The 241071-nt window shown below is 36.6% G+C and overlaps 4 protein-coding genes and 1 long non-coding RNA gene across 8 annotated transcripts in view; 3 read left to right on the forward strand and 2 right to left on the reverse strand.

The window, feature by feature from the left end:
* Positions 1 to 5499, reverse strand: part of LOC120527731 (membrane-spanning 4-domains subfamily A member 4A-like) — a 52336-nt gene extending 46837 nt beyond the window's left edge. Inside the window, exon 1 of the mRNA XM_039751490.1 lies at positions 5377 to 5499. The gene's annotated coding sequence lies outside the window, so the exon portion shown is untranslated. The remainder of the gene's footprint in view (positions 1 to 5376) is intronic.
* A 12252-nt stretch (positions 5500 to 17751) lies between these two features.
* LOC120527738 lies at positions 17752 to 22050 on the forward strand. Its single transcript, XR_005633398.1, has 3 exons — positions 17752 to 18262; positions 18679 to 18786; positions 21088 to 22050. It is a non-coding gene; the product is annotated as an uncharacterized LOC120527738 (long non-coding RNA).
* Positions 22051 to 22207: 157 nt separating this feature from the next.
* On the reverse strand, positions 22208 to 151358 carry LOC120527719 (semaphorin-4A-like). Of its 2 annotated transcripts, none has more exons than XM_039751477.1 (15): positions 150948 to 151358; positions 91384 to 91656; positions 62592 to 62752; positions 60927 to 60989; positions 60213 to 60311; positions 59181 to 59280; positions 55304 to 55426; positions 54807 to 54943; positions 48020 to 48198; positions 47155 to 47296; positions 46124 to 46298; positions 43211 to 43326; positions 39106 to 39269; positions 34631 to 34734; positions 22208 to 25156 (listed from the first exon to the last, which is right to left on the reverse strand). In XM_039751477.1, the coding sequence occupies exons 2-15, from the start codon at positions 91478 to 91480 to the stop codon at positions 24387 to 24389; spliced, it is 2430 nt and encodes an 809-aa protein (XP_039607411.1). In that variant the 5' UTR covers positions 91481 to 91656; positions 150948 to 151358; the 3' UTR covers positions 22208 to 24386. The 2 variants fall into 2 exon arrangements, with proteins under 2 accessions (XP_039607411.1, XP_039607404.1); XM_039751470.1 differs by having other exon boundaries at positions 150878 to 151358.
* Positions 151359 to 170038: 18680 nt separating this feature from the next.
* LOC120527743 lies at positions 170039 to 185041 on the forward strand. 3 transcript variants are annotated; one of them, XM_039751521.1, is made up of 8 exons: positions 170039 to 170141; positions 172305 to 172622; positions 175367 to 175678; positions 178027 to 178134; positions 178223 to 178253; positions 182280 to 182323; positions 183182 to 183228; positions 183386 to 185041. In XM_039751521.1, the coding sequence occupies exons 1-8, from the start codon at positions 170138 to 170140 to the stop codon at positions 183458 to 183460; spliced, it is 939 nt and encodes a 312-aa protein (XP_039607455.1). In that variant the 5' UTR covers positions 170039 to 170137; the 3' UTR covers positions 183461 to 185041. The 3 variants fall into 3 exon arrangements, with proteins under 3 accessions (XP_039607455.1, XP_039607464.1, XP_039607445.1); XM_039751511.1 differs by lacking the exon at positions 170039 to 170141 and adding an exon at positions 171511 to 171589; XM_039751530.1 differs by lacking the exon at positions 172305 to 172622.
* A 20710-nt stretch (positions 185042 to 205751) lies between these two features.
* Positions 205752 to 226779, forward strand: LOC120527755 (membrane-spanning 4-domains subfamily A member 4A-like). Its single transcript, XM_039751543.1, has 7 exons — positions 205752 to 205810; positions 206733 to 206928; positions 208254 to 208361; positions 215398 to 215454; positions 217305 to 217475; positions 219580 to 219693; positions 226349 to 226779. The coding sequence occupies exons 2-7, from the start codon at positions 206755 to 206757 to the stop codon at positions 226520 to 226522; spliced, it is 798 nt and encodes a 265-aa protein (XP_039607477.1). The 5' UTR covers positions 205752 to 205810; positions 206733 to 206754; the 3' UTR covers positions 226523 to 226779.
* Positions 226780 to 241071: the final 14292 nt, after the last annotated feature.

A 241071-nucleotide genomic window follows, 5' to 3' on the forward strand; every position in this document is an offset into this window, starting at 1 on the left:
TTTTTAGGTTCTGTTTAATACTTTGCTTCTTGTGACCTTTGGGTTTGGTTGTTCAAGTTTCTAGTGACACTGATATGGCCTGCACTATGTATTTTTTTCCATTTTTCAAATAAATCAATAAACAGTCTTCTCTGCACAATCACTCTTGAGGTGATTGCGTACGCACAACATAAGATATGCATGAACAACTGTAAAACACTTGTATTTGGACTATATACAAAATGCATATAGACTAGAAACCTAAATGAGCCTTTAGCAGATAGACAAAAAATGAATTCCATTTTCACTTGCAAAATGCAAATTAACAATATGACAACACCCTCTGTTATGATATTCAATATGTTGAGTGCGGCAGAGTTTTGCATGCTTTATACATTTTTACTGATAAAATAAGGCCCACAGAAGGAGCTGTCTGTAGCACAGTATTAAGAGAAGACAAGAGGAGTACAGGACGACCTTTTAGCCTTGCAAATCTGAAATCTCTAGCCAAAGCCACAAGCATCAGTCTGGATGGATGAACAAAGTCAAAACTGATGTGATACAATCCTGCTTGGATTGCTCAGTGACTGCTACTGGCTATTCAGTGTCTGTATGCACTTTCCATTTGTGATGGCTGATGTTTGTAATTTATCACATTTTCAACCACCAGAATAGTCCTGAACCTCTGTCAAGATGTGAAATTTGATTCAATCATATTCAATTAAAGGAGATTATCACTGGTTCACACAATAACGCAGTTCCAATGGAAATCATATTGTCTTGTTTAACTAACTAACAACTTCACAAATTTAGCTTCAGCACTCACACATATATATATATTTTTCTAACAAGGATATCCCAGTGCTATTTCTCATTCTTTTTCTTTATGTGAATGCAAATTCAGAAGATTTCTTATCCTCATTAGCATTACTTTACCCACATGCATTCCTGTTTCTGATCTTCTGTATATGGAAGTTAAGGCATCTCAAGGACAGCATTTATAGATGCTTTAATAACCCAGTTATTCACAGAAACCCAGATTTAAAAATGCCATGTATACCCTCATTCATTTGGTCTCTGAGAAACCAGGCTAACACATGTAAATTTCTCTGCAAGGAACCCAGTTATTTGGCCACTAGTTGTACCCTCCATCTAAGATGGGCTGAAAGCTAAGTAATCAATGAAGACCACAGAGTTAACATTTGCAGTGCACCACTCAAAGAATATGTCTCTGTTATATGCCATCTGGTATGGGAATTGTAAAATCAGTGTTAATGTTTGTGATGTGTCATATATTGGAATGAAAAATTTAATACATTTTATAAAAAAAATTTGTGATGTGGAATCTTTAGGAATGGCAGAGACATAGCAACTGGACAGACACACATATACTTATCCTTTTATTTATTTTGTAAACCCTTAACCAGGTCACACGTAAAGGTTTTGTGTTCTGCATATGACCACATGCCTAGTGGCCATAGACTTTGTTTCACACAATCGTGCACCAGCCACAGGTAGAAAATGATGAATGCATCCACAAAAATGAATTTCCTGAGGCAAAGGCTCTGGCAATGACATTATTCCTTCTGGTTTAATTTATGTCTCAGTATTTCAGAAATCAATAAATTTATGTTGATGAGCTGAATGTACAGTGCTAAGGTAAGAAGCACAATCTTGGGAACAGTGTTGGGGTTAAGGGGTCAAAAGTAACATGAGATACGTAGTCCGATTACTTAAAGTAACAGTTAGCCTAACACAATACTTTTTAACTGAAGTAAAAATACCTGCATTATTGTTATCCCAGCAGCACTGGTATGTGTTTACATGCACACCCAAAACCTGCAGAAGGCTATTGAAGAAACCTATTACTTTAAAAGTCCGAGTTTACATGTTGTCACACATGCGCAATTAGGGGACAACTAAAGGGCTTGAATAAATGTAATTCCACACCTGACCAGGGGGCGGCGAAGTGCACCGACTCTGTTGACTGATTCTCTCTCTCTCTCTCTCAATAACAATACAATACAATACAATTTATTTTTTGTATAGCCCAAAATCACAAAAAAAGTGTCGCAATGGGCTTTAAAAGGCCCTGCCTCTTGACAGACCCCCAGCCTTGACTCTCTAAAAGACAAGGAAAAACTCCCAAAAAAAAAACCTTGCAGGTAAAAAATGGAAGAAACCTTGAGAAAGGCAGTTCAAAGGTAGGCTGGGCATGCAGTGGGTGTCAAAAAGAATACAATACAATACAATACACAGAACAGAACAAATCCTCAATACAGTATAAAAAAAAAATTTAGAAGTACAATTCCTTGCAGACCATTCTCGGGAAGTCCCGCCCGGTTCCTGCGCAACCAAAGACGTCACAGCCGATTCCGGCCCTGAAGACATCACTTCCTCTACTTGAATTTAAAGGCAGTTCATTTTGGACTCGTATGAACATGTCTGTTCTTTTTGATTGATTTTGCAGCCGGGAAATATTATATGGGTGGCTGCCCCAAACCTTTCCAATAACTCTTTGTCTTTCTTGTGACAATGTGCAAGTCCAATTATTGAATTCTTCTTTAGTAAATCATTCCAAAATCATAAAATTCAATAAAAACAGATTAAACATCATCAACAGCTGCTGTGAATCTGAAAGCAAGCATGCAGCCTGTGTCTCCCAAGCTGTGTGGGGAACGTTACTATCATGAGTAGCTTAATTACATTACTCATTACTTACAATAAAAGTAACTTAATATGTTATATAGTTATTATAAAATGCAGTATGCCACGAACAGTGCGCTACTTTATTACTTTGTCTTTTTTTGTATGAAAAACTGCACATTTGACTGGCCAGAATTTGTTATTAAATTCTAAGGCCATATATTTAACGTTTATGAAACTGACCAGAAACAAAGGCAAATGAGATCATATTTTTGTGTTTTATACAAATGTTTAATCCTTTATGCTGTGAAGTAATTAACACCCATCTCTTTTACACAGTCCCTGATCTGAGCCACCGCAGAGTCCCGCTACGCCACCCAATCACATCTCCTTAGCCAATAGCTGGATTAAAAGTAAACTGACAGTTTATAATTATGTTTCTGTTGCTGAATTGCGGGCAGCACTCTCTTCTCTGCTTGGTTGTGCTACTGAGCCACGCAAAGGGAATGGTAATAATAAAGCAGGCATTTTTGTTCTTCTTCTTCTTTCGGCTGCTCCCGTTAGGGGTTGCCACAGTGGATCATCTGTCCGCATATGGATTTGTCAAAATTTTACACCGGATGCCCTTCCTGACGTAACCCTCCCCATTTATCCGGGCTTGGGACCGGCACGAAGAAACACACTGGTTTGTGCATCCTCTGTGGCTGCGTTTGCATCCTCTGTGGCTGGGTTAAAGCAGGCATTTTTACTTCAGTAAAATCAGTACCTGGCTAGGTTATCCCTTACTTTTCAAAAAGTAATCGGACTACAGTGTAGTATTATTAGTAGTACGTAGCACATATAATTACTTTTAATGCGTTGACCCAAACACTGTCGCTGAGATTTTGCTCCTCGGTTAGCACTGTACGTTAGGCTAATCAACATATACTTAACGATGTCTGAAATATTCTCACAGATTATTTCAACCAGGTGATTCCCTGAGCATTTGGAAATTTTACCTTTTTGGATGCGTCCACCGTTTTCGACACGTGGCTGTTGGATGCTTCATGTACGAAGCTAACAAACAAATGTACAAGCTAAGAGTGCAACACACATGCGCAGACTGCGAAATCGTTCACTGTGGTCCAGTTAAGGGTTTACACTGCCACATGAGCCGGTTACCTGCGGAGTAATCTCCGTATGTTAACTCGGTTTCTCAATAACCAATATCTCCGTTTCTACATCTTTGAAACCGGATTTCTGTGAATAACCCGGTTATTAACGCCCATTACAGTCAGGAACTTGAACTCAGTCCTACCTGTCTTATGCCATATGACATGATATTGAGAGCCCTTCAACATGTTAAAAACAGGGAGTCAAAAGGACTATTTAAACAAATAACTAACGTTATAGTGGAGTTAGAGGCGAAACAAAATCTTGCAGACACTGCCCTGAAAGAGGTACCGCATAGTCCAATCTAAACTTCTTTAAATTTACGTCACTTTGGAAACCATGAAGCAATATAACATAATAATATTTAACTTCGCAGGAAAGTCAGAATAAAATCTTTTCTTGTTCTTAAAGTAAACGGCAGTCAGGATCTACGGGCAACACGGACAGGCATGTCTAGTTAATCGCCATCGGTAATAAGGTTTTATTTATAGCGATACTGTTCAAACTATCCATCGCTGACCATCCGATAATAAAACCGACTTTTATTCTCAGCCTTCACTTTGCGAAGCAATGCTGACTCTTTCACAGCTCAGACAGAAGACCAAACTATTTACGCATTGTTACAATTTAACAGGTGAGAACAGAAGCTTGCCAAACGATGTAGTAAATAAATAGAACTTGTTGAATCAAATGTCACGATGAAGTTCATTCACTTCTGATTCTGATTGACTGTGATAGTTTTTGGAGGGTGTAATCGGTGCTCAAGTAGATTCGTAACGTGAATTTTTCAGCTCTGAAGACCTATTTAAATTAACTTTTAACGTAATGTGTGTATTTCACTTTCAGTATTTCAATGATCGCGTTACAAAGAATATTACTCTATGGCAGCACTAAATGCGGTAAATTTCAACTTACAGATGCGGATCGTGCTTATTCACCTTAGCTGACGGCAAAAGTCACGATAACAAAATGTCCAAACATTGCGAAACAGAGACGCCAAGGTTTTCCTTTTAAGAGTAACTGATTTTAAGCGAAAGTGACGGTATATGGAGTCCCTTACTTTAGTTTAGAAATGAGACGCGACGTCAAGGAGCACCAGAGCCTTTTGTAAAGCTAAAGATAAATCACTCAAGTTACAATACACACATTTACCAGGGGCGTAACTGGATACCCCTACCCCCCAGTCCCCCCAAGAAAGAACGAAAACGAACCGTTATACTTTCGGCTGCTCTATATATTAAGAATAAGGCGGCTTCCAACTTTACATTAGTAAATAAGGCACAATGCAAGGCTGAAAGTTTGTTGTCATTTCAGAATTCATTTTAGTCTCTCTTTTGCATAGTCATTAAACAGTACGTTTACACCTTAATCTTGAATGTCTTACATCACCCACAACCTCCGTAACCTATTTTTTCTGCTCGTTTTACTCTTAATGCACAAAAAACAGAAACAAAATTTCAAACAGGCCTGCCAAAAAAAACTTGCAAAGAACTAGCAAGCGCAGTGCCAGAAACATTACAGCAGACGTAACGCTTTCCCATGCCCATGACTGCCTTCGGTAGCCAAATTATAAATAAAATAGTTTATTGTTATACTTACCCTGTTAGAGCAGATGCGAGCTTAAATTGTTCGCTTTCCAAAGTGCAAATCCTCCTCACTTTACGGTCTCGAGCTGCGCATAACAAAAATAATTCCAGCGCTTCGAGGAGCTGTCAGTCATTCTGAGCGCCGCTCGCAAGGCCCCGCCCGGCGAAGCCCTGGAGCCGCGCATCTGTTTGAAGAGGCCACGGACAGAGGACGGCTGTGAGACTTAATATAAGCGAATTCCCCGTAAAACATGAAAAGAATATATGTAAGACCTCGCATTTATTATCTTTATTACCTCGGAAGATGCTGACATGTGCTGATTAAGAACAGAATATTTTTGAGTAGAGGACGTGTCTATCTTACGCTTAAAGATTTTTTGTGCTTCTTTGTAATTTGTATTATAGAATGTGTTGCATGCTGCAGCAAGAACTGGAAAAATCAATCAGCCTTCCAGTGGCAAAGGTTTAATTAAAAACAAGTGGATTAATTTACTTTAATTCAGTAGTCCGTGAAACAGGGTGGCACAGAGGTTAGCCCGTTTCGGAGACCAAAGTCTGAATTTCGGCCATCTTACTTAAAAAAAACTTTCCAAGTCTGTGCATGAGTAGGCCTAACTTTATTGATATGTTAGTTGATTCAACTTTTTTATAAACCGTTATCAAATCTAACTGTACGTTTTTTTAACAAAAATACTGCTGATCCTGCAGTCAGTCTAATGCTTTCTAGCGGTTGTACACCTTAAGAAAGTAGGATGAAATACTAGAACACTGGCTAATTTCTGTATGGCTTTCGTCCTTTAATTAGCAATGCTGGTATGTCTCTGAAGAGAGTGAATGTGGCTCTGTATTATAGGGTGCCTGTGACGAACTGACACATCATCCAGGGATAGTGCCTGTCTTGTGCATGATGCTGCCAGATTGTTTTTAACAAGTCCAAACTAGCAACCCTTAAATAATAATAATAATAATAATACATTTTATTTGAAGCACCTTTCAAAAAACTCAAGGTCACTGTACAATCAGATAAAAATTAAACATTCAATAACTTAAAAATTTAAAATCCAAATAAATAACCAAGTAGAGGAAGGTTTTGTTAACCTCGGGGACAAAGGGTGAGCGTAACTTAGGACTACAATGGACAAACACAATGCTCTGGTGTTCGTGGACTTCAGAAATGGCAAAGCCTCTTTAGAATTTGTCAATTAAAGGATACCATGCTGACCAAGGAGACGAGGTAACAGGTAGAAAGAACTTGGTTAATTGACAGTGCACTTTGGAGGCACTTCTCTATAAAAATGTAACAGTCTTGGCACAGGGTTCTCAGGGAGTCTTGATCTTGGCATGGACTGCTTTAAGGTGTTTGGGAGTAAGAGGCAGTTTCTACTTCAAATCCCATGGAAACAGAGGAAGACTCCAGGTGGGTGCAGGTGGTGTACATAGAAGAGAAGAGCAAGCCTTGCACGCTAAAAAAATACTGGTTCTTTAATGCAGCATTTCTCAACCTTTATGTATTTGTGACCCGAGTTTTCATAGCAGTTTTAATCGCGCCCCCTAATAAAATGTATTCCTATATTTTTTGCTGCCGATACACTGCTACAAGTTTTATTATACTTGCTTAACTTTTGTCAACATTTATCTAACTCTATATTTATTTTTCTAGTATCACAATGTAGTTTAAGTTAATTTGTTTTGGTTTCAATAGATGTATTTTTCATATTTTCGATTCTTGTTTTCTTTTTTTCATATCTTCGCGCCCTCCTTTTTTGTTACTTCGCGCCCACAGGTTGAGAACTGCCGCGTTAATGGCATTTTATTGTTCTTTACTGGGTTGTGTGGTTCCCTATATAACTATTGCTTGATAAAGCATTATTTCATTTTGAGAAGGGTTCTTTGCATGTAAAGTTGGCATGTTGTGCTTTGATAAACATCCTAATATGTGGGGAAAAATGAAATCTTTAATGTGTGGCAAGCTACCTTGCAGGACACTGTCAGATTAAGAAAACCCGGACTAAGTCTGTGTTACATACACACGCAGCAAGAGTCCTTTTCAAATTATGACCCATTGGTATTTCACAAAGTTGTTACCTTTTGTTTATGGTTATTTACTGTAAGTCTAAATAAAACAAAAGTTCTTTCTGGAACCTTCATGTCGATGGGTCTTTTGGGAACCAAAAACGGTTCCCCTATGGCATCTGGAAGAACCACTCTAATACCTTTATTTTTAAGAGTGGTTTGATTTATGAATAATCAACAGACAAATTATCGCCAATGTTGCTTAAGTGCTAGTCCATCCTTTATGTCTCATGGGTTGTTACAATACATTAGATTGTAATTGTATCATCACAAAAAAAAAAAAAAAAATTGGAACTGCTTATCAAAAAAATGTTAGGAAAAACAAAATACAAAAAGCATTACCACTCTACTGTTCACTGACCACAGTGTGGCTGGCTGGCCTACAAAGAAATAAGAACTATAGAGGAAAGAATTCCTGACAGTTTGCTTGTACTGTTAAGATGGCTGCATGCATTAAACAGATTCCAAACTTTAAGAAATTAAAGGAATGACTTAGCAAAAGACTTGTACTCGAGTAAACAAGTTGTTCAGGAATAATATTCTGATTTTGATTTGGTTTTGTTGCACTTTTGAATTTAGCAATGCCGTTTACTCATTAGTGAACAATCTAATATGATGTGTGTGGATATTTCTGAACAACCTCGACCATTCTGCTGAAAAGCTCTAAAACAGAGGCCTCAGTTGATCTATGTGAAGTATGTATTTCAACTGTCTGAGAGGACTTGCCATTAGATTGTGATAAAAGATTGACAGTTACATACAGTATGAGTAGTCTGTAGATCTGTTCCTTAAAGCAGCCACACTACAAAATAATGTTATCAAGTTTATGAGCTACCACTATTGTGTAGCTGTTTGTTCCAGAGTTTGCTGCATTGCAGGAAAATTTAGGAGCGCCCACTGTGCCCCACCAGTTACTGCATCTCAACCCTCTGTAGTGAGCAACTGGGGTAAGTGACAGTAACCCACCCATTTTGTAATGATTTAGAAAGTTTACTTTGTATTTTATATCCCAGAAAGAAAAGTTAATAAAACCAAAAGAACTGAACGCTAACACGGGAATCTTCCGCAAACTCGCATGAGATATTGATGCCAGCTCTAACCTTTTCACCTGTCGCATTGATGATGTCATATACCAAGGAACTTTTGAAATCTTGGCACTCAGCTACAAAGCTAGATGATGTCATAGCATAGTGTTATTAAATTTAAACTTTCTCAAAATATCTTGTACCCAAGATCTCTTGGGTTTCTGGCTTTTGTTTTGTCCTTCTGACCTATGGCCCTGTTTCGGCACATTACAATCTCCCAGTTTTGCCCTTTAGAAATCTTCCCAACATTACAATGCCATACATACTCTTTCCTAACTAGCATTCATATATTTTGAACTTATAATAATATATAAATATTATATAAATAATATAATAAATAATAGAATTCTGTTCGGCCAAAGATTGAGCATCTATCTATCTATCTATCTATCTATCTATCTATCTATCTATCTATCTATCTATCTATCTATCTATCTATCTATCTATCGTGAAACACCACACAGTAAATAATTTAATAAAGTGTAATTTACAAAATTCTATTACTTTTTCTAAAACTAAATTTGTATAGGTATTCAAATAGCTATGCAATTGTGATTCATAGGGATTTAACTGTTGAGAGACAGACAAATACTACTGGACAAATGTAAGCTGATGTGCAATGTTATTAAATCAGCAACAATATGGTCCTTTTCAAAATATCTTGAATACTACAATTTTATGGAGCTCTCTGTTCTTATGTGCTTATTCCTTTTTTAGTTTAATATTTGTTATTTGGCTACATTCTTGCCTCTTTGAGATACTTCATTTGGTATCTGGTTAGTTTTGGTTTTTGAATTTTTACTCAGACTTTGTTGCTCTGTTACATATGGCTTTGGTTTGCATCCTCCCATTAGTTTTCGTTTTTTATTATGTGAATTATTAATTTATTTATAAATTTATTTCTTCTATGTTTCAGTTTTGAATACAGTTTATTTTCTTCTGTCTATTTAGTTTTTAAAGAATTTTTAAGAATTTGATTGAATGCTTTTTAAATGTATCCTTTGCTGAATTAAATTATTTGATAAATCATAAATCATAAGTCTTACCTTATGGCCTTTTTTGAGTTTCGAAGAGTTTATTGTTTTGTCTTCCCATTTGTATTATTTGTATTACATATATGTATATATGTATACTGTATATAATAATACTGTATATAATATAATATACAAGGGACATTCAAAAAGTCTCCATACTTTTTTTAATATACAAGGGACATTCAAAAAGTTTCCATACTTTTTTAACTGTATTTATTAAGAATTAAAAAAAGAAATTACATCACTTTTCTACATAGTCACCTTTGTGTGTGATGAAATTTTCCCAGCGTCGTACCAACTTTTAAATGGCCAATTACTACTCCTCCTGCCTTCACCATTTCCAACGAAAACATAAAAGTGCAGAAACTTTTATTTTTTATTCTTATTGATTTTATTATAATCATTCCAAACAGATAGCTAAATTTTTACAAAAAATTCCATTGAAAACAAAACAACCCAACCCCCACCCCTGAGAGAGAAAGCATGGCCAACGGAGTAAAACTTAAAGCTGGTCAAAATATACAAATTGATGAGTTTAATAGGCAGATAAAAAAAAAAAATAAATGTGAAGATAATTATTTCTTCAGTGCTTTAAGAGTTTATTCTAACTAACTACTCATGGTGGCTCTAAAATCAGTACTGACCCCTACTCTTTTTTCTGTTTCTTTTTCTGGTTTCTTTGTGGTGGTGGCCTGCGCCACCTCCACCTACTCAAAGCTTCATGATGCTCCAACAATGATGGATGGATTAAAAGGCAGAAGTCTACATGACCATCATCATCATCAAGCCCTTCCGTGAGAACCCTAGCAAAAGAGGACTGTTTCATTTATGTTAGGTAGAATGCCCAGAGGAGACTGGACGGTCTCATGGTCTGGAATCCCTACAGATTTTATTTTTTTCTCCAGCCGTCTGGAGTTTTTTTTTTGTTTTTTCTGTCCCCCCTGTTAATTAATGTTGACTTATTTTGTTTTCTTATTGTGTCTTTTATTTTTCTATTCTTTATTATGTAAAGCACTTTGAGCTACTGTTTGTATGAAAATGTGCTATATAAATAAATGTTGTTGTTGTTGTTCTAAAATATTATTGATTAGATCCTGCCAGGTTTTGAAAAAGTTCTGCACAGATCCTCTAACTGAGAATTTTTTTTTCCAATTTCAAATAGTATAAAACATCAGTTACCCACTGACTTAAAAGGGGAAAGTTAGGATTCTTCCAGTTTAGCAAAATAAGTCTGCGTGCCAATAGTGTAGTGAAGGCAATCACAGTTTGTTTGTTCTTCTCCACTTTAAGCCCATCTGGAAGAACACCGAACACAGCTGTTAATGGATTAGGAGGGATTGTGATACCAAGGCTGTCTGAAAGGCACTTAAAAAATTTTGTCCAGAATGATGTCAATTTGGTGCAGGCCCAAAACATGTGACCCAGTGAGGCTGGGACTTGATTCCAATATTTGCAGGTTGGATCTTGCCCTGGAAACATTTTGTACAGTTTTAAGCGAGACAGATGTGCTTGATATATAATTTTTAAGTTGAATAATTGTATGCTTTGCGCATATGGAGCTCAAGTGAATTCTCTTCATTGCTACCTTCCACTCCTTTTCTGATATGCTGAGTGAGAGATCTTTTTCCCATTGTCCTCTTGGATCTTTGAAAGGGAGAGACTGTAAAATAATTTTATATATTGCAGAAATGCTGTCTGAGTTCTTGAAACTGAGCAATATTTTTTCCAGCATGGAGGAAGGTGCGAGATGAGGAAAATTGGGCAGGTTCTGTTTGACAAAGTTTCTAATTTGAAGATAGTGAAAGAAATGTATTGCTGGAAAGTAAAATTTGGAATGTAATTGTTCATAAGACATAAAAATGTTGTCTATATAAAGACCTCTAAGCAGTTTAATCCCAAATGTTTTCCAGATATTAAAAACTGCATATGCTTGTGAGGCTTGAAAAGGTGGTTCTCATGCAGAGGTGCCACAGATAAAAGATTCTTCATCTTAAAATGCTTTCTACATTGCTTCCATATTCTGAGTGAGTGAAGCACAATTGGGTTATTAGTATATTGACGATAACTTGCATTTATTTGGGCACAAAGTAGTGAATATAAAGAAGTACTGCAGGATTTTATTTCAATTGCTGATCAAGCCTGTGTGCAGAAACCTTTTGAACGTCCCTCTTATATGGAAGTGATGAGTAGATCAGTAATGGTAAAAAAAACGTTGTGTCATCTACATAATGGGATGCAATACTTTATGTCTTTTAAGTCCTTCACTTACAATTTCTCTACTCTCTTGTTGTTTACTATGCAGGTGATGAGGAAGTTGATGGCACTAGCAGTCTAAATTAGTCACAAGGGAGACACCTTTCTGCACTGACTGCACTAAATGGCAGAAAACCGGAGTAAGGATGAAATTAAGAGATGGAAGTTGGCAATGCAAACTAGGCAAGGTAATGTTCAGAAAGAGAAACCAAAATTGTTGTTAGGGAACTGCAAAAAAGTCAAAACCCAGTAATTTACTTGGTCAAGATGTAAACCTAAGGATGTAGTTAACATACAGAAAAAGTTTGTAACTAGAAATCAATATTTAAATTCTAAGAAAATCAAGCAACAATTTTAAGTTGTATCCACAAACTTGGGAAACCAGGAACTTCATGGTATTGACCATTATACCTTTCACCTAGTGATGTAACATGCCACACAATCCAGGCTGACAATTGGATAGCAACTTTAAATAGAAAGGTCTCAAAATAGTGGCAACCATAAGAAAAACAAGATTGTACCATGGGGAAAAAATTGTTAAAAATATGTTTAAACAAGAAATAAACATAATCACAAGATTCTATGATGCACAAAACTACCAAAACTGTGTTTCATATATTCTTAGAAACCAAGAAATCATTTCTTCTTCTGCATATGTGCCTTGATCTGAAGGTTGGTAACCATGGGTTTCTACTTCACCCATCCTGTATTTCTTTTTTCTTCCCCACATTTTTTCAATGCTGAACATTGTTTTATATCATCATCATGTTCTTCTTTACTTTCATTTTCTCTGGTTCAATCTATCATTCCTTCTTCCACCATTTGTGGTCCTTAGCATGTCTTTCTTTCATCATCCCCTCCACCATACTCTTTTTCTATACTCATCCTGTTCATCAGTTTTTCATTTGTACCATTCTCTCTCCAGCTAATTTTCATTATCCTTCAGTATCACCAAATCTCAAAGCATCTTAATAGTTGCTTTCCAAACATCGCTTCCAAGTGTTGTTAATCATAATCTCACACAAGGAAGGTATACATTCTCAGGAACCTGCTGTAATTATTGACCTTCCACTTTATTTATTTATCGGTGATGTTTCCTTCTTGGTAATCACTATTACTTTAGACCCCCCTTGCATTATATTCAATTCTATACTCCTTTTACAATTTGTAGATTCCTTCTACCATGTTTACCAAATTGCTTATAAACTGTTTAGAATAATTAAAAACAAAAGGCTGAGCATAACACTGTCTAGATCCATGTTTTAAAAGTAAATACAATACATTCAAAAAGTTTCCACACTTTTATATTTTTTTGGAAACAGTGACGGCGGGAGAAGTTGTAATTGGTCGTGTCTGAGAGGGTCATGTGACTCATTCTGTCTGGCAAGCCGGCTGCCCTTGCAGTTTGGTATAAGACGTGCTTTCCAACCTCGGTCCTGGGGACACACTGGCTGCAGGTTTTTATTCCAACCAGCTTCTATTTTTAATTGGATCTCCTGGGCTAATTAAGTGATGTATTGTTTCCCATATGTGCAAATTATGATGGGGCTGCTGTCATGGCTTCCTCTCTGAATGGACTTCAAGCTAAAGTTAAAGCAATAGCCCCCAGTGCAATGTTTGTACACTCCTATGCACACAGGCTGAACTTGGTTTTGTCTCAGGGAGCAAAATGCTTGTCTGAATCCAGAAAGTCTTTTACATCTCTCTCTGGGTTAGTCACATTTTCTTCTAAATCTACCAAGAAGATGCCTCTTGGGCCTGTAGGGTGTTCAAGTTAGCCTAGGAATGTCTACTCGATGGAACTTCACATTATGAATAGTGAACACTGTGGTGAACAACTATGATGGGCTCCTGCAGACTTTTCAAAACGTTATTGAAGATGAGACCATAGTAGATGAGGAAGCATTCAATTCTGCCGAAGACTTCTTAAGGACAATGGAGGATTTTGAGTTTGTTTTCATGTTGAACAAATATGAACATATCTCAGAAACTAATGTGGTCTTTGACATTGTGCAGCAGAGGACAATGGATGTTCTTTACTGCAAACACAGAATTGAGAGTCTGCTTGCTTTTGCAAAGGAGAAGAGGTCAGGAGAAGGCTTTCAAAGATGTTCATGCAAAAGTGTTAAGTCTCATGTCAGACCCTCAAAATGACTTTAAGTGAAAGCATTGGTGTCTGTCATAATTGCATGATCCCCATGAGTGCTACAGAAATATGTGCATGACCATCCTAGAAACTCTTATGGAGTATACATTGAGCATAATTCAAATTTGGAAAGTATCTAGAACTAATCAATCCAGGGAAATTTGATTAAATGAGACATGTGTTTCCTGAAGAGACATTCCAAAGAGTCCTAAAAAGTTATGGTCATTTCTTTTATTGAGGAAGATGGAGATCTGAACTCCAAGTCCTATATTCAAATCGTGACTTGCTGTGCAACAGGAGAAGGCTGTATGGTTTCTTGGAGTTTTTTTAAACACATGGAGTTGGATAGTGCAATGCCTCAACTGTACAAGCTTTTGCTTAAAATGAGTCAAGTCATATAGTATCAACATAATGGGTGAAAAATATTTAAGCAATCTTGCTCTGCTGGCCATTGAGGGAAAACTGGTCATGTCTCTGGAAAAGACTACCAGTTGGTATGACAGGGTCATAGGCCATTTTCTATAAAAGAAAGGAGGGCAGAATTTACATATAAATAACATGATGCAATAATTGACTAATTATTATGATGTACTGTAGGCCTAAAACATTCTGCCCCTTTTTGAAAGACCGCCAGCCACCACTGCATAATACAGTGATTACACATTTCCATTTGACACTTTTAAATGCTTTTTCTGCTTCTAAAGATAGCAAAAACTGTGGAAGCACTGTCACTGCAGCATTATATATTATGCTGAATTTATATTGAAGTTTTCCAAATAATTGTCTTTAACAAATATATTTGATCATGTGAAACAGTAGACACAAGGAATTTGTCTCTTTTGTTTGCAGGAACTTTGGTCAGCATCTTTATGTCAGTGTTTAGTGGGTAAATTCACCTGTACAGTGGTTCATTTGGAACAGGTAGGCCAAATATTACGAGGGATATCCAGAAAAAAAGGTTACAAGTGCCCTGGAGGGTGCAGGGAATTTTTTTTTTCGAAGGTTGGCATACCTGCGTGTAGGGGGGTCCTAACTGTCAAAAGTGTGAAGTGTCATCACAGCAAGCGAGTTCGTCAACCTCTGCTGAGGCCATTTGCTCCACCTACCGCCGATGCGAGATTCGTTCGGTCATCAAGTTCCTCACTTTGCATCGCGAATCCGCGGCCGAGATCCATCGTCAGCTTGTGGAAACTTATGGACCTGAGGTAATGTCACGTCAGCATGTTTACAAGTGGGTTAGGTCGTTCAAAGAAGGTCGCACTGACACTCATGACGAAGAAAGGAGTGGGAGGCCGTCTCTTGTTTCAGAAGAGCTTCTGCAGCAAGTTGATGAAAAAATTTGCAGTGATCGTCGTGTGACGATTGACACCCTTCAATCAGTCAATAAAGAGGCCACCACCCACCAAGGAGGATAATCGGTGTAATTATAATAAGTAATAATAGGCAAATAGCATAAACTAAGATGCACATTTGTAGTCATTGAACTGTCTTCTAGAGTCTTAGGGGCCTGTGTGATGGGTTTGACCTGATCCAGAAGAAAATCAATATTTTCTTTATTTAAGCCATCCAGTTATCAATGTTACAAAAGATTATGCCCAAATCGAGGTCAGAGATTTCCTAAACGATGTAAATAGTTGCTGAAAGTTTCTTAGCCATACCCTTTAACCTTTCAAAATTAGCCAAAGCAATATATGTAAGTAGTTTTCAATTCAGGGATGATTAATATTTATGAAAAATGAAATCCCCCATATCCAGAGATTCATCCAGAGTGTCAATAAGGATATGATATTTTAAGTACTGATATGTGAAAAAAAAATTGCCTGCTGTGGTCTGTGCAACATCATGCAAGCATTTCTTCTGGTCGTCTAGTAAGAGTGAGTGAGGAAGGGGTTATCGTGAACAGCAGTAATCAGCTGAAAAGAATTTAAAATTCATTGTATTCATACAGGGCGGCACGGTGACGCAGTGGTACCGCTGCTGCCTCGCAGTTAGGAGACCCGGGTTCGCTTCCCGGGTCCTCCCTGCGTGGAACTTGCATGTTCTCCCCGTGTCTGCTTGGGTTTCCTCTGGGCGCTCCGGTTTCCTCCCACAATCCAACGACATGCAGGTTAGGTGGATTGGTGATTCTAAATTGGCCCTAGTGTTTGTGTGTGTCCTGCGGTGGGTTGGCACCCTGCCCAGGATTGGTTCCTGCCTTGTGCCCTGTGTTGGCTGGGATTGGCTCCAGCAGACCCCCGTGACCCTATTCGGATTCAGCGGGTTAGACAATGGATGGATGGATGTATTCATACACTGTACATTCAATTGATCGTTGTTAACTTTCAAAGCAGCATTTTAATTGATATTATGCATCATTGTTTTATCTATATATATAATCAACCACGTCGCTTGACCATGGGGTACGCACGACGGAGCCCCGCCCGCCAACTCTAACCTTCCTCCCGCGCCCACCCTCGCTCTCAAGGCATGCACACTGCCTGCTCATGTGCCTGCCCCCAACACCTCACCAAACACATCCTCAGTCACTTTGGTCGCTGCTACAGTCGACATTCACCTTTGAGCCACATTGATTTTTCATTGTTCTTTTTGGTTCCGCCTGCTTTGCTTTGCTAACAGGTCTCTCTCTCATTGCGTTGAGCGTTGACCAGCAAATTGATCTGTTCTTCAACTGTTAAGGCTGATTTATACTTGTGCTTTGAATCTACGGTGTAGCCTGCTGTACATCTCTTTGAAAATGTAACTAAATATCGTAATGTCGCAGGCCATAACAAACATCAATGGTCTGCTTTGTGTTGTTGCCAGTAGACTCAGAAGAAAACATACAGAAAATTGATGAGAAAGTTTCTAACAAATGTTTTGAGCATCTGCACTAATTTATATGACACCAGCTCACCACATTACAACAAATTAGTGTTAAACGTTTGGTGAATTTGGCTCATAGGTTGCCGAATACATTAAGTCAAAAAATGTGAGGGGCAAATATATACCTAAAAAAACTATCAGCATTTTGTGTATTTTTTTTCCTCTAAATATACAAATGTCTGCACTAAAACTTAACTCCACCAATGGCATAAGCCAATGCACAAGTATAAATTAGCCTTTAACGTTACACCAAAGCCCTCTCCATGTCAGCGTGACTTTGATGTTTAAAGAGTGTTTTGAAGACGGGCATGGCCTTTCTGCAAGTTGTTGGCTGCTTTCTTAACAAGTTTTCGTGCAGACAGTTTGGACTCTGAAAATAGAAAAAATGTCCTTCTAGACCAGTCACTGTTTGCCTGAAAAGCAGAATGGCATAGATTTGTGTGAGCCTCTGATCATTGGCGGCTCGTGTTAGTAAAGTTCGTTTGCCACTACACTGAAAAAGTATAACATTGATGTTGTTCATTCAACGTAAATTTTCTCTTTCAAGCAACTTAAGATTAGTCATTTAGTGTCGTAGCTTGAAATATTTGGTTTCAGATCTCAATCAAAGTAAAAAAATTTTTTGTACCAAAGTAAGTTATGGTGGAGGGAATAAATGTAAAAATGCTATTTCAGTTAACATAATATTTTAGGTTGTTCGTGTGCTGTGTTTGAGGGGCCATTTGTATATTATTCCAGTCGAATTTTCCAGCGTGATGGCATTCCAAAAGCCAAAAAAGAAGAACAACTTAATAGATTAACTTCAGTATAAAACAAGTGAATTGTACCCAGTCACTCTAAATGTTTGCCTCAACTTAAAAATTGTGGGATCAATAAGCTACAAAGAATTATATTGGTTCAGATTGAAAATATTAAGTGTGAATCATTACCAAACTTTTTTCAGTGTATACAGTATAACACTATTTCTCATTCAGACATACTGTAAGACATTGCTGGTGAAAGGTAAATTCAGGATCTGCAAAAATAAACTCCTTAAGCATCAGGATGATGATTTCATAATTCAAGGTAATTTTTATTTTTTTTTCTTCTGATTTGAGTTCTCCGCCTTAGTGATCTTCGCATTATTCTAATTGTTATTTTTGTTTTTAGTTCACAATAAGTTTGAGCTGCCTTCAGGGACATTTCTGCACATCTAATAACGACACTGAAGCCGAGATTGAGGATGACATTTTATAAGAATTACTTCAAGCAAAACCTATGATGGAAACAGTTAGATACCACAATAATGGTTTGTTTTTCTTCCATTTAATTCTTTCATTATTGTTTTACAGAGTCAGGCATTGGAAACTTGCACCAACATTTGTCCATATCTAGCTGGACCAAACACCAGAGCATCCAACCAAGAAACCTGGAAAGGCAGCCGAATCAGCAGCTGAAGCCAAGGAGGTGGTGTTTTTTTTTTTTCTATTTCTTTATTCATTTTAGTGTATGTCTATATTGCTCTAAACTATAGGGGATTGTCATTTTCAGTTTCTGTCCGTAATGTAATAATTGTGAATTTCCCTTTGGGATTAATAAAGTATCTATCTATCTATCTATCTATCTATCTATCTATCTATCTATCTATCTATCTATCTATCTATCTATCTATGTAAATATTAAATCAGGTAACATATAAATTTAAGTCAATCGTCATTATCTTCTATTTTTAGTATTATATTTTGGCATAGTGCTCTTTAGATTGCAAAATTGTCTCCGTTTACATATCTTACAAGTTGGCTTGCAAATAGACTAATAATGTGCGCTCAACTTGATTTTTATAATTGTTTTATTTTGACGGTGGTCCTTGCTGCTTTCAGCAGCAGGTGGTGATGCCATACTTGCAGAGTACAGGTCCAAATTATTTTGCCAAGTGAAACAAGGCGTGTTCTTGTCAACATACTGGTTGGAGACATAGTAGAGATACATGGGTAAGGATATTTTTTTTTCCCTATGAAGATTTTCTTTTTTCACTCCTTTGTGTGTGTTAGCTCTGTTGGATAAGTACACAGTTTTTTATGTCCTATTTCATATATTTGGGAAAAGGGAAACATTACATTTTTAACCTTCTTACTATAACTGCAGTTAGTTTAACCATGATATTGATATTTAGCTTGATACAGTAGTTCCAAAGTTGTTAGGAAAGGTGGAAAAAATTATTAGACAGTTATAATGGATATTATTAAATTTAACTAGGCATTTTGACACAGTAATTGTGCTGCTGCCTCGCAGTAAGGAGACCAGAGTTCATGTCCCATAGGTCCTCCCTGTGTGGAGTTTGCATGTGTTCCTTGTGTCTGTGTAGGTTCCTTTCAGGTGCTCCAATTTGCTCCCAGAGTACAAAGACATGTAGAGTTAGGTGGATTGGTGTTGCTAAACTGGCCCTGCTGGGTGTGTGTGTTCTTGCCTTGTGCTTGGTGGAATAGGTTCCAGTTCCCCTGCAACCCTGCTCAGAATAAGTGGGATGGATGGATTAATAAAACTATATTATATAAACACACTCTTGTTTAACTCTATTTATTAAGAGTTTCAAAAACAAATTGCATCACTTTTCCACATAGTCACCTTCGTTTGCGATGCAATTTTCCCAGTGTCATAACTTTCCCAACTTTTCAATGCTCAATTACTACTAACTCCCGCCTTTCCAACAAAAATATAAAAGTGCAGAAACTTTTTGAACTTCGTTCGTATAATGTTTGAGGAAAAGTAAGTAATTTAGGTGCCAGTTAGTGTACCTGGTGATGTGTCGTTTGTGACATCTTTGTTCAGCTACATGCCAAATTAATTTTTTATGAGCAGAAATGTAGTCATTGTCAACAGTCGTGCAGTATTCAGGACAGTGGAGTTACTAATCGTTATTAATTACTTGTGAGTAAACCTAACCTGTATTCCACAAACAGTGGTTACCGCCGTGCAACATCTTTAAGGCAATGATGCTACTTATTCAGAATTCACTGTCTGAAAATGTGACCCTCCTTAAACTCCTTAGTCTTCTTTTATGAAAATGAACATGAATTACATGCTTTCATGGAAAAATTGAGACTCATCCAGTGACTATCTTTGAAGTCCGTAAAATTTATAAGTGCCTCCTATTCAAGCAATGATAATTTAACTGTTAATATAACCAAGGCAGGATTAAGACTCCAAACTCACTACCTCTACTGAATACACACATATATTCACACATTCTGAAGATCATTTATACAAATAATAAATCCGGTACAGGAGTTAAAGTAGAAAAAGATCCAGAACTTTATATTGGGTCCACTTCACTTTCCTTTGTTGTTTGTTTGTGTATTGCTATGAGTTTCATAAACTAATTAGTTCAACATCACATCTGCTGGAATTCTACTTTTGTTGTGATATCGCAGTTAATAAACATTAATTAAACATTTTTAAAAGGCTTATGCCATGGTATAAAAGGTGACGCCTAACTGAGTATTTTTGGGCCTAATAAAGCAGGGGTCTCCAAATTTGGTCTTGGAGGACCACTGTGGCTGCAGGTTTTCATTCTAACCCTTTTTAATTCAGTGCCCTGTTTGTGCTGTTAATTAACTTCTTGTGAATTCATTATAATTGAATTGCTTTTTTAAGATTTATTCTCCTGAATTTCTTCATCATTCCTCTGAATTGCTTCATTTATTTCCTTAAATGAAATGTGAAGTGAGGGAGCCAACAGAATACCAGCTAAGTCAAGGCCTCAAACTCCAACCAATTTCACTCCAACCAGCTACTTAATGAGGTGCCAATTCCTGGCGTTAATTAAACCCGTTCTTTAATTCCGTGGCTTGTTGCTGCTCTAGTGGTGCATTGGCAGACATTTCCGAAATTGTTCATTTTCTCTTTTCTAACAGCTCTTTTGAAATGTTTTGGGGACCTGAGCAGATCAACATTCCTGAGACCTTCATCTTTCTTTATTTTCAGATATTATATGATGGACACCAGTTGTTTTAGCTCATTGTGTATCTCCTTATTGTTTGGCTGCTAATTAAGGAAAAAGAAACAATTAGGGAGCCTGAATCTTCAAAAGCAAGTCAGTTAAAATTAGTTCAAAAGATGTTAATTAGCAGCAAAAACAGGTCACTCATTAAGAAAAGTGTTAGAATGAAAACCTGCAGCCACAGTGGTCCTCCAGGACTGGATTTGGCGACCCATATAATAAAGTACAAGACTGGAAAGGGTGGCTTCGCTTGGGCTTACCTTTTTGTTTTTGTGTGTCTTGTCTCCTGCAGTTGCCACATTGTTGGTTGTTCACGTCTGTGTCAGTGACTGGGCTGCACATTGATGTTAAACCTGCTACAAGCGATGATACCAGGCCTCCTTTGACCATCTGTATGTTTGCTCCCATTACTCTCAACTGTAGTATTTGAAACTTGTTGCCGGGGAACAGTTACATAAAGTTGTTGTATCTGCTGTATAGTTTTTAAGCTATACATTTCTTAGCCCTTCTTTTATCTACAAAACGTAAACAGTGTACAACTGTGACCACAAAATGCTTCTCTACCTAAAATATCAATGAACAATTATGCTGCTGTAGAGTCTTTAACTATGGGGCCTCAAATATATTCTACCAATTCATTATATGGAGGTGTCTTTAATCTCAGCAATTAAATGAAAAGTGAAGATACATGACTTTTGCAAAGCATATTAAGCTACCACAGAGGCCATTCATATCACTCTTTATTAACTGTGGCAATCTCCTCTAGTAGTCGTTACCAAGTCTTTCATACCCTCTTTATTTGGATTAGTGTCCACATTGTTTCACTGCTGTTTGGCTAAAGGTTATCTGGCCAGAGATTACAAAGAAAGTGCAGAGTTGATATGTTGCCACAATGATGAACCCAGTTGACTTGGTGTTACTCTGTGGGGATTTCAAAAGTCTTCCTAAAGCATGGCGCAATTCCTAAGATGGAGCCGGGTTTCCAGTTGATCTTGTAAATCTGAAATTTAAAATTACTTTTCTGTTTTTCAGTCTACTTACAGTATATAATTAAGAACTGAAATCTTACTTTTTTTATCCCCAGGTGTATATTCACTGCATAATAGTTTTGTGGTTCTTAGTATATTAGTTAATTATATATTAATTCTTAGTATATTTTACTGCTGTTGCATATGGCAGGACACAGAAACCCAATAACTCAACAAAATAAATAAAAATAAAGTACCATGTATAATGTGAAATAGAATTTATCAGGTTAGACATAAACCTGCTTGTCATGGAAACAAAAAGTGCAAGACCAGGAATAATAATGAATAATAAAGTTAATTCTAGCATAATGTCAAACCCTGGAACAAACAACATGACAGAACTCCACCAGACAGTATGAAGAAACAAAAGGAGAAACCCAAGGGGATGGAGAACTGATAATCAATATGGGATACACATTTATTTTAATTGTAAATGACAATTTTCTTTTGTTTTCATTTCTACTAAATTCCTAATGAGAAGTTATTTCTGGCCTGAACTTACTTCTACACTCCGGCTTTACAGCATGAGATTAATTTCTAAAACAAATATGCACACCTACATATTTTTAACAGGAGACTGAGTTTTTATTTACATCTTATCAAGTAGGTGAAAAAATATGAATAATACGTCAAATAAATAAACAGCAAAAAGCTATTCCTCTAATATTAAGAAGTGTTTGTATATACTTATGTAATATGCCATGTTACTTAAAGTTTTAATAAAAATCTAAAAATGCCATAAAGGCTATTCTTTCATATCTAGTTACTTGCATCAATCCTCAAAGATGAATGTGTTTAACAACAACACCGAAATATTGACTGCTTAGGAGGGAAAGATCACAGAAATACTCAGTGTTGGGGGAAAAGGGTTTGATTTCAGGTTAGTTTCTTTAGGAGTTTTGGTTTGTTTTATAACATTGAAATTTTCATTTAAAACTTTACCTGCTTTAAAAGAATGAACATCAATTATAGGTTTATCTAGTGTATTAGAAACTAGTTGTCACACAAGACAGTAGAAGTAATATTTAAATAATACTTATTTGTATAATTTTTTCTATTTGGCTAATTTGTTACACTACAGGTATATTTAAAATAAAAACCTGACAGTGTTTAGAAGCCATTAAGAATGTTAGGTTATATAGCACGATGTGCAGAGTACAAGTCCAAGGAGGTTCTGCTGAAACCTTTATAATGCACGGGTGATGCCTCATCTGGAGTACTGTGTGCAGTTTTGGTCGTCAGACTAAAAAAGGACATAGTCGCGCTAGAAAAGGTCCAAAGAAGAGCGACTAGGCTAATTCAGGGCTACAGGGGATGAATTATAAAGAAAGATTTAAAGAGCTGGGGCGTTTCAGTTTAAGCAAAACGAGATGTGGCATGATTGACGTGTTTAAAATTACGAAGGGAATTAGTACAATGGATGGAAGCTGTTATTTTAAATTGAGTTCATCAAGAACATGGGCACAACTGGAGACTTGTTAAGGTTAGATTTCGCACAAACATCATGAAGTTTTTCTTTACATAAAGAACCACAGGCACATGGAATAAACTAACAAGTAGTATAATAGATATTATGACTTTTGAGGCTTTCAGAACTCAGGTTGATGTTATTTTGGAATAATTAGGTGGACAGGTCTGGTGAGCTTTGTTGGGCTGAATGGCCTGTTCTTGTCTAGATTGTGCTAATGCGACATAAAGGAACGTTGTCTCATTTGTCAATTTTGTTTACTGGCAGCACTACTCTAATTTGAACCCCTAAGGAACAAACAAACAAATGTTCTGCCCAAATGACAAATAAATGCAGGCTATAAATACTCTATTTGCTATATTGAAATGATAAGCAAACCAAAGGGAAGAAGCGGTCAGATAGGTCTGAAGAGTGCAGTGGTTAGAAACCAAGTTTACCCAAGTTTCACATCACACAATACCTTCACATTTCTAAAGAAAAACTAACGTCTGCAGTTAAATTATACTACACTTTCAACAACCAGAACAACTCAGATTTTAACATTTAATTAAAATATTTGAAAAGATGCCTTATCACATATTACTAGCAATACCATATTTATACAGTCTGAAATAAATAAGAATTTCTTTGTTTTTTTTACAGTGACAAAGATAATCAGTTAAAAAAAATAAACAGCTGTACTAAATTTAAAAGTCACTGGCATGCAAGTCAAGTAGAAAATGTGCCAGGTGCATTTGTACACATATACAATATTATAAATATTACATGTATTACAGTTCTTTTAATGTAGCACAGAAAGTGTTAAATGTCATTGGCCAAGCACAGCAAAATTCAAAGATTATTAAACTTCATGTTAAAATGACTTCCCTTGGAGATGAAACATAATTTCTTGATTCCAAATCTGCAAAGCTGCAGGCTTATAAGAATATCATTGGGATAACAAGACAGTGTGATCTTATACCTATGACATTTTTGTAGGCCTGTACTTCATTCCTATTTTCAGTGGTTATAACACAGAAACATGGCAGTATGAGCTGAAGAGTACTTCCTGAGGTTAAATGAAACACATTTGTTGAAAAAAAGCTCTTAACATTTTTACTCCTCTGTATTTTGCTTGCCATTTGAAGTGCTGAGACATTTGTGCTTCATATCTTCTACCTCTGCTCCTTTCTGATCCACTTGGACGCTAATCTGACCCTTCTCTTCAGTAAAAGGCACCTGCTCCTGGGGACAGCACTCTCCAGGGACCACTTTCCCAGTGGCATCACAGCCTTGTACCCTTGCTTTCTCCCGATTCCTTTGGTACCAAAGGGAAACAACTCCAAGAACTATGAAAATGACTGCTATCGTCAATAAAACCATCACTGTCACAAATTCACTATAATAGCTCTTTTGGATGATGGTCTGCTTCATTGTCTGCTTGGTCTCTGCATCTCCTTTTTCACTTTTAAAAAAAGCCTCATCCTTTTTCGACAAGTTCACAGTGATGTCTTGTTCAGGCATATTATACATCTGAGATGTGCCTGACTCTCCGGTCACAGTGGTTTCTGGCTGGCTGGTTTCTCCATATTGTGTAACTGTTTGAGCCCTGTTGGAAGTATGGCCAGCTGGAAATGGTATTGTGTCTTTCTCTTTAACTATGTAGCGTGCTTGAAACTGCTCAAAGCCATTTTCTACAGAGATGCACTTGAATTCACCCAGAATATCTTTTGTGGTTATAAATACAATGGTTCGATTGTTATCTTTGAGGAACACATAAGAGTGGGTTTTCTTTGAAGGTAACTCCCATTTTAGATAGGCTTTTTGAGAAGCAACTGAACAGCTGAGTGTCACAGGTTGGTACATGGTCACAGTAATGGTTTCATCTGTGTTAAAAATAAAAACATTGAAGAAAATAATTAGAATTTCTTTTTGCATCTGGACATTTTTGAGAGATAATCTAAAAATGAATACAAAACTGGCTGCCTCTCAAATGTCTCTCAATAACTGTTTGAATCTGGTGCATAACCCCTGATGAGGAATTCCCAGGAAAAACAATGTCCCCATGCCCCCTTTGGGGCTCTGTAATCCGAGACTCAACATACAGTGAAAGATGCAGAGGACAGAGCAAATAAGTGTGTGCAAGTTTCCTGCCTCTATGAAATGTCATGCTGCCAAATACCAGAAAATAAAGTCAAAGAATAATCTAAATAACATGACATTAGTTCTGTGTCACTTACGAAAACATAGACACTGTCAACATTATTATCCAAATCACTGCTGTCCAATTTATCCTTTAGAGAACAGGAGATCTGCAGAGTCTGCAGTTTTTGATGCCAGTCACATTCCTAATTAGTAACCTATTACTGTTGCTAATGAAGAATTTTTCTTTTTGATTTTCAAGATTCAGACCCTTATTTATTTATCCTTCATCAAAAGAAAAACAAACATGAATACAATGCAAAGTGGAGTAACAGGCTAACTCAGTTTGCCCAAACTCAATTTCTACTGGACTACCATTTTGAGATCAAACAAATATTTCATTAGAAACTACCTGTTGTTGATAATGAAACATGTTTTTTTTTTTTATTTTATTTACATATTAGTGCTCTCATTCTGAAACATCAGACATTTTCAAAACTGTTCATTTACTTTTTTTGAGATTTCCATCAAAATGTTGCATGGATCGATGCAGATTGCTATTTCTCAAATCCTTACTTTTATGTCTTTAAATACTTTACTGTAAGATGAACATGTAAGTACAAATGGGGAATCGCATATTCATCAGACCACTAGGACAGCATTTTTTCACTTAAGAAACATAGCAAAAGTTAGACCTCTTATATCATTGAAAGATGCTGAGAAATTAATTCACGCTTTTGTTTTCAGTAGACTAGATTACTGACTCAGGACTACCCAAAAAAGACATAAATCATTTGCAATGAGTGCAGAATGCAGCTGCTAGAATCCTAACTGGGAAAAGAAAATCCGAACACATTTCTCCAGTTTTGATGTCACTACACTGGTTGCCTGTGTCATTCAGGATTGACTTTAAAATTCTGCTTATGGTTTATAAAGCCTTAAATAATCTCGCCCCATCGTATATATCAGAATGTCTGACACCTTATATTCCAAATCGTAACCTCAGATCCTCAAATGAGTGTCTCCTTAGAATTCCAAAAGCTAAACTTAAAAGAAGTGGTGAGGCGGCCTTCTGCTGCTATGTACCTAAAATCTGGAATAGCCTGCCAATAGTAATTCGCCATGGCAAATACAGTAGAGCACTTTAAAACACTGCTGAAAACATATTACTTTAACATGGCCTTCTCATAACTTCACTTTAACTTAATACTGATACTCTGTATGTTCAATTCATCACAATAACTATTCATAGTGGCTCCAAAATCCGTACTGACCCCTACTCTCTCTTCTGTTTCTTTTTCCGGTTTCTTTGTGGTGGCCTGCGCCACCTCCACCTACTCAAAGAATCATGATGCACCAACATTGATGGACTGAAAGCCAGAAGTCTACGTGACCATCATCATCAAGTCCTTCCATGAGAACCCTAAATACAAAGAGGACTGTTTGATTTATGTTAGGTAGATTGCCCAGAGGGGACTGGGCGGTCTCTTGGTCTGGAATCCCAACAGATTTTATTTCTTTTTCTCCAGCCTCTGGAGTTTTGTTTTTGTTTTTTCTGTCCACCCTGGCCATCGGACCTTACTTATTCTATATTAATTAATTTTGACTTATTTTTAGTTTTTATTGTGTCTTCTATTTTTCTATTCTTCATTTTGTAAAGCACTTTGAGCTACATTTTTTTTTGTATGAAAATGTGCTATATAAATAAATGTTGTTGTTGTTGTTGAATGTGTTATCTGGTTATCGGCTGACTTGATTTGCATCTCACTATGATCTCAATGCTAGTTAAGGAGGAAAAAACAAAGTCTGTTCCTGTATCAGCTACTGATTAAGAAAGTGTCTGGAATGAAACCCAGCAGCCAATGAATCTGAGTTTGACACTCCTGCTTTAGTGCATCCATTTAAAAAAAATGCTACAAAATCTTACTCATTAAAGTTAAAATCAGCTTTGAGTGTATTAATATCTGATATAAAGTTTGCAAATAATTTATTATTGTGTTTTACATTTATATGCATTTGTTTTGATGCACAGTTATACTGCAGTATCGTAAAAAGTATACCAAACCACCCACCAAACATTAGTTATTATTTTTTATTAGTAGTATTAAAATAGCCAGAATGCCACCCCATGAAGCTTTATTGATGCCCATTTAAAGGTATGCCAGATGAGTTTTTTTTTGTTTGCTTATTTTTGTAAGACAAACTTATTATAAACCACTGTGAATAAATAACATCCAAGAGGACACTAAGGGGAACATGAAGCAAAAGGTTTAACATGCATGGCAAAACTCCACTGCATAGCAACAAAAGTTTTCAGTTTTAAAAAATACGCCTTACATGTCAGAGGTATATTTATGATAACAAAAAGCAGTTGAAAGAATTAAGATTCTTGTCACTGTCTTTCGTGAGAGAAGGAGGCACAGACTCTCTTCCATTCACAGTGGCAGTGACTGGTGTGAAAACAATTGCCTGTGTAAGGGATAATAGGAGGCCAAGCACTGTAGGGTAGAATATCACAAATTTGCTGAATGTAAAATAAGTGTCTTTAGCGGTTAATCATGACACTGCATGAAATGCACATACCTGGGATGTGAAAACTAATTGAAAAAATGTATTTATTTTTTCCACTTTTATCTTAGGACAAATCCAGTTTTAGCTAGCTACTAACAGCCATGCCACAGTGTCAATGGACTTAAGGTAAAAAGGAAAACATAATTTACTTAGAACTAGTTTAAAAAAACTATAAGAATATCCACTTTATAAATATGTGTTCAATATCAAGATATGACTCAATATGTAAAAATCATTTTTAGCCTCCAAAGTGGACATATTGGGTAATTTATGAAACATCTGTTTCACATTATGTCCAGTGCCCAATTCTTTGCAATTCAATTCTGCATTAGTAGTTCATAAATTCAGCTTTACTTAACAACACAAGTAGTGAATGCAAGCAATGAATGTAAAAAATTATGTACTTCAAAAATATTGAAGATATCCTTTATTAAGAAACTAAAAGGCAACTGTGCAGTCAGTAGTAGGAAGGAAGCTCACTACATTCAGAAACAGAAAATCCCCCCTAAGAGGCATTATAAGAATGCTTTTCTGGTGATGCAATAGGTAACTACGGGGCACAGGCAGCTGAAGCTCCTGCTGCTTTATTAGCTGGATGTTTACCTGATTTGTGCTGAAATGGAATCTCCAGCTAATTTTAGATAAAAAAATGTCCAACTACTTGATTAAGTTTATTGACTGTACTGTAAACAATTTAGCAGTTTTTCTCAAACTGATACAATAACACTAATAATTTGTTAAAATACTCTGTGTATCCATTTTCATATCTCTTTATTCAGAGCAGAGTCATGGAGAGCTACAGCCTATCACAGCAACCATAGGGTGTAAGGCAGGAACGCTCCTGGAAGGAATGGCATTCCATCTCAGAGAGCACACACAAACACACACCTACCACACACACAGAGACTAGGGGCAATTCAGCACCACCAATCCACCTAACCTGCATGTCTTTGGACTGCTGGCGGAGACTGAAGCACCAGGAAGAAACCCATATGCACATGGGGAGAACATGAAGACTCCACACATAGAGAACCTGGGTCTTGAACCTAAAACAACTATTATCATTCAAATCAGGAACAGATTTTTGAGGTGTGTTGCTGCCCATGGTAATGTTTAATTTTAACTTAGTAAAGCTAAGAGAAATAATTTCGTAGGGTGTGGCAAGATGATATTATGATTTTTGAATGCATAATATAAAAGGTCACTTAGCTTTGTCATTTGACTCATTGCGGCAGTCAAGGTATGAAGTAGTTAAAAAAATTAATCAATGTAGCTTATTTACCTTGTCTTAAACAACATTTAAAAAAATTAACTTTCAAATGAGCTTTACATTAACACTACATTTTTCTAAATGAGTTCACAAATAGTTTAACATATTCTGGAATTAATTTAACAGTTCAATTAACCCAAAAAAATTCTAAATTAAGAAAGAAGTGTGTGTATGTATGTATATATATATATATATATATATATATATATATATATATATATATATATATATATATATATATATTTTATATATATATATACAGTATATATATTTTGATGGACGGCTGGGTCCCATGGGGAGCAACTATGGACAGCTCAATATCTCTCCCAGGATGCTTGGTGGCAGCCTCCCGGACCGACGGTGATTTCCCAGCCTCCTGCCTGGCTCCATGGGAGATGGAGTCTTCCACAGCCTGATTGGGAGCTGGGATGGCCGTTAGGGGGTGCTGCATGGAGTCAACAGCCCCGCTGGACGAGTCTTCAGCCCCACCCGGAAGTGCAATTAGGACCAGGTGGTCAAGCACCTGGAACGCTTCCGGGTGTGCTATAAAAGGGGCCAGTCACCACCACTCAAGAGCCAGAATCGGGAGGAGGAGGACTAAGCTTGAGGAGGACTGGTGGTAAAGGAGAAAGAGAGTGTTTTGGTGTTACTTGTGCTTTGGGACTGTGTTGGGTTGTGTGACACGAGAGGCTGTCGCAATGACCGACAGCTGGGCAGGCGAGTGTGCCGGGAGGCAGCTGGCGGAAGCCGGCTGCCAAACAACCCCGCTCCGACTGCTGCCGCTGGTCTTGCGGCTGTTTAAAGGGATGCAGACGGTGAGGGGGTCCTTCTTTTTCCCACAGAGGGACTCAAACCGGCAGTGTCCCAGAGAAACAGGAGGGTCCGGAAGAAGAAACCGGAACCTCCTGACAGAATGCAGTGAGCCTGTTGGCCAGACGGCATGGGAGGGCCATGCTGCAGAGGGGCGGATACATCAGAAACCCTCACCTGTGCGGGCCTGCTTCCGCTCCTGCAAGGGTTGGGCAAAAGTGAGTCAGGGGTGCTATAACTGCAGCCGCTGGGGCCACGTTTGGCGGTGTTGTCCTGAGAGGACGTCCGAGTGGCAAGCAATGTAGCGGAGTAAAAGTAGCATTTCTTCTTCACTAATGTACTCAGAGTAAAAGTAAAAAGTATGGTGCAGTAAAACTACTCTTAGAAGTACAATTTTTTTTTAAAAAGTTACTCAAGTAAATGTAAAGGAGTAAATGTAACTCGTTACTACCAACCACTGCTTCTACCACACGTGGGAGTGATTCCAGGTAATACTGATGAGTGACCTGGAGCACTCCCAGGACTAGAATAAAAGGAGCCACCTCACTCCATTTGAGGAGCTAGAGTCGTGAGGAAGTGGATGAAGCTTGCTGAAAGAGGAGTGGATGAAGAGAGAAAGAAAAGACTGTGCTTTGTCTTTTGGACATTGTGCTGTTGTGGGGAGCAAAGAAAGTGCTTCCCCACCTATAAATAAAGCTGTGCTGTGTGAAAATTTGTGTCCTGTCCTGCCTGTCTGTGACGGGGTTAGGGCAGCTGTACACGCCCTGGTGGTCCACAATACACACACACACACACACACACACATATATATATATATGTGTGTGTGTGTACTTTATATGGGTCATGGGATAAATCTTAATGAATAATTAAGTGAACAGTCCAGTTTGAAATGTTTAATTCAACTGACTATTAACTGCTATTGTGGGCTGCATCAGGAGTGGGCAGGAGGAGGAGTACAGGAACCTAATCAAAGACTTTGTTAAATGGTGCGACTCAAACCACTTATATCTTAACACCAGCAAAAACAAGGAACTGGTGGTGGATTTTAGGAGGCCCAGGCCCCTCATGGACCCTGTGATCATCAGAGGTGACTGTGTGCAGAGGGTGCAGGCCTATAAATATCTGGGAGTGCAGCTGGATGACAAATTGGACTGGACTGCCAATACTGATGCTCTATGTAAGAAAGGTCAGAGCAGACTATACTTTCTGAGAAGGTCGGCATCCTTCAACATCTGCAGTAAGATGCTGCAGATGTTCTACCAGACGGTTGTGGCGAGTGCCCTCTTCTACGCGGTGGTGTGCTGGGGTGGCAGCATAAAGATGAAAAACACCTCACGCCTGGACAAACTTGTTAAGAAGGCAGGCTCTACTGTAGGAGTAAAGTTGGACAGTTTAACATCTGTGGCAGAGTGACGGGCATTAAGCAAACTCCTGTCAATCATGAATAATCCACTGCATCCACTGAACAGTGTCATTTCCAGGCAGAGGAGTAGCTTTAGTGACAGACTTTTGTCACTGTCTTGCTCCACTGACAGACTGAGGAGATCGTTCCTCCCCCACACTATGTGACTCTTCAATTTCACCTGGGGTAGTAAATGCTAACATCTTTTTTTTTTTTTTTTACTATTTAATTTAATATTGTTTCTTTGATTCAGTATACTGCTGCTGGATTATGTGATTTCCCCTTGGGATTAATAAAGTATCTATCTATCTATCTATCTATCTATCTATCTATCTATCTATCTATCTATCTATCTATCTATCTATCTATCTATCTATCTATCTATCTATCTATCTAACACTGTGTTGAATGTCTACTCCTTGTCTCACCCTTTTAATATTTTCTGATGTTCTTGCAGTTCTCAGTGGTCTAACAAACATATCTTTCACTCTACCAGTAGAATGATTTTTTTCAAACTACTTTAAAATAATATGACAAGAATTAATTCTTCCATTACCAACACATATTAAACTTAATACAAAGTCCTCTTTGCACCACAGTTGCATATTTAGATTTAATGATTGACAGGAAGCCAAACACATAATGAGGAACCAACCAGTTGTCCATGACTACTGAAACTTCATTCAGTGTAAAACACGGCTATGGCACTACATATACCCTCACTCTATTGACTCAACCCTTACAAAGCTCTGTAAATGATCAAATCCTTGTGCCTCAACTGCTATTTTCATTTCGACATTTCAAACTAGTTCCACAGTGCCCTCACCTCGCAAGCTTGTCTATCATTTCCTCCTCTCTCCCCCTTTCTTATATGTGTCATTGCTATCATTCTTCTCAGTCTGATTGTTTCACTGGATACTCATTATATTTTAGAGCCACAGGTGGTACATCAACAGCATTGTTTCAAGTGCTGCACTGCCAGAAATAGTACAATAAATAGACAGCAGACTTGGTTAATTTCATCACAGAATTATGTGGCAAAGCATCACAGACATGTCCACAATCCAGAATTTAGGAAACACTTCTCTATGGGAAAGTGATGTTCTATACTGTGTCAAATTGGGTAAAATCAATTTTCTCTGAGTGACAGTTCAGCTCACTAGGAAAAGAAGTGACAGAAGATGAGATGAGACTGGACAGTTCAGCAAGTTTTCAGAATTTGCCAAAAATTCAGTTAATGTAGTTGTAAAGTAAGCACGTAGGGCCTGTGATAAACCTTTTCATTTTATTTGTTGTTTCTATCAGATAAACCACTTTATATGGGGCTGTCTTGTCACATAGGTTTTTGAATCAGATGGGGTTGAGTGCTGAGTTTCATGTATTGTGTTTAGAGCAAATTGTTGAGTTTTCTTTTTCAATGGATTGTGCTCTGTTAAAGACTTTTCTTCTTTAAATAAATAATAATGACAGAAAGCATATATTCAAAATCATTGTGTGCAATACCTTTAAAACAAAAGCCTTGCAATAATTAATGGTTTGTTTTATCACTACATTGAAAAAGCAAAGAGCCATGTAAGGTAACAATTTGCACAGCATTAACAAATTAAACACATGTTTTTAATTCAATCACAAAAATAGATGAACGTTAAACACATGTGCAATGAATTTTACTGTATATGTAGTGAATTCTAAAATACGAAAGTTTGAGACTCATAATGGATAATGGAGCAAGCATAAATACAATCAACAAAAATTCTGTTTTGAGAAAGAAGAGAAACCTTGGTAGTAAAAATATTGCAATTAAGCAATTTACCCTATTTGGACAGCCTCCAATCGGGTGTTAGTTTAAGGATTCCATACGATCAGTCATTCACACTAAAATATATTTGTTTTTTGGTAAAGTAGATTAGATCATACATAAAATCTAGTAGGTAGCAAATTAATTTTCATAAATAAAAAAACAATCAGTGTTCCTGATTGGCATATGATTGACCACACATAATCTTACACGTATGATTGCTCTTTAGTGTTGTAAAACAAGCAAAGTAATTAGAAATGGTATTTAATTCTGTTTAATTCCACTCTTTCATGTATATACTTCACCTGCTTAATTCAGACTTTTGCCTTGCACCTGATGTTGCTGGGCTCTAGTTCACTACAGTTTGTTTCAACTTTCCAAAATGTTGTACCTCACAGCTGAACAGGTAAAGTATCTATCTATCTATCTATCTATCTATCTATCTATCTATCTATCTATCTATCTATCTATTATATTTGTTTACAGCCTATAAAAATTGATTTTTAGCAGTGATCAGACAAATAATAGGTTTTGGTTTTATTTTTTATATGCTCTTATTAATGTAATATGATGCTCTGTGATTATAGTAATTACATTTCTAAAAAAGATTACCTATATTCCAGATTTAGTTACAAAATTTTTTCCCCTGAAAACATAAAGAAAAACTTGGAACTTGTGAAAAATGAAAAACTACCATAGGAATAACTTAAAAAAACTAAAATAAACAAAAATGAAACTGTAATTGAAATGAAATATTTAAAATGTAATTATAAATTCATGTAAAAATTGAAACTAAAATAATTCTTACTGCAAGTTAAAGAGGCAGATCCTTGGATTTAAGAGCTAATATAATGCTTCTGAGAATTGACTAATTAGAATGCAAATGCTATAACCAAATTAAGAGTTACATTTTAAAGAAAACAGAAGAAAATAAATCCATAGAGTACAGTACACAAAAATGCAAAGGGTAAATAATGTATTTATAGAGTTTCATTAAATTGTAATAAAAATGGATGAGCTATTTAAAAGTCAGTTCAGCACGAAAAAAACTAATTTTGTTCAGTTTGAGATCTCAACAGCACAACTAATGCAAAGGAGTACCTCTAAAGTTTGTAGTATATATAGTAAAAAATATTCGTGCCATGCGCTAAAGACAAAAGATGACTTAAAAAGTACATTAAAAATGCTATTTCATTCAATATCAGTGCTATGTTTACACAAAAATCATGGGATGACAATCTTACATTGATATTCCCAAATACTGTATATAAAATTAGTCTTATAATACCTTTTATTCTCTAATCAATGTCTAAAATAATTATTTTAACAACATTTATACTAACTTCATGATGTGAGCTTAAACATACCTATCATATTTTTGTTCTTTGGAGAAGAAATATGTTTCATTCTGGGTTTAATGATCGGTGTGATACAGTGTTTGGAAGCATTCCCATTTTCAATATCTTGAACACTGTATGAAAAGGAAAAAGAAGGGCATATTTATCAAGTACCAATTTAGACAAAAATCAACCTCATTTAATTTCAGAAATCTTGAACTTAAAGCTACCACAAAATATAGTCATAGGCAAAAGTTAGGATAATGACACAAATGTTAATTTTTACAAAGTTTGCTACCTTAGTTTTTATGATGGCAATTTGCATATACTCCAGAATGCTATGAAAAATGATTAGATGAATTGTAATTAATTGCAAAGTGCTTTTTTGCCATGAAAATGAACTTAATCCCAACAAGCCCATTTCCACTGTATTTCAGCCCTGCCACAAAAGGACCTGCTGACATCATTTCAGTGATTCTCTTGTTAACGCAGGTGACGAGGACACGGCTAGAGATCACTCTGTCATGCTGATTGAGTTAGATTAGAGAAAAGGTAAAGTCATTTTCACTAATGAATCCCTTTTCCGATTGATTGGGGCATCTGAAAACAAAATTGTCCGGAGAAGAAAAGTTGAGCGCTACCATCAGTCCTGTGTCACGCCAACAGTAAAGCATCCTGAGACCTTTCATGTGTGGGGTTGCTTCTCAGCCAAGGGAGTGGGTTCACTCACAATTTTGCCTAAGAACACAGCCAAGAATAAAGAATGGTACCAAAGCATCTTCCAAGAGTAACTCCTCCTAACCATCCAAGAACAATGCCTTTTCCATAAGGCAAAAGTGATAACTAAGTGGCTCTGGGAATAAAACATCAAAATTTTGTGTCCATAGCCAGGAAACTCCCCAGACCTTAATCCCACTGAGAACTTGTGGTCAATCATCAAGAGACGGGTGGACAAACAAAAACCTGCAACATCATTGATTATGCAACAATGGGCTGCCATCAGACACGATTTGGTGCAGTAGTTGATTGACAGCATGCCAGAGTGAATTGCAGAGGTCTTGAAAAAGAAGGGCCAAAACTGCAAATATTGACTCTTTGCATAAACTTAATTTAATTGTCAATAACAGCCTTTGAAACTTTTGAAATGCTTGCAATTATAGTTCAGTATACCATAGAAACATGTGACAAAAATATCTAAAAACACTGAAGCAGCAAATTTTATGAAAACCAATACTTGTGTCATTCTCAAATCTTTTGGCCATGACTGTACATCTTACTCAACAACTCTGAACCTGATTAAATCACATTTTAATGATTGTTGTGGACTTGTATAACTGACTGCATGTATATTAAAATTTGAACATAATAATTAAAGATCATATTGACTCAATAGACATGGCAAGGAAATGTACAGTATAGTAATACTATATGTACTACAGCTCAATCTATTTCATTATAATGCATGAGGATTATCTATCTATCTATCTATCTATCTATCTATCTATCTATCTATCTATCTATCTATCTATCTATCTATCTACTGTATACATAAAATTGTAATATTAAACTTGTGTATATTATTTTATACAAATATAATTATATAATGAAATCCCAGCAAGGGAGACAACAAAAACAGTTAAAAACAGAGGAGAAAGATCTACATAGGAAATAGAGGCATTCAGTAAATGTGTGAACCCATGTTAAGATGTCCTAGGGCCAAGAACCAGTTATGTATGGCAAGCTAGAGATATCTCAAAATGAATTTTGGATATCTTAAAATGTAATTTACTTTTAAGATATCTGAAACTCGCTTTGAGATATCTTAAAATAATCTCCTTTACATTTTAAGATATCTGCATACATTTTGAGATATCTCAAATACAGTTTCAGATATCTCAAAATAATTGTGTCTGCATTTCAGGATATCTCAAATGAATTTTCAGATATCTTAAATTGACCTTTCATGCATTTTAAGATATCTTAAATGCATTTCAAGATATCTCAAAATCATTTCCTGTAAAATTGCCTATTATTTCAATGGGACTACTGCTTTATTATAAGATATCTTAAAATGTATTTGAGATATCTTGAAATGTGCAGGAAGTCATTTTAAGATATCTTGAAATGTATTTGAGATATCTGAAAATGGACAGGAAGCTGTTTTAAGATATCTGGAAATGTATTTGAGATATCTTAAATTGTATTGTAGATATCTGAAAATGCTATTGAGCTTGAGATTCCTGGGATAAGTATCTTGAAATGCATTGTTAGATATCTGAAATGGAGCAAGACATTTTAAGATATCATGAAATTAATTTTAGATATCTAAAAATGTATTTCAGATATCTGAAAAAAAATTAATTTCAAGATATCTTGAATGCTTTTTAAGATATCTAAATTATATTTCGAGATATCTCAAAATAACTTCCTTCTCATTTTAAGATATCCCAAATTCATTTTGAGATATGAAATGCATTTTCAGATATCTTAAAATGACTTCCTGCACATTTCAAGATATCTCAAATACATTTCAAGATATCTGTGTATTTCAAGATATCTCAAATTCATTTTGAGATATCTCAAATAGACAAAGTCCCATTGAAAGAATAGGAAATGTTACAGGAAGTGATTTTGAGATATCTCAAAATGTATTTGAGATATCTTGAAATGCACAGGAAGTTATTTTAAGATATCTCGAAATGTATTTGCATATCTCAAAATGCACAGGAACGTGATATCTCAATTGCATTAAAGATATCTTAAAATGCATTTCAGATATTTCAAAATACAGCATATCATTTCAAGATATCTTGAAAATTTAAGATATCATAAAATGCTTTTAGATATCTTAAAATAGATGCATTTTTAGATATCTGTAAGTCAATTTGAGATATCTAAAATGCATTTCCAGATATCTTAAAATCCATTTTGAGATATCTCTAAATGTTAATTCGATAGTTATGCACAGTGTCTGACCCAAGCTAACATGTACTGATCTCATTTTGTGCAATTAATGCACCGAATTTATAAACTTGATGTGCACTAAAAAATAAAGAACATTGTGCAGCTCAAGCAGATTTGGGAAAGTGGCTCTTAAACACAATATCATTAGGACAAATATCACCCAGTTTTGTGTATGAAATCAATAAAAACATCCTCATTTCATCTGTTTATGATGAAACTTTGTGACTTTTCCTGCATTTCGTCAATTTAATGAACAGCAAAATATAAACATAATTTATACTACTTCTAAAAAAATGACTTTGCCATGTCTTTCTGGTCAATTTGACCCACCCCTGGCTTTAATGAATTTTCAACTGCATTTACTCGTAGGTTAGATAGTTTATGCACCACCTAAACTAACATCCTGAAAGTACCTCAAAAATGTGAAGAATTTCAGTAAAGTATCCTAATTTTACAAAAAACAAAAAAGCTTCTAAATGTCACATTTTTTTACAACTGTTTATTTTGAACACGGTCACGTCCAATGTGTCAACTCTGACCTACCATATACTCAAATAGGATTTTAAAGTTCATTTAAAGGGCTGTTCACATACAAACATCCTAAATGGCATCTTTTCAGCTCAAGAATTTGAAAGGGTTTAGCATATTTTTATACAGCTATTGTACATTTTGAAAACTGGTGTGTCCTTTCGGACAGATTGGCCCATCATTGACTTTAATTAATTTTTAATTGAACTTTATTTAAACTGCTTTGTTTTCTCACAACCCATTAAAACCTTCCAGCTGTTCTTAAATGTAGGATCATCAGCACTACAGATTAAGATGCTTAATTAATATAAAATTATTTTGGGGCGAAAAATTTGTTGTTCAGGGCACCTAATAGCTGGAGTCACAAATGTGTTAAAAAGACCTGCATTGAACAGCATTGAGTCATAATTTGAGGACATTTTGAGGATTAAGTTTGAATCTGGGCCTATAGGAGCAAAGAATGTCTACTGCAGACTGCTGTGTCATAATGACCAAAGATATTTAAGTTCCTCGGTGTAATTGAAATAACAGGATAAGAAATCCCTGCCTATGTATATATATTTGCAGTGGCCTTGCTTTTACAAGCAGAGGACAATACTAAATAATGGTTAGTGTAAAAAAGAAAACAAAAATATGTAGAGTTACTGGGGAAAGTGACAAGCTGTCTAAACAATTAAAGAAAGATCTTCGTTAATGCCTATAAGTATTAGTCTGACCTGTATAGAACTGTAAACTGTTTGGTGTTTAATTGTGTGCTTTGTTTAAAATCCAATGTTATTTATTGTTATTGTATGTTATTAATAATTTTTTGTATAAGTTAAATATAGCATGTTAGATATTACATTTTCTGTATATAGTATGTTACTTTAGTGATAATGTCTTTTGTTATTTAATCACAAAAACAGATTAATTTTAAACGCATTTTGTTAAGTAATATTCTAAAGGAAGGCTGCAATAGCTACAGAACAGAACTAAAAAATGTTCATACTTTGTGCAATAATAAAGACACTTACAGTCTCTTTTCATGCAAATCTGTCTCTGTGCATATATTACGACTGCTGTCCCAACCACAGAATGGATCCCTAGCTAGAATACAATCACCGCAGCTTTGGTAGACACCACAGTTTGAGAATGGAACCTGGAAAATTCCTTCAGAGGACCCCACAAAGACAGCTCTCTGCAAATAAGAAAATAAACTGTTACCATAATAACAATCATAGGTATTCACCAATAGGCCCCAGGGTATCATCTTTTACATTGGGTCTCCATCATAGGCTCATTGATTTTGTGTATCTTATTTAGTTTACTCAGTAAAACAGCACAATTTTTAAAGCCTCAAGTAAAACAGAAATGGTCTTTGCATCTTTCAACAAACATTTACCACAAATAAAACAGCAATAGTACAGAATTAAGCCAGCATTTAAATGTGTGTATCCACATATACCACTAAAACAATATTTGATGTCCATGGAAGAGAAGGTATTGGTGAGTCTCCTCCACAGTAGATGAGATATGTTGTCACCAGTGATGTCAACACCAAGAAATAATGCTACTGAGCTACTGATCAAGATAAGTGTATGCTCTGCTTCCAGCTTTCTCAAGTCTATGACAAGCATCTTGGTTTTTCCGATACTTAGGGAGAGACTGCTGTCCTGAAATCTGTATTGGTGATCAGGTCTATTATTAAGTGTCATTAACAAATCAGCTGGTAAAACTGGAGCTATGCTGAGATTTTGTAAGCTATAGGTAAAAAATGCAACTGCAGAGAGTAGCACTAAATGCCATATTTAAGTGTGTTGATGGAATACCAATATTAAATGCTAAACTATTGCCCATAAACTCTATCATAGCAGTTTTCATTAGATAACAGTCCAGCCCTCCTGAATATTGCATTTAATGTAACCCAACACTATTGTACCAAAAGTTTAATTTGCATAGGGAGCTAGTATTACTGGTGGGCAACTATTGAGGCAGTCTACTTTTGTTTTCTTTGGTACCAGGATAATTATGATCTTTATGAAACAACTGGAAACTGTAGATTTTATGAGGAAGGTACTTACTAAACACAAGGTACTGGTGGCTACATGTTTTTAAAATGCAATCTGACACTTCTTTGGAGTATTTGCTTGCCAGATATTGTTAAAAAAATTGAATTGGCACTGCACAAACTCACAAATTTGGCATTGGTGTCAAGATCAAAGTGGATGTTGAGAGCATTTAGTTTACCCGGGCAAGACAAAGTAGATATTAATAAAACAGACTTTGGTTGTAAGTATTAAGTACGACTACACTAGCAATAACATATGTTGAGAAATCCATAACTCTTCTCCAATCTACAGATGTAGAACTATTCTATAATTTTTCTTCTGACTTTTTCCAGAATTTTAGCATTGTTTTTATATTTTCTTCACATTTCAATCTCAATTAATAAAAAGTAAGAAGGATCAATGTGTAAAAATTATTTTTTGTGTTAGATCTTTCTTATATTTTATTTGTTAAAATCCATAGAATCAGTCAATAATCCTCCAGGAAGCAAATTTTAGCTTGCTCAGCACAAAGAACAGGCCACTCAGTCCAAGAAAGCTTGCCACTTCTATTCATCTAATTTCTCCAAGTTAATGTCAAGCAAAGCATTGAAGGTCCCAGAAGTCCTACCATCTACCATGCTACTTGGTATTAAATCCCATGTGTCTATAGTTCTCAGTGTGAATAAAAACTTCTGCTAAATTGTCACTGAATGAGTGTAAAAAGCATTCTTAGTATTAATTTTAGACTTGTACAACTTTTTATTTAGCTAAAATAAAATATTCAGTTTGAATTTTTATGCACAGAATACATAAATTGGTAATGAAAGGTTCTGCCTTATCCCATCCAAGTTTACAGGTATATGGCACAACTCTGCCATCTTTTTACAAGTCTGACAGAATAGTCAAATATGTTCAAAAATATTATTGTCTGCATAAAGGCATAGAGTCATACAGTTTTCTAACTAATTATGTTACTATACATGGTATTTGGCCACAGTAATTTAGTAGTCATGTAGTAATGTAGTAACTTAAAGAAACAAAACAGAAATATAGATGACTGAAGCTTTAACAGCATAAGAACCCTTTTATGTGTATGAGATATGCAATTATTCCCTTTGTTATGTGTGAACTTTTTTTACCTTGAATTTTAATACATTTTTAAAAGCAAAGATACCTGGACTACGGAACGTTTTGTGTTACATATGATGAAGGCACATGCTTCATTCTTAGTTTAAGTGAGAGAATGCAGAGCATTTTTATTATAAATTCCAGAAAGAACTATGGAGCAATTTTCACACTATGAACGCGCAAATCCTTTTTTGTGAATGTCACAGGATGCCTTTTGCTACACAGTCCATGTTGGTCCACAACCTATCCTGCGCATGATCCCTATCAATGAAAGGTGGGTATGAACACAACCTTTCAGGGTGTGTCTCTGAGAAAGACATTTAATAACTTTTAGTTATTATTTTTTAGTTATTTCAACTTTTAATTTGTTTGCTTAAACAGAAAAGGTTAAAACTTTTCTTAAAGCACATACCTGGTAGTGAAATCAGCTTAGTCACTCTACTAGTTTTCCCTAGTTCTATGTTTTTGTAACATGGAGAACAGAACTGCACACAGTATTCCATATGAGGTTTCATCAGTACATTTGACTAGTACTTTGTGCATAGTGCTATATGCAGTAATCTAATGCCCTATTAATCTTCTCAATGGCATCTGTCCACTATCTGAGTGTAGTCAGTGTTAAATCCACTATGAGTCCTAGGTTCTTCTCATAAGGTATACTTTCAAGTTTCAAACCTCTCCCAGTGTATTCATATCTAACATTTTAACTTTCTACATGTAATGCTTACCTTTACTTACATTATATTTCATTTCCACAAATCTGCTAAAGCCTGTCCAGGTCTTTTTGTAAGGATTTAGTTGATTCTAGATTTCCTACCATTCCACCTAGTTTGGTATTATTGGAAAACTTCACCAGCTTATTACTTATATTCTTATCAAAATCATTTTTGTATATTAATATCTCAGTCCCTGAGGGATACTAATTTAATATCATAAAATTCTGATTATAGTTCCTCGCACTATAACTCTGTTTCCTGTGTTTAAAATCGATGTTGTGCCCAACTACAAATTACTACTTGAACTTCCACTTTTTGCACTTTTCTCAGCAGTCTCTCATGTGGAATTTTATCAAAAGATTTCTGAAAATTAAGATAATCCATGATGAAGAACTCTCTCAGAAGGTAAAACAGATTTTTATTGTTAAACACTCCAGAGCAGGTTTATCAGTTCTGTGAGATGATTTTAACACTAGGCCTTAATGTATTGTTTAACTTAAAACACATGCCACCTCTTTTGCTCTTCTTTGGCAATTCAGTCCTGTCCCCGGGTCAGATAAAAAAAAAGCATTTTCTGTACTTGGAGTGCAAAGTTTGGTGTATTTGTTGTCAGCCATGTTTCTGACAAACAGAAAATACAGCAGCTTGTGAAGGTATTTTTATTTTGATATGCTATTCAGCGATAAGATATTAGTCAGAAAAGTGCTGGGTAGAGGAGACTAGTGCCCACAATGGTTTATCCTCATCTGAATGTCCCACCTTCATCCCAGTTGAATAGTGCTGACCGTGTTGGCTGTAGATAACAAATTATACTGTTATGGCAAATTAGCTGAAAAACTGCAGTGCTGTTGCTATATTTGAAGATGTAACTACTGTTGTGTGTCCCTGTAAAGGCATAGGTGAAAAGTAAGTAGAATTTGAGTGTCTGGCTCAAGGATACGGACTTAAGGGAGTCCAGAGATTTTTAGCTTAGCTATAACACTTATTATAAGGCTATTATAAAATACAGCTGAAGATTAACTTACTCTGGCATAGATATTTTAGTTTATAGACAAACTTAGAAAGAGGAATGGGATTAAAGAATTACCTGAAACCAGTGAAATACATCTTAATGAAAGCTTTTGATGTGTTAAAGGACTCTTGCATAGCTACTTTATTGTTAATTTATATCTACTGAAAATAATGAAATTGCAAACATGGAGGATGATTTTACAAATTTAGAAAGGAAATGAAAATGACTTTCTTACCTTTTTAGGAGACAAAATAAGGTTTTCCACAGCTTGTGGCTTGCTAAATAATTGGATCTCTTCAATGATGTGAACATCATTCTTCAAAAGTACAACTTTGTGCAATGCTCCATTTTCTGCAGCAAGAGAAAATATCTGAATTACAATAGTGCTAAGTGAAATCAGAAGGCGACAATCAGTATTGTGAATTTTGAGATTGTGTTGTCATTCAGTTCCCCTTTGAGCAAATACCAAACATGACATGGCTTCCTGCCAATATGAAAGAAGAATAATTGTTATGAATAAGAAAGGAAAAGAAGACTAAGAAATGGTGAGAGAGAGGAAGCTGATTTTTAGGATATAAACAAAATGTTCTAAAAATTCAAGGTACTGTGCAGTGTTTTTTTCTTGTCTTTTTATTTTTTTTATTTATTTTTTTAAGAACGAAATCATCATCACCGCCACCTGTTTTACTTTCACTTTCCAACCTTTGTTGAGGAGCACAAGAGAATTTATTCCAATACTTAAAACAGAAATACAAGTTTTCCAGAAAACCTTTTCACCAAACATGTCAGACCAATTCCAGACAAAAGAAACAATTGACTTGAATGTACTGGAGAGAAAAATAGCTCTGTATGGTGTCCCATGCAAGCTGTTACCAACTTCAGGTTTGGATGTTTGGAGGAGAGTACTGTCAGGCCTAACAAATGTGTTCCAAGAATAATACTGGCCCACTGCTTGAAGTCAATGCAAGACTGGCTTCTCTGCATACAACTTTCCTTCTGTACTACATTTGCTCTCACTGAGCTTTAAAACAATCTTTAAAACACCCTCCAGGAATCCTTCACTATAATATTCATCACTAAGATGGAGATGTATTAATAAACTATTTTTTTGGTGGACCCATATATTAGTTTTTACTGTGGCCACAAAAAGACATTTTCACTGTTTCACTGTTTATTTAGACTACTTAAAATAGTAAATTATCTGATACATAACTTTTAAAATCTACAAGGCCATAAACATACTTATAATTAACTTAAAATTGCTTCTGTGTATAAAAAGGAACTACTACTAGAGACATGAAACAGAAAAGAGTGAAAACAAGGAGAGCAAAAAGTGCTGAAACAGCAAAACCAAAAAGCAAGAGAAAGTTGAGGTCAGAAAGACAAAATGAAAGTGAGGAAGCAAAGAGATTAATTCAGAAAAAAATAAATATTCGTGACAGGTTTAGCAAAACTGTTTTTTATTTGTAGATATGCCAGGCTGCGTAGCTATTTAAATCCACTTCTGCAGTTACCAGTGGGTGATGAACTTGGATGCCACGCTTCCTTAAGCAATGGGAAGGATTACCCTGGCAACTTGAGCAAACTGCATTTAAGACACACGGGACAGCCACCAAAAGAAATAAAATTCTAAAAATATAGCACCAGTCAGGCCAAAAGGTTTGATGTCTGGTCCTGTAGGATTCACCCTTGTGATATACACCTTGTCACTCCCATTTACACCTCAAAATCTACTGCCTTACAAGGAAAAGAAACAAACATGTATAAGAAAAAAATAAAATAAATAAGCGAAAATAAAAAAAGACATGCTAACTAATGCTAATATCTTACTAAATGTTGATGTGTGAAGAAAAATGTAAATAATTGTTCAAGGATGTAACCAAAAAAGTAGATAAGGGATGTAAGATTTGGTCACGTACTTTTTTGCGATCTATCATTACATAATTGCCAAATAAGTGAAATGCTGATGCAACGACCAGATTCAATAATATGTAATTACTCCAAAAACTATAATCACTAAATTATTATTGTTTAAGTATTTACTTTTTTTAGAGATTGAAAAAACAAAGCTATTAGCACGTATTACTGTTTACTCAAAATGTCGTTGTGGATAGATGATTCTTCAATAAAATACTTCTAAATGTAACACTTCAATAAAATAATGTCAAAGACAATTTTTATTGCTTTTTAATGTGTCCTGTGTTTTTCTCTTATTTTTAGGAATGCAGGCTTGAAAAAAGGTTTGATTTCTATTACATTACTTGAAAATATCAATTGAACACCCAAAGATGCACTGGATTTTTTGGGGGAGACCACTGAATGTTAATGGAAAGAAAAGCATTTAGAAGCAATATCATTAGGTGCATAAACAATATGACAAAGGAGAATGGCAGGGGTTAATCCTAATCGTCCTTCTAATGTTGTGGAAAAAAAATAACCAGTTGAAAGGCACTAAAATCATGTTGGATACATGCATATACTGGCTTATTCAATGTTGGGTGTTAGTCCTATACCACTTAAATGTTTAATATTTTGATTTCTAGGAAACAGAGTAAAAGAAATTATAAAGCAGTTGATAATAGCTCATATGATTATCTGAATTAAGAGAAAAAAGAAAGAAGGTGTGCAGGTAGAAGCTTTGGCAATGCATGGGTAAGAGGAAATAAGACAATTAGCTTCCCCATAAAGGTAAGCTACCAAGACTCTTTATGAAATAGGCCTGTAGAAAATAATTCTGCTACTGTTTATTGTACAGTATTTATATATTCTTCTTACATCCCTAATGAACATGTTAATATAATGCACTATTAAAAAGTGTTGAAAGCAGTATACGTATTTTGTGAAAAATAAACATTTACTGTCTCTTTGTGCTCAAGGCATTGGGCTGTCCAATAGAAATATACTTTAGATTTTACAAAAATAAATCAGAATACCTGGAAGAGCTGTCAACATTTATAGAACGAAATGTATTTATGATTAAGATGCTCCATTTATGGGGATCAAAATTAGCTAACATGGAAATATGCCTGAAAGCCAAGTGTAAATTTTATACTATGCTTCATAAAAAAAAAACCAAAAAAAAAAATCAAAATATAGGCAGTTCTATTCAGTAGTTCATTATTTCTAAATATAATAAGTGGCATCATACCAGTAAGAAGGAAGAGAACAGTGTAAGTTTGCACTTTGTGCACTGTAATCTTTTTATATCGGTCTTTCCGAGAAACCAGTAATGGACGACTTCCTTCTGGTTTAATCCTCTCGTCTGCTAAAAATGTCTCCTTCACCAAAGTGAGTACGGAATCCAATGTATTATTTACACCACACTGTAAAAAAAGATGCAGCAGACACACACTTTACAAATTTATATTGTAAATCAATTGTGATTATTTTATTGTAATCTTGGCAAGTTAATTAAAAGTTGATTCATTCAAGATTGACTCTACTGTAAATTATATATGCTTTCCACAGAGAAAAAAACTTTTTGTTAAAGATCCAGCCATTATTTGAATTTGCTTCTACAATTCAGGAATTCAGAGAACCAGATCCTATGTTGTCATTTTCATCAGGTGTGTGAGAAAGAACAAACCCTATAGAGAACTTATTCCAATTTAGTAGGTGGAAAGAAAAAAGATGTACAAGTAGAAAAACACATGCAAAAATAGAAGTAACATGCACATATAATTTTAGTCCGGGTTCTAAGTCCAGTCATCAGCAGCAGTGAGGCATCAAAATAGCAGCATCATAATACAGCTTGTGAATGATGCAAATGAAATTAAAGAGCACTTACTGTATGTACCCTTTAAAATAATTATTATGAGCCTTGTGTAATTTTATCTGTGTAGATATTTTATACAAATTCTTTCTTGTTCAAGTGTCTGGACATTCTAAGAGAAAAGGCACGGCTGCAGCCTTAATACAACAATAATGTACTTTAAGCTTTCATAGGTATGGTGGCCCATTTAGAAAGTGGAAAATTAACTAAATGCTATGAGGTGACAATGCCATCTTCTGCACCACTATGTCTCCCAAATGTTTTATTATAAAGATTAATTAAATTTATATGTAATATTATTATATTGTAATGATTTTGTAAAAGGGAGTTATGCAATGGTTACCAAAATAAGATTATACATTATGCTCATTTATAAAGACCATTTCTTCTCATGAAGAGTAACTCACCGTCCCAGGTTTGACATGTATTTCAGGCTTTGATACCCAGCGTTGAGTGTCTCTGTCTAGTTTCTTATAATTCCCATTAAATACTTCTTTGACTTGTTTTAGGTTGAATGCACAGACTGCTGACTGCCCTGTAACTCCATACCTTTTGTAATAATACAGACAGACATACATAGTTCAGGTGAATGATTTTTAATGTAATTTGAATAAAAACAACTGTTTATCAATTCAAAAAGAACTAGATCAGAAAATTAATAAACAAAGAGACAGTGAAATAAATACGAACAAACAGCAAAAGGTGAATTTTGGTTAAATACAAGCTGTCATGAGCCCCCACTCCTTTAATAAAGCAAAGACATATCAGTCCTTAATCTGATGATCATCTAGCATTTCTCTTTCTCTCATGGTACACAAACACAACTGTCCTGTAAAGTATGCAAGATTGAAAATTGAGCAAGTCTAACTCTGGTATCAAACTGTAATGATGCCACTTTTCTGACTGTTTGCCACCGTGTGAGCATGCTAAGTAGCTTGGTAAATATGAACATTCAACATTCAAATCAATACAAAAACAGAATTAATTATATTACATTAGATCAAATCCAGGATTGTGGGGGTCACAGTCTATGCCAACACCATCTGCTGCAAGTCACCAATTAAATAATACAAAACTGAAAACTGCATAATCACAAACAGACTTTTGGAGCAGCACATGGCGAGTTTATCACTTAATAAAATGTTTTTATTGACATTCTGAGGCACCAAAGGTTTTATTAGCAAGAATTTCTAAACTGAACTTTGTCTTGCATGTATCTTTGCTCAGAGTAGTAGACACTGCCCCACATTACATAATACTTTTATCACTCACCATTGAGAGCTAAAGACTCCATAGAAAAGAGTCTCATCAGCAGTCCCTTGTGGCCCATGAAGTGTGAAGACATCATGAATGACATTAAATGGCATCTCACCAGGGGAAACGCATGAGATCTCTGCTTTAACAAAAGTAGTCCAGCGCTTCTGAAGAACTCTCACTCCTCCAACATCACTCTACAAGGTTATAAAAAATAGGGCATAAGATACTAGGCATAGAAGAATGACAATAATATTCTTTGGCTTTTAAAAAATATTTCCAATAAAGAAATTTTGGCAAAAAAGACAACTTCTGTCTTGTTAAGTACATTCCACAAAACAGAACTGTCTCAAAACAAAACATTTACTGTGTATTATGTCAATAATACACTGTGTTGAATAAAGAAGCAATAAAGGCCAAGCACTACATAGGTCACAAGATATAAAATACATAATGCAATGAAATATTTGATGATAAATGTCAAATATTACATGATAAAACCAGGTCAAATTAAGTTATGCTGTAACCTGATATCCAAAAGTAAAGAAGCTGTGCTGGTATTTTATTCCACCTGATGCTTACAGTGATGTACTGTAAGTGTGGGGTAAAAGGGGCAAGCTGGCACACAGTCCCTGGTCTTAAGTGCAACAGGGAGAGCAAACAGTGTTATGATCTGAGGGACAAACAGCCGGAATGTGGGGAAAATTAGTGTTAAAAATATCAACAAATGAAAAGACATGTATCACTGCAAGACAGTAAACAAAACCACAAGAAAGGACAAAAATGTGGCACCAAAGAAAGATGTGAATTAGTTTATGAACCCTATATCAAACATAAATTGTAACCAAAAAATAAACACGATCAGAATATAAATTTCTCTTTGTTTCTGTCTTCAGAATTTATCCCAAGGCTAGGATACACAAGCTTCCACATTGCCCTCTTAGATATGTTCTACATGATTATCTCGCATTGAATGGCAATTAACTTGGTTATCAGTAAACACTGGGACTGTACTAAAGCAATGCCACAGAAGGTCAGTGTGATGACATCACTCTCTTAATGACAAGAACAAACAAGTCATCAAAACACCCATATTTTCAAAAAACAATGTGTACTTCTGAATAGAACATAAAAATAATGAGATTCACCAAAGAGAGAGAGGGAGGAAGAGTGTCAGAAGAATGCAAGAAAATAGAATGATAAAGGGCAAACCAGACAGATGGTTTGTTGTTTTAGGAACATCTCCTATGGCCAAGCAAGAGATGCAGAAGAAGGAAAAGTGCCTAGGTTCTTACCAGGAAAAAAAAAAATTGTGCTTTTTTATTGATTCACAATGATTTCAGAAAATAACATTCATAACATTAATAATATTCTTCTAAATTAGTTGTTAATTATGACAATATAATCTTGTTGTACAATAATTTTATTTGTGTACTATTAGTATACACTGTGAAGTACTTGATGTGTATAGGTGAACAGTGCGTAGTAATGATTAAAGCATTTTACTTTAAATATTTGGCTGTCTTTTCAATTCTAACTTATGATTTACTGTGTCTGCTCTTCAACTATAAAATTATCTGTAAAAATGTGTAATGTATCCTGATCCTGGTCCAGAAAGGAGGAAACAGATCCTGCTATGAACAGACTGGCACAACTGAATCTTTAGGAATATTTTATTATGTGTAGATATCAATGACTGCAAAATTACCAGGTGGGATTAAGTGGTCACTTTGTCTTAGAGCCCTCAGAGTTGTATTTCCTTTAGTGCTTACTGGGCTTGGGATGTGGAAGAAAAAGTAGAGTGCCCATTGAAAACCCAAACAGATATGAGAATGAGCAAATTCCACATAAACCTGGTCCTGAATCTGAAGCAAGAACATAAAATCTTGAGGCTACAACACTAACCACTGTGATTGTCCAGCTAAACTATGTTACCAAATGAAGTACTAAACAAACTTTGAAATGTTTATAAAAAAAATAACCGTTTAAATAAACTAAATTAAGACTTTGTGGTCTGGTCCTCAACTTTTTCTATAAATATTAAATCTGGATGATGATGGAAAAAAAAATCTAAACAACCAGCAGGCAAATAGGCAATGGCCAAGGCACAAGAACTATAGTGACTGTTGATTTAAATCCAAGGTGCTTTTGTCAAATAAACCTTAATCATCTCTTTACTTCAAGAGGTGTTCAAGAAGTAGTTTTGCATGAAGTATTTTTTTCTTGTATTTCAAAATGTGGATGGATTACTGAGTGCTGCTGTAGTGGTATCCATTAAAAACACTGCACAAAATAGTGGCGTCCACAGAAAAGCGGTAAACAAAATTGTGATGTAGTATCATTATAAAAATATTGATTTAAATTATTAACACTGCAAAATAACAAATAATAAGTAAAAAGATACAGCATAAATAGTAACAAGTGTTATGATCTGAAATTTACATTCATTTTTTACGGTTTCTCCTTGACCTCTAAAAATAATTGAAACTTCATTACAGGGGTTTTAGAAGTCAGAAGTAGAAGTGTGGTTGTTGTATTATTTGTTGTATATGACACATTTTATGATTTTGATTGTTCTCCCTCAGCACCATCTTGTTTTAATTATCTTAAGTACCCATAGTTGGTTCGCATTAACAGGCTACCAGGTGTCATCTCCCAGAAGTCGTGTCAAATGATATTATCAACTTGTAAGCTGGCAACACGAAGCGTTCATCATCCAAGTTTGTGAATACAACCTCATACCAAAAAGAATCTCTGGTTTTGAACTCTTTTCTTCCACATGGCTAAGATTTGTGTCTAATGTTTTGGATTTGACTCATTATTGTTGGTTTTTTGACATTCTTGTTACAACTCTCTACTTAGGATTTTTGTATTGTGTCCTAGATTGTGCTACTAAATCTTGTCTTAATGATTTTGACCTTGGCTCTTCTTCCTTCTTTTTTTTTTTTTTAATTTATTAATTTTATTGCAATCCATACAAAGCAATCAAGTTTTTACAAAAAGAAAAATTGAGTTAAAGAACTGATCGATCCCCATCCCTCAGAGAGAGAGCAAGCCAAACGGCGTAAAATTTAAGACTTGTAAACATACCTAAATTAATAAGTTCTCTGTTCTTCATGAACTTATTTTAAAATATTACTGATTAGATCCTGCCATGTTTTGAAAAAAGTCTGTACGGATCCTCTAACTGAGTATTTGATTTTTTCCAATTTCAAATAATATAACACATCGGTTTCCCACTGACTTAAAAGAGGAGAGTTTGGGTTCTTCCAGTTTATCAGAATAAGTCTGCGTGCCAAAAGTGTAGTGAATGCAATCACAATTTGTTTGTCTTTCCCCACCTTAAACCCATCTGGAAGAACCCCAAACACAGCTGTTAATGGGTTGGGAGGGATTGAGACCAAGGCTGTCTGAGAGGTAATTAAAAATTTTTGTCCAGAATAATGTTAATTTGGTGCTGGCCCAGAACATGTGACCCAGTGAGGCTGGGACTTGGTTGCAACGTTCGCAGGTTGGATCACGCCCTCGAAACATTTTGGAGAGTTTTAGTCGAGACAGATGTGCTCGATATATAATTTTGAGTTGTATAATTGTATGCTTTGCGCATATGGAGCTCGAGTGAATTCTCTGCATTGCTACTTTCCACTCCTTTTCTGATATATTAATTGAGAGGTCTTTTTCCCAGTGTCCTCTTGGATCTTTGAAAGGGAGGGATTGTAAAATGATTTTAAATATTGTAGAGATGGAGTCTAAGTCCTTAGATTGAGCGATATTTTTTCCAGCATGGATGAGGGTGCAAGATGAGGAAAATCTGGAAGGTTCTGTTTAACAAAGTTCCTGATTTGAAGATAGTGAAAGAAACATGCAGCTGAAATGTTAAATTGGGAATGTAATTGTTCATAGGAAGCAAAGACGTTGTTTATATAAAGATCTCTAAGCAAGTTAATTCCAAATTTTTTCCAGATATTAAAAACTGCATATGTTTGTGAAGGTTGAAAGAGATGGTTCTCTTGCAGAGGTGCCACAGATAGAAGCTTCTCCGTCTTAAAATGCTTTCTACATTGGTTCCAGATTCTAAGTGAGTGGAGCACAATTGGGTTATTTGTATATTGCCGATAACGTGTATTTATTGGAGCACAGAGCAAGGAATATAAAGAAGTACTGCAAGATTTTACTTCTATTATGGTCCAGGTTCTTATCGCCTATATATTTGCTGCCCAGTAATAAAACTGGAAGTTAGGTAGAGCCATGCCGCCTTCTGCCTTTTGTCTTTGTAGGGTTGCTCTTTTGATGCGTGGAAGTTTTGAATTCCAAATAAATGAAGTTATTGTTGAATCTAATTGCCTAAAGAATGATTTATTAATGTATATTGGAATGTTTTGAAATAAAAAAGGAGCTTAGGAAGAATATTCATCTTAACAGTGTTAATTCTTCCAGCTAGTGTGAGATGAATGGTTGACCATCTATGCAAGTCTTGATTAAATTTTTCCATGCAGACGGTGAAATTTTGTTGATATAGAGCTTTATGTTTACTTGTGATGTTTACCCCTAGGTATTTAAAGTGTTCTGCAATGATAAAGTTGGGTATCTAATCTAATATATGCTTGAGAATTCACTGGAAAGAGTACACTTTTATTCAGATTAATACAGAGACCAGAGATCTTTTAAAATTCTGTGAGTGCTGTTAAGACTGCAAGCACAGAATTTTCTGGGTCCGATATATACAATACCATATCATCTGCATATAATGAGATTTTCTGTTCCAGTCCTTCTCTGCTAATCCCCTTTATCTGATCAGTATTTCGACAATGTATTGCCAGTGGTTCAATGGCAATCACAAACAGCAGCGGTGACAAGGGGCATCCTTGTCTAGTGTCACATTCTAGTTTAAAGTAGTCTGAGCAAATGTTGTTGATGCAAACTGAAACTTCTGGGTTAGTGTACAGTAATTTAATCCATGCACAAATGTTCGGGCCAAACCCAAACTTCTCCAATGTAGTACAAAGGTATTTCCATTCAATCATGTCGAATGCTTTTTCTGCATCCAATGATAATAATATTTCTGGGGTGTTTGATTTAGTTGGTGAGTATATTACATTAAATAGGCGTCGAAGATTTTAAGATAAGTGTCGGCCCCTAATAAATCCAGTTTGGTCTTGTGATATTACCAAGGGCAACACTTTCTCCATCCTTCTAGCTATGATTTTAGAGAGTATTTTAACGTCGTTATTCAGAAGTGAAATTGGTCTGTATGATGCACATTGTAATAAGTCCTTATTTTGTTTTGGAAAAACAGTGATTAGTGCTTGGCGAAAGGTTTGAGGAAGAGATTGGTTATCTCTAGCTTCTGTAAATGTTGCTAATAGGAAGGGAGCTAGCTGAGCGGAGAATTTCTTGGCTCTTCTTATTCTATCTGTATTCAAAAATTCTGCCTCTCTGTGCATTTGGTATAATGAGTTCCTAAAACTGTGAGGGCTTAAGAAGGCAAAGTCGTTCAACCAGGTAGTCAGATTCCATATAGATTCAGACTAAAGACAAATAGTTCAGATTATTGAAATTTTCAATAATTTTAAAACATCCTTTCTTTAGTAATTATTTTCATGTACAAAACAGTTCAATATAGTAATTGTAGAAACATCTTTTTCTTCCACATCTAGATCAAAAGCCATAACTAATCTGTTTTGAAGAATTCCTTGGTGGCACTGTTCTAACAAACCAAAGATTGCCTCCTTTGAAAAAGTGCCTAAGGTGTGTATAAAGGTGTGTGTGTGTGTGTAAAAAATTATGTATTTCTGGCAACTAGAGGTTACAAGATAAGTATTTAATAATGGGCTTTTTGGCACTACAGTATTGTGAATTTAATAATCCTGCAAGTCCAAGGATCCCCTCTGTGTCCTGCTTTTAATATTCCTTGATTTTTAACTTGTAGGTTTATACTTCTGGCTGCTTTCTAACACTGCATGTACAGACATCAATTTCTTGGTGACACTGCTATTTTCAGTGTGTTGGAGCAAATCAGCGTGTTTAATAAGTGCAGTGTATTGCAAAAAGCAATTGGGTGGACACAGTAACTAAGCGAGCAACACTATAAAAAAAATGTTTTATCTGTAAATATGCATAATACTGTCTGATGATAGATATTTCCTTAACTTACTCCTTTTGTACGATAAAGTTATCAACATGGTACATGCAAGTTTTATATATAAAATTTCACAGTTTTAAAATTATTGACCATGCCACTATATAATATTGAAACTTAGATTATTAGTTTTGAAATATAATTGACCTTCATAAACTCACCGGTTTACTGCTCCATCCCAATAATTATCATAGAGAGAACCATATTTCAGTGTCTAATATTACTGAAGACATTTTAAATAACACAGTTGAAGTATTTATATGGAGAAAGAAGTAATTTCAAAAAACGTACTAATACCAACAGTACAGCAGACTTTATTTTTAATTTGTGTTCAGTAACAGATCTTCTTCTTGTTTAATCTAAACCTTCCTAAAAACCTTATCAAAATGAGATTCATAAACTGTTCTACTTTAGCTTTTCTTTCATTGACGGAAAAATTAAATACCGCCTCCTTTGAAAAAAATGCTCATTATATTGCACTCAGCAAACTTATTCCATTAAATATAGTGACAGGGAATAATGAATCATGCCCATTATGACTCAAGTCTAAATATCATAATCAAGTTATTCACAACCACAAGGTCAAGCTGCATGTGTCAAGTTGGCAAGTTATCAGTGTTAACATTGTTAAAAATTTGCACTTTGTGGGCATAAAAAAGTCATTACCGTGCAAACTTGTGCAATACGTGAAACTGTGTATTTCTCAACAAAGTCATATTCTTTTCCTTGTTCACTGAAGAAGAAATACACTCTGTCTTCCCCATGGCTTCCTCTGATTAAAACTGAGTTGATAAATGTAGGATCTACAAATTAAATAAAGAACAAAATGATTAATTTCCCTTCAGATGGAATATTTATTAACAATAAATGGTTGTTATGATATGCCAATATCATAACATTATAAATAACTAACAAATGCACACTCATTAATTTATAAGCCCTGAAGAGTGAATCCAAGTCCAGTTAAGCTCAGAACATGGTGTTGTCTTGTTGTGTTTGTTTAAATACTACATCAAATTGAGGTAACAGGAAAGAAAAAAATCCACTAACTTCCTGAGGTGTGGGGTGGAACTGTTCAATTAATCATTAGATATATGTGTATGGCCTGTAATTGTGCTTGACATATATTATAACAATCATAATAAAACTTGTCATGTCATTACCTTGCAACCAGCCAAGAGCATTATCCACCTTCATTCCCATACGGTTTGGTTCACCTAGATAGCGGGAGATTGCGGGCTCACTACCCTGGAAGTTGGACACAGTGCCAGCATACAGCTCACCATCTTTAGTAAAGCAAACCAAAACAACCTATTTAATCATATTGCTTACAGCATTTGTAAATTATTGTTTTCTTTAGTTTCTTGTTTATATACAGTATCTAAAACATCTTTCATTCTTCGGTCTTAAATAATATGGCCATTTATATTTTAGTCTTTAATTCTTATTTTTTAAATATGATAAAATTATGCATTATATCACTTAAACAATATACATCATTAAGCTTGTTTCCAACTGTTAAGATTTTCAGTTTTAGTATTTTCTTCATTGAATAGCATAATAGAAGCAAAGTGGAGAACATGATTGTTATAAATAATAAAAAAGAAACACTATATCCAACACAGGCTGCAATATTTTCTTGAATATCTGATTTAATGTCAATTGAGAGAATTATACTTTTTTGTTTCAGATACTTTTCATAACCTTAAGCAATGGTGTTATCCAATTTAGCAAATTTTGAGCTATCCATTTAGTTGAATTTCCATTAATAAAAATGAATCATTACAACACCTTATAAAGGGGTGAATGGCAGAACAATGAAAAAACTTTAGGTTGTAGAAATGTAAAAAGGGCTAAGGCAACAAACATCACTGCCATGTCAGTGTTAGCCCTTAAAATCCCAAAGTCATATCTTACATGCAAATGTTGAAGGGATGGCTAGAGTGCATAAAGCTGAGGGATTTATTTCCTGGTTTAAGAGAAGCACTGTTAAGTAGGCCAACTAAACAGACTTTAGGTTTTAATGATGAAGACATACTGTATATATTCTACACAAAGCATTGTCTAGTGAGACATTGCAGTCTTAGAATGTGACACATAAAATAAAGACTGATATGCTATTTAAAGTGCGCTCAAAACTGTGTGTTTAAAGGGCAGCTCAGAGTCTAAGCTTCAAGCTACATTTCTCCTTAATGTGACATGGAAAACAACCAATGTTACTTTTAATTTATCATTAAAGTGCCCATTCAGCTGTGCCTCTGCACTTATGTACATATATTTTTTAATGATAGGAATTTTCAAAAGATCTTAGCATCTTTAATTCTGCTACCTCCAGCTCTGTCTCCTGCTTTCTGGTCAGTGCCACCATCTCCAACCCATATAACATAGCTGGTCTCACTACTGTCCTGTAGACCTTCCCTTTCACTCCTGCTGATACCCGTTTGTCACAAATTACTCCTGACACTCTTCTCCACCCATTTCACCCTGCCTGCACTCTCTTTTTCACCTCTCTTCCACAATCCCCATTACTCTGTACTGTTGATCCCAAGTATTTAAAGTCATCCACCTTCGCCAACTCTATTCCTTGCATCCTCACCATTCCACTGACCTCCCTCTCATTTATACACATGTATTCTGTCTTGTTTCTACTGACCTTCATTCCTCTCCTCTCTAGTGCATATCTCCACCTCTCCAGGGTTTTCTCAACCTGCTCCCTACTATCGCTACAGATCACAATGTCATCAGCAAACATCATAGTCCACGGGGACTCCTGTCTAATCTCGTCTGCCAACCTGTCCATCACCATTGCAAATAAGAAAGGGCTTAGAGCCGATCCCTGATGTTGGCAGTGTACCACTGAGTCACAATATTATAGTCACATGCCACATACCAGAAAAAAAGCTGCCATCATCCCTTCAGTATATATTAAATTAGAACTACTCATTTTGTTTTTGATCATCACAGAATGATACTCAAATACAGAATTGCTCAATAATATTTATTGCTAAAATTACAATAATTCTTAGCATTTATAAACAGCTTTTCCCACTACTCAAAGCACTCAGCAATTGCAGATTAAGGGCCTTGCTCAAGGGCCCAACAGAGCAGAGTGCCTTTTGGCATTTGCAGGATTCAAACCGGTAACCTTCTGATTGCCAATGCTGATCCCTAGCTTTAGAGCCTCCACTCCGCCATGATCATTAATTATGGATGTTTCATACAGGGTGAAGGCTAATTCCAAAGAAGTCAATAAGATGATAGTTAATAAGATGATTGACCAGAATAATGTGAGGTGCAAAAATAAACTGTGTGGCTAAGAGAGGCTGGTTGGATCTAAACCTAAGTAGTTTTTTCTGCACTTTGACTGTAGTTGTGAAAATAATATCTACTTTCCAGCTCTATCTTAATGAGTTAAGCACGAGCTGTTCTATAGACATTGATATGATTGGGAAATTAGTCTTTTATCTCCAATATTGTTTAATCGCCTCAATATTACCTAAAAGAATTAGCTTTGTAAAGAGAGATATCGTTTTGATTTATTTATTTTCCACAGATTATATGTTTTACCAGCAAGCTATGCAATTTTAAAAGCAAAAGGTAAATTGTATGCTGATACAGTATGTATGAATATTTACAGACATCACAATGTATGGACTACAGCAAGCATTGAATCAAAATGTTGAAAGATGTAAAATAGTTTTACACTGCTGTAGTAAATCAAGCAGGGCGCTGAACTCCATGGGAAACTAATATCATAGTAACATAATATCCTTTCAGTATACACTCCAAAATAAGAGTATCGAGTACATAACACATGCTTTTCAACCTAATGGAAAATTAATATTTTCATTGCTTTCTATATGAGTTCATATAAAGATAACATTAAGCAACAAGTGCAGTGATACATTTGTGCTTATTTGATTCAATTGTTTAATTCACAGTACCCTGCATGGGTTTCCTCCGGATGCTCCGGTTTCCTCCCCCAGTCTAAAACATGCAGGTTAGGTGCATTGACGATCCTAAATTGTCCCTAGTGTGTGCTTGGGGTGTGTGTGTGTGTGCCCTGCAGTGGGTTGGTGCCCTGCCCGGGATTTGTTCCTGCCTTGCGCCCTGTGCTGGCTGGGACTGGCTCCAGCAGACTCCTGAGACCCTGTGCTAGGATATAGCGGGTTGTAAAATGACATGACATGACCCTATTATACATTAAAGGAAGTGACTGGCAGCATCCTTTATACAAAGCATACAGTACTTATTCTCTTGAAAAGTAATTTGTTTGTATGCACTTTAAAGCCAACGTTCATGTATGAATTCATGTGTGAATTATTACTTACTCATAACTGCAATTTGGCAACTACAAGAACAATACTATGTGAATCTGATTTTTGTTTTCTTAAACAGTATATAGAAAATGAAGTGTTTGCCATTGGCTAATTATCCATTTATTGATAATCTGATCCAAACCCTACTAAACAGTCTTCTTTAAAGTGGGTATTCTCAATACTCTACTAATACTTACCAGATAGCTTCTCTTAGAATTCCTTAATAAGCAGTGGTAACATAGTCTTATAAGTACATTTTTAAACAGGAAATGAGGATACATTATATTGTAATTAGTGTAAAACCTGGGCAAATACAGAGCTGTACTGATTATCAGACCAGTTGGAGACTGTGGTCAATGCTCTACTCTGCTGTTGAATGCTGTTTATATTTCAATAGAATATCTATATTTCCAATTATGCTATGTGGCATCTGATATTGCTGTTTTCTATTGGTTTATAGACTCTCTACACTGTTTAAAAATACAGTAAATAAAATCAACTCATTAGAATCAGCCCAGACATTTTACACTGTATTAGCTTGACTTTTTACTTTTCACTGCCGGCACTGGTTTAACTGTTTTAAATTCTGATTCTTATTTTGTTTTCTCCTTTTTGTGTAAGGTGTTGAACAGTCACTGAGAGACAATAATGCATAATCAGTGTCAAATGCATAGTATGACACTGCCCATTAAATCCACTCAATAAAAAGATGAAAACTTACCCACAATAACAGCAGTGTGTCTCTGGTATGGATCAAAGGGGCAGCGACCTTTACCATCATCTGTTGCCATGTCGATGCTGTTTGAATGAAATCTGGAATCCTATAGGAATACAGTAAGACAATGATTAAGTTCAAATAGAATACATTAATAGCACACAAAAATCTGCAAATGCTCATGAAATTGTCCTTAAAGGTTGGGGAGCTTTGTCCAGATGCCACTCAGTACTTCTGCACTTAGCATGCATTTGTTATACAAAAAAAAATAGTTCATTGTGAAATATGCCAGCCAGATCCATCATGATTTCACTTTTAACTTTACCATACTAGTTGTCAAAATATTATTATGCCTGAATCTCCAGATTGTTTAAAAAATGTTATTCAAGATTGCTGGTATACTTCCCACAGAAGAAGGGAAGAATAATCAATAATTTGACTTTTTCAATTTAAGATCAGAGACTGATAAAACTGCCCATTTTTAAATAACACATTTTACTTCCACTTTGTAACTCTGCTAAAAAAGTACACCACCAAGTGGTACAGAAAATGTTCATGTTTCAAGTGTGCAGTAAGGGTTAGGGTAAGGTTAGTTTGCACTACACAGTTGTTTAAAACCTTATGAAAGAAACACATACTTAAAAGACACAGTTTCAAGTAAAGCTTGATATGTGAAAATGCCAGAGCTGATCCATTCTCAATTACTGAATAGCTTCTACAAATTAATATTGTCTTTATCCATTTACATTCATTAGAAATCTAATTTTTCACTTCAGTTAAAACCTAGGTACTCCTTAGTGCCTACTTGTTACTGATACAAAAAAGAAAATTGCCAAATCAGATGACATCATAAACAGATTTCTTACATTGTTTACTGAAATTGTTTAACATAACTAATAATTTAATAGAATTTACAATTGAACTGTCATATTGTTGAGTTCCTTCATTAAATTATTTGTCATTCAAGAAAACGTATAGCACTGTTCTGTACTGAATATAATGCAGATATACAGTGAGTAATAAAGAAAATTCTCTTACAACATAGGCACACATGGGACTAAAGGCATAGGTGCCGCAGACATATAGAGTTGTCTCATTTAAGGGCAGGAGAACCCGAATGTAATTAAAGCAGTCTGTCTGTAAAAAAACAAAAAACAAATATACATTATGTGAGTGAAGAAACATTACAAGAATTGTAAAAAAAAGTTTTATTACTCAGATTTATAACAGTTAGCCATTTCAGTCACTATTGTTTAAATCAGTAACACCAGAATGAAAAATATGTTGAACAGGAACAGCAATCTGAATCTAAGGAAAACGTTGGTAATTGCAGATGGCCTCTTTTAAAAGTTTACACAGCCAATTTTTTTAAACTGATACTTGAGAACAGATTGTCTTCAAGATAACTTCATTAAAGCAAATCATATGATGAAAAACATGTGGTTTTGCAAGGCCAGCTTTATTCAATAGCAAAATAAAAGATCAAACAAGTCAAAAGCGATGCAAATAGCATATCTGATTGATAAGATCCTAATTAAAAAGTCATAGGTTATTTTGTAAAAGTTATTCTTTATAGCATTTTAAACTGAAAACAAAGCTAACATTGTGTGATGATTAGAGATGCACTATAGTACATTAAAAATTACTTAATTGTGGTACACAATACACTGTATTAATCCCCAAGTTAAACATGTTTTTGAACTAATATCTTTCAATAATTATTATTCATTTATGGATATTTTTAGAACTTACCATGTTGTTTTTTCCTTTCATAACACATTCTTGCTTTTTTGTTGGTGAAGCTTCCCAGGAGATCTGAAAATTAGTTGAGCAGATGTTAATTTTAGCATTAGCCAACGCAGGTGAAACTTGACTAGTACTGAGCTCCAGGTTCAAGTGTTACTATTTAATGATCCACATTTAGAATTCATCCACTAACTTTCATTTTTGTTACCCAGAAAATGGCCAACCTCTAGAACCCAAAGAGCCAAAAATGAGCTCTGAGTTGTTGAAAGCAGCAACTAAGCTACAAGTTCTCATACTGCGGATTTTAGCTAATAACAGAAAAATGAGGTTTAAAGAGCAGCATTAACTGCTGTGATCCATGCTGCTCGCCAACCACCTTTTTAAAAATAGAATAGAATAGTAATTTAAGGATTTTTGCTGTAAGTCATAATTAAGGTTTTGACATTTATCTGTTTCAAAATGTAGATTAACATGCATAACAACTGGTATTGTTGCCACTCCACAACATTTGCTACTTAATTTGGGGTTTCTGCTGTGTGAAGTGTTATTTTTTCAGCATATTTAAGTGAATTTCCTCAGGAATTGGGTTGCCACAAGCAATCAGAAATATATATTTTTATTTAGACTAAGGACTAACATGCCCAACATGTCTAAGTGTGGGTGTTTATGACAGTGCAATTTGATTGATGGGTATCCTTTCCAGGGTTACATTCTGCCTTCTTCTGCCCATAATTAAATTTACTACAGATCTTATAATTATATTTTAAAGTGTATATCTTCTGGCTGAACTTAGATCAATATGTAACCTAAGTATCTATGACATTATGGGTTGACTTTAAATATTTGCCTTGTTAATTTTTATTTCTGTGCCCAAAATTTTTCTGGAAACTCAACACATGCTAACATGACATTTAATGTTAGTTCACATTGAAAGACTGGTACAGTAAAATGGATAATGGTAGTTCAAATCAGATGATTTTCTTTCTTTCCTGAAACTATTGTCTTCTGTCACATTCATCTAATGGCATTCAAAAGACTTAAATGGTCCTATGATTTTATCTCGATTGCTAAAGTTTTCTTCCAAGGGTTTAAATGTTGAAATTTGCACCAAAAAGTATTTTGGCACAGCATTCATGGTAGCCATATGCTGGAAAAATGTTTTTATTTTTATTTTATTTTTAAATAAACATTTTTCTACTAACTTCAAATTGATTGTTTCTTTAATTAATAAGTTAACTAATTAGGTAATAAAAGGGGATACAAAATATTTTCAAGCTGTCATGTAAAACAAACCTATGAGGTTATCTTTTCTAACCCAACAGGAAAAACACTGTAGTTAAACTGGTACTAGTAGTAGTAGTACTAGTTAAACTAGAAACTGAAGCACAAATGTAATGAAGTAAATGAGTTATTTTATTAATACTAATTTACTTTTCTTTACAATAATCCATAGAATGTTCACTATTGAACATTGAAAAGCATATTTTGAATTTATGCAAACCTTTATTTAAGCCCTATCTGTTAATATTTGGCCATTTTATTGAATTTATATAAGAATAGTATTTACAGTATCTGTCATTTAAAAGGTTCTCAAAAATCTAACAACAATACTTACATACAATAAGTCATATAACAATACATTAACTATAATGGTTTTTTCAATATACTAACCACATTTCTTAATTTCATGATCCCTGGCTGACTGATATTCACAACAAGTATTGCATCTCGTGCCCCAACAAACAGAATTTCTTGATCATTGTTAAGTAGTAATGTAGTTGTATTATAATATTCTGAGTCTCTGAAGTGAACCACAAGACGACTTTGATCATCTGTAATGGAAGAAGAAAACACTATTATTAAAAAATTAAAATAAGTGAGAAACATTCTAATGTATATTTTCAATCATATTCTCGTAACATAACATTGCCACTTAAGAAAAGTCAGTCAGTCAGTCACTTTTTAACCCGTTTTGTCCTGATCAAATCTGCAGAAGCCAATCCCAGCTAGCACAGGGTGCAAGTCAGGGATCAATCCCTGGGCAGGGTATCAGACCATTAAAGGGTATGCACACACACACACACACACCAGGGAGAACATGCAACCTTGGACTTTGAACTGGGAGGCACAAGCACTACAGCTGAGTCACAACTCCACTCAAAAAAGTATCTATATATATAATTCACTAAGGCAAGACACCCATGGAAAGCACGCCGGAAGGGGCGTGGATTCACTAAGCCGTCGAGAAGTAAGACGCCCATGGCGCACGCAGGAAGGAGCCATGCCCACCAACTCTGAGACCATTGGATTCAATGACAACTCACAGAGCCACACCCACCAACTCGGACGCGATGACACAGGAAAAATGTAATTTATGTTCGTCTATCGTATTATCCACATGCACCTCTGAGCCACGTTGACTGATCATAGAGGCATGTTTCTCACGGAAGTGAATCGGTATATGCAGCGTGTAAAACAGTTTGCGAGGGGTATCCCATGGGATCCTTAAAACAGTTGAGACGCTCTCTCAGCAGCTGACCTTCTTTGTGCCTGACCGGTTCATACAGAGGCAGTGCGAGAGAAAGCCACGCACGCACACAGGCAGCACCAGAGACAGACAGAGGCACACACACAGGCAGCTGGTGGGCGGGTCTCCATGAGTTTCTCTTGCGAGTGGGCACATGACCAGGCAGTGTGTATGCTTCGAGTGCGAGGGTGGACGCGACAGGACCAGCTAGGAAAAATCATGTCGCGGATGTGAATGACTGTATGCAGTGTGTAAATCAGTTTGTTTGTCGCAGATGTGAATCGCTGTATGCGGCGTGTAGAGCAATTTGCGAGGGGTGTCCCATGGTCTTACAGTTGGTGGGCGGGTCTCTGTCGGTTGCTCTTGCGAGTGGGCACATGAACAGGCAGTGTGTATGCTTTGACAGCGTGGGTGGACCCGACAGCACCATCTAAGAAGAATCATATTTGTCGCGGATGTGAATCGCTGTATGCGGCGTGTAAAACAGTTTGTCGCGAATGTGAATCGCTGTATGCAGTGTGTAAAACGCTGTATTGTATGTTGCCCTCTCCAGAGTTACATCTTTCCATTCACCTACAGTCATATCCTCAAAATCATCCCCATCTGGACAACTGTGTCTTTCAGGAAGTGATTACCCATCAATACATAATTATGCGGCGTATGCTACGCCGCGGGTTGGCTAGTTGATTATAAAACAACTTTAAAATAATGAGAATTTTTCATAAACCCTATAATAAGGAGAGGGTATCAAGATATTTTCTAGCCTACGTATTTCTGTCTTTTTTGTTTTAAAGCAAAATTCTGAAACCATCCTTTTCATTCTACTCTTTTTATCAAGCAAAATCTTCTGGGGCATGAATAATACTGCTTGCTGGCAAGAGAAAGTACCAATAACTGTTACGTATTTTAAAAGTAAATGACTCGTTGTAAATCAGCTCAACACATTATGATGTTTCCTGTCCTAGCTTACTAAATTCACCCAACAGGGTGGGGGGATTTTGATGTCAAATCCTTCACAGATCTGAGAGCTTCAGTGGTTCTAGCAAATAGTGCATATTTTCTTGTGCCATTGATGAAAACATCGATGTTGCTGTAGGAATGCTTCTAAATTCATGAATTTAAATATTATAAAAAATAAATTAAAACTGCAAACTTAATATCAGGCTATAAAGCTCCTCCACTCACCTTAATTTATTTCCAGACTTTTGATGACATCTTTTACATGCCTAATGCAGTTGACCATATCTTTCCTATGAAAGCTGTTTCTGACCCTCCTCAGTTTGTATTAGCATTTCTGTTCAGAACTTTGTGCTTTTTCAAACTTTAATCTGTATCTGACTACATTCTTATCTAACTGATTTAAGCCTTTAAGCTTTCATGTCTTGATTTTTTTTTTCAGTAGAATTTTATCCTGTGTTTTATCTGAATTTGATTATGCTTATTTATCAGAATCACACCACACTGCTTACAAATGAGCTCACATCCTTCACTTGAGTTAAAGCACTGTCACACTGTGTAGGCAGTGCTGCCAGTGATGTGACTCTCAGGGTTACATTACAGGCAAACTTAAATGTACTTCTCTTAGGTCTTTACCATATAAATAATTACAAAGACATTATTTTTGTTATCAATATTAATAAATTATTGCAATTAGATACACTCTAAATTTCAGTGAAAGAAAAAGAGAACTTAAATATATGTATATGTTTCTGAGAATTAAAGATTAATACCCTTGACTGCCACGATAAACTGATTTTTCACACTTCATATTCTGTAAACAGGATGACAATGTATAAAAATGCAGCAACGGAAATGAATACTCAGACTGATGCAAATGCTGTACCAAATATAAATATGATTATATAATAATTAAATGAAATACAAAAATAATCTATGTAGATGCTTTGCTGCAAATATAAAAGCCAGTATAAACTGTTTAATAAAAATTATAAAATATATTTATATTTATAAAAATTCCAAAATATATGTATTGTCATGACATGAATGATAGGAGCTTCTAAGCTTTGAAAGGAGTCCAAGATAATAAACCTCTGTTCAGGTGAAAGAAAAAATGATCTTGCCCAAAATTCGCCTCCCTCCTCCAAGGATACATGGGTTGCAACAAGTTTAGATATTGTAGGAATCTAAAGTTTATTCATTGGCTTTGACACTAACAATGTATGATTCTGCTATCACTAAATTTGAGAAGTTTCTTACAACTTCTTTAAAAAAATTCAGATCCCCTCACCTGTTAGATACAGCATACTACAAATGTATGCAAAAACTGCAGAGTTAAGTGTTGCCCTTTTAATTTTATCATTTGCTTCAAGGTGTAGAAATAGAAAACAATCAGTCTGCATTGCATGTAGGCCATGTTGTTGTGTGGTAACTAATGAATTCTAACTTCGACAAAAACAACATACAGGAACATATCAGATCTGACAAAAACTCTTCAGATTCACACCTTATATATGCTCTTTGAAAATATGCCAAATTCCGAGAAATAACGGAAACATTGTTCACACACTAGACATGCTTCACTGATAGACATTACCTTAAATCAAAAGGTGAATATTAAAATTTCTCCCAAATGTTAATTGTAGATTAAAACTTTCATGATGCATTTTCACTGATGGGATTCAGGAAATTAATCCATCCATCCATTTTCCAACCCGCTGAATCCGAACACAGGATCACGGGGGTTTGCTGGAACCAATCCCAGCCAACACAGGGCACAAGGCAGGAACCAATCCCGGGCAGGGTGCCAACCCACCGCAGGACACACACAAACACACCAAACACACACTAGGGCAAATCTAGAATCGCCAATCCACCTAACCTGCATGTCTTTGGGAGGAAACCCCCACACACACAGGGAGAACATGCAAACTCCATGCAGGGAGGACCCGGGAAGCAAACCCAGGTCTTCTAACTGCAAGGCAGCAGCGCTACCACTGCGCCACCCAGGAAATCAATCACAAAACAATAAATGAATGAAAAAGCTATACTGTATTTTTATTTGAATTACTTGTTCCTACAAAATTAAATAAATCTCTTTATTGGAAAGAGATTTTGTTTTCATCAGAAGATGAATTGTAAAGAATGTTAATATATTGTCCAGTTTCTCACATGGGGGTTGAATTCTGTTTTGTTTGGCTTTTTTTGTACTTTTTTAAGTTTGAATTTTTAAGGAAATTTTATCTATTGTAGTATTTTTATGGTCATTGAACAATAATCCCTACAGAATTTAATTTTGTTAATAAAAAAGAACAGTTGAAACCAGTTGTTCACTAAAGAGTGTTTTGGTTATTTTAAAAGTTTTTGGGAGAATTGAAAGAAAGCAATGTTGTTCCTTAAGGGTTTGGCAACACTGTATGCCCCTTTAGACCTATATATTTCTCAGAAAAGGGTCTAGAGAAAAACAAACAGACAAAACTGTCTTTTGAAAATTCAACATGGCTAAACATAACCCATGAGGAGACAAAATGAAATACTCCTAGACAAAAGCTGTTATCCAGCAAAGTTGTCACCCAGATTAATTAATAAGAAAATGCTCTGTCTGAAGTCTTAGAGTAGTAGTTTTAGATCTACCTGTGTATGAGATCCCACTCTGCCTGGTAAAACACTTTGTGCACACTGATAATGGTGATCTCCCATCAGTCTCAGTGTACTCTTGGTATCTAATTAGAATTGTCCTCTCATAGGCACTGGTTTTTGTGTTGCCACCCTGCACCCCCCTCCCAAAATGTCAGATAGTCTTTATTTTAAAATGGACCAATAGCGACTGCACATGTAAAATTTTATGAACTTTGGTTCAATGATTTTTGTGTGATTGGTGAACAGGCAAACAAACAAATTAACAATTTATGACTTTATTTATATAGATTTTGCTTTCTCAAAATTGTTTCATGTTTGTTTAGGATTAAAAGCTCAGTGCATTGCAGGATTGTGCTCACCTACTGATGTACTGGTGTTGCATTGCATCTTCTAACAAGTTATTTATATCATATTGCTTAACCAGATTTACATGTCTAAAATGAAAGTCTGGTCTTTATGAAATTCTGACCTTTTTAGTCTGACGTTTGTCTTTCCCACAGTTGACTAAGAGCATATGAAATGTTTTATAATGCTGTCATAGCAAAAGACATTGATTTGCCACTGTGGAAGGTCTTTCAGTTCTGATTCCAAAAAATATTAACCACAAAAAAGGTGAAAGGATTTGTGCCAATGTTCAAAAATTTTCAAGTTAACTAATATCTTTGATATCTAGAGCAACATGCTGTATCTTCAATCATCAAAATTCTGCTCAACCAATGATTTTCTTCACTTGTTTTTTTCCATTAACGATTCACGTAGAGAGTACTAAGCACAAGACACAAATCAGTCTTGGGTCAAAACCAAGTTCAGAATTAGGGTCAGAAATCACTCATAGTCGGCTAATTTAGAATCATCACTTAACTTAGCATGAATATCATGGGAACATGGAATAAAAAATAGATTTTGTTAAACAAGACAGTGAAGCAAAAAAAAAATAATGTGTACATATTGTAAAATTACCATATTGTCAAATGCAAATTTTTATAACCTATGGATTTATAAACACAATTTAGTTGCAAGGTATTCAAATAATGCTACATTAGCTATATACAAATTTTAGGCACTTTAAGAGATAACCTTTTTTAAATTAAAGGCTTGCAGTTATGAAGATCTTGCATAGGAAGGTTAGGGCACAAGACTGGAATCAACTCTGGATTGAACACTAATTGATTATGGCACACATCACTTATACTAGCAAATTTAGGGCCTCCAATTAGCCTGTTACAAGTATGTTTGGGATATGGAAGGAAACTGGACTACTTGGAGAAAACCAATTGTGGAGAATGTTTAAACTACAACATACTCACTGAACTGGCTGAAAATCATCCCAGGTCTCTGATATTTTGTAAAGCTTGTGAAATTTACAGCCATATATGCTTTCAGCAAAACAACATACACTGATCTTCTTTCAGAACTTACCTTGTTCAGAATTGGGTTACAGGTACAGCTGTTTTGCTAGAAATGCAGTGAATTCAGAAAGTATTCAAACCCCTTCACATTTTTCACATTTTCCTATTTTTCAGGCATTTGCTAAAATCCTTTAAATGAATTTTTCCCCAAACACACATACATACACATTATATGAAAATGATATTAAAATGTATTATATTAAAAAAGTTTTCCGACGTGTCTGCGTTATTCAGCACACCGCTCGCCCAATTATTGCTCCTACTGCGCACATCCTCTCTCCTTACCACCCCGTGACACTCTTAATGCTAACAAAGTTGGTTGTAATGGCAAGTCAGAAAAGCAAATTATCTATTCAAGGGTATCGAATTTTAGATTGATATAGAAAAGAGCAACAAGAGCTGATAAGGAACATCAAAAAAAGAAAATGACCAAAAAATAGCTGCATATACCGGTAATAAAAATCAAGAACAAAGAAAATCGTCCATTAAACAAACAAGTGAAAAATATCCGGAACAATATGCTAACAGAAATGCAAAAAAGCAACCTTTATAGAATGTAAGTTAGGAGGTAAAGTAATTCACGATATTGTTTTTGACGAGGCATTAATGTAATTTAATTTTTTATTTACTTTTTATTTCATTTTATTACATTTACTTTTTTACTTCTATTTTTACTTTTAATTTTTACTACATTTTATTATTATATTGTGTTTAAAATGGACAGCTATAGTGAAATACTCAATTAAATGATTTTCTATCTATACTAGCTTAGGACTAAAAGCCTTCCTCCCACACCCTGCATACTCTTCTATATGCAAATCAAGTCAAGTTGGGAAGCATACACTGGTACAGTGCATTGCCGCACCAACCACACAACGAAACAGCTCGGGATCACAGTTGGCAACCCCCCAGGCAGACACATGGTCCAGTCCCACCCTCTGGAATCGACCTTCTATCTGCCACAGCCAGGTGTTACATGGATGACCCCCTGGCCTGATCCAGCCACTCGGATCCCCAACAATGAGGATCCTGCGAGCTGGATCACCCTCTGGAAATCGTGCCACATGGCCGTAGTGCCGTAACTGACGCTCCCTCAAAATGCAGGTAATGTGCCTCATTCAGGACTCCATGAGCCTCTGCTCATTTGACAGAAAGTCAAACCAGCAGCACCCAAGGATTCTCCAAAGAGACGCAGTATCAAAGGGGTCCAGTCTTTGTCTCAGGTCACTGGGTAGTGTCCATGTCTCACAATCATATAGCAAGACAGGAAGCACCAGGGCTCTAAAGACTTGGACCATTGTCTTTTTACATAGATATTAGGAGTGCCACACACCCCTTTCCAGCAACCTCCATCTACTGACTTCATAGGAAGAGTCACCAGAGACATGAATGTCACTGTCAAGGTAAGTAAACTTCTCGACAAGGTCGACACTCTCTCCGGAGACAGACACACTGCTGATGGCTGTGCCTAAGAAGTCATTAAAATTATATACCATCTCCTCTCATCACAGAATCACATTTTGTTAGGGAGAGCGCCCCAACACCCTTTGGGTGGCTCAGCCAGGAGATGCCCTTGGGGTTTGGCGAGTGAAGTGAGCAAGGGGTTGAGCCCCCAAGAATATGCTAAAAATATTTTTTAAAAATGTAAAACATTGCGTTTTTATTCTGTGGTATTGAGTGGGGAAAATTAATTTAACTGATTTTTGAACAAAGCTATGCTGTGACATAACAAAATGTGGAAAAGGTAAATGGGTGTAAATGCTTTTTGCATCCATTGTACATCCAGCTGCACCCTTAAGTCATGTGGTTCTAATTTAATGTATTTACATTGTGAACGCTGGCCCAGACACACACAGACGGACAATATAGTTCCACCCAACACACGTTTATTTGTACAATATTTACAAATTAGTGCAGTCACAAACCCCAGTGCTTCGAGCACCGATTCCCCCAATGTCCAGGCCACACAGTCCTGTGCCTCTCTTTCCCCTGGCTGCCTCCAATCCTCACTCCAGCTCCGTCCTCTTCCACCCGACTTCCGCTAATGACTGGAGGGAGGCGGCCCCTTTTATAGGAACCCGGATGGGCTCCAGCTGCTTCCCGGCAATCTCCTGCGGACACACCCCCGTGTGGCGAAAGTGCCGGCTGCGCACCCGGAAGCCATCCGGGTGTCCCCTGTCGTCTTCCCCCTGGCACTTCCTGGTGTGGCGGAAGTGCCGGGCTCCCGGGATAATCAGGCACTGGCGGTGGCCACGGGTCCCTACAGGGCTGGGCTTTCAAGCCCTCTACCCGAGGCCTCCAGCATAACCAGGACGGACGCCCCCTCTCGGCGGGAGGAGGCTCAAGCCCTCCTCTGGTCCTCCTGGGCGTGCCCGGCCGGGGACCACACGGGATATACCGGCATCGGGGCGCCGCCTGGCGGTGGGCACAGGTCCCTACAGGGCTGGGCTTCCAAGCCCTGTACCTGAGGCCCCCAACATAACAAGGACGGACGCCCCCTCGCGGTCTGGCGGAGGCACAAGCCCTCCTCTGGTCCTGCTGGGACCACAACATATATACAGATCTCTCATTAGTAGGCACACATGAGCATATAATTTAAATGTATACAACAACAAAAATAAAACATTACACACAGTAAAAGGACAAATAATAACTAAAAATAATAGTTCAAACATTATCAAGATATGTAAAAAGAATATATTGTTAAGGTATTTCTATAACTTGATGTTCATGATTAATAATACAAGTGCACAAAAAAAAACACATTTTCACACAGACAGCTAATCAGAGGTGAGGATAAACTCTGCAACCTTTTGGTGTAACCACAAGAACGTAGTGCACTGTCTCCTAGATTCTCATGTATTTAAATCTTGATCTGGTCTAATCACACGTCTATGCATGTTTCAAATACTGTGAAGTATTTAAAGCAGAGCTAAAAGAATGTGGTACAAATAGATTTTTGAATCTCTACATTAATTTCAAAACACATCATCAGGTTTCCACCTTATTTTTCATTATGCTTTAAAACTTTACTTATAGTGAATTTGTAACAATCATCTAGACTATATCACTTCACAGGAAAGCACTAAACTATGCTATGCAAATGCTGCAATTAATGCAGGATTAAATTCAACTACAAGTTTGTTTAATATTGCTACAGTGGTGGCATATTGGCTAAAGGATCAGGGCTGGTATCTTGAAGGTTGCCAGTTTGAATCCTGGAACTGACAGAATGAATGCAATTCCATTGGGCCCTGAAGCAAAGCCTCTAACCTACAATTGCTCTGGGGTGCTGTACAAATAGTTGACCATGCACTCTGCCCCTAAAACTCTGAGTAAGTTGGGGTATGTAAAAAAGAAGTTTAATACTTGGAGATGAATACATTATACCAATAAAAATAATGTAATACTTGGTATAGCTCAAATTACTAAAAAATGTGTACAGAGTATTTAACTTTAACAATGCAAGCTTCTATTCATTTAGTTGTTTTCTAGCTGCCCAAAAATAGCATTTCTTTTCTAGTCTCTACATATATTTAATACAGATCTTAAATATTTTTAAGCTGAAAAATATATTCTGTTAACAAATGTCATTTCTTAGCAAAGACAATTAAACATAATTTACATAATATTTTCCAACCTGATTCATCCAATTCACAGCTGAAGGGGGACTGGATCTAATGCTATGTTCCATTTGAACTGGGAGGTCAGAATTTCCGAGTTTCAACTGAAATGAGCCCACGAGTCAGATTTCCTACTCAGAAACTGACACCACTGGCCAGTCCAAGTTTGTCCGACCAGATTATGATGTCAACACAAAATGGTGATGTACACCTCACACTTTAGTAAAAACTGTAGTATTATACTGTTTATTAGCACTTCTGTTTATTTGTGTCTCATTAAATGAGTTGTACACACAGTACTGTCCAACAACTATATATGGTCATGCTGCTATGCTGTTTGGATGTGCAAAACACCCAAAATGGGTTGTTATCAACTAGCATTTATTCTGAAAAAGCAAGCACAATAAAGGATTTTCTGGAGGCAACCACATTGGCTTTCCAAATGTTTAAAACAGTGTAATGTTATTCCAGGCTCCAACATCTGACTTCTGAGATAAATGGCACACAGCTTTATTCTGTCAGTATTGGGATCAAAGCAGCAATAAACACTGGATGGGACACCACTCATCACAGGACTCACACTTGCCAATTAACTTTACCCAAATATTTCTGGGCATGTGGAGTTAAAACTAGAGTACACGAAGATAAATCTACACAGGTATGGGGTGAATGTGCAGACTCCACAGAGACAATAACAAGGCTTGAGATTCAAACTCAGAATGCTGTATCTATAAGCGCTAAATCTTGTTATTCAAGATTTAAGATTCTTTACAGAATAGATTATAGATACTTTTTTGATAAATTAATAATAAATTCAATTAAATTTAGATTAAAAAAGAAAGAAGAAAGAAGGAATTTAAATTAATAAAAAAGAAATGCAAAAGCTAAGGTGGTACGATATATAGGGGAAAAAGTATATATCCAAAGCATTACAGTTGTAAACAAGATCTAAACTGTGTGCAAATGCAACAGAATAGAATACTTATGTGTGTAAGGTGCAGTTTGCTAGTTTGATTGTTAAATAAACTTAATGACATGGCAGCAGCTGAGAAACAATGAGGTAAAGAATTCAGTCTGTGTTAATGAATGTTTGAAAAAAACTGTGGTGGCATGTCCAGGTTAAGAAGTCTTATAGCCTGTGGATAGAAGCTCCTCCTGAGCCTCTCTGTTCTGGCCATAATACTCCTAAGCCGTTTCACTGATTTCAGCAGGTTGAAGAGATAGTTACTGGGGTGAGAAGAGTCTCTGATGATCTTAATTGCTCTGGTCCTGCATCTCCTGATATACATATCCTGCAGAGATGGTAGATCATATCTGGTGCAGTGTTCAGCTGACCGGATCACTCTCTGTAATTATATGCATTTGTGTGTGTGTGTGCATGTATATACAAGTGGGAAAGTTAGCAAATCCTTCACATAAATAATGCAGTACACCTAATGCAATCTCACATGGGATAGAAGCTGCTGGAATTTTCTTGAAACTACACAACAGAAAGCAGAAATTGGCTGGACTGAAAACATTGACAGGACTCACAAAAACCTTTCCAACAGCCAGGCTTTTATTAGGCTATGATAGAGGAGATAGAAAAGAATGAATTGGAATACACTACACACATTTATGAACTTTCAGTCACTTCCATTTGTGTGGCTTTATTACTCTGCATCAGCTCAACTTAAAGATTTGTCTGCTTTTAGTGTGTGTTGTTTCCTGGCTGCTATAGTTGTAGAAAAACGGCATTCCCCTTCTAGTCATCGGGGTAAGAGTGCATTAAAATGTGCAAGAAAAAACTTCCATCCTCACTGCATTAACCAACTTATGGTTACGATGTGTTAAACCTGATTACTGGGCACAGTTTTAGTTACAGTGATAACAGAAAATTGACTTTAAGCTAAGCATTTTTATTTTAACCTATTTTGCAACTTTGCTTACATGTAAGACAGCCATAGCTTTAGTGCATTTACTCAAATCCTTTTTACTTCAAAAGTAGGAATAACTTATACTTCTGTGGTATGAGGCATCACATATACTGAAAATGAAAAAAGTCTGACTTCCTCTTTGAAACCACAAGGATTGGTGCTGTGTTGCATTTTCTAAGCTGCTACCTCATGTTGTCTCTATTAAATTGTTGATTTCAAACAGGAATTCATGTGGTCAAGTAAAGTAGATCTCAGCCTGCAAGCCTAAACATAAAATCCTTCCAAATCAAAAAGATGGGTTTAAGCAGGACCTTATTGTGCTTGAAGTGTGGCAGCTCAGCGTGAGCAGATGTTTACAACCAGTGTAAAAAAAAAAAACTGTGTATTTTGGAAAATAAGCTTTAAAAAATGTACTGTATGTACTTTAATCTGTTATAATCTAAAATAACTAAATTACTCTATTGGCAACAGAAAGATTACCACCATATACAAGTATATATAAGCAAAAACTAGGTTTTGCTGATTTAAAGTCTGCTCAGTGATTAGCATGCATATTTCATTTCCAGCCTAACTACAGCCTGTGTAAAATGTAAGTGTCTGCTTGGGAAGTCAGGTTTTCTCCCACATCCCAGATAAACTACCATCCAGTTTAGGATCAGCTTCCTGGCTTGTTACTGATGAGGCTGTTATAGGCTTTGGATGCCCATGATGCTATAGCAGACTAGACAGGCTTAGAAAATGGTTAGATGGAGGAATCATACACATCTCTATGCTCTAGCGTATAACTGAAATGTTGACGAGGAAGGGAGAGCCTTACAATAAATATGCTCTGTTGAACACTATCTTCAATAACTTTAATGCCATTCCTCCATTTTCAGCACCACCTATGTATCAGGTGGTATAGGGAGCATCACCCAACACTGGATAATTACCCAAGATGGAAGCCAGAACTCCTACCAGAGGCTTGAAGAAGACATAGCAGAAGTGGGCAGTCAAGTAAAGACACAGTACTTTAGTCCATAGTTATATGTAATAAAAGTGACCCAAATTATGTTTAAACTTTAGTTTTAACTAAGCTTTTAAGCTTAGTGTTTTAACAAATGTGTGCTAATACAACAACCAATTAGAGTATAGACAGTAGAAAGTAATTGAGCCACATGGGAAGCAGCACTGACATTACTATAAAATTGCATTTAAGTTGAACATCAATAACCTTAAAAAGGCTCTTTGATAGCTGATTGTGATTCTAAAGCCATTAGGATGACAAAGGAAAATTCCTCTTGTTTTCCCAAATCCCACTCATTTTCCCTTACTGTTTATGAGTAAAGAAACTGGCTACAATTTGCTTGCTGTGATATTTGTTTAAAAGCTCCAACATAGAACAGCTAGAAGTCAAGCACCTCAGTTTCAATAACAGACAGGAATGAGAAAAGGCTGAGATAAAGCTTTTAGTGCGCATGTGGTTGCGGGCTAGGCAGAGAATGATCCTGTGCAGCAGCAGGATGAAAACTCTATAAGGCCTTGTTCACACGGGCGTTAAGTTTTTGGATAAACGAACTTGCTCTGAACGTCCTAGACGTTTATGTTGCATTTTGTGGTGACGATCGATTGACTTCTACACCGGCGTTCGTTTGTCTCTGTCTAACGCCAGCCTGCAGCCCAAATTGTAGTTTGTGTGTTAACCTGTGGAGGCAGTGTCGGGAACTGGATATGAAAGCCCTTGTCGTTTTATTTGAGGTGCCTCCTTTAAATATGGACCATTTTGCTATGTTAGATATTAATCTTCTTGTTTTAAAAATACTCGTAATACGGCGACGTAGGGAGAGAAAAAATCGCCGCTACTGGGTTCATCCTCTGACTGCACAACGTCGGGTTAAAGGAAGTTTTTTTTTGTGCTTTATGAAGAAATGCGAAAATTTCCGCGCAAGTTTTTTAATTACTCGGTTTCCACTTTTGATTGTCTGCTGCAGCTGGTGCAATGTCACATTGCACGCCGATCAACCAATATGCGACTTGGTGTTAGCCCCGAAGAGAGACTACTTGTCACTTTGAGGTAAGGAAACAGTAGTCGAGTGTGCGCTTACACCGGTGTTATTAACTGAAAACGCGGAGAAAACGAACTAGAAGCGGTTTCCTTGCGTTCGTTGGGTTTTGAACGCCAAGAAAAAGCTGCATGCAACGTTTTTTTGATGCCGTATAAACGCGCAGCCGGACAAACGCACGTCACCAAAGCCCGTGTGAACACTCTCATTGACTCCTACGTAGAAAACACTCGGCGCTTGATCCGCTCACCGGACGCCTGAACGCAAAAAACGCTCGATTTTAACGCCCGTGTGAACAAGGCCTAAAAATGGATGACAGCTAATAATTTACGGCTGAGCAATTAAACAATCTGCTTTCTTAACAGCCAGATCAGACCAAAAGATGATCTCATTTCATGTTGTTCAAAGTATAATTCTGAAATACACAGCAACAATATACTAGTTAGCCTGCAGTAAATTATTTTATTTTTAAATTATTTGTTCTTTAGACAGTGAAACTGTATTATTACAGTGTTTTGTAAAAATATTCACATCAGTTCATATCAGTTTAATAAATAACAAATCCTACACATTTTCTTTTCTGTTATACAGTATTGTATTTCAAAATACTGAAGCTCAAAAATGTATATTTTTGTTTTATATTAGGAAAAATCACAAGATTAAAAAAGGAAATGCTTTTTACAAAGTATTAAATTATCATGCTTTAATATGTTATATATTTTTGAAGCAATAGCAGGTTTATGTCTTTTATACCAGCATTGTAAACTTTTCAGGAGTGATTTTGACCCATCCTCCAGGCAGATTTACTGCCTGTTGCTTAGGTTAGTAAGATGGCACTTGCACACCACAACTTTCAAGTAGTTTCACTGGGTCTCAATTGTATTGAAATAAGAGCTTTGATTGCGCCACTGTCTACCTGAGCCATTCCAAAGATACTTTGACCTTGTGTTTAGGATCATTGCCCAGCTAAAAAGGGAACAGTCATCCAAGCCTCAGTATTTTAGCTGACTGAAACAGACTCTCCTGCAGTTTTTGTGTGCATTTCGTGTGTCATTATATGTATTTTAACTGGATGTTAAGCTCCTGCTAATGTAAAGCATCTCCTTGGCATAATACTACCGCCACAACAGTTCCTTGAAGATGGGTATCTTTGAGGTGCCAGCAGCAGCGGTGAAGCCAGACATTGCATTAGGGTGGGCAAGCCGTATGTTATTTTTAAAGTCAGAAACTTTTTGTGTACTGTGGAAGAATTCTTTCCTGGGAGTTTAGAGTGGCTCAATTCATTGATGATTAATTGAATGTCCGGCTGGGGGCTCCTCTTTGAAAGTGAGTGGCTTAACTGATTGACGAATAATTAAAGGTCCGATGTGGGGTAAGGGGTCACCCTTGGACTAACATATATCACATAGAAGCATTTGGGGAGGCCTGGGTTTTGATTTTGGTGGCCTTGGACACCCCAGGAACCTCTGCAGCTTTGTCCAGGGTCAGAAGTGTTACATTTACGCCACATATATCTCTATGACGTTTGTCCAAAAGTCTGTATCTTGGTGTCATCTGAACATAATACTTTTTGTGTTCATTAGAATTACTTATTAATGCTTTGAAGTCATTTTAGATTATTTTTGCCAGCACCTCCTGATTCATCTGTATGAGAAAACTCCCTAAAATAATATACAGTAGGTTATGATACATCTAGTTGTGCAAGACATCAAGCTCTTTTGGGTTCTTCTCTATTTCTGGCCCTCTACCCCTCAAAAAACAATAGTTTTTTGGCCACTTAGGGACCATATTTTGTGTAGAAAATTACACTCATATGACAAAGAGTAAGCCGATAGGTAACTTGACAAAAACTAGTGATGTGCATGCCACTTCAATCGGCCCCAGGTGTTCAACCCATAATGGTATACAAGGAGTTAAAGTTACTCCTTTTCACAAAACTTTGGAAAAATATAGGCATATGGAGTTTCATTTTATGCTATTTCAAAGTTGCTGATCATGAATATGATATTTTTTGATATTTGATTCATTACTGATGGATCTAGCACTCCAACAGCTACTCCCAGACAATTAAAAATGACAAATTTCAAACATAAGCATGTGGGGTATTACTGTAGACTATTTCAGTGTCAGTGATTACAAATTTTATGTTATTTTTGATTTTTGATCCTTTACTAAGGATCTAGCTCACTATGGACCTGTACCAGATGGTGAAAATTACAAATTTCTAATACAATCAAGACTGTTTTCTTTTCGAACATTTATATTGAAGCACACATTTTAATATTTAGGGAATATGATGTAACTAAATTTCTTGTGAACACTCTGAAATCGGCTGGGTTATGATAATTCAGACCTTTTTCCACATTACAACTCATGCTTTTGACAAACTCCATGATTCTTTCTGATTAAAGCCTTCATTTATGCCTAAATCCGTTATAGGTTAATGTTATGCAGAGCTCTCAAAAGGGTTGATAACTGCACTTTACTACACTCTCAGCTAATTAATTTTGCTCTGTTTATTAGCTTTGTTTGTGGTTTCTTTCACAAGTCTAATTGTCTGCATGGAAAGCTCTGTGGGACAATCCTTTCTAGGTAGCATCTGGGTGGTTTACCTTCTTGGACATTTAAACATGAGAATATTAGTTGCACCCTCTTCCTGATTTATGCTATTGTATTACCTAATCTCTGACTTTTTGTGGTGTTTTTTAGTTTTCATTTTCACAACTGTCTTTCAGATTCTCTATAATGATCCCATAACTGTGTCATGTTAGGTAAATAGTATATCCTCTTAATTTCCTTCTTAGTTTTTTCTAACATGAAACAATGTCACACTGAAAAATAATTTTGAGGGTCAGCATTTTGAAATAAAAAAGATTACAGAGACCAACATTTCAGTGTTAGAGTTGCTATTTTGTAAAATTAAAGAACTGGTCTGAATACTTTTAAAATGTGTTTTTTTTTTATTATTCAATGCTAACAAAACACAAAAAGTGGCTGATTTTAAAAACACAAAAATCACATAACTGTGGGACTGGCATAATACCTAATATGCCAATTTAAGAACTGAATTGAATTCAGTGTAATTTTCTTTATAGTACTCTTCAGTTAATGTAGTCTTTTCAAATGACAAGTGATGTAGATGCAACACATATAGGCCAGAGAAACTTGAGTATTACTATGCACCTGTTTTGTATTATACAGTATAAACTAAAACACTGAGTTACAAAGAACATTTTCGTGATTTTTTTTCACTCTTGATTTAAAACACATGTCACAATTTCAGCTTTGGAAGCAAACCATCAACTGCTCTGTTCTCCCTCTTTTTCACATTCCAAAACGAAAGAAGACGTAAGGCAAGAAGGGCACAGATGACGTCTGTAGAAAACTTGTTCTTCCTTTGGGAACACAGGACTACAGGCAGCCAGAGGTACATAGTGATACATAATGATAAAATCTGAAAAGTTTGATATATTAATTAAAACTTAATTCTAATTAACTTTAAAGTGAATTTGGGTTTTTAAAGCCAGAAACTAAAAGCATTTCTCAGATTAGATTTTTGTTTGACAAGTTCCTTTTGTGCAATCTTATCATGAAATTGCTTAAGCAGCACTGGTTACTTACTTTACTTTGTAACATTTGGGAAAAACAACAAAAAATTCCCATCAGTTCCTTAAGGCTGACCACATTTCGTCTAAGTGTTTACATTTAACCAGTTCTCATTAACTTGGGCTTTTAGGAGGAAAAAAATTGAGTTAGGGGCCAGATATTTTACTGTCAGCATATTTTCACCTACAGATATAATGTAAAACCATCAGACAACGTTTTCTTGGATAAGACAGGAACTTCTCTCCTACATTTTGTTAAGGGGCTTTTTTTACTGATAACCTCCTTCTTGGTTTGGAAACAAATGTTTAATCTACAATAAACCTTGCTAAAAAAGACCTTTGAGTCATATGGAGGCAAAATGCATCATCCAGCTCACTTCTCTATGAAGAATCTATGAAAAATACATTTTTTGACTCTCGTGCTTGTCTGATTTCAACAAAGCAGGTGGCAGACTGTAGTGTGCTTCCCATTTTAATTATTGCTCATTAAAAAAGAATTCTAAAGTAAGACAGAAAATGTAACTGTAGCAGATACAGTAAGTGAGTTCCTTTTCCAGAAACATACACAATTGAAGCTAGAGTTTAGAAAGTTCTGAAATTTTGAAAAATAAGTCATTCTTGTGCAAGAAGGCAGGAAAAAAAACCCCTTAAAATTATGTAAAGAGCAATGTGAAACATTAACACGGAATAGATTCTGTTAAATCAGACTATGACTTTGCTGTTATACATATTAGATACTTAAAATGTCTGCCATCAGGAATAATTTCATTAATGGTTAATTTTGGTAGGGAGTCTACCATATTTATATATGTATACTGTACTTATTTTCATTTTTGTATTTGCAATTTCTGTTTTAAATTGAGCTCCACGTTCTGTATGAAAATGTGCCTACTACACAGAAGACTGATATGCTGGTGGTTCCTGTGTAGTGTCTGATGCTGCCAGAATAAACACCAGTCTCCACTTTATTGAAGGTGAAGCAGTTTATAAAAACAGATAGATCTTTTTCAATCTAAATGAGAGTCAAACATTAAAGGGGAGTTAAACACTAAATAATAAAGAGTTTTTCCTCAATTGTGGTCTATCATCGCTGAAAAGTATTTAAACTACCCAAAGGTTGGCTTCATATTTGCCCTTGCTTCCCCAAAGCACAAGAGACTTCCTGTTATATTTTCTACACTGTTTTCTCATACAATTACCACATGTTCTTATTTGAAGTGTGTATTTCTCTAAACTGTCTCCAGATGCCTTGTACTGATTGTGTGAAAACCGTTCAAATCAATCTCAACCCCAGTAGTTCCAGCTCACTGTGGGCCCTCAGCACACTCCATGTGCATACTGCTCAGTCCATTTCTTGTAGGTTAGTGTACCCCATGGAATTTCTTCCAGGACACATAGTATATCTTCCCCTAACATCACCCTGTTCCCCAAACATTACACCTGGAATAGTTGGTCCTAAAGGATGCGCTGTTTTCTGGACTACACCTTGATCAAAATCAATCAATTTTTTTTTTTTTTTTTTTTTTTATTAATTTTATTACAATCAATACATAGCAATCAAGTTTTTACAAAAAAAAAAAAATTATGCTAAGAACAGATCGATCCCCACCCTTGAGAGAGAGAGCAAGCCAAACGGTGTAAAATTTAAGGCTTTTAAGAATACCTAAATCAACAAATTCTCTGTGCTTTATAAAATCATTTCAAAATATTACTGATTAGATCCTGCCATGTTTTGAAAAAAGTCTGCACAGATCCTCTAACTGAGTATTTGATTTTTTCCAATTTTAAATAATATAACACATCAGTTTCCCACTGACTTAAAAGAGGAGAGTTTGGGTTCTTCCAGTTTATCAGAATAAGTCTGCGTGCCAACAGTGTAGTGAATGCAATCACAGTTTGTTTGTCTTTCTCCACTTTAAGACCCTCTGGAAGAACCCCAAACACAGCTGTTAATGGGTTAGGAGGGATTGTGAGTCCAAGACTGTCTGAGAGGTAATTAAAAATTTTTGTCCAGAATAATGTTAATTTGGAGCAGGCCCAGAACATGTGACCTAGTGAGGCTGGGGCTTGGTTGCAACGTTCGCAGGTTGGATCATGCCCTGGAAACATTTTGGAGAGTTTTAGTCGAGACAGATGTGCTCGATATATAATTTTGAGTTGTATAATTGTATGCTTTGCGCATATGGAGCTCGAGTGAATTCTCTGCATTGCTACTTTCCACTCCTTTTCTGATATATTAATTGAGAGGTCATTTTCCCAGTGTCCTCTTGGATCTTTGAAAGGAAGGGATTGTAAAAGGATTTTATATATTGTAGAGATGGAGTCTAACTCCTTGAAATTGAGCAATAATTTTTCCAGCGTGGATGAGGGTGCAAGATGAGGAAAATCTGGAAGGTTCTGTTTAACAAAATCAATCAATATTTTAATTAACGTTTACATGGAAATCATGCCATTTGTCTAGACTTCACAGTATTATAAGAAGCTATCTGAACAGCTATAGCACATAATCACCTTCTGTTACATATACGGTCAGTTAAACATAAAATGGTAAAAGCTGTACCTATTTCAATGCAGAGTTCTTACTTTAACAAAATGACTGTCATGTTTATTTCAGTCATGCTTTGTGAAATGTTTAACATTTCCTGTCTCAGATTAACTTCCTCTTAACTGCTTTCAACATTCTTAAGTGTGTTTTTCACTTTAGACAGTCACAAGCCTCGTGGTTAAGAATGTGGACTAGAAGGGCTATGTGGTTAGTTCCTGCCATTACCACTTCTTTATGCTGGACAGAAAGACTTGTTGGTTATCTACATATATAAAATATGGTACCGGTTTACACAATGGCATTCTTAGTAGATTACTTTTCCCTAACTCTGAATTCTAGCCCTTCATTATTTACTGTGATCAGAAGTGCATATAAAAAGAGAAGCTGGCATAATTAGTGAAAGGAATACTATCCATTCCCTCTAGGTACAAATTTCTACTGATTTTAAAATATTCAGACAAGACTTGAAGAACCACTTATTCACAAAGCACCATGGCTTAAGGTTTGTTCTCTACTCTGAAAATATAGATTTTGATCTGAACCAATCAACTTACAAATTGCTGTGATTTTGTTACTTTGTTAACCTTATGCCTTCTAGTCAGGTTATTTTTTTAAGTCACATTAGGTAAAGGTAATTTAAAAAATAATATTAATAATAATAATCGGATGCACGGTGGCCTAGCGGGTAGCGCTGCTGCCTCGCAGTTAGGACACCTTAGAGTTTGTTCTCCCTGTGTCTGTGTGGGTTTCTTCCAGGTACTCCGGTTTCCTCCCACAGTCTAAAGACATGCAGGTTAGGTGCATTGCCGATTCTAAATTGTCCCTAGTGTGTGCTTGGTGTGTGTGTGTGCTCTGTGATGGGCTGGCTCCCTGCCCAGGGTTTGTTTCCTGCCTTGCTCTCTGTGTTGGCTGGGATTGGCTCCAGCTGACCCCCGTGACCCAGTAGTTAGGATATAGCAGGTTGGATAATGGATGGATGGATAATAATAATACTAACTAAAAGAACCGGTGGCCTCAACACTAATATGTGTGTGATCTTGTTGGTAATGTACACGTTAATTTTCTGTGTTTAAAGCATATTCTTCTGACAGAATTCTGATAAAGCTTTCTTCCAAAAAAAACTATTAAACTTATATACAATACAATGCAATTTACTTTTGTATAGCCCAGAATCACACAAGGAGTGCCGTAATGGGCTTTAACAGGTCCTGCCTCTTGATAGCCCCCCAGCCTTGACTCTCTAAGAAGGCAAGGAACAACTCCCAAAAAACCCCAGTATGGAAAAAATGGAAGAAACCTCGGGAAAGGCAGTTCAAAGAGAGACCCCTTTCCAGGTAGGTTGGATATGCAGTGGGTGTCAAAAAGAAGGGGGTCAATACAATACAATACTGTACACAGAACAGAACAAATCCTCAATACAGTATAAAAATAAAAATTTTAGAAGTACGTAGCAGAATTTAACAATGGATGACATCACATAATATGATTTGGATTTGGTTAGAGTCCTGGAGGCCTCATCCATCAAGCTGCCCCCCACTTTGGCCATTGCACAGCTGAAGCAGTGCTGGGCCAGCCAATCCGATGAAAGGACCTCTCTATATGATAGACCTTATTAGATGCTTTTTAGAATTCATGGTAAATCATATCTGAAACTGTACTGTCATGACGTGCCTTTCTGAATTAGCATCCTCTAAAAGCTCCTGCATTTGAAGTAACACAGAGTTTTCCCACTTTCCCCAGGAGAAGATAGAGGCCACTGATAGAGTTAGGATGGCTTGGCTTATTCAGGTTGACATTATCAAGGTTCTCAAGCCTGTTGCACTATATTAAATGAAGAAATGTAAACTAATAATAATAAATATAAAATAAAATATTTGGAAACCCTTAAGTTTTGGCACTGCAAAAATGCATCTGTTACTCAATTCCTCTTATGTAACAAGACCTTAACAAAGATTTATTTTGGTCTTCATAACACTTATAAAAACATCAGTAGATCCGTCTTATGCTAAAAATATCAAGAGAAATGTCTCTTAGTTAAGCCACCTCTGACCATTCCAAAGTTAAGATTTGTTACTAGGTCACACTGCAGAGATAAATAAATACTTTACTGATGCTTTGTAACTGTTTTAAAGACCCAAAGAAATACTTGCTACATAGTAATAAATGAGTAAGGGATGCATTTTTGCAGTACCTTAACTAAAGTGTTACCAAATATTTTTATTTATCAACACTAAAACATGACTTCATTTTAAGTGCACTTAAAAGTAATTTGCTTCTGTTGTGTCAGTGCATCATTTAAGCAAGTATACAGAAATCTAAATTACATAATATCTCCAGAGAGCCAGATTATTTAAGTTCTGATGAATAATATGTTATTGATAACAAATCATCATCTACTTTCAATCTACTGCATTATTGTTACATCAATTATTTAAGAGATTTAAAGAAAAAAAGATTTAAGAAGCATTAAATTAAAACACTTCAACTTAACTGCCTCAAGAATCCAGCACCCTGTGTTTGAATCCTGGCTTGATTGCTCTTTATGCAGAGTTTTCATATTGTGTACAGACCTGTAGTTGTTGTGTGCCAGATTCTCTGGTTTTTCTCCACCATTGACACAGATGTGCATATTATGTGTATGAGGATGTGGATGTGTTCTTGAGTGGGCCCTGTAGTTGGCCAACACCCCATTCTGCGAAGTTAGTCTTATAATGTTATGTCATATTGTTACTTTGTGTTTTTAGACATTTAATTTCACTATTATTTTTTCACACTGATTATGATTATGATCATGTTAATTCCTCAACTACATCTTATTAATGTGCATTACTAATTGAAATAATGCAGAACTCTTCCCTCTGGAAAAAGATATACAACACAGTGTAGCCTGAATAATAAGTATAGCAAGATAATTTGAAAACTAAATGGCAACTGCTGCTGATGTACTGTTTTCATAAGGAACTAGCCGTCCCCTGTGGCTTTGCCCGCATAGAAGTGAAACAGGATAGTTAGGAGTTCCCTGCCCTGCTCCCTACTCCTGATGTCACGCTCCCCCTCTCCTTGGCCCACAGCCTCTGTCTTGGATTAGCGTGAATATATAATATATATAATATATAATATTCAAGCAAATTCTAGAAAAAAGCCCAATCTAAATCCGTTAAGTATTTCTCTTATTCGCAAACTAAGCGGATGCAAGATATGCCCTGAGGCTGACACGTGAATGAGGAGACCCCTGCCTCCCTCCCTTTAGCCCGCTGCATCTCTCTCGGATTTGCGCAAATAAATCGGTAATGCAAGTGAACTATGATACATAGAGCGATGAGAGAAGCTGCAAAATCAACCAGAATGTTCAAGCAAATTACAGAAAAAAAAAACCTCGATCTAAATCCGTTAAGTAGGTCTCTTATGAAAAGCGGACAGACATTGGATTTTATATATATATAGAAATGTGCCGTCTCTCTTTTAAGAATAAAAAACAGATAATGAAGAGTAAATTTTCTAATTTCATGCCTGCATAAATGAACTTGTCATACACCCAAGTATTTATGCATACAAAAATACATTATGCACACACAAATTCTCAGAACACACTATTTATATGTAGCAGTTGAGCAGGACAATCCACCACTTTGCAATTAACAGAGTTGTTTTGCGATAAGCCAGTGTAAATAGAAAGGATATTATTTCGAAAGTGCAATGAGTTTAGGCTATTTGAAAAACAACAGCCTAGTCAGTCTGGTTCATTGCACAACTTGGGTAACTACAATGATACAGATTTTCCTGTTTGTCTGCAACATGCATATACATATATGTTTATAAACACTGTATTTACTGGGCTTGGGCTACTATACAGTTATTTAGCAATGACCCTTAGGGATAAGGTTTTCACTTTCCTCCAGTCAAATGGAAATGACTTTATGTAACTGATCATGGCTGATTAAATGATTAAATGGAATCATACGTTGATGATTTGCCAAAAATATTGAATTTTCACATTGCAATTTACACACACATCAGTAAAAAGGTTACGTGAATTTATCTAAATGTATTTAAGCAAACAAGTACAATTGAGTGAGCTGCTCTTGAGTATACTAATCTTGTTTCTGCTCATTATTAAATAGAACAAATAAAAAGGAAACCATGACCAAGGTAACAAAATTTAAAAATAGACAATGGGTAGACGAACAAGACATTAATGTGAGTGCAAGAAACTATGACAAAAATATAGATCTTTGTTAAATGTCTTACAATAATATATCACATAATTGGGATATTTTTGTCAGAAGAGAAGAAAGTCTAAATAAAAGCCTTGCTCCATAAATGAAATGAAAAATATTTAACGCATAAACCTGTATGAGTCTACATTTTTTAACAAACATGAGTATTGACTAAGGAGTCTGCATGTTCTCCGTGTCTATGTGGGATTCCTCTGGGTGCGCCAATTTCCTCTTAAAGTCCAAACACAAGCAGGTTAGGTGGATTGGCAATATGCTAAATAGGCCGTTTGTGTGTGTGTGTTTGTGCCTATATGTTCAATCTGGGTGGACTGGTGGTTTGTCCATGTGTTATTCCTGACTTGCACTCCATCCTTGCTAGGATAGGCTCCAGCTTTCAGAGCCCGGTACAGGATAAAGCACATTTGGAAGATGGATGGAAGGATGGGTATTGACTAATGTATATGCAAACTATAAGTGTCAAAATGAATGTAGTGATTACTACACAAAAGTATTTCCAGGTTAAATTTCTGCACAGATCTTTTGTTTTACTTAAAGTATAACATGGGCTACTTTTTCATGTGACATAGCAGTGTTAAATGGATGGGTGGATCATGGCAAATGATGTAGCAGTAGATGGCTCTAAAAGACAGCTGTTAAGACTGTACTTCATCCTGCAATAATTACATACAAAGATATAACAATGATAAAAATATTGAGAGTTTCTATAATATCCGGGTGATCATGTCATCCAATAAATTCATTCAATCAGAAAAAGGTCTGAAGTACTGTGGCAGTAGCAACAGTAACTAACAAAACATATTAGCTCCAGTTGAATGGGGGCTTCAGAGGTAAATCTTTCTCAGGCTTCTTTAGTACTTTGTAGGAGCTGTCTTATTTTAGTTCAAACAAACTCAGTAAATTTGAAATATAGAGAGATACTAATGATATGGTGTAGAATGATAAATAACGATAAACTGAAGGAATAACTTTATTTTTCTTCTGTTCTATTTCCTAGAATTGACCTATTTCAAAGGTAGATTTTGTCTTGTTGTTGCATTAAGTTTCTACAACAATGTGGAGCCATTGAGAACATACCCTATGAGATGCAATTGTTTATATTTGCTTACACAGCTTCTAGAATTGCTGTCTTTTTAAATTGCTAACCAAAACTGTAATGTAATATTATTATGCATTAATGATTTTGAGCATAATGTTCCATGGTCTATATTGAAATGCTCTGTGTTCATGCTATTTTATTTGACTTTCAAACTGCTTCAATACATTACCTAGTGAGGTAAGAATGCTCAGTCAATGCAACATTTTTAAAATCTCTTCCAAAGTGCGTTTCATGTATGCCAGCATTACCTTGTAATTATAATTAATGATTAATTTGCATGTAGCACTTTCAACTCATCTTCAATACACAGCATTTTCCAAATAATAGGTCGATGTCTTTTTTAATTGTTTTTGCTGCCTACACATTAAAGACTTTGTTGTCTTTGGTGGGTGTGGCAAAGAGTTCAACACATTATGAATTACAAGGGCAGTAACCCCAAGTCTCTCAGCTCCAATGCCTCTCTGGCTGAGGAAATGAACTATTTCTTTACCAGGTTTGAGGTAAGGAGGACCAGCATGACCACACTGACCACACCAGCCTTCAGGACCCACACTCTCACTCTGCAAGAACAGGAGGTGAGATGTGTGCTCAGAACAGTGAACCCAAGCAACGCCACTGGCACAGATGTAATATTTGGGAAGATGCTCAAAGCATGCTTTGACCAGCTTTAAGGGGTCTTCACAAAGATTTTTAATCTTTCTCTGGCATCAGCCACTATTCCACCATGCCTAAAATCATCAATCATTATTCCTGTCCCTAAAAAAATTGCTACCAAGAGCTTAAAATTTTATAGACCGGTTGCACTCATGCCAGTAGTAATGAAGTGCTTCTTACAGCATATTCAGATCTGCATCCCGTCTACTTTCGACCAGCATCAGTTTGCTTACAGATCAAACAGGTCCACAGAAGATGCCATTGCTACCGCTCTACTTACTGCACAGAGCCATGTAGACCAAAAAGAAAGCTATGTAAGGCTGCTCTTCGTAGACTGCTGTTCAGCATTTAATACAATAATCCCTGACATATTGGAAAAAAAGGTGACAAACTTAGGCCTTTCCTTCTCTACCTGCACCTGGATAAAGGAGTTTCTGAAAAACCACCCACAAAATGTTAAACTCGACCCTCATCTCTCTTCGTCCCTTTTGCTCAGCACAGGATCTCCTGTGGCTGTGTGTTGAGCTCACTACTTTACTCTTTGTACACATATAACTGCACCCCAATCCATCCCACAAATACTACCATTAAATCTGCACATAACACCACTCTAATAGGGCTCATATTAGAAGGCGAGAGACTGACAAAATGTTGTTCAGTGTATAACTTAACACTGAACACCACAAAAACCAAGGAACTTATTCTAGACTTCAGAAAGCATATCACAGAACCAGTTCCTCTTTACATCAATGGAGACCATGTGGAAAGGGTGCAGACATTCAAATTCTTGGAAACCCACATTTTGGAGAACCTTTCCTGGTTGGAGAACACCACAGCAATGGTTAACTGCCCTTTCTGAGAATGCAGAGAAAAAACAACTTGGAGCAAAAAATATTGGTGACTTTTTATTGTTCAACCACAGAGAATATCCTAGCATACTGTATCACAGTATGATACGTCAGATGCACAACATCAGACAAGAAGACCCTCCAGAGAGTCATAAATGCAGCGCAAAAAAATCACACGTTGTTGTCTGCCCTCCCTGGAAAATATTACCTGCTCCCGCTACCAGAGCCACAAACATCACTAAGGATCCTTTAAAACCTGGTCACCACCTTTTCAAACTGTTACTCCCAGTCGGTGTTAAAGATCTTTAAAAGTATAAACTGATAGATTCAGAAACAGTTTCTTTCCAATGGTCATAAATACATTGAACAAAATAAGCAAATTAAGTGTCGCAAAATAGACATATACATACTGCTGCTACTCTCTCGTGCAGCTGCTCCCCAATGGAATGGTAATATTTTACCATATTACTAGGGGGGTTAGGGGCGGCACAGTGGTGCAGTGGGTAGCGCTGCTGCCTCACAGTTACGAGACCTGGGTTCGCTTCCCAGGTCATCCCTGCGTGGAGTTTGCATGTTCTGTGCGTGGGTTTCCTCCCACAGTCCAAAGACATGCAGGTTAGGTGCATCGGCAATTCTAAATTGTGCTTAGTATGTCGGTGTGTGTGCGCGCCCTGCGGTGGACTGGTGCCCTGCCCAGGGTTTGTTTTCTGCCTTGCGCGCTGGGATTGGCTCCGGCAGACCCCAGTGACCCTGAAGTTAGGATATAGTGGGTTGGATAATGGATGGATGGACTACTGGGGTTCCATTGTCCTTTTACCTTATTTTTTTAACTGTATTTTTAGGTTCTTGTAATTTCATTGTAATTATTTTACAATGACAATAAAGGCTTTCGATAAAAATCATTTTCATTTGGATATATTAAATTACATTCCTAGTTCTAAAGCACAATCTGATTATTTAGGTAGTTACCTACCAGGCATGTGATTGGTCGGCCAGTTGGCAAAACATCCACCGTGTTTTTCTCAGTTGCGAGAAGCAGCTGATAGATATGTGATACAGTATCTGCCAAATGATTTAAAGAGTACATGACACATGTTTCGCCCTTATTGGGGCTCCTCAAGTGTACGCACTTTTGTTTCCCCTTATGAGGATTGAACTTTGGACATCAGTACCTGAGGCGAAGCCTCTGACGTTGCGGCATGGTGGCTGGCTCGTTTATTTAACAGGGTGAAGATTGGAGTACAATATTACATTAGATCTGAATCGCCATTTGATTATTTAGGTGGTTACATCTGGTACACACACATATACACTAGGGCCAATTTAGCCATGTCAATTAATGTAACTTGCATGTCTATGGACTGTGAGAGGAAACTGGAGAACCCCAAGAAAACACATACAGACATGGGGAAAATGCAAATGCTCCACACAGAGAATACAGATCTGTACATATTTAATAAAATTCTGCCAACTATTGAATTTTAAAATTAGATTTTTGGACAACTCTCCAGCAAAGAGACATATTTTGATAACTTCATACAATTATTATACCTGCTACAGTTTATATAAAAAAATAACCACTATAACACTAAATTCTATTTTTTTTTGTGCTTTCACCATGTACTAGAAAATATAATTAGGAAAATAAAAAAAAAAAGTTGCAAAAGAAAAATGTACTAAAAGAAGGTAGGCCTTACCTGAGGTTACATAAAAATGAGATCAAATAATGGGTGAACAGAATACAACTGACTCAATCAATATTCTAAACAAACTAAGCTTATGATCTCTCATTTGTGCTATCTATCAACAATGTTGACATCTGACGGCTCAGGTAGCATGGAGGTTGGCCATGTGTCAATCTGACTTGCATTTTCATAATTGGTAACCTACAGTAGCGTTCTGTGTCTCCATTGCATGATTATTATTCCATAACTCTTCATTGCTAAGGTTAAATAAATTCTATGTTGATTTTTGAAAAAGTGCAAATTCAGAGCTGTTGTGAAAGTTAAACAATGCTAGTAAGCAATAAGAATTGCCACACTACTTACTCACATGCCTTGTGGATAAGACACTTAACAGTTCTGTTAGCAAATTCTGACATTTATTAATGCATTATTTAATTCTAACATCTGGAAAAAGCAGAATCAGTAGTAAATTTTTTTGGTTTATCCTGAATTCAGTTATATATTCATGTAATTACTTGTATAATTAATCCTTACGTGAGCATCACATCACTTTCATTGTTTAAAGTTTTTTTTCTTTCTAATTTCACACACTTTCATAAACCCCAGCCAGCATTAAATGCTACAGAACATGTTTTAACACTTTACAAACTTCTCCCAAACACATTAAAATGTACTTACGAATGGAGAAAGTCAGTCGAGGAGTAAGGTCAGACACAAGGCCTCGTAAAAGTGCCAGCTGAAGGCAGATACACCAGTTGGCAGTCCTAAGAATCATTTTTTGATAGTAGTTGTTCACACGGCAAAGCCTTGTGGTCAGAGCTGTGCTTCAAAGCAATTGACAGATTGCTGTCTGAGCATGTGAATCTCAAGCAGTAAAAGGCAGGCAGTTCCACTATCACAGTGAGCGTTGCAACTTCCTTTGGTTTATACAGCCAGTCATATCTGAGGCACCTGGAAATGGGGGATGGGGAGGGGTATGGTAGGAAAAAGAAGTATTTTAAATTAATTTCTCCATAGTATTAACCACTTTCTAAAACATACAACAATGCTATCTCTATCTCTCTCTCTCTTCAAAAAAATGAATGTTAGAGACATTTTTGAATTTTTGGTAAAGAAAATAACAAATAACAGACCAAAACACAAAACAGGATTACATTGTGGTCATATATAATGCTGAAGAGAATTTTTTTAAAGTTTACATTGATTAAACAAAGATAAGAAATAAGTGCTAATGATCAATGGCATATCATCTGATCACGCCACACTTCATACTGAAGCAGGATAAGGAAGGAAAATGAAACACAGCCAAGGTCAAAAAGAATAATCTTCAGCAAAAAAGACAATAAGGAGGTCTGCAAGTATGGCCTCAATGAAACCCTTATCTCAGTATCATCAAGGCTGTCTGGGATTACCAGAGGGACTAAAGTAACCAAGACAGCTAAAGTCAACAGCAAAACCTGTGGCAAGTTCTTCAAGATGCACTGAACAAATAATAATCCAATTTTCTTATAAAAGCTGCACGATAGTGTAACTAAAGCCAATCTCACTTTACATTACTACTTACATCAGACATGCAGTATTTTATATGTCAGACTGCAGTTGGATCTCGTCACTTGACCATATTAATTTACACAATTGAAAATTGGTGTACATGTCAAATTTAGCTATTGCATGCCATCCATCCAACACAGTCTTTAGAATCCCTTTTTCAGATAGCCAATATTATGCTGCCTGATGAAGACTTTGCTGTACCAAGCATTAATAGGTATGACATGTTAAGCCGATTGCCTCCGATTTGCTAAAATTATGTTAATGAAGGCGATTTTGCTGCAAAAGTTGTCTAATGTGACATGACCTTAAGAGAACTGATGTAATTTTGAATACAAAGAGTGGTCATATCAAATATTGATTCGCCTTGGTGTTTTTTACTGCTTATTTTAGTTTATATTATGTTTGTAAGCATCTTCACTCTATAGATTTTTTACATGTGCCCAAGAGCTTGCACAGTACAATATTTTAATAAACTGGTTAGATTTAAACTGTATTGTTATAACAAGTACCTGATGACCTGCTACAGAATGGGATGCAAAACATTTGATTGATTTTTATTTTCATAAGAGAAATTCTAAATATGGGACGGCATGGTGGCGCAGTGGTAGCACTGCTGCTTCACAGTAAGGAGACCTGGATTTGCTTTCCGGGTCCTCCCTGTGTGGAGTTTGCATCTTCTCCCTTTGTCTGCGTGGGTTTCCTCCAAGTGCTCCGGTTTCCTCCCATAGTCCAAAGGCATGCAGGTTAGGTGCATTGGTGATCCTAAATTGTCCCGTGGGTGGGTGTATGTGCGTGTGCCCTAAAGTGGTCTGGTGCCCTGCCTGGGGTTTGTTCCTGCCTTGCTGGCTGGGATTGGCTCCAGCAGACCCCCATGACCCTGTGTTAGGATATAGCGGGTTGGATGATGACTGACTGACTGAATTCTAAATATTAACATAAAGGTTGATAGGGTTAGACAGAAAATATCTAAAGGAAAGAGGCGGCGAAATCATCTACAGGATTTAAAGCCATAATAACTAGGCAGCAAAAAGGTCTTAGATGGAGAAATTATTGGCGATCTGGTTTGACAACCAGATGCAAAATAATATGCCGATAAGCCTTTTAATAATTCAAGCTAAGGCACGCAGTATCTTTGAGACTTTGAAGGCACGTGAAGGCGAAAAATCGACAGAATCATTTACAGCAAGCCATGGATGGTTTCAACGGTTTAGGCAGAGATTCAACCTGCATAATTGGAGAATCAGCGGTGAGGTGGCAAGCGCGGATGTAGAAGCAGAAGAAAAATTTGTTGACGAATTGGATGGAATAGTTAAAAAAGGCAGCTACTGCCCAGAACAGATATTTAATGTAGATAAAACCGGGCTTTGGTGGAAAAAAATGCCTGAAAGGTCCTATATGCACAAAGAAGCTAAGGCAATGCCCAGTTTCAAGGCTTTTAAAGACAGGATCACGTTGTTGTTGGGAGGGAATGCCGCTGGGTTCAAGTTAAAGCTTCTCCTGGTCTATTGCTCCGAAAGCCCACGTGCATTAAAGAACATTAGTAAAAACAGTCTGCCCGTTTACTATGATGCAAATAAAAAGGCATGGATGACGCAACCTTTATTTGAAGATTGGTTTTTGAACTGCTTCATACCCTCAGTCCAGCATTATTGTTTGGAAATGGGAGTTCCTTTTAAAATTATTCTCCTGCTTGATAATGCTCCAGGCCACCCCCAGCATCTTGATGATCTACACCCAGGTGTAAAGGTAGTGTATCTTCCTAAAAACACAACTGCTGTCCTGCAGCCAATGGATCAGGGCGCTATAGCTGCATTCAAAGTGTTTTATTTGCGCACAACTTTTTCCCAAGCTGTAGCAGTTACAGAAAATGATGTAGTAACCCTTCTTGTTTTTGGAAATCGTACAGTATTTTAGATTGCATTAAAAACATTAAATCAGTTTGGGATGAAGTGACAGATAAGTGTATGCAAGGCATATGGAAAAAATGCATTAAAAGTTTTGCAAACAATATCGAATCAAATCTTGAACAAACTGATGCAATTCAAGCAATTGCAGGCCTTGCCAATGCGCTTAATTTAGATGTTGAAGTGGAAGACATTGCTGAATTAGTGGATTATGCCGATAGAGAGCTAACAAATGAGGATTTAATAAAGTTAGAAGCGATGCAGCATTTGGAAGAGGAAGAAGAGGAAAGAACTGAAGAAGTGAAAAAGAAATTCACGGTACATGGATTAGCTGGTGTGTTCTCCAAAATTAATGCGGCTATGTTGGAACTTGAGGCTATGGATCCAAATACTGAACATTTTAATAAAGTTGAACGTGGGATGAGTGAACTTTTAAAGTGCTATAGAGAAATTTATCAAGAAAAAAGAAGATTACAAAGTAAACCACACTTACAAGTTTTTTTTTGACTGTTACATCCAGGACCTCCGCCCTTGAAGGTACAACTTCTGTTTCATTGTCGTCATCTCCCTTACCTGGACCCTCTACAGCTCCAGATAACCAAATAAACAAATGATAATATGTACATATGCGTGCCTTTTTTATGAATAAATTTGAATTTTGTTGCATAATGTTATAATTTTACAACGATCCTATATTCCCGGCGCAAGCTCCTCGCTTATCAACCAATTCGCTTAACGACGTAGTCGTCAGAACAGAACTTGGTCGTAAAGTGAGGAGTACCTGTACTGTATACTGTAGTAGTTTCAGTCTAAAAGTTACCTCTGGAACAATTACATCATCATGGAATCAGTTTGAGAAGGGAATTATTACAATATGCACAATCTCAGATATCCCTGGCCATGAATATGCTAGTGAAAATAGGCACACGTTGAGTCCCAAGAACCCATTATTATTCTGGCATTCTTCATCCACCCATCATGGCTCTTATGAACAATCTGACAGTCATAACATATGTGCCTGGGTGTCAGTGGATCCTTGTTGGCCTGGAAAATCTTACTACTTCAGCCCAGATGAAGTTCAACTAAGGAAATCAAGACACTAGGTTGTGAGGAGTGGGAAAGAAACTGATAAGTTCTATTTTCATCTTGATAGCATCTAGATTTCCCCTATCATAGAATGGATGGTGAGGAGTTTGGGCAAGGTCTTTGATTGCTACTTAAAAGATTCTACTACATGACAAGCAACCACCTATAATCTTGAGAGATGGTAGACCAGAGTAGACAAATCTGGGTTGGCAGGCAAATTCAAGACTTGGACATAGAAACATGGAATCAACAACTCTGGCCACTGTTAGTCTATGAGATTCTATTGACTAAACTCAAGGGCCTTGAGAAGAAGATCAGCCCTTTCCTTCACAGGGTGATAGGGCTATTTCAGAGCCTGAGCAGCATTACTGTATATTGGCAGAGAAACAAATTGCAGTTTCCGATCAACAGCCAGACAGAGGAGTTCATTGTGACCAGGGCAATGACACCAATGACAACAAAATCTTGAAGGATGGAATCGCAGTAAGGACTGGGAGATGAACCAAGCTGAAGAACAGTTGTGAAATAGTTTGCTTGTGGAAAGAGTAGCTCTAGGGTGGGAAGGGCTTGGTATCAGACCATGACAACACTATGATAAAGCTCATGGTAAATATTGTCACTACATGGTCAAGGAAAAGTTATGTGCCAGCAGAAATGTAGGGATATGGTAATAGGTCACATGTACTAGATGGGAACCGGTATTGGATTTGAAGATTTCGTGGGCAGACCAGTGGATATCCAAACCCCAGCAAATAAGATTCCTGATCCAGTCGGTACTTGACTCTCTACCCAACCCAACCTATCTCGCCTGCTGAGACATGGCTGAAACATCGTCCTATCCTTTATGCAGGAAAGAGGAAACTCTGGAGCACATCCTAAACAGCTGGAGAAGAGAAGAACTGATGGCACGATGGCAAAGAGCTCATGGCAATTGCACATGTGTTTTGCACTGGAGTTTCCAACAGTAAACTGATCCATCTATAAAAGAAGGTCATCATGTTTGAGAAGAGAAGAGAGAAGCTTCAATTGCAGCAATAAAGCTAAGTGTAATCCTCACCAGAGCTCAAGGATGGTTGGTGCTGGTCAACCCAGAGGAGGCACTTAGGTTACCAGGTGCTATTACAGTAACCATCCTCAGGCCAGACATTGGCATGAGGTCTGGCCTGGTTATGCTGGAACTGACTGCCCCTAATTTGCACCAATTGGAAGAGGCAAACTAAAGGAAGAGGACAAAGTAAAGGATATGATCAATGAATGTAGAAGAAACAGTTTGTGTGCTCATTGTAGGCCAATCAAGGTGAGCAGCATAGACTTTGCCTGTCAGTCCTTATACTGGACCCTCAAGTACCTTGGTATCACAGGCATGCACAAAGAAGAAAGCCTTTAAGTACATCAAGAGAGAGTCTTCAAGAGTATCATGGTGGCTGCAAAAAAGCCTTCCAGATGGTTTTGGATCAGGAGAGGTGATCATTGGCACACAAAGCATTACGGACACAGGCCAGGTATTCATCAGCCTTGATCGGGTCACCTAGATGAGGGTGTATAATGGTTAAAGACCCAAAACACCCAATGACCCTAGGTTCCATCACTAAGGATATGTCCAAGGTGCATCAAGAGATGGCTGTTAGAACAAAATGATATACATAAAAATTAGGCCTGGGAACTTTAACGTGTTAATTTTTGAGAATAATGTAGCCAGTTTAACATGTTAAAAAATACTTTCATATCCAGGGCAGACAATGAGGTGATCGCCTTGTACTGGTGTTCATTTTCTTGATTTATGCATACTGGACATAGATATAAAGGAGTGGGAGAAAAGGCGGGATTGGTTTATAGCAGTCGTGGTGCAATGCTAGAGAAAAGTCGAAGATAAAAATTTGCACTCTTTTTTTTCATTTCAAGTTTCTGTAAGAAGATTGAATCAATGTTATACCATCGAAGTGCAAAGTAAGTTATCTTTGAGTGGCACTAAAACCAAAATATGTCTCTAGTACCTCTGTATTTAATCTGCCAGCCTGCTAGGTAGCTTGCAATGCTGACTGCCCTAATATAATGACAGAATTCTATGAAATAGAAGTGTAATGATTATCCCTACTCAGTATTCAGTATCAGTTTGCAGTATTGTCACTAATTTATGCAAAGAACGCAACATAACCACACAAGGAATGCACAGTGTTAGTTTTTAAGTGAGATGGCAGCAGGTAGAGCAGTGATTTCAAGCTGTTTTTCTGTGGTGGCACACTTTTCGTAACCCAAAAAAATCCCAACACACACCATGATTCTACCAACTACAAAATCATTAATTGTCATACATGGATGCTGGAGATGCCATCAAAAAATCAGTTTGGAGATTAGTGCTCGCAAACACAGTACTTTGTGCACATTTGTATTCCCATTGTCTCTCAGCTCTGCAAGAGTTGCTGGCGCATATGCACTCTGGCAGCTGGACCCCCAACATATCCCATGGCTCTACAGTGCACGCTAAGTGCTGTGTCTGCAAAATATTAATTGCAAAGCTGCTTTTAAGTCAGTTTCTCTAGGTAGACCCATCCTTCTCAGACAGTTCTCGACCACCTGAGGAGCGTGTCCATCTCAGGTCAGGACCCAAGCCCACTACACTGTTATTTCCATAGTACAGCCGTTGAAAAACACTTGTGTTAAGCATAATCAAGTTGTTGAAGATGATAAACAATTGAGGATTTTATTTGTGCAGTTCTAACAAAATTTGAATGCTTGAAAAAATTTAAAAACACCTACTTAGATATTCTTCTTACAGAGCAAAGCTCCTCCATCAGTAATGCAACCAGTAATTTATCAGAATAACAGTATGAGTACAGAATAAGATGCATACGAACATGGTCACTCTCACTTTATTTCATGCCTCACCCCCATCATTTATTGATCTGTTTTCTAAATCTTCGTATTTAATAGAGAAAAGAAATAAATTCTGGCAGGAACTAGGCTTAACTGGAATGCAAATATATTAAACTTGTTTTGAAGAGGTAGAGCTTAACTAAAAAGAATTGGTTGCAAGGCAGTAGCCAACTTTTGCAAGGCCCATTCCTGTGCACATCAACACAGGAGCCAGCTGAAGTTTTCTATTAACCTCACCCAAATGTCACAGGGACAGGGAAGGAAAACTAATGCAGACATAATATAACATAACATAACATATACTTTGAATTAAATCAGTCTTTAGCAGTGCACTCACAATCTACAGTCATTTCAACCATTTAGTTTTACTTTGACACGTCTGTGTTTAACATATTATGCCAAATTCAGAATTAACACAAACTTTTATTTTGTTGTTATTTTTGTAGGTGCATATAATTCAGTTTGTACTTGCTTAAGTAATATTTTGTTAAAAGTTCAGGTTTAAGGTCATTGTTTAAGTTTAAGCTATGCCATCATTTTTTTGAAATTCCTTTGTGTTGATTCTACCTTGTATTTGTAATTCAGTGTGTATTTGCTTCACAATTTAAGTACTTATTTTATGATGTAATGATTTAATGTTAGATGCGATTAATGGCATTTGATTACTTACAATGATGCCATTAATTAGTACATTTTTTTTAATCGATTCCCAGCGCTAAAAAAAAATACATATTAAATTTTATCTCCAGAGTACCTGCTCTGGCCAGGCAACATCAGCAAGGAATGTGTAGGCAAATTAATTTCCAGTGGAGTTATGTTATTCACTTAATGTTTAGAACACGACCTTGTAATCGCAAATACCATACACAACCTGAAGTACTGTGAAAAACATCCTGGCAGCTACCTAGGTCGCAACACTGGCACCTAATCTACTATATCATCTTCTGGATGTGTGTGATATGATGAGTACTGATGAATGCTAGACGGATCATTGCCTCATAAGATTGACAATTGTCTTTAAATTCAAATCAATTCAATTAATTTAGTTTATTTCTGGCAAGCTCAGTGTGTTGTGACAAGCCCTCAAGGAAAATGTGAATACAGTTACATAATAAGTACACATACAGATACAGATTTGTTTAAATAGATAGGAAAACAAAGTAATTTGAAATTTAATAACATAAATTAAGCCCAGCAATATGTGTCCATTAATTAATTTGCTGAACTATGGGCAGTTGACAGTGGAGCATAGAAAAACAAAATATCCAGCTGGCAGCATCCTTAGAGTAAATAAATCCTAGTTATACCCAAGAGAAGACTACAAGCATTAATTTGTAGAACTAACTTCAATATGGAGGGACGTGAGGTGATGAAACCTTAAACACCCGTTTACTGTAAACTTTCTGGACAATAACCCAAAATATATAGTATAGCAATGGGAGAAGCTGAAGTTATCTATACAAATATCATGTTAATAATTGTTGATTTTAAATGTTAGGAAGCACCAAGATTAGCTCAACCAGAATGAAGAAGGAATTCACCCTGTCATAATGACATCAATTCTTTGCCAAAGAAAAAGGCATTTCAAAATGCCAAAACCTGAGGTCTAGCATAAGGCACCAATACTTTAAAACAAATAGCTAACATCTGTCTTAGTAGAGATATAGGTGTTTGGATTCTTAAAAGCTGCCAATGAAAGATACAGGACCAGTAAAAATTAATCTCTTTAAACAGCACCCGCCACCTATGTTCAAAATTAACTACAGAATGAATAGCAGATTCTTCAGTCTACAGCACACTAAAGCAAGAGCATAACTATCTGTTGTGAAACCGCAGCTTCCTAATGACAGCGTTTATGTAGCTCATTCCAAACAGGAGCTACAGTAGATTTTTAATGTATTTGTTGCTGTTTTGTGAAATGCTTATGTTAAAATCAACATCTGAAAAACAGTGGGCTTTGATCAACCACTTCTTGGCATGAATTACAGAGATATTACTATATTAACAAATGAAGTGCCACTGCAGATGTTAATAGCTTTTGTTAACTCAGCAGACATCTTTCTTCACAGGTAGATAATGACATAAAAATACAACATCCTTTGTATACTCAAGAGTCTTCAAAAATTGTGACATATGCTGTGCCTTCAAGTGTATAAATCTCCACACTCCTATATGGTTTTGAAATGTGGCCCAAATACAGTCAACACATTAAGGTGATGGTAGAAAACTACCATCAGAGACATTTAAGAAGAATAAAAGAGCAAGACAAATGCACCAACAATAGGTATCAGACCAAGAATAGAAACAATTAAAATTAAACATTAGCTAAGATGGCTGGGTCACATAGTCCACATGCCTGAATATTAGCTACCCAAATAGATGCTTTATTCAGAACTGGCTGAAGCCTTTTGTAGCAAAGGTGGCTAGAGAAAGTGTGACAAAGATGTCCTAAAGACTAATATGAAGTATTATGGCACTAACGTCAACAACTGGGAGGACTGTGCTCTTAGCATTGTTTCAAAAACGACTGACATTGAATGGAGGATGAAGGAATGTCACAAAGAAAGGGGAGAGAAACACAACATTAAAAAGACATATATATACTTGAGTAAATTGCTGCAAGTTCTTAACATTACATCTGTGCAATGAATACTCAGGTAGATCAGTGTTTTTTTGGAACTTTTCATATTCGTGGTTTTCATCAGTAAACATCATCTTCCTGGGAATTCATGAGGATAGTGATCTTATGAGTATTTACTAGAGAATTTACAATATAACGCATTCCTATATTAGACTTGTCACAATGATTGGGATAAGACTTTATTATGCAATGATTTCACAATGTTCTAGGCAACTTATAATCCAAGTGATATGCAATGAGTATGACTAATCAAGTATTCTAAAAAAAGTATTTATTTAAATGGGATAAACTTTAATGTCAGTGGGTGTGCAGTACAAAGGTTAGGTTTAGCAAAGACAAACTGTCAAAAAGATAACATGGTCACAGTGACAAGAAATGATAGATAGATAGATAGATAGATCTTTATTAGTGCACAGGGGGAAATTTGACTTTTACAAATGATCAATAAATAAATAAATAATAGTATATTATGAGAAGCAAGAAACCCCTTCTCAACAATATACACCAGAATGACTAAAAAGAAAAACAAAACATCTGCTATGGCTAATGATAAAAACAGCAGTTTACAGTGACGCATTATGTTGGCATATTACCATTGCTATAAAGCAGTCCCAGTAACATTTCTTTACATACTTCTGCGTTAATTTACTGGCTGAAAGTGTTCTGTGTTAGTGTTTCAGAGAGAGGATTTTCAGCATTGTACATGCCACTCAGCTTTGCCTCCAAAGGTCTTCTATTCATCTCCAGGGGGTCAAGAGTGAGTCTCATAACTGAGCCTGCCTATTTAATCAGCTTGTTGATTCGGTAGCTCTCTCTTGTAGTGATTTTATAGGCCCAGCACACCACAGCATAGAAAATCACACTGGCCTTTACAGAGTTACAGAACATGAAAAGGTTGTCACTATCCACATTAACCTCCTTAGGGTTATGTCTACCCATAGGAAAACAGTCCAAAAGCATGTAATATTTTTAACAACAAAAATGTTATCACCAACATTTGAAAACATTTACTTTAGTAGAGGTATTTCTAGTGTTCTCTTCTGTACTGATGCAGATTTAGTATACATGCCTCATAAATGGTTTGAAACAGCCACCAATGTATATAAACACTGTTCAAGCAGGTTACAAAATAATTTTTTGTAATATTCTAGTTCGCTACACACAGTACTGAAGAACTTGATATAAAATTGTACCTGTTTGAATGTGATGTAGTGTATCCATGACAGCCTTCTCTTGTAACCGACGAGGTTTTCTACAATGCTTACGTCATGATCAGGATTATACACCTTCTGCATATTTTTGATGACCGATTAATACTCATACCACTGTTTGTACATATTCTTTGCTTGGTAATTGGTTTCATGATAGTCACTGTTATTACTGAAATGTTGGTTTTGCATAATGAGTTAAAAATAACACTCACTCATAACTTCATTGAAAATGGGTGACTGCAACAATTGGTTTGTGGACCAGTACCATCTCTGGACTGGTTTACACACTGCAACAAGCAAGTGGTTTATTGTGACTTTTCTGAAAATGGTCAGTCAATGTCTAACAACCAATTCATGTCGTGTACTCTATCGCTTGTTTCTAGCAATGGTTCATCTTCAGTTTTTTATAAAACTGGTTTTACAGCTTTTCCAAACTCATGAATATTAATAAGTTACCAGAGATACCATAAAGTCACAGAACACATAGAAATATTCATGATTTTCTGCAGTATGCTGTTATTTAATCCACTAGATGGAAGCAGAATACTGATCTGAGAGTTATTATTTGGGCTTAACACTGTAACATGGATCATTACACATCATCCCCAATCTGACTCAGGGTTAGCCATATTTATGTGGCATTCTGAGCACAAGTCGCACTTGGGGCTAATGACAAGGAGGTTAAAACAGCACAGATTTCTAAGAAAAAGAGTCTGCTCTACAGTTTCTTACATAGTTCCTATGGATTATGAGGCCAGTCCAGCCTGGCATTGATGTGATAAAGTCAAAAAGTGAGTGAGCCACCAAACCAGACTGAAAGATTTTGGAATAGCAGTGTATAGTAGTCATGTCACTTTGAGCTACATTTTTTTGTATGAAAATGTGCTATATAAATAAAAATAAATGTCAACAGAGACAACAAAATGACATGACTCTTGTCTTTACAAATGACATTACAGTAACTCTTTCAGGACTGATGTCGACTTTTGTCAAAAAGAAGAATGGTAATCAACTGTAAACTGTGACAAAACCAACTGTTATGTTTTAGTTGGACTCTCGTTGTCTGAAGAAACGTTAGATTCGTTGGTCTGACAAGAGGTCCTGTGCTTTTGTGAGTAGCAAGGCGCAAACAACGGCAAAAATGGTACTGAGATCTGGCCAGAGATCAAAGCGAATGCGTAAAGCGAAATGCTCCGCAGACGACATTTTGCCTATTATATCTGAACTGGACTATGACTTGTCGGGCTCTGATTTTGATACAAGTGATCGAAAACAAATGTGAGGTTCCAGCTTCAGCTGATTGGTCCTCGGCTAATCATGGCATTGACCATGTTCACCAGGTAGAACTGCCACTTAACAATGATACGAGTTAGAAACCACATTGCAATGCACTGCCACCGTGACCACTGCTGCCCCAGCCACGTAAAGACAGCCTGGCAGCAAACGTGCTGCACATTCTTTGCAAACTGGCAGCCACAGCACGCAGCAACAGACGTCTTATCTCTATTTCTGTGAGAAACCGTTGATTTTTTGGAAACTGATTTTTGGCAAAAATATTCAATAAAGAGTTAATTTCTAATATCAAGTATGACATAACCAATCATAATTCCAATTCAGTTTACATAAGAAAGTATGAAATTTGACAAACGAGAGAGACCATTCGTTCCACCAGGCTTGTTTGATCAGCTAATAACTAAAGCTGTCCCAATATCTCATCCAGACACTTCTTAATGGTTTTCAAGGTTTCTGCTTCAACTAAATATCTTGATAGTTTGTTTTTTTTCAGATTCCCACAACTCTTGGTGTAGAGAAGTGCTTCCTGGCTTCAATCTTAAATGCACTTTCCCATTATTTCCATTGGTTTCCTCAAGAATGTTGTTACCCTTGATAGAATTCTGCTAGATCTGTGTTACCCAATCAGAATTTTTCGGAATTTTCAAAACCAAGATTAAGTCCCCATGCAGTTTTCTCTGCTCAGGACTAAACAGGTTTAATTCTGAGAGAGTCTGTCATAATAGGGCATGTCCTTAAAACCTGGAATGCTCTTGGTTGCTATCTTCTGCACAGCTTCAAGTTCTATTATGTCTTTTTTGTAGTGCGATGACTACAACTACACACAATACTCTAGAAGCGGTTTCACTAGTACACTGTATTATATAGTCAGAGCTCAATTTTCCCTTGGTTTAAATTTTACACTTCTTACAAAATAACCATTTTATTTGCCTTTTTAATTGCTTCTGCACATTGTTTAGGGGATGAAAATGTTGTGTAAACATAAACCACTAAATCCTTTTTAGAGGTTGCCTCCTGTAGGACAGGGTCTCCCATTTTGTATTTATTATTGACATTTGTTTTGCTCATGTGTAGCAATTAGAAGTTCTAATAAGAAATTATAAACACTTAAAAACAAATTACATTACTTAAACATACTGAAGTTTATTCTTGATTCATCAGAAATTTCAAGGGATAAACTAAATGTCACTGTTTTTATTTTACACATCTTTCACTTCCTCATATATGATACTTATTATTCCCATGACTTTAAAATTTCAGATTTCTGGCACTTAAAGTAATGTTTTTGAAACATGATATTATTGATTATTGCAGAGAATGCAAACTGTTGTTTTAAGCTCAAATTTTAACTATTTCTGCTATGCCTGTTTCAGACTTCCATGTTATATGTTTGCATGTTGTCCTTTTTGGAAAGGGGAGATAAATAATATCATTTCTCCTTCAAGATTCTGTGTTCCCACATTTACTACCAAATATTATCATCACACATTAATAAAGATAGCACAGTCCAGTTTGTCTCTCTCACCTAAAACAAAAATAAAAAACAAGCCTGGGGTGCTAGTATCATTTAGCTTAAACTCTTAATTTATAGGTTTAACTGTCATTGAATTGACATCTTTCTAAACTAATTAGTAATTAATAAATACAATGTCACATTCTAAACTATACCACAACATACTATCATACAATATCTGCATATATTCTACTTAAAATAGTAGTATGTGAACGAATAACATTTATATGTTCATCCTTTTTACTTTAAGTGCATAATTTCACCTTAAGAACTTTAAGTCACTTGTCATAAATTTTTACCACAAGTGAACAAACTGTAAAACCAACAGCTTCTTAAAGTCATCAATGTTGTTATGCGCGTCAAATGTTTCTATTCATAGATCCAGAGCTGTCTACACAGTGGAGTCTGCTGATGACATTCTGTGGTATTTCCTATAATATAGGTTTCTACTACCTCTGTCTTTAATCTTCTTAAAACGTGAAGGTAATTTTTTCATTTCAATGTATTTGACCCTTTTCTTCAAGTATTTTAGAGATTTGTAAGAGCAGATGGAAACATTCATACACTTGACAAGGCTTTCCCATTTTGCTTTTCCTTAGACAATCACAAAAACACAATTTTTTAGATTAGTGAAGCTAAAATAACTTACTTAGAAAAGAAAACCCATTTGTCTTTCTTCATTCCAATCATGAAAGTATTTATAGAAAAGTGTTTAAATGAAGACATTAATACACATTAATAAATGCAATGAGGATGACAAAAAACAAAGTTCATGTGGCAGCTTGTAATACTAACTTTACATAATATGTCAACTTTTTATAGTGGTATAGTTTAAAAGTGAATAAGATCTATAGGTGTATTACATTTATGTACTGAATGAACCATTTATCCAAATCAAGACTGAGTCGGGATTACACTGGCAACTTTGTACTTAAAGTCTAGTGGCTTAACCATTTTAAGCATACAGTACTTAATATTCTAGTTTTGAAAAAAATATGGAAATTACCAACATGTATCCTAAAGATTAATTTTAGACATTTAAAACATGAGTAAAGAAAATATATTAGAAATTACTTTTAAGATATTTTCTTTACACATTGATGTATCTCGAAAGAACAAGAAGGCCATTTTGAGAAATCTCAAATGCATCTCCAGTAATTATGAAATACATTGTGAGATATCTTAAAATAAAACTTTCTATGCATTCCAAAATATCTGAAATGCCTTAAGATATCTTAAAATTATGGGAGGTAATTCTGAGATCGCTTATCTCCTTATACATTTACATGTCTCAAGTACCTCAAAGTGACCAGGGTATCATTTTTAAGATATCCTGAAGAGATTCTGATATATTGCAGTGGCAGTGTTGTGCAAAAGGTGGTGGATTAGTGAGCAAGAGAGAGCAATCCCTGGGCTCACAAGCATGGGAGTTCTCCTATTACTCACAGCATAAAGGGAACTATTTCTGAGGGTCTTGTTAATCCAGACATCATGGTTACAGCTAGTTAGTGATAGTTACCACAGTGCAAATGATCAGACTGAGATAGGTCTTGATGCTTGGTGGAGTTGGCAGAATTTACATTGTTTAAACATGAAATATAGTGCTGGTGCTGCACAAAAGATGGGGGCTGAGAGAATGCTGAGCTGATGTCACGCTCTGCTTGCAGTGCTTACTGGCAGCCTCTGTGCACACAAGCGTATGATGTTTTCTGTTGCTCACAGCATAAAAAAAACTGCTTCTGAGAGCCTTTGAAATGCAGACATCATAGGTTCACAACTGATTACTGCTAGTTACCACACTGCAAAGGTCCTGTCTGGGACAGATCGTGGTTTGATTCCACAACAAAACAGATAGTCTGAAAAAGATGTTCAACAGACATCTACAATTAATTTTTGTTTATCTTCCCAAACTCTTGCAGAAAGCCTTCCCTGAAGAGCAGAGGTTGTTATAGCCATAACTGGAAAGGCAACTCCATATTAATGCCCATTTTTTTGGAATGGGAAGTCAAAGAACTCATATAGATGTGATGGTCAGGTGTTCACAAACATTTGGCTATATAAAGTATAAGTGAGGATACAGTTAACAGGAATCATGAGTACATATTTTGAGATAAGGATTATACATTAAATACATTGACTTTTGTGATTATATTAGGCTAGCCTAAACAGTACTTGTATAAAGTGACACTTAAAGGTAACATATCTTTTTTTTACAGAAATGTGAAACACAAAAAAATGAAAGCCTGCCAATGCAGCCCAATTACTGTGTGTTTTAAGCAATGTCATGCCTTGAACATATAGCTTTTCAAGAGAGTCTTGCAAACAGATTCAGCAGTAATTATTTTATTCAAAATATCAAGCACTTGAAACCATGAGTTAACCAATTCACATACATTCTACACTATAAAAAATTTGAAGTCCGCTTATAGCTGGTTTTCATGTTTGTTTATTAGGTGACATCTGTCTGATGGATTAATTTTTATTAACTTTGCAGATTCAGGATAGATGTCAGTACACAGTCACATTGAATATTAATCACTTGCAAAATGACATTGAACAGTTAAACGAACATCAAATATGAGCCAAAAAATGAAACAGACTTTTAACAGCCATCTGTAGCAACATATAGACTCAAATGCAGCCAATACTCATGTTTGCCATTGTGACTTTTCTCTAGCTTTCCCGCAATAAAGAGCACCTACAGTGATACATATAAAACATGAAAATGGCTGCTAATACTAGGTAGTGACACATGGCCCCATAATGTGCTTATGCCATTTTGATTCTTAGATGCCCATAGTGTGAAACAGTGTATCCGAGGTGTTGTAAACTGTGAAACTTTTAAAATAAAAACAGTTCTCTTAATTTTTAAAGGTAGTATATAAATATGGTACTCGGTATACATATAATTCTGATCATATTACTTTGTTCCTGACCCAGCATACAAGCCCATCATTGCCAGCACAAATCCATTATGTAAACTCTCAGGGCCTAGACAGAGGACGCCAAGAATAAACTATAGAACTACAATACACTAGCCCTTCACTCCGCACTGGTACATTTACCGAGACGCTGTTCATTAATTATTGGTCTGCATTTAATACCACCACCCCAATAAGCTGGACATTAAATTAAGCAATTCTGGTCATAATACACAAAGTAAGCACTCTTCATCCACTAAAACACTGAACAAACGAGCACCACAGGGCTGTGTGCTGAGTCCCCTCCTATACCCCGTCTTCACATATGGCTGCAAACCCATCAAAGATTCCAACATCATAATTAAGTGTGCGGACCACCTTGATAGGCTTGATTTCTGATAACAAGGAGTCACCATAATGGTTGAGAATCTGATGAACTGGAGGTGAGACAATAACCTTTTTCTCAACCTAAAGCAAACAAAAGAACTGATTTTGGACTACAGGATACTGAAGCACAATGGTCACCATCCCATCAGCATTAATAGTAAAAAGGTGGTGGCAGTTTTATATTCCTAAGAGTCCATATTAGTCAAGATCTTTCATAGTCTATTAACATAACAGGCATGGCCGAAAAAGGTCTTCAGAGGCTTCACTTCCTCAGGATTCTGAAGAAGTCACAACTATCACAAAAGCTGCTTGTCAACTTCTATATATGCACCACAGAATCCATTATCACATACTGCATTACAGCCTGTTACTCTGGCTGTACCTCTAAGAACAGGAACGCTCTCCAGCACATTATCAAAACAGTTCATCACTGGAAGAAATCTACAGAACTCGGTACTGCCGCAAAACCATGAACATCTGCAGAAACCCACCCCATCCCAGCCACAGCATCTTCAATCCTCTGCTTTCTTGCAAGTGCTATTGAGCCCTGTATGCCTGCACAACTAGGATGAAGGAACACCCTATACACCAAAGCAGTGACATTTTTTAGTACACAGCACTCACCCCATTAATAGAACCACTAATGTTCTACTGGAGCTCAGTTACACCACACATATTCAAACACGTATACATACTGAACTGTGTGCAATCCATTTATAATGGCACCTTAAGTGCATTTTAACCACTGTGACTGCTCCTTTATTATCAACCCCCCACTCCTCCAGTGCAACAATTTATTCATTCAATGCCTGATGACCCTGCTCTGGGCGTTCTGATCCTGTGTCTTACTTATATTTCCAAATAGATGAGCAGCATTTTTCTCTAATCAAATGAGAAAACAGAAAGCTTAGTGATTGACAGAAATGGATACAGTGAGGGTATTAGAATTAAACTTGATGCCTTACGTTTAAAAGTCAAGTCAGAGGTAAAGAATTTAGGGGTAACTATTGACTCTGACATAAATTTTAAATAACATATTAATCAGATTACTAGGACTGCATTTTTTCACTTAAGGAATATAGCTAGAGTTACACCTCTTATAACTTTACCAGATGCTGAAAAATTAGTTCATACTTTGTTTCCAGTCGACTAGATTACTGTAATGCACTTCTTACAGGACTACCTAAGAAAGACATCAATTGATTACAGTTAGTGCAGGCTGCAGCAGCCAGAATCTTAACTAGAAAAATAAAATCTAAGCATATATTATTTCAGCAGTCTTAGTGTCATTACATTGGTTACCCACTTAGAATTTACTTTAATATACTACTAATGGTTTACAAAGCCTTAAATAATCTCACTCCATCCTATATTTTGGAATGTTTGTCCCCTTACACTCCAACCTCAGATCTTCATATGAAAGTCTGCTTATAGTTCCAAGAGCCAGCCTGAAAAGAAGTGGTGAGGCGGCTTTTTGCAGTTATGCACTTACAATTTGGAATATCAACAGAAATTCGTCAGGCTAATATTGTAGAAATGTTTAAAAAAATTGCGAAAAAAAAACATTATTTTAAAATGTCTTTTTCGTACCTACAGTATATTTTAATTGTATTCCCGTTAGTCTATATGTTCATGAAATTATAATTTTCCTCTGAGTTCTGCAATTCCTTACTAATCTGTACTATTCTCTGCTGTCTTTTCCACTTCTTCTGTAGTGGCGATCTGTACCACCACTATCTAGTGAAGATACCACACTGCCCCCTGTGTTTATGGACTAAATGATAGGTGTCCCAGATGTCCACAAGACAACCATCACCTTTCAATTTCTTTTGTGTGAAGCCTGAAAACCATAACGACTGATTTAGAACATCTGTGTTAGGCAGAATGCTCAGTCGGGGCCTGGCAGTCTTTTGGCCATGGAACCCCTGTAGATTTTATTTTTTTTTTTTAAACCAGCCTAACTGGAGGTTTTTTTTTTTGTTTATTTCTTTTATCCTCCTGGCCTTTTGATCTTACGTTTTTCTTTGTTACATACAGTAGTGTATAACATTATTGCCTAATCTTGTTTATATTTTATATTAACTTTCTTTTATTTCATTTTTTTAAACAGTTGGTCACTAGCCAATTTGGGGATAATGCCCTTGGAAAATGTGCATGTCTCACCTTATGTTTTACCATGATCATGATCTGTCTGTACCACTCTGGTCTGGAGTCTCTTCTCAGACCACTTTGGGGATGTAAACTATATCCTTAAAGGACAACTGAGCAAGATCTACAATTTTAGCAAATTTGGGCACAAACCTTTGGAATGACAGACATCTCCTACAGAAATAGTCCTCTTGGAAGAAGTCCTAATTAAGGCAAGACTCAGAAAATTCCAACATTATACAGAAATGTACAGCATTGTAACTAACTTATTGTTATAATTTGTTTGGTGGCTGTTAATGTTTTTCAAAAATATAAACTTTAATATACATTAGGTTCAAAGGCACTTTGAAGCTGTTAAATAGCTACTAGACTTCCTAAAGCAGCTGTATTTATTATTAAAATTATACTTTACCACAACTTCTTTGGACTGCTACTCATGCCCTTGAAGCTGCCTGACCTTTTCCTTACCTTTGTCTATTTTTCTAGGTGGCTATCTTTTTGCTTCTTTTCTTTCTTTCTAGTCCAATGCAACTACTTCTAAAATAACTGTTTAAATGCACCACCAAGTGCTCTTAACCCTTGTTTTCTTCTAGTGCATTCGCTCATCATCTTTTGCAGAATAGGTTTGCCGTAACTACTAATTTTCTTCCTTATTGAGAAACGTGCTTACTTAATTACAAATAGTGGATATTAATTACTGTATGACTGCTTCTCCTGCTTGCGTTGTGCCTGTACTGTGCAATGCCTGCCACAACCTCACTTGCAATCACTGCAGAGGTGAACACACACCCTCACACAGTACTTTTCACCTGAGCAGTTGATAAAAAGACAGAAAAAAATAATTTGTAAAGAGGAAAAAACTACAGCAAGTACTGCTATGGCCAATCAAAAAATGTGTTTTAGAAGCATACACAAATCACTCAGCATTCAATCCACTCCACCCAGTTGGAGTTGGAATGATGTCAGCATGCAGCACATACTTAGTATCTCTGAAAACAGTAAAAAATATAATTTTTATTCAAGATTTGAACTAGAATATGTCAACAATCTTGCCTGAAGAATGTAGAAAGTTCCAGACTGAAAAAGTCTTGGCCTTGGTCTTATTTGAGAGCTTATGGCATGATCCCATAGCACAATCCACAAATTGGAGGTGTGGCCTACCTCAGCAACATAACTGAGCTGCAGGTGATACTTGCAGCAAGTGATAGGGCTGCCGCATGCCCCAGGAAAATAACAGCAGCATGTGCGAGTGCAACTGCTTTCAGTAAAAGAACCGCATTGTGCTCTGCTGACAGTGAAGCACATCATTTTTTTTTGTAAACACAATTCATACATTACAAGTGCAATATGAAGTTATACACAAACAAAGAGTTGAAGATGTGGACTTTCTCTGATATATTAAGTATCTATCTATTTATCTATCTATTGGGCTTCAGGTCCTTCATGTAGTGAGCAACGGTGCAGCAGTGCAGCATGGCTGACTCGGCATGGCTGTCAGGAAAAAAAAAACTGTGACACCTGATTGCAGTGAAGCACATTGCACAGGGCGAGGACCGGAGGTCCAAGTGTTTCCTAGTACAAGAATAACTCAATATCTCTTTATGGTATGTGAAGAAATTACCTTAACAAATATCCTTTCAAGTCAAGGTAACTAAAAGAAACATTACCCTTATATTTTGGTTGTGGATTGCTGTATCAGAAGAATAGTATTTAACACAAACAATACATCTGGTAATTTTTAAAAGGCCTTTATTTTCACAAAAATAACATGCATACAGAATGATGACAATAATTAACATAAACCAAAACAGAGATCACTTACAAAAACAAAGAATTATTTATCTGTAACCAAAATTCATTTCAAATGCGCTCTTGACCAGAGGGTATTTTACCAGGATACACCCTTATGTCTACTGATCAAGTACCACAAAAGCAGGATTTGAAAAACATAATCATCACTTGATTAAGAACATACCAGCAAAAAACAGCTGCAGGCAATAAAACTGATTCTGGTTGTGCTCATTATTTGTAATTTTCAAGTTGGCCAACACCAGCAAATAGAGAACACAGAACAAGTGGGAGTCTTTCTCCACTTTCTGTGGTCTGGAAGCTGTATTAAGCAGCATCAGTTAAGAATTTCACCTTTCTCACTGGTCTCCACCATTGATGTCACAGTTTTGTCATGTTAGGTAAATTTAGCATGAAATCTTTGAATTTGTGCCCACTGAATATGAAGGCAGATAGATCCATGCACTCTAACCCAGCAAATAAGTTAAACATGTAATAAAGCCAAACAGCATAACTTAAGCTTCTACTGTTAATTAAAACCTGTTTTATTTGTGTATGATATCCAAATTATATATCACAATGTCTTCACAATCTCACTACACTGGGCTTCTCAAATTAACAATCAATTTTAAATCCACCCCACACTTTGCACTGGGGCACACCAATAACAAAATAGGTACCAAACCTTCACTATACTTGCTTCTTGTGTGTGACCCAGTGCAATAAATATTTAAGTTAACTCTCATGTGTGACCCTTATAATCACAACTAATTACTTAGAGTGATAAATTAAGAATACACAGCATGACAAAACAAAGGTAGTGTAGCTGCCTTATGGATACAATGTTCTGATTCAAGCTCAAGAGCATCCGCTTACTCATGTAGGATTTGTATATTCCCCTTTAGAAATTGTGAATATACCTTCTAGAACTCTGATTTTCCTAACAGACGGTATAAACTGCCACTGTGGAAAGACAAAAAAAAACAACATCAAACTGAAATACATTAAAATAAACAACACATACTCAGAAAAGCCTAATTTCACTGCACCTGCTGACACAAAAATTACCTTTAGAGAATACAGGGAAATCATCGAGAACACACATCAGCAGGAGATCATTCATTATTTTCTAATCCCAGGTGAGAATCAAGTGGAGAACCAATGCTTAAACCAGCAGCACTGTGTACAAGTTGGGAACTAAATCAGGCCACCTTATTCATACATCAACACTGGGCCTGTCTCGTCTTACTAATTAACCAAAGTCCCTGAGAGATGGAAAGAAAACCAGAACACTGATATGAAAACCCATTCAGACATCCAGAAAATGTGCAAAATTTACATTAGCTATGTGTGGACTGGGCGGCAATTTGGCGCAGTGGGTAGCACTGCTGCCTCGCATGTTAGGAGACCCGGGTTCGCTTCCTGGGTCCTCCCTGCGTGGACTTTGCATGTTCTCCCTGTGTCTCCGGGGGTTTCCTCCAGGTACTCCGGTTTCCTCCCACAGTCCAAAGACATGCAGGTTAGGTGCATTGGTGATTCTAAATTGCCCTTGGTGTGTGTGTGCGCCCTGCCTGGGGTTTGTTTCCTGCTTTGCACCCTGTGTTGGCTGGGATTGGCTCCAGCAGACTCCTGTAGTTAGGATATAGCGGGTTGGATAATGGATAGATGGATGGATGTGCGTGAACCAAGATAAAAACCCAAAATTCAGTAGTTCCAAGGTAGCACCATTATGCTTCAGTGAAAACAATTTCTAGTTGGGACTTTTTGATATGCTTACTACTATCATTATTTCTTCCTCTTTTTGCCTCGGAGGTTTTAGAAATGTCTAGTCTTTGACTGTAGTTTTTTTTTTTAATTAAACTTTCACATTCAGTATAATTGTGTATGGGAATGACCTGCGTTAGTTTCCATCCCCAGGGATCTGTGCTTTTGTTCTGTTATGGTAATATATTATTTAAATAATATTAAAACATATGCACCCCTAGTACCTGAATTGAAGCTTAAGCAGCTGGTTTGTGGCAGTGGATGAAAAATTCCTAGTATTCCTAACTTAGATGCTTGGATGATTGGGGGTCAGAGCGTGATTTTCCACTACACACCAGTACAAAACCATTTACTGCCCATACTCAGTCTCTGAAATGGAATAAACCGGTTTTGGCATTCCAGGGCATACTAGCCCAATTCACACACTGCTTATCACAGGCTTTTAAGACAAAAGTGAGAAGTAATGCTACAATTTTAAGAATAAAAATATACATGTATTTATATACACATACATGTACTTTTTAATTTAGTGATTGACTGTTTCTCTAATGCTGAACCTGGGAATGGGAAATAAAAAACATCATCTGCTAAAAATATTAATTATAGCTGAAAAATAAATGTAGTTAAATTATGCAGTAAATATTTTGGCAAGTTACAGAAACTAATACTCATACTGCCCTAAACAGAGATGTCTGTGTTTGGAACTAAGTGTTTTAAAGATTAGCTATTTTCTACTTTGTATTTTACTTTCTTGACCATTCCTTTGAAGAAATGTATATAAATAAAAATCATCTTATGAATTTTACAGTTCATAGAACACTGCACTTATGAGCTGTCGCTGCGATTCAGGATTCTTTCATTACTAACAGCATAAAAAGCACACTTATTAGTTTTGTTAAGAGTCAAAGCATTCATTACTTACAAACTGAGACATAATGCTTCCATCTGTCAGCCTGTTTTATCCAGACCACACCCAACATAACACAGAATGAATAATTATTACATGTAATATATATTTATATACACCCACAAACACATGGTAGATAGATGAGCTTAAATCTTCATTAAAGTGGATGACACAAACAGAGTTAATTAACAGCAGACTGCAAAACTGCATAATGCAAACTTTACTAATAATTTAATTTTCCCCTTACTCAAATGTTAAGCATCATTTTATTTTTATTTTTTAGAAAAAATACCTTTAACAATGGATACTTGATAAATATTTTGGCCTTATGGATTACATCATAGCTTTCTGATGACAAATTACAGTATGTAAATGAAATACATAAACAATAAATGCTGCCATCTTGTGGTCGGAACTCAACTACTGTAGATAAACAGTTTTTTATCATTAATGAAAAAGTACTTAAGAGTGAGAATATTTTTTAACACACTTTTGATTAATTTAAAGTATACGCACACAAACAAATCAGTCTGTTAATAAAGCACAAAAAAGTAAATTATTATGAGAATAGATATTTTGGACCAAGAAAGACATTCAACTCCTAATGTGTTGTGAAATGCTAGGAAAAAGTTGAGATTTGACAGTCACCAAGATACTGCTTTTAATATTACTACAATGTCTACACTGTAACATTTGTTGACTATATTTTCTAAATTTTACTTGAAATTTACAGTTAACCTCTTAATATCCATGTCCTGCATCTCTGCTAAAAACTTATTTTTAACTAAGAGGTAGTATTCACATTACCAGTTTTCCTCTTACTTAAATGTATTTCTGTTCTTGCTCCTCAGAACGCACATTTTGCTTACTTAATAGACTGAAACTAGTAGGTCATGTCATGTAATTCTGGATTATAAATTTAGCAGAACATTGCAGATGTAGCTTTAACAATGGTATTAACAGAATTTAAGAATAACCTATTTTTACTTGCTCTATTCACAGAGCATTTACAGTATATCAGCCTATTTAATTGCATCCCAATAGAAACTGACACCAAACCGTCTAGAACTCTAAAGTCTCTGTTAAATGGGCATAAATCCTCTTTATTTACTTAGTGTGAAAACTTACACATATTATGCTTAATTTTTCAACTTATTTATGTAAGAGTGGCAGGTTGGAGCAGTGGTAGTGCTGCTGTTTTGCAGTAAGAAGACCAGGATTCATGTTGGTGAATAGACTGGTGCCCTGTCCAAAGTTACTTCTTCCCTTGCACCTTTTGCTATCTGGTCTAGATTAAGAGGGTTGAAATTTTGCTTAATGCATAGGATGAAATTCATTAATTTGCTGTAATCTGCTTATAATTTTTGTTTAAATATTGGGTCAAGAAGGTTTGAGAATCAACCTTAATTAAAGGATAAGTGTCTGTGTATCTGTGTGTCCATTCTTTTGTTATGTTTCTGTCATTCCCTGAGATGAAATATCACAAACATTAACACTGCTTTTATGAATCCCACACCATGTGTCATATACAAAGATGGCACATTACGGACATTTGTAGCAATACAAATGTATTATTGCTGCCGTGATATCTTTATCAAATGTGCCAAACCTCAGTTCCTATGCTTTTGTTTTCTTTCCCCACATAACCAATCATTACACAATAAACATCTTGGTGAAAGTAAAACCAACTGTAAGCTTAGAATGCAGATTCTTCAAAACTTAAGGAATATTGAAAGATCTTCTTTATACATGTTGAATTATTCCATCCATCCATCCATTTATCCATCCATCCATCCGTCCAGGGTCGCAACCATCCCAGCAAGCACCGTGTGCAAGGCAGGAACACTCCCTGGATGGGGCACCAGCTCATCGCACACAGAATAACAGCACACACATATACTAGTGTTGTTAATTTAGCATCACCAAGTCCCCAATCCTGCATGCCTTTGGAAGGAAACAGAACCATGCCGAGTAAACCCACTAGGAAAACAAGCAAACTCCAGGCAGGGAGCACCTGGGACATGACCATCTTACTGTGAGACAACAGCGCTACGGCCATACCACTGTGCCCCCACATGTTGTATACATTCTATAATGCATTTCATCACGAAAATTGTATCAAGAATAAATTTTAGTTTTCTAAATGTTCAGAGAACTGTAATATCATGAAGTTAATGTATTATGTGCAGTGTTCATTGCCTGTGGTTCCTCTCAGTGCAAGACTAAGTCCTTTTAAGAAGTGGGTTGGGGAACACTTAGAATACTAAGCATTTAACATGCTACTTTAGGTACGATAGGGTTTGAGAAACTCTTGCAAATTAAGCTTCCATTTTAAGATGAAGTTTACAGCATTCTACTGTAATGACGAAATAAACTGTGTGATTACAGTGGAAATTTCAGGATTAAAGTTGACAATTCATGTTTAATTATGACATAAACTATGAAATTAAAGTCAACATTTTTAGATTAAAGTCAACATGTTATCTGTGATACTACATAAGTTAACTGGTAATTAATGGGGCTGGCACAATCTTTTTCTTAACACAAACCTGCTATGTTTGCCATTTTCTAGCCTAAAAGAAATATATTACTTTTGGGCAACTTCTGTAGTTAAGATTTACAGCAATTGTTTTCGACAATCACATACCTTTTAGGACACAGATATTAATGCTGTCATATTAAATGATTTATTTGTGTTTAGCATTTCTTAAAATCTTGATTTCCAACTTGTTTATTAAGCCTTTAAAAATTTTCTTTACTAGTAAAAAGCTTAGAAAATGTAGCAATTAAACATTTTTGATATTACCTTAGCAGCATACAGTATTTCACCCACTTCTTTACATATTTCACTTCCTTCTTTTTACTTCTCCTAATACTAAAAGAGTAACTTTATTTTTGATAATGTAACTTTATTTTTGATAATGCAAATGACAATTCTGTCTCCCTTTAACTGTTGCTCTCACTTGACCAATCATGTTAGTGTTAAAACTTCAGACTTTTTTCAACATGTTATTCATTATTGTGGTCCAGTTTTCCTTCTTTTCTTTTGATATCACTGGTGAGGACACTCCAGCTTTGTCCTTCGGCAAATGCATAACATGGGAAGTAGCAGTTACCAGTTATAAGCTACTCTGCTTGACTGCCATAGTGCAAGGCTCAAAGGGGCTGCTTCCGTCAGTTGGTGGGATTCTAGGATCCCACTGGACAACTACTGTTTGCCTTAAGTTGGGTAGCCCCCTGCCAAAAAGGTGCTGTTCTGCCACCTCCTGCTTTTCCAATTTGATGAAAGGAGAATAGGATTCATCCGAATGGCAGACTGTAAACATTGCACCAGGAGAAAAGCAAAGACAATGAAAGATACTACCACTTAAACTGGGTACTCAGAATGTTTCTAGGATGACGACCAGGCTTACTGACCACTTCCATAATGTTAGTGATGCTAGGAAGACAGCTGTGATCAAGGATGAGCTCAAGATGCTTGATGTAGCCAGCCTTCAGGAAACTTGCCTGGAAGATTCTGGTAAGCTAAGAGAGAGCTACTACACCTTCTTTTGCAGGGGAAGAGCTCTGATGAACACAGAGAGCATGGAGTTGGCTTCGCAGTGAGGAACATCTTGCTGAAGATGATTAAACCAGGCAGCAATGACACAGAGCAACTCCTCACTCTCCACCTCAACACCAGTGAACACCCCATTATCTTGGTCAGAATCTACACCCCCAATGCTGAGCATCATTCCTGAGGCAAAGGATGAGTTCTATAAGAACCTGTCACATATCATCAGGCGTATCCCAGCTAAGGAACACATTGTCCTCCTGGGAGATTTCAAAGCTAGTGTGGGTGTTGACCATGATTCCTGGCCCTCCTGACTCGAACTCCATGGAATGGGCAACATGAATAACAACAGACAGCAACTGATGGAGTTATACACATACTTTGACTTGTGCATAGCCAACTCCTTCCGAACAAAGCCTCAACACATGTTCTCCTGGAGATACCCTCGTTCAAAGCATTGGCACCTGCTGGACCTTATACTAGTCAGGTATTCCTTGCTTAGGAATGTACTGTTGACATGCTCCTACAATAGCGCCGACTACAATACAGACCATTACCTGGTCTGCTGAAAGTTCAGAATGCAGACAAATTTGGGTGGAATATTATTCTGAACTGTACTAGAGAGAGCTCTGTCACCACCTCAGGCCTCAAAGCCATCTAGTGTCTGCTGACCATAGAAGAGCTGGATGCTGAACCCACTCTGGGAGAACTCAGTAAGGCTATTGACAACCTCACCCTCAGCATGATACCTGGCAGCAACAGGATCCCCCAAACCTGATCAAGCAGTGCAAGACCAGCTTACTGCAGCCACTGCATAAGGTATTGTGCCAGTGCTAGAAAGAGTGATCCATACTACAGGACACAAGAGATGCCAGAATCATCACCCTGTACAAGAACAAACAGGACAGGAGTGACTGCATCGACTATAGAGGCATCTCCCTGCTAACCATCATCAGCAAAGTCTTCACCTGCGTCTTACTAACACGTCTGAAGCTGGCATAGTGTATCTAGCTAGAGTCACAGTGCAGCTTCCATGCTGGCCAATTAACTGTAAACATGATATTCTCCCTCTGACAACTCCAGAAGAACTGCAGAGAACAGAATAATACCCTCTGTGTTGCCTTCATAGATCTGAAAAAAAGCGTTTAAACTTGTCAGCAGACAAAAATTGTACCAGGTCATCATCAAGATAGGTTGCCCACCCAGACTGCAGAGTATGATAGAATCCTTCCACATCAACATGAGGGCAGCAGTGCAGTATGACGGAAGTACCTCTGAGCAGTTTGAGGTCAGCAGAGGAGTGAAGCAAGTCTGTGTCCTTGCTCTGTCACTATTTTTCATCTTCTTCACTGTGCTCCTAAAACATGCCTTTGGCTCCTCAAGGGAAGGGATCTATCTACATACCAGATCAGACAGCAGGCTGTTCAACCTAGCTTGCCTTATAGCCAAGACCAAAGTGCGTGAATCCATCATCAGAGACATAGATGCTGTTTGCTGATAATGCAGCATTCAGAACCCATTCACAGTGGGACCACCAGAGCCTGATGGATCGTTTTGCCCAAGCTTGCAATGACTTAAGTCTGAAAAAGACCAATGCAATGGGACAGGATGTTGAAGCACCGCCAGTTATCACAAGAGAAAACTAGAAACTGGAGGTCATTCACCAGTTCATCTACCTGTTCTCCACCATCAGTGACAACCTCTCCCACACGTCTGGAGAACACTAAGCTGACAGTCAAGACCAAGATGGCTGTCTACAATGCTTGTGTGATCACCACACTCATGTATGGCAGTGAGACCTGGACAACATGCGGCAGGCAGGAGAAACAATTTAACATTTTCTATCTGTGATGCCTCCACAACATCCCGGGCATCGCCTGGGAAAAGAAAGTGACCAACACAGAGATTCTGTTCTGAGCTGGCTTACCCAGCATGTACACCCTGCTCAGGCAATGCAGATTGCACTAGCTTGGTCACACCCACTGCATACATGACAGCCACATCCCCAAAAAATTCTTTACAGCCAGCTGGTGTTAGGCAAGAGAACAGCAGGCCGCCCCAGCTGCGCTACAGGGACGTCTGAAGGTTGGACATGAAGGCCCTGGGCATCAGCACTAAGTCATGGGAAGACCTTGTAGCTGATCATTCAAAGTGGAGAGGCATGTTGAATTAGCAGCTCAAGTGCAGAGAAGAAACATTCCAGAAAGCAGTGGTGGACAATCAAGCTTGCAGAAAGCAACACGGCCCCACAGGCAGAGTTGAGATTACCCACAAGAGCAATCTCTGCACCAGAGATTGCCAACTCCTGCATTAGTTTGATCAGTCATAAATTATGTTGCAACATCAGCAAAAACAACAGCAGCAAGGGAAACTAGACCACACCTTTTCAAAGTCACCTTCAACTGATGGAGGCCATCACATAAACACATATTCTCCATTTTTAAATATTAATATACCGTATTTACGTGTGTACAACGCGCACATTTTTTCCTGAAAATTAGCATTAGAAAATCAGGTGCGCGTCATACACAAGGAAATGTAATGTTTACTTCTTCTGCTCGGGCTCGCGTTCTCTCTCTTGCTCACTTGCTCGCGCTCTCTCTCTCTCTCGCTAGCTTGCACTCGCGCTCTCTCTCTCTCTCACTTGCTTGTACTCTCGCGCTCTCTCTCGCTCTCTCTCTAAATGCTTCCTATACAATCATAAAGAGTGTCGTACCCAGGGCAAAAAATTTTTTCACGATTTTCTTTGTAAAAATTTACACGAGTAAATACTGTAAGAAAATCTATCAGTAAACAAAATTTTTTTTTAAAGTTTTCTACCACATTGTTTTTGAGATATGATAAAAAAAAATATTTTCAAAAATTGGATGATAGCATTAAAAAAAGGAGAGCCATAATCAGACCTTATAAAAGATTAATATAAAAGAGGTATAAAACAGGAATAACACAGATTTTCAGGACAAAAAGTTTAATAGTAAAATTGGTGGATTAATAAAAAGCTCATGGGACTCCAGCATATGTTGTGTGATATCTATAGAAAAAAATATCAAATGCACGTATAACAATCAAGTCTAAGTTACACCCAATCTACAGAACACATTTAAAAATGGAATTTTTATTCATATCTATTTAGCATCTGCTTAATTGTTTACATTATTTGATTTCAAATATTTTGTTTTGACTGCAAGGTATCAAGTTTCCCTTAGGTGAAGCCCTAAGTTGGTACACCTTTAGCTGAAGAAGCTGCACGCCTGGCCCTGAAAATGAGAAAAGAAAAGGTGCAAAGAATCCTAAAGTTAAAATTAAGAGGTGATGCTGTAATTCACTTTTTATTTCAGTTTTCATGGACTTTCTGTGTTTAATTTTAAGTACTGTATATGTCTTTCTTGTGTTTTTTACACCAAAAGAATTCATTTTTGACGTGTTTTTGCCTTTCTCTGAAGGTCTTTTTTTTGCCTTTGTCTGATGACAGTTACAACAGTCGAAGTCTAAAGGCTTCCTGGTGAGATGAAGAGAATTAAATGAATTAAGTGAGAGACTGAGAGAGAGATACAGAGAGAAATACTGTCATACAGATAATGTGTGCTTCCGTAGAGTTTTATGTGTAGGCTAATCTGCAAGTTACTCCACTTGGTAGACAGTGGTTAAGTCAAATTAGGATTGTACTTTAAAAAAGAATCATGATATTTCTCAGTTAGCCTTTTTTGCAAAGTAAATTTTAACTGAATCAATAAAAAGAGGTAATTGGAATCAAAAATAATTGTTTCTCTAACAGGATCAAAGTTATCAATCTTGGTGTTGAGAATGCCTTCTTTAGATCTCTGGTCATCTGAACAATGTTTGTAAATACATAATCATATGTGTTTCCCATCTCTCCATTTTCTGAATACGCTTCATCTATAGGTCCACATGGTACCAGAACAACAACAGCAACATTTATTTATATAGCATGTTTCATACTAATGATGTAGCTCAAAGTGTTTTACAAGATGAAGAAAGAAAAATATAAAAATAAGAATAGGCCATACCAAGTAACAAAGAATAAAGTAAGGTCAGGCACAAGGCACTGAACAATCTGGGACAGACTTACACACACATTCACACTAAATTTACATTTGGTCAGTTTAGAGTAGCCCATCAGCCCAACACAATCTAACACATACACACATGGAAAGAAACAGCAATACAGTAAAAATTTGGAAAACAGACTGTGAATTTTTTGGAAAAATGAAAATGGAGGAATGAATTGTGAGGCAAAAACAACAACTGTTGTACCACTATGTCAGTCATTGAACAAATTGCATTTACCCAGTAAAAAAGGATAGGAAGTTACATTTTAGTATTTAGCTTTTTGGTTGACACAGTATTATTCATGAATTAATTTTCTTTCTAAGCCGGCATTTTGCAATTCAGGCTCTCAGGGAGCCGAAACATATCTTAGGAGTATCAGACACAAAGAAACAACCTTTTCATTTACAAAATAGCCTCTAGTTTTCTTTTTTTTCATAGGCAGCAGTTCTGAGTGGATTATATAGATCATGTTACCTATCACCCTTAACTTAAAGTAGTTCTTCAGTAGATCTCTTAAATATAATCATGAGTTTATATGTGCAGTATATTCAGCTGAGAAATAAGTGCTGCTTCTTTACATAGGCTTCCCATTGTCCCTTATTTGGGTAGAGATGTCAGTGATTATCAGGTACATGACCCACTGCAGTTATAGTATTCCTCCAAAATTCATTAGAATTCATTTTTATTCTTTCCTTCAGTCTTCCCGGTTTAACTACAATTTCCACAGAAATCATCTTTTTTTACTGCCCAACTATTAATGTTATAGTCTCATTAAAGCTGTAGGAGACTCCTTATAAATATCACCTACTAATAGAACATCCATATACAGGTGCTTAGGCCTGTGAGGTCAATACTAAATCTTGAAAGTAATATAGATAAGTCAAGTTTCTATTTTTCTTCAAAAAATTAGCCTGTTGGCAGCTCTCAAGTGACCATACAACCTGCTATACAGTACAGCCTTTGAATTGTGTGGGAAAAACTTCAGAATGACTCCTCTTAGACACTAGTACTAAGAAGAAGCCAGGAAATTATGTGACCCTCAAGCTTCCCAGGAATCACAAACCACCAAGTGTACAGAGTTAAAAAAAAACAATGCATCTTTCTTTGTACAATTGCAGACACAATTATAACTGGATATGTGATGGCATTACAGATGAGAATGATTCAGTATTCGCCACCCTAAAAAGTGATTGTACAGGATAAATAATACGAAGGGAAGACATTTAAAACTAAGGAGATGTGTTATAAGAATGAAAATTAGAGATATCTATATAGAAAAGGGTGACAGTGGCCTAAAACATGACAGAGATTTTTAGTCAACTGCCAACCTTGTACAGGACCTTTGCTGACTTGTACTTCACCTTGTCATTATGTTTACCTTTTCTTTCTCTGTAGGTGATGGTTTCAGTCGGCTGTCCTCATAATAAGGATTACATCCATTTCTTTCTTGGATATGAAATTAGGAATGTCTTTTTCTAAACACTGTCAGTCACCTTCCTTTCTTACTCATAATCACTTTGCACATATCTGTTATCTATTCAAATTCATGAATATTCAACAGCTGCAACACCACTAAAGTTGGGCCTGCTGTTTACTTCAGCTTTCTGCTTCTGTCACTTTGTAGCCTTCATATTCAAGGGCCAACAAGCAGATGTCTACAAGTGTGTAAAACGGATGAAAATAATTTATAATGAGATTGCCCACGTGTAGCAAATTCAGGCAACTATGGTTAAACCAATTATTCTTGAATACTACACTTTAAACATTTAACCCATTAAATACTGTGTATAGCTTTCAACTTGAGAAAATGAAAATTAACAATGTTCATTACTATCCTAATTAAAATCTGGTATAACTAATACAAAGGCTTTATAAAACCAAGATCTTGGAGCTATCTCCTGTATTTTCAACTCACATTCATTCCGCTTTGTAGCACCCACTCTCTGAAGCTATTTGGTCAAATCTACATACAAATCTCCAACGGTCCCATCACTCATATTGAGTTGGAAGATTTATCATTTATCACTTGCATTTTTAAAACCTTACTAATGTACTTAATGAACGGCGGTCATGTCATTTTCTAACAGGCTTAATCTAGACGATGGTCATGGGGTGCCTATTTGACAGTTAATTTTGATTTTATTTTTAAGTTTTCTGAATCTTATCCATTCATTATCTGAACCTGTTTCATAAATTATAAGTTTAAAAACAACCTTCGCAGCATTGGGTACTAGCTGGATGGGTTGCCAGTCCATCATGGGACACATACTTTATATATCTGTCTGTTAAAGATGGAAGGAAACCACAAAAAAAATCACACAGACAAGAAGATATCAAAAAGATTGCTGTTTACAATTTATGAATATACGTATGTGTAAGTTAATTTTTAAGTCTGTGTGACGCTCCTTACACTGTCAGAAGAGACATAAAATAAAGTTTGTTGAAAGAGTAAGCAGCTTTATATTTCTTGGAGTAACCATAACTGAACTAAAGTGGCTACAATGCATTTTGTCTTTTGTCAAAAAGGCTCACCAGCACCTCTACATACTTAGACATTTGAGAATAACTTGCATCTCTTCCTTTCATGTCATGAACTTCTATAGGTGCATGGTAGATCATCTTGGGAACTGCAGGTCTGACATTGTGTTCAGCAATACAGGGGCGCCGCAGGGGACTGTACTTTCTCCGGTCCTGTTCAATCTATATACATCAGACTTCCAATATGACTCGGAGTCCTGCCACGTGCAAAAGTTCGCTGATGACACTGCTATTGTGGGCTGCATCAGGTGTGGGCAGGAGGAGGAGTACAGAAAGTTAATCAAAGACTTTGTTAAATGGTGCGACTCAAACCACTTGCACCTTAACACCAACAAGACCAAGGAGCTGGTGGTGGATTTTAGGAGGCCCAGGCCCCTCATAGACCCTGTGATCATCAGAGGTGACTGTGTGCAGAGGGTGCAGACCTATAAATATCTGGGAGTGCAGCTGGATGACAAATTGGACTGGACTGCCAATACTGATGCTCTATGTAAGAAAGGTCAGAGCAGACTATACTTTCTGAGAAGGTTGGCATCCTTCAACATCTGCAGTAAGATGCTGCAGATGATCTACCAGACGGTTATGGCGAGTGCCCTCTTCTACACGGTGGTGTGCTGGGGTGGCAGCATAAAGATGAAAGACGCCTCACGCCTGGACAAACTTGTTAAGAAGGCAGGCTCTATTGTAGGAGTAAAGTTGGACAGTTTAACATCTGTGGCAGAGAGACGGGCATTAAGCAAACTCCTGTCAATCATGAAGAATCCACTGCATCCACTGAACAGTGTCATCTCCAGACAGAGGAGTAGCTTCAGTGACAGACTTTTGTCACTGTCCTGCTCCACTGACAGACTAAAGAGATCGTTCCTCCCCCACACTATGTGACTCTTCAATTCCACCCGGGGGAGTAAATGCTATCATTAATTTTATTTTAATTTGTTTCTTTTTTTTCATTTTTATTACTATTTAATTTAATATTGTTTCTTTGTATCAGTATACTGCTGCTGGATTATGTGAATTTCCCCTTGGGATTAATAAAGTATCTATCTATCTATCTATCTATCTATCTATCTATCTATCTATCTATCTATCTATCTATCTATCTATCTATCTATCTATCTATCTATCTATCTATCTATCTATCTATCTAGATTCCATACTTTCTGAGAGGATCATGTTCTAGTATGACACTTGGTTGGCTGAAGAATATAAAGCTCTACAGAGGGTGATGAATGCATCCCAGAACATTGTCGACACTGAGCTGCATTGTTTTAAGGACAAATTGTCAAGCTTGGGTCACAAAGTTGCACAGGAGAGTTCAAGGAGTAGAAACTTTATTGCTGTTCTGCCAGTTACAAACACAAGTCTCTTACAGAGGCAAACCGGCCTCACAAGGAACAGCTGTCAAAAGTCATGTACCGGTCCTGACTCCTGCTCATACCAACATAAAGTCTTCTTCATCAAGGGGATCCAGTGGGCCAGCAGCAACGGCTGGAGCGGAGGGGTCTGGGAGAAAAAAAAAACAGTTGAGTGAAAAACTGAATGGCCACGGCTTGATCTTTTAAATGTTTGTGGCTCCATGCGACTTGCCAGCAAGCTGGCAGCTGATCCCGCAAAGAGGTACTAAAAGAGTGTGTTTCTTTTCCATTGAAAAACTGTTTAAGAGGGGGTTTCTGAAGGGCTTCTGTGTCCCTAAGCAACAGCGGTCACAATATATAACAATTGCTGCCTTAGAAAGGCAAACAGTATATTTAAAGATTCCAGGTATTCTGCACAGCTGCTTTCTCAGTACTCTCTGCTGGCAAACAGTACAAGACCATTTGCACACTTTGACTTCACATCACTGATTAAATGTCAACAGGCACAAATGTAATAGATCTATGCTTGTAGAAAAATTCAGGTTGTGATAGCTATAGTACAGGAACTGAAACAATGCAGATTAGAGAACATTCTGACTTGAAAATAAGAATGAAAACACTGACATGAGTAATCCATTACTGTAAAAGGGAAAAGCTTTCACTCTAAAAAATCATTATAGTAAATTAGTTACTCATAAAATGAATGCTAGCTTGAAGTTACATCATATTTCATCTCCATCTGACTAAGGTTACCATTAGAAAGATTCCATTGAATCAGTTTCTTGAATGACTTTTTCCCACCCATGTCTAAGTGTTTTTTCCCCCAGATACCCCATCTCCTTTGCCACCACATCCTGAAGAATGTGTGAATGTGTGTGCGCATTAGGTGTATTGAGGACTTTGCATTTTGTGAGTGTGGGGTATGTACTTGAATGGACCCTACTGTATATTGGCTCCTTGGCCATGGTTGTGTCCTGTTTTGTCCCTGGAATAAGTTGTGGCCTCTCGTGATCCTAAATTGGACAATGCAGGGCTTTTTTGGTTGCAGAATTCCTTTTTAATAGCCAAAAATTAACAAATGTTCACAGCAACGTTTATTATATTGAAAGTTGATGTCAGTTAGATAATATACTGCTCAAAAAATCTTAAAGGAGCACTTTTTTATCAGAGTATAGCATCAAGTCAATGAAATTCCTGGCATATTGATCTGCTCAGTTAAGTAGCAGTGGGGGTTATTAATCAGTTTCAGCTGTTTTGGTGTTAATGAAATTAACAACAGGTGCACTAGAGGGGCAACAATGAGATGACCCCTAAAACAGGAATGGTTTAACAGGTGGAGGCCACTAACATTTTTCCCTCCTCATCTTTTCTGACTGTTTTTTCACTAGTTTTGTGTTTGACTATAGTCAGTGTCACTACTGGTAACATGAGGCGATACATGGACCCTACAGAGGTTGCACAGGTAGTCCAACTTCTCCAGGACAGCACATCAATACATGTGTGGTATAGCGGGTCCACAGCTCATTGAGCAAAGGCCATTCTATTTAAATAAATGATCGCGCTCGCGGCTTAGCGAGGGGACGTTGGGCCATAGCGGGCCGTGGGGCGAGCCGTAGGGTGTGGGCGTTTCTCACCGAGTGCACAGGTGAGGAACTGCCCACATTCGTGCTTGTCCCATGGCTAATGCTGCAGCTGCTGTGGCCCACGTCATTTTAAAAAGCGCAAGGCGGCTGAGAGGGGGGATCAGAGAGAGAAAAGAAAGAAAGGAAAGGAAAGAGGACGGAGGTTACCGGGAGCAGATGAGGAGGCAGGTCGGTGAGAGAGAGAGACCCGCGAAGAGTGAGCGGGCGAGCGAACAAGCGCTCACGGGCAGCCGCGAGGGCCTGAGGTTGTTGGGCCTACACCCAGGCGTTGGAGTTAGATGTCGCTCCCGCTAAGCGATCAGGTAGCGGGAGTGACCAAGGGAAGGCGACTGGCCGCAGAGAAGCCACGGAAAGGCAGCGGAAGTCGAGAGACTTGGTGATGGAATCCTCAAAGTGGGCGACCTGGCCGTTGTGGAAATCAAAGTCTCTGAGGCTTGGATGAGTGCCGCCTGTAGACAGGGTTCGGGAAGTCTCCAGTCTCGTGAGTGAGATGCAGAGGGCAGCTGCAGAGAGCGTCTCGCCTGCTGTAAAGCCCAATCGGGAGAAGCAGATGAGACGCTAGCACAAAAGAAGGCACCAAGCTTCTTGTTGTTGTTTTTTAAAAAACTGCTTCCTGAAGAACATTTTAAACCTCTCGTTTTAAAGGATTGTTTTTTCTATTGTTTTAACTTCCACGTTGGTTTTTATGGATTATTTATTTAATGAAGAACTTTGAGAACTGCACTTTATGAACACTGTTTTGTTTGACTGTCTTTTAATAAAAGCACTATTGCACTTTTTGCACCACCCCTTCCTCAATTATTGCCTTCACTGACTAGCTCACTTGGTTACGTTATCGATGGTGTTGGGTTCAAGTGCTTCCAAATCAGATGGGAGGGTGGAGCCAGAACCCACATCGTCACATTTGGTGGGATATCCCCAGCGGTGGGATGAGCTAGCAGTGGAGGCCAGAAGAGTAGACAGAGCAGTAAGCGGGATTGGTAACTGACTTTGTGGAACCCACGTACCCTCGCCGGAGGAGGACATTTTTAAGAGACTGAGCTTTTTAAGTATATTTATTTATTGCTGTGGTTTTTATGTCTTTTAAAGTTCTTATTCTTTTAATGTCCTGATTTTATGAAGGGGGCTGGGGTTTGTTTTATTGTGGGGAATTGTTTTAGTGCTTTTATTGGTTTTAGTGCAGTGTAGAGTGGCCGAGCTGTGGACCTGAGCTCCAGTTGCATTGGGTTGGCAGTGGTGTGGAGCCTTCCCATGCAACTGGAGTTTTATGGGGGGTGGAATGTGGTGTTATGGGTCCACAGCTCGTTGAGTAAAGGCCATATTTAAATAAATAATCACCGAGACGGCTTCATGAGGGGGGCGTTGTTGTAGCGAGCCGCGGGGCAGTCAGCGATGTGGGCGTTTCTCGCGTAGTGCACAGGTGAGGAACTGCCCACATCCGTGATTGCTCCCGTGGCTAATGCTACAGCTGTGATGGCCCCTCACGTTATAAAAAAGCGCGAGTCGGTTAAGGAGGGATGGAAAAAAGAACGAGAGGAGGAAAAAAGAAAGGAAGAGGAAAAAAGACAGAGGTTGTAGGGAGCGAGTGAGGAAGCAGGCGGTGCAGGAGAGACAGACACGCGGTGCGGGCGTGTGGTGAGCGCGCGATCGAGCGCTCGTGGGCAGCTGCAAGGAAGCTGGGTGTTAGGCCGACACCCAGGCATTTGAGTTGATGATGCTCCCGCTGAGCGACCATGTAGCAGGAGTGACCAGAGGAAAGCGACGAGCTGCAGAGGGCCGTGGAAAGGCAGCGAAAGTCGGGAGGCTTGGTGGTGGAGTCCCCAATGTGTGCGTCCTGGCCATTGGTGGAAACTAAGTCTTGGGGACTGGGATGAGTGCCAGACTGAAGCCAGGGATCGGGAGGTCGCCAGTCTCGTGTGTGTGTGTGTGTAGAAGAGGGCAGCTGCAGAGAACGTCTTGCCTGCTGCTAAGCCCAAATGGGATAAGCAGGTGAGACGCTACCAGAAAAGCACCGGACTTGTTTTTTTAAGAACTGCTTCCTAAAGAAGATTTTAACCTCTGGTTTTTAAGGATTGTGTTTTTCTATTGGTTTTAACCTCCACCTTTTATTGGATTATTTATTGAAGAAGGAACTGCACTTTACTTTTTGGAACACTGTTTGTTTTGTTGGATTTTAAATAAAAGCACTGTTTCACTTTTAACCATCCACTTGCTCAGATGCTCAATTATTGCCTTCACTGACTAGCTCACTCGGTTTCATTATCGACGGTGATGAGGTTCAAGGGTTCCCAAAATCAGATGGGAGTGTGGAGCCAGAACCCACATCGTCACAACATGCCATTGCCAAAAGGTTTGCTGTGTCTCCCAGCACAGTTTAAGGACATGGAGGAGATTCCAGGAGACAGACAGTTACTCTAGGAGACCTGTACAGGGCTGGAATCTGTTCCTTTGGGCAAGGAGGAATAGGATGAACACTGCCAGAGCCCTACAAAATGACCTCCGCCACACCACTGGTGTGAATGTCTCTAACCAAACAATCAGAAACAGACTTCATGAGGGTGGCCTGAGAGCCTGATGTCCTCTATTGGGCCCTGTGCTCACTGCCTGGCATCATGGAACTTGATTGGCATTTGCCATAGAATACCAGAATTGGTAAGTCCACCACTGGTGCCCTGTGCTTTTCACAGATGAGAGCAGCTTCACTCTGAGCACATGTGACAGACGTGAAAGAGTCTGGAGAAGCCATGGAAAATGTTATGCCGCCTATAACATTGTTCAGCATGACCGGTTTGGAGGTGGGTCAGTGATGGTTTGGGGAGGCATATTCATGGAGGGACGCACAGACCTCTACAGGCTAGAAAATGACACCTTGACTGCCATTAGGTATCGGGATGAAATCCTTGGACCCATTGTCAGAACCTGTGTTGGTGCAGTGAGCCCTAGGTTCCTCCTGGTGCACGACAATGCCCTGCCTCATGTGGCGAAAGTATGCAAGCAATTCCTGGAGGATGAAGGAATTAATACCTTTGACTGGCCCCCACACTCGCCTGATCTAAATCCAGAAGAACACCTCTAGGACATTATGTTTCAGTCCATCTAATGCTGCCAGGTTGTACCTCAGACTGTCCAGGAGCTCAGTGATGTCCTGGTGCAGATCTGGGATGATACTCCCAGGACACCATCCACTGTCTCATTAGGAGCATGCCCCGACGTTGCCAGGCATGCATACAAACATATGGGGGCCATACAAACTACTGAGTACAATTTTGAGTTGCTGCAATGAAATTTTGGCAAAATGGACTAGCCTTTGATTTTCAGGGTGTCTTTGAATTCAGCCCTCTGTAGGTTGATGATTTTCATTTCCATCAAACGATGAGGCATCCTTTCGTTCCAAACACATTACCCAGTCCATATCAGTATAGATATCCAGCATGATTTTATATCCCATTGAGATCGGATGTGTTTTCAAAGTGTTTCTTTAATTCTTTTGAACAGTTTATATGTCTGAGCAATAGTTAAAGGTCCTGTTACTTCGGTGCTCTATTCAAATTGGTGTTTTCTTTGTATTTATTGTCCTAGAAAACAGTGTGAGAAAGACTTTCCCTTCAGGGAAAGTACATTAAATACAATGAACTATTTGTGCTCTCAAGCAAAGGGCACTGATTAAATGCCAGTAGATACTGCAAGTGACAGTACAACATGCCAAAATATGCAGTTCTTTTAAACTGTAACTATACATCACAAATACCCTACATTATATGCCTTATTTAGGACAATGCAGCAGTTGTAGCCTACAGTAAATATAATCTAAAATTGTTTCTATATTAATTTAAATATAGAGATATTATATGTTTGCAACTCTGTATTGAAATAAACTGGTTTGAAAATTGACTGAATAATTGTAAGGGGGACTTGTTATGTACCCTTACAGTACAAATATCTATTATTTAATATTCAAATATCGGGTTCCACAATTACATTTTGCTATTTTTTTTTTTTTTTGCATTATTGCTATATTATATGGTATGACATTAATATTGTCTGGGAATACTAAATGTTTAAGTGTAAGGAAGTAGGTTTGAAATGCTCATGGATTAACAAAATAAAAATCTGTGTTAATTGTTTAAGAAGAGACTAAAGTTCATTTAAATTTTGTCCTAATGTGAGTTGAAGCCTATCCTGGCAACAGTAGGTTCAAGAAAGAAATCAACTCTGTATAAGGAGCTAGACCATTAATTGACTTAATCAGCATTATTTGAGACATGGAAGTAAAACCCAAGAGAAATAATCATACAGACAAAGAAAAAAGGTGTAAACTGGGATTGAAATGTTACCTCCTGATCATGTCAGAAAAATTACAGTGGAACCTCGAGATACGAGTTTAATTCGTTCCAGCACTGAGCTTGTATAGCGAATTTCTCGTATATAGAAGAAACTTCCCCATTGAAAATAATGGAAATCCAGTTAATCCGTTCCGCACCCTCAAAAATATCAACATAAAAATCTATTTTCCTAACAAATAACACTGATAAATAATATATACAGTACAAGTGGAACCTTGGTTTGCAAGTAACTTGGTTTACGAGTTTTTTGCAAGACGAGCTAAATTTTTTAATTAATTTTGACTTGATAAAACGAGCGATGTCTTGCAATACAAGTAGTACGGATACACTTTGTCTGCTGAGCGTCATGTGAGCATAACTGAGCTGATGGTTCTTCTCTCTCGTGCGCATCTCTCTCTTCTTATCTCTCTCGCTCGCGCACGCGTAGAAAAATGGGAGAATATTGAAATGTATTCTAGATTACGTGATCAGAAATTCCAGGGAATGACCAATTAAGTGACTTTGTGAAAACTATTTCAGATTTCCTAAGCATTGCAAGCTCTCCCTTTTTTCTGACTGGTAATAGCACATTGCTGGAAAAAGCCAGTGTTGTGCAAATGCTTTGCAGGTACAGAGATCCCAAATGCAATTTCTGCCTTTTTTCCTTTCTCTGTTCTTTCATTGCTTTTAAAACATGAGATATCAGACAGATGAGCCTCTCTTCTGTCTATGAGGTCCAAAACACCTGGGGCCTCATGCATAGCGCCGTGCATAGAATTCACATTAAAACATGGCATATGGACAAAAGCGGAAATGTTCGTACGCAAAAAAAATCCAGATGCATAAATCTGTGTATTCACCAACTTCCACGTTCTTCAGCTACATAAATCCCGGTCAGCGTGAAAAGTAACGCACGTGCACACGCCTGCTGCCACTCCCCAAACTCCTTCCAGAATTATGCCTCTTTGAATATGCAAATCAATATAAACAGTCCTTAAGCTCAGCGTTCTGTGAAAAAGGCAATGGCAAAAGCACAAGGGGAAATAGAAGAATTTAAGCGAATACCAAGTGGAGGTAAGGAAAAACGTACTATTTGTTGGTTTAAACAGAAGTATAAACAACAAAAGGAAGTTGATCGAGTGTCGGAGAAACTCAAAAGCTCAAGTTCACAAAGTCGCACAGTGCACGTAAATAAAAAAGTTGTCAAATATCAAAGTTGCCATGAAAATGCAAGTCGTAGCCAACCATCTGAGTGTCATATGAAAGCTTATTAGGGTACAGAGAAAAGAAAAAAAATAGGGATACAGTGGGAAAAAAGCTCGAAATGTCAACTTTAATCTAGAAATTTCCACTTTAATGACATAGTTTATTTTGTCATTACAGTAGAACATCATAAATTTTATCTTAAAATCGTTAAATTTACTAATTTCTCAAATCCCATCGTAACTAAAGTAGCACGTTAAAAGCTTTGTTTTCTATTTGTTCTTCTATGTGCTCTATGTGTGTGAAATACTATGTGCTTCTTAAACAAGCTTTCTCTTCCTCCAACTGGACAAAGAATCCATTACATTCGTGATATCACAGCTCTCTGAATAATTAAAATACTGAGTTGTATTTGACAGGTAAATTACATTCAATGCAGAAGAGTCAATTTGAAGGAGATTGAAGACTGCAAATTGGTGGCAGGGGAGAGTGCAGTTAAGCAGCATAGGCTGGTGGTCTATAGGATGGCATTGGAGATCAAGAAGAGGATGAGATTGAGGGCAGAGCCAAGGATCAAATGGTGGAAGTTGAAAAAGGAAGACTGCAAAGTTGAGTTTAGGAAGGAGGTGAGGCAGGCACTGGGTGGCAGGAGAGTATACAGAGGAGAGGGTGCCGAAGAAGAAGTGAGATAGTCAGAGAGACGCAAAAAGTAGACAAGAGTACAATGAGATAAGGCGCAAGGTGAAGAGAGAGGTGGCAAAGGCTAAAGAAAAGGCGTATGATGAGTTGTATGAGAGGTTGGACACTAAGGAGGGAGAAGAGGACCTATACAAATTGGCTAGACAGAGGGTCTGAGCTGGGAAAGATGTGCAGCAGGTTAGAGTGATAAAGGATAAAGATGGAAACGTACTCACAAGCGAGAAGAGTGTGTTGAGCAGATGGAAACAGTACTTTGAGAGGCTGATGAATGAAAAGAACAAGAGAGAGATCAGGTCTGATGATGTGAAGATAGTGAATCAAGAACTGCAAGGAGGAAGTAAGGACAGCTATGAAAAGGATGAAAAATGGAAAGGCCATTGGTCTAGATGACATACCTGTGGAAGCATGGAGGTGTTTAGGAGAGATGGCAGTAGAGTTTTTAACCATGTTGTTTAATGGAATCTTGGAAAATGAGAGGATGTTTGAGGAATGGAGAAGAAGTGTACTAGTGCTGATATTTAAGAATAAGGTGGATGTGCACAACTGTAGTAACTACACGGGATAAAATTGATGAGCCACAGCATGAAGTTATGGGAATGAGTACTGGAAGCTAGATTAAGAAGTGAGGTTATGATTAGTGAGCAGCAGTATAGTTTCATGCCAAGAAAGAGCACCACAGATATGATGTTTGCTCTGAGGATGTTGATGGAGAAGTATAGAGAAGGCCAGAAGGAGTTGCATTGCTTCTTTGTGGACCGGGAGAAAGCATATGACAGGGTGCCTCAAGAGAAGCTATGGTATTGCATGAAGAAGTCGGGAGTGGAAGAGTACGTAAGAGTTGTACAGGATTTGTACAAGGGAAGTGTGACAATGGTGAGATCTGCGGTAGCAGTGACTGATACATTCAAGGTGGAGGTGGAATTACATCAGGGATCGGCTCTGAGCCCTTTCTTATTTGCAATGGTGATGAACAGGTTGACAGACGAGAATAGACAGGAGTCCCCATGGACTATGATGTTTGCTGATGACATTGTGATCTGTAGTGATACTAGGGAGCAGGTTGAAGAGACCCTGGAGAGGAGGGGAATGAAGGTCAGTAGGAACAAGTCAGAATACATGTGTGTAAATGAGAAGGAGGTTAGTGGAATGGTGAGGATGCAAGGAGCAGAGTTGGCGAAGGTGGATACGTTTAAATACTTGGGATCAACAGTACAGAGTAATGGGGATTGTGGAAGAGAGGTGAAAAAGAGAGTACAGACAGGGTGGAAAGGGTGTAGAAGATAGTCAGGAGTAGTTTGTGATAGACGGTTATCAGCAAGAGTGTAAGGGAAAGTCTACAGGACGGTAGTGACACCAGCTATGTTACATGGGTTGGAGACGGTGGCACTGACCAGAAAGCAGGAGACAGAGCTGGAAGTAGCAGAGTTAAAGATGCTAAGATTTGCACTGGGTATGACGAGGATGGATAGGATTAGGAACGAGTACATTAGAGGGTCAGCTCAAGTTGAACGGTTGAGAGACAAAGTCAGAGAGGGCAGAGTGCGTTGGTTTGGACATGTGCAGAGGAGAGATGCCGAGTATATTGGGAGAAGGATGATAAGGATAGAGCTGCCAGGTAACAGGAAAAGAGGAAAGCCTACAAGGAGGTTTATGGATGCGGTGGGAGAGGACATGCAGGTGTTGGTTGTCACAGAGCAAGTTGTAGAGGACAGGAAGATATGGAAAAAGATGAACTGCTGTGGCAACAGCTAATGGAAGCAGCCAAAAGAAGAAGTTGTCAGCTTTCACATATAAATGTCATTTCAACTTAAGACAAAACCAACCAAGTCGCAGACAGGTTGGACTGAGTTGATGAGGATCTCAGACTACATGACTGGAAGTTATAGGTGTGGGCCGCAACTGCTTCCAACTTGTTAAGATTATGTAAGTAATGTCTGTGATTGAAAAATCACTGAAGAAATGTGGCAGAGCCTTCACAGTGCTTAGATCTTTTCTTGGTTTCCTGTTTGGAGCATCTTTTCAGTCAAGTCTGGCATAACCCAATAATAATTTGTTTTTCTCTTCATATATAATCTAAAAATATGCATCTAGGTTGACAAGTTATGCTACACTGGTATTGTATGGGTGTGTGTCTTATGCTGGACTGGACAAGTAAACCAAAAAAAGAAAAATGGAAACAGAAAATGGAATGTAAGTTGCAATAACAATGATGACACATGGTGATTTGTGTTTTCATTTCACAGCTCGAATCTTGGGTTTGAATTACTAGACAAATCACTGACCGTGTTGTTTTGCACATTCTCCCTGTACCTGTGTTCGTTTTTTCTCATAGTACTATGGTTAATTCAAAAGAGCATAGGTTAAGTGGTGACTTTAAATTAGACCAGTGGTTTCTATGTACTGTCCAGTGCTGGCTGCTGGTACTGACTTTGGGATAAACTGACTATATCATTTAATTAGGCTCATTTATTAGATGGACGGATGTTAATAATATAAATGCACTACAGAGAGCAAATGGATTAAGCAACCAAACAGCAGTAACCCAGTATAAAGAAAAAGGAAGTTTTGTATATTTAAGTATTTTATTTAATTAAACATAATGACCAATAACAAAGTTAGAAATGTAGCCCTCCACAGAATGTCCCATTTACAAAATGTTTCTAATCTAGTGCATTTAACTTTACAAACTTAAACTTACTTTGATAACACAGTAATTTTGTTAAAAGTTCAACATTTAAGCATCCAGCTATTTTATCAACTTGCTTACTCTAGTCCAGGGACTCATATAGCCAAAGCTGTCCTGCCAATATCCAAACATGCTTTGAAACAATTAATATTTGTGGTGTTAGAAAAACAAGGGCACTTTACATATTAGTTGCTGAAAACGTGTATGTTTAGTAAATATCCACATACTCTTTAAATCATCAAATATTTATACATACAACTTCAACTACATTGAAAGCTTTTTTTCTAAAGAGTATACAATTCTTTAATCTACACTTTTCAATACTAGGCAAAGATCCAAAAAAAAGAAGGCAGGAATAACTTCTCACACTTCCTCATTAAAACACGAATAACATGAGTGTGTGGGAAAGGAGAGCTGGCAAGGAGCAAACAAATGGCAAATTAAACAAAACAACTTGCTTTCTTAGTCCCATGTGAAAACTCACATATCTGTCATATTCCTTTTTTTTTCCTTAGAGAGCTGTCTTTTAAGGTGCTGGTGTCTTATTTAAGCTGTACTGCTGCACATAGGCAGCAACCTTCTTCTCTTAGACTGCTCTGATGTAGAACTTCTCAATATACAGAACAAGCTAATTGTTAAGCTTTAATTATCTGTAAATATTCTAACTTTATAACTTATTTATTAATTGGAATAATAACATTCTGCACATGTTCAAAGGGAAAACTGTTCATCACAAGTAATATTTAACACAATGTTTTTTTTTTTTAATATTCTTAAGAAAAGAAGTTCTAAATCATTTTTAGAAACTCACTTATCTACCCATTTATTTTCTGAATCTGCTTATTTTACTACATGGACACAAGGAGTCTGAACATATCAGAAAACTCTTCTTGGGACACGAGTTTATCACAGGACAGTCACACTCAAATCAATTTAGCACACATGACTTTGTATTTGTTTAAGGGAATCTGAGTACTCATAGAAAATTCACACGGACACAGGGAAAATATTCAAACTGGGGGACAATTTAAACTATTGAAGCTACGAAGTAGCAGTGTTCTGTTCTTAAAATTCATACATTGAAATTAGGATTTTAAGAAAATACTTAATGCCACAGGACCCTGGGGCTACTCTTGGTTTCAACACAAAGTAGGCTGACATAATCAATTGTTTACCATTCTGTCATAATAAAGATGCACCAAAGGAATTTTACTGGCATCAATATACCCAAAACCAAGAAAACACAGAAGACAGATGTGAATGTGTTAACTCACTTAAGATACTAATTTAATTAACAATCAAGATGGTAAATCTATAGAAAGAATCATTTGTGGATAATTTAAATACTGTTTTGGATTATGCCTGGATTTCTTGTTTAAACACTAAATCTGCATCTGGTCTGGTTATCATCTTTAGATGTTAAAATATTTTATATTATTCTACATAACAATCAACAGAATTTGTTACTTTATTTCTAAAAAGATGTTTTAGTGTTAATCTCAACATCTTGCCATAAATTAACAATGTCTGTATGTAGTGTGCACTGTCCATCTCCATATAGAGACAAAAAACATTTCAAGAACTACAGGAATTCATTATTAATATGTTACAGTGAAATGCCCTAAGCACTGAAATACTAAAATTAGTGATTGTTCACGTCCAAGTTTTATTTTTGAAATACAGAGGGATATTTTTTTGTTTGTTTAATTAGATCAAAACATCTGAAACATAAGGGTCTGTGTATGTTCCCCTGCTGAATATTATTGTAGGAAAGGGTTACTGCAAAGGATCAACACAATTTTCTCATAAGATACTGTACAGCACAGTATGGTAGACCTTTCACATGCTTCCAAGTCCACCCAAATAAAGACATCTGTTCCTTTGAAGCAGTAAAAAACACAGTGCAGTCATTCTGGGACTAAGAATCTGCATTTTCAATGGAATCTAATAGGCAGTTTAGTGCTGCGGGTTGTGGTACAACATAATCCTATACAATCCTAATAGAGACAGCTAACTCCATTTCTAAGTTTATGCTCTGCTTTCTAATCTGTTTCCAAACTGTTTACGATGAATTTACTTAGGCTCTGAGTCAGATTTTCATGCTATTAGGCATTACACACAAATAGGATTTCTATGGAATAGCATCCCTAAGATAACAGAACACAAAATTACAGAAGTTTGGAAACATTAAAAAAGGAGGGTTGGGGAAAGGTAAATTCTCAGAAATAACAAAGTTTAGATGAAATGCGAAAACTAGAAACCTTAGTTAAACATGGTTATGTTGATCCAAAGCAAAAAAAAAACACATCCAGCTGCAGTTGTACCTAAATGTTAAGAAGATTAAGCTATGTACTTTAATGTTTTTTTATTATGCCACAGTCATGATCACGCACTTAAGAGCACAGGGTCATTTTAGAACTGTCAATAATATTACATGAGAATCTTTAAAGATGTAGCAGGTAAACTTGACTACCTGGAGGAAAATCCACACAAACCTAGGAAGAATGTACAAACTCCAAAAGACAAAAAGTGGTAATGGGATTTGAACCCTGGATGGTGGATCTTTTCAGCACTAACCCATGCCCCACTGTAAAAAACATCAAAACAATGAATGTGTTTCAGTGAGGTTGAATTTTGCTTTGCTTTGTTTTTTTTTTTTCTGTTTTTCCTTTGCTTTTATTGTATTTAATTCAAAGCAAATGGTTAGAGTGGATATGTTATTATTATATTTTGCTTAGCAAAATGCTACTATAGTGTTCTGGTTTTTGAAAATAAAAAGAATAATGTAACAGTAGGAACATGAAAAGCAGAAATGTAGGTGGTAGAAAGACCACACTGCACACTGCCAGATGTGTAGAAAGTGAATAACTAACACACAGTAAAACTGAAAAAATAATATTTTCACATTAAGGACTAAAAGTATTGTATATATTTCTACCAAAACTTTAAAAATGTGGCAGTGTTGCACATTGCTTTTTTAATATGAAGTTGATTAAGTGTGACCGAGTTGAAAAGTATCATTTTAAAGCGAATCTATAAAAGTACGAAATTGGACACGCGGGCATGTTTACATTTTTCCCTTCAATGTATTTACCTTTTCCTCTTTTTCTTCAGTTGGACAGCACTGCTTCTCTTTTGTTTTTCTTAAAATACTGAAAACACATGCTCATCTCCAAATATGGTATTATGACAGTTTTTAACATTCCACATGTCTTGAACAGGTGACGTGTTGGATTTGTGCCCTCTGTTTATAAATCATCACAGCACACTGATCTAAGTGACTTAAGCATACTGTAGGATACTCTGTTTACTCCAAGAAAGCCATTCTTTCACAACTACAGTATACACAAAGTTCTAAGAATTGTCAGAGAAAGCATTAATTGTAAAAGGAGACACAAACATAAATATGTATTTCTGTAACTCTTGAGTGCAGTAAAACTGGCTGGGTCAGCCAGATTTGTTCACACAGAAACAGCTGTAAAAATCTTCAAATGAAGTCTCCTGGGGATTACTCAACTCAAGGCTTTGATCCCACAACTAGGCCCCAAATTGTTGCTATGGTTACAGCTTCTCACTGCTGACTGCAGCTCTGGTATCCACTCTGCCTCACTATTCAATCTGACTGCACAACTGAATACGATGACACATATCTTCCCTTGACACACCATGAATTGTAAAAAAAAAAAACAAATCAGGTTGTAATAGTATGTCTAAAACAGCACTAGTAGCGTGGATGGTGGTGGTGGGGGGTGGTCTTTGTTTACATTCTCTGGGACAAGCACCAGCTCAATATCAGCTCTGTATAAAGCAAGCACATACATGCTTAAAGCCAAAATAATTTACAGAGGATAATGCTTTACATTTCACTATTGCTGCTACCTAATACTGCTGAACTTTATCACCCTACAGTTCAAAAACGAAAAGATATCAGTTGATAGTTCATTGTATTCAACTGCTGGATTCATTAGAATTAAGAGACCGCACAGAATTAAGTGGTGAACAATGAATTTCCAAATAAATTAATGGCAATTTAAAGATGTATCTTTCAGTAATTCTATTTTTAAATAATTTAAAGGACCATAAATAAATACTGTACACTTTCCTAAAACAGTGCATATTTTTTACTGAATCCATTAAATCACTTTGAGAAGTATGGTGGACGAGCTGTGAGCATTATGCTACTCATCAAGAACAATCTCCATAAACCTTAATACCCACACAGTTTTCTGCAATCGTAACCCTAACTCCAAAACAGTTTGTTTGCCCCCATTAACAGGACACACACCTGGCTTCACCCACATTCAGTTAAAAACACAAAAAGGCTGGTTAGCCTGGGTCTAATAATGGATGTACACAATATTCATTACTGATCAATTAAACTTCGTAGAGCAAAATAATTAAACAGATTATAGGATTGAGTGGGTATATTTATGAGGTCCTTAAATTAAAATAAATATTATGTTTAAATTCATTTTTGGATTATGGATTTTTTAGGATGATTATTGTCACATGTACAAAGTACAGAGATTTAAGAAGTTAAAATAATAATGGTATACTTCTGCTTCATGTATGTGAAATCCCTTGTCACAATTCCTCAGTTACACTTATTCACAATGTGGGTAAATGCTGAAAAAATATGAATCATTTGTTCACAGTTTAAAATTCTTGAATTTGAAATATAAGAACTGATAGATGTTGTTTGTTTCCATGTCGACATTGGCTACTGACAAAAGACAGTTGCAATACATATCTTTACTCATAAGCCAATTATTCTTTAGAGTGTACAAGAGTACTTCAGATACAAATATTGACCAAGATGTCACAATGAGAAATGGCAAAATATAATGATGTTGAAAAAATAATTTAATCAGAATTGCACTAAATCATAGTTATTACTATAAGCCAGGGTTTCTGTAACTTGCCCTGCATTGAACCGGCATCCCATCCAGTGGTAGTTCAAAGTAGATTTCAGCAAATTGATTCTAGATTAATTCAAGTAATTTAATTTGAAGATACAACAGTATAGAGCACAGCTCACCATATTGCGAACAGGCATGATTGTTCTATTCAGTTGTCATAATTTGAGTGGAGTGGAAAATGTCTGTTGTATTGAGCCCAAGTAGGGTCCAGCTTTGCGCCATGTAGAATTTTGTCCACATTTGTAATAAAATCACCACTGAGAATTTAAGAACCCCAGGGATATGTGCTCATCCCACTTCTGCTCACCTTACTAACTCATGACTGTGCTGTGATGTGAAGCTCCTACAGCTACATCGATTTTCTTGATGAAACAATGTTATTGGGTCTCATTAGCAATGATGATGAGACAAAGTAGAGAATTGTACAACTGATGGAGGACCTAACATTGTCCATCAATATGTCCTCCACTTTCTGCATCAACTGAAGAGAGCAAGCCCTCCACATCATATCCTCACCAGGGGCCCCACTGAGAACATCCTCAAAAGTTGCATCACTGTCTGGTATGCAAACTGTTAATTCATCTGATCGCAAATCCATACAATAGGTAGTGCCCACTGCTGAGATTATCATCATGGTTTCTCTCCCTTCCATCATTAACATGTTCACAAAGTGCTGCACATGTAAGGTCTCCAGCATTGTTGGGAATTCCCACCACCCCTTGCAGAAACTCTTTTCCCTGCTTCCATCTGGCATAAGATATCAGAGGATGCAGACCAACACTACCTGACAGAACAACAGCTTCTTCCAACAGGCAGTCAGGCTCCTGAACACAATGCCACCCCCTGTCCCTGCACATGCACCCTTATCATAGACTCTTATTTAATTACTCTTTTGTTTTGCATTCCTTTGTATTCCTTGTCCATTTTATATTTCATATCATCATTGATTGGTGGTTGTCTATATGATGTTGATTTTTGCAGAGGTTGTTCCTTATTTTACATTCTTTTATGTAACATTGCCCACCCATCTGTATTGTTACATTCTTATATTAATTGTCTAAAGATTGCACTGTGGCCCTACGAAATGTAAATTCATTCCACTGCATGATGTACCCAAGGTATGGGTATAGATAGTAGTATGACAATAAAGCCCACTTGACCTGACCATATTTGTAAAGTGATTTTGAAGGAATTCAAACAATTTATGTCAAAGAATCCAAATCAACATTCAAATACAATTACTTTAAATTAAAATCAAAATTAAAATAGTAGCAAGAAATCATCAATAACAAAGCCAGAGAGTTATTAGTTTTGAGCAACAGAGTTTTTAATATTCTTTTGGAAAGTCTGCAGTTGGGGCTATAACAAGCTTGCTTTTTTAGGAAGTAAATTTTAGAGTGCACTGTTAAAATTAAATTGCCAAAGAGTCTGTTATCCAAGGTCTTGTGCCTGGATCTAGAAATGGGGATAAAGAGGATCAATAGCACAGAGGTGGGACTGTAGTGGCTGCAGACTTGAGTATGCATTGTGACCACACTGAATCTCATACAGAGTTACCTTGTGCTACCACAGAGGATTTTATTACACTAATCCAAGCCTAAGCTTATGAAGGTGTGAGTGAGGATTTCAACACTGACATAGTCAGAGAGGATATTAGGAAGACATTGCATTTTAGAAGGAAGGCGCTAATTTGGTGTTATGGTTAATGTACACTTAGTGGTCACTTATTTATTGAAAAGGCACTTAAATGTTAAATAAACAGCTCTTTGCAATAGTAATGTATAGAAACTACAAACCTGAATACACAGTAGGTTAAACAATAATAATTATGGGCTACAGAAACAGAAGACTATGCTGTATTCTGTTTGTGTCTGCCAAAAACAGTAAGATGAGGCTACGATGGCTACACGATCATCAAAAATCACTGAATACTGGATGGAAAAATGCCACCTGGTCTGAGAAAATGTTGATTTCTAAAGGGAAATGCAGAAGGTTGCACAGAAATTTGGAGTAAACAGCATGAGTCCATGGATTCAACTTGCCTTGTGTATAAACAGTCCAGGGTGTTAATGCAATAATGTGGAGAGTGCCTTTCTAGTGATATATTAGGCCTCTTAAAACAACCTGAGCATTACGTGAATGCCACAGTGTACCCAAGCATTTTTGCATGTACTGTACATCCTTTTATAAACATCCTTTTACAAATTGTTACTTCCTGCAGAAACACACACCATGTTAGGAAAAGCTATTTCTACAAATCTGACTGTGACTTCACTTTACTCCAATGGCCTTCACAGTGAGTAGATTTTAATTCAATAGAGCATCTTTATGATGAAATGCCACAGATGGTCTGCAGCATAAATGTGTTGGTCAAAAATCTGTAGGAAAGACATGATGCTATTTAGTCACCATAACCTTAAATTTAAGAGTGGAGTATCCAGCAACATGTCAAATACTGTACATGTATTAAACCATTCAGGCTGTACTGGAGAGGAAGGTGGTAAATGTGAGACAGAGATAGGTGCTGCAAAAGTCAGTATTCAGAGTAAAGTCTGATGTAGTTTTGGAAAAATCATCAGCAAGTCATAAGAATTTCTGATTTATTGACACTTACAGTAGTTTGAGAATAAAGCTGATCATCCTGCGACTCATGCCCATAGTTCTGAGGCAGAAACTGGTGTTATAGTCTCAATGGTAATTTAAAATTGAAGATCATCAATTTAACAGTGGTAGGTATTGTAAGGTCTTGACAATGGCTTATGAACTGGTGGTAGAATGCAGGGTATCAAAAAAATGGAACCAATTACAAAGCATTTTGCAACACCTAGTTAAATAATATTGTGCATAATTTATAGTTTATGTAAATATGATTGTAAGACTGCAAGTTTTTATAGTTCTTGTGAGAATTACTTTTGACCCCATTCAAAGTGAGCATATAGTATATAGTTGCATATAGTGCAAATAGTACTTAGTTAACATATAGTTAATGTTTTCTTTGACTGTTTTAAATGCCAAACCAATCATACATATGCTGCATTACAGATTTATTTTTCTAAAATCTCTTTGATGCTTGACAGAAGCTACAAATATTATGGAATGGTTAAAATATTCCCAACAATTAAATACAATCCCATCCACAACACACTTCAAGCTATGAAAATTCAAGTGCTGTACAAAAGGGGTTATAATGTAAAACATGAAACTTAATTATAAAATTTGAATAAAACTGATCTACCCTTTTATTATGTTGTTACTGATTTTATGCTTCTCATTTGCCAACCTGTCCAACTTTTGGCAGAGGGTGCCTTTTGCTTAAGGAGTTCTCTTCCTGTTTTATACCATAACACACCATTTTCTAAGCCCGCTTAATCCTGAGCAGGGCCATGGTGGGCTGGAAGCAATCTCACCAAGCGCAGGGTGCAAGGCAGGAACTTCATACTTATTCTTTTTAGGTGTTCCCATTCATGTATTTAAAAGCATTATCTGTGCCATATTAAAGAAAGAGTAAAATGTGAAATAAAACTTTCTCCCACTTACTTAAGCCTCCAAGCATGCGTAGCATGTGTACAAAAACTTGTTCTAATTACATAATAAGATTAGGAGGCTGAGAAAAGGGTGTTTGTTTCTCAGCTGTCTGAGTTAAAAAGAAGAATGATGGGAGAATGAAAAATAGGCTAACAAATGCCAGTCCTGAAGTAAAGGGTTCCATTTAGTTAGCTTTACAAAGCCAGAAATAGCACAAGATCTTAAATCATCAAGTATAGTAGGTGTTAGCTTCCTGGAATAAACTGCAAGGATATTCACCAGATTTTTTGACTATCACTTGGGGTGCAGTAAATTAAAAAATGAATTCTCTTCTTTCTTATAGTAACATTAGCCAGTTTTTCCTGGCCAACTATGACCGCAAGCATGGCTTACGTAAGGGTAAAAGTTGATTGTTTACAAGTCTAATTGACAAGGGACAAATAAACTTCCACTCTTTAAATTCTTCTCATTTGAGATCCACACCCAAAAATTTGTAGCTAGTTGCAACAATAATTACGTAGTGGAAAAGATGTCCTTGCTGTTCCATATTTTTATTACTAAAGCTGTTTGCATGTCCCCTAAACCTTGTACTTAAGAATTAGGATACAGTTTAGGTTAATTGTTTTACTGGGTTTTCCATACTTTTGTCACTGTAAGCTCTCACTTTCTCATGGTTTGAAGCATAGGTGCCTATGGTCACTGTTACGCACAGCTATTGTCATATTCATCAATAGTTCCATGTTGTTCCAATGTGGCAGAATTGTTATACACTGTTTCTTTTTACACAGTGGTAGACAAAAAGGGAGACAGATATTGTATTAACTTGAATCTTGGTCCACATTTATAAAACATGCAACAGGAAGTTTTTAAGCCTATTGACTTTTATAATAATGTCTTCTTTGTTATCCAACTGTATAATCTTCTTGCAAAGAAATTAATGTTGATAACTTTATGTTTATAACAAAATGTGTGCATTTCTGTGAAAATTACCTATTAGCATGCTCTTCATTCAGTTCAATAAAAGGCAAGACCATTGCATTAATATTCAGTAGTCATTACGCTATCAGAAACACACGCTTAAAAATAAAGCTGTCAACCTGATTTTTCAGAGTGATGCCACATGGGAACCATTTTTGGTTCCATAAACAACCATCTACATGAAGGTTCTAGAAAGAATCTTTTATACAGATCCGTAACAGGTTCCATAAATAGACATGAGTAGATGGTAACAGATTTGTGAAATACAAATGGGTTTCCGGTTTCACAAAGACAAGACTTCAGATTTTTATGATCAGCCAGTATCCTGATAGGTTTAGTATCCTAGTATACATTAAAGATTTTTGTTATGTTGACATATTAAGGACCTTTTCAAAGCAGAAAGAACCAACTTCATATGCAAGGATCTTTTCCCAGAATAAAATAGTTCTTGGTTAAGGCATAGCTCCACAAAGAACCTCACTACCCTGTAAAGTGCCATTTTAGAACCATTATTTCTAAGAGTGTAGAAAGGTTTTCCTAAAGAGAATAGCATTTTTTTCTTAAGTGAACACCACACAGACAACATTATTCGAACAGTTTATGTCTTTCAAAAAGAATGTTGCCTTGATGAAAAAAAAAAAATCAGCACACACCCATCCATTTTAAAAACAGTTTTATAGAGTGGAAGTATAGTATAAGTATAGTCAGTCTTTCATGGAAGGATCAATTAGTTTATATATTTTATTTAGTAGGTTATTTATTTTACCTAGAGACAGTCAGAGCCATTCAGAAATATGCTTTATAAAAGCATCAGCTGATCTCTTAACTGCATTTTGCCTTTAGTTTCAGATAATAACAATTAAATAACCTCACTACATTAACAACAGTGTAACTGGTAACTGTAAATGTGTGGACTTGTGCTCTCCACATATGCTTTGCTTACTAAACAGTCTTTCTACTGATCCTCTCATGGTTACTCCATGGCAAATATCACATAATATAGTCACCCAGAAAGACGTTACATGGTTTTACAGCAATGTATTTGTTAGTCAATACCAACTGGGGAAAAATGCTTATTTATAGGAAGTTATCCAACTGCAGTGCTTATATTGCTTCTGTTATTAGAAAGTACAAATTTAAATACATCATTAATCAGCATGGGGTGGCACAGTGGTAGCGCTGCTGCCTCACAGTTAGGAGGCCCGGGTTCACTTCCCGGGTCCTCCATGCGTGGAGTCTGCATGTTCTTCCCATGTCTGCGTGGGTTTCCTCCCACAGTCCAAAGACATGCAGGTTAGGTGCATTAGTGATTCTAAATTGTCCCTAGTGTGTGCTTGGGGTGTGGGTGTGTGTGTGCGCCCTGCGGTGGGCTGGCTGGCGTCCTGCCCGGGGTTTGTTTCCTGCCTTGTGCCCTGTGTTGGATGGGATTGGCTCCAGCAGACCCCTGTGACCCTGTAGTTAGGATATAATGGGTTGGATAATGGATGGATGGATTAATCAGCTTCTGAAAACAGATCATACATGGTCAAAATGTGCAGATTGAAACTAATTTCAGGCAGGTGTTAATACTAATAACTATTGCACTTATAAAATTGTACACGCATTACACCTGTATACATTGCATTAGCAATTATTACTGAGGTCTGCTACAGACCTAAACTAGAAAAAAAGAAAAAGGGAGAAAATTATTTGAAAGCATGGCAAATGTATGAACAATGTTGCCACCAAGTATACTTATTTCACAGTTATAAGCAACATACATAATATCTAAAATATAAGAGAATGAGGCTGGAGAATATTTTGATTTTCAGAATAATTGATCAACATTGACACTATGATGATGAATCAAAACAAAAATTACATCATTTCACATATAAAAAGTAATCCATTAGGATAAAATTTAAAAATCAGTTCCTGGAGATTGACTTATGCTACTAATGTCTTGAAATATGGGAAAACTACTACCAAAAATGTAACTCACAATTTACTGTACATGAACTCATCCGCCAGCCAGTAAGACAGAAAACTATAATTTAACAATATGTATTCTCCTAGATGATATTTTGTTCTGCATTTCATCAGTACATTACATTTGGAGCTCAACAAACATGTTTTAGTGCTACACTAATACTATACAGGTACATGTTATTTGACGTGATTAGTCACTCTTGGACACTAGTCCAGTTACCACCTGAGTAGCATTATGTGTTGAGTTTGCATTTTCTCAGCATATTTGTGGGTAGCCCCAAATTTCCTCCTTTGAACCAAATACATGTACACACTCTAAATTACTCAACATTGGATTCAGTGTGTGTTTGGACATATCTGTCAGTCTGCCAAATGAATGAACAGTTTTCTATTTCTGCCTTTTACTGAATCCATTTGTGCAGAAATTGTGTTTTCTCATTATGCCTTGCTCAGATAGAGGCTGACATACAAAATAGATGGTCACATGGAATAAACCGCCCTCAAAATCTTATATTAGTTGCTTCTGAGAATAAGTTATTTTATACAAAAAAAGGTGCCAGAGAGCGTTTTCAGAGTGATGCTATAGGGGAAGCATGTTTGATTCCTAAATAACGGATCCACATATAGGTTCCAGAAAGAACCTTTTACTTACTTAGATCTATAATAGGCTCCACACAGTACCATGAATAGATGGTAACAGCTTTATGAAATACAAATAAGTCATTATTTTAAAAGGATTCTTACTGCATACAATAACACAGGCTAAATATCACTTTTCTTAATCTGTTAGTGTCCTGCTAGGTAGCCTACCAAACATTCAAGAGTTCAGTTTTTTATCTTCTTTACATTAGGAAGCGTTTCAAGGCACAAAGAATCAACTTTATCTGTAATGAACCCCTCCCAGAATGAAATGGTGCTTTGTCAAGCAATAGTTCTACAAAGAACCACACAACTGAGTAAAAAACCATAAAATGCCATTAAAGAACTAGCATTTTTAAAAGTGTACAGTAGCAATGGAGGAGAATGCCAAAAGCTTTTCATATGCAAAAATATCCATAGGTTAAAAAAAGATGTACTGTATATGCATTAAATATGGGCAAAATGGTATCAAGAACAAGGGAATCAATATAACAGTTCCAATGAGGTTTACAAAAGGACAAATGGGATTTCTAATTGCAAAAGCAGTACGATTAGGCTTACTTAAGTGATCTAAAACGAAATAGTTAATAGATGATAACATACTGTTAACCATTTACTCTAGACTCTAAGCAGCAGCTCTAGATTACGGATTTGTATGTTTGTTGTGGACTTGTTTGCTTCACCAGGAACAACACTGCCAATAAAACATGTAAAAATGTTGTTGCCAGCATTCCAACTGGATAGGTATGATCTGCATGTTTTCACTTGTTCTCATTTGTTTACAAAATCTTAAGGAAGAAAAAAGTGAGCATTACTCTTAATTACTGTTTTTGTTACATTATTTTTATTCCAATCTGAAATCTCTAGTTTTCATGTGTCAATGAAAGCAATTTAAGGCTTTGGTTTTCTTCAAAATGAAAAGGCTTAGTTTATTAACTTTAACAGACTCTGTGATAACTGGAATCCAGACACCAATATATCCTCTGCCTGGGCATTGATAGCAAAGCTATGCAACCCATATAGTTTAAGAAAGGTAAAATGTTTCTCTCAGGTAATCCGTTTTATGTTAACAATATGAGCCATAAGAGTACAGCATACAAGTAACTGTGCTAGACTCTAAGATACAAGATTGCTGTTCCTGTCCCCAGCTTCAACTAACTGTACAGTCAGGAGAAAGTCACTTAACCTGCTTGTAATAATACATGTTATTTACCTTGATTTTGTAAGTCCTCATGGGTAAAGGTATCTTCAGTAATAGTCATTTTAAATATATTTACATTTGGTCTATTTAACCTGATGCCTGTTATCTAGTTAAAAGGTCTTTCTGATAACTAAGTTTTCTAAGGATTTAGCAATGTATAAATGTATATTGGATTCGGCTTTCATCCTTGCCATTGGTTGTGTGGACTTTTTTCCAGATAATAAGCTATACCTTTCTAACTCGTTTTGTTTTTACAATTGTGCCTTGTTCTTTGTTTCTACTTACAACCCAACTTGTCCCCACCCTTTTGGTGCCACACGCATTGTTTTACGGTCATTCTGACTAATTATAAAGACACGCACATATATGTATATTTAGTGCTGTAAATATTCTATTAAAACTTGCTCCTCATTAAATGCAGATGTTTCCAGTATGTTTTGCATCTGGCAACGGTCAAAAATCAATATTCAGCATTTTCGGCTAATCCAGTATTAAATAAGACCCATGCACGACTGGTCTGAAATGTAGCGATTTGGACCGTTCAGTATCCTATTCTATAAATGTACATACAATCACAATTTTATAAACAAAGCAATCCACACATCAGACAGGGACTGAGGTCTCAGTGGTTGCCCTGGAAACGAGCAAATAATTCTCCAAATTTAATAATGCGTTTAAACCTGTACCTGTATAATATATGGCAGGATAGCAATACGACGAGATTTCAAAAATATATATATATATCCATATATAGTAAAATGCAATAAGTTTCTTCTGTCTGGAATTCATTTTGAAGAATACCTGTATTCGCACTTGCATAGGTAACGCCCCGTTTTTCAAATTATATTCATACGACCTAGGATTTTCCCGTTTGGTAAATTTACCTGCAATAGCTGTTCTATAATCCGGTGCTGAAGTAACACGTTTCATAATCGAGACATGTCGCCGTCTTACCAATGTTGTCTGCAGCTCCTTTCCAGGTAGAAGCGCTTTGTTCGCAACGCTCTTCCAGACACTTTTGCGGAATTCGACTGAAGAGATTCTCGGATCCTGGTGTAACTCAACTGGATTTATCCCATCCCGCACCTCTGTTGCAAAGCGTCCAAATAACGAAAGAGTTCGCGCCGTTAATCCAGGTGTACTTTGTGGTCGACCAGAACAGCGCAGTCGAGGGAGTCCTTGCCTGCTGACATAAATCTTATCGATTGATCACGGCAGACATTATTCAAGAGCAGTCGCCTCAGCGACGGAGAGGGTGTAGCGCTTTGCACAGCTTTCCAAATCTTGCGTCTTCCGGGTGACAGCTACCAGGAATTGTGGAGGCTTAGCTCCGAGCTGGTCGCAGTTAGATATACGAGCACGCGCCAGCGCGCGTGCCTAGAGAGGACTAAGTTTTAACTCGTAAGGAATAGCGAGAAGTGAGCTGGATGCAGCAACTGGAGTTTAGCGCGAAGTCGTGCTGGGGAAAAAGCAACATTTCAAGGCTTAAGTACATAACCTGCATGAAGATAAACAGATTGGGTGGCATCAAAGCAAAAAACTACTAAAAACAACTAAATGTTAGAAAAGCTCTTGTTTAAGCCCCGTAATCTCTTTTCTCTATTACAGAAATACCTTCTATAAATATTTAAACGGGTAAGTCTGACCCAAAGCTCTACTAAGCAGAGTGGAACTCTGACCGCAGGACAAGATTCAATTTTCACTAAACTCAATTAATTTTTATAATAGTGCTCTTCACTGAGCACAGGTTTAGTGTGTTACAAATCCAAAAGCAAAATACAAACCACTCATTAAACATATTCTAACAATGTGTGTTCATTGTTATTATCATTGAGATATAACCAGTTGACAAAATAGGAAAGCAAAAGAAAAATTTCACCCAGGTCTAATGTTAGTTGACAAGAAAAGTCATAGACAAAATCGGACATTAACATTTACAGTTCTGGAGGCATCAGCCAACTGCCTACCTTACCTCTCCTAGGCATTCTACAGTATTATATAAAATAAATTATTATTATTATTATTAATAATAATAATAATTCATTCTTGGATTCAGCCTTGCTTCCGAAGGCTCCCAGGTACTTCTGGATTCTTCCTCATGGGCAGGTAAACAGGTTGGCACTATAGCAGTGCCACAGCAGGATGCTAAAAGTAGAAACTGAATAGAAGGAGTCAGTAACAGCCCATAGTTACTGAAGTACTTATACAGTGTGAGACAAAATTATGTTAACACTAATGAATTATTTTTATCTCGACCAACACCTTTCCAAGTTGATGGATAGGCCATGGTGGACAATTGCCATGGCCTCCACACTCCCCTGATTTGTCACCCTGTGAGTTCTGGTTATGGGGTATGATGAAGGGGTGCGTTTATAACAGGAAAGTTTGTGAAATCAATGAACTGAAAGACAGAATACGGACTGTGATATCATCTTTTTCTAGCAAAATGTGTTCAAGCTTTAAATGGTACTGTTGCTCGTTGGTTTTTGTGTGTTGAACATGATGAATATTATCAACAAATGTGTATGGCCAGTCATAGCACTCATTTTTCGTTCTGTCTGATTCATTTACATTTTGAGTATGATCGTAATGTAATGATGCCCTGTCAAGGGCTGGTTCCTTCCTAGTTCCCAGTGTTTCCAGAATAGTATCTGGCCCACTATGATCTTGAATTGGGTTAAATGGGTTTGCAAATGAGGTGAGATAATAAAGTATTTGGGTTTTGAGTTCCCTTTTTGAGTATTATGAGTTTTGGTAAATAGTTTTTGGGATTTTTTAAGGTTCTTTTTGATACTGTATATTTTTCTTTATTACATACATTTTAGTTAATACCTTCAAGGCCAATTGAGCTATGTAATTTAAAAGAACAAAAATGTTACTCCATGTAAAAGGCTTACCTGTGACTCATTTCCAGTCAAATATTACATCTGGCATTCATATTGTTATGTAATGACACTAAAGACTACCTCCCCTAAGGCTTCCATATGTTTATGTAATGACGCCAAAGTGTACCAAGTCTACTGCTGTGGAATGCCCTTCTAAATTTAGATGGAGCATGCAATGACATATTTTTCAAGGAAAGTAAGTGAGTTCTATGAAAAATGGGAAACGTATGGTATATGCTCAATCTAAATCCTTCAAGATCATTGAATAAAATCATGAACCCTATTATTTATTAAATAAATTTCTTATCTATGCCCCATAAAACACTAAAACAATGTGATGCCTGCCATGACATTCACACTCCTGGCATCTTAGCATGTTTTGCTCTGAGCCCTTATATTTTGAGTTAAAGGATTCTTTAGCTACTGTAGTCCATTCAAAACTGTCAAAAATTTATGATAGTTTAGATGGAACACACAGTATGGACTGTACCTTAATTTAGTACAGCTGGCATCTACTTCTTTAATAATATAATATGTAGATTATATTATGCTCACTCTAAATTTTAAAGCAAGAGTTTCCCCATTTATTGCATGCATTGTATTCAGTAATGCCAAGGCACTTTCCATAATCTGTCATAATCCTACTATTAAGCAAGTTAGAAATTATAATTCCTTGATGATTTAAACTACTTCTCATTAGAAGCATCCTTTTTTTTTTCTTTTTCTAAACATAGTGAATTATCTGGGATAAAAAGGCTCAAAGTTTCAAAATAGAAAATCTCAGGTTTGTTGTATTTGACACTTAGAAAACAATTTCATACTTTGATATTTGACACTGAAAACTTCCTGCATATGAAATGAGTAAATCCTCCATCAAAACACTCTAGGAACATGGAGACAACCAAAATGAAGGCTTAACCTACCTAGCGCATGTACCGTATTTATATATGTCTCCTCTTCCGTTTTATACTTAAGAGAACCCAAAGTACAAATAGAGTAACAAAAAGAGGTAACAAAAAGAGTTATAATGTCTGACATGTACAGAGTGCTAAAAGGATATTTAATGGACTTATTAATATTATCATCACTAACATACTGGTATCATATACTGCAAGAACATGCATTAACTCTCAGCATACCAGAACAGGATAACCTGGTTAACAAAATGGATGGATGGGTCATTAATGTTATTATGCCTTATTGTTTATTTCTGTAGAATTTTTTTTCTTGTTAAATTTAAAATAATAAGCAAGAGACAGCAAGTTGTAAATTGGAAATAAAATGTTAACTATAATTTGAATTCAAGATTTTAAAGTAATTCAGGGGAATAATAAACTATATGACATATCATTTACATTTACTTAATTGGAGGAGTCCTTTATCCAAGGTGACTTACAACATTTATGATGCAATTGGTTACATTTCTTTTTTTTTTTTTTTGGTTTTCCAGTTGGAGCACAGGAAGGTCAAGTGATGTGCTCATGGTCACACAATGTCAGCAGCAGGATTTGAACCCACAACACATTTGGTACCCCAGAGCTGGATAACCCTGGTTTTAGAAAATGATTGGGTGGCTATTAGTGTTATCATTCTTCAAAGTATATTTTTTGTTGTAGATAACTTTTGTTACATTATAAACTAAAAAAAAAAAACATTTAAATAAAGGGATAAAAACACAAGTGGAAGAAAACAAACTGGAAATTGGAAATTAAATGTTAACTTTGTTTTGACTTCAACAAGATTTTAAAGTAAATCAGGGCAAAAACAGATAAGATAACATAGCAATAAGACAGAATATCAAGGACAGCCAAAACCAGTCCTGAATAAAACCAGCAACAGTCAATTGCCTGAGGGATGAAGGAAGGTTAAAAGGAAATTAAAGCAAATGTCATGTCAGTGTTAAATGGAAACCCTTATAAGCATGCAGTGAAAAATTAATGAAATGTTAGGCCCAAAAAAAAGCATTTAAAAATAAAGCTCAAGTTATACTGTTGTATATTCCTACTTACTCTGATATTCAAAACCTGGTTTTGTATGCCACATTTTTTCAGTCCACTGTTATTTGCAACTTATGCTATAATGAAATTGTGTTTTTTCTTTTTTTCCACTGAGGAGTGACTACTGTTCAATAACAATAAAGTCTAGAATGCTGTGGCCAGGCTCCTAACTGGCACACAAAAACATACTCATGTCACACCAATTTTAGCCCCTCTTCACTGGATTTCTGTTCACTTTAGGACTGATTTTAAAATCTTATTGTTTGTTTTGAAGTCTCTGAATGGTTTAGCCCCCTTTTATCTTACTGACCTTTTACACCCTTATTATCCCCCTGTGATCACTTAGGCCCTCAGACCAGATGTTGCCGGTCGTGCCGAGGTTTAGACTTAAGCTCAGAGGTGACTGTGCCTTAACAGTAGCTGCCCCTAAACTTTGGGTTGTCTACCCCTTTATATTAGGTCTGAACCAACTCTGGTCACTTTTATACCCATCTTTTCTCCTTGGCTTTTTAATCTAGCATGAGAGTACTTATTCTTTTTTATTTTATTTTATATATTTATTGGTCTTTTAATGGAGAACTTACAGCACTTTAGATAAATTCTTTTATATTAAAGTGTCTATAATTAAAATAGACTTGGTAAAGTCTTACTTTTTTCTATGCACACACAATGTCTAAATTAATATTTTATTTTTTAAGATACTTATTCTGCTAAATCTTTAGACCACAATAAAAGATGAAAGGACTTTCAGGTCTCAAGATGCTTTAAAACATCATCAGGAAAAATAAAGCATCACAGATATGTGAACAACGCGTACCATACCAATTTTGATACAGTAAGGGTAGAAGAGGGGCATCCAGTGTGACTAAATTGTAGCAGCTAAACTTTCTGTTTTAAGGTGTGAGGTTGGGTTCATTGGAGGGTCAACAAACTAGAGATCTGCAAAAAAGTGATCTTAATCCACTAGAAACAAAATTGTTCAGTCTGAAGGAACTTGTTATGTTTGTGTCAAGTCAGGTTTAGACTTGGTATCATACAGGGTGCTACAAAAAACATAAACTAGTAATGCCTAGAGGATCTATTGGATACATGTAGGTGTAAGTTATTAATTTGAGTACCTGTAATATAACAAACATTTTGATGGTGAAGGATGATCACTGGTGAACTCACATAACACATACTGTACATCAGGAGAACATGTCCTTTACATAGACAGAGATTCTGACTCAAAAACAAAGGATCATGACTATACTGTACAACCCTAAAGTTGTCATATAAAGGCTAGCATTCAAGTAACTATCCAAAAAAACAGGGAGAGCCCTGTGACAAGAGTTCAATATGAGAAAGGTTTTCTGTACAATAAAGAATGCTTTAGAACTGTGCCTGCAGGCAGGAAAGTTTTGTGGCTCAAGCAGTTAGTTATTCAAGAGGTGACTGCCACTAACAGCAGGCATAGTGCAGATGCTGAGCACATTTGAATTTCACTGGCATGGTGTTTGTTTTCATATGTTGTAAAAAAACATTCTCTTGAATGTTCCCTTGTCAAAATGGAAATAAGCAAAAACATTTATTCAATATTTTATGATGAGTATTTTTTAATAGGAATGCAGATTTTTCAAAAGCTTCCAAGAATATTTTTGTTATGCACTCAGGAATTGCAATTATCTATCAACTCAGGGTCAAGTGATGTTTGCTTCAGGATTATGCGTGGGAAAATTGTATGGGAGATTATCTTAATGTCATTTCCAGAACAGGAAAAAGTAAAAACAATACAGCAGTAATGTAACTGCAATACGTATGTAGCTAATTTTAAATGTAACCAATATTCACATACATTCACCAAATGCAAAGGAACTGTAAGGAATAAATTACAAATGATGAATGGTTCTGTTTCCTTTCTAAGATAAAGAAATCAAAAATGAAACTAACAGTCTTATTTTATAGTCAGTTCATATCTGATTGTTCATTAATAATTCTGGCAATAGGACTCTGGTAAAATTATTATTTAAAAAAAAAAAAAACACTATCAAAATATATTAATTGTTCATGCATTCACCCATCAATTAATTTGCTGTACCCTCAGAACCATAACATATTCCTAAAAGCATCTGGAGCAAGGCAGTAATCAACCCTGAAATGGGCATCATTCTATCATAGGGACCGTTCACACACAAATACCCACACAGACCCAGTTTAGCGTCACCACTTAACCTTATTTGAATGTCTCTGAGGTGTAGGAAGAAAATAAGAGTTCTCAAAAAGCCTACTCAGACATTGGTAGAACATGCACTCCATGTAGACTGAGATCTTGACTCTTTCTGCTGAAGCTTTGTGGCACCAATGCTGATACATTTAACCACCATACTGACCCACTTTAATTCTATTAGCATAAATTAGCAATAACACGAAGGATAAAAATTTTATTTAACCATTATAAAAAAACAGTAAATAAGTTAATGAAAAAAGTTAATGTAAGCAAGCAAGTCTTATATACTCTAGTTATCCACACATACTGATTTTTATTTCATCATTTTGTTGATTTGCTTGCTGTGAACAGTTTGACAAAAACATGTCATTAAGTGAAAATATTCATGTGACACATTGGTCATAAAAACGGCAAAATCAAATTGACAGGAAATATCAAAAATGACACAATCTCATTGTTGACAGGAAAAATGACATTCCCACCCAATACAATAACCTGTATCTAGAGTGGGTTTCCTGATCTAATTGTTAACACTAAGATATAATAACTGCATTTTAAGATCAAGCATTCATTTATGAGAGTTTCTCAGAACCCATGGTTAGTACACTTAACTAAAATAGCATGTTAAATCATTCATTATCTAAGTGCTTTTCAGCCTATTTATTAACTGGTGAATGCTTTTTTTAAACTGGCTTAGATTTCTGCTTTATCAAGGGACTCCAGTTTCTTTCCAAGCTAGACATGCTCTTTGGTGTACTTATGGCACTAAATTGGTGCATGTGCAAGTGTGTTTTCTGGTGTCCCATTCATACTGTTCCAAAACTTAAGCTCTCGCCTCCACCTGAAAAAGAACTAAAGATGAATTAATGAATTTAACTAAATTTAACAGATACCCGACCAAATTACAACATTCTTCCAGTTATTTTTTGACTAACATGGATGTGTTTCCTAAAAGCATTGTTAAACATCATGAACTTCTCAATTTACAAATGTTTGCCAAAGCCCTAGTACCTAAAATAGAATAGTAAATCCGTTGTAACCTACGTGCTCTCTGGAATCGTTAAGTGATTCTTAAACTGGCTAAATCCTATGCCAACTGTCACCAGACAGAGCACATTAAAATTCACATATAATGACAGTTCTCTGAACTTACTATATAGAATACTTAGATGTGTACCTGAGATGACTGAATTTTCATGATGAAATGCATTAATGCATTTGTAGGGTTAGATTTTATTATGATAAATAATCAATAACCCTAACTGAAATAAGTGATGTGAATTGCTAAAAATATTTACTGGCCTGTTTTACATAGGAGTAATTTGGGATCTAATAGGCACAAGACTCTTGGGATTAAAGTGACCTGACTGGTGAGAAGTATTAACTTAACAATTAATCAGATTTTTTAAAGGATAACGTGGTCTTGTGGAGTGATAAAGAAATAAAATTAGTGGTGATGCTAACTGCCATGACAGTCATGTTCATCTTTCAGTGGTCATTCTTCTTTATCTCAAGTAAATAGATAAAGGATGTGGGGATGAGAAGGGACGGACTGCATTCGTTTGCTCAGAGGTTGATGCCCTTGCTGTTTCCTGAGCAGCTCCTCTTCTCTCCACCCTAGCTGCCCGCTTCTTCTCTTCTTTCGTCAGAATCTTTTTGCATTAAAACTGATTAAGTCAGAAAAAAAAAAAGAAATAAAATCATCTAGGTGTGCACTTAACTGAAAATGATGGATCTTGAAGACTATCCATTATATCTTAACTACAGGGGTCTGCTGGAGCCAATCCCAGGGCATTAAGCAAACCATGGGCAAGGTGCCAGCCCACTGCAGGAACACACACCCCCCAACCACTAGGGACAATTTAGGAACACCATTGCACCTTAACCTGGAGTGAAACCGACACAGTCACAGGGAGAACATGCAAACTCCACAGAGGGAGGACCTGGGAAGCGAACCGGTCTCCTAAATGCGAGGCAGCAGCGCTACCCACTGCGCCACCTCTTGAAGACTAACAACAAGTTATTTTTGTGTGTTTCCAAGAGCCTGTGAATAAGCAAAGTTCTGCCGCCTAAAAATCTTTTAAGAAATAACTGGCAAATGCCATAAAAATAATAATTACACTTTTGTAAAGAAAAGCTTGTTCTTTTTGGATGACAAAACAGTTATCTTGTTTAACAAGGCTCACGGTAGACTTATTTATTGTATTTACTTTTCAATATGGGGATAACTAAAGTATAATGCATTACAAAGTCTCTTAAAATGTTGAACAAACTAATTATGCAAAAATAATATTGAACATGGACTGCTTTGCCATCATGCAGCCTAATATGCGAAATGTTTTTAATATATACTGTACACCCTCTGCGCTTGAATATTTTGATCCAACCCCTTCCCTCATCGGGCAGTGTGGTATACCTTCTCTAAAAGCAACACTTTAGGGAACAGCACATAACTGTCGCTACCTGCCCAAGTTTTGCATCACAGCACACAAACAACTGTCCCATCGCAATACTGCTAAGGTGGAAATCTAATATAATCCCACTATTTACAAAGACACGGAAAGTGCAGTTTCCATATTATAAAAAGTTTTGAAGAATGTGTCTTCTAAGTAGTGTAGCTATCTTTACTTTGACATGGCTGTTATCTGTATTTTAATTGGTTGCGATGAGAAGCGGAAAGGAAGAAAAAAGAAAAACGTGCATTTTTGGGTTGCTACCTTTAGAAAGAGAGCCTACTTCGAAGTATCTGCATTAAATCATGTGATCGTAAACCCAACAACTACCCATTGCTTCAATTAAATCAATGACTGTGTTAACACGTCGAGCCCATTTTAAACCTGTCGTAAAACGTAAAGGTGATTTGAGTTTACTTGACCTTTTTTTTTACTTTATTGTTCACGGATACTGTGGAAGACCTAAAAAGTACCCATGATGCCGACGACTTCGGTGGCGGGTGACAACTAAATGAGAGTTGGCGTCCTCTTTCTACGTATCTGGGCGCGGATTAACTAATAAGCTAACCTAGGCTTCAGCCCTGTTGGAAAACAGGATCAGTTTGTTATCAGTTGTTGTTATTGTCTCCGTACTACGGATGTACCTTATATTACTTGCAGGCCATTAATAGACTAACGGGACAAACCCCGCTGCGTGCTCCCTTTCTGTGCAACATTATTGGGCCACAAGCTGCAAATAGAAAGAAAAAAAGGGAGCGAGACGAAACGTGAGTGGCGCACGCTGCATCATTCGCTTACCTGCCTGTCCAATCATAATATCGTAGTAACGTCTCGGCCACCCCGCACCGACCCAATCAAGAAAAATACGCGATAGGAAAGTTGTGAAATACATAAATTAGCCATTTATGCGCAAAGGACTGCAGCGGGTCAGCATACGTAAGTGGTCAGTACAGTAAAATTCGTTCTTGCATGTCTCATCATAACAGTTGACAAAAAAAAAAAAACACAAAAAAGTCTAATCATATACATTGTATACAGCAAATAATGTATTAGTCAGCGAACGCATCGGTGAAAGGTAAGTTAAAAGATTTGGGGTGTTTAGAAGACAGCGCCTTAGTCAGAAGATTTCTCTTTGAATTCTGTTAAAACTGTTTTATGCCCAATTTTACGAGAACGCCAACTTTCGAACCCGTGGAGTGAATTTAGCATTATCTCAATTAACATGCGTTTAGTTGGGACTAAAAACCTCACTTTATACATGATAGACCCTCACATTAGACCATGTGCAGTATCTGCAATGTAGCAGAGTAGAGCTGAGGAGAGGAACTGAGGACAAAACAGCTGTAGATTTTTTTGTAAATTACAAAAATCTTATTTTTAACTGGACGAAGTAAGAATATGTGTGTTAGATGCATATATAAAAATATATTTTTTCTTTTGCTTTATAATATTTTGATTATTTAAGCCTTTCTAATAAGGACAGAAGTGAGTAACACCGAAATAGTCGCTGTCATTTTCCATTCATTATTGTTGCCCCGGGGTATGCTGCGCTTATCATCAGTTGTCAGTACTTTGATACAATTAAGAAAACAAACAAACGCACAGAGTTAAAAAGAAAATGACAAAATAAAGTTAAAAATTTAAAGACATGGAAAAAACATTGTTTTTTCTTAATTAGTGATATAAGTAAACATGACATTTCTGCACTTCTATTAATGTAAAACAATAGGTTATTAAATCCATCCATCCTTCCATTATCCAATCCACTATATTCTAACTACAAGGCCAAGGAAGTCTGCTGGAGCCAATCCCAGCCAACACAGGGCACAAGGCATGAAACAAACCCTGGGCAGGGTGCCAGCCCACCACAGGGCACGCACACACCCAACAACAACAACATTTATTTATATAGCACATTTTCATACAAATAATGTAGCTCAAAGTGCTTTACATAATGAAGAAAAGAGAAATAAAGGACAAAGTAAGAATTAAAATAAGACAACACTAATTAACATAGAATAAGAGTTAGGTCCGATGGCCAGGGAGGACAGAAAAAACAAAAAAACAAAAAAAAAACTCCAGACGGCTGGAGAGAAAAAATAAAATCTGCAGGGGTTCCAGACCAGGAGACTGCCCAGCCCCTTCTGGGCCTTCTACCTAACATAAATTAAACAGTCCTCTTTGTATTTAGGGTTCTCATGGAAGGACTAGATGATGATGGTCATGTAGACTTCTGGCCTTTAATCCATCAATGTAGGACATCACGGTGCTTTGATTAGGTGGTGGTGGTGCAGATTGCCACCACAGAAAACCGGGAAAAGAAACAGAAGAGAGAGTAGGGGTTAGTATGGATTTTAGAGCCACCATGAATAGTTATTATAATGAATTGAATATACAGAGTATCAGGATTAAATGAAGGTGAAGTTATGAGAAAGTCATGTTAAAGTACTGTAATGTGTTTTCAGCAGTTTTTTAAAGTGCTCCACTGTATTAGCCTGGTGAATTCCTATTGGTAGGTTATTCCAGATTTTAGGTGCATAACAGCAAAAGGCTGCCTCACCACTTCTTTTAAGTTTTGCTCTTGGAATTCTGAGCAGACACTCATTTGAGGATCTAAGGTTACGATTTGGAATATAAGGTGTCAGACATTCAGATATATAAGATGGAGCGAGATTATTTAAGGCTTTGTAAACCATAAGCAGTATTTTAAAGTCAGTTCTGAATGACACAGGTAACCAGTGTAGTGACATCAAAACTGGAGAAATGTGCTCAGATTTTCTTTTCCTAGTTAGGATTTTAGCAGCTGCATTCTGCACTAGTTGCAAACGATTTATGTCTTCTTTGGGTAGCCCTGAGAGGAGTGCGTTACAGTAATCTAGACAACTGAAAACAAAAGCGTGAACTAATTTCTCAGCATCTTTCAATGATATAAGAGGTCTAACTTTTGCTGTGTTTCTTAAGTAAAAAATGGCTGTCCTAGTGGTCTGATTAATGTGCGATTTAAAATTCAGGTTACAGTCAACAGTTACCCCTAAGTTCTTTACCTCCGTCTTGACTTTTAATCCTAATGCATCAAGTTTATTTCTAATAATCTCATTGTATCCATTATTGCCAATCACTAAAATTTCTGTTTTCTCTTTATTTAGCTTGAGAAAATTACTATTCATCCAATTAGAAACACAAGAAAGGCATTGTGTTATAAATAACAGCGTCTGGGTCATCAGGTGCAATTGATAAATACAGCTGTGTGTCATCAGCATAGCTGTGGCAGCTCACGTTGTGCCCTGAGATAATCTGACCTAACGGAAGCATGTAAATCGAAAAGAGCAGAGGACCCAGGATAGAGCCTTGTGGAACACCATATAGAATATCACGTGTCTTTGAGTTATAATTGCCACAACTAACAAAGAATTTTCTACCTGCCAGGTAGGATTCAAAACAATTTAAGACACTGCCGGAGAGGCCCACCCATTGACTAAGGCGATTTCTAAGAATGTTGTGATCAATGGTGTCAAATGCGGCACTCAGATCTAAGAGGATGAGAACAGATAAATGGCCTCTGTCTGCATTTACCCGCAAGTCATTTACTACTTTAACGAGTGCAGTTTCTGTGCTGTGATTTGTTCTAAAACCTGACTGAAATTTATCAAGAATAGCATGTTTATTGAGATGGTTATTTAACTGCATAATACGATGGTTATTTAACTGCATAATGACTGCCTTCTCTAGAATTTTACTTAAGAAGGGCAGGTTAGAGATGGGTCTAAAATTTTCAAAAGCAGAGGGGTCAAGATTATTTTTCTTGAGTAGGGGTTTATCTACAACAGTCTTAAGAAAGTCTGGGAAGACCCCCATATCTAATGACAAATTTACTATGTCAAGAATATTATCAATTAGCACGTCCAATACTTCTTTGAAAAAACTTGTTGGTATTGGGTCAAGGATGCAAGTGGAGGGTCTCAGTTGAGAAATTATTTTATGTAAATCAGGTAAATCTATCCTGGTGAAAGAATTTAATTTGTTTATAATTAAGTACTGGGGCTTAGGAGGATCCTCAGTGTTGGGGAGATATACTATATTATTTCTAATATCATTAATTTTTTGATTGACAAATACAGCAATAACTTCACAGGTTTCACTGGAAGTATTTTGGAGGTATTCCTTTGTGTTACCTGGGTTTAGCAGATGATCAATCATAGAGAATAAGATTCTGGGATTACTAGCATTGTTATTTATAATCTTAGAGAAATAGCAGCGCCTCTCAAGACAGACTGTGTTATTGTATTCTGTTATTTTAACCTTCAATATCTCATAGTGTATAGTTAGTTTAGTTTTCCTCCATTTACGCTCAGCTCTACAGCATGTTCTCTTTAAATCAAACACTCTTTGGGTCTTCCATGGTATTTCAATGCTAGAAGATTTTTTAACTGTCTTTCAGACACCAAGCATACGCTAGAGACAATTTAGGATCGCCAATCCACCTAGCCTGCATGTCTTTGGGAGGAAACCCACACAGACATGGGGAGAACATGCAAACTTCACGCAGGGAGGACCCAGGAAGCGAACCCGGGTCTCCTAACTACGAGGCAGCAGCGCTACCACTGCGCCACCGTGCCGCCCGGTTATTAAAATGAGAATAATAAAATGTAAAAATGATTATTGTGAATCTCCTTGAAACAAAAATATGTAACATTGAGGAGGGGTATGTAGGACTGATCCTGAGTGCACTTCACATCTTTACTTATAAATTAATAAGGAATAATGTGTACGTGCATTGAATGGTGCAGGAATAGCTCGGGTCTGGTCAATTGTGGAATTCCAGTTCAGACACAAGTCCAGGGACAATTTTTGACACCACTCCATCCCTGATTACCTGTTACTAATGTCAATGAAGAGTGGTCATTACCAAAGTGGACAATTGACAGAGGTCCATAGTGCGACAGGAAAGACTCAATAGTCTTAACTCTAATGCCCCTTGAAAGTGAGACCTTTCAACAAGTGGATTTCACAAGAATCACAAAAGACACCAGAAAAAAAAAACAATGTAGGCAGAAACATGTATTTTGCTGTTGTGTTCTGTCATGTATTCTCCCAAAGTTTGTGAATGTTGTGGAATTGACTAGCTAGGCAACAGTATACAACAGTGTACATTAACAGAAGAGACCTTGTTGTTCATATTGTGTTGTTTGTGGCTGATTCTCACTGCTTTCTCCTTTAGTTGCTGTCATTGATATTATATAGTTGGTAAAAAAAAGCTGGACTGAAGTTTCACACTGCATATTTCTATAGCCCATAATATATTGTTATGTCGGTTTATTAAAATAAATGTGTGCATCAAGTGCCAAATAGTCATTTGCATTTCATGCTTAGTATAGGTCACTACCTGAAGGAAAGGTACAGAGAAGTGGGGCATTATTAGTAATAAGGTAATGGGGTCCCGAAGCTAGCCTCAGTCTTTGACCCCCCAAAGTTTGTTAATCTGCCACTGTACATAACTGTAACTAACCCTTCAATAATTGCCAAGGAACGATAAAATGCAGTAAATCAGCAAAACCGCAGTGTGGAGGAACACAAGGTATAGGTGTAGCAATAATATGGAAAATGTGGTTCTGCTGTTTTCATAAACTGTCAACTAGCATCAGATTTTCACCTCAGTCATGCTATACTGCGGTTGATATGTGCAGTGTTGCAAAATATTGCTTTTAGAGAAGGTGTAGCTCTGCTTAACTGAATTGGGGTCAAGGTCATTATGAAGATGTCGGTGTCAACCAGTTTGCCAAGTATAATTTGTTTTATTTGCAATTCATAAATAATTTAAGATTACCCTTTCATCACATTTAAAATGGCATAATAGTTTTAATAAAAACACTAATACAGCAATTCTTTTCTTGGTGTCCATGAACTCTGCACAAAGACATTGTAAAAAACTAAACTGGCAACCACTAAAACAAATAGCAAGTCCTAACTTTCACATTTTTTGCAGTCAGTTGCTCTTAAATATTTGCTCAGGTTGTTACCCTCTTCTAATGGAAACCTTAAATGATTGTTTTCTATTTACTATTATGCTTTTAACAAGCATATCTGTAGCTTTTCCGTAACCCTGTATTTGTTTTTATTATGGGGATAAAAAAAAACATTACTTGGATAATGGGTTAAAAAAACATTACATGGATAATATTAACTTAATGTTCCCTGCTTGCTATAGGATTCATTAAAATAGTTTAAATTCTATTTAAAAATCTTATGTGGCGTGCTGCGTGTGTGTGTGTGTACCCTTATTTCATAAGTTAATGTCATATGTTTTTTATTGATGTGCAGCATAGGCTGTTCACTAGTCACCACTACTAACTACTACAAGGTCCAGGGTTTAAATTCCCGACCTGGCCCTGCCTGTGTGAGCATTACACATTTTTCCTATGTCTGTGTGAGTTTTTCATGATGGTGCTCCAGTTTTCATCCCAATGACATACTCTTTAGGTTAATTGGTATTTCTGGCCCAGGATGTGTGTTGAACTGGCACCACCATCCAGAGTCAGTAACCATATGGCTGGCATCCTGCCCGAGGTTTGTTTCCTGCCTTGCACCCTGTGTTGGCTGGGATTGGCTCCAGCAGACCCCCGTGACCCTGTAGTTAGGATATAGTAGATTGGATAATGGATGGATGGATGGATCACTGATCGGGGTTGGCTTTGACTTTGCAGTTGATGCTAGGCAAGGGCAGACCTGTAGAGATGGGCTGAAAATAAATGGATGAATGGATTTTTATTATTTTTTTATGTTGTGTTTAATTATGCTACACCACTTTATTTAATATTTAAATGTTACCATACAGTTCAACATTTCTACTAGCTGTTTGCATTTATTGATGTTAATATGGCATGCCCTCTGTATTGTGGTTTATCTGAAGGGATCCAGCAAATTACTTTTTATTTTATGCAGCACCATTAATAATATGGAGGTAAATCGACTGACAAAACCTTCTGCACAGTTACAGCCTAGATATATATTTCAGAGAGATGAAAAAGGGCTTTTTCTTAAAGTCACTCAATGCGTAATTGCCAATGCTAAACTGGCAATTTATTGGCTTCTTTCCTGCATTTGTGATCTCTACGATACATAGCCACTGAAATTTGGTAGTGCTTGTTTCATTTTCTCTTTGAAGTTGTTTCTAAAGTGTTTTATTTATTTTAGAACCTACGTTTTCCATTACAAGGACTGATGAGACAGAATCCTATAGCAGTAGCAAGGGGTGTAAGGCAACACTGGGTAAAATGCCAATTCATTTCATGGCTTGCTCATTCACAATGGGCCAACTCAGTGTTGCCATTCAGCCTATCACACATATTTGAGATGTGGAAGTGATGGGAGACCAGAGTGTTAATCATAATAAACTCAGAGGTTAAAAGGAGTGTTTATGTCCCTCAGCAGCATTTTTAATTGGCTGTATATGTGATTTCTTATGCTGATTGAAGTTACTTTCTCATGAGTTTATCTTTAACAATTAGGATTGGTTCCTGTTGTACTATTAGTTTACTTTAACATTGTATTTATATATCTAAAATATTATAAGCTTTTAATTTAACTTTTATGTTTGTACATTTCTATAGATTCTCTGAGCTTCGGTTCTATGATGAACACTAAACAATAATTAACTTATTATATTCTTTAATATTGGTCACCTTGAAATACAGTTTTTAAGTAAATGCATCCCTTTTTCAAAACAACTATAGCAGTACTAGGTAACTCCATTTTTTTATTTTTCTTGGCCTTTTTGTTTCTAGTCACACAAATAGACGTAATTTGTAAAAGGACTTTCGATAGATCACAAAATGACAAATATATAAATATATCATCTTAATATGTGTATGTTGTCATTAATAAGGACTTTAATTATGAATAAATTGTGAATTAATTGTCAGATAAGATTCATTAATCTTTTTTTCTTGTTTTCTGTTGCATTTTTTAGTCAACAACAACAACAACAACATTTATTTATATAGCACATTTTCATACAAGCATTAGCTCAAAGTGCTTTACATAATAAAGAATAGAAAAATAAAAGATACAATAAGAAAACAAAAAACATACTGCAGTTGACAGTCATTGTATTTGATATATTTTGTGTCTATCCATTTATTGTCCATGTCCTTCTTTCCTCATGATCAAGAGGAATCTAATTTTACCCTGGTAGCAAAGGGCATGAAATCTTGATTGGTGATATTTCCTGCACAATTAACAATTGCATTATTTTGTAGCTGAAACATTTGAATCTTAGATCAAATCTGAAATCAACATAGTTGCCATGGTTACCCTGTACAATTAAAGACAAATATTAGATAAAGTTTAATTTAATTCTTGATCTAAAAGAACAAAAATACTTGCGTTGATTCATAAACTTGACCACATTGCAATCTGTTTGATTTGGAACATGCTTGTGAAGTCTGTTTTTTAATGCATCCTTTACAAAGCTGCATGGTTATCCTTATTCTTTCATATTGATTTAATATAATTTAATAAATTATTATTTATTTTCTTTTGATCATCAATTTTTATAAATGCATGCACTGTAGTTTCTTAATTCACAAAAGGTTCCACTTGTCACTGAAAATAATCTGACTCAAGGCTTCACAATGGCTCTGTTAATTTCACCTTTATTCTTTCAAATGGTTTCCTTATCTTTAAAGAAAAAAACTGTAAAAGCTCCCACATCACTGTGGGGAAGAAGTAAGCGTACACATCAGTTATGCTTTTCCTTTCTTCTCTTAAAAACACTGGGTTACTTCTTATATATTGGCAGGTAAACAAAGATGTAAGTGGTTCTTTACATGGCAATACAAGTTTGTTCCTTGAAACAGACACTATTACAGGGTGAGTTGACAGCTTAACAGGTGTTTAATAGTTTAAAAATATGTTATATAAATGTAATTCATAACAGTCCAATACTCTAACTGAAACAAGGGCTTCAACCTTGATGACATGAACATAATCAAATACATTTCCCCTCACAACAGACAGATAATGAAAGGCACTATATGACATATAATGTAAGTTGCTATGAATTTATAGATATGAAAAGTTTCCCCCCAATACATCATTAAAAAAAAGAAATATTGTACAACCAGTGCAGTTACAGTCTTTTGGCTTAATGCAGCTTGGAAATATTAGATGGATTAAACTCCCAGAATTTCAATTTGCTCATTAAATTACATTTTGAATAAATGTTAATTAGACCTTATGCAATTGGCACATTTTACTGCATATTTTTAACACTTTAAATATTGGTTTGCAATATTTCTTCACTCCTAGCATTTCAATGGCTTCAGTATAGCAAAATAAATTTATTTATGGTTTTACTCCTTCCTTCCTTTCTCTGACCTGACCACACAGTGGTAGCACAATTTGCTCAAAAAGACTAGACCTTACTGAAGCTTTCACAGTGCTGGATGGAATGAAAAGCTCATCTGTTCAGGCTGTACTTAACTCCAGATGATTTTTTCAGTCATCTTGTATCATTACATATACTGTACAATAGTACAGTGTTCATTTTTAACAAACTCCATTTTCAAGTTAATGGATTCTTTTTATTATATGTAAGCTTTTTAACTTATAGTTGTTCACTTTGTTTTTATATTTACAATATTAACTCAAATGTTATAGGGCTTTGCAAAGAAGTGCCTGTAAATAAAAAAGATTTTACTTTATTTAAGAAAACCAATTAATAAGAGTGGTCAGTTTGTTTTATATTCTATACTTAAAAGTCTGTTTTAAAGAAACTTTATTGTTTTGAAAGATTCATATCTATAAACTGGTTTTCTTTTGAAATAATTGAGATGCCTGCCTTTTGTACTTGAGCTTTCACAATAGATTCTGCTTTATTGTAATAAACCCCTTGATAATCTGCATCTCTAAATATTTTATTTAAAGGTCATTTTTAAGAGCAACAATGTTTTATATGCTGCACATCCTGTATCAGCATTATTTTTAACCCTGCATTAATTATTAAGTAAAAAGGGGAAGTAAACCAAGAATCATTTAACCACATTAAGGTGCAGTGACCATTAGAATTTGATTCTGCCACATTAATTACTATTGTAACTGCAGTATATAGAGAATATAGAGACTGACTTTAGTGTTTCTTATTTTTTCTGAAAACAACACACAAATCTTTGTTAAAACATAATTGAAAATACATTTTAATTATTTTTTAAAATTGTCCTATTTTTTATCATTAGGATCATTTTATCTTTTTGCCAAATGTCCACTCATTTGAATCCTAATGAAGCAGATAGGAAAAAAAAAAAAAAACTTGTAAAATGTTTAAATTCACTGTCATTATAACATTGTCTAGATCAAGAAAATATTTCAATACTAGCTGAAATGTGAATGCAGATGTGTTCCTGGGCATGAGGCCTAGACGACCAAGTTTCCATGCTTACAAAAAACAAAAAAACTGTTAAATGCGTTTTATGTCTACACAGGTATTGTTTCCTAAGCAGATGACAAAAAAAAAAAAAACAATAAGAAAAGTGATATAGCTTAAATGCAAACCGCTTTGTGGAAACTTTTCACCTGTAACTGACAAAGATGTTGACTTGAACAAACCATGGGTAAGTGTGGTATTTGTAGCTTAATATATTATATTCAGCTTAAAAATAAAATCATGTTTACTATCTTGCACCGCTTGGTCCCTGTATTAGCTGGAGTACATTCAGTATGGAGTTTACATGTTATTTGAATGTAAAAATATATGTTTTATCTGTCAAAAGGTATTTCATATTGTTTCGAAAGCCTGTATTAGGCCAGTTGTGATTCAGGTTGCCCAACTGTGGACTGATTTTCTGTTCTAGATTTATTTCTGCCTTCCCACTCAATATGATGGAAAAAAGTTGACTAAAACATTGATGGATGAAACTTTGCACACAAGTAACTTAACAGAGACAAGCAGTGATAGAGAGTCAAACATTTGAAACGGACAATGGCAATAGCCAAGAGAAACAGAAAATTATGCAATCTTGTTTTAGGGTCTTTTTTGACTTCCATTTCTTCTCTGACATTCTTTGGCACTTTTAGTATCTGAGTGTGGTAACAAATCCAGTTAGTGGTCTTCATTTTTTGGGACTCTGTTATGAAATGTGCAGTAAATATTGACTAGACAAATCACATAATCATCAATACCTGACACTACATTCTGTCCACATACATGGTGTAATATGAAGAATTTAGTCTCTAGCAAAATGTAATAGTTTGTTTTGTAAGGATGCATTTTGCAACTACTAGGGATCTAAACTGCTTTAAGTGTACCATTGTAGGCAGGAGCAGATGTTTTGTAGTTTCAAGATGAAAGTATTTTATATTGCTGCATTGATAGAGCAGCATATTGATGCAATTCTGTGCCTTACCTCTGCTAGGTAATTTTACATGGCTTCCCAGGTTTACTCATAGTTACACAATCAATATCTAAACAATGAAAATGTGTGTGTGGGATTAATTTATGTATTGTAAATCGAACTGGATTCACTGTGTGTAATAATATTCAGGAACGCAACCAAGAATTCACTGACATTTCGTTGTTTTTTGCTTTAGTCTGTCTGTCTTGCTTGACTTTCATAAATGCTTGTGATATACAGTATGGAACAGATTTTGTGCCTCAGTATTTTTCCAATTTCAAGTATATTTAACTTCAGTAAAGGCAATTCTTCTTCCCACTTGACATGTCTGATCAGAAACAACACTGACCTTTATTTTTTGTATCCAAAACATTCTCTCAATATACTCAATAACCTTGCTCCTCACTTTGATCTACCCATTGGACTCATTCTTAAAAATTAACATTGTATGTTGAGTAAAGACAGAGGCACCAGCCTGTTCTTATAAGGTGTGTTTCATATTTGTTCTCCCGCCTCTCTATTGGTGCAGCAGGTTTCCTTACAATATCACGGCCCGTAATTCTGAGGCTGTGTTCAAGACCGTGCACCACAGAGAGATTTCATTGCACTGTTTAATCAACGGCTAGTCATGCTGATTCTTGTGGTCCTCCTCTATCATATATCAGCAGGTAAAATTTTATGTTTATTACAGCAATTACATTAATTGATTCATTTGATTTTGAAGTGAGTTGTTCAAAGGCAACAAAAACAACATTTATTTATATCGCACATTTTCATACAAAAAGTAGCTCAAAGTGCTTTACATAATGAAGAATAGAAAAATAAAAGACACAGTAAGAAAATAAAATAAGTCAACATTAATTAACATAGAATAAGAGAGGCAGACAATAAAGTGTTATTTTTATGTGTGAAGTTTCTCAAATGTCTTTAACCTTGCATGTCAGTTTGATTTTCAGAAAATAATGAAGAATAACTAAAAGTAAAAAAACAAACAAATTGTGATATTCAGTTAAAAAGTAAATGTATCATTATGTGCTTTTATTTGAAGACTGACCAATCACCCATGATGGAAATGTATGAACATTTCAGACAGTCGAATGTTTTAATAATATTCCCATTCCCTGAGTTTCTTGTTTAGAATTATAATGCAAAAGTCATGTTTTTCCTAAAATAACAAATTATAAATTGTTTGTACATTTAGGACTAAAAAAATATGCTCTTGAATACGTAAATTGTTTTTTTCATCATTGATATAAAATGAAGTATTCAATATGAAAATTAAAAAATGTACTGTAATTACTACAGACTTATAGAATATACCTTTTGTAAGACACCTTTATGAGATGCAGCATTAATAACTCAATTTGTTTTCCATCTAACTAGTACCTGCAGTTGTTTATCAAACTCCTCAGTCTGCAAAGATCAGAGCTGGACATGAAGTGAACTTAACATGTTACATTGAAGATTTCAGGGGCTTCTGCTTTACTGTTGTGTGGCTAAAAATTAATTTTGAGAACACTCTGGATGTTTATCATAGTATTAAATTTCCTGGTCAACATATTCAAAATGGTAAACCAGTAGACACAAAATGCAATCTCACAATAAGAAATGCACAGCTGACAGACTCTGGGACTTATGTCTGCATGTATTTAAAGAACTCAGTTTTCTTTATGGGAAATGGGACAGCATTAACTGTAATAGGTAAGTGAGATTAAGTAAAAGGGGCTCATAGTGGTCCTATTATTAATTGTGAAAAAAATAAAACAAGAACTAGAAGAAAATTAATCTGTTCTATCATAAAACTAGGAAAATTGTATATTTGCCAAAGTAACTTTGAATAACTTTATGAAAAAACAGAATATTTTATATTAAAAATAACAGTGTGCTATGGTTATATTTGGTGAGAACATTGGTGTGTCTTTATGTCTAATGTTTTATTTAAAAGAAAATATGCAATTTTGAAAAAAGTTAATCAACTTTCAAACTTCAAAAATTGGGATTAGTAATACAGGCATGTGGAGTATCATTTTCGAGGATGATGCTCATGAATATTATAATATTGTATTTCTGATAACTGATTTTTTTACCAGTGGTCCGAGTCCTCTAAGAGCCACTCGCAAAAGTTTAAAAATGACAAATTTCACACATTAGCAGGTGGGGTATTGTTTTATACTATTTCACCTGGACCCTATTTCATCTAACATAGGGCGTAAGGCATCAACAAACCCGTGACAGGGTGCCAATCAATCGCAAGGTAAACACACACTAGAGCCACTTTAGCATTGCCAGTTCACCTAACCTGTATGTCTTTGGACAGTTTGAGGAAACCAGAGAACCCAGATGAAAACCCAAACAATGACATGGGGAGAACATGCAAAGTCCACGTGGGTGAACCCAGGACATAAACCCTGGTGTTCTTACTGCAGTGCAGCAGCATTACCACTGCATTGCTGAGTCGCTCTACTTTTTTTAAATTTTTTTTACAAAAACCAGATAAAAAAATGAAAGAACTCCATATTCATTTTTAACCCTCAGAAAAGGAGTACTCTAAACAGTTACAAGAAAAAAGTTCAAAAAACCTAAACTAGAATCTGGTTTGGATAGTTAGACTTGACTTTGGATATTTAGACAAATATTTAGAAAATAGCCTTCTCTTATTCCCGTTTACATTCTGTGGCTGCTTAGAATCATACTTCTGCTATGTACAAATTACACTTTTTATTTATATTTACATATAGACAACTTTTTTTGTATGCATTATCATTTAAAGCATAAATCACAGTATAGTATTTGTTACTGCTTATGACTATTGTGCTTGCTACATAAATATAAAAATAATATTTTAATAAATAGTAAATTACAAACAATAATAATGCACTTTTGGAGAACACTGTTCACATCATTATATATCCCATATAAATGAATACATCTTCAAAAACAGAACATAATTGTAATAAAATTTTAAAACAAATTCAGAGCACATGCATAAATAATACAAATATAAATATTTGAATACCATCTGCTAGCAAAGCTAAAATATTTATTCTTTAGAAAGCAAAATGATGCATTTTTCGCCCATATCTAGCTTTACTTAATGGTGCACAGCAGTTTGCCAGTGTAATAATCAATGTTGAAAGTGTTTTGCCTGGAAAAGAGTGTATAATTTGTATATGTACAATTAGGACATATAAACATTTTTACATGTTTAAAAATTATTTAACAATGAAATTGCACACAAAAAATAGTTTTATTATATTAGCAATCCAGATAAACATGGTTTCTCTTTACAACATGGTGGACCAAAGTGTGAACATTTTCCTTGTTAGCCGCTCAAGATATTATGCTGCTGAGTTTCATAATTCTGAAAATAAAATACCATTTTATAGTGAATTGTTCAAGAACTACTCATTTATTTTTTAAATACAGCATTTCATAATAAATACCCCATATAACATTGAATTGTACTGTAATGCAAACTTGTGCATACAACAACTAGAAATATAAACATTTTATATAATATTGTTTCTTGCTAACCTTGTTAATCATGTAGATCAATTAATTATTTATATTTTTTCCCATGGCCATGGACACTGCTTTTTGATATACATTTTTAAAATTTACAGTTATTTATTTAGTCATTATTTAACTGCTAAGACTCAGTTAATATTGCGCCTGTCCTCCAAAATTTAATTTAAAGATCTGTGACTGTTTACATTTAAGCCTTATCTTTGTAAAGTTAAAAGATAGAGAGAAAAAAAAACTCACATTTTAGATTTGCATTAATCAAACAATAACAAAACACAATCTCGTTTCAACTTCTTAAGTCTGGTAAGGGCTACAGAGTATCAATATATAGGATCTAGCTATCAGTTTAAGGTTCCTCATGCACAGGTCTGGTTTTCTCTTTGATAGATTTCTCTCCTCTAAATTCAACTTGAAATCTCCCTTTTTGGACAAGCTAATTTGTATACAAGTGTAAATGTTTTGAAAAAAAAAATTAAAATTGAATTATGCTTTTCTATCAGCAGTGTTATAATATACCAAATGTTATGCCACCAAAGGACACCTTAATGTGAGTTTAAATGCGTTTTGGGGTTAATTGTTTCAATAATACTCTGGAATTTCTGTTCAATTCTATCAAAACTACCTTTCCTGGGCTACCAGTCAATTAATCTATTTCTTTATTTGATGGAGTATACAAGATATCATTTATTGTTATATACATATAGTTGGAATACTGTGGTACAACTGCTCCAAATCGCACAGTAAATTAGTGTGGTGAATGAACTAGCTTCCCATATGTGTACATTTCAGTGCTATTGTGATTGCTTGACAATAATGCTAAACGATGGCCAAGGAAATCTCCATAATTTGTAATTCTGACATTTATTTCCAGCTGATTATAAATTAACCTTTGTTTATGTGAATGCCTTTTATCCGTACAGAACAGCCTGATGTACCCACCTCACTTGTAATATTGATTCCGTCAGAGGATGGAGATTCATACAATAATGCCACCACTGTTCTGACCTGTCTGGTATTTGGCGTAAATTTTGCTAAAATCTTTTGGAACATATCAGGCATCATTCAAGAGGGGAGATCTGACTTTGGAAGGCTTGTCAATGACCCATCAGCCAAGCACTATCTCAGAAATCAGTTCATCATTCCGTTGAGGAACTGGACAAGTGGAGATACATTTACTTGCATTGTGAAAACGGAGAGTGGTGAATACTTAACAAAAAGTGTTAAAAAATCAGGTACTTGAAATCGTTACAATCATTATCGGAAAAGAAAATACAAAATGTACTGTAGATTGCAAAGAAAAAAATTTAATATATATATATATATATAATTTATATTTTTTGAGAAATACTATGTTTTAGTTATATTAGCAATTACAAGTTCATATAAAATGACATATGCCTTAAGATTGCACTATCCTGCTTGAAACCATTAAGGAACTGGTTGTGATAAAATGTTGACCTTTGTCATTAATATGTTATGTTAATTAGAATACTGTTACTTTTGTGAAGAGGTATTATAAGCAACATCCAAATGTTATTTGTTTTTCACATAATAACTATTATATCAACCTCTTAAAATTTAGCTTGTAGACATTTAATGCTACAAAATATTTAAAAAAATGTAATATTACTTGGATTATAGCACATATAGTTAAAATGATAATGTCACACTTAAGTGAACGAAAAACAGGAAAAAGTCATTAAACATTCTGTATGTTGAACATTACATTCTCATATACTGTAAATGATGATGTGAAAGTATACAGGCAACATTTTGTAACAGGAATAACTTGCTTTTGAAATAAATCACTTTCTAAATATTTCCAAATTATTTTTGATATATGCAAATAATGTATCAAAGTTAATCTTTTTTTGTGATGGTTTATGATCATGGTGAACAACTAGAAAATGTATACATTAAGCATTTTACAGTTTCTTCAAGAATAAAAGACTCAGCTAGAGAATAAATTGTTGATTCAAAAGGAGGGTTGTGCAGTATATCAGTCAAAAATCTTTGATTTTTATAATGAAGCATTAGGGTGTTGTGGCGTGTTAGCCATTATGAATGTAGTGAGAAGTCAAGCAAAATGACACCTTTTATTGGCTAACTAAAAATATTACAATATGCAAGCTTTTGAGGCAACTCCGGCCTGTTCTTCAGGCAAAATGTCATGATTAAGTCTTGTCTGAAGAAGTAACTATGATAAAACAGTATAAAGTCTTTTTGTTACTGAACAGTGAAGAGGCAAGGTATTACCAAATGAAGAATACATTTTCATTATATATGAAAGCTTTTTAAAGTTCTTTTGAGAACCCTAGCCTAGGTGGATATGCTTTACAGTTCAAACATACCCTGCAGAGAAATATGAGATGAGCTCTGCAATAGCTAAGACAAATGATAAGCAACACAGCTCTGTTCCTGTTATTATACTATTTTTGGGACACTAGTTATCAACAAAGCCTGAGGAAAATTCTCAAAGAACCTCTAAAGGATGTTAGAAATGGGGCCCAAAAAGTGCATATTTTAGGTAGTATAATGCATAATGCATATGGTAGTGACCTAGCAGGAACTGCTGCCAGCAATTTTCTGGGTACCTTTACTAGCCTTAACACAAAATTCCATCAACCATAAGTTATAATATAAAAGCTTACAATGAAATTTGGAAATTTTAAATTATGGCACAGTTAAATACATACCATACCTATTTGAAATCAAAACATGTAAACATTATGACATACTGTATGATTTTATAGAACATAGATGGCAGCATGGTAGTCCAGTGTTTAATGCTGAACAGAACCAAAGTCCTGCGTTTGATTCCTAGCCCAAGAATAGACTGTTGGGTTTGCAGATTGTTGTTGTTTTATTCATCTCATTTATGTTCAGTATAAGGATGATTGACATTTGTAAAGCAGCCGAGTGCAAATGAGCTGGGTATATGTGTGAATGTGCCCTGTAATGGACCTTTATTAGTACTGATTCCTGTGTGATACTGAACTGGATTAAATGAATGGACTAATGTGTGTTACATATCATATACAATGTGTAGCCTCTCAGTAGCAAATTCTGATGCCTAATGGTTACATAAAAGTAGATATAAATTGTACACTATTCAGTTTCTGCTTGGATATTGCAAGTTCTTCCCAAGTCAGTGTATTTATTTTTCCAGGTAACCTTGGTGATGCTGAAATAGGTTTCTGTCCTTCATGAATTAGGTTGGTAGTTATATAAAATAAATGCATACATACATATAGCATATCTTCTAAATTGCCGCCCTCCTGTACTAAATTAATATATTAATTTAATAATATTCATAGGTTTATGTGTCTGTGCATGGGTGATTAAGAGCTTGAATTGAAAAATATAATATACATGAAAGTACAAGTTTGTGCATTGGTTTTGTGAATTAAAAATAATGTCTTTGTTAAAACACAAAAAAATATTGTAAAATGCAAATTACAAAAACAGAAGAGTAAAAAGTACTGAATGTTAAGTCACATATAGCTGGTGTGTAAATATAAGTCAACTACCACTCATTTACCTGTCTGTTAAACAAATGTCTATGAATCTTTCCTTTCAGAACCTGTTAATTGCATACTCTATTTGGGAGCTCAAATTGTAGGTTGCCTCCTTCTAACTACATTGTTAATTATAAATCTTATTTGCTGCTGGGTGAAAACACATTCAGGTAAATTTAAAATATAATTTGACATTTTATGAAAAGTGCATCTAATATGGACCATTGCAATGTACTTATTTATGCTTTTCTTTCATAGGTAAAGCAAATAGATATGTGAGTGATGATAGGTGAGTACTTATTGTAAACTAACTGCTGCTTATACAATACACTTTTTATGAATTACAGCAGTGGTTCTCAACCTGTGGGGCAGGCCCCCCTAGGGGGGCACGAAGATGTGAAAAAAAAGAAAACAAGAATCAAAAATATGAAAAAAAAACATCTGTTGAAACCAAAACAAATTAACTTAAACTACATTCTGATACTAGAACAATAAATATAGAGTTAGATAAATGTCGATAAAAGTTAAGTAGGTATAATAAAACATGCATCTACATTTCAAAAAAATGTTAGGGGGGGGCGCGATTAAAACTGTTATGAAAACTCGGGTCACAAATACTTAAAGGTTGAGAAACGCTAAATTACAAAATATTAAAGTGAAAGCTCTTTGTTGTTGCTATTTAAACTCAGTTCAATTGTTTTCACATTTAGGGTACATATTTACTTAAAAACAAGTAAAGCAGATTTTCATCTGCTCTACCAGCGTAGTGATGGTGCTAAAAGAGTTAACACTTCATGTTGCTTGGACCCCCGCTGGGGTGTTTGTGTGTCTTTCCCTATAGGAACTCTGGTTTCTTGCATCTGTCAATTTTTCCCATGTGTGCTGGTCTTTGTATTCATCTTGTGCTGGATTTATGCATTCCATTTTGAGGAGATTGCTGCTAGGCTAGACACTGATTCTCTCAAAAGAGCTACACTAGGATTTACAGGATATTAAAGTATTAATAATGCATACACTCAGTACAGTGTTTTTATATCTCCTAGAGTTGGTTGTGGACTTTAAAGTTAATGAATTGCACAGTTACATGAAATATTTATATTGTACATATTCCATTAACTAAAAGCACTTTAGATATGCAGACAATTTCTATTTAATGAATTTAATTGCAATAATTTCAGCTTAATGAATTTAATGTATATTTGCGACAAAAAAACAACCAAAAATACATAGATGATTTTGCTGATAAGTCTTTAATATATACTTTCAGAATACAAGTTAAAAATGATTTAAGGTTTTGCTTATTAAGCATATAACGTGAAAACATGTATTGTTGTTATGTTTATCCGCATTAATGAGTGGGATGATTTTCTAAACATTTTTAAAAATTTAGCATCCTTAATCTTCAATGAAATTTGCAAGGAAAATAAAATGTTCATTGTGACTTCTAAATAGAAGCTTTTACATTTTTAACACTCCATTTAAAAGAGATTGATGCATTTTTTTTAATTGTCCATCTGAAAACCAAGACACAATTTTAAAGACCTGTTTATTTAAGCCTTTAAGTCTTTCAAGTTTACCCAGAGAGACATTATTTTAGCTTGTATATGTTCCTTATTTATACATCCAATAACAATGTTGGATGCCTAACCAAATCCCTGATGCAAGTTATTGAAGCGGCAACATATAGGAGGCCAGGAAACATGCCGTCAAGCCGCTGTATACACAGTGGACTTCATATTTCTTAAACATAGAATTTTGAAAGAAGTATCAAATGTAGGTTTAAAATCAAGGTTGAACTGCAATTAGCTATAGACCTCACTTCGAACAACTAACATTAGTATGGCAATTGACGCAATTTGTATATCACTTAACAGATATAGCCTGATGTTTGTGAAAGCTATTTTAGTCACCAGCAGATTTCATAAATAATGAAGAGTTTTTTTTATGTCTGGAAGCAAAAATTGGATTGACTCAACTTATTTAGACAATCTGGCTATTTCTGATTTGTCTTCAGTCTCATTTGACCCCACTGTAGTCAATGTGTGCCCAAAATCAGCAGCGCCAATTCAGATGTAATGTGAGTGGGTAACAGAGAAGAAGTCTACGAAGTCAAAATGTTGTCCGTCAGCAGTCCTGACTGTTCCTATCACTGTTGCCTCTGGTTAGAGAAGGTTCCATCTTTAAAGCTATTTAAATCTCGTTTGAGATCCACCATGTGCAAGGAGAGCCTTTCATCCCAAGCTCTAACTTCAATTGCCCGCAGTGATTTTGAAGGTTACAGTAATACATTTACAAGCCATTTTTTGCTTTTTAAAATTTCTATTAAATGCAGTTTTTAGATATTATTTTAAATATTACAGCATGCGATTTGTATTTATATTTTGCTTGTACACCTTACATTTATTTACATTTTATTAATCTTTTAATTTATTTTTAAAATTTACCTTATTCTATTAATGTTTTTCCATTTTCTATATACTGTAAATGTTATATTTATTGTGTTGTTTTATTGAATCTAATTTTATCAGAATTAAAATGCCCTTGGAGTTTTTTGCTTGGGGCACCCAGAATCCCTAGAATCGCTTCTCTGCCGTCAAATATTATTAGCAAACCTCTCTTCATGCCACTGGCTACACTACACACATGAGGTACAACAGTCTTGACAAGGTTTTTCTCCCACTTTTATCATCAATTGCTGGTAAACAAATAGAATAAAATAAAAACAACTAATATTAAATATTACTTTTATAACACGTTGAATGGGTAGACAACGTCTGTCATTCAAACTGCCTTATTAACCTGTTTATTTCATGGGGGATGGAAGTTATTCTGACAACACTGTGTGCAATACATGCCAAAATTTGGAATGGATGACAATTTTCAGTCATGCTGTACCAATTTAAAGCTGCAAAACAAACTAACCAAAGGTGTTAGACTGAGGAGAAATCAGAGGATTCCAGCAGACATATGGTTACAACATGTAAACTTCACATAGGGCAGCGTTTCTCATCCTTCAAGAATTTGCAACCCGAGTTTTCATAACAGTTTTAATCGCGCCCCCCTAAAGTTTTTTTAAAAGGAGCCCACTAATACCAATTTGTTCCTTTTTAATTAATGATATATCATAGATGCATATTGTATTATACCTACTTAACTTTTATCGACATTTATCTAACTCTATATTTATTTTTGTAGTATCAGAATGTTGTTTAAGTTAATTTGTTTTGGTTTCAATACATGTATTTTTCATATTTTCGATTCGTTTTCTTTTTTTCACTTCTTTGCGCCCCCCTTTTTGTTACTTCGTGCCCCGTAGGGGGGCCCGCCCCACAGGTTGAGAACCACTGACATAGGGTCAAGGACTGGCTTTCAGTGCAGTTTCTTGGAACTGTAAGATTTCAGAATGAAACCACCATAACACAGTCCCATCAACAGAAAAAAAAGTTAAGCATTATTAAACATGCATTGTAAAGTTTTTTTTCCTCTATCAGTCAAAGTTTTTTAACTTGTTACAGTGTAAAATATGTTGTAATTGCATTTGATGTGTTATAAACTAAATTAAAAAGTCGCATGTTATTTTTAATGTGAAGAACTATATTGTCTTTTATATGTACCCTGCAATTTTTCTTGATTTTATATATTTATAATCATCTTGATTTAGTCTTTTTTTTTGCATTTTACTTAGACATTTCACTGTTGCTACTGAAACAAACTGTTTTAATTCAGACAAACCACAATTAATGCTTGACTTGTACACCGTCAATAAAAAAATCTGTTTATACCTCAAACACAGAAGAACAGGAAGACAGTGAGACATTGTTAATGATTGTGGCCTATATCTGTGAAACTGGAGGCAAATTATTTTGTCTGTGCTAAGGCTTCAAAGATTAACACAATGAGCTATCTGTTATTCCACATTTTGTCTCATGTGGACATTTTGCAATATCCAATCTAATAGTAACAAAATATACGAATCAAAGAATCAACCTTAGATGGGCTACAATGGCATTGCAAATAACATTCATGCACACACATTCTCACAAGGTCAGTTAGAATCACCCGCTAACCTAACCTGCATGTCTTTGAAATGTGGGTGGAAGGCTGACATACCAGACAAAAAAAAACAACACCACATTCATAAAGAATGTGTACAAACTCCACACACACCGAAACCATTTTTTTTATTTTAATTACATTATTAAAACTGTGAGATCCCTTATCTGACTTTACAACCTTGAAAACCTTAATGTGTGCCATAGTTACTGATATTTTATTACATCTGCTGAAGTGTATCCCATATTGACCTTTTTTGCAGCAAAAATGAAAGGCAAGCACATTTAAGATGCAAAAAGCGAACAGGTATGTTATTTCTATACAGGTCAATGCAACTTTATACAGTATATCACTAATACTTTAATAATCTCCTTGACGGTGCTCAATTACAACTGGTCTAGTGAGGCGAACGGCAAGATTTTTTTTTTAGTTCTGTTATTGTTTGCTTGTCTAAGTGTTGCATTTGTCCTCACAGAAAGATGTGATGAATTATGAAGCACAATATAGTATTTTTTTGGAAAGAGTAAGGTGTACACTTTCAAATAGTTATTACAAAGATCACCTCTTGTTTATCTTAAGACCCGAAATGTAAAAGGTTTTTTTTTTTTCAAAACACAATAATGATTTGGTGCTCAGACATATATGAAGGAATGGATTGACAGACTAAGAAAAAAGGAATCATTCAAAAAAGCAAATGATCTTGGTGTTGTGTATTCATATTGTTAACTGCTTGCACTGTTATCGCTCTCTATTCGGTGGGACATTTTTCCAGTATTTAAAAATAATAGGTGGGCAGGAATGTTACTTTACTTTACTGTCCATCCAAGGCTCCAACATTTTTGCCTTTGATATTAATGCTGTCTCCAGGAGACACATTACTCAGAATGGCTCCTTAAAAAAGGTATGAGGGACATTAGCACCGAGAAAATAGTGACCTGCCCTTCTTCAGTTATTGCTACAGCGATCCAACAGCTTGCCCCAATTTTCAACTCCTCACTTCTTGCGCCAGACATTTACAACGATTTTACCAGCAACTACAAGTTCTCCACTCCTTGCATAATGGAGATCACATTTCCTAGGAGTGAAACATTCACTAGTCAACAGGATGTTGTAATGTTGAATAAAAACTAGTATTTTCTTCTTCATTGCTTTTAACTTTTTCAGGACAAAAAAGTGCAAATCGATTCTCCCGAGGAACTCAAGAAGTAATGGTAAACATTTTATTTCTTAAAAGTTAATGTGGTCTAGTTGTCCTTTACCTTTCATTAAATAATAATTTACTTATTAAGTTGTTATTAATATTCTATAAAATATTAAAGAAAAAGCAAATTACCTAAAATATGAATGATTATCTTCTTTTAACTGCAGGAAAGGGAGGAGGTGCAATATGCCAGTCTGGAGTTAAGACCCCAGGTTAAACGGTGGTATAGAAATCAGGAATGACAAAGATGTACAAACTGTGCTGACTTATGGAATGTTTTATTTTCTGTGCAAATCAGCTGTCCTTTTAAAAAAAATGAAGAAATATATGTAAGGATATGTATTTGAATTAATTAAAATAACAGTGTGGCTGTGCTTCTTTTGTTGAATAAATATTATCAAACTGAATATTACACAGTATATGCAGAACAATAAACAAATGTATTTATCTTGAAATACTGGCATACAGGCAGTTTACAGCACACATTAATTCTCCCGATGTGTAATTGTGTAACCTACTATATTTAGTCTAAAGTGCATACTAATTAAGAATGCAATAGGTGAATATCTGTTACATTCACAGTCAAAGCTTTTCAGAAGATTGTGGAATGAAAATCATCACAGCATCTGCAATGCTTTATTGTGATGAGCAGAACATGTGAAAGGACCTTTTAAAATTATACATATCACTCTAGTTATAATGTACGGTAATACTCCAAAGATTTGACAGTTTGATGAGTAGACCCTAACATGTTGGATTGGGCAGTTTAAAAATACTTAAAGATCAGAAACATTTTTTTATCTATATTTTATTTATATAGTGAGTGAATATTTCACTGAAATCGGTGTCTGACCATTTTTCTAATTCAAATATGGTGACCAATAGGTTAACAGATTTGACAATTACAGTTTTGAATCAATAGAAAATATTCAGAAATAAAAAAATATAAAAACTAAGAGCAGCCCAATTACACAGTACTGTATACAGCAAAGTAGTATACTGAGTATACTATATGTAAAGAAATAGGAAATGAAAAAACAAAACAAAATACAAAAATTAAAAGCAACACAATGAAAAGATTTAAGAGACCTTACTGATAAACAAATAAACGCTATTTCTAAAAATCCGTCTTCATGTTGTAAAACATATTAATTGGATAATATATTTCCTTTAAATATACCTTAGATATAAGTAAGACTACCTCTTGATCTCTAAAAACAAATGGAATTTAACCAGTGACAAGGTACATTGCTTGTTACTTTGTGAAAAGCATTCAGTAATGTAGATTAATGTCAAACATAGGTTGTCTCTCTTATCTCACCAAAAATTAGCATTTGGATACTTTTCTTGCTTAGTTTTATGTTTTAGAAATTTTCTACACTCAGACCATACTGGATAAATATGTGTTTTTGCATGTCAGGTAGTTCTGGCTTTCCTACTCCTCCAATAGCACAATTTGCAGTATTGTAGGATCAGATGAATTATACCAGACAAGTTATATCATGAAAAAATCTATTATGGTATCTTACACCAGATTGTTGCTCACTTATCTAAGATTACATTAGCCCAGTTTCCACAACTCAAAGAGAAAATAATGATTTACTTTATCTAAGATTAGAAAAAGTAACATTTTTCTCTATAAGCAATAACTGAAATGTTTCTCAGTTTCTGGAAGGATTTGTCATTGCTATTCTAAAATAAACATTCTGGTCTTTGGTTTAATCAATTCTGATGTCTCAGTGTAATTGAGATACTGGTTTAGTATACTGGGCTTTCTATCACATAGCTCTCTAAACCGGGTAAAGGAGGAGTTCTCAGCTTATTTTGCTATACAACATAATTTTTTATATTTGAGTTTCAATTGTATACCATGTATTTCATTAAACTGTTTTGTGTATATTGTGATTCATAAATTGAATAAGAATAAATTTCCAACATTTAGCTTTTATATTTGTTACTTTTTTGTATAATATTATATACAAAGGTCATACTTTTTATCAAGCATAATTTATTATGAATATTGGCCATGTGAACTTTTAAAACTTGGGCTAAAATACATAAATAAAAGCATCAAATGGGTAAATTGATTTCTTACCAACTGAAAAAGCACCACTGTGGAGGTTAACATTGCAAGCCTTATGTAAGTGTCTTGAGATTACTTTAGCCAACTTTTAACTAAAGACATTCAGGCCTATAAGCCTTGCAATACTGAAAAGCCATCTTTTTTCTAACATGACAGAAAACAAACATACTTTTTAGCTTAGTGTATTGTTCAAGTGGATTATAGTAAAAATGGTGAGAAGTAATTTTGTTGTATTTTACCAAATACAGGTTCCCTTACTATTGCCATAGAAATATCAGCAACACAATATTAATTCAATCTAACTGGCAAAATAATTGATATTATAGAAACCAGCCCCATCATACAAATTATTTCATGGGTATTTATTTATTTATGGGTGGCACAGTGGAGGCGCTGCTGCCTTGCAGTACAGATACCGGGGTACACGTCCCAGGTCCACCCTGCTTGGAGTTTTCATGTTCTCATTGCGTTTGCATGGGTTTCCTCTGGGTGCTCTGGTTTCTGCCCAAAGTTCAAAGACATGCAGGTTAGGTGAACTGGCAATGCAAAATTGGCCTGTCTGTGTGTGTGTGTATGTGTGTAACCCCTGCAATGGATTGGCACCATGTCCAGGGTTTGTTCCTGCCTTGCCCCCTATGGTAGCTGGGATAGGCTCCAGAACCCCTTGTGACCCTGTTCAGGACAAAGTAGTTTTGAAAATAACTGACTGACTGAGTTAATTTGTGTCCTAAACAAAAGGTTACCACCTTGTCACTGGGATATTCAATGAATTGTATATGTATACAGTATATTGGGAATAGATTAAAATTAAACAATTGCATAAATGTATGTAATTAATTGCATTTAACATTAATACATGTAATTATAAAATTAATACATAAATCACATAAATACACACTGGATCACAAATTTATTGAAGAATCAACACAACGAAATTAAAAGATTAATGACATAGTTTAAACTTGAACAATTACCTTCAACCTGAACTTTTAACAAAATACTTCTTGAGCAAGTACAATCTGAAATTGAATATCTTCCTAAAGCTCAAGCTGAAAAGAATGCAATAAGAAAACAAGGCTAATGTATTAATTCTCAGATTGGCATAGCATATGAGACACAGACATGCCAAAGTAAAAATTAAGTGATCAAAGTGACTGTTGACCTTGAATGCACTGCTAAAGACTCATTTAATTGAAAGAATAAGCATCTCTTAAATCGGAATACATTAAAACTTGTGTTAAAACTCCATAAATACTATCCTCACTTGTTCATCACCCTCAACTACTTGATAATTACACTCTACACAAGTGTTTTTCATCTGGTGCGCCATGGAACAAACAGTTTAGTGCCCCTGGTTACAGATCTGAGAGACACACTCCTCAGGTGGTCGAGACCTATCTGAGGAGAGTCAGACAATCTGGAGAAGTTGACATTAAAGTAGCTCTGTGACACAGCACTTAGACAGCACTTTAGCACCCAGAAGACATGTCGGGGTCCATCTGCCTGAGTGCATGTTTGTGGTGTGCCTTAGAATTTTTTGGTTTACATAAAGTGTGCCACCACAGAAAACTGTTGGAAAACACTGCTCTGTCTGCACCTTTGCTCCTGTCATGCTAAAAATGATCTCCGTAGCTGCTGTCTCACAAAAATTGACACCATGCATTACATGGGTGGTTATGTTGCATTCTTTGCATAAATTAGCGAAAATATTGCAACCTTGAATCATAGGTAGGGATAATCATTACACTTCTGTTTTGTAGAATTTTTTCTTTACATTAGGGCTGTCAGCATTGAGAAGTCAAACAGAATTACAGCTTTTATTGTCTAACTAAAAAGATTATAATATGCAAGCTTTTGAAGCAACTCAGGCCCTTCCTTCAGGCATTACATTTTGCCTGAAGAAGGGGCCTGAGTTGCCTTGAAAGCTTGCATATTTTAATCTTTTTAGTTAGCCAATAAAAGGTGTCATTTTGCTTGACTTCTCACTACATTCATAATGGTTAACATGGTACAACACCCTAGTATGGCTGTCAGAATTGTAAGCTGGCTGGTAGACTGGCTTGTTAAATACAGAGATACTAGAGACTAATTTTAGTTTTAGTGCCATTCAAAGATAGCTTATTTAGCACTTATGTGATATGACATTGATTCTATCTTTTTACGGAAACATGGAATGAAAAAAAGGAGTGTAATTTTTAAATTTCCAACTTTACTCTAGCACTGCACAAGGACTGCCTTGAAACCATTCCATTCCTTTGCACCTATGTCAGTATATATAAATCAAGAAAATGAACAGTAGGGCTGCGTATTGACATGTGGTATATCATTGTTAACTGCGTAATAGGAAATGTTAAACCTTTGAATGATTTCATAAAATTTATAAGGATAGTATATAAATACGGTAATGGATGTGTATGTAATTCTTCAATTACACACTTAACTTATTTGTATTATTGTTTCACAATGTTAAAAAAAAAAAAATACATGAAAATTCTGCCCTGACCAAAGTACTGTCTGAGGTGTTTGCCTCGTTTCTGGCCCTGGATGCAACAATATTTTTTAACCTGGCACATTATTCATAAGAATTAACTTTTCCAGGCTGGTCACATGGGCTCCAGGCAGGAAGGGGCGGGTCCAGAAGGGCAGACAACGGAAGTGACGCTAGTGGTGAAATGTCCATCAGTCTTTCATTCTGCAAAGGGAGGAAGAGGGAAGGTATTAGTACACAAAGCCAACTCCTGGTTTGGTCAACACCATCACTAGAACCCTTAAGCTGCCTCCCAAGCGCAGGCACGTGACTATATACATGGGCAAAAGTAGGTTTACAGTCGTGAGTTTGCAAAACACAACAGTTTATTATTTTATTATTTTTTACTTAATAATTATTGCATTTATTATTTGTATTATTTGTCTTCTTATTATTATTAAGGTGTGCTTGCAATCATGACCTGCATGTCTTTCCATACAAACACCTTTGAAGTTATATTTGCACACCATATATATATATATATATATGTGTATATATATATGTATATATATATATATACAGTGGAGGAAATAATTATTTGACCCCTCACTGATTTTGTAAGTTTGTCCAATGACAAAGAAATAAAAAGTCTCAGAACAGTATCATTTCAATGGTAGGTTTATTTCAACAGTGGCAGATTGCACATCAAAAGGAAAATCGAAAAATAACTTTAAATAAAAGATAGAAATTGGGCTCCAGAACCCCTTGTGACCCTGTTCAGGACAAAGTAGTTTTGAAAATAACTGACTGACTGAGTTAATTTGTGTCCTAAACAAAAGGTTACCACCTTGTCACTGGGATATTCAATGAATTGTATATGTATACAGTATATTGGGAATAGATTAAAATTAAACAATTGCATAAATGTATGTAATTAATTGCATTTAACATTAATACATGTAATTATAAAATTAATACATAAATCACATAAATACACACTGGATCACAAATTTATTGAAGAATCAACACAACGAAATTAAAAGATTAATGACATAGTTTAAACTTGAACAATTACCTTCAACCTGAACTTTTAACAAAATACTTCTTGAGCAAGTACAATCTGAAATTGAATATCTTCCTAAAGCTCAAGCTGAAAAGAATGCAATAAGAAAACAAGGCTAATGTATTAATTCTCAGATTGGCATAGCATATGAGACACAGACATGCCAAAGTAAAAATTAAGTGATCAAAGTGACTGTTGACCTTGAATGCACTGCTAAAGACTCATTTAATTGAAAGAATAAGCATCTCTTAAATCGGAATACATTAAAACTTGTGTTAAAACTCCATAAATACTATCCTCACTTGTTCATCACCCTCAACTACTTGATAATTACACTCTACACAAGTGTTTTTCATCTGGTGCGCCATGGAACAAACAGTTTAGTGCCCCTGGTTACAGATCTGAGAGACACACTCCTCAGGTGGTCGAGACCTATCTGAGGAGAGTCAGACAATCTGGAGAAGTTGACATTAAAGTAGCTCTGTGACACAGCACTTAGACAGCACTTTAGCACCCAGAAGACATGTCGGGGTCCATCTGCCTGAGTGCATGTTTGTGGTGTGCCTTAGAATTTTTTGGTTTACATAAAGTGTGCCACCACAGAAAACTGTTGGAAAACACTGCTCTGTCTGCACCTTTGCTCCTGTCATGCTAAAAATGATCTCCGTAGCTGCTGTCTCACAAAAATTGACACCATGCATTACATGGGTGGTTATGTTGCATTCTTTGCATAAATTAGCGAAAATATTGCAACCTTGAATCATAGGTAGGGATAATCATTACACTTCTGTTTTGTAGAATTTTTTCTTTACATTAGGGCTGTCAGCATTGAGAAGTCAAACAGAATTACAGCTTTTATTGTCTAACTAAAAAGATTATAATATGCAAGCTTTTGAAGCAACTCAGGCCCTTCCTTCAGGCATTACATTTTGCCTGAAGAAGGGGCCTGAGTTGCTGAACTTGCATATTTTAATCTTTTAGTTAATAAAAAGGTGTCATTTCTTGACTTCTCACTACATTCATAATGGTTAACATGGTACAACACCCTAGTATGGCTGTCAGAATTGTAAGCTGGCTGGTAGACTGGCTTGTTAAATACAGAGATACTAGAGACTAATTTTAGTTTTAGTGCCATTCAAAGATAGCTTATTTAGCACTTATGTGATATGACATTGATTCTATCTTTTTACGGAAACATGGAATGAAAAAAAGGAGTGTAATTTTTAAATTTCCAACTTTACTCTAGCACTGCACAAGGACTGCCTTGAAACCATTCCATTCCTTTGCACCTATGTCAGTATATATAAATCAAGAAAATGAACAGTAGGGCTGCGTATTGACATGTGGTATATCATTGTTAACTGCGTAATAGGAAATGTTAAACCTTTGAATGATTTCATAAAATTTATAAGGATAGTATATAAATACGGTAATGGATGTGTATGTAATTCTTCAATTACACACTTAACTTATTTGTATTATTGTTTCACAATGTTAAAAAAATACATGAAAATTCTGCCCTGACCAAAGTACTGTCTGAGGTGTTTGCCTCGTTTCTGGCCCTGGATGCAACAATATTTTTTAACCTGGCACATTATTCATAAGAATTAACTTTTCCAGGCTGGTCACATGGGCTCCAGGCAGGAAGGGGCGGGTCCAGAAGGGCAGACAACGGAAGTGACGCTAGTGGTGAAATGTCCATCAGTCTTTCATTCTGCAAAGGGAGGAAGAGGGAAGGTATTAGTACACAAAGCCAACTCCTGGTTTGGTCAACACCATCACTAGAACCCTTAAGCTGCCTCCCAAGCGCAGGCACGTGACTATATACATGGGCAAAAGTAGGTTTACAGTCGTGAGTTTGCAAAACACAACAGTTTATTATTTTATTATTTTTTACTTAATAATTATTGCATTTATTATTTGTATTATTTGTCTTCTTATTATTATTAAGGTGTGCTTGCAATCATGACCTGCATGTCTTTCCATACAAACACCTTTGAAGTTATATTTGCACACCATATATATATATATATATATATATATATATATATATATATATATATATATATATATACATATATATATATATTTTTAAACTCTATTTATTAATAATTTCAAAAACAAACTATATCACTTTTCTACATAGTCACCTTCCTTTGCAATGTAATTTTCTCAGTGTCATGCCAACCTTTTAATGCCCAATTACTACTTCTCCTGCCTTCACTGTTTCCAATGAAAATATGAAAGTGCAGAAAGTTTTTGAACATATATATATAGATTATGTCAAAATTATTTTAAATAATTTTTATATATTTTACAGTTTTTCATATAATAAAAACAACAATGTTGTGCTTAGTTAAAAACATTGCAGAAAAAGTATAGGTTTGAAATGATATGTACAGTACAGTAATGTAGCATGAAATTTTACAGAATATTTCATTGAATCTTAAAAAAGAGCTTAATCTCTGGTAAAATAAAACTTAAATGTACAAAGAAAACAACATTTTGATACTTATTTACTTTGATTATTTAAAAATAAATCATACAACATCCACTTCCCACTATGAACATGTAACTCCCCTATGGAATGAATGATTCAATACACTATAATCAGCAGGCGTAATTTAAACCAGCCATTTCCTGTGAGGCGGAACTGCTTAAACGCAGTTACATTTGTGGGTTTTTCAGCTTGAATCGTTTGCCTCCAGTCCTACCGCACATCTCGTTCAGGTTTTATATCTCGACTGCATCTGTTTTGACTAGACCATTTCAAACCTCAGATTTATTTCTCTTCAGTGATTCTTCTGTGGACTTTTGTTGTGTGTTTTAAACTGTGGTTTTGATATATGACATTAATAAGGTTTAGCTTTACTGCCATAGATAGAATACCTGGAATTGATTTGTAAACTTCTCTCATACAGAACAGAACACATGGTTGTTTCAGTGATGGCAACATATTCAAGTCCTAATACTAAAGGGTATTTTCAGTCTTAGAACCCTGCTTTACAAATACTATGAAAGATTTTACTGTGAAATACCGTGCTGACTATCCGCCATATATGGCTTCCAAACAATTGCACTTTCAAGTCAACTGCTCGTAGAACAATTTCAGAGGTTTGAGGATTACCCTGTTGTATTCTGTTTAACTTATGGACAATGGTTGCATTTTTGCCTAGTGTGGTTCTAAGAAATTAAACATCGCTGCTGATACATAAATGTTGTGATTGGCTCTTTATAGATTCTTAGGAAATACCATGCTTTGACCCTGGGAAAATATTTACAGTACAGCCACTGCTCACAAAGGCAGTACCTGCAAAATAAACAAAATGACACTGTGGCAATTTTGTACAATAATATTAAAATAAAACAGCAACTATAAACTTAAATTATTCACAGAATATTATGGTAGTATCGGGGCCCCACTATTTCATAACCAAAGTAAAAGATTAGAAAAGAACAACAAAAGATTTATTCAGTTTAAAATGTATTAAAGAAATGAAAGCCAACCCAACAACTTTCTTGAAAAATCTACAGAAAATGGCAATGCATACATTAATAACAATACAAAAAAATAGAAGCACAGTGTCATAAGAATGATAAAAATAAATACATCTCAAAATAACAAGATCACCGTGGCAAAAAAAAAAAAAACATACAGAATAACTCAGCGTGTTCTCAGACATGCTTGTGACAGCAATATGATTTGGGACATTCAAGAACTAATATTATTTTGTCAGTTTATATAAGTCGGATCAATGGATTCTCCCAGAAACAATTTTTTTTTTGATATTTGAAAATTCTCTGGCATAGTTTTTTTTTTATGTCAATATTACAATTCACACCAACATGTTCCACCCACGTTAACACTCATCATAATTCTTTTAGCTTTTTCCTTTTTTTAACTTGTGGACATTTGTTTTATACATTGTAAATTAATTTCTTTTCTTTGTTGAAGTGTCATTTACTAATTTTATTTTTTCATCTCCAGATCAGTAATTGCTATATAGATATAGATATAGATGCACGCAGACTGTTATGTTCCAGTATTTATTCTTATGACTGTTCAGTAACCTTATGTCTGTCCCTGAATTGACTGCTGTGAGTGACAACAATTCTCTACCATCTGCCTGAACTGCAAAGTGACCAAACTCAGTGTGCAGAATGGCTGAGATCTTCAATAATTCTGTGTGCCTTTCTAAGACAGAGAGTGTTGTACAATCAGGGACATTTCTTCAGGTGTTACATCCTCCTTACAGTCAACCAATCTCAAATGCCTGGCCCAGCCGATCCTGCACTGCCGTCATTGTAAATCAAAGGTGGCAGAACGTTTCTCCTTGCTTTGGTGATGCTGTTCATTTATACTGGGATCACCAGTCTATAGTGAAGCTGGTACTTTTACCTAAATGCTTGCTTACCTGGAGACACCTATCTCTTGTCTTACCTGAACTGCCTGCAAGTTTTATTTTGTTGAAATAGGTTATGGTTTATACAATTTTACAGAAATATTGGGACTGGAGCTGATGAAGTGATTTTTCAGATATGGACACTAAATGATCTGGCCTACATGGCTGTCCTTCAGTCATATTATTCATCATCAAAGGACTCAGTTAAGGAACCATATTTTAACTTAGTGGTTTCAGATATTCATGATGTCACAATTAAATTAATAAACCATGGGACATATTATCATTAACTGAAAAATTCCTTTTAGCTCATATATAAAAATGTATAAAATCTGGTAGAAGAAAAACAAATTGAAAGAGTCTCCTGTACTAACAAATCAGTGGAGAACAATTATAAATAGTAAAGATTTTCAGCAATTCTGGATTGCAGTTCAAATAATTAAGTGTAGTGCTGGTTGTAATGTACATTCATGGTGCCAGAATAACATTTTTAAAGGTAATGTCTTTTGGAAAAGTAAAAGATAAGATCAAAAAAGAGACAAATCAGAAAGTTCCTTTGAACTCTAAGAATGCTTTTCTCTCTATCATATCATTCTTTTTATAATGTACATTTACTTCATCTAGATGGCAGTGTTGTCTTTTGAATGTAATCTGTTTTAAAGAAAGAATTGACTGGAGTTTAATTCCAAGACAGTGAAGAAGAAGATCCAAATAAAAGGTGTTATATAGGTAGAGCCTTATTAAATTAGGCCGCCTTGTACTTTCTCTATGGCCACAATAGATATTTGTGAAGGAAAGTGCACCTTCCAACATTGTTTCTGCTTTCCCAGGTCAAACCACGTTTAAAATGTAAATGAAAATGTTCAATAAATTACTAACATTAATAATACAGATGATGACTGACTTACGACTCATATGCAAACTAACATGCTGCCCTCTTGAGGTACTCAATTGTAAAGAATTTGCTCTACGTTACTGGACACATATGCCACTCTCGAGCAAACCGGATGGCCGTGGTATTAGATGTTAATTTTAATATTGTTCTGAATATTTATGTTGAAAGGAATTCCGTTGTACACAAGATATAAAGACTAAATGAAAGGATCTTGCTATTTTAGTCCTAAAATGCAGGTGGCTAAATGACCTGAAAATTTCTTATTTGCATCTAGCACAAACATGATGCTTACCACCCTATTGTTGTACCCTTCTTTTCACAATGGCTTGTGGAGATGGACTTCTGCCTCTTGAAACAGTGCAGACATTTTATCCAGTGTTCAGCCAACCTAGTGGCAGTTTTACCCATGATCAACCCTTTGAATGAATTCTCTGAAACTGGATTGAAGGTCTCTTCACACTAGTACTGCAGCCTAGGTTTTTACTCCATATCTTGTGACAGTGATTTCTTGGAATATTTCAGGATCTGATAATGTTTAGAATTTAGTTCATATGATTTATGTTATTTTAATACATTTGGATTAATTTATTTTTATTTTGTTTGCATTTTGCATCCCACTCTTTGGGTGTTGATAAACTCTTCTTTGTGTGAGTTTCCATGTGCAGAGGCATGAGATGTCAAGGGTACAATGAATGAACTGAATTACTTCCAATTAGGGTTACAAACCAGTAATGGCGCACTGCACAATAACGTGCAGTGAATGCATTTGACTTAAGAATTCATAGTTTTCAGACTCTTTCTCTGTACGTTTAGCATTCGTTTGCTCAGAGGGTGATGCACTTGCTGCTTCCTGAGCAGCTCTTCTTTTCTCCACCCTGTGGCCCACTTCCTATCTTCTTTTGTCTGCATCTTTTCGTGTTAAAACTGATTAAGTCAGTGTTTGTGTTGCAATTTTTCACTTAAGCTAGCACTTAAGCCTTCAATCTGCCTCAACAATGATTTAAGATATGAAGAGGTAGGCAAAGTTGGTAGGGATGAGAATGGCACCTGTATGCATGCGGCACATGGACGACCTGCTGGCCGCTGCCGAGATTTGATTCTACAATAAAAGAAAAATAAATAGAAGAATAACCTTGGAGGTCAATCATCACCTTAAAAGTGGATAGCAGACGTCATGTAGTATATGTGTACCAAATTACAGGTGAATAGGTCAAATGGTTTGTGAGCTACAGGTGATTTAAAATCCTGGACAGACAAATGACAAGCCACGGTAGCATATTATATATAAAGATAAAATGTAAAATTATTTAGTCCCCAAGAATCCCTTTTTAAAGTAAGGCTTCTTAGTGTAGATGGTTTTTTTGCCTTTAGCAAAGAACATCTTAGAACAGTGAGTCTTAGAGCACTAACAACCCCTATGGGGTATCATCTACCTCCTTGGTCATTCCTGTTACTGCTGAGAAGTTATCTACTAATTCATATGTGTAAACTTCAGAAAAAATGTATGTTTAGATCATTTGCTCTAGCACTGTCAGTATATTTTAGTTTACCCCTAATGTTCATAATACACTTCACTTCATCCTTGACTATTCTTGAATTAATAAAATACTGAAAGAGACAGCTTTTTCACTACTAAAAATTACTTTTACTACAGCTATGTTGAGACCCATATCAATATTGGCACTCCTGTTGATATTAGTGGAATTCGTTGAATCTCTCAAGTAATATCTGGTAGGGAGGGTATCAGCCTGACTAATGGAGATATTAATCAGGTAAAATAACTGAGAGACAGTACAGGGAAATAAAAAAGAAAAATCAAGTAAATTGTAATAATGGCTAAGCAAGGTACACTTTATCCTAATACCAAATTACAATATTGGTATGATTTGTTGAAACTGAAGATGTTAGCAATATCATATTGCATATGTTTTAATATTTCACATGACTTTAGACACTTGTTTTCCTTAGGAGACAGAAAATTAGGACACAATAAGAGATTAACCTCTGTTCAATAACAGTCCATCAGTAATATATTGGGAGCTAGGATTATCATCAACATAAAGTTTATGAGCATTATATTTTGTCAAATTCCTAAGTAACTGATAAATGAAAATACTCTGTGGCAAAAAGAATGCCTTTGCTTTAAGTACATTATGCCTGAGTGAAAGGATGCAGATTATACAGTATAACAGGACTTATTCTTATTTGGTGAAGTGAGCACAAATCTGTGTTTTAGAAACAAGTGTTAGGAAATTATTAAAGAGCTTTAATCCAAATGTATTAAAATAACATAAATCATATGAACTAAATTCTAAACATTATCAGATCCTGAAATATTCCAAGAAATCACTGTCACAAGATATGGAGTAAAAACCTATTAAAAATTTTGTTGTGTTGGCGATAGTGTTTTTAACTCTTAGGAACTGCTGTTAGGGATTTGTTGGGTCTGTTTATGAAAGTACAAGATGTTTCTTCTCTTATGGTACAATAAATCAATTTACATTTTAATTTTTTTAATCTTTATAGTAAGAGTGCAGAATAAGCTATTACTATTTCATATGAAGAATAGCACAAATATCATAAGTTATTACTGCCAGAATATAAAATGTTTATGTGTGTATATACAGTGGAATGCAAAGATTTGGACACCCTAGCTTAAAATATATGTAACTGAGAATAGTTAAGTGAGCAGAAGATGGACTGATCATAAAGGCATAAAGTTAAAGATGACATATTTCTGCTGACTGTACCATGAAGGTCACATTAGTTCAGATGTCACTGCACAGTAGAACAGTGCACCACAACTCCAGAGTCTGCTTAATCTTCCTGAAGGTCTTTCCCAGTCAAACAGTGGTTTTTAGTTGCCTTCCTAGCAATCCAATTAGCATTTCTTTCAAAAAGTGTTCTTGGTCTTCCAGACGTCAACTTAACCTCCACCATTCCTGTCAACTGCCATTTCTTAATAACATTACTAACTGAGGGAACAGCTACCTGAACATTCTTTCTTATCGTGCTGTAGCCTTCTCCTGCTTTTTGAGCATCAATTATTTTAATTTTTAGATTGTTAGGCAGCTGTTTAGAGGAGCCTATGGCTGCTGATTGTTGAGACAAGGTTTGAGAAGTCAGAAAATTTATATAGCATCATCTGGGGTTTCCTAACAATTGTGACAATGTCACCTGCCAAGTTCCTGCCTCGCTAAACCATGGAACATAAGAAACATAAGAAATATTAGAAACGAGAGGAGACAATTCATTCCATGAAGCAACTTTGTTTAATGTATATAGGGAATGTCTTACACTCGCCTCATATTGAGGAAAAAAAGGTCGGGACAGCAATTGGGGATGTTAAAAGTTCTCAGGTGAAGGTGGGACTGCATGAGGCACCTGTTCTGAGTCTATTGCTTTCTTTGCGATTGATGGGGGATTTGACCAGAGAAGGGGATCAATTAATGTCACGGGAGCCCTTGTATGCTGATTTTATTTTGATTTCAAAAAAGTGAAAGATACTAAATTGAAAAGCTAGTTTATAAGTGAAAAGTCTTGAGGAAAATGCAGGAAAGACCAAGTAGATGGTTGCATATGAAGGGATATGATACATGGAAGAGGTAGATAAATGACTGTGTGGTGTATGTGGTAAAGATATATATATATATATATATATATATATATATATATATCCATTATCCAACCAACCCACTATATCCAAACTACAGGGGGTCTGCTGGAGCCAATCCCAGGCAACAAAGGGAGCAATGCAGGAAACAAACCCTGGGGAGGACGCCAGCCCACCGCAGGGCGCACACACACACACACACTAGAGACAATTTAGTATCGCCAATGCACCTAACCTGCACGGGGAGAACATGCAAACTCCACGCAGGGAGGACCCGGGTCTCCTAACTGCAAGGCAGCAGCACTACCACTGCGCCACCGTACCGCCCTCTGGTAAAGATGCTGGGAGAAATTCAGTCTAATGGAAGGTTTGCAGGAAATGGGTGCATAAAAGATATAGAAGTACTGTATGTAAGGCGGTCTGCAACCCTTGTAGAAAGTGTGCTAGTGGAGTGAAGAATGCTCATGTGTAAATGTACACTGCTATGAAAATCCATGAATCCCCTTCCTTTGTCTTAGCAAGTATTACACAATGAATGGCCTCAAACCTTTAGACAAAATGCAATTTAAGAGAAAGGGAACTGGGGTGAACACATAATACATTTTTTCAATCATCACATTCTTTAATCTTTACATTAGTTATTTATTATAAGATTATGCAAACTTAAATTTTACAATCAGGAAATGCAAATAAGAATTTTCAATATTGAAAGATATTGAAAAATATGTTGTAATTTCATTTTTTGGCCATATCATCCAGAACTATTCTAAACTCAATCAAAGTTATGTTGAGGAAAATGTATCAATTTGTCTCAGTAGCAGTTTTAATCTGTCTTTAGCTCTTCTCTGTGTCTTTTTATCAAGTGCATCCGGAATTAGCCGATTCAAACTGAACAACTATTCACTTGCAGCTTTTGACTGATGAATAGGGACAGAGAGTGTGAGTTGTTGCATGGTCACCTTCTATTTATTGGTAACACAGCATACTTACCTACACCTCTTGTCAAAGGTTCAGTGAGGTGCACACTTGAATTCCCCCCACTTACCCCACAACATACCTCTCTCAAACCTGTATGAAATAAATGAAAATATGGAGCTCTGAACTGAATTCTGCCTAATTAAACAGATTATCCTAAGCGTGTTTGAAATGTCTCTTCAGTGCTGTCATTTGAACAACCCACAGTAAGAGGACTGAGGTGTAATGGAAGGTCTGTACCTCAAGCAGAAATAGTGTAAATCTAATCTATAGTATAGCATCAGGGACAGAAATCCAAACAAACTATAAAATTACATTTTGACCAAAGACAACCACATTTCTTAACATTGATTGAATTTTGAACAGGATCCATATCCCACTGTGATTATATGCAGTCTTTTTAATGCTAATTTTTCTAGTAAAAAGAACCAAAAATTATAATAAATAACTATTGTTTTGTCTTGGTAGAGTATTATATTACTCTACTTTCTCCTATTGTATTATTAATATGTAGCCTCTGTCAGAATGCCTCAAATCCCACAGACTTACCACTGTTTATAAGGTATTATAGTATATAACTTCTCCCCACCTTCCCTCCTACATCTATAACCTCAGGCAATTAGGTGTAGTAAAAGACAAGCAGGAGTTAAGTTACAATTTAAACAATGTATTATTAATAACATTCATAAATAATAACAATATGCAAAGTACATTTGAATATTGGCAACCATACAACCTGATAAATGGTGATGTGTAGTTTCAGGGGGCACACAGACTTGTTAGTTACTTAAAAATGTCTCTAGTTAAGGCATCATTGGTGGTCAGCTTTCTTCAGAACAGGCCGCATGCATGTTTCAATATGGCTGCCGAGCTGTGCTCTTCATTGTGTTGTCCTTTCAGTTCATCAGTTTGGTAAGAGAGAGAGTGTGAGGTTAAGCAAGTACATTTTTAGATTCTCTGTCCAAGCCCTAGAGCCAATAGGACATCATGGTACTTAAAAGCTTTTGATACAAGCTAATTCTAAACACCCATACTTCAGACAAATGGAGGAATAGAACACCTCCACACCTGCCCCCAAAACCATATGTTGAGCTAAAATTTGCCAGTTAGGTAGCCTGGCTTTCTTGTGGGGGGATGAGAAAGACTTTAGCAGAGAAACACTTGCCAAACTGGTTTAAGGAACTTCCACCAAATCCTGTTGTAAAATTCAAAGACACTCAGTCCAAAGGGGGGGTGGATGATAAGTTGGGGAGTTAAACATGAATGCTTCTCACTAATGTAACACTAAATTACATTGCTTTGCCTAAATTACAAATACAAAATATTTATCAACTTGTATACAAAATCTCACATCACAACAACTTTGTAGAGGAAATGTGTCGCCACCTTTTGAGACTGCAGCTGTGACAAAAATAGTGAGAGAAATGGTGGGTTGAAAGGCTAGCACGCTTGTACTGTTTTTGTGTTGACAGATGACATTGTAGTATTTCTTGTCACTTGCTCTGACTACAAGTCACACTTTCTGCCTGTGAATGGAGTGAAATTACATGTTAAAAACCTGAGTCATAGACAAATGTACCCGTTTGCCAAATTTCAAGCATTAGGCTTGAAAAACAAAGCTGTGCATAAAGGCATTATGCTTTATACATACAGATACAGTATAATAAATACAAAATAATCAACCAGCACCTAATCCAAATGCACATTAACAACTGTATATGCCCACAGAAGAGCAACTCAGTTGTGAAACAATGATGTAGTGGACTATAGGAAGAAGTCAATTGAAATCAAAGAGAAAATTAGAATCTACAGAAGCTTATTTCCACCCCTAAAAAAAAAAGAAAAAGATTGTGTTATTTCATAAAAGTCATTTTTTGCCATAGGTATTTGGTGACAGCTAGTGAGGAAGAGGTTAAGCACATGCATAGTGTAAAATCAAGTGACAAGAAGTGAAAGAAACTTTTAGGTATACGTTTAGCTCTACTTATGCTGATGGAGAAATTGAATCCACTCCATTTAGAATAACAGGGAGCCAGTAATTATCACAGTAACACCAAGTCCAAGGTGGGAAACAGCTGTGGCAGACGATATGTCTTTCACAGGGCACAACCACACAGCCAATCACAAAAGAGTGTCCTTCATGCTGTCCAGTAACAGAAACTTTTAAATAAACTTTTTGTTTAGTTTTAATCCAGTTATTTGCAAATAGTTACATGTATTTTGGAACAGACGTGATCTGGTTGTGCAATACACAATGTTTATACCACTGGCTTGGGTTGGGGATGAATAAATGGGATGGATGCTATTATTTCACAGCACATGAAAGACTAAATGTATTTTCTTAATTGAGAAGTATTAGTGACATATTTCCAGTATTCAGTGTTAAAACAGGTAACCATACACAGTTAAGCACACTCACTGATATCAGTCAACCCACAAATTGGGGAGAACATGCAGACCCTGACACTACAAGGCAGGAATGAATGCTCTGCACTACAACTCTGCCAGTGTTAAAACATCTGTACTCAACTTAATAAGCTTTACCCTGATTAAAACTAAATGCATACCTATAACCTTTTAAAGTTCTTATCACTTGATAGCAAGCTACATCCATTGTAAGTTAGTAGCCATCTCTAGAATGTGCATATCAGATGATAATTACAACAGCAGGCAAAAATTTTAAGAAATAACCCAATAATTATTGTGAGAAGATGCCATATATTTACAAAACAATGCATTTTTGTGAGTGGCAAGAATAAGCTTTTGTAAGAAACTCTACACAGAGAAAACAAAATAGGTAGTTGGAAAACTGGAGATAAATGCTATATTAAAAATTATCTCATTATACATCCACCTACTTATTAATCCATGAACTACTTTTCTCAGTTTTATCATTCAGTTCCTTAGTCTAATGTTATGCACTTAAATTACCTTTAGAATCCAGGCTAACAGCATTAGATGCAAAGCAGAAAGCAACCTTGACAAAGTGCCAGTATCGTGTAGTTCTTTCACACATATGACTGCACTCACATAGGCTGGTTAATTTAGTCACTGGAGACCAAATGTCATCCTAGCAGCAGGAGCCAACATTTCATGTGATACCAGTAAGTCACAGGGCACACTTGTTAGAGGCCAATTCAGAAATGTCAATCAAGCTACATGCATATCTTTTGGATGAGGAATAAAACTGGAACTCTCAGAGGAAAGAGATAAAGGGTCGAGGAGGACATGAAAACTATACACAGATGAAGTGCAAGCTGGGAATCAAAAGCACGGCTCTAGGGCTATAAGGCTGCAGCATTAACTACTACTACTACTATTACTACTTGGGCCCCAGTGAGGCCAAAATCTTATATCACAAAAAAATCCCCTTTTAATATGAACTTTTTACATAAGTAAGCACATTTCTGCTTTTTAAAATTTGACACAAGCTAAAAATGTACATTTACTTAGCTGTGAGTGTAAAGGGTAAGTGTATTTTTGCTTTTTTATGTAACTGTTCCAAAATTATGCAATTATATTGTGCTATTGCAATGTTTTCATTGCCATAAACCTGTCCTGTTTTAATTGTAGAACTATGCTGATTTAAAGTACTGTGATCATGCCCTACTTGGAGTTGGATGGCATTTTCCAAATGCTTTAAGCAAGACCAGATTAAGACCCCTAGAGTTTCCAGATGACCTAATGAATAGAGCTCCATAGCACAGAATCAAATAAACTTTTAAAAGTACAGCATATGGATACCCAGACTTTTCATGCTGCACGACAATTAACCACTTTTGATCTCTTCAATGAGTCAGTCCCCCATTCTTAAAAATGAAGGTGCCACTGTAGTTCTTCAGAGCGATGCCACAGGAGAACCATTTTTTGGTTACTAAAAGACCCATCCACATGAAGATTCCAGATAGACCCTTTATTTATTTAGATCCATAACTGCCTCCATATAGTAAATAGCCAAGATGGTAACAGATTTGTGAAATCTAAATGGATTCAACCTGCATACAACACCACAGAGTAAATCCAGGTTTTGTTAATCTTTTTGTGTCCTGCTAAGTAGCCTACCATACATTAAAGATTTCTGGGTTTTCTGCATATTAGGAAATTTTTCAAAACACAAATAACCAACTGGATATGCTAAAAGCACTTCTAGAAATAAATGGTTCTTTGTCAAGTAATAGATCTACAAGGAACCACACAACCCAGTGAAGAACCATTAAATAAATAGTATTTTTAAGCATACCCTTGTTGATTCCTGCGTCATAAGCCATTTCTTTTGGTGAACCATTTTTATAAGCTCTGTGCTCAATTCTTTGAGACTTTGTATAACTATTAACACTCTACCAAAAAAAATGCTCCTGCAGTTCAATAGAATGAGTCATTTGCTTTACAGAACCTAAAGTTACATTCCAGCTTGGGTTTAAATCCCAACAGAAACCTTTGTGTTATAGACTTGATGTGCACTACATGGAAGGTCTAGGCATTGTATTATTTTCTTTTAATTAGAACATTTGTGTATGGTATATAAACTGCTCAAAAAAAGTTAAAGGGAAAAATATAATCCTGCTGGATATCTATACTGATATGAACTGGGTAATGTGTTAGGAATGAAAGGATGCCACATTGTTTGATGGAAATTAAAATTATGAACCTATAGAGGGCTGAATTCAAAGACACCCAGAAAATCAAAGTGAAAAAATGATGCAGCAGGTTAGTCCATTTTGTCAAAATTTAATTGCAGCAACTCAAAATCATATCCGGTAGTTTGTATGGCCCCCAAATGCTTGTATGCATGCCTGACAATGTTGGGGCATGCTCCTAATGAGACGATGGATGGTGTCCTCATGGATCTACTCCCAGATCTGGACCAGGGCATCACTGAGCTCCTGGACAGTCTGAGGTGCAACCTGGCGGTGTTGGATGGACAGAAACATAATGTCCTAGAGGTGTTCTATTGGATTTATGTCAGGCAAGTGTGGTGGCCAGTCAATGGTATCAATTCCTTTATCCTCCAGGAACTTCCTGCATACTCTTGCCACATGAGGCCAGGCATTGTTGTACACCAGGAGAAACCCAGGACTCACTGCACCAGCACAGGGTCTGGCAATGGGTCCAAGGATTTCATCTCGATACCTAATGGCAGTCAAGGTGTCATTGTCTATTCTGTAGAGGCCTATGCATTCCTCCATGAATATGCCTCCCCAGACCATCACTGACCCACCAACAAATCAGTCATGCTGAACGATGTTACAGGTAGCAAAACAATCTCCACGGCTTTGCCATACCCTTTCATTTCTGTCACATGTGCTCAGGGTGAACCTGCCCTCATCAGTGAAAAGCACAGGGTGCCAGTGGTGGACCTGCCAATTCTGGTATTATATGGCAAATGCCAATTGAGCTCCACAGTGCCAGGCAGTGAGCACAGGGCCCACGAGAGGAATTTGGGCCCTCAGGCCACCCTCATGAAGTCTGTTTCTGATTATTTGGTCAGAGACATTCACACCAGTGGCCTGCTGGAGGTCATTTTGTAGGGCTCTGGCAGTGCTCATCCTTTTCCTCCTTGCCAAAAGGAGCAGATACCAGTCCTGCTGATGGGTTAAGGACCTTCTACATCCCTGTCCAGCTCTCCAAGAGTAACTGCCTGTCTCCTGGAATCTCCACCATGCCCTTGAGACTGTGCTAGGAGACACAGCAAACCTTCTGACAATGGCACATATTGATGTGCCATCCTGGAGATGTTGGACTACCTGTGCAGCCTCTGTAGGGTCCAGGTATCGCCTCATGCTACCAGTAGTGACACTGACTGTAGCCAAAGGCAAAACTAGTGAAGAAACAGTCAGAAAAGATGAGGAGGGAAAAATGTCATTGGCTTCCACCCGTTAAACCATTCCTTTTTGGGGGGTCGTTCTCATTGTTGCCCCTCTAGTGCACCTGTTGTTAATTTCATTAACATCAAAGCAGCTGAAACTGATTTACAATCCCCTCTGCTACTTAACTGACCAGATCAATATCCCAGAAGTTTCATTGAAATGATGTTATATTCTGATTAAAAAGTGTTCCTTTAATTTGGTGCTGAGAAGATGTGCAATGTCTATGACAGCAGTGCCCATAATGGGATTTGAACCTGGGGTTCTAGAGTTGTGAGAGATGGCAGAACTAACTTACTATCCTGGAAAACAAATTTGTTCACTATATCCATGCATTTTCATACATTTTAGTACAACTTTTTTTTATATACAATTCATTTCATATTTGAGCCCCAGCTTATGTGCAGAATGTTCTCCTTTTATTTTAAGTGTGGTGAGTTTACCTTTTTACTGGGCGCTGCAGTTTCCTCTCTCAGTCTTAAGACATGTAGTTAACTACAAGACCACTCTAAATCTGGTAAGTTTGTATAGGCTGCTGTCTAAAAGTTCCTAATACTGAGGGGTTTTTTTTGCCTTATGCAGGAAGATACTAAAATATTGTTAGATGACATTTTACTACAGAATGCTGGCTGATAAGTACAGATAGACAGAGTTTTGGTTTTCTGGAATAAACCTTTAATTGCCTTTCTGACTTGATTATAAAACCATTGTTGGGATTCCTTCCTCTTGCCTTTAGTTTTCATTACCTTTAGTAAAACATCTGAACCTTAACACGGGATTACATTAGAGAAGATTTTATTGTCATACTTATTTTAACATTAGTATGTCTGTTTGACCAATTTATTTTTTTATTCCGAACGCCCTTGGAATACATAGGATAATAAAAATGGATGGTTAACAAAACCAGAAGAACCTTTGAATTACATTTAACACGGCACATCTTCCTTGAACTATTTTGTTATTTGTACTGTACTCAAAACATACAGGGATATCACCGATCAAGGAGATAATCACCGGGAAAAACGGTCCCTGTTAATGAAGCAGGATTAAAAACAAATGATTTACTGCTATCAGGTAAGGTGAAAAAAAGTCTCCGAGTTGTGTAATCCTCTTCTCAGGTGGTTAGGTCAGTATTTACTGAATACATTTGTCACCGCCCAGAAGGGAGAAGGAGAGCGGCTTTGGAGCGTCAGGACACCTGATCAAGTTTATTTTTTCAACACGAGCAGGTGAGCCTTTTTACGGGATTTATTACATTATAGAAATGATAATAAAAGAAAGATCAGATAGGCTTGATTGGACTATAGATGGTAGTTTAAATGTAGTAATTTGATAAAATGTTTAAACGATGAAGTGATCGTAGTAGTTTTATTTTCTTTTTCCAGAGAAACACAGTTAAAAACCCAGTTCCCGTTGTTGATGTGCTGATGTATCACTGTTTTCACCGATACACTTAGTTATGCATGGTGTGAAAGCGATCGGGAAGGGTGATGCAGCTCCTTGAGTTTCTGGCACAACGTTTCAACGCAGGCAGAATCACACTTCCATTTCCGACAAGATTACCACCTATTGAATTTCTACGCCGTTTTTCCTTTCAGATTTTAACAATCCGTTTTGTTAATTGCAAAAGTCTAACTGGGTTCGAATTCAGCATCTGGTTATCTACTTATGCATGTCGAGTTTTTCCTCCTGCGTCTCTAATTGTCCCTTGACACCTCAAGGAAGGCAATGTGGTGCGTGTGTGTGAGTTAGGGCCTGAAATGAACTGGCGTTCAGTCCAGAATTCAGTCCTGCCTTGATACAGTACTGCCGGGACAGGCTTCGGTTACAGCGGCCATGAATCATTTTAAGCAGAGAAAAAATCCTTACGAGGTTGTTTTAAATTGGCCGGTGTGCTTTTGCTCCATACAGCCCCGATCAGGAAGAGGCTAGTATAGTGCCAGTATAACCTTCAGTATGAGGAAACAAATCAGCTAGCTTGATGTACTCCAAAGAAATAGGTGATTAAATAATAGTTAATAGTCTTGCTATTTTTAAATAGATTTGATTATGTTTTCAAATTACTTCCATAAAAGCTCATAAAAATTGTATCTTTTTATATGAATTAATCTAGAACAGTGTCCACCTGTGAATGTGCATTTTGTGTTTCAGAACATTGTTCTCAACAGAAGAAATGTCTTCTTCATCTGTTATCCAAACTCATGGGATGCTGGTAGTAACTCAAATCATAACACCAGAAAATGGACCTGGCTATGTTGTACCAAGTGCTGAGATCCAGAAAGGTGCATTTTGTCAGCTTCCAAAGATGTTTCACAAATTTCTTAAAGGGGAACCAAAGCCCCTTGGAGTAAGTTGGTGGTTTTTTTTTTTGTTACCTTATAGTATGCATAATTAAAACATTCGTCTTTATGCACTACTTGATTCTTATCAAAGTGATATGTCAAACAGTTTACACTCTGAAGGTCTGTAACATTTGGATCAGTAACTCAGGATCTCAAACTCAGTTTCGGGTGGGCCACTGTTTTTTACTGTCAACTGTTACTTTATGAAAAGACAATTCTAGGCATTAATGGAACACATTATTTTGTTTTATTGCTTTTTAGTCTCATTCTGTTATAGAAGACACTGCAAAAACTGTTAATTATCCTTTTTCTGAGAGCATGATCAACATGTTTTGTTGCACAGCACACATATATTTCTTTGGCCTTAACTTTTTCTTTTTTAACATTTTCGTAAAAACAAAAAAATTGATATAGTATAATGGACAAATAGGTGCAAATTGGATCAAATTTTCTGGTCATCTTTTAGTTCCGTTTGCATCTCATTATCGCCTGGCTACTGGGGACCATGAAGATTTTGGAGTGTTAAAAAGCCATTCATTAAATGTACTCTGAAGAATAAGGTTCTGTTATCAGCAGTACTTAATTACTTTAAGAAAATGACTGGAAAGAAAAACCAGCAGTCACTGCAGAGCCCAAGGGTCTGAGTCTAACACCCGTGTTCTAACATATGCCTGTGACTTGAATGGCATTATATATGACCCCTGCCCTTCAAATTGCAGGTGGTTAGCCCACATTGTGGAACCATGTGGTTTCTCTGGGCTGCGTCCAACCAAACTACATGGTCTAGATGCCGACTCTCCAACAAACTACATGGTCTAGATGCCGACTCTCCAACACACACCATCCGCAGCAGTTGGTCATAGTATGTGTTTTCTGAATGTGGATTGATTTATAGGACCCAGAATGGAAATCTAAGTTTTGTATTGTTCTTTCACAAGTCCCATCTTATAGTCCTTTTTTGCCCTGTATAATTCTAAGAGGAGCAGAAGACACCAAAGCTGTATCTAATGTGGGAAATCCATTAAGTGACTTGGCATGTAGTTAGGATGCCCACTGGGTGCCTCCAGCATAAGCTGTGCCAGGCACAGTCCACTGACAGAAAACCCAGAAGACACCTAAGAAAAAAGTACCTGTAGAAGACACATTTGTTAGACTTTAGTAGCCTTGTCTGTCCAACTTGGCATGTTGCCATTGCAGTTCACACTAGGCAAGAGGACGAAGAGTGAAGCAATTGAGATAAAACTTTAATTATGAAAAAATGCTCTCTGAAGTGTTTTGGGAAATGAGCCTTAAAACCCTAATTAATCATTTTTTATGATTATTATTACAGGCTGTCCAGATCATGATAGGGATTGTGAACTTCTTATTTGGCATCGTTCTTTGCTTTATTCCATCCCTTGCAGCATTTACTGGAATTCCGTTTTGGACTGGTTTAATGGTAAGCAGTGTTCAGTGGGAGTGTAAAGTGAGGAGTGTAACGTGAATGGGGGAAATGAGTTGGGGTTGTGACTGTTTATTTTAGTAGAAAAACCCAATGTATTATATACTGCTTATTTTATTCAATATATGTTATACTGCATATTTGAGATTTTTATGGCATTATTTAATTGACGAGAGACATTCAAAAAGTTTCCATACTTTTATATTTTTGTTGGAAATGGTTAAGGCGTGAGGAGTAGTAATTGGGCCTTAAAAAGTTAGTATGACGCTGGGAAAATTTCACCACAAACGAAGGTGACTATGTAGAAAAGTGATGTAAATTGTTTTTGAAATTCTTAATAAATAGAGTCCTGCTCATTTGGTTAATATAGATAGTCAGTGTGTATGTATAGTATCAGTATAGTAAAGTATAATATTTGTAGCAATATAACAGTACGTAAGCTTGATGCTATAGACGTTTTGGTGTCAGGTGATATGTTGTAACAGCCGCGATACATTCTGCTATATCTGTGGCGAATATACACTTGCGCCTCAGAGACGTTGGATGACTGCTCTTGTGAAGAAAGCTTATCATCTGTATTTCGGCTGCAAAATTGGTGATCAAGACAAGGAATGGGTGCCTCACATTTGCTGTGCAACATGTGCTGTCAGTCTGAGAGCCTGGCTCAGAGGCACTCAAAAGACGATGCTGTTTGAAGTTCCGATGATATGGCGAGAACAGAAACACCATGTGATAGACTGTTACTTCTGTTTGACTAATGTGTCTGGTTTCTCTGCCAAAAACAAGAAGTTAATTGAATATCCTAATCTGCCTTCAGCAATGAGACCCGTACCACATGACAACAGTCTTCCAATTCCAAAACCACCAGAGGATTGGACCTTAGACGAATCAGATGAGGAAACTGTAATGCAGGGTACTGGCAGTGACATTGACCCAGATTTTGAACCGTGCTCATTAGGTGATCCACATCTGATAACAAAGTCCGAATTGAACGATTTGTTCAGAGATTTGGGTCTGTCAAAAGCAAAAGCCAAGCTGCTGGGTGCAAGAATGGTGTTTGCTGACACCAGGTATGAAAATTTCTGTGTTTCGAGGCCGACATCATGAAATAACCAAATTTTTTTGTACAAGTCGACAGTCTCTGTTTCTGTTGTGACATTGAAGGAATGTTCTTGGCCTTGGGCGGTGATCACAACCTGGAAGAGCAGCCTCTCTTCATTGATTCATCAATGTGAAGCCTGAAAGCTGTTCTGGTACACAATGGCAATGTTTATCCTTCAGTACCTGTTGACTATGCAGCACACATGAAAGAAACATATGAGAATATGGAACTGTTGCTGAAGCACATCCAGAATAGCTCGGTTAGGACTGAAGCTCGGCTATACAAAGTACTGTTGTTTTATCTGTGAATGGGACAGCAATGCCAAAGAGTCGCACTATTCTCGACAGAACTGGCCACTCCGTAAAAAGCTAGTTCCAGGACATAAAAATGTGGCACATGAATCGCTTGTTAACCTGTCAAAGATATTTTTGCCTCCTCTTCACATAAAATTGTGACTCATGAAGAATTTTGTGAAAGCACTGAACAAGAAAGACGAATATTTTTGTTATTTAAGACAGATGTTCCCAAGAATAACTGATGCCAAGATCAAAGAGGCCATTTTTGTTGGCCCCCAGATCAGACATGTTGTGAGTGACAAGCGGTTTGAAGATCTGTTAGTTGGGCTGGAAAAAAATGCCTGGAAAGCCTTGAAAGACGCTGTTGACAATTTCCTGGGCAATTATAGAGCAACAAGCTACATTCAGCTGGTAGACTAACTTCTCAAAGCATACAAGACAATGAAGTGCAACATGTCACTCAAGATTCGTTTCCTCCACTAACACTTGGACTTCTTTCCCACAAATCTCGGTGCTATCAGTGATGAACACGGTGAAAGGTTTCACCAGCACATTGCTACAATGGAGAAACGATACCAGGGCAACTGGAATCCATCAATGCTTGCTGACTACTGTTGGACACTGCAACGTGATGTGCCAGACATTGAATATAAAAGAAAATCAGGAGCAAACACTTTTAATCCTGTTGAATTTAATAGCTTATGCGAAATATCAACGTGGCTAAATACGTTATTGTCAGTAAACATATAAAAGTCTATTTCTCAGAGTTCCTACGTGAAAACCAAAACTATATTTGTGCATACCCAGTGGGTACCTGTCACAATCAGCAAAAACTTTTCAGGAAGCAAGACTTTTTCAAAAAAATTGTTGTGCAGTGAATTGTTATTATTTGATATCTACTGTTGTTTCGACTTTGGTTCTGTTCTTTGAATGAACCTTACATTTTTTTAATTTGGCTCTGATTAAATGATTTATTGTCATTATTGACTCCCTTTCAACTTTCTAGAACATGATTTTTTATGTTCTGAACTTTGTTTGCTAAATCTTTGTCTTTCGGATATCAACGATTGTCTGTTATATTGACCTTGACTCATCTACTGATTACCTTTCTGTTTTAAAATCAGCTGCCAGTTTTACACAGGCAGTTCATAAATTTGTATAAAATTAATTACTGATAGATAACTTAATTGGGCAGTAAATTGTTGAATCTTCTAAATGCTGTATAGAGTAATAGTTAACTGTAGAATCCAATTGGGTGAATGCTGATTCACATTACAGTTTAATCATCCTGCAACAAGTGGATGGTGAGATTTCTGAGCTCTACAGCATAGAGGGAATCAGACTTAAGTATTCCTCATGTAATGAGGGTCCAGTGGCAATAGTAACCTGGAGTCAGAGGGTGAACCTGGGTTTCCTCTGAATAATCCTGTTTCATCCAGCCTTCATGTTGCGGTAATTGTCAGCTTAAAAAGGGCCTGTATGAGTGAGGGCGAATGCTCTTGAGAGAGCACTACAATGGACTGGTATTTTATACAGCATTTATTTTTGCTTAATGCTATTGGGATACATCCCTCAGTTTAACAAAGGCCACATCCCTGGCTTTAGTTTTCATGATCATGATCATGTTACTTGTTTCTATGATTTATTTTGGTATATCTGTTAACATGAATGTTTTTGTTAATTGTTTTTCTCTTTTTCTAATTTTATTATTTTTGAATTTAATTATTTGTTTTTGTTCTTCTTTTAAACTAGGGGTCTCTGCTCCCTGCTTCCTTTGCTCACCCATCCCCGGGTTTGGTTTACTGGATATACAATTTAAAGAGATTGTTATTTTCATGGAAATTGTTACATATGCATTATTTTCACTTTTACTTTAAAACTTTTGTGAAGGGGTGGGGCTTAACGCATGCTAAGGAGAAGCAGCCGGATCATCTGCTGGCTTGCTGCTCTTGGCGAGCTGCGTGTTCCGCTTGTCGTGCTGTGCATCGATCATTTAAAAGCCTGTACAGCAGCTGTCCTTTTGTCACTTTGCGTCTCTGCCGCTCGTGTTGTAAAGGTGGGGGCTGAATACACGCTAAGGAGAAGTGGTTGGATCATCTGCTGGCTTACTGCTGCTGGTGAGCTGCATGTTCTGCATGTCGCTTATTGTTGTTTTAAGAACTGGGAGCACATGAAGTGTGTCTGCCAAAAGCATTCCAACAACTGCTTGGTTAGATGTACGTGAACTTGTTTTAAATGTTGTCCCACTGCCTTGTCTCAAGAGACATTAAAGTGTTTCTCGCGGGACGTCTAATTGACTTCCGAGGAGATCACGTCTAGTCCCCTTAGTCTCCCTCCCAATATTTTTTTTATAATAGTGAGATATGTTGAGCCCAAGAGGACAAGGACTTCTGATGCTAAAGCTGTGCCCGCCTAAGGCCTATATCAGGCCTTGGAAGGCTCAGATCTGAGCCTGACTCTCCTTTTGCTATTCACCATTTTGTAGTTTCATGGAATTTTGCTCTTATATTTGGATTTTGATAAAATGTTCTGGACATTTTATTTTGTTTGCTTTTGGGTTGCATGTGCACATTGACTTTGATTGCTGCTTTCTGAATAAAATTCTTTAAATATTGCACTTTTGGATCTTTTTATTAATAAAGATTATATTCTAAGAAATTAGTTTTATTCTTTGCTGTGGAGGATTTAATAGGTTCTCCTCTCCTACAGGGATTTGTTTTGTTTAAGCCAGGACCAATACATTTTTTGATGTGTAAATTCCTTTTTGTATGTCCCTTTTGTCAATTTTGGCCTTTTGTTTATTATCATTTACTCTAAAGCTGTAGTTTATGTTTATTATTTTTATACTTGTGTATTTTTATCAGTTTTGTTTATTGTTTTGTTTTTCATGTGGATATTTTTTCTGCCATTTTCCTTATCTTTCATGGGTGGTTCCATATGAGGCCAGGGCACCACTCAATCGAGTCCCTAGTGAGGGACTGTTCCCAGCCCAATAAAGGTTCATGGGAGTAGCAGTCCTCTGTGGTACATTGCATGCTATTGGTGTTGTTATTTTCCCCATGGATTAGGATTGGCACACAATTAATGTGGACTGCCTTTACTAAGGCACCTTTTTTTGCCCTGTTGGTCTTATTTGAGCTATTCGTTTTGTTTATTCTTATTTGTAATAAACTTTTATTTATAAAGATTCTTTGTTGTCCTTTTTATGATAAGGGCCAAGGGTTATGGTGACCCTTACCCTTGTAGAGCTCTCAGTTTATTTTTATGATCTTTGAAGCTAAAGCCAGCAGTTAATATTTGCGGCCTGGCTGGACTAAATGATTCTTTACTAGGTACACCAGTTTAGACTGTGGCCTGCTTCTTGGCTGAATTTTAGAGGGCTCATTAATCATGCCTTTGGGGGAACTCCTATCATGACAGGATTCACAGGACTGGGTCTTTTTGGGGTGTTGGCCCAACACCTGCTTTTGAGTTTCCGGGTAAGGCCTATTTTGAGTTTTCTGTCTTACTTTTTAGATTCAGGCCTTATTAAAGCTTTAGAGGCCTGAAATGACAACAGGTTGACCCAGACTCCTTGAAGCTCTGAAGTTCACAAAATGGATAGAAGTGCGGATGGGAGGGAAAAAAATCAGTTGTGAAAGCATTTTCTGGCCTTGCTATTTGTGTTTCTGAAATTCACACACATGTTTAAGAGTAAACTTTATTCCATTTAAGGCACATGTGTTAGATTAATTGAGGACTCTCAGTTGTTTTTGTAAGAGTGAAAGTGGGTGTGTAAGTGTTTCTTTTATAGTAAGGTTAATAGTGAAGCATCCAGAGCTGGTTTATACAGAAATAAAGTTGATCTTTATGTTTTTGTTGAAAAGTAACATGGAAAATGTGTTTTCACTTGAAATGCCAAACACTGTTTTCAACTAAAGTGAACATAAACAGTTGTAATACATTGTGATCTTATGAGTCACCATGGGGAAATGTGTCTGCCAAAAAGCAATAACTATAATATAAGTGCAACATTTTATTTCTTCTGTAAAACACAAAATACATTCACTCATGCATCCATGTCCACTTACTCTAATGTAGAATCACAGGTATCAGCCTGAGAGCAGAGCAGCAGTGGACACAGGAGAGTATCAAACCCTGGATTATGTTCCAGTTTATCACATATCCATTCAACCTACTCATACCAGAACATTTTAGAGCAGCAGCTAGTTAACCAAACCTGATTTCCTCCCATATCTTTGGGATGTCACAGTAAACAGGTATACCTGAAGAAAAACCTACACAGGCATGAGAATAACATGGAAATTACACATAGAGAATGACTGTAATGGGGATTTAAAGCCTAAAAATTAACCACTGCAACCGCCTTCAAAATATATGTGATATTTTATTTTTCTCAAATAATTTCTGTATGTAATGAAACTTTCAGTGTATGTTAATTGTTTACGATCTAAGCACAATTGGCAAAATGACTCCAGATAAAGATAGTATTTGTTGTATACATATGTAGGATGAAAATCCAAAATTCTATTAATATGTCAGATTTGGTATTATGTACTGGTGACGCTTTATTTAATGCATCTAATGGAAACATTTTTAATAAATTTAGGATAACACTGAAGCTCAGTTTTTAGTGATGTTAATTCATATTTTCAAGGAACTGTGTCCAGATCCCAGGCTGAGGATTATGAGAACTATATACTTTTTTCTTGCACTTTGGTTTCCTCCTATGATCTATAGACTTAATATTAATTATTAATTAATTTCTCTAAATTAGTTCATGAATGATTTGCCGGTATGTATAGCTGTTACCTTTGGTAAGCATCCAATCCAGGGATGGTTCATTTTTTTAGAAAATACTAGAGGTGGTAGCATCTCAGTGTCACTAAAGGACTCCAGAAGCCAAAATGGAGAGTTCTAGCCTGGAACCCCTGGAGTCAATTTAAAACAAACCATTACTTAGAAAGTAAATCTGCAGGAAGTTTATTGGAAATTAACACACAATAGGGCTTAAGGCTACCTTACAGCTAGAGAACAGTTGAAAGGAGTTGGCTGCAAAGTTTCAGCTTTCAAGAGGAATAAATGCCATAGAAGAGAACAAGAGACCGGGGATGATGGGAGGTCTATTGCAATACTGTGTGAAGGGCAACTGGGCGAGTTCACAACCACCCAAATTGATAGGGTTTTGAAAGCCCAGAGAAGCTGTTGTATTTCTGTATTTTTGTTGATTTGTATTTTAAATTATGTCAATATACAGTAATTGCATTCCTTTCTATGCTTTATTTCTGACTTAATAATGGTGTCATTTTTATTAATCTTTTATTAATCTTTTATAAAATGTGTGGCTGCTGTCATGAGGTTCAACTCCTATCTAAGCTAAAACAACCAAAACAGGACATACAATAGCCACTAACATGCTACTTTTTAAATATTATTGACTGATCACAATCTGATTAAGTATCTATGAAATTCTAGAGCAAGTATCAAATGTTTCTTTATTGTACAAATATATGGTTCTCCAACACTGGAGAAATTTCCTTATTGAGGCAAAAATACCGGAAATGTTAATTATAAATATACTGTATATTAAAATCCTTATACATGTTTATTCCGGTTGTCTTTTCTTCCCTAACAGTACATCATTTCCGGATCTCTCTGTGTTGCTGCATCAAAGAATTCCAATTCTTGTCTGGTGAGTCCTTGATTCTGTTTAAAACATTAAAACATTAAACAGAAGAGTGCATTTGTATAAAATGCTGGAAAGTACAGTATGCCATTGATAAACTGCTAGTGCCACATTACCACTTATTCTATTGGATTTCCAATTTAGGACTATCTTTCATATTTATTAAATAAAATTAGGACTGAAGTCTTTACTGTTTCATTTCAGACCAGTTTTTAGGCATGCCATTAGCTCTCTGAAGTGGACTGTTACCATGTTTCAGTGTGCTACAGTTTTTCTAGGTGCCAATGAAAACTCTTATTTTTCTTAATTGCAATGATAGGTATAGGTATCAGTTTCCTTCCAAATAGCTAATGACACTTTTATATTCTGTATTGTTCTATTGTGTGATTTTAAAAATGTAATTAGCATACTCATAAGGCTTTTAATTTGATACTTTGTTCTGTGACAAGGGTATGCTGTGAATGGTGTTAATATAAAAACTAATTAATATATTTACAAGTGTTTCTGTTACACTTGTGAAATAATAAACACACTTAAGACTTAAAAGCCAACACATTGTGTTTCTACCCTCCTTTTTAATTAATTCAGTGTGTTATTATTTTTTACCTTTATATCATATAACATTTTGATTTTAATTTTGCTCTGATGATTTTGTTGTACAATATTCTTGTTACTATATCATTAATGTGTTTCACAAGTCCAAAAAATCACCAAGAGTTCTAGACATTTATTTACTTTAATACCTTCCATGTCTGGGCTGGCGCCCTGCCCGGGAATTTGTTCCTGCCTTGCTCCCTGTGCTGGCTGGGATTGGCTCCATCAGACCCCTGGGGCCCTGTGTTAGGATATAGCAGATTGGATAATGACTGACTGACTGACTGACTGACCTTCCGTGTCCATGTTTTATTTTTTCAGGACATTAGATCAATCTAGATGATAAAAGGCCATTCAGCCCAATAAAGCTTGTCAGTCCTATCCGCTTAATTCATCTAAAATAACATCAAGTCTATTTTTGATGTTCCCTAAAGTCCTACTGTCTACCACACTACTTGGTAGCTTATTCCATGTGTCTGTGGTTGTCTGTGTAAAGAACAACTTACTAATGTTTGTGCAAAATTTACTCTTAACATGTGTCCAACTGTGTCCCCATGCTATTGATGATCTCATTTTAAAGTAACAGTCTTGATCCCCTGTGCTAATTCCCTTCATAATTTTAAACACTTCAAAACATGTCTCTTCTTAATCTTCTTTTGCTTAAACTGAAAAGGCTCAGCTCTTTTAATCTTTCCGCATAATTCACACAGTCCTGGAATCAGCCTAGTCGCTCTTCTCTGGACTTTTTCCAGTGTTGCTATGTCCTTTTTGTAGCCTAGAAACTAAAACTGTACACAGTACTCCAGGTGAAGTCTAACTAATATGTCATAAAGCTTGTGCATAACCCGCTTGGACTTGTACTCTACACATCATGCTATATGACCTAACATTCTGTTAGGCTTCTTAATGGCTTCTGAACACTGTCTGGTGGTTGATAGTGACAAGTCCACTATGACTCCTAATTCCTTCAAATAAAGTTTACTAATTATTTTCAGACCTCCCATTGTACATTCAAACCCAACATTTTTATTTCCTACATGTAATACTTCACATTTACGGACATTAAATTTAATCTGATACAAATTGGCACAGTGTTTAGTAGTATTACATGAGCCCATTTCCTGCGGCCTTTTTGGAAGAACTGTTGTTATTATTATAGAAATTGTTGAGTGCTGAAAAAATAGAAACATTGTATGTATAAAATCAGGGAATTGATAAAGTGTAAAACCGTAATCCTTAATCTGTCTTTCATTCTCTTCTAGATGAAAGGAGCCCTAGGCACCAACATCGTCAGTGCAATTTTCAGTGGAATCGCCATAATTATGTATTTATTGGATGTGACAGTTTTTTTCTATACACACTATTGTTCCTATTCTACAAATCAAGGGAATTCAGAATTCTATGAGTGCAAACTACTGAAACATTTGCTCCTGGTATAAGATTTTGTACCTTAATTAAGTTTAATATTAAGCCATATATTTTACTCATGTAGTATGTGTTTTATTTTCTAGTTTAATACACTGTTGCAGTGTAAAATGACATACATGATAATAGCTGCTTCATCATCTCATTTCTCAGTGAGATACCAATCCATTTTCCAGAGAAACTTCCAGAGATAAGTTGCTGGGCAGCTAGAACCTTTTTCAGCAATCAACAGGTTTCCAGGCCATCACTGGGTCAACACACACACACATTCACATTAAGGGCTAGTTGACCAATACCAATCCACCTAACACACATCGTTGGACTGTGGAAGGACACTGAAGCACCTGGTGGTATCCCACATGGATACAGGGACAACATGCAAACTCCATGCAGAGAGCGCTTGGCATGTGAATCTTATTCTCCTTATAGTGAGGCAGCAGTGCTATCCATAGAACCTCCATGCCAACTACCATAACATATATGTCTTTTTAAACCTGTAGTACCAGTTGAAAATGCAAACACCAGAGAACACACAGACTCCATACAATGAGTGACTGGCTGAGGATTTTAATCTTGATTCCTGAGACTACGAGGCTGCAGCACTCTCTGTTACATCAAAATGCCTTCTTACTTAATGTACAGCAGAAATCATGTGAAATTGCAAAATCTAGTGAACTAAAATGCAAAAAGATTGTTTGCATGTTTTTGCATGTTTTTCTTCTTAAGATGTCAAAGGTGCTAAAAGATAGCACTGAGATGAAAAATTGGTGCAAGAGTGTGGAATAGAGCACTTCTAAAAATCTTAATACAATATACTTTAAGTAGGAAGAGTGGAGTAACAATTTTGCTTAATCAGTTTAAAGTAAGTTCCAGTAACATTGGGGATGTATTAAAATTTTCCTCATGTATTTGCAATAAATTTAGTATTTAAGACATTGTATGAATAATTTCTATCGTGATTTTATACAGTATGTATATGTTCATTTTTACTTGTGCTTTTATTATTATTTTTGTTGTTTTCCTGGCCCCATTTTGTTTGATGTTTTTCAATAGAAGGAAATGCCATTTTGTGTATTTTTGAATATCCACAGCCGTATAGTTGTTGGTAACAGCAGTCTGTAAACCAATTGTCATGACAGGAAATTGCAAAATTGCCACAATGAGTATGTAACAATACATACAATAATGTAATAACAATAAGATGTCATTGCACTACATCTGGCTTCCAAGATTTTGGATATTGTGTGATTTTTTATGGAGTTTAGCTAGTTAGCTAGGACTTTGCAGGTTTTTGAGGTAATAGTTTGGTGTGTGTATTTAGTTTTGGAAATTTTAATTATATGAATTTTTTTGGTTCAGACGCCCTATTTGTTCCCAGATAACCATTTTTTTCTTTTCATCTTTAAGTCCTTTTACACCTTTTTGTCAAGTTTTCTTCTGGCAGAACAGTTTTAGGCAGAGAAAGAAAATTTACCACTAAGACTGAGAGTCTTTCTATTTGGCAGACTTCTATCAAATTCCAAAGAGACAAAATAATATACTGTATCTTTTAAAAGATAATTGCATCTTACATTTGGACTACAGATAATTAGTCCAGTGCAGAGGTACCTTACATTAAATTCAAACTGAATTGGTAGATTGCTTGCAATACTTCAACCTAAAAGCATAAAATCAGTAAGGACTGGAAACATTTTACAGATTTTTACATGTATAGCTTTGTAAGCATCTAGAGCATTCTGTCCTTTGAAACTATCCATCTATCATCCAACCCGCTATATCCTAACTACAGGGTCACGGGGGTCTGCTGGAGCCAATCCTAGCCAACACAGGGTGCAAGGCAGGAAACAAACCCCGGGCAGGGCGCCAGCCCACCGCAGCCTTTGAAACCAATGGGACGATTAAAGCAATGTGTTTGTGGATGTTTATAGGACTCTCATAATGTTACTTTATACTGTATAAATAATGTGAACTAAAACATTGTAATCCATTTGTAAGCAGATATGAGTAAAAGTGATCACGTAAAGCAGCCATTTAAAGTGAATATATTAATTCATAATGAAATAAGTACATTGAACATGATACTCTAACATGATGAATCTTTCTTCTTGGCAGAATGCAGGAAATGGAATCAAGGGAATTCTGCTAGTACTTGCAATTCTGGAGTTTTGTGTGACAATTTCTCTGTCTGCCTTTGGATGTAAAGCTTTGTGTGGAAACAATATTGAGGTAATTATTTGTAGTTAAAAAACTATCATCTTTATTTCCTTTAGTTTTGTCTCACATTATTAAAGAAACGTACATGTGGACAGTGAGCTGGAAACATTTAACTATAGTTAAAACAGAATATTAAACTCTAGTAACTCTCTTGATAGTCACATTATCATTAGAGATTTCTCAAAATGTCATTTAACTATACAGCGTGAATTGAAATTAATTATCAGTCCATCTGTCTATTTTCTGAACCTGTTTGTTCAATGGCAGTGTCAGAACTAGCTTTAATCTCCGGACCACTGAGCCATAAGAAGGAAGCGGGCCCCAGTTGGGGGATTTAAGTCAATCGCAGAGATATTCATTCAGACCAACACCAGTTCAGATGGGCGTAGGAACATTAGTATCCACAAAAACCCACACATATCTATCAACATACAAATATTGGGACAAGAGTAGGACTCATAACCAAGTCCCTGGACTGCAAGACAAACCTGCTAATTTTTATGTCATTATGAACTCCCCACAAATGAAATATAAACATCCAAAATATTTATTTTGGAAAATACCTCATAATATATTGCAGGCATAAAATGTTTGAAAAAGGTTTGTCTTTTCATTGAAATCTTTACTTTAAGATATTGTATCATAACTTGGATAAAAAGCTTTTTTTAATCTATACTAATAAAAGGCAAGGCCTTACTGACTCACTCACTCACTCACTGACTGACTGACTGACTGACTCACTGACTCATCACTAATTCTCCAACTTCCCGTGTAGGTAGAAGGCTGAAATTTGCCAGGCTCATTCCTTACAGCTTCCTTGCAAAAGTTGGGCAGGTTTCATTTCGAAATTCTACGCGTAATGGTCATAACTGGAAGCTATTTTTCTCCATATACTGTAATGGAGTTGAGCTCGAAAGCCATGGGGGGTGGAGTTTCGTGTGACATCATCACGCCTCCCACGTAATCACAAAGTGTCAACATTTAACTTAGCATGTTAGTCTTTGACATGTGGGAAGGCAAAGACAATACCTGAAGAAAACAAATATATACAAACAAACAACATTCAAAATTCACATACTGTAGTCAATGTCTAGGCAAGGTTTTGGACACGGTCTCCTTCAGCAGTGAGGTAGGGGTAATAACCACTGCACCAATGTGATACCCATTGTTGCTTTAAAAATATGTTCAAAACAGAACTCTTGTTAAAAAGTCTTACAATAAATTTGAAGAGACTCTGTCTCTCAACATAAGTCAGTGTCGAGCTACAGTTAGTTTCATGGGGCCAGATGTGAGTCTCAAATGACAATACATGTTTGGGACAACTCATTAACAAGATTATAGTGAATAGCAGTGAAATCTGTCACTGAAAAAGCTCTATAAGGTTTTGTTCTAAAAACCTGCCCCCAAATTCCTCCAGACTGTGCACTTAAAATGTTTTGGGTTGCAGTGCCCCATTTGTACTCAGTCATGTTAGTCAGTCATTTTAACACAGGGTCACGGGGGTCTGCTGGAGCCAATCACAGCCAGTACAGGGTGCAAGGCAGGAACAAATCCCTGGAAAGGGTGCCAGCCCACTGCAGGGCACACACACCCACACACCAAGCACAGACTAGGGACAATTTAAGATTTCCAATGCACCTAACCTGCATGTTGTTGGACTGTGGGAGGAAACTGGAGCACCTGGAGGAAACCCACGCAGACATGGGGAGAACATGCAAACTCCACGCAGGGAACTGAACTTAGGTCTCCTTACTGCGAGGCAGCAGTGCTACCATTGTGCCACCGTGCTGTCCCATTTGTACTCATGCATTTCAAAAACACACAAAATAACTATGTAAAGACAGTGAGAGAGAAAAATAAACTAAACAGAAGACTTGATACTGAGAGAAAATAGAAAGCTAAAATTTCTATTATCAATTCAGGAGCTCAGTAGCACAAGGTAAGCAAATCTTAATTATTCATTTGTATATTGTAATGAGCTTGGTGACAGAAGAGACAGGCAAACACACACACACACACAAACCACCTCAGGTACTTGGCCCCATGTGTTTGAGATTTTGCTGATTGTACCACTATATGCCGTAACAACAGCAAAAAGAGTTTAGATAAGCATTGTGGTCTATGCATATACTATATGCTGAAACTCTACAGCTATTGTGTTCCTATTTCCAATCATAGAGTACCTTACAATAGTTATTCATTTAGACCTGCTGGAAGAAGGTGGGTGCAATGCATCCTTGTCCTTCTTTTTGCTGGAGTTGTGTCATTGTTGTTAGGCATATTTGCATATTTTTGTGTTTTGAAATTCAGAAATTTGCATTGCCTGTGGTTCTTCATTATCACCTTTTTTTAACAGTAGTTCTTTTTACCTCCTTTTGATGTGGTATGGCACACCATTTATTTTAAATACATATTTTGCAGTTTATTTTTTCTCAAACATAGCTGCCAATTCTTTTAACCTTACACCCAACATGATTGTCTTTGATCAAACCTTGAACAACAGCAACAGCATATCATTTACTTTTAACACTAGTCTATTGGATACCATTTTGAATACCAATGTGTAATCTGATTTCACACAAAATATTTTCCTTTTGCAAAAGGTTATGTTTATTTTGAACACATTCAGTGTGATCTTCACACACATGACGCAGGCTAATGTGTTTAGTAGGGATTGTTTTAGGAGACATTGCAGCTACAGACAACTTGTTGTGATCAGGGGCCTCATGTATAACGGCGTGCGTAGAACTCGCACTATAACATGGCGTAAGCACAAAAGCCGAAATGTGTTTACGCACAGAAAAATCCAGATGCAGGAATCTGTGCGTACTCCAACTTCCACGTTCTTCCGTTACATAAATCCCGATCAGCGTGAAAACTAACGCTCGTGCACGCGCATTATGTAACGCCCCAAATCCTCCCAGAATTACGCCTCTTTGAATATGCAAATCAATATAAATCGCCCTTAAGCGCAGCCTTCTGTGAAAAGACAATGGGAAAAGCACGGGGAAAATATAAGAATTTCAGCGAATACCAAGTGGAGGCAAAGGAAAAACATACTATTTGTTCAAATAAACCGTGGTATAATCAACAAAATGAAGTTGATCGAGTGACATAGCGTGTTGGAGAAACTTGAAAGCTCACATTTACAAAATCGCACAGTGCCAGAAATAAAAAAGAAGTCACATATCGAAGTTGCCGTGAAAAGAAGAGTTGTAAGCCCACTGTTTGAGTGTCATATGAAAGTTTATTAGGGTACAGAGAAAAAGGCACGGTGGGGAAAAAGCACGAAATGTCAACTTCAATCTCGACATTTCCACTTTAATCACGTAGTTTATTTTGTCATTTAGTAGAACATTATAAACTTCATCTTAAAATCGTTTAATTAACCAGTTTCTCAAATCACATCGTAATTAAAGTAGCACGTTAAATGCTTTGTTTTGTATTTGATCTTCTACTCGTATGTGATCTATGTGTGTGTATGTATGCATCACTACTTGCTTCTTAAACCGGCTCTCTTCCTCCAACTCGACACAGAGTCCATTACATTCGTGATATTACAGCTCCCTGAATAACTAAAATACTGAGATGTATACGTGATGTCATTTTCATGATGATAGGAGCTAAAGCACGTTATTAAACATGGGTTTCACTTCGATGAAATAATTTATTGCAGCAGTACTCAGGGGCGGCTCTAGGCTTGTGGTGGCACTGGGCAGAGGAAGAATCGGTGGCTCCTTCGTCGGCCAATGTCAGTAAGGTAGCTTATCACGGTGGATGGCCACGTCCGTTGCGGACACTGCACAGCAGGATCGTGCTCATGACAAGCATTTATCTTTTGTCGAAATTTGTCGCTGCGTTTTTAGCTGTGTTGTTATTTTCTCTTTCTGTTTTAAATTCAATATATATTGGCGTGGCCGCCCCAAGAGTCCTTGCTTTTCTTTCCCCAAGTAACCGATCGCCATACAATCAGCTCTGTAATAGACGTTAAGCCATCTGTAAGCTTAGCGCCAATTCTTCAAAACGTTTAAGGAACATTGAAATATCTTCATAGTACATATTTAATTTTTTTATCCTTCACGACACTCCCAGTGAAGAATATAGATTATTTAAATTAAGTTAAAGTTTTATCTGTATAATTTAACAAACATATTTTGCTGCATTTCACCTTAAAATGATATCGTCATCATATGTAAATACGCGCTTTATAAAGTGGTTCAGGTTGTGCGATATTATAACTATAGTGCAAGTTTACAGTGTGGTGATTGTACTTATAAGTACAAACCGTTCTACAAGGAGCAATTGATTGAGTGCATTTAAAGTTCTTGGGATGAAACTGTTTCTGAACCGCGAGGTCTGTACAGGAAAGGCTTTAAAACGTTTTGCAGTGGCTGAGGTAGCGTGTCCTTAAAGCTGTATACCGATAATTCTCTTTCCGATCAGCTGCTGCTGTGATTCACACTCAGATACAGTGATATAAATACTCGAGTCAGTGAGAGTAATATGGAAAAAGATGATCCGCTGTGGCAACTCCTAACGGGAGGAGCTGAAAGAAGAAGAAGAAGAAGAAGAAGTGAGAGTAACAACGCTAAAGCAGTTATGGTATTTGGAATACTATGGCTGTCCCTGGACCATTATATTGTTACAAGTTAATTACAATCAGATGCATTACACTAATAAACAATATGCGGTTAGTTTCTGTGTATTTATAAAGCCGCGTCATGAAAATAATGAGTAATCACACAAGAACAGTACCATTGCTTTGACGCTGGGTGCCGCTAGTTTGCAAAACCGAGCGGAGAACTTGCGTACGACAAGGCATGAGGTACCGTGGAAAAGTGTGTGGCTTTACGCCAAGTGTAGGTTTTATACATCGCAATTTGAACGTGGAAAAGTTCTTACGCAACATTTCTGTGCGTACGCACCGTTTATACATGAGGCCCCAGGATCTTACTCTTTATCCAACCAGGTTAACAAGAAAATAATTGTTTATTGCAGTTCAGGAGGCAATAATGACCTTAGATTCAGAGGTTTTGATTCTCATCTCAAACAGTTCTAACTTGTCTAACCACACAATTCAAACCAAACCTCACTCTAAAATGATAAAATAACTCACAATCACAAGAAACCCACAGGCAGGTAAAATTTCTAAGCCCTACCTCAAATCTTGCTGTCCATAAACTTTAGAAAACAGTAAGAAGACAAGAACTACCCTTGATGCATTTATGTGCCTGACAAAGATGGCTCATCTGTTGTTCTGAAACAAAGCTTAACAATCATCATGAGCAACCCCAAACTCTTGTGCCATCTCCCATGTGCTCATAAACCTTATACTGGTCAACAAAACACATGTAGACAACACTGGCAAACTATCAGAACCTGTGCCATTTTAGAACAAAGTGCTTCCTTGTGCTTTCTGATCATTTGTTTCCAGTCATTATAAAATAGTTTCACATATCAACAACAACAACAGTTTTATAGCACATATTCATACAAACGATATAGCTCAAAGTGCTTACTTAACAAGATGTCAAAGAAAAAGCTACAAGAAAAGAACAACAAATTAGAAGCAAATAAAAATTAAATTAAATTCCAAAAATAACAGATAACAATGTATCATTATACACTTGCATAGAAATTCATTTTAAGTCTCTATAGATTTTATGGTCAGATGACGGGGAGGAAAGAAAAAAAAACGGAACTCAATGCTGGAGAAAAATAAAATCAGCAGGGGCTCCAAGGCCAAAATACCACCCAGCCTGCCTCAGGCATTGTACCTAACATAGATGTACTTAGGTAGTTTCTTACTGTTTTTAAGCTTCTTCCTAGGAGATTCAAAGCAGTGAGTATCTGCTTATGTTCTAACATTACAGTTGGCTGCATTGTACTTTGATCATAGTTAATTATGCTAATTATAAAACTTTTTAAGTACACTTGGAAATAGTATTGCAAAAAAATCTTAAATTAGATTATTAGTCATTCAACTATTTATCAAAAAAAAAAATCTAAATATGTTTTTGTCAAGTGATACACTTAAATGTAACTTTTGTGCATATTCCTATAAGATGATTGATGGTAAATATTTTGTCTGGATCAGTCTCTTTCACACATAAATATTTCTACCTTTGGCTCTCTGATCAGCTGCTACATACTGGTGCACAAAATCTGGTTGAAGGATTTGTTTTCAAAACTTTTGTTCCAGACAACATTATATGAAAATTTATTTGGAATCATCTTGAGTATCACATGTAGCTCATACGTTTTTGGCATGTCCTCTGGGCCACACTCTAAAAGGTAACTAACCCCTTCAAGAGCACACAATCTCATAACAACATATCTCTAAGAAAAAAAACAAATCCCAATCCAATATCAAGGTCATGATTCTAGGACAGGATTTTCAGGAGTCTCTTAAAACTGATTTGGATTGTTACACATGACTATCAAGTATATGACCCAAACACTATTTGTACATTGCTTATTTTTTCAGTTACATTATATATGACACATTTTCATATCACTGATGATGATCTTAAACTGCATTCTCTCTGCTCAAACTACATGGTATGTTTCTGTCTATATTTTTTTCTGACATTCAGTAATTACTGTACAAAAATGAAATAATCCATAATCTGATATTAAAATTATATTCATGTTTTTTGTGTTTCAGCCTACAGTTATCATTCAGCAATCACCAGAATCAACAAATTATCCTGTGCAATATTACTCTGGCAACGCTATTCCTCCACCTCCAACTCAGGAGCATATCCCCTATACTATACCAGCCTGCCCCCCTCCATATTCTAATCAGATGAAACAAGCAGATTACAGTGAACATGCTTAGGTGATAAATTAGAAGAACAAGTTTGGCTTCAGAATGTTAAGCTTCAGTACAAAATACTTTTTCAACAACAAACATGTGCAGATTAGCTTAGAAAATCACTGAAAAATGTGTTTATTTTGCATACATGCTGTTGAAATTTGAAACTGTAACCTAGTTTGAATTGTAAAGCAGCTTGTGATAATGTGCTATAGGAAAGGCCCAGATGTAACAAAGAACATAGATTCATTAACATGTAACTATCTACGCTTTGTAATTTACAAAAATAAAATAAAACATGAATATAAAAAATGTCAGCATTGTTTTCTTCCTCTTTTATTTCAGTTTGATGCAATACAATATATAAGTAACATTTTAGGAATGGGTGGCACATAGAATGTTTTACTATCTCAAGACAGTTTTGACCATCGTATGTTGTCAGGTTGATTACTACTTTTAAATGGCAGCCAGTATAGATGTTGTGTCTACAGTGGAGTTTGTGTTTGTGTACACCATACAAAGGGGTGGCATCATGTTCCAGGAAAAAAAAAATTATATTATGCCTGATGCGGACAGGTCTATAACCTGTTTTCTGTTATGACGCTCAAGGTAAGGAGATTTAAAAAAAAAGGAGACAACAAAAGGACATTCATATATTTTTTCACTAAAAACTAGATAGGATTACAATCAAGCACTTTACCTATAATTCTAAGTTTATAGAAACAGAGTAAATAATATATGATCCATTGTCGGGTACTCTCACTAACATACACACTCATTAGCTGAAAAGAGTATGGGTGATCAGTTATATAACTGTATGAATTGTGTAATAGAATGGCTAATTCCTGCCTCATTCACAACGCTGCAGACACAGACACAACCCTGAAAAGGAACTCAGAAAATAAATGACAGATGGACAGCGATGACCATTAATTTGACTTTGGTGTACTTTAATTGTAAAGGAATAATTCCAGTCCCTGATTTGTACACAGTGCTGCTGAAATAGAATTAGTGTCTCTGAAACCCTCAGATGGCTAATGGATGGTGTTGTTATGTGAAATTTTGCATACAAGTTGATAAATATTTTGTATGTCTTTATTTGTAACTTAGACAAAGCAATGTAATATTAGTGTTACATTATCGATAATAACAGCAATGGTTTGATGGTTTAAGAACCCCTTCCCCTTCAGGACTGAGTCTCTTTGTAATTTTACGACAGGGTTGAGGGGAAGCGCCTCAAACAAGTTTGGTGTTTCTCTGCAGGTTTTTCAGTTAACCCCCAGAGGAAACCCAGGCTTCCTAACTGGTGTGAAGATGTTTTCTGTTCCCCCATTGGTCTGAAGTATGGCTGTTTGGAGCTGGCTTGTATCAGAAGCCTTTAAGTACCACGATGCCCTATTGCCTCTAGGGGTTGGACAGAAAACCTACAAATTTGCTTGCTTTACCTCGCGCTCTCTCTCTTTTACTAAACTGATGAAAGACCATCTCACACCATGAACTGAGAAGGACAACACAAATGAAGAGCACAGCCATATTGAGATGGGCATGTAGCCTGTTCTGAAGATAGCTGACCACAAATGATGCCCTAACTAAAGACATTTTAAGTAACTAACAATTCTGTGTGCCGCCTGAAACTATACATCAACATTTATCAGGTTATATGGTTGCCAATATTCAAATGTACTTTGTATATTGTTATTATTTATAAATATTATCAATAATACATTATTTAAATTGTACTCCTGCTTGTCTTTTACTACACCTAATTGCCTAAGGTTATAAATGTAGAAGGGAAGGTGGGGAGAAGTTATATGGTACAATACCTTATAGACAGTGGGAAGTCTGGGAGATTTGTGGCATTCTGACAAAGGCTACATATTAATAACATAAAAGGTGAAAGTAGAGTAATATATAACTCTACCATGACAAAACAGATGGGTAAATGAAATACATGAATGAATGTACTATGACATTTAGATAATGTTAAATGGGTCAGTGCCTTATTTAAAACTGCAAACTGGTTTTAAAAAAAACCTTGGCAAATTACAATATTACTAAAGGTGAAGTATAAGGTAAGTAGATTGACACTGATTTCTTCAAAGAATATGACTTTAGCAAAGTGGTCCAGTTATAGAAGTAAGTAAAGACATAAAGAACCAGATTATAACGTTAACTTTATACACTCTAAAATTCACTCATAAAATAAAGCATATTCATTTCTAAATAAAAATATATAATCATATTCAGCCAAATCTTATTTTGATATGTTCTGCTTGACAGGTTGGCAGGTAGGTGCCAAGGACTTAAGATCCTGGAATTAGTGGGGCAGGGTACAACATCCATATAACTTGTGAACAAGACCCTGAGATACTTAAACTTTTCTGCTTAACTTAGGACCTTCTCCCTAACCAGGAAGGGGCACTCCACCTTTTTCTGGGTGAGAACCATAACCGCAGACTTGAAAGTGCTGATCCTAATCCTGACTTCTTCACACTCAGCTACAAACTACCCCAGTATGCACTTGAGTTCACCACCCAATAAAGCAAACAGTACAGCATCATCAGCAAAAAGCTCAGATATGATTCTAAGGTCTCCAAAATAGCCCTCCTCCTTCCGTTCCCTTGCCTGTGCCTAGAAATTTTCTTCACATAATTTATCAGGATCGGTGACAAAGAGGAATTTTGGTGGAGTCCCACATCAACCAGTTTTGCAAAGACCAAATAGACCATAACAGCAGGCCCGGTACCCCATATTCTCAAAGCACCTACCACAGAACACCCTGAGGAACCTGGTTGTATGCCTTCTCGAAGTTCGCAAAATACATGTTGACTGGTCAAAAATACTCCCATGAACCCTCCAGAAATCTTGTGAGGTGATCCAGTTTTCTGTGACAGGAATGAAATCCACATGAGTTCTCCTAAATCCAAGATTTGACAAACAGATGGAACTCCCTTTCTAGCACCATGACATAAACTTACCCATGGAGGCTCAGTAGTATAATCCCATAAAGTTGTATCACACTTGCTGGTCCTCCTTCTGTAAATTAGGAACAACTATCACAGTTTGCCAAATTCAAGGCACTGTACCCCACCTTCCTGCAATGTTCAAAAGGCCTGTCAGCCAAGACAGCCCAACAACATTCAGAGCTTTTAGGAACTCTTGGAAAATATCATCCACACTAGTAGCCTTGTCACTGCGTAGTTTTTGTATGTAACTACCTGAATGATCTCAGGTGATGGGTTAGTGCCCCTCTGAATTTGCTGACTCTGCTTTCTCTAAATAAGGTGTGTGAGTGGAATTCAGGAAGTCCTCAAAGTGCTCCTTCATTAATAACTCAATGTATGACTAGTAAATCTCCTAGGCAGTGCAGTGTCTAGAGTTGCTAACTCACAGTTACAAGAAACTATTTTTTAATTCCATATTGAGCATTGCCTGTTCAGCATTTGCACATTCTCTCAGTATTTACTGAGTTTTCTCCCTGGGTACTTTATTTTAGTTTCCTTCATAACACATGCATTTTAACTTAATTGTTAAGTTAAAAAAAGCTGTGTGTGTGAGATTATGCCCTGTGATAGACTTTTTCTCCAACCAGCATGCTTCCTGCCTTACGTTCAGTACTCCCATAGCACCCTGATTTGACTAGTGTAGATATGTAATTATAAATATTTAGTGAAATGATACATTTACAATCTTCTGATAATTTACACTATCATTTTTTGGACATTGTCCAATAAAATTTGATTCCCCCATTTTATTGTCAAGATTATTATTTTTTTTCTTTTTATTCTCCTTTTCCCAGAAATATATATATATATACTTTGATTTCTGCATAGATCAACATGGCAATCAGTGAAAACAATGGTGCAAGCCAATTTCCTCTGCATAACAAATAGTGTAAACACATTTACTTTGAGTCCTTAATTAGAAACCAATTTTCCAAGGAAGAAAACAGTTCTGTATCCCCACATTGTATGTAGATGAGAAACTAAATCAAAGCAGTCTGACTATCCCAAATGTATCATGTCCTAGTGAGCTGAATGACTTCCAGCCTGTTGCTCTGACGTCACATCTGATGAAGACCATGGAGCGGCTGCTGCTTCACCACCTGAGGCCACAGGTCCACCATGCCCTCGACCCTCTGCAGTTCGCATACCAGGAGAAGGTGGGAGCGGAGGATGCCATCATCTATATGCTTCACCGATCCCTCTCCCACCTGGACAGAGGCAGTGTTGCTGTAAGAATTATGTTTTTGGACTTCTCTAGTTCCTTCAACACCATCCAACCTCTGCTCCTTAGAGACAAGCTGACTGAGATGGGAGTAGACTCACACCTGGTGGCATGGATTGTGGACTATCTTACAGACAGACCTCAATATTGTGCGTCTTGGGAACTGCAGGTCTGACATTGTGTGCAGCAATACAGGGGCGCCACAGGGGACTGTACTTTCTCCGGTCCTGTTCAATCTATATACATCAGACTTCCAATATGACTCGGAGTCCTGCCATGTGCAAAAGTTCGCTGATGACACTGCTATTGTGGGCTGCATCAGGAGTGGGCAGGAGGAGGAGTACAGAAAGTTAATCAAAGACTTTGTTAAATGGTGCGACTCAAACCACTTACACCTTAACACCAGCAAGACCAAGGAGCTGGTGGTGGATTTTAGGAGGCCCAGGCCCCTCATGGACCCTGTGATCATCAGAGGTGACTGTGTGCAGAGGGTGCAGACCTTTAAATATCTGGGAGTGCAGCTGGATGACAAATTGGACTGGACTGCCAATACTGATGCTCTATGAAAGAAAGGTCAGAGCAGACTATACTTTCTGAGAAGGTTGGCATCCTTCAACATCTGCAGTAAGATGCTGCAGATGTTCTACCAGACGGTTGTGGCGAGTGCCCTCTTCTACGCGGTGGTGTGCTGGGGTGGCAGCATAAAGATGAAAGACGCCTCACGGCTGGACAAACTTGTTAAGAAGGCAGGCTCTATTGTAGGATTAAAGTTGGACAGTTTAACATCTGTGGCAGAGCGACGGGCATTAAGCAAACTCCTGTCAATCATGAAGAATCCACTGCATCCACTTAACAGTGTCATTTCCAGGCAGAGGAGTAGCTTCAGTGACAGACTTTTGTCACTGTCCTGCTCCACTGACAGACTGAGGAGATTGTTCCTCCCCCACACTATGCGACTCTTCAATTCCACCCGGGGGAGTAAATGCTAACATTAATTTTATTTTAATTTTTTTCATTTTATTACTATTTAATTTAATATTGTTTCTTTGTATCAGTATACTGCTGCTGGATTATGTGAATTTCCCCTTGGGATTAATAAAGTATCTATCTATCTATCTATCTATCTATCTATCTACAGTGGTGTGAAAAACTATTTGCCCCCTTCCTGATTTCTTATTCTTTTGCATGTTTGTCACACAAAATGTTTCTGATCATCAAACACATTTAACCATTAGTCAAATATAACACAAGTAAACACAAAATGCAGTTTTTAAATGATGGTTTTTATTATTTAGGGAGAAAAAAAATCCAAACCTACATGGCCCTGTGTGAAAAAGTAATTGCCCCTTGTTAAAAAATAACCTAACTGTGGTGTATCACACCTGAGTTCAATTTCTATAGCCACCCTCAGGCCTGATTACTGCAACACCTGTTTCAATCAAGAAATCACTTCAATAGGAGCTGCCTGACACAGAGAAGTAGACCAAAAGCACCTCAAAAGCTAGACATCATGCCAAGATCCAAAGAAATTCAGGAACAAATGAGAACAGAAGTAATTGAGATCTATCAGTCTGGTAAAGGTTATAAAGCCATTTCTAAAGCTTTGGGACTCCAGCGAACCACAGTGAGAGCCATTATCCACAAATGGCAAAAACATGGAACAGTGGTGAACCTTCCCAGGAGTGGCCGGCCGACCAAAATTACCCCAAGAGCGCAAAGACGACTCATCCGAGAGGTCACAAAAGACCCCAGGACAACGTCTAAAGAACTGCAGGCCTCACTTGCCTCAATTAAGGTCAGTGTTCATGACTCCACCATAAGGAAGAGACTGGGCAAAAACGGCCTGCATGGCAGATTTCCAAGACGCAAACCACTGTTAAGCAAAAAGAACATTAGGGCTCGTCTCAATTTTGCTAAGAAACATCTCAATGATTGCCAAGACTTTTGGGAAAATACCTTGTGGACTGATGAGACAAAAGTTGAACTTTTGGAAGGCAAATGTCCCGTTACATCTGGCGTAAAAGGAACACAGCATTTCAGAAAAAGAACATCATACCAACAGTAAAATATGGTGGTGGTAGTGTGATGGTCTGGGGTTGTTTTGCTGCTTCAGGACCTGGAAGGCTTGCTGTGATAGATGGAACTATGAATTCTACTGTCTACCAAAAAATCCTGAAGGAGAATGTTCGTCAACTCAAGCTGAAGCGATCTTGGGTGCTGCAACAGGACAATGACCCCAATGACCCAAAACACACCAGCAAATCCACCTCTGAATGGCTGAAGAAAAACAAAATGAAGACTTTGGAGTGGCCTAGTCAAAGTCCTGACCTGAATCCAATTGAGATGCTATGGCATGACCTTAAAAAGGCGGTTCATGCTAGAAAACCCTCAAATAAAGCTGAATTACAACAATTCTGCAAAGAAGAGTGGGCCAAAATTCCTCCAGAGTGCTGTAAAAGACTCATTGCAAGTTATCGCAAACGCTTGATTGCAGTTATTGCTGCTAAGGGTGGCCCAACCAGTTATTAGGTTCAGGGGGCAATTACTTTTCACACAGGGCCATGTAGGTTTGGATTTTTTCACCCTAAATAATAAAAACCATCATTTAAAAACTGCATTTTGTGTTTACTTGTGTTATATTTGACTAATGGTTAAATGTGTTTGATGATCAGAAACATTTTGTGTGACAAACATGCAAACGAATAAGAAATCAGGAAGGGGGCAAATAGTTTTTCACACCACTGTATCTATCTATCTATCTATCTATCTATCTATCTATCTATCTATCTATCTATCTATTCAAAGCAGGTGACTCTTTAGCAAGACAGGTAAATATTTATGTCCTGTAGATAGCCATCAGCAATAACTTGTAGCAAAATTTTCCAGAAATTCTGCCTTTTCTTTAGAACACTGGTTTATAGCCCAGTACACTAAGCAACACAGCAAAATGTTATTTTCTTTATAATACTGAGATGTAGCCCATTACACTCTCCCCCCCTTTTTTTGAGATGTCTCCTGACATCTTGCACCAAAGGCCCAGCCTTTGGTTCAGTGTCTATTGTGTCTCAACTAGTGGTCTTAGATAATAATCAAATCCTGGGTATGCTGAATACACTATTGTGTGGCTTGGCAACAGATACATAGGATTCTGTATAAATGCAGGGACACCAGGATTCCAAGGCTGGTATGATGGCTGCCCCAGTCTGTGGTATGTGAATACTTCTCTGGGTCTGACAGTGCGAGCCGATCTTCTTAAAGTGTCCCCTTCTCTGTCACTCTGGTGTTCTGTTGCTAGGTCTTCTTGACCATTTGTGGGTTCCACTACTTCATCAATGTTCTCCACCTGGGGTACAGCAACACTGTTCTCCATTTCCAGTCCTTGTTCCCTTGATGTTCCTTGCAAAGGATTTCTGTCAGGTTGTCGTGGTTCAGGGTAGAACTCTCGGGCCTTGGCTCTGAGCCTGGAGCGTGAGTCAGATTCTATCACCTCAGATCTGACATGTGCTGGAAAGCATGGCAAGCAACGGGGGCCATATGAGGTTTCTGCCTCCTCATCGGAGTGATCAGACTCTGAGTCTGGTGTCTCACTCTTTGGTCTTTGCATTTTCCTTTTCACTGTGTTTGATTTAGTGTCTTTTTCAAAAGGTAAGTCATTGACAGGCAGCAGTAGGTTGCGGTGTAGTATCCGGAGTGCTCTGCTACCAACTTCTGGCTGTACCTTATACACTGGGCTGTCTTTAATTCTCTCCACAATATGACATACCTCTTTTTCCCAGTAGTCACGGAGTTTTCCTGAGCCTCCTCTCTCAGATAGGTTTCTGCCGAAGACTCTGTCACCTGGTTGAAGAATAGCGCCCCTCACTGTATGGTCATAATACTGCTTACCCTTGGCCGATGCTTTCCGACTGTTATCTGCAGCAATCTGGTAAGCATCCTTCATCTTGGTTGTCCATTTTTGCACAAAGTCCTGGCTGTCTATTTCCTCATTGTCAGTTGTAAGATTAAACAACAAATCGATAGGTAATCTTGGAGCTCTGCCATACAAGAGGAAAAATGGTGAATAGCCAGTTGATTCATGTCTTGTACAATTATATGCATACACAATTTGGGTAGGTAATCTTTCCACTTTGACTTTTTCTCTTCTTCCAAGGTTCGGAGCATCTGAAGCAGAGTTCATTGAATCGTTCTACTGGATTCCCGTGTGAATGATAGGGGTGGTGCGGGAGTGAGCTATTCCAGATAGTTGTTGGAGCCTCTGAAATAAGTTATTTTCAAACTCACGCCCCTGGTCATGGTGCAGCTTTGCAGGGTAGCCAAACGGGGATAAAGTCTTGGAAAATCTTCTCAGCTGCGGTTTTTCCAGATTTGTTTTTGGTGGCATATGCTTGTGCAAAGCGAGTGAAGTGATCCATCAGAACCAGAACATAGTCATAACCTCCTTTACTTGGCTCAAGATGGAGAAAGTCCACAGAGAGCAGTTCAAAAGGTTCGCTTGTAGTAATAGAGCCCATAGGTGCTCTGTCTGGTTACTAGGGTGCTTCTGCTTGATGCAGGTGCATTGTCGAATTACATAATCTTCAATCTCTCGCTGCATGTAAGGCCAATAAAATCTTTCTCTGGCTAGATGAATCACCTTGTCAGATCCGATATGTCCCATATCATCATGGAGGCTTTTAAGGACAACTGGTTTCAGCTTATGTGGCAAAACAAGTTGCTTTCTTTGTCCTACTTGCCTGTGCAGTACTCCCTTGTAAATGGTGAGTTTGTTCCATTCATGTATCAGTCTCTTTGTTTCAATTCCCATTTGTTCCTTGTCCTTCTTATTTGGACCCCATCCTCTGCTTTTGAGGTTAATGATTTCACTGATGGTAGCATCTTCTTGCTGTGCGACCCTAATATCATTTAGTGTGACTGTATCAGCACTTCTGGCAACACACCGTCATCCACTGAGGTGAACTGTAGAGCAGCCACCCATGGCACTTCTTTATCTTTAGCTGCTTTGTCCCCCTGCCAGACAGCTGAGACGACTTCTGGAGATATTGTTTCATTATACTCAGTGATAGTGGCCTGTAAGTCCACAGGGAAGCGGGACAGCGTATCTGCATCTGTATTTGCTTTCCCAGGGCGGTATTTGATGTCAAAGTTAAAGTCTGCTAATTCTCCAACCCTGCAATGACCCACTGCATTCAATTTTGGTGTACTCAGAACATATGTCAGAGGGTTATTGTCAGTATATACAGTGAAGGTGGGTGCATAATATAGATAGTCTCTAAATTTTTCACAGATTGCCCACTTCAGGGCCAAAATTCTAACTTGCCAGAGTGGAGATGGTAATTTCTCTCAGCTGGGGTTAGTGTTCTTGATCCGTAGCCAATTACACGTAGTTTACCCTCCTGTTGTTGGTAAAGTACTGCTCCTAGTCCTTCGTTTGATGCATCAGTGTGCAAAACAAAGGGCAATTCAAAATTTGGAAAAGCAAGTATGGGTGGATTGGTGAGTATATCCACAAATTTAGAAATGACTGTACGATGTTCATTAGTCCATTGAACTGGTGTCCTTGAAGGTAGCTGTACATTGGATTTTATCCTCCCTCTTGCTGTAGTCGCCAGCTGGATTTTCCAGTATTTCCAATAGTACCATTTAAAAGTTCAAACAAAGGTTTTGCCAACCTGGAAAAGTCCTGTATGAAGGAGCGATAATAACTAAGGAAGCCCAGCAAGGATCTGACTTCTCCAACTGTTGTGGGTTCCTTTTCCATTAACTGTCGGACTGCTTCCAAATCCTTAGGGTCAATCTGCACCCCCTCTTCAGACACTAGACGTCCTATGTACCAGATTTGTTGTCTAAATAACTCACATTTCTCTGGTCGTAATTTTATTCCGTGCTCTCTCATTCGAGACAGTACCCGTCTCAAGTCTTCCACATGGTCATGAAATGTTTTTGAAAAGCAAAGTACATCATCCAAATATGGGGTGCAACATTCATCTCTCAATTGTTCCAGTACCCCTTCCATGCATCTTTGAAATGCTGCAGGAGCGTTGCTCAAGCCAAAAGGAATGCGTACCCACTCATATAGTCCCTAAGGGGTACTGAAAGCAGTGACAGATCTTGAGTCCTCATCCATGAAACCTTGATGATATGCACTTCCTTGATCCAGGATTGAAAACCATGAGTAGCCCCCAAGATTATCCAGTAGGTCTTGAATGCGTGGCAGGGGGTGTCTGTCAGGGATGGTTTTACGGTTTAGCTCTCTAAAGTCCACACAAAGACGCAAACTTAAGTCCTTTTTCCTGACACAGACAACTGGAGAAGAGTAAGCTGAAGTGGACTTCTTTATCCAACCATGGTCCAAAAGGTTCTGGATGTATTCCTTCACCTCTTGGTATAAGGGCTTTGGAATAGCATTGTACCTTTTCTGCACAGGAGTATCATCCTTCAAGTGGATTTTTAGCTTCAAATCTGGAATGCAACCAATTTCACCATCTTCCCGTGAAAATACATCTGATTCTTCATATAACATGCGCTTGACTACCTCTTGTTCTTCCTCTTTTAAGTGGGACAAATCTACTGGTGGGTTCCATTTCTCTCTAGCAGTAACCTTGTATTTGTTGCTTTCCTGTTTAACTCTACTGTACTCTGTGTGTGCAGCATTGACTTGGCCATCAATTGGCTGACTGAGTATTACTGGGTCAGATGGTGGGGGAAGGACTGGCCAGATATCAATAATTTCTTCTAGAGTGCCTAATATTGTTCCACTAGGAAGGTAGATATCATGTAAGGTGTAATTTTGAAGAGGTATGGTAATTAGTTTTGAAGTACCAGTTGGGCTGTCAACAATGGCAGGGAGTAGTTCAATGCCCTCTGGGCAATGATTCTCTGCTAGTGGCTCAAAAGTCATTGTGCCTCCTCTAGGCAAAGCCCTAATTTTACATTTCACTTGACATATCTGACATGCTGGGATAACAAGCCCCTTTTTCCCCATCCTTACTGTAATACCTGGTGATATTGCTTCCCTCAGGTTTTACTCCTACTGCAGAGATGATATTATCTGCTGTGTCACCTTTCAGTTTAATGCCTCACTCAGCAGCGCTAAGAATGGTGGTATCGGTCTGGTCACAGTTCTCTCTGATCAGTTCCTCTATAACATTGAAGCCTAACAGCGGACAGTTAACATGACTTTGACTTACTAACAAAGGAACATCAATGGCTACCTGCCCATGCCTGGAGCTCAGTATCTGAAGTGACACCTCAATCCACCCTTCAAATGGAATCTCAGTGCCATTTGCTGCAGTAATACAGAGTGCACTTCCTGTTAATAAACTCTCAAGTGACTGAATCTTAACATCAGGCAATGTCTTCCTTACCACTCTCTCCCCACTATGCTAACCTGTGCTCCTGTGTCTAACAGCATTTGTGTTTGAATTCCATTGATTACATACGTGACCATGCAGCGACTCCCAATTAGTTGGGAAGCATGTTTTGCTTTAGGGGGCAGTAGATACGTGTTTTGCATTGTGGGAGCCTCAGTCTGGGGGACTTGTTACTCCTGTTGGTCACTGGTTGTTCCCTCTCCAGTGACCTTCCCCAGTTTCCCGAATCCCATCTCTTTGTACAGCCAACAGCTCTGTGTCCCATGAAACCACAGCGAAAGCAGTGAGTACACCATTCATTTCTCTGCTGGGCACATTCTTGACATCTTGTTTTAGGACTATCTCTTGAGACCTGAGTGTCCAATTGTGGCAGTGCACGGACATCTGTCCGAGTACTGTCACCAGTATGCTTTGTGATCTTTTCAATTTTTTTTTTAGCATAGACACTTGAGCTGTCAGCTGCTCAATAGTAGTATTATGAGCTTGATGTGCACAGAGAACTTTCAAATTATCATTTTTGTTATGGTTCACAATCTTGTCAAATTGTTTTGCTAGTTCGGACACTCGAGCAGTTAACTGCTTTATAGCTGCACTGTCAACTTGCATTCTATTGTTTGCTTGACTCAGTTCAGTCTGATCAGCCTGTGAACTGTCCTTTTGTTGTACTGAATTTACAGAGACAGACCTATGTTCACTCGGAGTGTGAAGACGCTTTATTCTCTCTGCTTCCTCCCTGGTAGATTTAGTTATCTTCTCTAGAATTATATCATCAGTCACCTTCAAGTCAGTAAGAAATGGCTTTATGTCTTGTCTAATGTTGTTATATTTTTCATTGAACCCTTGATAAAGGGCATGAAGAAATATGCCCTGAACTAATTTTCTGTCAAAACTGAATTCAGCTCCATGCTGTTCTGATGCCTGCAGCACGCGTTGTCGAAGATCCATTATCCTATATACAAAATGTTCTGGTGTTTCCCTATCTTGTTGCTTTGTATTGCTCAGTTCCTGAAACAGTTCTGTGCTGCTTTTATCCCTAATGTGTAACCTAAGAAATCGTTTGAGTTCTTCTAATGTGAGATCATCTCTACTCAAGAAAATTTTTGAAGATACCTGGTTTAACTACTTTTAGTACAGACTTAACAATTTCAGACTCAGTAAATCCCTCATGTAACCCTACATCTATTTGTTTGCAAAGGTTACTGTATGACATTTCAGAGCTCCCATCATAGATTTGCCCACCATCGGCTTTGAACTCCCTACAAGGTAGAAAAGTAGCAACATCAGTGAGTCTTACCACTTGATCTGAAGCCTATAAGGAAGCATCCTTTCTCCAAGTCCCCAGAGTTCCTTCCATTTTCAGGTTTGTGCCAAGATGTTGAGCTTGGCTTGACTGATATCTTGATCCAGTCCTGTTGTGATAACACCTGTACAATCCTTACTCCTACAGGGTTGAAATCCTTTCTGGTTAGGAGTTGTGAAATCATATCCTAGAGGTGAAGTAGGTGTGACATGCCTTCGTCCTCCAAATTTCTCAACTTTTCACTCTTAACATAATCAAAAAGGAAATAATAAAGTTCTTGTTCACCTAGTTGTGAGAGTTTTGCAGTTTCATCTCCTTCTTCATATCCTATACTTGCAGCCAGAAGGCTGAGTTGATTGTAATCCAGCAATATTCATTTCTTATGGATATCCCAGATCAGCATCTTGCGTGGTCCGGATGTTGCCATCTCCCTTCTGTACCTGAAGCTCGGCTCTCTGAATGAATAGTTGTCCCTGAAGTTTCACAACAGGAATTACCAGGTGTGGTGATGACTGTTTCCATGACACAGTGCTGATCCCGGACGAGCCCCAATTGTTACCGACCTCAGGCCTAGGGAAACCTGGGCCAGGTACAAGCCACTGTTGCTACAGGGTTGTAGCCACAGCTATATGGTGTAAAGCATAAAAAGAAACAGACAGCAGTCCCGAGTCTCAGACCATACTTCTGTTTTTTTCTTTTATTCTCCTTTTCCCAGAAATATATATATACTTCAATTTCTGAATAGATCAACATGGCAGTCAGTGAATACAATGGTGCAAGTCATTTTCCTCTGCATAACAAATAGTGTAAACACATTTACTTTGAGTCCTTGATTAGAAACCAATTTTCCAAGGAAGCAGACAGTTCTGTATCCCCACATTGTATGTAGATGAGAAACTAAATCAAAGCAGTCTGACTAATCGAAGCAGGTGACTCTTTAGCAAGACAGGTAAATATTTATGTCCTGTAGATAGCCATCAGCAATAACTTGTAGCAGAATTTTCCAGAAATTCTGCCTTTTCTTTAAAACACTGGTTTATAGCCCAGTACACTAAGCAACACACCAAAATGTTATTTTCTTTATAATACTGAGATCTAGCCCATTACACATGCTTTTTCTATTTCAGGTTTCCATTAAGTAAAAGCTTCTTCAGGCAACATTTGTCAGAAGTCAGGATGAAGTCCATTGTAGGGCATACTCAGTCATGCCAGACCAAATTATACTCAGTAATTAACATTACATCTTGCAGGAATAATGGATAATTGAGGAAACTAAAGCACCACAAAAAAAAACCAGACACATGATGGGAATACACCACATGATCAGGAACAGAAATGGAAATCACATTCTGGTCCCCAGAGTTCTGTGTCACCATGACATTCATTGTACGGTTTCTAAAATTAAAACAGTTAATACAGCCTTTCTCAACGTATAAGTATTTGCAACCCGAGTTTTCATAACAGTTTTAATCGCAACCCCCCTAACGTTTTCTTCAAACATAGATGCATATTTTATTATACCTACTTAACTTTTATCGACATTTATCTAACTCTATATTTATTTTTCTAGGATCAGAATGTAGTTTAAGTTAATTTGTTTTGGTTATAACGGATGTTTTTTTCATATTTTTGATTCTTGTTTTCTTTTTTTCACATCTTCGCACCCCCTAGGGGGG

The sequence above is a fragment of the Polypterus senegalus genome, chromosome 1 (genome assembly GCF_016835505.1).
Source record: "Polypterus senegalus isolate Bchr_013 chromosome 1, ASM1683550v1, whole genome shotgun sequence".
Lineage (NCBI taxonomy): Eukaryota > Metazoa > Chordata > Cladistia > Polypteriformes > Polypteridae > Polypterus > Polypterus senegalus.

Coding starts and splice junctions, on each gene's coding strand:
- LOC120527719 (XM_039751477.1), bottom strand. CDS start 91,480: ATGATTCTTAGGACTGCCAACTGGTGTATCTGCCTTCAGCTGGCACTT. Junction 54,944..55,303: donor TGCTCTTGGCTGGTTGCAAG/GTAATGACATGA, acceptor TTTAATTTGTAG/ATCCTACATTTATCAACTCA. Junction 34,735..39,105: donor GATTTGCATGAAAAGAGACT/GTAAGTGTCTTT, acceptor CTTTTCATACAG/TGTTCAAGATATTGAAAATG.
- LOC120527743 (XM_039751511.1), top strand. CDS start 171,550: ATGCTGATTCTTGTGGTCCTCCTCTATCATATATCAGCAG. Junction 172,623..175,366: donor GACAGCATTAACTGTAATAG/GTAAGTGAGATT, acceptor TTATCCGTACAG/AACAGCCTGATGTACCCACC. Junction 182,324..183,181: donor AAGATGCAAAAAGCGAACAG/GTATGTTATTTC, acceptor TAACTTTTTCAG/GACAAAAAAGTGCAAATCGA.
- LOC120527755 (XM_039751543.1), top strand. CDS start 206,755: ATGTCTTCTTCATCTGTTATCCAAACTCATGGGATGCTGGTAGTAACT. Junction 215,455..217,304: donor AGAATTCCAATTCTTGTCTG/GTGAGTCCTTGA, acceptor ATTCTCTTCTAG/ATGAAAGGAGCCCTAGGCAC. Junction 219,694..226,348: donor TGTGTGGAAACAATATTGAG/GTAATTATTTGT, acceptor TTTGTGTTTCAG/CCTACAGTTATCATTCAGCA.